The sequence below is a fragment of the Zosterops lateralis genome, assembly GCF_965231275.1.
Source record: "Zosterops lateralis genome assembly, chromosome: 2".
Classification (NCBI taxonomy): domain Eukaryota; kingdom Metazoa; phylum Chordata; class Aves; order Passeriformes; family Zosteropidae; genus Zosterops; species Zosterops lateralis.
The window spans coordinates 101,807,593-102,048,720 of NC_139763.1; the positions used below are offsets into that span (position 1 = coordinate 101,807,593).

At 40.0% G+C, this 241,128-nt stretch overlaps 1 protein-coding gene and 1 long non-coding RNA gene across 5 annotated transcripts; both read left to right on the forward strand.

The window, feature by feature from the left end:
• Nucleotides 1-7,034: 7,034 nt before the first annotated feature.
• On the forward strand, nt 7,035-9,105 carry LOC310906323. Its single transcript, XR_014589382.1, has 3 exons — nt 7,035-7,174; nt 7,461-7,527; nt 9,011-9,105. It is a non-coding gene; the product is annotated as an uncharacterized lncRNA (long non-coding RNA).
• A 22,913-nt stretch (nt 9,106-32,018) lies between these two features.
• On the forward strand, nt 32,019-224,395 carry APP (amyloid beta precursor protein). 4 transcript variants are annotated; one of them, XM_083855355.1, is made up of 17 exons: nt 32,022-32,227; nt 77,305-77,472; nt 103,871-104,000; nt 132,655-132,767; nt 134,196-134,389; nt 146,790-146,989; nt 156,607-156,774; nt 162,968-163,101; nt 167,643-167,717; nt 167,895-168,053; nt 174,697-174,825; nt 176,851-176,950; nt 195,030-195,251; nt 202,641-202,694; nt 213,222-213,322; nt 216,665-216,811; nt 223,157-224,395. In XM_083855355.1, the coding sequence occupies exons 1-17, from the start codon at nt 32,171-32,173 to the stop codon at nt 223,256-223,258; spliced, it is 2,253 nt and encodes a 750-aa protein (XP_083711481.1). In that variant the 5' UTR covers nt 32,022-32,170; the 3' UTR covers nt 223,259-224,395. The 4 variants fall into 4 exon arrangements, with proteins under 4 accessions (XP_083711484.1, XP_083711483.1, XP_083711482.1 ...); XM_083855357.1 differs by lacking the exon at nt 156,607-156,774 and having other exon boundaries at nt 32,020-32,227; XM_083855356.1 differs by lacking the exon at nt 202,641-202,694 and having other exon boundaries at nt 32,021-32,227.
• Nucleotides 224,396-241,128: the final 16,733 nt, after the last annotated feature.

Here is a 241,128-nt window from a genome sequence, read left to right on the forward strand (position 1 = left end):
ACTCTCTACAAGCTGCAACAAAGGAAATCCTAACCTCTGTGGAATTTCTGTTGACACAAGCTGAGTGCAGGTGCTGGGCACTTTTCATGGAGGAAAAAGTCATGTTGCTCATCTTCAGCTCATGTGAACTTACTTGCCATACACACATACCTTCAGTTCTGTGACCAGCACATACTTGAAAATTCAGTTTAGTTTCTCAGTGTGCTTGTGAGGTGGGAGCTCTTGACATCTGGTTGTGAGAAAAGCTGAGAAACCAAGAGGATACATGACTGTTCTAGTTAGCCATCAAAAGAGTCTCTGGAAGCTCTTAATCCCTGAAAGAAACCCAACTGAATTTTTTTGAGTGCTGCTTCAAGGACTTTGCGGCACTGCAGTATTTCTCTAGCTCCAGCTATCATATGAGTCAGTTAAATAGGTCTTTTATATCTCACTCCACCAAAAAAGGTCACTGAGTAACTATATATTATGTAAAAAGCTTGCTTTGTCTTCTGATGTTCTAAGTGCAGTCACCTCTGACTCCAGAGCTAGGCTATGATGGTCCAGGGCATGCAATTAGACAGCCTCTGTATAAGAAAAACACACCAATGTTTAGCATTCCAGAACATAATTTAGTTAACTAAAACCTATATTATGCAACCTAAAATTTGGTTTGTAAACTTCCTGCTCCTATTTACCCATTCATGCTGGACATAAATGGTGTTTTAAAATAACATTAAAAAATGAGGCCTGCAAGTGAGTAGAAAGACATGGCTTTTCACTTTATTTATTTATTTGATATTTGTTTTGATGTCCAGCAGTGGGACAAAAGTGTTCTCACAGCTGGGATGATGCCCCAGTGAATATCCAGGCTCTTGGCCTCAGTGGAGAAGTGGTATGTACTGGCTCCTCATGTGTTGCAATTGAAAGAGCTGGGTATCATGGAAGTGATCTGAAAATTATATAACTCCTCAAGCTGTATTCTGTCTGAATGAAATCCTAAATAAAATGAAGATAAAGCCATGACAAAAATTCTGCTTCTTTAGGTCTCAGGAATTTATTTTTGGCTCCATGTCTTCCTCCAGTTAGGATTCTGAATCTCATACCTGTGTTTAATAGTTGTTTTCTTTATTTCCTTGCAAGAATAGATCATGTTTTTCTCTTAAAAAATCACTCAAGAAAAAAATTTATGTGTTCTGTTGCTAGTTTTGACTGCCAAGTATGAGAAATCCTTGATAAGGTATTCTGGAGTGTGTTTTTCTCATATTCTGTGAGATTTCTATACTGGACATATAGGTACTCATATTATACGCTTTCTCATCTTTTTCACAGTTAAAAGAAAAGAGTTTATGGCTCCTTGTTCCTATGCTTCCTTTCTAATGAAATCCTGTGAGTTGGAAGGGTGTCTAGTCAAACCCTGTGCCCAAAGCAGGACCAGCTCTGGGGTCAGGCCAGGCTGCCTCAGGGCTTTCTGCAGGCAGGTCTTGAAAAATCCCTATGGGTGGAAATTTCTTTTTTTTTTTTTTTTTTTTCTCCCCTGGATGACAGCCATTACCCTGGTGACCAGGCCATTCTCTTGAAGTAAACAGGCTGAATGGGAACTTTAATATTTCACATATAACAAAGGGTAGTAGCAGCATCCACCTGTGTCAACCAAGACTGCAACCACCACTGAAGTCTCTTAACATATGCAGATCTGCCAGCGGTAGTCTAGTGCCTTCTCTGAGTGTCTACATGTAGTATGAGTTTCAGATGGTGCATGGAAGGATTTACTTTATGGTTAATTTAATGGCAGTATGCAAAATAACTTCTATTTGTATTTAACTGCCTGTTTTTATTTACAAACACAGGGCACATCTTCTCTGTAACGTACTCTTCCCTTGTCGATGGCAATCTCCAGTTTTAGCTTCTTGATATTCCCAAAACCTCCTTCAAATATTGTACTTAATTTAGGTTGTGAGCAAAAATCTTTATCAGAATTAAATGACAAAAGCTTCATTAATATGGATGAATAATAAATTATAGGATGTTGCACTTAGATAAACCAGCTATAAACACTCATAGAAGTGAATGTTTAATGTAAACACAAGTGTGCTGTTCACATTTATTTTCTGTTTCCTTCTGTTTGCTAATTCATTGATGTATTAAACTGCTTAGCTGGAAAAAACACTTTGCAAATGACAATTTCATTTGTAACATACTTAAAAATACTTAATATTAATGGTTTAGAAATTGAAGAAAGGAGATCTGGAATGATTCTATCACCTGTGCAACATGATTTTTCCAGCTTGTACATTGCTCAAGAATTAGATTGCAGCACTCATAATAATCTGACTTTTGTGTACTCTGTCTGTGCAGGACAGGGGTGAAAGAGCTGAGAACAGCCTTCTACCTGCCACGTGTCCTACCATGTATGTCAGTAGCCAGTGTGTTGAAGGAAGAAGAAAAATTTCTTCAGCCCCCATGTGTATGAGCAGAGAGATCAAGACATAACAGACTTAAGGGCTGTATACATCAGAATCTTTGTTCTGCTGAATTGAATGCTATGCAGAGTACAGAAATTTCATGCTTGGTGCAGCTGTCAGTTTCTTATTAGTGCTTTGATTTCTCACTGCCTAGAAATCATTCACATTTGTGATGAGCATCACACAATGATGAGTCATACAATACCTTCTTTATGCTACATCTTTCCAACATCCACAAAGCTGCTTGGCTTTGATTTAGGAGAAGGAAGTGAGTCCAAATAGCTACTTAGCTCCTATCTCTTCCACTTTTTTAACTTAATTTTCTCACAACTTAAATTTTCAGATGTTGAGCATGGATTACGATGATGTAACTCAGTTCATGATCACATCACTGAAATGATTCATTACCTTTTACAAAGTTTATAAAGAGTATGGTTTCTAATGGAGTAGCTCTAGAGCAGTTAGACTCCAAGCAGGCACCTCTGTTTCACTTTGCTCATGGAGTACACTGGAGAAGCTGCCTAATGAGAGCTCATCGAGCATCCTGTGGATGCAGGGTTTGTGAAGCATAAGCAAGCAGGTTGTCTTACGACCAGCTCAGAATGAATCTGTTTTCCTATTCATTTGATGGAAAAGAATGAATAAGCTTTTCACATTCTTAAACCCTTTGTTCTGTTCATTCATTCCTTAGGATAGACTGCTTTTTCCTTTTGTTAAAAAAACAGAGACTTAATTCCTCCTCATAATTTCTGTTCAATTTACCACTCCATTCACTACATGACTCAATTAATTTAAATATATGGCAGATAATGCATTTGATCCAGCGAATTTTAAAGCAATGAACTTTTTACTTACTTTCTCCTACATGTACTTGTTTCTTTGATTTTTTTTCTTACAAGTAATCAGATATTTTGTGATATAATGTATATAATATATTTGTGTATAACATATATTGAGACATAAATAAAAATCTGATTGGTCTCTTTCCAAATCCCATATCCCACCCAAGAAGGATGGCCACCCCTGCCAGTGCCACAATGGTTGGGAGTGCCCTGGAATGGGATGTTCATCAATGGTGACAACCCAACAGCCAAAAATTCTGTCCAAATCAGAGTTCTGCAGTGAAAATGTTGAGACTCTCCTTAAAAGTGTGCAGTTCATGTAAGAGGATGACTTGTGCTATAAAAGTCCTTATACCCACCCTGGACAGGAGACTGTCCCCCAGCAAGAGTCTCAGCCTGGATAAATCAGCTCATTTACACTGGCTGCCACACAGCCACCATACCTGGTTTTTGGGGTTTTGGTTTTTTATTTTAGCCAATACTGAGAACACAAACCAAGGCATATGCTGGATTTGTTATCTCCTGATCCTTGAGCTGCACTGTAGCCACAAAATCAGTGCATTTAGTATTTTTGGAGGGCCCTCTTGGGCACTTTCTTCAGGAGATGCTGAATATTTTCCAGAGAAGAATATATTTGGTGAAATCCAGGTCTTTTGTTACCCCAAATGAGCTGTGTATTATAGTCAAATCAAAATGCTTTGCTCGGGGTGGGTAGGAGGAGAGAAGGGTAGAAATGGAAAAAGGATCTAAATCCACAGACCTAAGGGGATTAGTAGTGTTGCCCTTCCCTCCAGTGCCACAAATTTATCTCTGAATGATCTGACCCTGTGCTTCTGGGTAATACAGTGTCAGTGGTAACAAGCCTGGATGTTTAGAGATTCTGACAGTCAAGCAGCATACTTTGAATGAAATGAAATGTACCATGGAAGACCTTAATTCCCATAAAGAAAATAAAGTTCTTTAAAGTTCTTAAATTTTATCTTCTTTATGTGTGCATGCAACTTTTTGCTGCTCCCATTGTGGAGTTTGGTCTTGTTCTACTTGTGCATAGACGAGTCAGCACTTCTGAGCAGATTCAGCTCACTGTCCATCTGTCCTGGCAGATGACTGTGATGTATCTCCCAAGCTCCGGCAACAGGAACTCTATGAAACTTTTAAGGTAGAATCATACATGATGACTTAGCCAAACTAGTGTGTATGAAGAATGATCTGGACAAAACTGAAACATATCTGCTGAAACTTGGCACAAAATTTCTTTGAAGTACTTTATTGTCCAAGAAAATTAAGAAAGATTTTTATGTCCACATCTATTGAGGTCCAAGATGATTTATAGAGAAAAGCGATCTGAAATGATATAATTTAATTTTCTCGAGAATGTTTGCTGTATTTTGGCTGTTCTTTTGATTGAGATGGGTGAGAAGAAGGAAATAAATTTGTTTTTATTGCTGTCTTATAATGAATTTTCCAACTAAATGGATTTTCAGTACTCATGTAGCTGCTCTGTTCCCTCAAAGCCAATGGAGCCAAAAATCAAAAAACTCTGCAGAAAGAAATCAGTACCTGTACCCTGGAGATCATAATTGATTAGCAATGGTGTTGATTTGTGTTCATCAGAGGGAAGAACACATCTATCTATCAGATAAAATATCTGTTCTTTAAAATACTGCTTGTTGGTGTAAAAGATTGCTGAGGATTGTTTTGGAAAACTTGGACAAACATTTCTAGATGAAACATAAGCCTGAAGTCTCTAAAATACAAATTTCTGTTGCCTAACAGTCAATGTTTACTGCATAGATATGCAAAAATGTGTAAAACTTCACCTTGGGTTGCAATATTGAGTGGAAATGTGGCTTTTTCTTCTAAGGCTATTAGCCTCAGCTAAACAAAACCAAAAAGTGACTTTTAAACTAATATCTTTTATTAGCATGCAATACTTTGCACAATCATTCCCAAGAGAAATAACATTATACTGGTGAAAGGAAGTCTGAATCATTCAAGGCTTGGTCCTTGACTAGAAATTCTCTTTGAGCAATGATAGTATTCTCTCTTCTCTCTATAATAGCCCCCTGGGTTTGAATTTGAGACTGTAATACATACCTGCGATAATGCATTGCATGCACATTTTTTAGGCAGATTCACATCTGGGATTTATTTTTCTCTGTTTAGTTTGCACCCTGGAAAAAGAGAGGAAGAAAAGATTATTTAAAGAAGTATTTTGTTATCATGGCTGATCAGCCTGCCTGTTTTCTCTGGCTGTGCAATGAAAGGGAGAGCAGAGGGTGTTGTATACTTTGACTTTAGCAAGTTCTTTGGCATCATTTCCTGCAGTATTCTGGCTGCCAAATTGGTGAGATCTGGATTAAGTGGACAATATGGTAGGTGGAAATTTGGCTGGACTGCTGGGCTCAAAGGGTGGCAATCAGCAGTACAGGGTCCAGCTGGCAGTGGATTACTAGTAGCATTCCTCAGGGATGGACACCATGGCCAAAACTGTGAATGGCTTTATTTACAATGTGGACGATTCCACTGGCTGTGTAGGGTTATTTTCATCTGGGGACTCACAAAATAGGAGTGGTTGAACACAAGCACATGTGACACTGTGGATATGCTCACTCTCCTTGCCTGTAAGGAGCACTCACAGTGCTTGACAGACTGTGTGGATTCAAAATGATGCCAAAATAATTTTTGCTTTTATGTATGTTTCATACATATTCATAGCTCTGTAGACTATATAGTTCCTAGATAACTCCAGTCTTTTTCCCATTAGACAGAACACATTCCTAGGCCCCAATCCTAATCTTGCTTCTGGGAACCAACGATGAGCCACTCTTCCAAGACACTTTTTCATAAACAAAGTAGAGCTAGTAGCAAGAAAGGGGGGTCCAGAAGAGGTGGAGCTAAGAGAGGAGATCTCTTTACCTGTGCTTCTAACTGAGGATGCTTGTCAAATATTCTAAAATGCTAAATTTATGGAAGTGTCAAAGCCCTATATCACTATATGACAGAAGATGGGCATTCTTCCATACTTTTTCCTGAAAGCCTCCAATTAAAGATGAGTTTTATATGACTTCCTATATTATCTCAAAAGTGTGTTGTATTATTTCTAGATTTTTTAGGCATCAAAACCACACTGACTTCATCTGTTCCATAGAAGGAAGGAAGTGGCATTGGACTGGGCTGGAAAATTGTGACCTAAGTTGGTAATATTCCTGTTAGCTGATTTACTACTCCTGGGACTGCCTCTTACATGTAAAATTAATCAGTAAACAATGGTACTTCATTTTTATGCTGGGCAGGTAAGAGCAGAGAGGGAGAACAGCCTTTGTGTCACTAGGACTCTGCCTACTCTTTATCTGTCCAATGCATGTTTCTCTAGGAACTGCCCCAATTGCAGATCTGCAAATTTTTCTTGGGACCAATGTGGTCTAAATACTGCCGTGGTGGGCATTTATATGAAAAAAAAAACCAAAAAATTGCCCTATGGTAGACAAACAGTTTAGTATTTGACTGGAGAACTGCTAAAGCAGAATGTCACAGAGTCCCCAGGCAGGTGCAAAGGAGAGCTGCTTTATTGCAAAACCCAGGCCTTTTTAAACAGTTAGACTTTTATCAGTTACATAGTTTTAAAACATAACCAACATAATCCAAGCAACCACCACACACCACGATGTGAACACGTAAGGGTTATGTAACTTGTTTTTCTACCTCTAAATCAGCTGAGTCACTTTTGCATAGTCCTTTTCTACTTAGCTGAAGTAGCAGGCCTGAGCCATGATTTTACAAGGGTAACAAGGCCCATATTTTGTAAGGTTTTACCTATATGCAACAGAGAGGAAAAACTTTCAGTGTCCAGGAGAGAGGTAGCAGCCAGCTTGGTTTTAATGGTTTGAGGTTTGGAACTTTTTCTTGGTAGCTTGGGTTTTGTTTTTGTGGGGTTTTTTTGTTTGTTTGTTTGCTTGGTTGGTTGGTTTTTTATGGACCTCTGTAACAAAACAGCTGTATTATTCTCTTGAAGCAATATAGGATTTTGAGAAAATAATATAAAAGATCCTTTGGCATTTTACCTATTGGCTAGTTATTTCTAGACACCTATTCCCACCTGGTGTTTTGTAAACTGCAGATTTGAAGCACTTGAAGTAGTCCACAAGACACTCATCCTCCTATCTTCTGCCTTCAGTGTGCCTGACAAGTCATTCCTCTCACTTCTACTCTTCCTGACCATAAAGAGTTTGGGGTGAGACTAGGTAGGTTTTTTTTCCTCCCAGTTGGTATTTTCTTTGGGAATAAAGGGGAGAGAAAATGTTTTGAAGTAAATTTAGTGCTTAAAAAGGTTGCCAGAATAATGCAGGAGCTTCTTTTTTCAATGAAATGTGAGGAGGCACAAATTTTATTCATTTCCTGCCAAGATTCTTCTACCATGACCTGAAAGAAAAGCCTTAAGAGAGTATTCTATTTTATATACCCTTTGGGTTTCTCCACCTCACCTTTTCCTTTTCTCTTTCCTTCCCATTTTTATTCCTGCTGTTACTGACTCATTTCTTTCTCCTGCCTCCCTCACATACCTTTCCTACAGCTGCATTTCAGGCTTCATCTCAATTTCTCAGCTTCCTTCTGATTTCAACTCACTTCTAATTATTTCCTCTTACTTGTGTACCAAGGATCTAAATTATATGCTAAAAGAAAGTAAACATCTCATCATATTGTAGAATCACATTGTTCTTGATGGCTACTTCCTAGAAACCACTAATACTTCTCATCATAGAATTATAGAATCATAAAATGATTTGGGTTGGAAGGGACCTTAAAGACCATTAAGTTCCAACTCCCCTGCCATGGGCAGGGACACCTTCCACTAGACCAGGTTACTCCCAGCCCCATCCAACCTGGCCTTGAACACTTCCAGAGACAGGACATTCACAAATTGGCATCCATCTAAAGGAAATTATGTATGCCATACCTGATAACATCTAAGTCCTTTACAAGTCAGCTAAGTAATGCATAGTGCCATTTCAGAACAACCATTCTTCCAGTAAACCCTACTTACATGTCTATTTCTTTCTCGTTTCCTATTTTAGCATCTGTACATTTTCTAATGAAGCATGACTGGGGCAGGTCTTCTTTTCCTTAAGACATGATTTATATGCTCAGGTTGGGTTTTTATAATTTGAGTAATTTTTTCGAAGCAGAAAATTAATAATTACATTCAAAAAGAATGCATATCAGAACCTGACGGAGTAAAACACATTCTTACCATTCATAAGCCTCCAATAGATTCCACAAGCCTCCAATAGATTCCACAACTCTTCTGCTGTCCCTTGTAACCTTAGCACCCACCCCCCAAACATAACAAAAACAAAACCCAACAAACAAACAAAAAACAACAGAGAGAAAAATAAGAGAAAGATTGAAATCCAAAAGTTCTCATTCTGAATACTGGACTTCTGATGCTCTTTGAAGTCAGCAATTCATTAAGTGTGCCATTCTGGTCCTGGAACATAATCATTATGAAGCATTAACATCCTCTGAAATATTTATCATTCACTGACAGGACCAATGCAGTATACCCATTTCTAGAATATGCTAAAAGATAATTTTTCCATTTCAACACTCAATCACAGCAGAGTTTATAGTACAGGTGGTGCTGCCTCAAGTAATATTTGCCAAATAGACAAAGATCTATGACCAGACTGGATAAAGGAACTTCCACCCATAATTTCCATTTGTCAGGACAATAACTTACAAGTTTTCAGCTGGATTTTGAATTGATGTGGAATGCTCTGCAGGATCATTCCACTCATGCTGCTGATCTGAATACATCCAATAACGTGATAAGCTATGCAACTTAAAACGTTCTAATCAGGAGACAGTTCCTTATAAAAAAAAAAATAATGTTACATTTGTTTTATTAGCTGTAGGATCTTGGAGGCTATTTATTAAAACAGTTGTATTTTTACAAGCTTGGAGAAGGGAAAGGGGATGTACCTGCTTCTCCTCCTGCACTCAGTCTCACTGTTTCATTGCTCAGAGTGTCACGTTCTGCTATTGGGGACTGTGAGGGATTCTTTTAAAAAGATGCTGGGGGCAAAATTAGATGCAAATGTGATCTGCGAACCGTTTATTGATGAAGAAAAATAAGTGGCCCTACCAGAGGAGGATAGAAAAAGCTCAAGTGAAGGAAGGAAAAGGAGAAAGCAGAGGAAGAGGGAGACAGGAGGACAGGGCATTTCCACCAGGGCTTTGTGGTGTGCCATCGGTGCTCGGTCAGCAGGTGGCCTGTGTGTGCTGCTACAGGGGGAATCTGCACAGCTCTGGAGAAGAGAGAGAGGTGTGAACCCAACATTCAGCCGGCAGCGTGTCCCTGCATCGACGGCGGCGGGATGCCGGGCGAGTCAGAGCTCTGCAGTAGATGTGGCAGGGAAGGGGCAGAGCAGCGGCACGGCAGGATCTTGGCAGGCTGCTGTGAGATCACGGGACAGGGGAGGTGGCTGGAACAGGGGGGTAGGCGAGCAGAACCATGGACAGGGACCGTGCAGCGGGAGCGAAGGCTGGGCGAGAAGGAATGGCAAAAGCAGGCGAGGCAGAACAGGGACTCGGGTTCAGGGGCAACAGGGATCTCAGGGAGACATCAAGCAGTCAGAAGGAGAAACCCAGGAACTAGCAGCAGATTGCTTTTTTTACCCCATTGCTCCTCCCATGGTTTGCTTGCCCCAGAAGGATTACTGGATAGTCTGGAGAATCTTCTCCCTGCAGCAGGAGTTACCACGCCTCTAGGGGAAGTAGCTTAGAGTCTATTTGTGGAGGAAAATTTCCCACTGATAGGCTGCCAGCAAAATCACTCCAGAGATAGAACCCTTCTCTAGTTCCTAAAGGGGTTGCTTAGCAACAGAGCCTTTCTGTGTGCAGGTGCTGCCATGTGCTGCTACTTCCAAGGCATGTGCAGCTCGTCTGGTACTTTTCCATTCAAAATCAAATACCAGATTCATAACCAACAGTTCAAGAAATGAAATTTAAAAAAATGTTGAGCATTATTATTTCAAAATTAGATTGATTCCTCAAAGATAGTGAGCAGATACTGTTGTTTTCAGTGGGTTAATTCAAGTGCATGGAGTTGTCCCCTTTCTTATATGCTTTCCTGGATCAGAACCCTGAGATGATATTCTTTTGATTGTCTTGGTGATCTCCTATTTGTCTTCAGCCTTCCACACCAAAATTATTGGTGATGATTTGCTCTGCGGTGTCTCAACAACCAGAAACATTGCAATGTATCTTTGGATGCTGCAACAAATTACAAATGAAGTGGCAAAACAAAGGTATTCCATAGTGCTTTATGTTGGCATTTTCACTTGTATTGATAAAAACGTCGTTCTTTTTGTGAACTGTGTTCATTTTGATTTATTTTTATATGCCCAGCTTTTATAATCACAGCAAATTATTATCTCCAAAGTTAGATCCAACTGACTGAAGGTGGGAAGCTGTTCAAAACACTGATTTCAAAAGACTCATTAATTGTGAAATATATTCATTCTTTTTGGCTTGTTTCTATGTTCACTTTTGCTATTTAGCTCAGCATAGCACTTGCTTCACTGTGAACTCAGTCTTTCCTAAAGAAAAAAATAGAATCATGCTAAGTCATGATACCTCAATGACAGTGAGAGATGATATCTTCAGTTTGTTGTGGCTGTGAAAATGTCTGGGTCAACAGGATTATCAGAGGCCATAAAATTCATGCGTCACTACCAATTTATTGGCATGAATCTATCATATCTTTCTGTGATGTTTACTGGCTCATGTGAACATTAGCTTCCTTTGATTTTAACTCTCTGTATATGCTTGGGCATCTTTTGGTAGTGGATATTTCATTTGTTGTGTTTATGTCTTTTTATAATTATTATTAACTTCTTTTAGGAAATTTAGGTACAAGATGGTCTTCAAATATGGTGTTCTAGAAAAGGAAAGATCTGATCAGGTTGATAAACTCCTTTTCTTTTTGAATATTGAGATTCATCTGGACTCGAGCCTAAAAAGATACACCCCAGTATTTTCTGACTTGAAAACCTGTGTTTAGATGTCAATACTTCAGACAGGGTTGGGGTTTTTTTATTTTTAAAAAAAGCTCTTAAATCTCCTTCTGTGATGTCACACAGCTCTTTATAGTACAAAACACAACCAGCCACTTTAGATTATTATATTGTATGACAGTATGACTTCATTCTTAATACAATTTACTTAAATTGTACATTTTGGCTAGAGATTGAAAGAGCAGAGCTTCTATTAAATTTCATCCTGAAACAATAAGAGATTGTATTGTAGATCTAGCTATGCAGTAGTTCCCATCTCTGCTCATAACTTACTGCACATTATAGGAGACATTAGAAAATAATTCCCAGAAAAAGACTGAAAAGTCCTCTATGATATGGCCAGAAATGACAGGCATCAATAAACTATTTGATTTGTGATGGAGAGGTTTACATAGCACTACTTTCTAGCCATCAGAGGTCAGCAAACACATCCATTTCTTATTCCAATGATACTTTTGAGAGAAAACAAACCGTCTTTAGTGAAAGATGCCTTTTTCTTTTTCTGCTATGCTTTTATAGTATTTTGCTTTAGATAAGTGACAAACACAAAATGTGATCATTTCTGCAAGCTGAAAACAGTGCAACCACTGTGGGGATTTTAGTAATGATTTGTGTGTGTGAATGAGCTACTGATTGCTATACAGTAATGAAGTCAGGTAAAAGAAATTCTCCTTGCACTTGTAATAAAGTCTTATCATTCTCTGAACGATCTCCATCAACCAATTCAAAGCAGCCCTGAGATCTGTGTCTCCTGCCTAAACACAGGGGTACTCATGCAGCAGAATGCTCTGAAAATGAAGTACAACTTCAGACTTCTCCTCCAACCTTGAGGAGCACTGAGGTAACTTTTAAGATATATTGGGTTCTAGTTCTGTGTAGGCACACAGTTTGTGATGATTGGGAATGGGGCTGCAGCCAAGCCTCATCCCTAATGGACTACAACTGTGTAGGACAGGTGAACAGTATTGAAGGCAAAGAAACATGGAATGCTGAGGTGTACTGACCAATCACAAAAGGGTAGAGAGGGGACACTGGTGTAATGCATGTAAGATGAAGAGTATAACAGGTTGTACCAAAAAACAACAAAGTACTGATGCTTGGAACCTTCTTTGGTGTCAGTTGTACCTCCACTGTCATCTGGTGACCCTGATGTGATGAGGGACATGATTTTAAAAATAAGAAAACTACGGAGAGAGCAGTAAAATGGTGGAGCCCAGCCAAACTGAGCCAGGTAAACTGAGAGCCTGAAGAACAAAGCAGCTGGGACCAAGAGCCTGAATGTCTGGACAACTTTCCAACAAATGTACCACCCCCATGTGAGCAGCTAGGAACTTAGGAATGAGAGCTCAGATATTGGCAGAGGAAGAGTGCATGTTGGACATCCTGCTGCAAATATTACAAAGGAAAGGTATTAAGTGTGAAGAGCAGCTGGTACATGCCTTGCTTATTTGGTGTAAAAGAAATGGCATCAAGGCAGATGCACAGACTGCCTTTTTGTTGAACCACAGGAAGAAGCAGGGCATGTACTGTGGGAGGCGGCTATGGAGGGAGATGAGATAGCCACAAGGTCACTTATAACATGGCACTTGGTTTGGGACATGTTGTTGCAATTGCATGTTGATAGAGAAATGGCAACCACTGCTGTTCCCTCGGTCCCAGTCATAGCCACTGCTTCAGCAGCTGACTCTCCTGCTGCAGTCATTCCTACTTCCCTCTTCCTTCCTCTGCGAATGCTCCTTCTGAGAAGGGTCCTATTCTGCTGATAGCACCTGACAATTGGGCTCTTCTTCTGGACACTGATGAAGACATCCCAAGGCCTAGGGGGGAAGCGCTGCCCAGGTCCAGCTGTGGCAGAACCACTGCAGCTCTTTCTCCTGTGGGGTTTGCTGAGAAAGGGCTACCTACTAGCTGTTGTGGTTTCCCTTGGCAGACAGTCACCTCTACCGCTATGCAGGTGGCGTGGAGCTGGCCAAGTACCGCTTCCTTGTGCTACTGCCCCAGATGGAACAGGGACTGCCGAGCCCCAAGAGGAGTTAGTGGGGCTGTACCAGCAACACTGAATGGTTCCTGTCTGTGCTTTACAGCCAGTGAACCGCTGTGGTGAAGGCTGCGCGGAGGCTGAAGGTGGGTGAGCACACTCCCCACAGGCAAAAGCCGATAGCACACCCCATTTACAACCAAAGCAGGTTTTGATCAATTTAGTGGAACCAGCAGAGATACAGGAAGCAAGATGCCTGCCAACTACCCCCCCACTGCAGGATATATTTACAATAGAGCCTGTGACTGTCACGGTAAGAGGGGCACATCCAAAAATATTCTTGTAGCACTGTATCTGTATAACAGGCTATTCTGATATACAAGCCAAACTGGTTGTGAGTAATATTATCAAACCACCTGCAGTTTTGTTTTTAGAGCTCTCAGGAACTCATCAAGGTTACTGAGAAAACAACAGGATAAAAAATAAGAAGACAGCCTGAGAAAATGTCTGCAAAAAATGTAAACCCTAGATAGGGGAAGCACAACATGAGGATGGACGCTTGACCAATTGGATGTCCTGAAGGATGTGTACCTGCCTCATGAAAAAGCAGCTTAGCCAACCCAGAGGTGCATGCCCACATGGACAGTAGACCTAAAATCTATATCTGGCATGTAATGTAAACAATAAACAGCTTCTATTGGAATCATATTGATTCAGGTATTCAGTGACCCATTTCCCCCTGCAGATTTTGGGCAAAATTTTATGAGCAAGCTCAGGAGAAGGGGGAGTTAGACTTGGTGAATCAGATCCTAGTATGTCCTGTGATACAAAATAATGGCAATAGCCTGGATGAATGGGAACCCTTCCACTAGAGTGTGATCAAGGACTTGAGAAACAATGATGCAGCACATACTTGCTTCTCAGTTTGCTCAGTCTGTGCCATGAGATATCTTTACTAATGAGTTAACCCCCTTCAGTTGTCAGCAAATAGCACAGATTTGCTTTTCCCCAACTAAGATGTTGATTTTTGAGTCACTGTGGAGACAGTTAGTGAACGAGGCTACCTTAAGTAATTTAGAATGTTCTCAGGATGACCCTCATTTTGGAGGTGGTGTGCCCCAGCTCATGTGGGACCCTCCAAATAACACCCTGCAGCTCCCAGCCAAACTGCATCCCTTAGTGCTACAGCAAGGAAAAGAGCTCGCATTTCTTGCAATGCAGCATGTACTGGATATAGGCGCTCATTGTCAGTCATGGATGACAGTTTAACAGAAGCCTAGTGAGCCATATATGACATTTATAGATGGCCTTAGAGAGGCAATTGAGAAAAAAAATTACAAAGTAGCAGCCCAAGAAACTTTGCTTTTGCAATTGGCTAAAGGTGATGCAAATGCAGAGTGTAAACAAGCCTTATTACCACTGCAGAATCCTGCACTAGTAGATATGATTGAGGCTTGCATAAGGTCAGGAAAACACAAGTGGAGCAGCTTGCAACACAAGTTGTTGCAGCTCTGCAGACCTCCAAAAGCTGCTTTTGATGCAGGCAAAAGGGGCATTTCAAGAGAACCTGCCCTAACCAGCCTAGTGGCTTTTTAGTGCCAGGGAATGGCAGGTGGTGCCCTATCAGACTGTGTGCCCATTGCAGCAGACTGGGACATTATACCAGACAGTGCCATTCTAAGTTTCACGACAGGGGACAAGTGCTGCTGCCCAGAGGGCCACCAGAAAATGGGAAGTGGAGTGCAGCAGGGATGCGAGCTCAGATACAAATGCATCCAGGCAACCTTTTCCAGCCTTATGCAGCAAACCCAGCACCTGAACCAAAGAGAGTACAGGAATGGATGTCATCACAACTTCTCAGTCACCATAAATGACAACAAGGCACACAAGATACCATTAGATGCTTTTGGGCCTTTGGAATATGGGTTGAGTGCATTACTGGTGGGACGTTCAAGAGTTACCTTGTAAGGGCTGTTTGTGTTACCTAGAGTTATTGATGCGGACTATCTTGGGCAGATTTGTGCTATCACCCCCCATCACTATGCCTAAGCAAAGTCATATTACTCAATTGATACCTTTTGTGGCACAAGTACCTAGTGCAGAATCAGTTGAGAGAGCAACTGGAGGTTCAGGTCCGTAGGTTTGTCAGGTTCACAGGCATCCCCAAGGTTTTTTTGACCCAAATGGTTACTGACTCTAGACCTAATATGTTGTGTTCTTTAGAATTCATACAAGGTTCACCCCCACAGGTGACTATTACTGGCATGATTGACATAGGAGCTGATGTCACTCTGATTTCAAAGAAACAGTGGCCTTCTACTTGGCCCACAGTACTTTCTGCAGCAGTTGCAGCAGTTGCGGGTACAACTGCCAGTTACCAAAGTTAGCAATACCTGTGAGTATTATTAATCCTGCTTGGCAGGTAGCTACCATCTGCCCTTATGTAATTTAAGTACCTTTAAATTTGTGGGAACATGATTGTCTGACTCAATGGGGAGTCACCTTGACAACCGAAAAGCAGGATTTTTCCTAGGGGCCACTGTGGAGATCAGTCAGCACAGACCTACCATCCCACTACTGTGGCTGACCACACAGCCTATATGGATTGGCCAGTGGCCCCTGACTCATGAAAAATGGACCACTCTCAAAGATTTACTTAATGAGCAGCTGGCACAAAATCATATTGAACCATCACAAGTTTTTGGAACACTCCAGTATTTGTGATCAAAAAGAAGTCTGGTAAGGGGAGATTCTTACGTGATCTCCACCAGGGTTAATGAGGTGATGGAAAGTATGGAAGCATTGCAGAAAGGTGTGCCTTCTACCATGATTCCAGCTACTTGGAATGTTTGTATTGTTGATCTGTGTTACATGTGGTTGTGAGTGGGAGACAGACACATGACACAGTACACCAAGGGTCATCAGCAAACAGCCCTTTTATTGTTCTGAGCCTTCTTATGTAGTGGGTTCAAAACTCCTGGGTCCAGGAAACTGATTGGTCTGGGTTTTAACACTACCCAGCTCCCTGGCTAATGATACATCTGCATTTTGGGGTTGGAAGGGATTGTTTGAGGTCTCTGCCTGAGTTTAAATCTGTCCTATCATTGTTCACCTTGGGACTTGTTTATCGAACTAGGAGAGCCAAATTTGGTTTCTTAGTATAGCCAGATTTATTTGTCCAGCTTGTGTACTGGGATGGAGCTGAAGAATTGTTTTTTACTATACCCTTGCACCCACAAGATGCTCCCAAATTTGTTTTTACTGTCCCCTCTGTAAACAATAACAACCCAGAAAAGATACCATTGGATTGTATTACCTCAAGGGATGAAAAACAGCCCTACTGCTTGTCAGTGGTATGTAGCACAAGCATTATCATAGTTCAGGAAACAATTTCCACAGGTTCGTTGTTATCACTGTATGGAGGATATCTTAGTCACTGCACCAACTGTAGAACAGCTCAGTGTGGCAATGCCTGTAATGCAAGAGGCTTTAGTAAGTTATGGTTTGTGTGTTGTTCCTGAGAAAGTACAGCGACAAGCTCCCTGGAAGTATTTGGGAATGAAAATCTTAGATCACTGCTGAACCACAGAAGGTGACCATTCAGCATTCTGTACAAACATTGAATGACTTGCAAAAATTGCTAGGCACAATTAATTGAATCAGACTATTGTTGGAATTATTGAATGCACTGCTGGCACCACTTTTTGATTTATTAAAAGGTGGTCCCTCTTTGTTATCTTCCAGGAGCTTGTAACCAGAAGCACTTGCTGCATTGAAGCAAGTAGAATTAGCAATACAAGGAGAAAAAGCTTGGAGACTGGTTTCCACCATACCTCTCTGTCTCAGGACCATCCTGTGGGCCTCATAGCCTAATGGCATGACAGTTGGCAGTATCCTTTGCATTTCTTAGAATGGGTATTTCTATCATATCAGCGCAGGAAGACAACTACCACTCATTTAGAATTGGTTGCTCAAGTAATTTGTAAAGCCAGACAATGGTGTGCCCAGTTGTCCGGGCAAGACCCAGCCATTACGACTGTGCCCTGGATCTCTGACTATTGGGACCGGTGTGTGGTAAATAGCTCTGCTTTATAAATGGCCATGATTTTTTTTCCAGGAAAAGTACTGTTCCACCATCCTGCATATAAATTTTTGCAGCTACATCTCAAATGGCAAATTGTGGAATCATCACTGTATTCCTTGACCCCTTTAAAGTACACAGTTTTTACTGATGGATCAGGGCAGGTGGAAAAAGCAGTTGTCACCTGGATGGAGGGAGATCAGTTGCATGATCTTATAGGCTACCAAGGCAGACCCCCTCAGTTAGCAGAGTTAAGAGCAGTCATAATGGCTTTCGAAGCCTGACCTTATGAGAATTTAAATCTCGTATCTGAGTCTCAATATGTATGCGATATAGTTTGTCAATTAGATTATGCTGTTCTGAAAGAGGTAAATAGTAAGGAATTGTTTCATTTGTTAAAAACATTATGGCATACTTTAGGTCAATGAACTATACCATTTTATATTCTTCATGTTCATAGTCATACTAACTTGCCTGGGTTCATAGTGGGAGGAAGTGACTGTGTGGATAAGCTGACAGTCCCAGCGTAGGCTGCTCTGGTACGGGACACTTTACAACAAGCAATTCAGTCACATCAATTTTTCCATCAGGGTCTCATGCTCTACGACATCAATTCCATCTTACATCTGTAGCAGCACATGATATTGTTGCCCCATGTCCTGATTGTCAGCAACATGTCACTATGACTCAGGATGGAACGAACCCTAGAGACTCTTCAGCTATGGCAGTCTGATGTTACTCATGTTTCAGAGTTTGATTGCCTTAAATATGTACATGTTTCTGTGGATGCTTAATCTAAGGCCTCTTGGGCTTTTGTACATGCAAGAGAGAAGGCAAGGGATGCAATCTCGAATTGGCATAGTGCTTTTGTAGCCTTAGGTGTATCATGTGTTTTCAGGACTGATAATGGACCTGGTTTTGTTGCTTATCATACCCAACAGTTCTTGCAATTTTGGGGTGTTCAGCATGTCACTGGTATTTCAGATTCTTTGACTGGTCAAGCTATTGTAGAACATCTTCATTCTACGTTTTAAGCCTTTCTTCAAAAACAAAAAAGGGGAATGATAAGTGAAACCCCACAGGCAAGAGTTTGAAAACCTGCATTTAGATTAAATCATCTAACTATTCCTCCCTTGTGTACAATACTTGTTATTCTATTGCGCTTTTTCTCATTACAGTCACTAAGAGATAAGACCTGTGGCCCAGCCAGAGTCTGGGTTTGTAATTTGCAGATGCAAGCCTGGGAGGGCCCATGGGATCTTGTTACCTGGGGATGTGGATAGGTCTATATCTTGACAGATACTGGAGTTTGGTGAGTGCCTGTGTGTTGCATTCGACTGGTGTTGGATAATGCCCCTCAAAGAAACAAACCTGGCAGTGGCTCACCTGACTCCTTGGAATAAGCAAAAATGTGGGGCTGATGGGAACATATAGACTCTGTCTTGTTGTATGTTACTTTATGAAGTTGTATACTTACTGATGTTACAGTTCTATATCTATTGATAGAAGAATATAACTGTTGATTTTGTTAATAGCCTAATATAGAGCCTTTAGCGTATTCTTGTATGTTGCTTTATAAAGCTGTACAGCTATTGATGTTGTCAATATTCTATAAGTGTAGGTATAAGGATTTTGATGGTAATGTAGGTTTGGGGAATGAATCAAGGTCAGTACACAGACACATTCCAAAGCTAGTGGAACCTACACAAAAAGATACTTGTAGCATGTTTGCTATTTCTTCTGCAAGGGCTCGGTAGATAAAAAGCCATACAGGATGTAAAAAAACCAAAGAAAAAAAAAAATCCCCACCCATGACAAAACTAGCTCCGTTCTGAAGACCTTGATTTTTTAAGACCATAACCTTTGATTTTCTGAGACCATAAGTACAGCCCAAGATGCTCAGAAGGTGGGATCATAAAGTTCTCAGTGCCTTGGGATGATAAGCTTATCATGTCATTAGTACTACTTCCTCTATTCTTGACTTCCTGATTTTTGCATACCCAAAATATTAAAAAAAAAAGAAGAAAAATCAAGTAACACCGGAGGTGCCACTTAGGTTGGCAAATTGGTAAAGGATATACTTAAGCCTGAATTGGATAATATAGCAAAGTACATCAAAGATTTCAAACCTCTGATCAAAAAACTCTTCAAACATTAATGACTTTAATGACTTTGAATAAACTTCTTCTACCTACTTACCAAGAGTGGTGTCACATAGACCCTCCTTCCCACACTACACTGCTGCTCAGAACAGAGTCTTCGAAACTTCAAGAGCTAAATTGCAGCTGGTAAGGCTCCTGGCCTTTTATATCAGCTTGTTTTCTAGCCCACTAGATCTCTTGTCCATAGAGGTGCACAGTGGAGCAAGAATGCAAGACGACCCTTCCGTCAGTGAAGCCCTCTGGAAGTGCAATGAGGTCAGAAAGACCTAAAGGAACCAAAACTGAGCAGACCTAAAATACCAAAAAGTAGTATTCCCTGATCTTGCCATGAACTTTGCCAACTTCTGCAGTAGTCAGGTGTGAGCATACAAAGTACTAAAATAAGGCTGTTTGAGGCACACCAGCAGCCTCTCTGTAGTCAGTAGGATTACTCATGTGTTAAATATTGATTACTGTAAATGCTGGTTCAGAGCCAACAGATGTTTGCCTGTCACAAAGGGCTCTTCCTTCAAAGAAGGGACTACCTTTAATGGGAGAAGAAAAGGTCTGCTTAGGGAAAATGGGAAGTAGGTTTCTACTTCTACTAAATTAGGAAATGATGTTTTTGATGGTCTTGGCTGACACATTTATTTCTTTTAGCAGTAGTTGACTGCCTGGGACTATCTCAGAGATGGCTCAGTCCTCATCTGCCCACTAGAAGCATGAAGTGCCATTACTAAGGAGTTGTGGTGTCTAATGACCTTAGAAAGCCTGAGGCAGTGGAGCTGCTTTCCATCCATTCCTTCCATAAATGAAAGCAAAAAGTATTAAAGTTTGTCTTAAATTTTTTTGTGTTTTTGTTTTCTAGTATAGTACCTATATTTAACTTCAATTTTTAAAATTAAAAACCTGATCTTTTCTGTTCCTATTTCTACTAACAGTCCCTATTCATTTACATAGATATACAGATGGAAAGCTATTTTCAGAAGTGTTCAGCATTGGCTTATATTCTGTAGAAGTCAGCAGTAAAACTCCTACTGATTTTTGCTTGGGAGTTGAACTATGTCAACCCTGAACAGTTTTGAAAAGCACAATTTAAGCATCATTTTAACTAAATGATGCCCAGATAATCCTGAAGAAATGAATTCAAAGTATTTATTTTAAAATGTCACCATATTTTCAGTCCATGTTTTCTGCTTAAGGTTTGCACAAAGACAGAGAATAAGTCAAATATTTCCTATGGATATCACTGCTTAATTCAAGCTGCTGCTGTGGCACTTTTACCTGAAATGCATTGGAAACATACCAGCTTTTCACACCCTTGCTGCTTGTCCTGGTTTTGCACACCACACTGCTATACATAACTCCTTTCTTTTTTTATTTTCCTTCTCCTTTTTTTTTTTTTTTTTCTTTTTTTTTTTTTTTTGAGAGAAGGAATCTGAAAGAATTTAGATAATTTCTGTTTGAGCTTGAACAGGGTACTATTAACATCTGGCTAAAACAGTATACAATACAGTTCTGCAAGAACAGAAAAATCATCTTTATGATGATGGTAATTCTCATTTATATCTATGTATCTATATTCTATAGTTATATTCTATATCTATATGCATATGGATGTATATTTTGGTAATTCAAGCACACTGGTTTTTAACACCTCTTTCCTACCAGACGCCAGTGTGAAGAGTGAGTTCCATGGTAATTTAAACCTAGGTTGAGCCTGTGATGAGCAATTTAAGCATAATTTGAGATGACTGCACAAACAAAGTTCACCAAAGCAGATTGTTGGGTGGTTTAAATGGCTGTGGAATTCCACCAGAATATCTTCAATATTTCTTCATATGAGGTGGAGATTGTAGGATTGTTGCCTTCAAATCCTGTGTGGTAACTACTTTTGTTGGTCACAATGAGACATGGACCAGCAGGTGTGCATGTAAAAAAAGCAATAAATGACCTTTATCAAAAATATTTTTGATAAAGTCAGTGATTATTCAGTCAGTTTTGAACCTCACCAGTGCTGCTGCAATGCTAGTGGTATGCTTCCAGCATCTCACATAATTGATGGGAGTCCAGGCTGGTTTTCTCATCTAGACATATAGTGACATCAACAACTTTCTTAACAGAGATATATAGGTATAAAATACACCAGAGTGAGTGTATCATGTTATACATATTTATATAAGTGTATATTATATATATTTTTTGATATTGTTAGGTATAGAAATAATTTCTGGGCATAGATACAATATTTAAGTGCCAGGAGGAGGGGGAAGAAATAGTTACTTTAACAGTATGACAGTAACAGCTGTACTTCATTTGGTGTGAAAAGCGTAAGTCAAATACAACAACTTTGATATTGCACCTACTAATATTGGATTTATCTCCTTAATTTCCTTCTTTTTTTTTTTTTTTAATGTGAGCCTTCAGGGGCTGAACACCAGTAATTATATCAGTTTATCGTTTTTAATATATTTAGGCTTATAGACATAGTTTTGAAGGCATAATGTGCAGCTATTATGGTATAAATATTTGTACTTTATACTTAGAGATGCTGCTATATTTTTATTAATTTTCTCAGCCGTAAGAATTACTGTGTTATATTTTTCTCCAAAAACTGAATTTGTATGAGTTTTCTTGAATGTGCTGTGTTCCAAACTCTGAGAAAATGACAGATATATTTGCCACCTTAGTTGAGCTATATAACCTTCTGACAATTTTCAAAAATGTGGTGGTTTGGGTTTTTTTTAATTTGAAAAAAAAAATTAGAGACTCAATTTAGGGCAATGAATGCACACACAAAATATATCAGGTGATATATTTGAAATAATATTGGTGATTTCAGAGTCTGTTGGCTTTAAATGAAATTAAGTCCACTTCAAACAAATTGCTTTTCAAAATAGAACTTAGTGATATTTAACTGGATGTTGGCTTTTACAGCTCAATCTGGCTTGCTCTGTGATTCTGTAGTGCAGTAGCTCATAATAAACTGCACCTAGAGCTCATTGCCCGGAAGGTCTATCTGTTCTGAACAGCAATAGACTTTCATAAGCAGGTATCAGAATATGTTCCCTCTACAGCACCATGTTGATATTTTGAAAAGAGTGGATGATTCTTCAATGTCTGACATGACACTGATCCTCATTAACTCCACATAATTCCATGCTAATATAAAAGCAACTGCACTTATAATACTTCACTAGTAGCTTGTTAAAAATGCAAAGAATAATGTCAGCATCTCTGTTACAATGAATATCTTGACATTCACACTGCTGGGTGCCTGAAGGAACACACCTTGAGCTGCACAGGTGCTGAGTGCTGGTGTCCCAGCTTGCAGCCCTCCTGCCCTTTTGGCCACTGAGGCTGAATGTACAGTGTGTACAAGCCCTCTGCACTCTGTAAGAGCAGGTTATGACATGGGATCTGATGACAGGAGCCTGACCTTAGCTTACCAGTATGCAGAGTCTGGTTTTAGAGCCTTTTTTGGTGCAACCAACCTTGTGCCTACCATTTGTGTCACAAATTCTGCCAAGCAAGAAGGAAATTTCACCTAATCTCCTACTTTCAGTATGTTTTTATGTCTCTGCTGTAAGTCAGAGAGAAGTTTGTCCAATTATTTTGTGCGTAAGGGAATGAGGCAGATGTATGCCAAATCAACAAATATTTCAAAACCCTGGTGCTGAGAGAAATTGCAGGGTGATTACAAAACACAGAGGCTCTAAGGATGGCACTGGTTTTGTATACAGAACAGACTGTGGTTCTTCGCTGCAACTTCGCTTCCTCCCTTTTTCCACCCAAAATCATCCATTACCATTACAAGCTCCTGCAGTCACTTATTTATGTGCTTGTGATCAAACCTGCTTCTAATACTGTGAGTATTTTATAAATTATGCTTGTGATTTCTAGATGTCTGTTCCTGTGCAGTTGTGCAGCTTCTTTGTTATGCTCCTGGCCTCATCAATGATTTCAGTTTTACTATGAGACTCTACAGAAATTATTCTCCTAGAAGATTTCATTTACATTTTGATGATCACCTAATCTGCATTGCTGCACTATGCACTATTCTTTGTGGTAACAGTCTGTAATACCAAAATCCCGATAGCTACCCTACAGCAAATTTTTGAGGCCCCCAGGAGATTATATGAGTCCTTGTCCAAGAACAGTATCAACTGTCTCACCAAGCAATCTGATCTGTACTTTCTAATGTGTGCATATTAGGCCATGCACATTATTTAGAGCAGCAGCTAATAAATGAGAAAATGCCTCATGTTCCATATTTGCATGTGAATTTCTGAGTACACTGAGTCAGCTCACCTGGCAAATGTTAATGATGGCTATGGGGAGGGTATAGTCCTTTCACAGAAGGACTCAACAAATGATGTAATATTCTGAGGCTTCCTTCTCTTCCTGCTCTCTTCTTACATTTTATTTTGCAAAATAAATTTGCTTCTGGTTGATAATGATGGGAGGCATCTGTAATCTCTATAGCATGTTGAAATATAGAAAACCAACAAGAAGCAGTACTTTGAATCTAAAACAAGTATGTTTCCTTTATTTTCAGGTCTACCTCTTGGCTTGAACTATAGACCTTAAGAAAAAAAAAAAAAACCTACCACAATTTTGTAATACAAATGAAAGGAGAATTATATTTCTTTCCACTTTGTTTCCCCTTTAATAAGAACCTCACACACACAAACACTGTGCAGGCTGCCCCATGGCACTCTTTTACAGTCTCCTAATGTGACTTTACAAACAGCATGCTAAGAGAGTTAGAGGTGCACAGTTTAGCCTCTGCCTCCTGCTCCTCTCACCTGAAATGCTGCTGCAGCCCAGTACTGGGAATGCAAACATACCGTTGCTGTGGAGGGTGATGGCAACTGTAAGAGTGAAAGCCTCAGTCATGCACAGAGTGAGCACATGGGGCTACAGCAGCATCACCATTTATAGCTGCCATCACACTCCACTGGAACCAGAGACTTTCAGGTAATGCCTGTAGTCTTTCAAATGGCTGTCCAGGGAGTGAAGAGACAGAGAATTGTGGCACCTACGCACCTCACTGCTGCTGAAATAATTGAATCCATACAACAATTTCTTGGGTTGGGTGGTTTTTGTCCACATTTGAAGTGCAGGTTTATGGCTCAAGAGACCTTGTCAACTGCTGAATTTTGGCGGAGTTGTGTTCCAGATGACTTTGTCATTTCATAATGTAGGGCTCCAGGCTTCACTTTCTCTGAAGAGTCTCTGTTGACCACTTCAGATTTTTCACAGCCTTCAGAAAACAAACATGTTTTTTTCTTCACAGACACTTGAGGAAAGGCTAAATCATGTGATAAGTTAAGTCTGCTGTAGGGAGGTTAAAGAATGGGAATGCTTTTCTTAACAGATAACAGATTCTCTATATTAAGTAGGGTCTGCTACTGTTCTTGAATTTATTGGATTTAATGTCACTATTGCAATCTGGCTGGGTCTTTCAAAACTGAGTCAAGGATTGTATTTCTAGCAACAGGTGGGATAATAGGTTTGAGCATCTAACCTGCTGTGTTAGCAATTAAGCAGGTGTTTAATGGTCTGAGATGATGCTGAAAAAATCAAAATGGCAGTGTATTTTCTCCTTCTGTACAGTTAACTGTAACTCAGAATCTAAAAAAATATATTGTATATATTTTATATATGTATATATACATAATCATCTGATAAATTTATTTATTTTTACGTCTGTTCCAAGATAGTGTGGAAACAAAGCACAGTGTCTGACTTTTTACAGACAGCAACTTTTTTTTTTATCTTAAGGTCCATGCAGGCATCTATGGAAGGCTTGCATGGCCGCAAAAAGGTGGAAGCTGATTCAAAAATAACAAGATTTTTCTTAAATAACTTCACAGCTTCCAAGAGGAGTTGGTTAATCTATTTGCAGTACTCTTCTCTTGTACAAAATCTATAAGGGAAATTAGGTGTGTATTAACAGGTTCTATCTTGGACTATGAAAGTGTCTAAAGATAAGAGTCTAAAAGCTGAGAGGAATGTGTGTGGACTCCTGGTTTGGGGCTGGGCAGGACAGATGACAGGCAGCAGGACAGCTCTGAGCAAAGTTACATAAGAGCTAAATCTCCTGGAGGAAACCTTGACAAACCTTGAGAGCTGTGTCTGTGGAGAGATGGGTAAAGTATTGTGGACACACAGGAGGGCATAAAATAATGAAGTAAATTCTTTGACAGTAAAAAAACCATTTACTTAATGACTTTTAAATAGTATTAAAAAAGCTTACCAGTGTGCTCACATATTGAGAGAAATCAAAAACATCCTGTTGGTTGCATCTATCTTTGTTAAGTGTTACTGATTTGGGATATTCACACCACAAACTGCAATATTATTTTATCTGGGAAGACAAATCATGGTAGAATAGGCTGCTGAAAAGATGTTGAGAGGACCATAACTCTCCTCTGGTGGCTTCCATGACTGCAAATGCAAAAAAGCACATCATAACTTTCAGTTAGAGCAAATGGCCAAGTGTCATTTACTCTGGGGTTCCTGTGGAATTAGATGGTCTCAAGAATTTGCTTTAATCATTCAGAAACGCTAATTGTTCTGTAAGCAATGACTTGTTTGAAAAGAAATTTTGGCTTGGTTTATTGTAGGGTGGCTGAATCATGATTTTAAACAGTTAGGATTTTAGCTAAGGGTCAGAAGCAATTTATATAGATCAGGATGTAAGCTAGATAAGTAAATGGTAGATTAATGATTATTAGATGCTTAAGCTAGAGCTAATTGCTATATTATGAGCATGTTTATAGAAGAAAGTGGAGTAAGTGAACCGTTATAAGAACTGATTGAAACCAGTAAGAACAATGGCCAGCACCTGGACTTCATATCAATCAATCAATCACAAAGCAGGGGACCTTGGATCATGCCAGAGGGTCACACAGATCTGATGAAGACTCTCCTGACTTCATCCCTTGAGACCACTGACCCAATTCGAGACCACCAACTCAATTCAAGAGAAAAATTGCACACACTGAAGGACTAATAGCCTCATTTTAATGAGGCTGTTAACAGGGAGGGGAGGTGCTGGGGTTATGCATATATATTGTATGTAAGATCTTGGAAAATAAACAGAGGGCAAAGAATCTTGTTTGGGGCGGTCATGCTTTTTGGAGATGACTCTCATGCTGCCCGCCCGTGAATAAACATACCACTTTCTAACTTTAATTAGTTTGAGGGTGTTTGTCTGTGATCATATTGGTTTTAATGATTCATGGCTTTTTTATTTTTTGGGAGAGGCATGTTAGTATTGAGTGGTTTGCATATATGATAGCGAATTAAAACAGCTGCAGAAAGCCCGCACCTGCAGTACTTTACTAGTAAATAAACCACACAAGCATGAGGCCAAAAATATCTAGGAAGATTCAGTGTGGGAAAAAAAAGGAATAGATATTAAACTCTAATTCTGCTAGAAATATTTGCATTATGTAGTAATTAGGTAAACAAAATCAGGAGTACAGAATAAAATTAAGAAGCAGATATCCTAAAGATTTCCCCTTTACTGACACCATCAGCAACCACAATAGCTTATGTCAACAAAGAGAGAAGCCAGAATAGCACCATATTTGTTTGATATGGAGTGATTTCCATGTATATTCACATCCAAATCACTGAAGCAGTTACTGTTCACATCTCCATTTCATTTCCTTGGCTGAACATGCCTGGGAGTTTGGACTGTGATTTCATTATTCACTTTGCTCTGCCATTTGTATTATGTACCTGCTCCAGCAGATATCATCAATGCCTAATACTAGTACTGTGCTGTGAAGAACAAATCATTTGCATTTGAGGTCTCTATGGCTACTGGCTACTTAACTGTGTACTGCATCTGTAAAAGCCGAAGTTAAAGATGCTTTGCAGAATTCAGACAATGACCAACTGTTCACTATTTAAAATCATATCTGCACCCATTGCTGTGGCTATCAGCACATACTTGTGTAGGGTTGATTAGGTACAATCTCTCTTTTCCTATTTTGGATTAATATTTAGACAGCCTTTTTCTCAGGGCTGCAGGCCAACTCCAAAGGAAAAACAGTGCCTCTAAAGGACTTGCGTGATAGTGAACAGATTAGTTATACCTGCAGTGGTTCAAGTTGTAGCATAAACCCAAAAGGTTTTCCATTAAAATTCATGCTGTACGTTTGAAAATACAAATTCCCCCTGGATCTGTCTGAAATAAATTTGGTCATTGTCCTGCATTATAGAAGGAGAGTGGCAATGTGGGGTGTAACCAAACTGTGTACTACTATGCCATTTCTGATGAACTGTTAATGATGGGTGGTTTGCAGTAGCTGTGCAGTGCATATCCAACCCCTCAGACTACACGCTGGGTGTTAAGTAAGAGGCAAACCCTTTGAGGCAGGGAAGTGTTTCCTTGTCTTCACAAATGATTCAGCCATGATAACATCCATCCTGAGGGGGTCATCTCTGCTAATGAGCCATAATGGTTCAACACTAAATAATGGCACTGCTAAAGACTTAGACCATCAAGAAGTCACAAAAATATCCTACTGACTTACAGGATTACATCATTCCATTGTAAAGTTCCCCACCCTGGGGAGGTACTGAACATTCCCACCTGAGCCCGATCATATATAATCAGGGACTTGGGACACCATCAGCACAACCACCAGATGGAGAGAAAGATCAGGACTTCCACAGGACTGCTGCTTTCAACTGCAGCCATCACTTTCCATAGGGCTGCATCCCACCACTTGACAGGACTGTGACCACCACTGTGACCAACAGGATGCCAGGTTTACTTCGACTTTGTGGGTTTAAGCCAGTTTCTGTGTATTGTTGCATTTATTGTAATCTCTCTATTAAATTGTAACTGCAATCTGAAATCTCTTTCAAGGTAATTGTGTGGGGTTAATTTTTCCCTCTGGTTTACTTTCAAACCAGCACAGTAATTTATGCTGTACTAATTTTCAGAGTACAGAGAAACTCCTTAACTGGGACTAATACAGAAGGTGTCAGCTCAGTAGGATCCAAGTCTTTAGCTTCCATAGGTTCATTCAGAAATACTAACCCTAATGCTTTGATTTATTCCATACGTGAATTAAAAAAAGCAGGCACAGAGTATTATCTCCTGTGAAGAAAATGGAGAGCACTGAAGTCAAGCAACTTCAGAAACAGACAGTGAGTCAGCATTGAAGTCTGAACCAAAAATCAAGTTTGCCAACTTGGAGCCCTCTTCCCAGAGATGAGAACAAATGGAGATATTGTCTCCATGAAAGCATTAGCTGCAGCATTGTTCTGAAAGAATCTGAGGAAGTATTTCTCATACAAATAAAATATAGCTGACAAAAGCAGTAATAACTTCTATTTTGTTGGTGTGAATGAAACAAGCCTCTAGCATCAAAAATTCAGTGAACATGTAGAACGACTTGCACATATTCACAGGTATCTGGCAATGTTTTTTTGTAATTTTGTCCCTGCCACAGGCTGCCTGTCTCTCTTCAGAAATCACAGACAAGTTCTGTTCTCTAATTCATTAAGTTATGAAGCAGGCTGAGATGGTTTATTACCTATTGTAGAGCAGTATCAGCATTTGTGGCTAAGGACCACTTGCTTCATGATTATTCAATGACAAATGGGATGGCTTAACAATGTTTGTATATACATAATATATTAAAATGACAAGGCTGTAATATAATATTAGACATGATTTGTGAAAAAAATAGGCAGAGCACAGAAGTGGCCAAAAAAATGAAACATGACATGCATGTTTGCTCATCACTGGAAAGTTACTACATTAAGATTGAATAAAAAAAGCTCAGCAGTTAAAGGCTAAACCGCATCTGGGTATAGTTCGGAACTGTTTGCTTTACATAAAATTTGAATGTAAGCCCTATAATTTTTTGATCCAACCTGTGCTACCTTCTTCTTCAGGAAGATGACTTCCATTGTTGGCCCTGCTGTGAGGCAGTAGTGGGCTTTGTTGCACTCCAGCTGTGACAGCTTCTGAGGTCTGGTAAGAATATGTTTCTATACTAAGATGATAAATAGCAAAAGAAAGGAAAAAGTGTATTGGACCTTCTGTTCAGATCCTGAAAGACGATAAAGACTGGAAAATAGGACACAATCTGTTATTTTCGCTATCAGCAGGTCATCTCCCAATTTTGTAGACCTTATGAACAGCTTTCAAAAAGTGTCTTTAGCTATGACCTCTCAGGGGGTAACTTCATGAAATATTAAGCAAACATCGTCACTGTATTTTGGATATTGCCACTGGTGTTTAGTGGCTGTAAATGGAAATACCTATTTTATAGAGGTCAGGTACCTTTGACTTTTCCCCATTTTTTCACTGGAGTATTTCCTGCACTCCTTGAAGGTATGCAATCCCATGAGTCTGCCCCACTCCTAGCCATAGGCAAAAGAAACCTCCAGCCTTCTTGCACTCCCACTGTGACAAAAATAGCAGGCTTGGCTGATCCAGAGAAGCAGCAGTTGAAATATCTTTGATTTCAGCACTAGTAAGAAATTATTACAAACAGATACCAAAGCCAACCTAAAATAAAAGGGCTACATGAATCTATTTTAGTTTTCCATCCATCCCTTTTGTTTTTCAATCCAGAAACTTGAAAAGAGCTTCCTTCTGATTGCCTCCATTGTTTCAGGGAAGAATTGTTTTTGAATGACCTCCATAAGCTTTAACAGGATGTTGCTTATTTGCAGTCATGGAGTTGCTTTTCCAATGCCTGAGTTTAGAAGCCAACTGGTTAGAAAATCTGCACAGCAAATCCTTTCCTAACCTCTCAAAGCCATGTGATCATTGTCCTAAAAAGCAGAAAACGGTGTTAAATTATTAAAGCTAAGCCTGTCATTGTTATTGTTTAACTAATTTCAATGTACAGTTGTGTCTGTACTGGTGTGTTTCAGAAGCTCAGCTGTTCTCTGCCTGTCAGAGATCTGTTAAATTCATCAAGTGTGACTCAAGAAATTCTCCAGAAGCCTCCATACATTGCCAGTTCATAAGCTTGCATAAGAAGATTCATGTTTGTATGAGAACAGTCTTCTAAGGCTAGGGGGTAGGGGTGAAATGCTGTAGCACTTTGGCCTCTCACTGCATGTTGTGGCCCAAGTGACAGGCAGCCTGGGTGCCTCTCATCTGCAAAGCATCCTTCCACATCTGGACATAACTTTGGCCAAAAGTCTCAGTGGATTGCAATTCTGGCTTCAAGGGGAGATGAGTGTGAGAGTGGCAGTGTGCACAACACTGGGCTTCTGTAGTGAGCCATACATCAAGGGCGTGTCATAGAATCACATCACAGAATCAATTAGGTTGGAAATGATCATCAGGTCCATCACTGAACCATGTTCCTATAGTGCCACAAAGTGCCATACACCTTTTAAATACCTCCGGGGTTAATAAGTCAATCAGTTCCCTGGGCAGCTTGATGCATCCTGGATCTCCCCTGTTGCAAAATGAGGCCATTCCCACTCATCCAATCACTTATGATTATGGGGGGAAGAGAGTGACCCCCACCTCTCTGCAACCACAGTTACAGAAAGTGAGAAAATCCTTTTTCCAGGTTGAACACCCCAGGTTCCTTCAGCTGCTCCTCATCAGACTTGTGCTTCAGATTTCCACCACCTGCCCCTCACAGGCCTGGATGCAGGTCCCTGGTACAGGGTGGGTCTGTCAGCTGCTGTTTTGGAGCCTCGGTGGGAGCAGAAATCCTCCCACAGAGTTTGCACATCAGTGGCAGAATGGGTCAGGCCCTGTCATGCTGAATTTCGGCTACAACAGCACCTGTTTCAACACAAAGTTCCTAATATTCACTTTCAAGTTCTTCTTCCAGGTTTACTATACGAGTTGTAACAGTGCTGTTCAGAGAGTGAGACAGGGGGATTATGTTGGCTTCCTGATTTCATGGTACTTGACAAAATCCTACATTTTCATTTGATTTCTTCCTTGTTCAGAAGCCCCAGCTCTTCCTGCATATCTTTGTTATCCATGGTGTGTGCGGTGTGTGTGCTGTGCTGACTCATCACCTCCACCTCGAAGGAAACAGGAGATCCCGGGTTGGTCTGCAACCCTGCCAGGAAAGGCAGAACGTATTAAATAGCTTCTAAATCATTCAACACGTTTAGATTTGGGTGTTTTCGTGAGCACCTTGCAGAGATGGGGGTTTCTGAAGGCAGTGCCTCGGCGAGGGGGAGTGCGCCTGGAGGCCTGGCGGCCCTGCAGAGGCGGGCAGCGCTCAGGCAGAGCGGCGCCTTCCAGAAGGCGATCTGTGCTACCCGAGCGGCCGAGGAGGGAGCGGGAGCTGCTCCTGGGCACCCCCGAGGGCGAGGAAGGCTCGGTCCGCCCGCCCCTCCCTGGCCAGGCCGCGGTGCCGGGCCCGGCCGCCAGGGGTCCCCGCAGGCCGCACCGCCCGCTCGGGGGCGGGCCGGGCCATCAGCTGACCGGCCCCGCCGCGCCGCTCCCGGAGCCGCCGCACATCAGTCCTTTTCCTCGGCAGCGGAGCGGCCTCGAGGATTTACAGTTGGGTCCCGTCGCGTCTCGCCTGACGGCATCCCTCCTTCCCCTCCTTCCTTCCTCCCTCCCCGCTCCCGGCCGCCGCGATGCTGCCGCACTTAGCCGTCCTGCTGCTGGCCGCCGGCGCCGCCCGGGCTCTCGAGGTAAGAGGGGCAGGGAGCTGCGGGCGGGGGCTTCCCTGCTACGCCCCGCCGCTTCTCCCAAGCTTTGTCCGCAGCCGCCCCCGCGGCGTGGGCTTGGCCGCTTCCCCAGGGGTGTTCCATCCCTGCTCTCCCCTCGCCGAACAATAGAAACGGCGACCCGGGGGCGGCGGGGAGGCAGCGGGCTGGGAGCTCCCCGGGCCGGCGTGTCCCCCTCCCTGCGCCGGTTCGGGGCCGGGCGCTGCCCTGTTCCCTTCGGCCGCCGCCCGCCTGCTGCGGCAGCGACCCACGGGCAGCCAGCGCTGCGTAGGTACGGCAGGAGCGCCGGCTCTGCCTTGGGCTCGGGAAGGGAAACCTCCCTCCCCCAGGAGCGGGCACCCCCCGATGGGGCCGGGCTGCGGGCAGGGGCCGCCAGGGTGTCCCCCCGGAGGGCTGCGGAGCCCGCGGTGTCCCCGGTGAGCGGGGCGGGGGTGGCGCCTGTGTGCGGGGCGGCGGCCGGAGCTCCCGCGGCTGGTGCAGAGGCCCCGCGGGAAGGCGGTGCCGGGGGGCGGCGGTCGGGGCCGGGCCGGCGGCGCCGAGGCGCGGGAAGATGGCGCCTCTGCAGTGCAGCAGAGAGGAGGCGCCGCCAGCCCAGCCCGCGCCCCTCCGCCGCCGCCCCTGCCCGCCCTCTTCCCTTCCTGCCTTCCTTCCTTCTCCGGGGCCGCACCGCCGCCGGGTCCCTCCTGCTGTGTGGGGTGGGGGCCCGAGGTCCCCCGTGCCCGCCCGCCCGGGGGTGTGCGCACCGCAGTCCCTGCGGGGGTGGGCTAGGCCCTCAGGGGAGGAGTTGGCACAGTTCTCTCCCCCCTACCCGCCGCGCCAGATCTCAAAGAAGAAGGTGTGGGTGGGGTGAGTCACCTTGTGGTCTCCTTCGCTCCCGGCTTGCCATACCTCGGCCTGGAGACATCGGTTTCCGTCCTCCTCCCGTGTCAATTCCCCCTGCTCCTGGGGAGGATGGCGGTGTTTAGGCAGACAGTAGAGACGGATGCTCGCTGTCCCCCCTCGCCTGCCCCACACAGCGTGGGGATGCAGGTCCCAGGTGCCCTTCCCTTCCTCAGTACCCCATGGAGGAGACAGAGCTTCACACCAGCCCCCCATCCCTGCAGCCAAGGCTGCCAAACACAGGCTCTGCTTTGAGCAATGGTCCTGCCGACATTGAGCAGGATGTATCAAGCTGATCACTTCTACAGATGCTCAGATGTTGAAAGCTTCCAGTTATAGGACTCGTTGTGGTTTTAGTAGCTTCTTTCAAACATTTGTTGTCTGAATATAATAAAAGGAAATATTTGCCTTGGATGTGTAAAAAAATCAGATTTTATTGTTGAGAACATGCTTCAAGATAGAGTACAGAATGATGGGCTTTTCTGTTGGGTCCCTGTAGCCCTGGCCTTAGGGATTGTGTGTAGGTGTTGCCACTGCAAAGGTGCTGGAAGAAAGGAGGCTTGGATTTTGCCTGAACCAGAACTGTTCAGGAGGATTGAACGTCTATACTCAGAGAGCTCTGCAATGATGCCTGCCTTAGTGATGGCCAGAATTTTGAGGCATCCTCTGCCTGGAAACGTTTACTGACATGGGCACTGATGTTTCTGCAGAAGCTTTCTGTCTTCTGTCATTCCATGTGAATGTTTGAGGCTTGGAATTTATCCCTTTTCTTTGTGTTTGATGGTGAAGTAGATTTTAACATTTGGTGGTCTTGTGATAAAGCATTTGTCAGTATTGGTTCTGTAAGGCTGATGTTTTAAGCAAGCCACTTAAAATATTTCATAATAGAAATTGTGCGTGTGCATGTTCTGCTCTTGAACTATCTTTTTATGCTAAAGGGTGATTTTTTTTGTGTTTGAATTAGATTTTCTGTAGATCTCTTTTCTGAAATGAAATGGTTTTCCTGTCATTTTAACAAATATGTTCTGGAAAGCAGCAAAGAATCTGTACTTTGCTTTGTAATGTACCTTTGCTTTGGGAAATGGTGTAAGGAAGAGAAAAAGCAGGAACAAAACAATTTCTCTATTTTACACGTGAAGAATTACTTTCTAAAATTACAGGTAGATTAATAATGATTTAGCATCTTAAAAGGAAATATTCTGTAGTGATGTCCTGGTGATGCCATAGTTGCTTAGAATATTATTTTCTGACCCTCATGTGAATGATACTCACTGTGGTTGGGAAATCCATTGGCTGAGAGCTGTCATGGTTTGTGAAACTGCCATATTCTGCAGTAGCTATTTTTGCATTTAATCTTTTTTAGTTACTGTCTGGTTTTGGTAGGTAAATGCAACAGACACAGTAACTATCCTTGTGAATTCGTGTGAATGATCCCAGTTTATAAATAATTTTCTCTCATTAGCACACTGAGGTTTCTGCCATGCCTATTTTGCTCCCTGCTCTAGATGCCTGTTTCTAAGCAAGGCTGCTTTACCTGCTGACTGAAATGAAATTGTTAAGATACTGGTAGCTCATAAGCTGGCCCTCAGGAAAAAGACAAAAAAGATGTTTCTTGACAGTGTTTTTCTTTAAACTGAGTAATGTGATGCTTTATAGGTTTGTTTGGGTTTTTTTTTTTATTGTGGTGGTTGTTTGTTTTATAGTAGAAGGCCCCAAATATTTGTTTCTTCATTGTTTAGCTTCCTAGTAGATCTTTCAGGAAATGACATTTAAATGTGGGAGGGGGAGCAAAACCTTTACTTTGCTTCTGTTACAGTCTTTCAGTTCCTATTTCTGTCGATTCTGTTCCCAAATTTTTTTGACAAAGGTTTGCATTTGTTGCCAGATTCCTTTTGCACTTTTATTTAAGATGCTGATGTGGGGTGGGTGGCTGAGTGGGTGCATAGGGCAGGCTCTCTGGGATCATCAGGATCCTTGGCAGTCAGGTGAACAAATGAACCAGTAAATAAAAGAAGCTTCTCCCTTGCTTTCTCATTTGTCTTTTGTTTGATTAATGATTAACAGACAATTTTGAGACTTGCAAGATCTTCATGTGCCTTTTCTGTGGAATAAACATGATCAGCTGCTGTGCTTCTTTACAAAACATGTATGAAAACCTGAGGAAGCTGACAAGATCGTCATGTTTTTAATTTTTTTCCCCCATGAGCTGTTTGTGTGACATGTGTAAACCATTTCCCTTACCCATTTTTAATTGATCAGTGCTGAATTATGGGGCAAACCCACAAGAAGTATAGATCTGCTTTGGCTCTTCATGACTCACTTTTCACATGTGTTTAATAAACTATGAAGGATAATAAACAGTTTTGATTTATAAGTTTTGTGAAGAAAAGGTATGACAAGTTCTTTTAATTAGTAGTTCTTTTCCAAAACAAAGCTTAGCAAAATAGCTGAAGAGCGTAGTAACTTCGTCTAATTGCTTGACAAAATGACAGCTGTTTCTCTGAGTAGAATAATTATTTTTTGGTGACTCAGTAAAATAATTAACACAAGGTGTTGGGTGTGGAGGTTTGGTCAAGAGTTTGGTAGATAGCATCACCTGAAGGTCGTCTCTGGTGTGACCCTGTGTCCAAAGCAGACCAGGCTGCGTGGGGCTTTCTGCAGTTGGAGATGGAGCTCTAGGGCAGAGCCTGTGCCACCTCTCTGGGTAGCCTTCCCCATCCACTGTTTGGTTGGTTTACCTGTGTTGGAATTCTGTAGGCATAATTGACATCCTTAGTCCTGAATAATCTGAGTGATGTAATTTTGACACCTTCCAAAAAAGGTATGCAATAACCAGAAGTTGAAAAAAATTGTGTTTCGGTTTAATAAATAAAAAATGTATTTGACAAACGTCCCTGTGTATATATATGTGTGTATGCATACACATAATGCATTAAAACACGTTATGTATCAAGATAATGTAGGTAAATATATTTAACCCCTGAACATATGTAGGTAAATATATTTAACCCCTGAACATATTTGCATATATAATGTATTACACTTAACATTACTATATGTATACATCTGTATCTTATTAGTGCATAGAGTGTATTAAACCAGCAGACATTTACATACCTCCTTACATCAACCCAGTGAAGAGATGACGACTGCTGGTGATAAAAATGTAATTGGCTTTATATATTTTAATAGGTTCGTTGAAGTTGTTGGGTGAGATGTCTGGTGTGGTTTTAAAAAGTAAGTCTAGAGCTGCGTTTTATTGGATTTAAATTCTGGGGATTGTGAAAAAAATTCCTGTGGTATAAGAAGATTAAAAGTACTGCAAATTGAAAAAATACCGAACAAGGACTTTATGTAAGCTTGGCTAGCTCTTAGAATGTGGTCTTGTGATGAGAGTTTACAACAGTTGCTGCCAGGCTGAGGAATGCCAGGAGCAATGTTGATAGCAGGCTTGAGCCTCTAATAATTTGGAGTCAAAGGACTCTTAAGAGAAGTTAAACTTTCACTCAGACCTGTTTTTTGCTTAAGGCTCAGTGCAGTCTGATTAGTCCTCATTCTCACAACCTGATCTGGAGTCTGCCTACCTGCTCTTAACTCTCCTTCAACCTATAGCTGAGGTTTCAAAAACACATTTTCTGCTCTCTTTGGCAATACCAGCCAGCTGAGAATATTAGCCACTAATTGCTGTGTGTCTTCAAGTCTTAAGCTCTAAGTCACTTTTCTGTCCTTGATTGTAATGTAATATTGGTTCTGAAACAGAGGGTTTTTTCTTCATTTAGATCAAAAAACCATTGGAAAGCTACCTGATTATTAAATCTTGATGTAGGTTCCAAAGCTCTCCAGATGCCTCCAGTCACCAAAAATATTTATCTTTCCATGTGAGAATTTAGTCATAGAATGAAGGAGAAACAAAATAGGTGTGGATAATGGCCTTTCTTCAAGGGGATCAATTTGAATTACAGCAAATTAGTATGTTTGCATATATATATATGTTTATATATATGTGTGTATGAATGCTACATCTCAAGCTCCTTGCTGTATGGAGGATATAGGATTGTTTTGGTTCTGCCCTTTTTAGCAGAACAATGATTCAAGTAATTGCAAACCAAAAATTTCATGTGATGGAAATTAGGGTAAGGGGCAGTATACTCTAAGGTTATAATCAGTGCAGTGGCTTGCAAAACATGTTTTCCAAGTGACAAGCACATCTTGGAATGTGAAAGTAAAGATGTTCAAGTAAGTAGTGGTTTTTAGAAGAATGGAAAACCTTACACCATCTACTGACTGTAAGGACACCACTGTTACATGTTCGTGTACTGCAGGTTTCTTGCCCTGCATTGATTAACAGAAACAGGACTGAGCAGTAGGTGTGGATGTTGCTGGTTTCTTTACTGGAGCTCCCGGTGTAACAGCTTTGTGAGTGTTCTGACTTCTTCATCTGGGGAGCGGGACTTATGGCTTTGTTTTCTTGATAGTCCTCCCAGCAAGTTCAGGAGAACTTCATCCAGTCTTGGGGATTGAATATTGAAGGGTAGATATAGTATAGATTGAGGCTTTCCGAAAGATGTAAAGCTTCTGGCCAAGTGATGACATTCCACAGACTATGGGACAGCCAAGCTTTAGACAGAGGAGCACATGAGCCAGGGAGCTTTGTGGTTTTGCAGTCTAGATGCTCTTTGCAGACAGTAGTTAACTACTGGTTGGCAGTTGAGCTCACTCAGGAGCTGGCTGCAAAGAGCTGCTTCTCCAGCGGCCCATGGTTGGTAAGTGCTCTGTGACCCCTCTCTAGGCTGGTTTTACAGTTGCATTGTGCTGAAAGGAACAAGCTGTATGTTTTTTGATAATTGGTGGTCTTCTGGCAAACATTTCAGAAGACTTGAGTTGCAAACTGGCCACAAGCAGTTGGGCTGGCCCATCTAAAAGCGCAGGCAGCCTCTTTGGGGAAGAGAGCAACCTCCTGAACCACATTTACTGCAGTTTGTGCAATAACATTTAATTAAGGTGTTGGCTCCTTTGCTTTGACTTGACTTGCTCTTTTGACTTGCAACAGGGCATGAAAGTCTTTTCATATATCACCTCTCTTGAGTGTCTGTTTGTTGAAACTTAGTGTCAGGACACTGCAAAAAGGCAGAAATCTCCAAGGAAGTGCGTTCAGGGTTGAATGACTCCACTCATTTCCCACTGACCCATTTGGAGCTAATCCAGATAGGAATTCTGTGTTCTTCATCTGATCTCATATTTCCCCAGAGCAGAGCTTACCTATTCAAGCACAGCAAGTAACATATGACAAGAATGGGGCAAAACTGGTTGTACCTGTTAGTAAAAACATTTAAAAGTGGTTCTTTTTCAGAGCAGGCTACTGTCTCGATTGGTGTCAGGTGTCTGCTGGTGAAAGCTGGAGCTTCCCTTGGAATGGAGAAGGTAACCCCCCTCCCTCCAAATTATTATAATTTTGCAATTAAGGGGGCTTTCAGGCAAAGATATTGGAATAGGAATAACAGTTTTCTTTACTAGGAATATTAAAAATATGAATGTAGTAGTACAAAAAACCAAGCAAATTAAAAAAAAAAAATCCTAGAAACACTGACAAAGTCAGAATAAGACCTGACACCCCGTTGGTCCAAATAAATCCTCCTGGAGTGACAGGTGTGGTTCTGTTGGAGTAGAGATGATCCTGTAGAAGGGTCCAGTGGTGGTGAGATGGGTCCAGTCTTCCTCTGGGATATCCAGTGGAAGACAGGCTGCCTTGGTGTGTTCTGATTCTCAGGTTTTATCCAGATAAAAATGCTTGGCTCCTCTCACTGGGTGGAGCATCTCACAATGGGATAATGTAAATTTTAGAAGTCATGTGGTGAGCCTTAATGGCCCATTAATAGAAGATGTCCCCCAGAGGGAGGATGAGTCATGGAAGAGATGAGAACACTACCCCACCTGGTTTTAACAGCTGGCCCATTAACGTCTCCCTACCAAGCTTCAGCAGATGATAATAGAATACACATCCCAGGTTACATCCTGCATGGCAGCTCAAGACAGCTACGAAAGTGATCCAGTATGACAATTTGTGTGATTTACAGAATCTGTTTGGAATTACAATTAATCAAAGAAAACACATGTTTGATAGATGTTCAAGATGGGGGGAGGTTGGGAAATTCCCTATATTTTTGTGGAACTGTATTAATACTGGACTTCAGGGTTTCTGACACTGTGAAACAGAAGTTTGTGTATACAGCTTAAATTTAGGTAATAGAATTAATTGATTCTAATAGAGTTGAAGTATACTGTTAGCTTGTGGTGAAAGTGAAAACTGCCACCTCATCCACCTCCAACAGTTAGAATTAGTGTCCAGTGGACACACATGTTAAAAACAATAAGATGGGGCAGGATTCTGGAGTTCTTTCCAGTCTCTTTGTCATCCTATCACATTGTCTTTGAGCCTGCAGCAATTCTTCTCTTACCTTATCAGCACAACTTTAAAGCAGAGATTGCTGATTCTGAAGATTTAATCCCGTAAAATGGATTTTTCTCTAAATTATGGTCTCTGGAAAGGGGTGATTTTTTTCCCCCCTGGTCAGATATCATCATACAGTTTTGTGACAAATTACTAATGGCTGTCTTGTTCTCTTGTCTGTGCCTAGTTATGTAAATTTATTTGTAACTGCAGTTTTGAATCTGAAATACAGAGTCCTGAACTGATAGAATTATTGTGTTCTGTTTTCTCATCATTCAAATGTAACTAGAAGCCATTTGATGCCTATGCTCTATCTGAAAACAAGGGGAGGTGGATTTTTTTGAAGTATTGTTGTTAAAGGTTTGATTTCATAGTAGTTGTTTTTTAAAGCTCCTCATGAACTAGTCATGGCTTCTAGGGGTGTTTTTCTTCCCTTGGAAAAACTTTTCTTTAGTATATATCCAGATGATGTGTATTTGTTTATATAAACAATGGAAAAATACAACATTATTAGGAGGAAGTAAACAGACGAAGGAAAGAAAATGTAATGCAATAAAAAGGTTGTGACTTTAAAAAAGCATTGTTTTGGGTGTTTTCTCTTGCTTTTCTTTAAAGATGTTGTAAATTTAAATGTACTAAATGTTGATTGATTGTTGTCTAATTGTTGAATTAGACATTGAATATTTCCAGTATGGAAATATGAGGGGCTTGTGTGTGCATAGCATTAGTGATCATCTAGACCTGTCACATGCATTAAGCTGTTGAGGGGTTTTGAAGTTCGTTTGATACTCTTTTGCAGCTCTGCTATGTGTGCTTTGTCTGTCCTCTGCTCAGTTCTCTTAATTATAGAGTGGAATAAAATAGCTTTTAATGACTCATCTTGCAGCATCATAATTTTATTGTTTTCTTTTGCCAATTCTGTGTTCAGTTCCATTATGTCTTAAAAGGATGATGATGCTGAAGTTGTTTAAGAAAAAGCTTTTTAAGCTGAGAATTTTGGAATGCCAAGTTATCTTTCAGTGTTGCTTTTCTTGTAGTGCTTGATTGCCAGTAATTTGCAGATGACAGTTTGTTTGTAATCCCAACATCCAGATTTATCATGAGCATGTCAGCTTTACTTCATTAAAAAAAAAGACAAAACAAAATGAAATAACCCCCTCCTCAAATTAAAATTTAATATTTAAATTTTATGCAGAAGGGTAAGGAGGGGAATTAGAAAGCTAAAAGACCAAATAAGAGGTCCAGGAACACAAACATGTAAGAGAATTGTGAAGTCTTTTGAGGGGACCTAAACGCTGGCAGTTTCTTTCACTTTTGTTTAGATTTGTTTCTACTTTGACATAGTCTTCTTTTGTTCTCACATTGGTAATGTAAGTTGTCTGGATTTTTTTTCCTTTTTACTGCCAGCCACAGCATCTGAAAAGCTGGTTTCTCCTTTTCCATGTGCAGTGTTCTTCTTAGTCGTGGTCACATCTCTTAGCTGGCAGCCTCCTGTTGTGGAATCCAGCCTGAAGCAGGATTTCTGACAAAAGTCAGCACTTGCCTGCATGGGTTTTATTGGGTGAATGACCAAGATGAGATGAGTGGGTGGGAGAGGGGGCAGAGGCCATTCCTGTTGTGCCATGAGGGAAGGAGGATTGCTGGCTCACTCTGGCTGTCTTCATAACATTCCTGATCCAGTTCAGGAGATGCTCATTTGGTGAGAGGAATTGATGCTGAGCCTGGAGAGAAAGGTGTAACTGCTGATGAATAGCAGGGTAAAACTAAATCAGAGTATTTTACTTTGAAATCAGTCTAAACTATTTCTAAAAACATAGTCAAATAAGACTTTGGCTTTGTCAAACACCTTTAAACTAATTCATAGCTGTCTTGGGGTGATTTTACGATGATGCTTTATTCCCTAATCATCTGCTTTATGCCCAGAAATGGCTGCTGTATCTTAAGGATAAACCAGGGGGTGGGACTGGAGCCTGGGAACTCAGGGCACAGGGTCTGTTCAATGGCTCTCTCTGCGGTGGAAATCCTCTCAGTGGGGCTGTGTTTTGTTGTGGCTGTTTAGTTGTTGTTGGGTTTGTTTGTTTGTTTGGGGTTTTTTGTTGTTTTGTCATCCCCTCCCTGCCCTCGAACTGTTTTCAGCTTGGCTTGTTTTTCTTTTTGGCCCCTCCGGAGAGCTGGTGGGGGGACCACCCCAAACCCAAGACCTCTGAGGAGCTGAACCAAAACAATACAGGATGTTAAACTCTGCCAACTTGCCTGCTGCAAGGAGAAGACTGACACCAGAAATCTGACAGGTTCCCCTCTGCTGTGGGAACTCTTTTTCTACTCCCTTCCCAGAGAGGAAGAAGGGCAGTCACCATCTTTGCCTCCCAGCCACGCGGCGAGGTGAAAGTGGGGTGTAAGGTTCAAAAAAAATTTTTTTTTTTTTTACTGTGCTTTGTGGGTATCTTGCTTTGGTAATAAACAGTTTTACTTTTTTTTCCACTTTCATCCCCTGATATCCATTTCTCTCATTGTCAGAAGAAAAGGGAGTTATTGAAGCCCTTTCTCCTTAGAGGAAGCACTCATTCCTCTAAGAGGAAACAAGGGACGTTTTCTCCTGAAATTTTTCTCCAAAACTGAGGCAATAGCTATAATACAAATGCTAAACTGCTTAGCATAGAACTGCTGTGGACAGTGGCAAAAATACTGAAGGTCAAGGCTCAGGCTATGAAAATTGGGACTGGCTTGTCTCATCTGAAGCATTCAGTTTGATTTGAGTGAGGCTGGACATGCTTGAGTATCAGTGCATGCATAAATGTTTTTAATGTGTTTTAAGGAAATTGCTTCTCTTAACTGATAAGAGGAAGAAAGTTTTAATTAATCTGTCTGTTATGGGTCAACACAGCTTGGTTTTTGTTTAAAGAGGAAACAGTTCCCTGTAAGGAACTTAAGAGTTTCCTTTGGAGAGGACGGGGACCTATCAGGGGCCAATTTTTAGATATTGACACATTTTATAACCACTGAGGAAGCTGAATGCGCCTTTGTGGATGCACATATAAGGTTGAGCTGAGTCCGGGAATTTCCCTTTTCCTTCCGGCCTGAGGAGCAGATAACAACTGGCACTCACAATGTCCTCTGGCCTGAGGACATTAACCCTCTCCCTAAGTGAGAGGAAAAGGATAGAGTGAAACGTGGAGAGACACAGCATGAGACTGAAGTCAGTGAAGAGAGAGAGTAAAAGTCGTAAGTGGGAGGAAGATTGAGGAGTTGCCTAGTTTGGGCTGGACTTCTCTTGTGAGGCCATGGAGACTGGAGTAAAATACCCCTGTAACTTATAGAATGCTTTTTGGGGGGATGCAAAGTTCTAGTCATAGCTATGAACTGATGTAGCTGTGATCTAATGGAGAGGAAGATGGAGAGAAAGAGATATGAAGCCTTCTGCCCCCAGGGAAAAATAAGACCTCTGTTTTTTGAGATGAAGATTATTTTAGAGCTATATGAAGAGGACCTTCATTTTATACTACAACAGTCATCCTTTAACTGTACCCTAAAAGAGCTGATATGCCCATGAATGCAGCTGTGGGAAAAGATGCCAGATGGGATGGACTTCAGGGTTTGCAGAGTTTATGGGTGGCTGCAGGTTTGTGACATGGGAGTCACCAGAGGACTGTTTCTTGTGGCCATGTCTCCATGGGAGACATGGGAATACTTTGGGAGGCTCCTCTCCCTAAGCACTGATAAAAGACTCTTTTAAAGTAGTGAAACTGAAAATCCTAGGTTTTGTCTCTCTGTGTTGTTAGTAGGAAAGTGAACAGTTGTAGGGGGGAGGGGAAGTGTTTGGAAGGTTTCATACTGATTCTTATTAGTTTTTTCTCTCTTGTAGTTGTGTTAATAAACTTGTCTTTATACCCTTTTAAGTTTGAGCCTGCTTTGCTTCTCTCCTAATTGTATCTATCAGCAGAAAAGGGTAAATAATTCTAATAGACACTCAAACCACTACACTAATTTGGGAAACAGAAATTAGTGAACATGAAACCACTACACTGTCACTTGAAAGAAAACTCTGAAGTGACAAAAAGTTGTTATGTGCTCCTTTTATGAGCAGAAAGAGAAAATGTGGCTTATGAAGTGCTGTTGACTTGTGAGGCTCAAGAGTAGTGGATGGAAACCTTGAATTTTCTGTTGTTGCTGTAAAACTGGGGTTTGGCACTGAGTCTGCTAATCAGTCAAGGGATCACCTCCTTCTTAAGAGAGATGTTGGGACCTGGAGCCTATGTTGAGAGTAGGCCGTCCTCTCTGAGGAGGGTAGAGGGAAGAGAGAGCTGGGGCAGCAATTGGTGTGTCTGATGGATAGAAGTAATTTAAAAACAAAAAAAATAATTCCAACTCTGGAGTTAAAACCAGGTGAGAAGAACAATGTAATTTATCAAAATGAAGACTCTGAAAAGTGCCTTATTTGCCTACTCAAAGAAGAAATACCAGGCAAGGAAAGACATGCCAAGTATCCTGTATGGAAGGCTTTGCAGATAGAAGACTGGGGACATGTTTTTGGCAGTACAGGCTTGGGGCAAGCTGAGAAGATAAATAGATTTTTTTGCCTTCAGATGTGAAGACTGCAGAACGAATTTTCCTAAGAGGTAGATACAAGATGGTGTCATCATTGTAAACCAGAGAAATGTAAAAATAACCTGTAATGTTAGATCAAATGTCTCTGTTCTAATTATGGAATTTGAATTCTGTTCGCACCTGATAATACTCCCAGTACTCTCAGTGCCTTAACCACACACCCTAAGGGGAACACACTGGTGTCTGGTCATAACATATTTTGTAGACAATAAGACTGGTTGCAAATACATCATAAATTGTTTTGTTGTTGTTTTCAGGATATGAGATTTGGTGCTATCAAAATATAATTAAGCCTTAAGTTGATGTTTTTATTTTTTTTAAGCCTGTTGTGAGCAAGTGTTTTCTTTGAAAATCTGGTTTTTGTAGTTTGGGATTTCACAGATAAAAAAATGCACTAACATTTGCAGAACTAATAAAGGAGACAGTTGGAAAGTGTTTCTTCTTGGTGTTGAATTGTGATAAAGAGTGAGTGATAAGTTTTTTGAACCTTTTAAAGATTTTGTTTCAATAGGACTGGTAAAAAACTGAATGTCCTGGGTGCTGTTAGGTAGTGCTGAGTAAGTTTGCATTTGTATCTGCTTGTGATTGTCTTTGCTCCACGCATTCAGCCCTGCTCATTGCCTCTTCAAAACAGAAATTTTCAAGAAGGAAAGAAACAGTTTTTAAGAAATCGGTTCATGTCAACAAATGAGGAGTATTTAATACATTCTCGTATCTTCTCATTTTTAGATGACTGAGCCTGCAGAGAAAAAAAACCTTTGTGAGGAAGATCACTAAATAATGTAGGTAGGCACAATAGCTCCTGTGACAGCTGAGGCTGATGTACAAGGCCACAGGAGCCTTTGGGGAATACTGTGTTTAAGCTGGAGCACAGGCTTTGTCAATCCATTATTTACTGCTTTTTAATTCCAGAGAATAGTTCCAGAGAAATCTGCAAGTTAAATTTCAGTATGATACCATTGTCTTGGGTGCCATCAGCTTTCACTGGAATTACGCAAGGGATGAGCTTGTCCAGAGGGCTGAAAGAAAACTGAAGTAATTGTGGGCGTCGGCACCACTCCATTAGAGTATCATTTGTTAGGTTTGTATTGTGCTTGTCCAGAGTCTTAAGATTTGCTTTGAATTCTTGCCTTTATTTTGTCCTTTGCAGAAGTGTGGGTGGGGAGACCTCCCAGTGTAGGAGAAGGGATTACAGGCGACCTTGCCCCTGCTGAGTCACAGCTGTATCCAGTAAAGATGAGTGTGATAAATTGAGTGGGTTGGCTGGTTTGGGGGGAGACCTTGAAGAAGAGGGGATGAGGAAGGAGGTACTGAAGGGATGGTCCAGGAGGACTGGTGAAATAGGAGAGAGAATTGCTTCAGTGAGGTCAGTCTGGGTCTACAGTTAGAGCCTGCTGTTGGAACCTGCAATCAGAGTCTGCAAGGGAAACCAGCAGTGGGAGTTTGCTGCAGATAGAGTCAGTGAGCAGTTGGAGTCAGGATGGATGAGTTGTGAAGAGGAATAAGCCAGGACCACTTTCACACTGATGAACTAGAGTGTGCATCTCGGCACATTTCTACCCTTTAACAAGAGGGCTACTGCAGTATCCCAGGATCTTTGTTCCCTTACCAAAAGTTCTGGTTCTGCTGCTACTCTGCTGAGATTCTCCTGCCTGTCTGGGCTGATGAGTTGCCAGAATCCATCACACCAGGTCCAGAGGGGCTTTTGAGCATCTTCTACACCAATGAAAAATCCTGGTTTCACTTACTATGCAGTCAGTAAACTCATAATTCTTGTGAGATTTGTTTTCATATCAGTATTGTCTTTTTTGGTGTTCAGCTTCTTTTATCTATCTATCTTTAGCCTTAACAGTTTTAATTCTTATTTCAGGAGCAACAATGCAATATAAGGTTCCTTTAGAAAAATAATCAACAACATCCATCAATACCCCAAAGAAGCACTACTCCCACTTCCCACCCCCACTTTTCACTCTAGCCATCTTTGAGAAACATCCTGTCACTGGTTTCCTAGCTCAAAGACTGCTTTTGGTCATGTCTGCAGCCAAGTTGCTGGTCTGTCTGAAGGTGGTCTTCAGGGGTAGGAAAATGGAAGATTTTACTTGCTGCTCTGTGGCAGGTTTTGTAAGAACCAGATTTGAAGAGTTTTCCTGAGTTGATGAGAAGAGGAAATAAACAGCTTACTGAGTGTCTTTGGAAAGCTAGTGATTCTCTTGTAAGAATCAAGGGGAAGAGTAGAGAGAAAGTTTTATAATTACAAATTAATCTTTATGTGGTTTAGCATTTCCTAATTAAAAACCAATAAATTTTGGTAACATGTTCCTTGCAGATTCATCCTTTGGCTTTATTTTGATGAAAAATGTGGGTCATAGGGTACCAAGTTTTCTTCTTAAGCCAGGTGGTACAGAAATTTATAACTGTGGTTTTTTTTGAGTCAGAGTATTTAGAAAATAAAGGGGGAGTATGTTGAGTCAGCTGTTCCCATGACTTCAATTACATACCATAAAAAGCATGAAAATTCCATTGGAAAGTGTCTCAACATTTTCAGACCTATGCAGCCAAATCACTTAATGGCATCTAAATTGGTCTGGTGTCAAAAACATAAGAAGGCTTTGAATTTAGTGTGCCGTGTCCCCCTTGTTGTTCTGCTTGTGCTTTGAAAGGAGAAAGTGCACCTGGGGTAAGAAGGGCATGCAGGCAGTAGTGGCCTGCAACCTTCTTGGAATGTGGCACTTGAAGTCTATAGGAGATGCTGTGCTATGTATGATTTTGATCTTTTCCTTTTTGAAAGTGGGGAGGTCACAGCTTTCTGGAGATCTTCCTTTAAAATAATGTTTATTTTCTCTGTGTTACTTTGGAGACTTTATTTAAATTGTAGGTGGGGAGGAGGTGGGTGTCACTAATTGCATATGGAGAATTTTAACTACACAGGTACGTCTTCCAGAGAAAGTTTTGTTTTAGTCAGTAAGGGAGTATTAAGGCCAGAAGATTAAAAAAATGTAGAAGTGAAATAGGAGTTAAACTAAGGAGAGTTAAACTAAGATTATGCACGTCTTTAAAAATATAATTGTACAGTTTGGGCTGGTTTGTTTTAGTCTGCTTAGAAACTTTCTCTCCCCGCTGTTGTTTATTGTCTTGGACTTCAAATGATGCTTAGTTTCTTAATTAAAAAAGCACCAAGTATGAAATATTGGCAGGCTTTTTTTTTTTTTTAACTTCTACAGAACCCTTGGTAGCTCCCTCTTCAATATACTTTAAAAGTATTCTTGCAACTTCCCATACTGAATCTCCCATTTTTTGGTACCTAGAGGAGTGACTGTTGGTCTTTTTGCTTTTGATATTAACAGGTTTATGCACAGTATGGAGTGTTAGCTATGTGCAGTGCCTAGATTTGGTTTAAGGATTAGATTCTCTTGTAAGACACAATAATGGGCAAATGGCTTGTAAAGCAACAGTTGACAAGTTAATGGCAAGAGTTTCATAAAGCTTTAAAGAAAACCCCACAAGCAGCCAAGAAATGGATAGGCTATAATGGCTTTGTTTTCAAAAGCAACATACTGGTTATGAACTTGTGTTTGTAGAACAAAGTCAGTAATGCAGTTCTACAGCTTGTGTTGTTTTGATTAGGTACTCAGAAATGCTTATCATAATTGCTGGATCACTGGCACTCACAACACACAGCTGGGATTTTTTAGGAAAGTGCTCACTTAGAGCATACCACAGGAGTGTTGGAAAAATTGAATTTTGTTTTGCATAGCTAAAAACGCAGTGTTAAGGAAAGAGAGGTTGTCATTTAGAATAAGAGTGCTTCATCTCAGTGTCCCCTCAATTTTCAGTAAACTTCAGTTTACTGAAGTTTCCTTGCTAATGCAAGGCATATTATGACTTGTGTGAAGAAACATTTGGTATATACACACAGCTTTATTTTTTTCTTAATAAAAATCTTTGCTTCTGTGTGATGGTGATAGTTACTGGGTTTTTTTGATTTGTTTGTTTTTCTGCAGGTAGGTTATTAGATCTATGTATAAAATATATATAGATAAATCCCTAACACCTTTCTGCCATTGACACATTTAGTATCTGGAGTTACCTGCAAAACTAATTCAGTGTTAAGAAATGGGTTTGGTTGCCTGAAACTGTTTGAAATATGTACCCTAGTTGTATTTGAAGGTACACGTACAGCAAATATTTTATTAATGCTGCCTTAGGGGACACACCCATGTCTCTGGGTGGATTTCTCTCCCCAGTTAATGATGGGAGGCGATGAGAATGGTGAATTAAAATTACATGCTTTGCTTGCAATGATTATCCCTAGGTAAGGTGATGCTTCCTAAGTGCCCCCATTGGCTTTGATGGTGGAAAGTCTTACAGACTTGTTTTTTGGTCTTGTGCTTAGTGTGTCCCCTACACCATCACTGCTGTGCCCCCCACCTCTGCTTGTTGGGCTCTGCCACCCTCCTTCAGTCCTTGTCCTTGAAGCTGCAGTGCCAGACATGGGGTTCAGCTGCATGTGATGGTTCTCTTCCAGAAGCACCTCTTCTGAGTCCTCTGCTTGGATGGTGTTTGCCATCCTGCTTTAATTTTTGGTTTGCGATACCGCGTGGGTGTGTTTTACACAGGTTGTTGTTTTCCCTTCTCTGTGTGCAAGCACATGCAGTTCCTACACAGGTGATTTTTCTGAGGTGTCAGAAGGAGACAATTTTCTCAGAATGAAATTTAGCTCTTGAGATGATCTTTCAGAATGGGAGGGAGCAACTGTGTGTGGATGCCCTTGTCTCCTGGGAAAGTCATGGCAGACCAAAGAGTGTAGGCTCTAGGAAGGCACTACAGTTCCCCTATTAGCCACATCTTTTTTTCAATTTTGCCCATACCTTTATGAAGTGAGACACTAGTTTTGAACAGTTTTTATGGCTTTGAGAGATATACCCTCCTCACCCCCCAGTCCTGTAACTGATGCCAGTTCTCAGTGAGTTCATGCTTCAAGTCAGTGGTGGTCAGTCTGCCAGCAGGTTTGATAGGTTGGGAGACTATTTCTAATAATTGCTAAAATAAGTGAGGAAAAAAGACCAGTTTCCATAAGCCTAGCCTTTCTGGGCTAGGATGTGCATTTTGTACACCTATTTTTAGAACCTCTCGGAACATGACCTGGAAGCAGTCATACAGAGCCTTGTTTGGCTGTCTGGCATGTGCTGCTATCAGTTGATAAACCCCAGTGAAAAGGCCTGTTAAGCCTTGAAGGGGAAAATATCACAGTGAAGCCTGGAAGGGGAAGATAGCACAGTGAGCATAGAGGATAGAATAGGTTGGTGTTGTGGTATGGGCAGGATTGGTATGGCACTTAATTTCAAGAAACCGTTGCAGCCTTACCTCAACTCCTGTGTTCAGCTTTGGGCACCCCAATATAAGAAAGATCTAAAGCTGTTGGAGAGAATCCAAAGGAGGGCTGTGAAGATGGTGAAGGGCCTGGAGACGAAGCCATATGAGAAACAGCTGAGGGCATTTGGTCTTTTCAACCTGAAGAAGAGACTGAGCAGAGGCCTCTCTACAATCAACAGCTTCCTCGGGAGGGGAAGATTGCTTCTCTGGGGACCAGTGACAGGACCCCAGGGAACAGCTGGAGATTCAAGGGAACTTTAGGTTGGATATTAAGAAAAGGTTTTTCACTCAGAGGTGGTTGGGCCCTGGAACACACTTGCCAAGGAAGTGGTCATTACCCCAAGGCTGCCAGAGTTCAAGAAGGGTTTGGACAATGCTCTCGAGCACATGATGGCCTTATTGGGGCTCTTCTGTGCAGGGACAGTAGTTGGACTTTGATGATTCTATGATTTGGTGTTTCCTTTTGATTAAAGTTGGTTGCTTTATGCTCTGCCTATACTGGCATTTGTATTGAAATCACAAGCATGTGTGAGGAGAAGGTGCTGTTGTGCTGGTGCACTGAGCTTGATGCTGTACTGCAGAGTGCATGGAATGACATCTTCCATAGTGGAACTCAACTATATAGCCTTCTATAGGAAGGCATCCAAAACATGCTGGCCTCTCACAGGTGTCAACAGCAATAACTGGACTAATTGTGATTGGAAATGAAGCTCACTGAGGACTAGAGGAAATAGTTCTTCTCTGCATGCCCTTTCCATTTCTAATTCAGTTGCAGCTGCAGAGATGGTGGGAGGGCCGATGCCTTACAGCTGTGAGGGCTTGTAGGGATACTGTTTGTCTAAGGTAGGGTACCTCCCACACTGTAGATAGAAAGTAACAGTGAGTGCTAAAAGAAAAATGTGACTATCAAACTCCTGTGGAAATTTCCTTTTGATGGGTTGGTTATTGTAAGGAGGTGCTGGCTCTTCTGTTTCCCAGTGTTACCTGTCTAGTAAAGGCACTAGGTACACTGTCTCCATGGTCAGAACCTGTGGTGACACACCACTTGGGCTGAGGCTCCAAATAAAGGGGTGAGGATACAGTCAATGTTTGCAAAGAGAGAAGTTCAGCTTGAAGAGAGTGTTGGTTTTGGGTTTTTTTTTTTCATCACTCCCCTTTTTATAGGCAGGAAATAATTGGTATGCAGCCATTTGGGGAAGACTGATTAAAACAATCCATATCTCTTACAAAGCACTTAGTGACTCCTTTGTGTAGTTTGGGCATGGTCACATCCATTGTTTTGAATAAAATGTGCTGAGCTGAGCAGGGATGTGTCTGGGACCCAGGCTCCCCAGGCATCTCTTCTGAGCCTCAGGGCCTTTGAGACTGTTGCTTAAAGGAGCAAGGGCAAGAGCAAGGAGCGTCTCCCTGCTTTGGGGTAGCTGTTGCATTCTCTTCTGGCTGTGTGAAGCAGGTGTTTTAAGGATGTGGTTTGTGTGTAATGGTGGAATGTAGGCTATAGTTGGCAAAGCTTGATGCCTAACTTGCACCTGTGTCTGTGATTTTGGTTGGATTTTTGATTCTGGTTTGTTGTTGTGTTTTGTGTTGTTTGGTTTTTTTTTCCCTAGGTCCTGACTACTTAGAATTTAATGAGATTCAGAGAAATTATTACTCAAAACACAGAGAGTAAGTCAGATTTTCTTGTGTGGTTTGTTTTTGGTGAAGATATTAAACAGCTTCATAGATGTCAAAATAAAATGACCCTTACTAAAAGGGGTAATGATCATAGAGTGTAAATATGAAATAGGTGAAATACAAGTCTGAAATGGCACTGCAGGCTGTTGAGGTAGCAGACTGTGTGTGCTTGTGTGTTGTGTATGCATGTTAAAGGTAACTAATGCTAATTATGATTAGCTGTATAGTGCCTGTCTGAGGAGAGAGTCAGATGGACAGGGCTCATTAGTACCTCTGAATCTGTATTTGCTTGAGTAGAAAATGGATGCTTGGAGTTGTCTTAGACAGACTTCCCTTTTAATAAATAGTATATTAAATTCATCCCACTAATATGCTAAAGTTTACCTCTAGAGTAACAGAATGAAAGATGGAGTGTAGCAGGTTGGGGAATACTGAGATCTGACTTTATTTCCTTTGATTGTCTGCACAAGCAGATGTAATGTCAGCTGCCTGGAATCGGGCAAAATCACAATAGTGACAGTGGATGTGCAGGGTTGAACACTCCAGCTCCTGGTGATAAACCCAACAAACAAAACCATCTTTAGAAAATTACAATGTTACACAATTAGAAAAATAAATAGAACCCACTCTGACACTTTTTTATAGGTCAGTAAAGATTTCAAAGAATGTATTTTCATGCTCTTTTGCTGAAAGTTGTGATGCTGATAAATGATTATCCAATACTATGTTGTTCAATCTTCTTCACCGAGCACCTGAATTATTTTTCAGCTTTCATCTTTTACTTCTTCCTAAGAACAATAAAATTAGGTTTAGCAGCAGAGTTCAGATGTTATGCTTGAGTTGAGGTAGTTCTAAATCTTTTATGAGAAACACCTATTTATAATTAATTTATGGTGAAATACTCAGGTGACTTGCAGAAAGGCTAATGCTCTAGCATCATGTATTTTTCAGAATTTTTACCAGACTAATTTAAATGTTACTTATCTATTCTTACGTTTTTCTTAAACTAGCAATCTGTTCGGAGTTTCCAGCTATTATTTTTTTTCTTAGATTTATTAAATTAAAATAAGAATTAAGAAGAAATACAACGATTATAGTTTCAGTAATTTCAAAAACTTCTAATGAGCAACTTACTTATGGCCCTGTATTAGAAGTGTTCTTTAGCATTATGTAAAAAATTTTACAGTCTTGGAAAGAGAGGTTTAGGTAGGACTGCGATGTCTGTTTTCAGCTACTGCTGTAGGTATTTCCCAATGCGATTCTTGAAAGTGCAAAAATAATCAAGGTATGCAATGTAAGAAGGGAAAACTGTGGTCAGTTATTGTCATATAGATGATAGTCCCAGTTTGATGTTTCACTGGTATGCTCTTTTTTTTTTTTTTTTTTTTTTTTTGGTTACCTGGGGAGCTTCACTTTTTAGTCTGCTGGGAATAAGGAATAAATCTGCATTATGTGGGATACTGTTCTCTCATGCAGAGAGTATTTCTGTGGTTAACCAATGGTGTATATTTTAAAACAGTGAAATTAAATGAATGCCATTTACAAATCTGGTCCTGCAGATGAAATAAATGATGAAGTATAATTGAAGCAAATACTACGTTGACTATGCATTTTGCGTATCTTGAAGCTGAATGTACGTAGAGCAACAGTGATTGTGTACAGTACATGCACTTCTCTAGCCACTGCAGCACTGATTGCCAGCACTTCTCAGTCATTGTTATTGCTGGAAGAGATACTCTCTCTTACCTGTAATTGCAAATATATCAGGCTGATAGAGATGCTGCAAGACAGGGCCCTGCTGTGTGTCGGGGCCTTAGAAGCAAGAAAAGGTTGGGGCAGTAAGGATATGAAGAGGAACAGCTGGATATGACAGCTCACATATGAACAGACTTTACTTTTGCAGAGAGCAAACGATGTTTTCGGAAGTGTAATAAACCTTAATGGGTAGAACTAATATTCTCACCAAAACATTATGTGTGGCTTTCATGTGTTTGCTGGAATCACTGTTCCAGTGTTAGGTTGGCAGCAGAGGAGAAATCTGTGAAGGTAGCTGAAAAAACCCCAAATTTTGAGTTGCTGCTCTCAAATGAGGATGAGTGTAAGTAAAATGTTCTGCCTGTCTTGGAGGGAGATGGCTTAATTCTTTGACACTGAAAGCTAGACTACTGGCCTTGCTCTGAGGTTGGTTCTCTAGAGGGTGATCTTTGATCTGCACCAGCTCATAGAAGCAGAAAATGTGTAAACCCAAGTTAATGTAGTTGCTGTTGTATGAATAGTGTGAAGCTATTAAGGTATTTCAATATATAGGCAGTGATGCATTATTGCAGGTGTGGAGAGACTGAGGCATGGGCTTTAGGCAGTAGTTGCAATAGGTTTTATATGTCCCTCTGCCATCTGCCACAACTAGGTTTGAATAGCCTTGTGAAACTTAGGCTGAGGCTGTGTGGTTCAGGATACAGAAAAACCAGATAATAAATTTGGTATGAATTTTGAAGAATATGAAGATATGAGATTTGATGACAGACGAAATGTTCGACTGTGATAGCTGGACTCCTGAACCTACAGATACTGGAATCCCAGCACTCTGACATGAAAACACTTCTATTCATATTAAATTTTAGGCTTTACTGTCACTTGAGACTATTGCAGCAGTTCAGCTTGCAGCTTCAGCACTCGTGATTTATTGAGGATATCATTCCGTATTTAAAGTAATGTCAAGTGAGGCAGATAGCATCAATCATGTGCTCTGATGGACACAGGCCTGGAGGCAGGGCAAGGTGTATGGGCCCAGGGTGGTCCCAGCCTAGCCTGCAGCTTCAGAGCTCTGCTGCTCGAGGAATGAAGATGGTCATATGGAGGCTATCTGGGATCATAGAGACTACAGGTGGCTAGTTTTGGGGTATGGAATAAATAAGCATGGCAGCTTTTCAGTCAAGGGAGAATCCTGCCAGCCTGGGAGTCATCCTTTTTTCCTGCACTTCTACTGCTCCGAGTTCATCCTGAAATGGAAGGAAACTGCCCTGAAAATAAATGCAGCATTGTTGTGTGTAAGATAATATGCAGTGCTTAATCTTGGGGAGTTTTAGGGTCCTGTGGAATGCAGTAATTGTGCAAGAAGAATAATTCAAGTTGGTTTAAGTTTTGATATTTTAACTAGCTAACACTTGTACAGTGGTCACTAGCAGTAATTTTATTCTTCTGCCCTAACTGAAATTAATATAACTGTAAATGAGAAGTACTTGAAGCCTTTTGAATTTTTTTGCCTAGCAGGCGGTCAAAATAATTGTTTCAGAGGTGGATGGTGTTTTATATGGCTTCTTGGCCTTTATCAATTATCCTTCTCAGAAAACATCTATAGGATACATGCTACTGTATCCTTACAATTTCTGTTGAATTAGGATAAAAATAAAGTGCTGGAGTAATGTTTATGGTCAGGAATAGTAATAAAAAGAGCAGTCAAAAATCAGGCTTTTTTTGTCATTGAGTTCACTTTCAGTGCTGTAACTATTGAAAACCCACAATATCCTCGTTTTCAGTTATTTTCAATCAGCATTGCATCTGGACAAGAAGGGTTCTTTGTTTAGTATACTGTGCATTTCCATGTGTGCTTGCTAACAGCTCCCACAGAAATGCCTCTTCCAAGGTGCCCTCTCATGACAGGGATGAGGCTCTGAGGGCAACCAAATAACGAGGATGGTAGTTCATCTAGCATGGTTGCCAAGGTGCAGTCAGTCTGTACTCTGTGCCAAAATTGGTTCCATAAAGGAAAAGAGATGGGACAATTCTCCTCAAAGTGGAGGAACAAACTGTCCTAATGTGCTGGAAGATGAGCAGGTGGGGAAGATCAGCCAGGTTGAACAGAAAAGCTGGGACTCGGGGAAAAGAAAAGAATTCATGACCTTTGGGAGATGGGGAGGGCAACTCAGGACGACTGCAAGGATGTCATGATCTTATGTAGGGAGAAAATTAGAAGAGACACAGACCAACTAGAACTTAATCTGCCTATTGCCATAAAGACGATAAAAAATGTTTTTATAAATAGACTCGCAAGAAAAGGAGGGCGGCAGAGAATCTCCATCCTTTACTGGATGGACAGAGAAACATGGTGTCAAAGGATGAGAAAAGGCTGAGGTACTTAATGCCTTCTTTACCTCAGTCTTTAATAGTCAGACTGATTGTTTCCTAAGTACCCAGCTCCTGGAGTCTAAGACTGGGATGGGAGGGGGGCAGAATGAAGCCCTATAATCCAAGGGGAAATGGTCAGTGTTTTGCTACACTCCTTAGACATTCACAACTGTGGCACCAGATGGGATCAAGGGGAGGCTTAAGGGAGACCTTAACACTCTGCCTGACAGGAGGCTGTAGCCCAGTGGGAGTTGAGCTCATCTCCCAGGTAACATGCATAGGACAAGAGAAAATGGCCTCAAGTTACACCAGGGAGGTGGATGTTTTAGATTGGATGTAGGAAATTTTTTTTCACTGAAAGGGCTGTCAAGCCCTGGAACAGACTGCCCAGGGCAGTGGTGGGGGCACCATCCCTGGAGGGATTTACAAGATCTTTTGTTGTGCTTTACGATTGATATTCCCCAATTTAGTGCTCCCATCAAGACTCCCAAAACCAGACACAGCTCACAGGCTCTCCACCTCCACCTTATTTATCACTCCTTCTCCCCTCTTTCCCCCACTCCCCCTTCCCCCCTCCAGCTTCTTGTTCTGGGGGTGGAGTTGAGAATTGGAAGCACAAAAAAGTGAAAATCACTGGTTGAGAGAAGAACAATTTACCAGAAAGAACAATAAGAAAAATTAACAGTAACAATATTAATAAGAAAAGGTATAAATAATATACACATACTGAACTGCTGCCACAATGTGAGGTGATATCAAATAACAGTAGTCTGGCCATCCCCTCTTCCTAGCTACTGTCAAAAATAAACCCTGTCCTGACTGAAACTAGAACATGCATAAGTAGATGTGGCACTTAGGGACATCATTCAGTGGTAGACTTGGCAGTGCTGGGGGAATGGTTGGACTTCGTGCTTTTGAGGGACTTTTCCAACTTGAATGATTTTGAGATTCTATAAGCACTTGATCTTACACCAATGTGTTCAAGGATGATGCCACAGCCAGTTAGTTCTGTTATTGTGTGAAGGCCTATCCTCAGATTAATTGGGTGGATTTAATTGATTTTCCACACATCCCCTCTTCCATGACAAAATAAGCTTAGAGTGTGCATATTAATCAATGCATAATTTTTTTTTCCTGTGTATTGACCTCATTGCCAGTTGGTGATAACTAGACCATGGCTGTATGTGATTGTTGCTGAGAGGTTTTGCACAGACTCCTGCAGAGTGTTCCTGTGTTGGGGCTGTTCAGAGTCGTGTACTGCCAGCTTGGGCACTTGTGGGTTCCTCTTAATCCATTCGGCCTCAGTGCAACCCAGATCAGATGTTGCACTCTGTGATCTTGTTATGTTCACGCTCTGTAGTTTACACTGAGTGTTTTGATGCTTGCCTGACCACACACAAGTTTTATTATTTGATTTTTGTAATTTGTTTGTGATAAACTGAATGAAGAATTAGAAGGTATAACATCTGTTAAAAAATAAAACCCCTATGTGATCCATATGAATGTGCACTTCAGTTATGTTTGATTTAGCTTTGTGTGGTAGTTCAGAATTGGTTCTCTTAGACCTTCACTGTGCTGGTAGAAGGAAGGCCAGGCTCTGAGCCTGCATTGATGGCCCAGTACATCACTGAGCTTTCAGAAGCTCGCAGTCCCTGTGATTCTCTAGTAATCTACATTGTTTTTCAAAACAAGAAATCAACATCCTCTTGGTGTTGGCCTGTCTTATGAGTATTTTGGTTTATAAGTGGTATCTGTAGCTTCAGTGGTAATGGGTTTCACAGGGAAGCATCATTCTGCTTGGGGATGAGGGATGTTCCTCACCAGTGCATTGATCTGGTTGGGTGAGGAGCGTTTCACATTTCACCTGTGGGTCTTTATGGGACACAATCCTGAATTTACTGTTTGTTGTGTTTGTGAGAAAATAAATCTCTATTTTACTATTTAAGTTGTGTCCTTGGCAAACTGGCTAGAGGCTTGTATTCCCTAGTGGATTTAATTGATGTATGAGGTGGAGTTGTCATTGCTGTACCAATGTATACACTGCAGTCTTTTTTGTGCAGGAAAAATAAAGGGCTCCTTTTGTTTTCTTCTTGTCATTTGCTCACAATTCAGAGATTTTGTAGACAGCCTATGTACTGGTTTTTATAAGGACTAGTACTGCTTTGCATTTTTTTCATTTATTTTTGTGTTCCTTGAAACTTGGTAGGCATTTATTTTGAAACTGTATTTTCAAATGGTTTCCAAAACTGCTTGCAGTATTTTGCATTGACAAGTAGCAAATGTTTTCTGTGATGCTTTAATCTTATATTTCCACCTTTCAAGTGTCATCAGAACTGTCCAGGTAAGGTTTGCTGGTGGTGTGGGCTAATATAGGTGAAAAAAGTGGGAGTCCTTCCCCTCCTTTTGCATCCCCTTATTCTTGTCACCCCCTTCCTTACTGCATTTGTTCTCTGAGAAGAGCCAGAATTGTTTTCTTCTGAAGGGACCTATTGTTGTAGGGTGCAGTTCAGTTACAGTTTGTCCCATTTTACTAATGTCAAGGAAAGAAATATCCTGTTGTTGGTAGAAGGTTTTGCTTTCCATCCCTTGTGAGCAGTCCTAGGAAAAGAAAAAGGAAGAATTTGTTACCTTGCCTTTGCATGTGTGCATTTTTTTACATAGTAATGTAGTAAACAACTTGCCTGTGCAGTTTCAGAATGAAAACATCACACATGTAACACTGATCCCTTCCAGGAATAAATGCTTGAATGTTTTTGTGTTGTGCTGGAAATCTGTGATTCATGAAGGACTGAATGGTAGCTGGAACAATGCAGGTTTTGTAGCCATGTGCTGTTTTCAGTAGAATAAAAACTGAGAGGAGTGCTCAAACGGCGATCTGAAGAAGATATTTGTTAAACAAAGTTGATTTGAAGTGTTTGCTTTTCTAATAATTTGCCGTTAACTCTCAAGTGAGTTTCTCACCAAATTTTAGCAATAGTAAATTGTGTCATAACTTTGATTATTTTTTCTGACAGACTGTGTAAGCAGTTTAATATACAGATAACACAATAATAATGCTTCCATGTCCCCAAATACATATTTACAGAAGTTTGGTTCTTTTCAGGTTTTTCAGTCCTTAAAGTTTCTGCCTTCCTCAGAGGTGTGTTTGGAGTGAAGTGAAGCTAGTATTGGCTAAAGGCTCTGATTATTTTTAACAAGCTTGCTACCTGACTGTAGAAAGCTGAATAATGTACTTTCTCAGACATTATTTCACTGTACAGTGTTAATGCTGGGTGACTGCATTGCTGCATCTTCCTGGGAGGGAGGGTGGAGAGAGCCCTGCATGGCAGTGTTCCCAGCCTCTGCAGTGGCCCTGACACTTTGTGCTATTAGGATTTCTAAAAATGACTGCTTAATTTTTCTAGTAAAAGATAATATTTTTGTAAGGGAGCAGGAAAGACATCCCTGTGGGGAATCGCACTGTAGGAGTATTTTTAGGTCTGTCCACCTTACATCTCTGACCCAGATTTTCAGCATACTTTGGTAATCCTCAAACTTAGAAAGTATGATTTAAACTCTTGCATGACTTTAATTCAGTCTCCTCTTCAGGAGGAGTGATGGCTTTTCAATAGTGTTATTTGGACATTGTTTAACAAAGTCTCTTATGTTTCCCCCAATGAAGAAGTACTTGGTCAATGACCTGAATGGTCTTGAGCCTAGAAAAGAAACTTCATGGTGGTTTTGACCTTCCCCTGTGTGTGAAACCATCTTTGTATTGCTGTCCTGTACTTTGTTATTTCATACAAGCCCTAGTGCATGAGATAAATCAGTTTTTAGTGCTTCAGGTGTTGCTGGTTGTATAATCATTAGTGTCTGTTGTGTATCACTACAATGGATTTATAGGATTTCTTTATTCAGGCTAATTGCATTTGATGGGTTCTAATAAAAGTTTTGAATCACAAGTGGGTAGATAGCTAATTTCTCAGAAAGTTCCCTGACCTAGAAATAGAATGTAGTATTCGTGTGAGGAAGAGAGTTTTGCAAGTCCAGTGACAATAGGCTGAAATGTCTGATGACAGGTCCGATGGCATGACCACCCTGCAACCTTGGCAAGCACAAGAAAAAATACTTTCAATCCCTTACTTGTTTGAAAAGGCTACAAACTGATGGGTTGACATTTAAAACAAATTTACATTTAATTTATTCTTCTCTATAATGTGGGAAGAGATCTATGTTGTAGACTCTAAACTTGTCAGGCATACATTTTCTGAAGATTTATCGATATGGTGAAAAGCATGGATATGGAATCTAACTTACTATGAATGTGGAAGGAAAACAGTATCTGTTTTTCCTGTTAAAAGCTGAGGAATTGTTGCAGAAGTACTAAATTTCTCTCAGTAGTTTGCATTTGTAAATCAGTAAGGTGAACAGATGGTTGCCAAAGTCAGGGAATAGTAAGAGGAAGAAAAATACCTTTGTGACAATTTTACTCTTTGGGAGCCTGGGATGAGCCCCTTCTTAGTATAGATTTGATAGCTATTTTCTACCTTTATGTAGCAAAAGAAATTAATGTGTATCTGAAACTAAGTATGTGTGCTTCTGATACTCCTTGTTACCTTGAAACAAATTCAGCTCTTCTAATGGTTTTACAATTCAAGTAAAAACATTGCTGATTTCAATGGATGATATTCCCAAATATGTTAACAGAAGGAAGAACCACATAATGTCCACTCACTGACTGCAAAGGATGAGGATGAAAGTCCATGTGCCCCTGTCAGCAAAAGGGAGAACTCTGTTGCCATTTGGAATGCGTTGAGGGACTCTTAAAAATACTCAGCTTTCAAAATATTGTTGTTGTGGATGATTTGCTGATATGGAAGTATATGGACTAGTAAAGTCCCCTTGGAATGTGTGTACATACTGTGAATGTAATACTAAGAATTGCTTTATTTTAAGTAAATGCTCAGTTTGGGGTCCTGCATTTTGTGGGGTGCCTCACACTGCTGACTGAGTGTGATGAGGAGCACTTATCTTGGCTAAGCTAGGCTGGACACAAGTAAGGGAACTGCTGTGTCTTCTCTTGAGGGTTTCCAGAGCCTCTGGAGCTGAACACTGTGCTGCTGTGCTGTTTCAAGCTGAACCCTCTTGACATCTGGGCAAATGCTGTGACCATGGTCCTGAGCTTGTGAACAGAAAGGGAGGAGCTGGGGCCAAGGCTGCTTGCTTACAGCTCACTAGGAAGTCTGTCTCTTGCTGGAAGGTGGTTGTTGCCAGCTGTAAGGAGATGGATTGTAAGCTCCAGTGCAGATCTCTGACCTTTTCACCTGTCTTGGATTGAAAACACTAAGTCATTCTTGGTGGCTTTCTAAGGTAGTCCTTGAGATGGTCTCAAGGCTCATATGAAGATGGAGTCTTCCTTGCTTGGACTTTTCAGCTCTGTGCTATATTTTCAGATCATCTTTTACTACTTTTTTACCTTTGCTGTGCCATGCTCAAGGAGTCCTATCAAAGTTACTGTGGCTGCTGAACATGACTGCCGTTGCTTTCAGCAGCAGAACAGGGTTGTAAATGGAAGGAGAACATGAAGGGAGTCTTCTGAAGGTGGGGATAGGAAGGCAGCTGTTGGTTGCCTTGGATTACCTTAGCTAGTACATGGAATAAGAGCAGGGTATTAAGGTAATTAGTGATGTCAGCTGTATTTGGTACTGTTTTCAGTGGTACTGTTTCTTTCAACCTCTCAGCACAAGAAGTGAAATGAAGCCTAGATGTGTAGAACATCTTGAGTTTAAAAGTTTCTTGCCCTGTGTGTGAAAATGAATGCGTGCAACTTTCAGAGAGCATATTCTTTCAGAAGAGGAGAAAACCTCCATAGAAGATGCTTTGCTGCAACTTGGGGCAACTTTTTGCCAATGTGGATTGTAAGTACTTCTTAATATCCGCAGATATATCTGTCTGGAGAATTGGAGGAGAATTAAACTGTTGTGTTGCTGCTCTGTGGTGTTTGGATTAGGGGCAGTTTGTGCTCTACATTTAGTACTCTGGTCAAATTCCCTGTCAGGGATCAGCATCACTGCTTATAGTCCTTGGATGTTGCATGAAGTGAGAGAAAATAGATGTTATTTCTGCTTTCACTGCACACTCTGACCTAGCTAGTCTGAAATAAAAGTTGAAAGCTATTTGTTGTGGTTGAACAGAAGTCTGGATTTCAGTTTGCAGGGGGTGGTTCCCTATGGAGACTTGCTGGAGCCAAACAACTAGATAGTTTTGAAGAGTTAATTAGGTAGCTAGGTTTGAAGATTGACAAACCACTTAAAAGAGTTGAACACGCCCCCGTAGGAAAGCACATTTGAACCCAAACAAAGCCCAGGAAAACTGTCTTGGCTTCTGCTCTTTGAAGAGGTGAACTAGTGACCCAACACCACACGACCAGGTCAGGCCAGGGCAGCCCCCACGCAGCCCAGCTGAGATTTTCTGCCACTGGAGGGGTGGTAAGTGGACTGCCAAGCCCCTCATTCTAGATGGGAAGGGAGTGAGGAGATGCCTTAGTCATAGGCTGAAATCCTTTTTGTAAGGCTATGGTGAAGATATGTTTGATATATCAGACTTTTTTCCCCTGGAACTTGTGGAAATGCATTTGGGAGATGTAGCTTTCTAACACAGCTGTGAGCCAAGGCACCAGTTTTGAAGCAAATATTTCTATAATCCAATGAGAAACTTGAACAAAAAGAAATGAGAGAGATGAGAAACCTTGCCCCAGGGGGATAGTAATAAAAAGCTTCTGTTTCCAAAGATAGATGAAAAAAGCTTTTGTTTTATGCTAGAACAACACATCCCTAAAATAGCATCCCAATAAGTTGACATGGCCCATAAAAGAAGCTGTGGGAAAGCTGCAAAGTATGAGAGGGACTTTCACACTGCAGACAGATTTTTCCTTTCCCAGGTGCCTGATTCACTGTGACATAAAAGGCACAAGAGAATGTTTCTCGTGGAAAAGCCTCCGTAGCATGGCAAGAGAACCTCCTCTCCCTAAGAGAACTGAAGAAAGACTATTCTAGAGGTGGTAAACTGACTAAAAGTCCAAGGTTTTGTCTCTTTATGTTGTCATTAGAGAATAAAAGAAGGTGGAGGGAGGAAAGGTGTTCTAGAAGTTTATTCTATTTTTCTTACTATTTTTCTTTTAATTCTGTTTTCTTTATAAAGTTTTCATTAAACCCTTTAAAGTTTGAGCCTGCTTTGCCTTCCTCTTAACCCTTATCTCACAGCAGAAAATGAGTAAATAATTCTAGTAAGTGCCTGGTGATTTATGTAAGCCATAATTAGTGCATTAGCCAAAATACTGAAACTGGCAAGCCCAAACTGCTACATCAGTGTTTCTCTATTAGTGTATGGAAATAAGGCTTCCTTGTACTCCCTGCACAAGGCATTATTAGTGTTCAGTGGGGTTTTTTTGTTGTAGAGCACCAGGCTCAGTAGCCAGATGAATTTTTTTCCCTTCCATTGTTGCAGCATGTGTGACATCTTTCATGGTCTAACTCATTCTTATTACATCTCAGTAAAGAAACAAGCAGGAGGTGGGAAAGTGTAGAATTGTTTTCTCTTTTATGATGATGGTTTATCAGGATGTTCTAGCTGATGACTGTCAAAAGCAAGATGAGGCTTTTAATCTTCCAGATTATTCATTTAAAAGACAAATGAAAAAAAAATCCCCAAAAGTAAGTTACTGAAAGATTTATGTGTTCTAAACAGCACAATTACAATGGAGCTATTTAAGACAAAAAATGCTCACTTTTTCAAGTATGTGGTTCCAACATGATTAAAAATCCTGGAGGATTTCCTACCCTCCTTACCAGAGGGTAATGCTTTGGGGTTTTTTAATGCTAAATGATCTGTGGTGATTTTAGTCTACTTATTGGTAAGGAAACAGCGCTTCATCTTTGTTATGTCATCTTATTTGGATCAGTTCTCTTGGATCTGGCTATAATAGTTAACAATAGATAATCTCATTTATCTTCATCATTTGAGGGTCTGAATGTTGCCTTCAAGTTCATCTTAGTCTCTTTCATATAAATCTGTTAAATTCAATTAATAGGAACTTGAAATACAGTCTTTGAGGATGGTGTGTTTGAATGCAGTCCTTCTCATGAGTCTTCAAATCAAGTGTGTGTGAGCATGTCTATTCTGCTATCTCTGTTGTCAAGACAGAGAGCAGCTGCTGTTAGTAGGTGGACATGGAAGAGGCCTCTGAGGCCTTAGTACAGTTGAAAAAAACCAGAAACTCGTACTCTGAATTTTTAGCTTCTGGTTCACCTCTTCAATCAGTTGCTTTCTTTATCCTTGTCTGAATGAGAGGTGTTTGTGTAAGATTCTGGCAACCACAATTACAGCATGTCTTCCCATAGAAGAGTAAGGGTTGTCAAGCACAGTTTTTCTTGTGTTTCAGTGTTTTGCATAACTAAACTTGCATGTGGTACCTATTTCTGTATTATTAGAAAATTACTGTAAGGATGCCACACTGGAAGGAAGTTCTTGGATTGACAGATTCTAGTTTCCCTGGCTCCCAGACGTCACTAACAGTTGGAGTATTCTATAGCACTCAGTAAGATCAGAAATCCAGAACTTATGGTGGGAGTATACATTCTAAATAGGAAAGTGAGAACATGTAGAGAGGGTACTGGTTCTATTTGGCTAACATTCCAAATACTGAAATCAGTAAAGCTTTTGCTAAAGACCATCTGCAGAAGAATTCAGATAAAGGCTGTGTCCTTAAAGAGAGCAGTTGCTGTAAGATACCAGAGGTAGGGTTTGAAAATTTAAATATCTATTGCAAAAAATAGTGTACTTGTGTAGGATGGCTTCCATGTATTGGGAAGAGTGGTTTGAACTTTTTTTTTTTGTCTTGTCCCATATTGTTTCCTGCATATTAGTTGCTTTTTTTCCCTCTTGTTTTCTTGGATCTCTTTAATAATGGATTTTGGAAAGTCGTAGACTTAACAGTCTTTCTGATTGTTGCGTCATTAGAGATGTATTTTATTTGAGGCTGACAATTTCTTAGCATCCGATTTTGGGTGGTTTTACTAAGCTTTTTAAGCTGAAGGGTTGCATTCTATAGAATAACTGGTTTGCATGGTCAAGCCTGTAACTCCTTTGGTTTGTTACTTCCAGTGAAGTTGAGATTCCTGGCTTATATCATGTTTTTGTTTGTCAATCACGATTGTGCAGAGGGCTGTGTATGTAATGCACCTGGTGTGTGAGCCCTGCTGAAGGGAGAATTGATCCTGGAGTCCATCCTGTGTTACTCTTGCCCACTCTGCTGAACAAAGCTGCTGGGTTGTTTCTGAGAGCTTCACTGTGTCTTGATTCACTTGGTTTCTTTCCTTACTCTTGTTTCTTGTTCATAGGCCCTGAAAAGGGAAAGGTTCTTGGTTTTGAGCATCGTATGAAGGTCATTTACGGTACATTTAATCAGTAAAAGAACCTGCAGAATGCAAACTGTAGAGTTGAAACCTGAAATGTGCCCAATTGAGAGAATGAAAGAATAGGTTTATTCTTCCCCAAACTGAGGAATCCTCTGCCTTTTTCTGCTAAGCACTTCTTTTTCTCTATTAAGGTTGTTTTCTTTATTGCTTAATTTTTTATTGTTATGTTTTATGTATGCAATAATGATGGTCTTCTCTTTGGTCTGGTGGATGAAATAAATAAGCTGTCTCTGTCTCCTAGAGCCAGAAAGCAGAGAGATGGAGAAATGACTTCACCTTGGATACTGTGGGAGTGGGGCATAGCATCGGAGGTTGAAGGCCAGACTTTCTTTTGAATGTACTACATGATAATTATGAAAAAACCTCATGGACATGGAGTAGCTGCCCAAAAAACAGCAATTGGGTGCACAGTGATGAAAATAGCTTGTATCTAGTGGGACAATGAAGTTTGGGTGGGGTGTTTTTTTGTTGTTGTTGTGGTTTTTTTTTTTTTTTTTGGTTTTGTGGTTTTTTTGGGTCTTGTTTTGTTTTGGTTTTGGTTGGGGTTTTTTTAGTAGCAGGTGATTCAAGTACCCTAAAAACAGATACAGAGTAGGATCTGTTTCAGCATGGGGTGTCTAGTAATGCTTTAGAGAGATAAAATTCATAGGTTTTTATAGAGGAAGGATTGAACAACTGTACCTGCAACTGAAAATTAATCAAGTCTGTCAACTATCTCTTTGAGTCTGTCCGGCTTTAGTATGTGCCTTGAAAGTAATCCAGGTAATGTGTTACATTGTTTAATCCTGTTGTTGACAGATTAGTTTCTTCTGGCTTGCTTATAGCAGTGTTTGTGTGTGCCAAAAAAAGGTTTGTCTAATTAGAGATGCGTTGGCATCTTGGGTAGCATAAGTATTTCAGGAAGGATCTTCCGGGCATGTTCTTCCTTGTAGCAGTCAGCAAATCCTCATCATGCCAAACACTTGGTGGTTAAAGTCAGCAAATGCCAGAAACATTTTGTTAATTATTCTTCACATTGTTTGTGGAGTGAAATTGGGAAATGGTTATTTTTTAATATAATAATAATAATAATAATAATAATTTTAGTAATCCAGCTAGTCAGACAGCTTGCAGAGCAGACTGAGTCACAGACTCGCCACTTGAGCAAAGAATAGTTCTACATCAAAAGAAGAGAGGTATCTCTGGCATACATGTGGAGTGCAATCATCGTGCAAAATAGCTGAAACATTCACCAGTTAAAACTGGTGAATTACATCAGACTTCTCACATGGCTTTGTTCAGATGTTTGTGGCTCAGACCAATGGCAGCAGAGGATGATTCCTTTCTGCATCATTTGGAGTGTAAGTAACACAGTCCGTGGAAGAGTTGCTTTAGCAGTGTAGATGGTGCCTCTGTATCAAGGGCAGATAAAGAACTGGATGCAAGTAATAATGAGAATAAAATAGCCATCTCAGAGCTTCCTTTGAAATCTAGTTGATGCAGGGTAGAGGTCCTGTTTCACAAAGAAAATTACAGCTCTTCTGGCTGTGGTGAATTTTGCTCATGTAAAAAAAGCTTTGTTCAGATTGGAATGCAGGAAAAATCCTCTGAGCAGGTTGATTTCAGCTTCCATTCTTTCTTGGAGAAGCTCAAAAATGTATAGTTGCTGCACTGCAGTAATAATTCTGTAGATTTAGAGTAATTAGTTCAGTTATCTAGTGTTGTCTTTCTACAGTAGGAACATTATGTAAGTCCACAGGATTTTCCAAATTTGAAAAATCTAGTATCTCTTTTTCAAGGAAGTTTGTTTCAGGAAAACTAATGTGCCTTGTATAATTTAACTCACTCTGTCTAATTACTCTCTTGTTAAAAATACAGGATGTTAGCACTATGTAATAAATCAGTCATACAAGAGTCATGCTTAGAAGTGTAACTCCAGTGTTGTGATTTTTGTACTGGTTTTTTTTAAGTTGTTATTATTAGTAGTATTTATTTATTTATTTATTTATTTATTTAGAAAGTTTCAAGTCTATTTACTTAAACAGAGGTCTTTGAAATCATATTGTCATCTGTACTCTAAGCAAATTTTGCTGATTTGCCCACAGGGATCTAAAAAGATTAAGAGTGCCAAAGAGGGTATTCAAATACTTGATTTACTTTCTTCCTTTTTTCTTCCTTCAAAATGCTTCTAAACATCCTTCTAGAACTTGTGCCTAAGCTCATGGAAGGCAGGGAGGTGATTCAAGACAGCAGCATGGCTTCACCAAGTTCAAGTCCTGCCTGACCAACCCAGTGGCCTTCTGTGATATAATGACTACACCAGTGGACAAGGAAAGAGTTACAGATGTCATTTATCTAAACTTCTGTAAAGCCTTTGACTTGCTTCCCCACAACATCCTTCTCTCTAAATTGGGGAGACCTATTCAGCCAGTGGACTGGTAGATGAGTAAGAAAGAGAGAGGATAGTCATATACAGAGGGTGGTGGTCAATGGCTGAGAGTCCTGATGGACATCAGTGACCAGTGATGTCCCTCAGGGGCCTGTACTGGGATGGGTGATATTTAATATAATCATTAATGACATAGAGTGATTGAGTGCACCCTCAGCAAATTTGTTTGTAGCACTAAGTTGAGTGGTGCTGGTGCCTAACCTGGAGGGTGGAATGTCATCCAGAGGGACCTGGATGAGCTTGAGAAGTGACCAGTGGGAATCTCATGAGGTTTAACCAAGTGGAAGGTGCTACATCTGACTTGGGGAAACACTTCATATCAGTCCAGGCTGGGTAGGGGATGAACAAATCCAGAGGAGCCCCACAAGAAGGATTTGGAGGTGCTGGGGGGTGAGAGGCTGGACATGCCCTGGCTGTGTGCTCTGGGAGCCCAGAAACCCCCTGTGTGCTGGGCTGCATCCAAAGCCTTGTGGGCAGCAGGGCAGGGAGGGGTTTCTGCCCCTCTGCCCCACTCTGCTGAGACCCCAGCTACAGGCCTGCATCAGCTCTGGGGTCCCAGCACAGGAAGGACAGGGACCTGTTGGAGCCAGTCTGGAGGAGGGGCACAAAAGTGATCACAGGCATGGGACACCTCTCCTATGAAAACAGTCTGAGAGAATTTGGATTGTTCAGCCTGGAGAAAAGAAGGCTTCAGGCTGAACTTACTGTGCCCTTTCTATACCTGAAGGGAGCCGACAAAAAAGGTGGAGAGAGACTATTTGCAAGGACCTGGAATGACCTGGGCAAGGGGGAATGGATTCACACTGTCAGAGGATAGGTTTAGATTAGATATTAGAAAGAAATCCTTCCCTATGCAGGTGGTGAGGCCCTGGCACAGATTGCCCAGAGACGCTGCCTCATCCCTGGAAGTGTTCAAGGCCAAGTTGGATGGGACTCTAAGCAGCCTGGTCGTATGGAAGGTGTCCTCGTTCATGGCAGGGGGTTGGAATGAGATGATCGTAAAGGTCCTTTTCAGCACAAGCCTTTCTAAGATAAATTGGATATGACTCTGTGGAGAGGCTGAGAAACAACAGTTTTTTGGGGATGGAGGCAAAATACGAGCATCCCTGAAATGGATTGCTGTCCTCTTACAAACTATCCTTTTGCAGCCCAGTTTTAGTAGGAAAAGTTGAAAAACAAATAGCATTAAAAAGGAATGAGAATACTATGCAGAAGAATTCTTCCATGGGATGCTTAAATGTGGTAGTGGAAATGTGATGAATGAGATGTGAAGCAATCTCACAGTTATTGGCTACTTTGAATTAAAAACAAGTCAATAAGTTACTGAACATTGACATTTGAGAGATAAAGTTCTTTTGAGAAACTGACATTGCTCAAATGTTAAACTCTTTATCAGGTTTATTGAATGAGGATTGTTCTTCAATTTTTTGACTGAACAGATAGAATTTAAATTTGTTTCATATTATCAAGTTTGGTTCTGTATAGTGGGAGATAAGAAAAGCCTTATAGAATAAGGGCCTTTATCACCATTGTTAAATCCTGTCCACTTCTGTTCACTCTTGCTCACCAGAAAGCAGTCTGGGAAAGGTTCAACTGAGAGCGAGGTGAAAAACAGTTTATGTAACCAGATAACAGATTGTATTATTAGTGTGTGGTCACTTTGTGCTTGGGGCAGTGGTTGGTTGGGGAGACACATGGACACTGGTGATCATAAAGGTGGCTGGATAAAGGGATGGGTGAACAGAGACACCTGCAGTGACAGGCAGCCAACGCATTGTTTTGTTTAAGTTTAGAGCATAAAAAGGCCTGTTTTCTTTCAATAAACAGTTTCTCTTTACGACTGCTAAAGGAGGAGTCCATGTGTCTTTATTCCTCATTGTTACACTGCATATAGTAATTCTCCTTTTCACGTCCTTCCCAGGTACACATGCAATGAAATAGGCTTAAAATGTGATTTACACCACCAAAAAATGGTGCTTTAACATAACTGCAAACTAGAGGTTAGGGCTTTTTAAAATATTTCCTCTCACCTTATAGTTTTATTTTTGCAGCAATGAGTTTCATGGGTAATGAGTTTCATGGGTATGATAGGACCCCAGAAGTTATTACTGAGCTTGGAGTAGTTCTGTGATCTGTTGCATTGCTGTGAAATGCACTCCTATTTTTCTCCTACCTAATGTATTTATTCAAGGTAAGTGATAGTGGCTTTGAATGTTGGAATAGAAAATAGAGTGATGGAATTAGATAGATAGTTTACAGGGATTTATTTCAGTCCAAACCTTGATTTGCCTTGTAAAACAGTGTCTTATCGTCTTATGTTTGTTTTGAGGTAGTGACAGCCCTGCAGGTGATGAAATTTAAAATGCAGTATTATTAGCATTTCTGCATGTGTAGACATACCAAAAGAAACCATAATACTTGTCATATTTATTGGTATCATTAAACACTTTGTAAAACTTGCACACTTGCTGAATTTCATCTTTTTTTCTCTGCTATTTCTCCAAATGAGTAAAAGATAATTAATTCTGACAGGATTTGTCATTTTCTTGTTTACCCTACCTCTATTAGTCAGTATAGCCATGTAAATGACCAAAGACTATTTCAAAATCTAAATGAATAGCTTGGGAGCAAGATTTTTTTTTTTTAACTTTTATCTTCTTAATTCACTTTATATTCATATTGTAAAATCTTGATGTTATTCCACTCCCTCTACCTCCCCATCACCTATGTTAATATTTAGTTGGTGCTGCACTAGATTTAAGGCTTCCTCTAAGTCATTCCAGTCTCGGGTAATTTTGGTTAATCTGCTTGTTGTCATTTTTTTTCCTGCCAAAATAGCAGGTTTTGTAAAAAATTGTGACTAAACTGTGTGGAGGCACTTTCATGCTGGGGATACCTGTTAGCTGTGAGGTTTTCAGTTACTGTCACATCGATGGCTAACTTCAAGGTCTGTAAATTTTGGTATGGACTCTTCAGGTAACTCCAGAGAAGACCTGTTTGGGTGAAGGTTGTCCCTGCTCCTCCCATTATCCTCCTGCCCTCAGTGATGCGTGTCATCACCCACAGCAAACTGCTGGTGCTCCTTGTCTGGTGGTGGCCATGGTAATGTAGAGGCTGGAATGGAATACAGTATTTCAGTTGGAAGGGAGCTACAGTGGTCATCTAGTCCAGCTGCTTGACCAAGTTACAGCCTGTTACCAAGGGCATTGCCCAGTTGCTATTGACAGTCTTGGGGCATTGCCAACCTCTTGAGGAAGCTTGTTCCAGTGTTTGACTATCTTCTTGCTTCCTGATGTTCAGTCTGAGCCTGGCACAGAGTTGAACCGTTCCCATGCATCCCATCACTGGATCCCACAGAGGAGAGCTCAGCACTTCTCTCTGCACTTCCTCCTCAGGAAGCTGTAGGGAGCAAGGAGGTTACCCCTCAGCCTCCTTCTGTCCAGTTACATAAGCCCAGGGTCCTCAGGTTTTCCTTGTGGGATGTCATTCCTTTAACACCCTTTCATCAGCTTTGTTGCTCTTCTCTGGATGCATTCAGGCTCCTTCACATCTTCTTAAGTTAAGACACTTGAATTGGAGGTTGTGGGAGTGTGGCTTTTAGGGTTTTATTTTTGGAAGCAGACGTGTTGCTGGTAGTGTTGGTGGTAGGTGAGAAACTCCTGACACTGCACTTACAGAGGAATGTGTTTTTGTTATGTTCATGTAGCTGATGCAAAGATCTGCCTTCTCTGATTTGGTGGGGTACTCCCCTGTGATACTTCCTCACATTTATGACTGCATTCAGAGATGTTGATTTTTGTAGCTAAATTTAAATTTTTAGTCACTCACAGGGGCATGGAAATTTGTGCAGGATGATGCTAGACATGTTCAGCACAGGAGCTGGGCTTCTGCTGCTCTTGTGGTTCACCTCATTGCTTCCTAGTGATTCCAGGGACCCCAGGGAGGGAAATCCCTTTGCTCTTGTGTGTGTTCACACATGCACGTGCAGGTCAGCTATTTATACAGACACTTCTGCTCAAGTCTTGTGAATATCTCTTGTATGCACTTGGTTCTTGGTTCACTCAGTTCTTTAAGGAGGGGAGCACTCACTCCCTGTTGCTCCACAAGACAGCCTTGTGAACTCAGTGCGTAGTCCTGGCATATTTTTTTTGGTTTGGTTTTGGTACTTGATTTCAGGGTAAGCAAATGCCTGGGGCTGGGTTGGGGTATTTTTCTCCAAGCACTTAGACCTGAGGGGAGCACTAAAATGAAGATGTATGGAATAAATACAACCTATATCTCAGGACCTTGTAAGGACTGGGTGAGGAGAATGATTGGCTGCCAGAAGATAGTTTTGAGAATATTATATTTTCCTCTGCAGGCTTGAAGGCAGATTTTAATTTATTTGTGGAGCAGTTGATTCTTGAGCTGCTGTGGAGATGTGGGTGATGTGCTGTTGTGATGCATTTTGGTATCATTGTTTATGAATCAGGCCAGGATGACAGGGCTCAGATATTTGCACTTAGGCTAAGTAGGTTATCATCAGGCCAAATAAACTTCTCTAGTTTTCTAGCAGCTTTTTGATGGAGTCTGTTTCTCAACCAAATTTTGGATGATGTCTTTTTGTAAATTAGATACAGATGTTGACAGGGTTTTTTTGCAGGTTAAGAAGGTGGTTCTGTGACTGTTTGCAAGAAATGTTTGTCTTCCAGGAGGAGCAACTGTGCTGAGCAGTTTTACTGCGTAATCAGTAAAATGTTTTTCTGACCTATTTCTGTAGGCTGTTGACAACAGTAATTGCTGCTGCTGTTTCTATGTGAACATTGTACAATAAAACACTGTTTCTAAATTATTCATGTTGATTTTGACAAACTCTTACTCTTTTTCATCTCTAAGGAAAAGTGAGGAGATGGAAAAATTAACTTGGTTTTGACAAACAGCCATCCTAAAGTTGTGAGGAGACAATAATTTGATATTTCCTCCTTTTCTTTTTAGGTGGCATGCTGCTTTATTTTTGTGTGTGTATGTGTGTGTGTCCTGATTGCATTTTTAAGATAGGACTTTTTTTTTCATTGCGAATATACATGTGCAAGTTTTTAAATACAAATAGTCTTTGAAGCATTTGTGTTCTGTGAAGATCCTAACAAAGTATGAGGAAAAAATATTTTACAGCTTAAATAAGATGTCTAGAGCAGAGTGTAACAAATTGCAGTCTGCCAAAGTTGATGGCTAACTGAGGAGCAAGAAGACGTGGATTTGTGTCTGGTGATATAAGCCTGTATTTGTCATTTGCCTGGTTTGAACCGTACACTTCTAGAACTGAGCAACAATCTTCACTTGTAGGGTACAGCAGACCAGAAAGTCCAGTGGAAAAAAAAGCCTGGTTTTCCACTGGGAATAACAAGTCTCTGTATCATGTTTTGCTCACTGAATGTGTAAGGCGAGTAGAGAGTCCTTTTATACTCATTCTTTTTTTACCTCTGTTCTTTATAGGAAAAACAGTTATTAGTGGCCCCACTTCAAAGATAGAATTTCTTTTATTTTATTAATAGTTTTATTCACAGAGGAGGCAAACTGCTATGTATGCAAATTGGTGCTGCTTTAGTTAATGAGAAACCTCAGATTTCAACTGGAATATGCTATAAAAGTTTGGAGGAAGCACAGCTGTGGTTGTAAGGGTGGTGTGTTATGATTAGATGTGCATAATTGTTCACATTATTTCAACCCCTGTTTTACTGTCGTTAAACCTTAAAACTGTAGTCACGGACTTCTTGGTTGGAGGTTTGAACTGGTGTTAGCATTAAAAATGAAAATCAGGGAGGGATTATTTTAGTCATCTCCTAAAATAAGGAGGACAGTTGTCCTTGAGCAAGTTGTAGACATGGAGGTTGTTTTTGATAGTCCTCTGCTTGAAAGTAATTGCAAATTAAGTAATTATTGCAAATTAAATCAACTTCAAATGTTTATAGAAGTGGCTTCAGGTTAGTATTTGCAGAATAAAGCAATATAAATCACAGAAGCTGTCTTAGGGACTTCTCAGGAATGTCCCTAAGTTTTGATGTTTTGATGTTTCAATGGTTAATAACAGCACATTGAAGATCTGATGCTTATTTCCTTATTATGTTGTAATTCTTAAATATAAGTTAATAGCAGAGCTATCTGAAGTGGTGTTACTTGGGTTCCTTGATGGAAAATCTGTTGAGGGTTTTCTCAATAGAACCCGCATTGTGAAAAAAGCCGACGCTTGTTGGTTAAATAGGGATTATGAAGTGCTATGAGCAAATGTACTAATTGTTTTCGTAACTGCAGAAAGCAATGACAGAGAGAATGGAGGTAGGGAGAGGCTTATGCTTTCTGTCTTAAATAATGATAGTGTTTGACAGGAAAAGGCCTTTTGATATTATGATGGAATGGCAGTGAGCTAAAAAACTCCACACGCTTTTGTTGATGTAAGGTATTCCTTCTTATGATTTTGCAATTAGGTAAACTTCTTTCAGTCCTCTGTACTCTGCTATCAAAATCCTTTGTGATTGTATCAGAAATGGTATAAATGGCATCCAGCATGCCATGTGGATGTGCATCTCTCCTCAAATAAATGTGTTAAATTGCCAGATCTGAAAGACAGGAAAGCAGAGGCATCTCTACTACCTCTTAACATAGAAAGGAAACGGATTTCCTACATCTTAGTCTCCTAATGCTTACATGATTTTTTTTTTAATATATTGTATGTCATTCAACGTTTTGACATGAAATAAATACTTGTAATTACTCTTTTCTCTAAAAAAACCCAGAAAATACCACGAAACAGCTACTTTTAAAGACTGGCTCCAGTAATTAAATGATGCCATTCAGGTGGCCTTGCTAAGACTGACCTTGTTCTGTCCTAAGTTGACCAATCTGAAGAGAAAACAGATGAAATACGTCCCTCTTCTTTCCATATCCAAAGCAGTTACATCCCCAGTGGGCTTCGTCGTACATAGTTGTCTTCTGATTTCAGTCTTTAGTGTTGGTTGGATTTTCTCTTCTTTAATATCCCCAACTATGAGAGTATGCAAAATCCTTATCTTATCCTTGAAAGGTATTTTGAATTTGTTTTCTTTAAAACAATGTTTTAAGCACTTCATAATTATCTGCTTATAAGAAGGAAATGAGTCAGAGGATCATGCAGGAAGATGCACTCAGCTGGAGGTGAAATGGGTCTTGAAACTGAAAGACAGACCTCTGATATGCTGGAATTCTTTAAGGGAGACCCTGTTGTCAGCATTGAGCTTTACCACAGCCATGGAACCTTTCTTTCAGAACTTGTATCCTTACATTTCTAAAAATTAATATATTATTACAGTTCATTAATATGCTTAGAGTTTTTGCTTTTGCAGAATACTAATAAAGTAAATAGTTGTTATTAATGTAATTTGTGTCCCATGAGTTATTCTTTGGGAGACTAGTCTGCCTGAGAACTTTAGGATTAGTCAAGATTTGCCACTACAGGTGGTGGTGTAACAAACTGGACTGTAGCTTTGTTATTCAGCATTCATTTTATAGAAAGCTGCTTATCAGTGTAGGTCGGTGCTCTAGATTATTTAATTGCATTATAATGCTGATTTTTTTTTTTTTTTTTTTTTTTTTTTTTTTTTTTTTTTTTGTGAGGGTATGAAAGTAAATGAATTAAACTATTGGTTACAAAGAAAACTTGAGTGATGCATAAAATTTGTCACAGCTCACATACTTTAGCTGGATATATCCTTGATGTGACCAGCGATGAATTCATTCACATGTTTCAAATGTTATGATAGTATGTGTGGGACAAATCACTTATCACTGTGTAAGTTTTACTAGGGTTTTAGTCTCCTGCGCTTTTTTTTGAGTTTTTAATCTTTGTAAATGTAAGTGTTTTACAGAAGGTGCTGCATTTTCCCACCTTTCCCCAAAAATACTGCTGTTCAGTCCCCTTCATGATCAAACTGCTGTTCAATGTTTCTTAAAATGAGTAATATTTAATGAGATTTTACATTATCAGGAATTTGCACCATATAGTGATCCCTTGAAATTAGTTATCTCAGCTAAGTTTTATCTTTTACTTATGGCTTTTATTTTGGTTAAACTTGGCAGTGTTAGGTTTACAGTTGGATTCAATCTTAAAGGCTCATTGAACCTAAGTGAATCTTTGATTCTATAATCTAAATACTTTAGTTTGGTTTTGATTTATGATTTTAAGTGAAAAAAATCAAAAATCTGCTTTAGTGTGACTAGTATGTACTTTATTAATTTACTAAAGATCTCAGTTGGAGGAAGGGACTGGGACTATAGTTTTCATCTACACATCACCTGTGGAATGACTCACTTCTATTTCTATTGAAATTTTTATTGGGTTATGTTGCATGTTTAAAGAAAAATAAAATAATTAATATATTTTGATATATGATATATATTAATATATATTAGGATATTTTGCAGATTGTTACAGATGTGTTACATTTGAGTTGCTCTCTAAAGTTTCTGAAGGTATTTGAGGGAGTAAGCATGTGATAGTTTTCCTGATCAAGGCAAGCCAAGAAAAGGTGTCATCCCAGTTACTGGAAAATTCTATAATTACCCTGTGGAACGATGGTGATAGTTGACTGTTAAATTGTACAGAATGTACTCATCGCACAGGCGAAGAGAAATTGAGATAGTAAAGGGAAATCTCGGCCAGTTGAGGTGTTCCTGTCTTTTAACTTTTTTATTTTTATAATTTTTTGAACTGAATTGCAGTAACAAGTTAACATCTCATGAAAACAGGAAAAGAAATCTTGCTTTTCTCTTAAAAAAACCCCAAACCTTGGTTTAATTTTGACATTTTCACTTTCAGTGCTAATCAAATGGATAATTAGATGTTCACTCCTGTAAGGTTTCTTAGTGTAGTGTGGAGTTTGAGGGGTTTTTTTTAGTGCTGTAGGCATATAAAATTTATTAAATCTTTTTTATGTTTGTTTAAACAAAGAGTAAAACTAACATCCCAGGTTTGCATATGTCTTCTGTCATATCTCGTATGATACCGTAATTCTGTTTCTTCAGTTTATGGTGAATTTTTAAAATATTTTTAATTTTCCTCTTGTGAAGCCTTCTAGCTAAGAGATTAAAAGTTTAAAATGAATACTCTGCTGCACCTTGAATATGATCAACTGGCCTTTGGAGGATGAGGGGAGTGGAGAGCTGTAGACTTGTCTCTTGAGGTACCTAACCCAGAGAGGACATTTCTCTTTGTGTCATGTTCCTCAGATGTAAAACAAAACGCAAGTCCTTTCACCTTACACCTTCAGGGGTTGGCTCTTGATTTTTCTTCAATGCTGTGTTCCTGTGGGAGACATTTAAACCTGTGCTGAAGGTGCCTCTGATGTCTGACTCTGCCCCAGCATTGCTGGGTTTGATTGTCATGGGCAGTGTCCATGATTCGAGAGGAGCACCTGTCTTGAGCCTGGTATTTTAGTGCTCGGGAGATGCTGTTCTGTAATTCTTGATTGTGAGCAAAACCTTCATCAGAGCCATTTTGATACCTCCCCAGCTCCTCTGCATTTTGAAGTTCAATCAAAAAAAAAGCTTAAGTGGAAGCTTCTTTTAACCCACCATCTTCATAAGACATGATAAAGTATGTGTGCTCAACAAGGAGATGAACTGCTGAGGGGCTTGAAGAAGGATACACTGTGAGGTTTTTTTGGGAACTCTTGCTAAAAACTTGTTACCGATTCATTTAGTTATTAGTAAACCCCTCCCCCACATTGTAACAACTATTTTTGGAAAATTAAACATCTGTATCTGTGCTCCAGCTATGCTCGTTGTTCTATGTTTAGCCTAAGGTGGTAAGAAGACAGTTTTGGGCCACAAAACATTTTGGTTACAGCTTTAAAATTATACTATTGTAATCTGATTCCTATGAACACTCTATTTACATTTCTCACATCTCCCTGAATCAAAAAATTTCATCTTTGCTCCGATGGGTGGATGAATCGGAAGTTTGTCTCAGACTTGCTTGACCTGTTGCTGCTTTTGCTGGACTGAAATGTCAAATGTGAGATTAAAACTTTTCTTCTCCTTCCAGGTGCCTGGTGATGGAAATGCAGGACTGCTGGCAGAGCCTCAGATTGCCATGTTCTGTGGCAAACTCAACATGCATATGAATGTGCAGAATGGAAAGTGGGAATCCGACCCCTCTGGCACCAAGACCTGCATTGGGACGAAAGAAGGGATTCTTCAGTACTGCCAGGAAGTAAGTGCTGTCTCAGGAATAACTATTGTGGTTGTTCTTTCAAAGCGTAAGTGCAGGCATGTGCTGGAGAGCACAGTCTGTAGCAATCTCCCCTTTATTTTTTGACCTCTTTTGCTCCTTTGCCTTCTTGTCCTTTCTGAAGAGATTCTCTCCAGTGCCTGTTAAAACAGCTTCAGGAATTGGTTGCTGAGGGAGTTAATGGGACTGTTGGAAAGTTTTGTCTCTCTTCTACCCTTGGGCGATAATTTTTGTATAGTATGTGTGCAATGGGCTTCTTTCTTTAAAGTGTTTTGAATAAAGCTGAGGTGGCAATTTATTATTTAAAATGCCCTTGGTCTTTTTTGTCTGATTTGGCAAGATCAGCTGTAACATGACTTCTGTTCTGCCATGCCACTGAAATGCCCTTGTGCAATCTAAAGTTATTAGCTTCTGCTTCACACAGAACCATTCAGAGTTTCTTAATAGAAAAGCTTCCCCTACAGATGAAGTCACAATGACTGATTTCATATTTGAGAGCAGAAGCTTCTTACCCACTTGCTTATATCCTAAGAGCATGTGGATCTTATTTTGTTTTGTCTCCATGGTGTGATAGTAGAATAACCTTGTACCAGTGTGTGACAATTTGAAAAGAAAATGTGTTTTTTCATGCAGTGGAACAAAAGGGCATAGTTTGACTTGCCTTAGTCCTTACAGTTACTATGCCATCTCTTCTTTTTTTTGTAAGTGAAGGTTGTTGCATATCGCCATAGCAGTAGCTGCTTTGTTTCCTAAATGTCAAACCAGTTCCTGTGTAACTATTTCTTTAGAAAGCAAGTGAATTTTATTTTTCAGATCTTTGCTCTCCTGGCATCTTTGTTCCTGTCCTTTCACCTATTGATTGTTCTTTCTAGGTTTTGCAGTGTGTTATTCAGTTTTTATTGCATTTGGGCAAAATATTTATGTAAGGGAGATAGTGTAATGGCAATTGAAATTGTTTCTTCATCAGTAGCTTTGACTCTTTACTAACAAAATTGCTTTGTGAAACTCATATTTTTGTTTATCACTAACAAAAATACCTAACCTAACCTATCCTACTTTCAAAGATTTCTTCTGGTTTTCTGTTGTCTTATTTGATGTATCTAAATAAAGTTGATTTATGCATAAGGAAATTATTGCAGGTGAGGAAGAGATTTCTTCCCCGCAAGAGAAATGGAAGAGTTGGATAATACTTATACCCACTTCTACCAAAGAAATTAATTTGTAGAGGATTGCTAGTAAATGCAACTCAAACTTCCTTCTTAGCTTTGGGGAACTCTTTTGTTATTGTGGTTGGTGTTCTAAATATGCCTAGGATTTGCTTGGCCTTGCTTTCTGCTGTTTACTTTGGCTGCAAGACTACTTGCTATCAGGGAATGGGACAAATTTGCTTTTTCCCCTTAGCAGGAAGCAATAAGCAGTAAGGCTGAGATGCAGTACCTCTTGTGTTAGAATGGTACGCAGGTAAAAATCTTTTTGATCGCTTTTGCCAAATATGATTTTTCCTTCCTTTTTTTTTATCTCCTTTAATGCTTTTTTTTTTTTTTTTTTTTTTTTTTTTTTTTTTTTTTTTTTTTTTGCCAAAAGAAGGGTAACTTCTTCCTGTGTGCTTTACTTCTTGCTCTAGACAGAGGCCAAGTGTAAATGCTCTGCTAATCCAGCAGACAGGTACTCTTCCTGCTTCTGCCTTCATGTTCCCTGGCACTGTGGCAGCTTTATTAGTTCTTCACTCTTGCTGTAGCAGCAGCTCTTTGTACCATCTGCTGAGGAAATGTTTTTTTTACCCAGCTCCAAACAGAACATTGAATGACAACAAGCAAGAGAAGGTTTGCCTTTTCCACCCTGTACTCCTATTGAGAAATCTGTCCGTCTGTATTTTGTTGCAGATCATGGAGAGTTAGCCCATGCACCTAAGTTCTTCCTCCAGTTTAGGAAAGACCAGAAGGGACATACCAAAAGGAGCTGTTTGGGTGGAAACCCAATGCACAAGTGCAATGATCTTGCTCTGTGGCTCCTTGGAGCTAAAATAATCCAAAATTAATATGTCAGGAAACTCCACTCACTGTTAATAAAAAAACAGTACTTCATGTATTCTCTGGCTCCAATTTCTTCCTTGAAGGTATTTTTCAAAAAATAAAAAATACCATCTCTCCTTTTATCAAAACTTACAAATAGATGTGTTCCTCTGCCTGCTTGTTAGCTATTCTTTTAAAAGATCTTCTCTTGACAATGCAAGGCTAGATGCCCGAGTGGTGGGCAGAGCACAGGGCTAGGAGGTGCATAGACTACAGCAGGACTTGAATTCCTCCTGCAGAGATGAACTGTGAACCTTTAGATTCTTATCATTTCCTCTTGTTGTACACTGCCAGCTTAGGTGGATTTTGAAGTCTTGACGCAGGAAGTAGCAGTAGAGGAGCATTGCAGAGCAGAAAGGGAGGAACAGGGAATATACAGAACCACCTACACGTTTTAAAGATTAATGTTGCTTGGTTTTGCTTTACATCTTTTAAGTGGGAGCTCAGTGGAGCACAGAAACTATCAGAGTTTGTATTTGGACAACACATCACATAGTTTAAATATGGCAAAGCTGAGACAGTGGATTGCTTTTTTGAAAGGAAATGGAAGCTATTTGAATGCTGCCTTCCAGCTTCCTTGACTTCCGTTAAACTCTTATGCTGAACCCATAGGAAATGTCCCAGAAGCATATCTGCACATTTTCTTGTGTTCAGTGTAAGCTGGTGGCTTCTGTTATTTTTTATATTTTAAATACCACAAAATGAAACTTTCTTGGGTGGAATGAAATGCTGTGTAGAGAAGTACAATTTATTAGTGGTTTCTTTTAATGTCAAACTGTGTAGCATGCTGCTTTATGGATTGTACCTTTTACTGGGAAGTAAAACTGCATGGGCCTGATCTGCAAATAGCTGTCAATCCTTATGACTCATGGATGCACACATATCATTGGTCAAGTGAGCTGGGCGTTACTAAGATCACAAACAATCTTGTTTGTAAGTGCAGGAAACTTGAAGTCCCTGTGTAAGGAGCTGCCCTTCAATAAACATTGGCTGTTGCTGCATGATCTCAGTGTTTATGTTGCTCTCCCATCTCCGTCAACAGCAACACCCAGGTGTCCCCTCTTTTGTAAATGGGCAAAAAGGGCCACCAAATTACTGGCCCATCTCTTTTTTATTTACTTGTTTAGCTTCCTCTTGTCACCATGTCTGGTAGTCCTACTGTGTTTGTTGTCCTGGGCCTCCTTCAGGCAGCACTGATGGCAGCAGTTCCTTCTCACTGGTCTTTGCCTTCCTGCTAAAGAGTTTGTTAAACTGCAAGGTATGACAAGGTTTTTGAAAAGAGAAAAATCATTTGGCCTGTTTTATCTGAGAATTTGAGACACAATGGCAGTGGTCTTACTGCTTTGATAATGGTTTCTCTCCACCTTGTCATTTTCACTGTAATAGAAATTGTTGTTTTTATCTAGGCTGCATATAATGTGCCCTTTCTAGTTTCTCAATGTAAATAGCCAAAATATTGAAGGTGAAAATGACTTTTAAATCTGTATTACATGAAATTCAGCAGTCTAGAAAGCCATAAAATTTGCTTTGAGGAAAATGATCCCTTTAATGAAAAGAGAAACATACAGATTTTCGGCAGCACAGAATGTCCTTAAAAACAAATGACATTTTCAACATAAATGGGTGTTGGTATATTCTGAGATGTGTACAGTCATGCTTAAAAATTTGACTGAATGGTATCTTAGCACTCCTTGCATTGTTATTGAGGTCTTGGGTTTTATTTAGCTTGTGGTCCACATCAAAGGTTGAACTAGTTTACTCTTTCTGCCAGTGCTTAAATTAGATTTGCTTGGAAATAGAGGATTACTACTGATGGTGTATTTATCCTACAGTTAAACCGTAGTATACTTACCTTCTTGAGAAAGAAGGCTGGGATTTTTAGTCCAGACTGTAGTCTACCATTGAAATATATTTCAAATCAAGTGACTAATGAAACTTGGAGCATATGTTTCAAGATGATTCCTGTCTTTCTTTTGTCGATTAAAAAAAAAATGTCCCCTCTTGTTTTTCCCTGCACTGATTTGTTTTCGCATGTCTCAAAAAGAAATGTAATGAAAAAATAAGGACTTTTTCAAAGAGTGCTTCTGCTTTAATGCTGAGGGAGGAAAAAGGATGAGAAGGGATGAGAATTGTCTGCATAAATAAGTATTTAGGTAAACATGTACTGCAGCGTTTAATGAAACTGAAATGCTGCATTTTCCTGTAGATTAATTTTGAATATCACAGATATGATGGACAAGATTTAATCAATGGGTTCTATCAGCATAATGTTTGTGCCAAGAGTACAATAGTTTATTCTGTCTTCTACAAGATATGAATGCAATGACTGTATGCAAGGCAGCTTCTTGCCTTGTTTGGTTCATAGCTGAGATAGCAGATGACCATTTAGCACAATTGGGAAAAAGTTCTTCAGTATCATCAGCAATCTTGGTTCTATGCTTGTGGTTTGCTCCTTCAGGTTGCAAAAAGAGCAGGCACACTTACACTAGATGCTCAGCATGCCCAGCCAAGGGAGCGAAGCTCAACTGATCCAACTCCTGGCCCAAGAAACTTCTGGGAGGGCTGTGTAGTGTTGGATGTGGTCTGTAGAGACATTGCCTTTCCCACATTGGTGGTATCCTGGTGGGGACAACACAGCTGACATTTACTGCTGCATTTCACATTATCTTTTCTTCTTACAGCGTTCTAATCATATGTGGCCTGAAATTTTCCTTATGGGGACATCTCCCAGTCTTTCACTGTGTGACTCTGAGATGGACCAGTAGCAGCTGTTCCCTTAATAAATAATAAGATGTAATAGGCATAAAGTGTGATGGTTACCTTAAGTAAAGAAAAATCTATTATCCATATACAGCTGTTATGTTTCAGCCATTTTGAGGAGGATAGAGAAACTATTTGCAAGAGCATGTAGCAACAGGATAAGAGGGAGTGGCTCCAAAATGGCAGAGTAAGTTTATGTTAGACATTAGGAAGAAATTCTTCCCTGTGAGGGTGGTGAGGCACTGGCACGGGTTGCCCAGAGAAGCTGTGGCTGTCCCATCCTTGGATGTGCCCAAGGTCAGTGAGATTGGATCAAGATGATCTTTAAGGTCCCTTCCAAACAGGCAATTTTATGATTTTTTCATCTACCTTTTGAGACCGTAGTTACATGGACACTTCAGTCTGGCACAGATCTATTCCACTTTTGTTTCGAGATCAGTCTGGGTCCTCTTGAACTCCTGGTACTTTCCACTGTGATGCAGTTTTTGTTCTTAGGGGAATGTTCTCAGAGATAGGTCAGTTCCTTGATCCAGCTTCTGTGCTAGCAGGGCTCTTGGAGAGATTTGAGCAGTACATGGACAAGAGATGAAATTGTGCAGGAATTGTGCCTGGGCAATGTCAGACTTGTGTCCAGTTCAAGGCACTGAAACCACTGCCCCAGCATCTGCAAGTGTACCTTTGCAGATGGATGAGTGATGCCTCCTGGGAATGGTGCAACATAACTTTCTAACATAACACATGTATTCATTTCAATATTTGTGAAAAGCCAATCATATAATATGTATTTAGAACATGTGTGATCTTGCAGCAGCAAGGAAGTTTAGGGAACTGAAATGGCACAAAGCAAACTCCAGCAGACAGAAAAAGGCCAGATTTCCTCTTTGACCCTGTCCTCAGATGGGCTGGATTGGTAATGTTGGAGGAGGTGTGAGGGCAGGACTTCTCATGACTGCTGACCAGAGGATGGCTCTGCTATGGTCTTTGAACAGCCTGTGAAGAGAAGCTTTCTAGATATTTCTGAAGGCACTACATCTTTCTGCCACTTGGTTCTGTGTGTTTTCAGAAGAAATGTTCTTAATCCCTGAATTTTGCCAGCAAGCTTTCTCTGGCCATGGAAATAGACAACATGAGCAATTTGAAATGGGAAAAAGTCCCAAAATTATTAGGTCAAGAAGACAGATGTCAAATGAAGTCTATAATAAAGAGTAGGCCACATGTTGATCAAAGATGAAAATGTGGATCCACAATTTCATTTTAGCAGCTGTAGAAACATAAGTGGAGAACAAATATAGTCAAAAATGTAGAGGGCAATTTCCCCAGGAAAAAAGAGAACACTGGAAAAATGCCTAAGGAAACCCCATTCTTAGTGCCATAAGCAGAACGCATCAACATGCTCTCTATGCTAATTGTTAGGAGAAAGTTCTCAGTTCTCTGCATTATCATATGTTGATTTTTAGTGCAAGAATTGTAATATTCCTAATTGTTGTCATCTACTGGACCCTTTCCTCAGACCCCACCTTTACTCCCCACCCACACTGGGGTGTATAACTATTCCTCTATGACCCTGGACTTTGCCTTTGGCCTTGTGTCTTTTGCCCCTTGTACTGCTTTGTCTGGTTCTATCCAATACAGTGGACACGTTATTGTTTGTTATTTTGTATTATTAAAAGTACTTTCTGGACAACTGGATCAAAGCTGTCTCCTTCCAGTCAAGTTGCTGTCGAGCTGAGTCCCGAGGAAACTCACAGGGGTCTGATCATCTGGGCCAGACCCCAGGAAGTTTCACAAAAATATCAGAATCTGTACAGAAAATGAGGGAAAAGGCAGGTGAAAATAAAGAAATGTGGAAAAGGTGGTAGTTTTAGGCAGAGTAATGACAGCAGGAAGGACAGAGGGGAATTGACAGGTGAATGAAAGACTGAGAAATTTGATGTAATTCACTATCCTTGTTGTGGTTATCTGATCTGAAATTTAGGTTTTTTGGGTCAGTTGCTGAACAGTTTCACAGATTCCACAGACCTGCTATAAAGATTTGGAGAAAAATCATATGGGCCCTCCATCTCAAATGCAGAATCCTTATTGCTGCTGATTTTGCTGTAACTTTTGGTTTTGCCAGGATTTTGCAGCTGGAGGTACAGGAGGACCATCAGTATCGTATGCTGGTTTCTAAGATAAGGATTCTTTTTTGCTCTTTGGCAAACTAAAATACTGTCTTTTCCATAGCACAAGTGATTTGATATTTGCAAATTAATTTATCATGTGTAGCTGTGTCATAGAATTTCTGGTTTATGGTGTGTCAGACTGTCAGAGGGTCAGCCTGGTGTTTTTCACTAGGTTTCAGCAACAGAGTGGTGCTGAAGTGCTTGCACTGTGCTGAAAATTAAATACAGAAATCTGTACATCCTTACAAATTGCAAATCCTTTACATTGAATTTCCTGCTTAGATTAATCATTGGAGAAAGAACTTCATTCTGGTTTAATGTTCAACTTCCATGAGTGTTAAAGTAAAGCTTATCTCAGTTATCCCACTAAAGAACAGGAACTGCTGAGTCACAGAGCACAGCAATAGATTGCATCAAAATATAATCGTGAAGATAAGAGCATTTAAAACTTTGGTCTGATTTTTTTTTTTCCTTTTGTTTGTTTCTGAAAGTTTCAAGAGAAGTGTAGGTGCAGTTCTGAGAGGCAAAAAGTAATTTCTCTCCCAGGATGAGCCAAAGCAGTATGAAATGTTCAGGATTTCTTGTTTGTTTTTTTTTTTTTTTCAGCAATTTGAAAATTCTTTCAGTCCAGAAGTCCTTGATAGGAATGGTTATATTTGATTTATGTTTACTTCAGTCCAGTTCAGTGAACTTAATTCTTGTTGGAGAAAAGTGCCAAGGATCAGTTTAATTTAAAAGTATTGTTCGCCAGCCTTACTCTGAAACAAAAGTTTAAAGGAAGACACATACAATAAATTATCATAATTACTTTGAATATTAAAGTTCTCTCTGGATTTTGAGGAAGTGGCAACCTTGATGATTCTGTGAATAGGCTGGGATATCTGCTGGCAAGATGCAAGGTGTAGAGGGACATGTACATGGGCTTGTTCCAGTGTTGCAGTGGTTTATATTGGAAAGCAGATGCAGAGTTACAGTTCTTACTCTGTCCTTTGAAATTCAGGATCAACATATCTCGGAAGATTCATAATTCACTTGGATTTCAGCTTATTCTGATGTTCCCTTTGCTCAGTGTGCCTCAGTATGAGCAGTGGGAAATGAATATCCCATTTCTGAGAATAAGATCTTAAATACATTGGTGTTGAAGTTTCGTGGTTTATGATTGGACTTTGTTGCACCCCAACAGTGTTGTTCTCTAGGGATTGAACATCACTGTGGTCAGTTGAGTCATTGAGAGCAATTTGAAGTGGTTTCTCCATTTGGCAGCCATCCTAATCCTTTTGGGACTGGTCTTTTGTAGAAGAAGGAAACAAATTAAAGTTTTCATATTTCAGGTTTTCTTGGAGTTTGATTGAATCTTTCTGTTACAGAAATTGGTGTCAGGTGATGCCTTAGAGTGGCTACCTAGAACAAGAACAAGAGGCTAGACAAGATAAAGATAATAAAAGCAGGTATTTACTAAAGGCTTTATATAGGTACACATTGGACAGCCAGAAGCCTTCAAGAGGCTACACCCAAGGTAGATGATAGTCACGAGCTTTTAATATAGATAAAAGTTTGGTCCATTTACATATCAGGGATATATAAAGCTCCAATAAAGCTTCAGGTAATGAAGTAATTTACTCCAAGTTTGCCCCCTCAAATTCAATGTTGTTTACATTCTTTTTGGGGCCTGAGACAGTACGGTGTCCTTGAGTTTCAGGCCTAGGTAGAAATTGTTTTGTCTGAATAAAATGGGAGAGCACTAGCTGACAGGCTATGGAGTCTTAGAGTTATACACTAAAGCAATACAGGATCTGAAAAATATAAAAGTTAAATCCTAAGGCATCAGAGGGTTCCTACTGACTTCAGTGGAGCATGCAGTACCAGGCTTCAAAAAAATGTTTTGCCATCTGTGTGGGAACATACTGCTGGAGGAAGAAAGCTGGCAACAAAATGTTCAGCTTCTTTTTTAAGGGGGAATGGTGCACTAAGACAGTATGTTCTTTGGTTTGCAGGCTTCTGAGCTCCTTCTGGTAAGTGTAAAGATGCCTATAGGCAGCCCAGTGACTGGCAGCTTCATGCACATGGAGACTTGGGGCTTATGTGAGTTTGTTGTTGAGAGCTTCTGTCAGAACCCTTCTCCTTCCTTACATGTCCAAAATAGCCAGCTCCACAGCAGTGTTTCTTACCTGTAAGTGGAAAAAATGACCCAAAAACTTTGGCTCTGAACTTCTCCTGTGCTGTGTGCACAGGTTGGAGCCTATGAACAGTGAGAAAAGTGCAAAGGTGAGCTGTGGGGCTGCTCTCACTGCTGGGGAATAAACCGAGGTGGATGGGTCTGATGCGGTAGTGCAGCAACAGAGAGGGACATTGTGCTGCATGTTTTTAATTCTGAAAAAACCGTATGTGTATAAGTAAGAGTGCATAGGGAGTGTGAAACAGCTGAATTGCCCTGGGAGATGCTTCATGTGTACTTCTGTTTCAGCCCTAGGGCTGAATCAATCTGCTATTACAGACCTTGTGTTTGTGTGAGCGTCTGGAGTCCGTCGGTCATGGAATTCTGGTGTAGGAAAAGGATGGGAGGACTTTGCTGCCTAACTCACATTTGATGATGCCCACTTCATTCCTTGCTTTGCTTTCAAACTGGTGTTTTCTGGTAGACTCCAGGGTATAGCTTCACTGGAAGGATCACAGCCAGAAGCTCTTGTTTTTGGAAGTGAGGAATGGCTGGGAGGTCCTCCTGGTAAATACCCACATGGATATCATGGAGATACTCAGGATGATGGCCTACCTCTTTAGAACCCACTGTGTTTAGCAGAAAATTTGGATTAGTTGAGTTTTCAGTCCAATTTAGTAACTAGAAATGAAGACACCAATCAGTTTACTAAAATAAAAAGTTTTACATCTTTCTTGGACAAATTTCCAAACTTTGTTGCGAAGATCTTTGCAGGTGGCAGTCTTGATTATCTCTCTATATCTTCCTTCTCTTCTTCTACAATGAAACAAAATTGGAGAAACAGTAAGTGCAATTTATGCGTAAAAGTGAATGGTAAGTGATCTACAGAGCTTTGATGCTTTTATAGGTTAGTGAGGATTTCTTAATATTGTGCTGTAACATTAACTTTCAGTAGTGTTTGTGAATGTTATTAAAGACATAAGCAGTAGATACTGCTCCCTGTAAAGGAGAATTTGCACCACATATGTGCAAACTGCTCCTTTGAAGATTTTCTTCTTTATGTAAATTGCTGAGGCTTCCATTGCCTTGATGCTGAGTTTTCCCCCTTTTTTCCCCTGCAATGCAGAAACAAATTGCTGTGGAAGTTTATCCTGGTTTAAAAGACAGGTGTCTGCCAGGGAAGGCAGGAGCCTTCCTGGAATGGAAAAGATGACCCCCCTCCCTCCAGATTATTGTAACTTTGAAATTATGGGGCTTTCAGGCAAAAATATGGGAAAAGGAATAACAGGTTTTTAACTAGAATATATATATATAAAATAATATATATAATATATATATTATATTATATTACATTATATAATTATAATTACTATATATAGTAATATATATTGTATATATAGTAATATATAAAAGAAGACAGACAAACAACAACAGCAACAATACAAACAAAAAGGAAAAACACACTAACAGCCTTTTTCCCACCTGTCAAGCACTTTTCCTTTTGGGTTAGTTACGATTACAACCGGCACAGGGTCGCTGGTGGCTCCTGTTGAGGCAGAGGCTGCAGTGACTCCCCCAGGGCTGCAGGGGGCGCGGGTGGCTCAGGGTGAGGCAGGGGGCGGCTGAAGGAACTGCTGAGCCGCCTCAAGGGTAATGGTGGCCCAGGGAGGAGAGAGAAGTGGAGGGTGAAGGGTTTCTGTTTTCTTCTTGTGAAAAGTAAAGTTCACTTTCTTGGGAAATTTTAAGAAATAGGTTTAATTTTTAAAAAAATAAGATAATTAGGAGACAGAAATCAGGCAAAGGGTTGACGGCCGGGTGACTTGGCATTCAGCCAGGAACACGCCTGCTGTTTCAGAGACATTCTTTAAATACCTTTTCTATTGCATCAGTCTGTTTGTTGCATATTCATAAATGATCTTCCATATTCAAACTTTCCCACGAACTAGTTTCCATATGCCAGGATCTGTTTAGCCTGGCCCCTCCTTGGGTCTGCCTTTTTAGAGCATGCGTGCTTCTTAACTGTGTCTTCATTATCACCTCCAGCTTGGGCCTGGGTCCATGCTTTCTACAGATGGTCGTTGTTGATAGTTGGCATGTCAGCAGCAGGGTCCTCATTGTAAATTTGCTGGATGTTACCCCAACCAAACAGGCCCTTCAATTACAAGCATAACTTTATATATCAGCTACCATGTCTAAGTTTTACTAATAGCAGACATAAAAACTGTATCCTTACAGCAAAGTTATTATGCATATAGCATTCACCTTAATATTTGCAAAAAGCCAACTTTATAGTATACATTAATAACATTCTGGCTCTCATGTTCTTCTGGTGATGGCAGCAGCAGCAGCTGCCAAGGCTCCATCCAGTAAGCAGCCACTAGGTGCTCCCTCTGGAGAGAGGAGATGGGGACCTGGTTTTCCCCTGAGACACCCAGGCAGATGCTGAGGAGCTTTCTTGCACCAATGGTGGGTACCAAAAAGTCCCAGTCCAGTGGCCTCCTCTGCAAGCAGTGGTCTCCAGTGGTAAGGAAGGCTCTGCTGTAGCAGTGAGTCCCCCTGGGCAGAAGCCCAGCACCGAAACCCAGAACCCTGTGCCCTCCAAGCCGGGCAAAGACTAACCCACCCCCAGGCAAGAAACTGCCAACCACTACACCCCTTCTCCCCCTTCCCCACAACCATTCCAGTGATATGCCAAGACCCTGGCAACAGGGTCTGAAACACATCTTTTGTGTTTTAAATCGAGATCCATTCACTATCTCTATGACAAAAAATGGGAGGAAAGTTCTCTAGAGAAAAAGAGAAAACTTAACCCCCAACAAAATCTCAGCAATATTTATGATTCATCATATTCTTCTTTTATCAAGTTCTCAGTTTCTTTGGAAAATTACTTGTGAAATCTCATTAAAAAACACAACCCCCCCCAAAAAAACCCTGATAAACAATGGTTCTTTGAAAATATTACTACTTTGAAGCAAATTTAAGTGTAGAATTTTTTTTTTTGTCTCCTAAAGTGTAGTATCAAAATTTCTGAAATGTTTCCAATATTTTTTTCAGGGAATTCTTTTAAGGGTAGAAGGGGGCATATCTTCAAATACATTTGTATCATAAGGGGTGTTATAAAAGGTGTAGCCAAATTAATAATTAAAGAAAATTTATTAAATAATCAAAATACAAGTTTTAGAAAAGCCACAAGTGAAGCAGTGCCAAGCCCAGGGTCAATACTGGGTGAACAGTGAATTGGACAGTATAGCCCCAATTCCCCCGTGGTTCACAAGTTCTGCCTTTGCAGGGTCCCAACTGTTTTATACAGTTTTCCAACTGAACAGGGTTGTTGGTTTTTTTTCTTTTGTCACTCTCGTTTCTTTAACCTATTCATGTATTTTTCTTTCTGACAAAATGTTTTCCAGGAAGGGATGGATATTCAATTCCTTTTACTGGAATTAGGGAATACCCAGCTTTGGTGAGGCATATTAATTGGATCTCAGTTGCATATCAGATACATATCACAGAGGTGTTGTCAGACGAAAATCTGTTGGAATACACATTTTTCTGGAGGCAGTCCATCCCTGCTTGATGATTCTCTCCTTTTCTGGTGCAAATTGCTATCTTCCCTGTCATTGGTTTTGTTTTTGAAAAGGCTGAAATATTTAATTCTCCAGCAGAAATTATTTTATAACATATATCACAGGGGTTTTCTGCATTTTAAAGTTACTTCAGGCTTGCAAATTTAAAATTAAATCCTGAGTAAGTTCATGTGGGTCTGATCAGAAAAAAAAGTACATTTTTTAAGCTTATTCAGCTTTTGGACTGAAATTTATTGTCTTTGTTTTGGAGCATTGTCATTTTGTAGAGTCTTCAGTTTGAAACACTGCCACATATGAAACATGAAAGACTAATGAACTTCTGTCTTCTGGTAGTGGCTCCAAATTGCAGTTCACTTAAGTAGACAGAGCTTCAGAAAATGCTTAGAGACAGTTTTTCTTGATAAGCTTTCATGGTGCACTTCATTTAATCTGATATATAGTTAATATTGGTAATGGACACATAAGAAGTGCCTGATTTATTTTCAGTCATGTATTCTGCAGGTTGCTGTTGTTTGTAAAATTAATCCACCAATGCCAGAGGTTTATGTCCAAAAAGGAGACAGAGGAGTCCTTTTACTTTATTCAAGTAAAGGGAGAGGCCATGGGGCATTTCCCCTGGGGTCTCTCAAATTTTGGAGGATGCAGCCTCCTGTTTATCATAATTTCCCAGCAGTATTTCCCTCTCTTTTTCCTCATTGGAATATTTGAGAGTTACACACTTCCCAGAGTGCCTAATACCTAAATTTCCCCTTTAATGTATAACCTCCCCTTTTAATTCTTAGTTCTTAGGGAATTTTGGAAACAATGGGTTTTCCCATTGTTGCTTTCACCTTTCAATATCCAATTTCATTTATCAGCAAACCTACATTTTATAAAGGCAAATATCTTCTTTTCATCAATCAGTGGAATCCTTCCCATTGTTTCTTTTATCTCTCAGTGCTAGTTTTATCTACCAGCATATCCACTGCTTGTTTGTAAAGACAAGTCTGTCATTCCTCTCACTGTCCTAAGAGGGCTGAATTGTTATATCTGTGCAAGGCAATGGTAAGGCAATTCTGATTATTCTGGACAAAACAAATTGTGAGAAAGAATTGGAGAAAAATATGTTTATAAATATTTGTCAAGGAAGGACTGATTTTATTTCTTTAGAAAGGAAATTTTTATCCTTTCTTTTCCCTGACACTAAATATTCTCAGTATATATTTAAAAACTATAGTCTGTGTGATGTATATCTTATTCACAAGAACAATAATGATAAAAAAAAACATTGCTATTTTATTTATAAAGAAAGGAAAATACAGCTGCTCAGGTAATTACTTGTAGGTATCTTGTTTAAAAGGACCAAGACATGGAAATATGTGACACTGAATGCATGTAGTTCACAAACAAGAGATGTTACTGCTCTGAATGTTTTCTGCAGGTGCCTTCCCTATAGCTTCTTTCTTTATTCTTTCATTCTATTTCTAGTTTTCTTCTTCCTTTTTTTCTTTTTTTTCCCTTTTGAGGTCAACTTTTATTTTAGAATGTCAGGTAGTCAATTTTAACTTGCAGCCTTCCCCAGCTTTTTCTGTATAGCTTTCACCACTGGACTAAACCATGCATGGTTTTCTTGTGTCCTGGATGATGGGATAGAACCACTGTTTCAGAATATGACTTTGTAATACCACTTCACATTCTTGGTACTAGACCCTGAAGTTGATTTCATGAAAAAGGAAATCAGAGCCTTGTTTGTCTTTCAGGGCATGCATACAAATGAATCTAGGCTCTTAGATTAATAAATTACCTTTTGGCTATATCTGCAGTAAATTCAAGAATGCATAAATTAATTAGATTATGAAAAAACATAATGGACCTGCTACTTTGTGAGTTTTTGCAAAAAATAACTTCGACATAAAGTAGGTAATTTTGTAAGTAGCAGAACTTGGAAATACTTTAACAGAGAGCAATTAGGTTTTTCCTGGTATGTTTTCACAGATTTTCTGCTACAGCTTAGAGTTATTTTTTTTACTGTGATTTTCTCAACAAACATAACCAATAACTCAGCCATGTATGTTCCCATTCTATAGAAAGGTGAGAAGCTTCTTTCAGTAAGGTTTGTGAAAGTAATTCAGGTAGGTAATTTGATGATTTAAAATATGCATATTGTAGCCCACTTTTATTAATGATTTCTTTGAAATTCTGTGGAGAAGGAAATAGTAAATTTGTGTGTATAGTGATTTTCACAAAGCGGTTAGATTCTTTATTTCATGCCTTCGGAATGGTACACCATCCTTGGGCAGAAACTGCTGGCACAAGATCTGCTTCGTTCCCTGCTAGCCCTTTTTGAAAGGCTTAAGGTGAAATGCAGCAATTCATCTTCATTATGATAATACCCCAGGAAGAAAGCTCAGATGTTGTTTGGCTCTTTTGGGCTTTGTTGTGGGTCTTTTCGGGTTTTTTCCTTGCTTCTTTTCTTCTTTTTCTTCTCATATTTGCTTTTTAAAAAGAATAGTAAGGATTGTTCCTGAAGATCCGCATCAGGTAGCTGAACCTTTATTGCAGTCCCCAGGATGCTGGTGCTGTAGCCAACACAGTTTTGTTTAAGCACCTTTCTTGTGTATTAGTTGTCTTATGTGGATCACTGGCATTTCATATATTGATGTGACTGAGGAGCTCCTGCCAGGACAACACTATGCCTCACCTTTGTCCCATGGACTATGCTGTTGGAGGGATGGCAGCCTGCAGGAAAACCTGGAAAACGAGAGCCAGGCTCTGTTGCTGCTTAAGCTGTCCCATCTTCCTTGATCTGTTGCTACAGTGTCTGAGGCAGCCCTTTGTCATGGATTTGATGCTGGCCAAATGCCAGTGCACCCAGGAAAAAACCACTCTCCTCTACTATAGTTGAGCAGAGGAGGGGGAAAGAAAAGACCAAAGGGGCTCATGAGTTGAGGTAAGGATTGGGAAGAAACACTTTAATGGCAAAACAGCCTTAAAACTTTAAAGGTATAAAGGCCCCCCCCAAAAAAAAGAATTAAAAGATAATAATGAGAACTAAAGTAAAGTTTTAGAACACCTTTTCCCAGCCCTTCTGTCCTTCTCACTTTTTGCGCAGAGAGACAAAACACAGGGTTTTTAGTCAGTTTATCACTTTCAAATTAAAAAAACATCTTTCTTCAGTTTGCTTAGGGAGAGGAATCTCTTTTGCTATGCCATGAGGTCCTTCCCACAGGAGACAGATCTCTGTGAACTTTCCCAACATGGTTCTAATTTTCACGAGTAGCAGTCCCATCCGAACCTGCTGCAATGTGAGTCCCTCCCATGGGAAAATTAGTCTTCCCACCACTGCTTTCTCATGAGCCATTTTGTTCATGGCATAGAGTCTTTCAAGGATGAGCTGTTGCAGTATAAAAGCAAGGGTCCTCCTCCTCCATTTCTGGAAGCAAGAGTTCTCTCTCTCTCTGTTCAAGCCTCTCACCAGATCACAGCTTCTCAACATCCACCTGCTCCAGTGTGAGCACATTTTTCTCATGGGCTGCAGGTGAATTCTGCATCCCCCATGGACTTAATGAATTACAGGGAAACAGTTTGTTTTATTATAGTCCTCACCACGGCTTGCGGAAGAATTTCAGCTCCAACGCTCAGAGCACCTCCTCCTCCCCCTCCCTCCTTTTCTCTGTTCTTAGTGTCACCATGTTGTTCTCTTCACATGTCTTCATTTTTTCCTTTTCTCTGATTCAGAAGAGAATTGGTGTCTTTAGGTTCATTTGTTCTGAAGTTCTATCAATTGAAAAGTTTTTATAGGGTTCTGCAGCACTGAAAAGTTGATCCTGTCCTGTCTCCACACTGGGGAATTGTTTGCCATGTCTCTTGCTGCTGGTCTGTGTTGGCACTGTGTGAGCTGTGCTGGCTGCTGGCTTTACTCAGTGCCTCTCTACACGCGGGGCGCCAAAAAGGAGAAAAGCTGCTGCCAGTGCTTTTGCCCTTCTGTCTGCAGCATCGCTGGTTAAAAGTGGCTAAGCAAATAAAATTCATTGTGAGCAGCGGCTGCTTGGTGCTGCCCTGGTGCGCCGCTCTCAGCCACACAGCCACTTTCAGCCCTGTGGTCTCAGCCATGTGGTTGCTCATACCAATGGGATGGTCCCCCCGTGTCATGATCTCAGCAGCCACTCTGGTCAGGGCCCTGGCTGCCCTGCTAGGAAGGAGCCTGATGGCCCCCTCACTACCCCTCAGAGGACAGGAAGAAAGAGCAATTGCACACCGTTTTTTCCATCTTGACTATGTCATCACGGAGGTGTTGCTAACTTCCTTAATTGGGCCAGCAATGTGCCAATCATCAGAGCCTTTAGGGGTTGGCTCTGCTGGACAGTCTAGAAGTTTTGAGGAGCTTCTCTCCCAGAAGCAGCCTCTGTGGCTTCTTCTCTGCCCACACTGAAAGCCAGATTAACCTATCACAGCCTTAAACAGGGAAGTGGGTGGATAAAATATTGTGTCATGCCTAAATGGGGAGATTTTAATTATTTTTTAAAACTACTTCTGGCTGCTTTTCCCCCTTCCTCCTTCCGCCTCCTTTCTGGGAGGACAGTAATCCTCGTCTTTTGCACACGATATTTTTGAGATAAAAATAGCCTGTTAGCTTGAATCGCTATTATTCTGTCTCACTGCTCAAATACTTAACTTTATTCATGCAGAAATTTAAGTAAAAAGAACAAGCCCAGAAGCAAAAAAAAAAAAAAAAGCTAAAAACCACCAACACCCCAAAACCCAAACTGTCAATTGCTTGTGGTGAGTAGAGTAACAGGCAGATGAGGTTTCAACTCAAGGTGAGTGAAAGTGTGAACAGGCTTGTGGTGACATGACAAAGTGGACTTTGCTGACTCTGTGAATAAAATACTCTGCCTGTGGAGAAGTAGAAGTGCTTGTTGTGCTTAAAATGGACAGGGAAGCAGCTCAGAAGAGACTCTTAAGTCCAGCCATGTTTACTCTGAGGTTTTACAGTATGAAAAGCTGGATATCCTCTGCAATTACCCAAGAGAGGCTTTAAAGAACCTGATGTGGTAAACAGAATATTCTTGGCAGGGCTCAAGTTTTGGTTTGGCTTTCTTACTGCATACAGACATTTGTGCTATAAAGTCAAGAACTTGAAAGGCAGTGAGTAGGATGTGGTTGGCCGTGCAGCCTTATATCTGCTTTCATAGGCTTCTGCCTTCCCCGTGTGCAGAGAAAATGTTAAGAGAAAGCCAGTATGAGTGTTCAGTTTAGGTCTGTAAAATATGGAGCCCAGTGCATGGATTAGGGTTGGGCAGGCTGCCTCATGGCTGGCAGCCTTTCTGAACACTTTAATTACAGAGGAAGTAGCAATCTTGTATGAAATTCCAGAGAAAAGCAGGTTAGGGAATTTTAAGAGAAGAGATCCTGTATGTATGAAGCTTCATATGGGTGAACCAACCCCACTGGTCACTGCACTAAAACCACCTCATGTTTCTACCACTCTGAATACCCAAGGCAATTGGAATGAAATATCAAGATGTTGTAGGTATCCTGCTCACAGAGAAAAGCACTGAGTGTGTGTTGTCATGACTGGGAGTAAAATTGGCATCAATATTTTGATCTCTGGCCCCATCTCCCCCTGATCTGTGGTTAATGCCTAGAAGGTTCATCATCTTCCATCTTGCTCACACATACACTCACATCTGCTTGTTTTGTTTTGCTTTGCCCTCCTTTCCATAGGATAAGATCAGTAAAGAAGGAAACTAGTTGGAGTGTTGAAATGTTTTCTGACTTTGCATGCCTAGAGAAAATAGGAAGACTAAAGAAAAGAGGACAGCATTTGGGTCTTAGCATTGAACTTAAGAGTCACTGAGTGGGCAGAGAGATTGGAAACGAGCACTAACAGAATGCCAGGATGAGTGGGTTGGAGAGGCAAGAGTTGGGGTGAAAGGAGTTAAAATAGTGGGTGAGTTTTGTGGCAGGAAACTCTTGAAGAGCAACTCTGTGTGTAACAGTGAAGCAGTTAAGATGTTGGAAAGAAGGGTGATTTATTAGATGGGCTTAAAGAAATAGTTATGAGAGCAGTATGTGAAACTCCTAGGTGAGGCTGAGGGTTGACTCCAACAGCTAGTGAGGCTGGAGCTATTAAACATGAAAGGATGTTATGGATGGGTGCAAGAGGATGTGGCTGAAGATAAGAAGCAGTGTGTCTCTGGAAATTTGTCCTCAGGATTTAATTAATACAAAAAATTCCCTGGCTGATTCAGAAGACATTCAGCCTGGGATTATTTATTTATGCTAAGTAATTAATTGGGTTTGGGTTTCAGTTTAGGAATTGATTACTGTTAAACTTTTTCTTTTAAACTGTTGAGTTCAAAGGGTATATGCATACACTCTTCCCAGTGGCTGCTGGAAATTAGTGCAAATACTGTTATGCTGATTAACTTGCAGTGGTAGATGCCTGGAACTTGTGGGACAAGGGCAGAACTGTTCCTTCTTGGTTGTCTTGCTATTTCTCATGTTGGCTCATGACAGAGAATTCCAAAACTGCCCCAGTGCTGCTAATGTTGTGCATGACTGTCATAATTCACTTTAAGCAAGTGAAGGCTTTGCTTGGGTTACAGAGAGTGACAGGAAAAGTTAGGATGTCAGCTTCAGCTAGCCCTGTGGCCTTGCTTTTGTGTGTAGAAGGGCCTGATGGCTGAGAAAGCCAGGAGCAAGTGGTCAGACATAGCAGGACACAGCTGAAGCCACAGAGACGTGGCAGAGAGGGAAAGGTGTTCTGCTGGTGATGGGAGTGCTCTGGATTGGAGGGGTGATGGTTCCTGGGCAGAGGGCTGCCACAGGGAAAGCCATGGAGTTACTGTAAACAAAGGTAGAATAGTTGTTGTAAAACACAGTAATAAACTAGGATATTTTTCATGAGACATTAGTAATTTTTATTCTGCATGTAGCTGTCTATTTTTTAGACACAGACAGCAAGACTGAGAACAGAACATTTCTTTTAGGGTTGATGGTGCTTCTGCCATGGCTACTTGTGTGAATCCACTCTGGCTGCAGCTAATTTGTGACTCTGCATTTTTGCTGCTTCCTAACTTGTGGGTTGGAAAGTTTGCAGAGACACTGTATATGGACATACAGAAATAATTTTCCTATCCTTCCTCTTCATGGATATGCCAAACAGTTGGAAATTAATGTAGCACGTCTGCTTGTTGCTACTCTTCAACACATCAATGCAAAATTCTAGGAATCAGAAACCTTATAGATTCTATATATGCTTTAGAAAGGAATAGAAGTAGTTTTTGATCCAACCATAGTTCGGCCATCTAGAATTGAAAGCTTGTTCTCATAGTCTGAAGCATTGTTTAGTTATCCTTCAGATGCCATTGCTGTCAAAAGATCTTTTCCACAAGCAATTTTAAGCCCCTGGTCTTTCTAAATGCTGGTTATTAAATGTGTGTATACTTTTGTGCTTGTAGTAACTGTTTGCAGATTACTTCACTGAAGTGATAAAACCTTTCTTTGTCCATTCAAAGCACAGAGATAAATAGTTACCTGTGTCATCAGTGATTTTTGTTTACAATTTTAAAAAGCAGACTGTATGATAATTTCTGTGAATGGTTCTTTCTATTAAAGTAACATTGATATTGTAAGAATAGAATATTCAACACATGAAGTTGCAGTGTTCAGATAAGAGTAAACTTGTCCATACATCAGTTTGTTTGGTTGTTTGTTTCCTTTTAGAGGAAAGCTGTAGGAGGATAGGAGGCAAGGAAAGTCTGGATGTAATCAATCTTTATCCTACTTTGAGTAATCTTCCCTATATGTAAATCAAAGTATTCCAATTATTCAAGTTGCTAAAGATGCAACTGCTAAAAAACACCCTTATTTTTGTTCTATTTACAGCTATAATTTCTTCTTCTTTTATCTGTATGAATATTCCTTTCTTCTAAAGTAAGCATTTCTGTAGTCACTCTTGGATTTAGTTTTTAATGTCGATAATCACTGACTGACTACCTGAGGTGGAGTTCAAGCAGAATTCCAGCTCATAAATTTCTGTCAGTTACAGGGTGTGTCAGCACGAGTTGTTTGGTGGTATTGCTGCAGAGAGTCTGGGCACTGTGCTTTCTGAGGGTCTGAGTAGCCTTTTCTCCTCGTGCCAGTAGAGAATTGAATATTACATTTTAATTCAGTCTGACTTAAAAGTCTTGCTGCGCCAGATGCTGAAGCTTAGGGTAAATGAAAGATTTAAAAGCCACAAATGTATAATCTCATTTAAGCCAGGATATCATGAGTAGGTACAGAAAACAACTGAAGGATGTAGGAGACAATAGAAGGAAACAACGAGAAGAAAATATATATACACCAGACTGGCAATTAAATGAATACCTATCTCTGATTTAGAGCAGTCAGAATTCAAATTGATGTGGGATGCAGTGTGGAGAAGAATATTAAGGTGTTTAAATTTAAAAAATGGCAAATAATTGCATGTTTATTTTGTACCTTAATTTTAAAGATTTTTTTCTTGCCTCTTGCCAGGTTGTCTAGCATTTCAAACAGTTGCTGAAGATGTATACCAATTCTTGATTATGTTTTACTTTCTCTTAAGATACTGGTTTTCTTTATTTTTTTCTCCCATTAAATTCATGTTAAGGTGTAACATCACCCTGTATTTCACCAGGGGCGCACATACATGTATTTATGTCAAGTCTGTTCATGTGTGTTTCATTTTACCGTTTCCATGGATGAATTAGGTATGAATTAGGAATTCATACCATTTGTTACTCTGAATCTTGTTCTCTTCTCTATGGTGATTCTGCTTTTGGAATATACAGGTGTGTTGGTTTAGCAAAGATAGTGAGGAGCAATTGGTGATTTCCTTTGAACAGACAACCAAAATAGCCAATTGCATGCAGGTGTACATACACCTCTGAGTCACACCGCCATAAAAAGCTGGAAGGGAGCCTGGAGTCTCTCTCTTTTTATCTGCCCTCACAGGAGGTGAGGCAGTCCTGGCTCTACTTTGGGGGGCCAGTACTGCCTGCCCAGCCCGGTGAATCCTGGGCTGTGAGAGGGGATGAGGATATGCCCCGTCTCAGACTGGGTCAGTTTTTAGCAGCTGTAAAACACCCTGCTGCTCCCCCTGGGGGTGGGGATTTGATTATGTAATAAAAACTGGAGATATAAATTGAAATAGCTTCACTAATCTCGTAATCATCAGCTAACCTTGAAAACCTTTTAACATTTTATTTGAAAATATGATAAAAACAATATTCTGAATAGCCAAAGTTACTCTAGAAGATGAGGGACATAATGAATAATATCAATAGGTAAAATACTAAGCTTTCGAATTTAAACATCTTTTGATATAAGAGATGACTGCCTCATGATTACACTCAAGTACTACTTCAAGATTGAACCAAGATGTGCTGAGCATGTGTGACTGGATGGAGAAACTTATTTATATATTCATGTATCAGAGATTGATTTAAAAATCCAAAAAGTATCTCTCGTAAAGATTTCAGTTGCATAAAATGCTCCTATTTGAGTGCTGACAGAGTTTGTCCAGAAAGGCTCTGGAGTCTCCACTCCTGGAGATACTCAAAAGCCATCTGGATATAGTCCTGGGCAGTCAGCTCTGGGTGGGCCTCCTTGAGCAGGGAGATTGGACTGGTGACCCCTAGAGCTCCCTTCCAATCTTAACAAGTCTGTAATTCCATAGGGATCAAGGCAATCCTCAGAGATGGCTAGAGGAGATGTTTGGGGATGCACCCTCCTGCACTAACAATGCAGAGAGGTCTCTTGGCTGCTCTTCCTTATGCCAGCAGGAGAGGCAGCTATGATGGAGGAGGCCAGGCTGCTTCTTTGCTTTAGTGTTGTCCTCTGCCATAGTGTGTTTGGTTTTCTCAGGTTTGTTTCAAAATAGTTTCTGATCTCCACTTGGGTAACATGTATCCAGCCAGTGGTATCATCATTTTCTTAGGTAGACAAATGCTTATCTTGAGTTTGAAGGAACCCACAGGGGTCAGCGAAGTCCAACTCTTGGTCCTGTACATAATAGTCCCAACAATGCCACCACATGCCCACATGCCTGACAGCATTGTCCAAACAGTTCTTGAATTCTTGTGAGGTTTGGTGCTGTGACCACTCCCTGGGGGAGCGTGTTCCAGTGCCCAGCTACCATCTGAGTGAAGAATCTTTTCCCAATACCCGACCTAAACCTTCCTTGACTCAGTTTCATGCTGTTCCTATTGGTCAGAGAAAAGACATGAGTGCTAGTCCCACTATGCCCCCTTTTTAATTCCTTTAATTGGGAATGAAAAATATTTTCCCCAATTTGAGTTTCTCTTGCCTGTGACAGGCATCTCTACCCAAAAGCTTTCTAATCCCATTTTCTCCCCTTCTTTTATTAAGGACATCTACGTTTTAGTCCTTAATCTATGTGACATCAAAGCTGGTAGTGGTAAACATGAGTTTTAGCAAGATTATATTAAATTCTCAATAGTGTGGGTGGCTTTTAATATATTTTTTCTGCAGTTAGTATATAAGGAGACTTGGTAATGAAAATGGAAGTAAATGAAGATGTAACTGTAACTCTTGATTGCCAGTTAAATTTTCTAGATTACATTGATCTCTTTTTTCTCCACTGTTTCTTTTAAGATGAATTAAAGGAACTTCTCCACGGCAACTTACAATAATGTTGAAAGTTTGGTTATCTTGCAGCTTCCTAGCACTGCTTGCACTGACACTGTAGAAAGCAGGGTAGCTCATTAGGGACACTGTAAATAAATACGAGGCCCGTTTTTCTGTGCCACTAAATAGGTCCCACTTCAATTCCGAGCAAATACATTATATAAGTCTAGTGGGGGGAACTCTCCTTGGCACATACACTGGCATTAACCTATTGATAATGAAATTCAAAGCCTGTTTTCTCTCTGAAAAGGTGAACTGAGCTTTGTGTGAGCTGTCAGTGGAAATTAGGAGTTTAGTAATTGATGTAGTGACAGAAGAAGAGGCTTCTTTGTATTTCTTTGTCCTTGTGTACTTTTGAAAAATACTGCTGACTGCTTAATATTTGGTCCACTTTACTAGCCAGCAGTTAAAATGATGGATTTGGGTAATAGTAAAAATAAAAATAATATATGAACTTGTTTTTCCCACTAATATTATTCTTTCAACGAAGACCTACAGTAATAATGTTCTCTTACTCTTTAGAAATTCATCTTGGGAAAGGAACTAAGTGTATCTTACTTCTTGTGGATCAGAATCCTATTTTCTGTCACTTTAAATCTATGTACACTTTCATGTGGGTAAATAATGGCTTTGAGGTTTTTTTGTCTTAATTTCATTTTTTAAACATTCCAGTCTATGCATTTTGAAATTTCCTTAGTTGTCTTCATTTAAAGCATTTATTTCCTCTGCTGATGATAAGTGACACTTAATCCTGGGCAATGTTAACTGTCCCAGATGAGAACATGTCAGTTGGCACTGATACATGAAGCACATGGCTTGTGACAGCACCCAGTATTATTCAACCACGGGTTGTAATTACACGAGTGTGACACTTGCGGAAGTATGAACTGGCAGAGTTCAGCATTACAATGCTAAAGTAAGCACCCGAAGAAAATCAAATCTTCCTGTTGCATCATGCATGTTTGCTCTTGAGGCAGCTATGGAGCTTCGCAGGGTAATATTTACACAGCAGTTAAAGTGTGAAGTTTCCTGCTAATCCATTTTGGCAGTGCTGTTACAGGGATCATGAGCATGTGCAAGAGCTTTCCTTGAACCTGCTGTTTCAGAGCAGAATTCAGTATCTGAAGCACTGATGGAGCAGGGGGAGCACCAAGTTCCTCTGGAGTCACTTCCGGCAAGCAGCATGAAAGTGGTCATCTGTATTGTAATGTGGATGATGACCATCAGCCTTGGCCACCTGCTGACAAAAGAAAGAAAATAAAGCTTCAGTCTTCTGAGTGTAGGACACTTTCACACTTTTCAGTTCTATGGGCTATGGGCTTTCTTGAGGTCACTGTATCTTGTATGTTGGGTTAACATCCCACGCTGCACCTTCAGCCTCTATACTTCTTCATCCATCAGCTGTAGTGAGGTGAGGGTGCTGTTGAAACTGGCAGAGATCTGACAGATGGATTCTATGAAGTATTTGCACAAGGAAAGAAGTATCTGATTAATAAATTATATTTTGGAATAGAAGGCAGGGTTGACATTCAAGCTCTTTAGCTTAAAGTGCATTGTTTAGGCAGTGTTTCTTTCTGTAGTCATTTTCGTGGCGTTGTTATTGTATCTGCCCTTGTTTTATGCATTAAGCTGTTAATACAGTTCAATTTTAAAATTGTAATGGCCCCTTCATGTCTCTTAATTAAAGTAAGAAATTATTTCCAGTTATTTCCTGTTATGCTTTGATTGCTTTCTGGTTGTTCCCATGTGTATCGAGCAGGCCACATTAATTTAAAGACTACTGATCTCAAATCTGAAAAGGCCGTACTGTCATTTATTAATGTCTTTTAAAGTTTAGGACTTTAGCTCAAGCTGCTTGCTTCATTATTGCCATGGTTATATTTTAAACCTTTAGTTTGGGGAGTGCCAGGAGGCACTGCCTCTCAGATGTCATGACCTCAGTGGAGATCCATGATTGAGACAAATCTTTTTTTCCTGAGGCGGGACTGTCAGGATTCTTAGAATACTTTTCCAAGCACCAGTTTTGGACTCTCAGAATTCACTCCATCTTAATTCAGTTTTCTTTTTTTTGAGATTATGTTACTTTTCTGAAGGATGTTTTTGGACCACCTCCAGTTACTTCAGACTTGTTCCTATTTCTGTTTCACTTTTCCATTGGTAGATATGAGTAGACAGTACTTTTCAGGGCACTTAAATCCTCATATCTCACACATCTGGAAATTGGTAAGGATTGCTTGAGGAAAGGCAAAGGAAAATTAGTACTTTCTGAGTTTCATGTTAGGGCTATTATATTGCCAGGAAAAATGTAAAGTGAGAGCTATAGGCTGTGTTAGCATAGAAAAGGGGGGTGGGATAAAGGTACAGAGGGGGATGAAAAGCCAATGTTGTGGTTTGTCAATAAATTAATCAGCAAATTTGCTGGTGTGATGATCGTGGGTGTAGAAGTGTATTGCAGTATTAAAGGAGATAGAATTTTGATCTCAGCAATTTAGAAATCGGTAATGTAAACCTAAATATGAATAACTGTTTCAACAGACTTTTAGTACTAGGCATACTGCAGCAGGCAAGAATTATGAGGTTTGTTATAATGGTTGAGGTGAACATAAAGGCGTGCAATTAAGTTTAGTTGTATGGAAAATATGCCCTGCATATGGAGTTTTGCAGTAGCCTAGACATGGAGAAGAAGGTATTTAACCTTGATTAGTTGATATTTACCTTAGTCAAATATAACTGGGCAAGTTATAATTTTGAGAGTCAGTTATTGCCACCATAATTTTTCTGAATTGGCAGCCACGTGTTTTTCCTGATGAACAGGCACACCACCAGCTTTCCAGATATGTGCACACAGTCATACCATGACATAAATATTTTACTTGACAGAAGAGGGAGAAGAGGGAAGATGAGTATTGTGTTGTTACAAACGTGTTTCAGTGACCCACAGTACATACTTGTGATAACATTTGTCTTTTTCTATACTTTCAATGCTAGGTGTACCCTGAATTGCAAATCACCAATGTTGTTGAAGCCAACCAGCCGGTTACGATACAGAACTGGTGCAAGAGGGGATGGAAGCAGTGCAATGGTCACCCGCACATTGTGGTTCCCTACAGATGTCTGGGTGAGTAGCTCAGTTTTAATCTGTTTTTTTCCTGCTTTATTTTTTTCAGTCTCTTCATAAAAAAAATAACCTACATAAATATCTTCTGTACCTCAGTATTATTGTCTTTTCTGAAGAGAGTTTTGTCCAGTTCTTCAGTCCTTTGAAACTGCATTATTTAGAAAGAAAGTACTCATTTATACTACTTTATAAATTCCTCCATTTCATCCTGCAACTTTATTTTTGTAGCAGTTGCTTGCTGTTCTCTCCTGTGTTCTTGGTGCTTTGAATCAATTAAGAGGGAGACTTGGGCCCTCATTTTTTTTTAACCTTGACTTTTGTCTGCATTAGAAAATGGAATTGTTAATTTGCCATTTTCATTAACATTCTGGGCAAGACATTTTCTTGATAGTATTCTATATTTAAGTATGTTGCTTTACCACTGCCATTTGAATTGTGATAAATGCTAGAGTTGGAACTTCCTTTTCTAGTAAGCTAGGATAGCTAAAAGGCATGGAAACCAACCAATCAGACCAGTTATTCCATGAAACAAATAATGAAAGAAGTTTATTAAAAATATACGATGTTTCTAGAATTTTTGTTCATTTGTGTATAGTAGGTAAAAGGGCACAATCTGCCCTTAGCAAAGCTGGGACTGAAGGGTAACTAACAGAAATGCTACCAGTGTGGTCAAAAGTGCTAAAACAACAGGTATATAAAATCTGTGCTAAATATCAGGGAAATGTTTTTGTTTGGTAAAGTGTCTAGATCTGATGTTTGTTTGTGTAGATATAAAATAAGTGTTTCTAAACCTGCAGTGTATCATTGTTGATGCTACTGAGGTTCTGCAGGACTAGTTTATTCTGAGCAAAAATCCTCAAGGAGAACCCAAATTCAGGACTTTTGGTGAGGACAAAAACCTGCCTCTGCTGTGGATTTAACTCCACACTCTGAGGGTCCAGCCTTGCAGAAAAATGGCTGTAATAATTAGCGAGACTGCTCCTCGAAGATGTTTTGTAAATCAGAAGGTTTAATAAAGTAAAAGTAACAAAGTAAACAAAACGTTGCAGAAAACTAGTAATAAAGCTGTGCATAGGCACCTGAGAAACCTCAGGACACCCTGCTGAGACATCTCAAAAACCCTTTACTTTCTTTTGTATTCTTTCTTAAGTACTAAATGTTTCAGGAGGGATAACCTGGCTAACAGCCAACAGAGAGGGATACAGGGTTTGAAGAACTGTGACAAGATCCAATAGGTGTTTCTTTCTTGGCACTGAGCCAGTCGTCAGGAGGGTATGGAAGAATCTAGGTAAACTTCCTAGTATGTCAGAGGTAAACTGAAACTCTTTCCCTATTTGGAAGCAACCTGCTGGAGGTATGGGGATTGCATTACTGCACTCTAGGAATTACAGATTCTGACTGTGGGAAGGAACCTGCTGGTTTTTGTGTTTTTCCAGACTTCTGCGTGAGTTGAGTTGGTTGATTCCAGGACAAGCTTTAATGCTAAAAGGGACATGCTGTTTTAGCCATTTGTTGCCGTGTTTTCTTTAGTTTTTTATAGCGAGGATAGAAACATCAACTTGTAGTATTAATATATGTGTAAATCCAGATAAGCAATTTGATAGAGATGAGGCAGAGCTGCAGTCTCACCTAGAACTAGTGGAACTGTAAAAACTAATTATTTGTTTTATTGTCACCCCAAGCAAAGCTCTGAATTAAGAAAAGAGAACTCTTAGGCTCAGGACTCTCTGTGTGTACACAGCTTTGGTCAGTGCCCTGGAGGTCTTACAACCTAATTTAAGCTAAAAGAGCAAATGACTATAAATTGGATATGAATATATTTATTCTGCAAATTATAAGGAAATATCTGCAAGCATAAGGAGCTCCAACAGTCTTCTGGTAAAGGAGTAAGAAACCTAATTATGTGGAAGGAAGTCCATAAATTTATGGACAGGACTATATGCAGTTCCCTGCAGGAGTGAGGAACTGGACTTGGACTTTTAAGGTGCCTTCTCTGAATTGGAGTTTTGAAAGAAAAATCATTGAAAGTTGAATGGTTGCTATCTTTGGTAGCAAGGTTTGGATGCAAAAATTTTAAAGATGCTTAAGCACTTCATTCCCATTAGCCCATAGCCCTTAATTTTTATTTTAAAATCCCCACATATGCTATTTTTTTTCTCTGATTTTGTTGTAATTGAGGTTTATGTAGTTGTATCTGACACATTGTGTTTGTTATCCTTTTCGTATAGGAATATTAATCTTTTGACCCTGACCAGAATAAACCTTAGATACTGTTGTTCCCAAGGGTCTACTGGGGAGGTAGGTGGCCACATAATTACTTCCTCTGGAGGAAAAATTGTGACAGTGGCCATAATCCGTAATTTCTGCATCAACCAGCCCTCTGCTTGTGATGTACTGTATCTGTCTTGGAATACTTTTTCTTAAATCATGTTTTTGTACAGAACTAAGGAGTCCAGAGAGCTTTTAATTTTTTTTTTTCTCTTCTTGTAGTACTTCTTCAGTATTTAAAGATAATTTTTCTAAAAGTTGCATCTTGCCTGTCAGCTCTGTGTGTGCCTCAGCTGTTCTTAGTGTGGTAGCTGTTAGGGGACATTGCCAGAAGTTGGGCATTGCCAGTGCCCATTCCTCAGTAAATTTAGTGCAGATAGACCCTTGCCCTAGACCACTGTTAAATCCATCTGGTAAGAATTAAGATACCAACAGAAAGTTTGTCAGTGGGCAGCTGATTGCAAGGTTGAGTCTTAATTTTGCATTGCTCTGAGGATCACTTAAAGTATCTTGAGTCAGCTCAGTTATTTCTTCCATCTTGACATTATTTTTCACAGTTGAGAAACAGCGAGTGACAGAAATCTGGTTGCTTTCAGGCTAGAGCATCTTTGCAGAGTCTGTTTGTATCATAATCCTCAGCCAAGGCTTTCAAACGTGTAGAGCCCATTTCACTACAGCCCTTGCCTGCTACAGGAGTTTCTTTTTTCTCTTTGAGACTTGTGGAGGGTGGTGCTTTCAGCTGTTACTTGTAGCAGCATACTTCAGTAACATCCATCAGATTTACTAGATTATACAGATTCATATTTTCTTAAGAGAATACAACTAAAATATAAAAACTAGTTTAAACAAGGCAAAATGAAAGCCCCTTATTTGAGTCAACCATGTGTCTTTGCATTGATCACAGAAACATTCCCTAAAAATGATCTAATTGGATCTAAATCTTAAATAATTAAATTTTGTCATTTGAGTGAGGACTGTGGTGCTTGACATGAGCCACAAATGTGTTTGAGCACAAAGCAAAGATGAAGAGCAGTGAGATGTGCTGGTGGAAGAGTGAAGATCTGGAGAACTCTCTTCTCCTGGTCTGAGGTGTGCCCCCCTCATGCCTGCACCACTTGCTGTGTGGCACAGATTGCAAGATTACAGCAGACAGTGCCAAGAAACCAATTATTTCTTCTTTGCTTTACAGAAACTAGTTTTTAGGAATATAACAGGGCCACCAGCCTGGCTGTGTAAGTGTTGGTGGGATCTCTGCCAGTGGCCACAGCAGGAGGACAGGATTTCTGCCGGTGTTGGGGCAGTATGGACAATAATAATTTCTAGTTTGCACTTTCTCATCTCTTCACTGCTTGTCTGAGGAAAAGCAGCTGGTGAATTTGTGCAGTATGGCCAGTGAAATGAAGTAATTCACTCCATGTTCCTTGCTGGTTGTGGGAGCAAGCAGCCTTGTCCCAGAGATGTGATTCTTTGAATACCTTGGATAAATATGTGACTGTGCGTTTCTGAATAGATGACATTTCATTTTCTGTTGGTGAAATACATCCTGAACCCTGGATAGAGAGGAGAAGTTATCTGGGGGTTTGTGGATCATTATGTGGGCATGGCAGACAGGATCTGGCAAGGTGTGGCAAAGGGAGACTTGCAGGAGATTAACTGTGCTGTGTGAAGTGCCTGTTCAGGAGTGGCTCTGCCTCATTATCCTATTAATGTATGCTGCTAAGCACTGCATTCACAGTGTGGTGAAGATCCAGATGTGTTGGAATCTCATTATGTATACAGCCTTTGTCAATCAGAATGTGATTACTTGGAGTCATTTGTTCATAAAGAAGTAGATCAGGTTATACGAAAAGTACATTTTGCTGTTTGGTTATGTAGTGAAAAACTGTGTAGCCCTGGTTTCATGCCTGATAGTTTTGGTTTTCTGAAATTCTTCTCCCAGAGAATTTTCTGTAAATAAGAGACATGTTTTTGTAAACTGTACCCGTGTTATTCATTCCTTTTCCTAGGAGGGACTTCTTCTTGATGTCCCTCTGGTCTGACCAATGTGATTGAAGAAGTTTGCCTTTTTGTCACCAATCAAATTGGTCTGTGTAAAATAGTATATAAGGGAGGCACATCCCAAAAATAAAGGAGTCATTTCAGCCTTCTGAAGCTCAGAGTCTGTTGTTGTGGTGTAAAACAGTGTCAGAACTGTCTTCTGTTTCTGGTTTTAACAAAAACATCTTTGAAAGTATTTATTAACTTGTCATGTTTTATTACTCTGGCAGTTTGTGAAGTTGTTGATTTCAGGATTGTTGATGTGCTGTGTGCACTTGTTGATGTGTCTTGGTTTGAAAGACAGTTTGGAAGACAGTCTGCCAAGAAAGATGGGAAGCTCCCTTGGACTATGAACCCCTTCTCTCCAAACTATTATAAACTTTGAAATTACAGGGCATTGAGGCAAAGATGTGGGAGAAGGAATAGCAGTTCTTTACTTACATATATATATATATATATGTAACAAAGCAAACAAACAGCAGCAACAACAAAGGACAGAAAATCAGTAACAGCCTTCTTTAGGCGGTCTAGCCCTTTCCCCTTTGGTGCAGTTCTGGTCACGGCCGGCAGGGGCGCTGGTGGCTCCCGGCTGGGCGGGGCAGGTGCGATGATTCCCCTGTGTCTGCAGGGGGCGCAGTGACATGAGCTTGGCTGTCCCTCCATGTGGGGATGGCAGGGGGGCTGGCAGGAGAGATAGAAAAGAGGCTTCCTTTACAAACTCAGGTCAGCAAGCCAATCCCAGTGCCCTTCCAGACGGTGAAGTGGGCTGTAGGAGGAGCCTCAGAGCAGTGGCTGGAATGGCAGAGATGGGCACACCTGGGTGACAAAATGTATAAGAAACATCACAGCCCTGGCAGGAGCCCTGGGGTGTCCCCTTGGATACCTGATATTGAGTTAAAGTGTTGCAACAAATTTTGGGGCAGCAGCAGAAGACAGTGGGGCTGGGCAGCAGCAGCTGGGTTTCTGCAACCAGTCCCGCAAGCAGCCGGGAAAGTTGCCCTCTGGGAAGGTGTGAAAAATGTGGTTTACTTTTTATTAAAATTTTTAAAGTTTTAAAAAGATAATAAGAGACATAAAAAGCAAAAGGTTACAGATATCTGGATGCCTGGCATTCTGCCAAAATGCACCCCTTGCTAACAAAGGATTTTCCCTTAAAAGGAAGTCTTATTTCTGTAGAAGTTCTGGTGAAGCACAGTCTTGGGGAAGTACTGCTGCATGCTCTTCTGCATACACCTTATGCTCTTTTGTGGTGCAGTGTTGACCTACTTTTGACCACTTGAGCTAAAATGTTTTCTGAACTGAGACAGACATTATCATGCTTATGTGGCTTCCTCTGCCATATCTATGGGTGCTTGCCATCAGACTAGTTACTCCTTTCCCTTCTAACCGGTTTCTCTCCTGCCTTTCTGTATCTCTGAGGGTGCCGCCCCTGTCTGGCTCTTCTTACAGAGGCATTGCTCCAGATTTTCCAGCCTTGCTCTGTTCTTTGGCTCACTAGATGCTACTGTCTTGGCCGTCACCATTCCATTCAAGTCTCCCAGACAATGATGTTTCTTCACCTCTCCTTTCCTTCTGAGTAATCCTCTTCTTGCCTTGACATCTGCCTTTTCTTACCACGTTCCCTTGTTCCTGTCAGCATTTGCTATCCAAGCCAGGGCTTTTTGTGTCCACTTCCCAGCTCTTCTTCAGCTCTGCCATGCATCTTATGTCATCTTATTTCCCACCTCACTTGGTGCTACCTGAGCAAGCAGATGAGGACTTTGTGATCATTCCTGGAAGTGATGAGATCAGTCTGTTTCAGCATGATAGCAAAGGAGCTCTGTTCTAGTTTCAGCAGGGACAGAATTAGCTAGCACAGTGATGTGTTTAGGATTTAGGGTGAGAATAATGTTAACACACTGATGATTTCGTTGTTGCTGAGCAGTATTTGCAATCAGTGAAGGAGTTTTCTGCTTCTCACCCCACCAGTGAGGAGCTGGGCAGAAACAGCAAAGGCATGTTATAAATGCATATTATAAAGTTGGCTTTTTGCAAGTATTGAAATGAATGCTGTATGTTTAATGTAGAAAGTTTTACTGTTTTTTCTTTTTACCAGTCTTAGAAATGTGATGAATGCATGCTTTCTTTTTGAGTTGTAAAACCTTTTTTGTAAAACCAGTCAAACCAGTTAACCAAACTGAATCAAACCCTCACCAGAAGATAAGGGGAGGGAGTCTTTCTGTGTTCTTGAATTAATAGATCAAGATAACAGTGAGCCAAAAGCTGCAGAAAACGAATTCATTGATCTCCTGGTATCAGAAGAATAAAACGTGAAGAAGACCACCAGACTGCCAGCGAAAACTTTAAAATGTTGATTTGGTACAATGGGACGAGTTTTGGAGAAAGAGGGGGCCAAAAACCCAAGGGAACACCTGAACTCCAAGGAACGTTCTAAAACGCATATGTAAAAGGTTAATCCTTAAAAGCAAGGAACTTGAAGGAGTAGATGTGCTTTTCTAGTGAGGCACCCCAGCTGGAAAAACTTCTTGCTTTTCTATTTGCTAATTGTCTTCTTTTTTTTATTTTTTATTAAACTTACAAATTCTTCTAAGAAAGTGAACCTTGTTTTTCACGTGCAGCTGACCCCAGTAACCAAAGGGATATTCCATGCCATATCCTGGAATACTCAATATGTAAACCTGGGGCAAAGCTGGCCATGGACTCTGCTCAGGAGCTGTCTGGGCATTGGTCATGGGTGGTCAGTACAAGCTTCTTTTGTAGTACAATATACTACTATTATACTGCAATAATTCTACTAGTATTTTTTTATTTGTAGTAATAGTAATAGTAGTAGTAGTATTTCTCCTCACTTCCATTTCTATCCTGTTAGGGTGTCTTTATGTCTTATTTCCCCCTCCAGTTCTCTCCCTCATTCCATGGAGAGGGAGATGATGCAGGGAATGAGTGAGCAAGAAGCCATGTTGGAGTTTAGCTGCCTGCCAATAACAAGAATTTAAGATGAAGGGAAAATATCATTCTGTTATAGCAAAAAACTGCTCTTGGTTCTGAGTGTTAAGGTGTTTGGGTGCTTGTCAGCACTTCATCAAATGTAAAGAAAGCTATAATGACCTCAGATTAGTTTCTGTTTTATTTTTCAACAAACTACAGTAACATTTAGCTTATCAAAGTGTTATAAATAGACTGTTGTAGACAGTGTTGTTTGTGATGTTGCTTTATTTGTCTTGGAGGAGGATTGTGATGCTCTGTTTGACGTGACTGCTGAGAGATACTCTACTTAAAGCTTATCTAAGATGATATTGTGTTGTATAACAAACATGGTTATTCATTTCCCCTTGCGTGGCTTCTGAGGAATGTTTTAAATGGTCTTTAGTTTTATGTTTCCAGTGATAAAATTGATTCCATATTTCCTTATAGTTGCATTTAATTATTTTTTTAAACAAACATCTAACAAAGACTTCACCTTAAGATATTTTTTCTTCTACATGATTTATATCCCATTTGTAGCTTCTAACGTTGTTGAAGATTTTCTTAGTCTTTATTTCAAGTCCATTATCTTGTAGGCAGGATGAAAGAGCACTATTGGTCTCTTTTATAAGTGCTGACATTGTGATTCTTCTTGAGCATTAAATCCAACTTTAGAAGGCAACAAATCAGGGAAACTTGAAATAATAATGCTTTGAGCCCTGAAATCCAAAGGAGAAAAAAACCCCAAAACAGTGATGGGGACTGTGGAAAGGAGGATCTTGGTTATGAGTCATGGTGTTGAGACTGCATTTCCAAGACTTTGGAAATGCAGTGAAATAGTGGATTGGGCCTGTGACATGTCATTCCTTGTCTGAGCATGCACTATCCTCTGTCCCACATAGACATTGGAGCAAGGCAGTGTTCTCACTGAACTGTCACTTTGTGCAGGAGCAGATGGGTGAATTCCTTGGGAACACTGGGCACACACAGTTCATTGTTTTTATCATTGTGTGTGTCTGTTAGTGCTTCTAGAGTCCCCTTGGGTCTGAGAATAGCGGAATCACTGCTCACTTTGTGAAACACAATTTCACAACACTTCCAGGGCATCTACAGCTGCTGGACAGTTATTGTGCACTTGAGTTGTGTATGCCTGTGTTGTGTTTTTTATGGTTTTCAACAGTATTTGATATTAATATTGCCCATGTAATTTAGAGGTGACATTAGGCTCAATCACTTTGAATTTCTTAATGGTTTCTAGATCTTGTATTTTTTTAATGGCACAATAGTGTCACCAAAACATCAGAATTACTTTCCAAGAAATATGTGCTTTTAAGGAGTACACTGAAAGAGTTAATAATTTGCTAACTGTAGCAAAAACATTTGAAAATACATATATAATTTCAAAATAATAATAATGATAATGATAATAATAATAATTTAAAATCAATATGTGCAATATAACCAGCAGTATATATAGTAGATTTTTTGCTGTCAGAGTGCTGGTATACCTTGGGATTTAGGATTCTTTATTTTGTTTCTTTCTCTCAGGGAATTTCCTCCATATGTGTTGGTAGGAGACAATAACGACCCAGTACTTAAGAGAGACAAAAGAAATTTTTGCAACACAGGGGAAAGGTGCAGCTGGCTACTCTCTCTTTTTACCTGTGGATTTCTCTGGGAAGGGCAGAGATATCACGAGTGTGCCTGGGGAAAGAATTAATGCTCGTGTAAACATCCAAAATCTTTGCAAGTTGAACTGGCGTTTGAATGTCAACCATCCTTCAACACTTCCAGTCTCCCTTAGTCACAAGAACAGGCATCTTTGTCGTGCAATCAGAAATTCCCTTTAGGTTCCTCTCTCTTTTATAGGAAAGCTTACACTTGTGGTTGATGCTAAGAATGGCTTTGCAGCAGGAGACATTTTGTGTTGAAATGTTGGGATTTAGTTTCTTGCAAAAAACTTCTGCAATGGAAAATATAGGTTGAGAATGCACAATCTGTATTTTTAATACTCTTGTCATGGGATGAGTAAAAACTAAGAACTTCCTCATGCAGGTGTATTTGGTGTTGTTTTTTTTTAAACAGAATTCCATCCATTCCAAATTCCATCAATTCATACACTCGATAACATTTTTTTCATTGTAACTTCTTCAGGATTGTTTTTGTTTGTTGGGGTTTTTTTATTGATTAGGTTTTTAAAGTTTATTTCACTTGAAGCTCTTTAAAGTTGGCCACGTGGTTTGTCAACAGCACTGAAAACTGAAAGCCAAGTAGACTACAGCTTTCATCCCTCTATCCAAGTCTTCTGCCAAAACAAGTGGAACAGTAGTGTTTGTTTTTTAAGGAACTGTTTTGACTGTGTGTGAGGTTTCTTTGCCTGGAAACCTGTGTGAAGGTCAGGCAGGGAATAAGTGATTGGGAGGGGAGTGGATGTCCTGAGGTGCCACCCACTTGGCCTCAGGAAGCTGGGGAACTGCTGATGGGTAGGTTTTCTGTCCCCTCCAGAGTGAGCTCTTATTTCCCTCCTACCACCATCATCTGCCTGCCAGCCTTTGCCTGTTAGCACAGGCAGTGTCACAAGTTTCTGTAGGTTACACATCCCTGTTGTTAAGGAAGCTAAAGAAAGAACAGTGGTGGTACGTAGGGGAGGACATGCATTCGCTTACCAAAGCAAGCATTTGATGGGAGGGTGTTTTTGTTTAATCCTGTGCTTCCTTTTATTTATTTCTTTATTCTCCATGAGAAAACTTGCATTGGTTTATTTGAAAGGAACTCTACGCTGCTCTTCTCCACTTCTGTCTTCATTGGGCTAAAAGTGAGGAAAAATTCCTGTGTAGGGGAGTCACAAAATGATGGAATGGAAAAATCTGGTCCTGCAGAGCAGTTATCCATAGCCAGTTTGGCTCTAAACTTCCTAGATTTGATCTGCTTATACATAGATCATGCCAGCCCTGGAATCCCAGCTTGTGATTTCATAGGAATACTGCTGTGTCTGCAGCTGGACAATGTGAGGTCATACCTTAATGATATCCACAGCCTCCTTGTTAATAAAATAAACGCAATAGCTTTAAAACATTTAGTTTGAAGGACTGCTGTTTTACTGATTGCAGTATAGTCTTTCCTGATGAGTGATTGCATCTATATTAATGCATGTATAAGCTGCATTTTTGGATTTAACTTCATTTTGACATTTTGAAGTTTCTTACTGACCTTCAAGTTGAGAAGAAATATTTGGGTGTTTCAGTATGTTCAGAATCGAATGGAAACTTTCTTAATGATTACTACGGAAACTTAAAAGGGGAATTTGTTCCAGTTAAATATGTGAAACTGAAAGTAATACAAAGTTCTTCAGTTTTAGTAGAACATGAGTGTGCTTCAGAAAAGAAAAACAAGTTTAGTAGTAATCTTTTTTTCTTAACCTTCTGACTTTCTATTGTTGTTTTCTAGTGAGTTTGTATGTATGTAAAAAACACAGAATTGAGAGGTAAGAATTGTATTTTGATAGTTGTTAGTTCTGTAGCCAAGCTGATGTACTTAACCCAGCCATTAAAAATGCTTCCTAATTGTTCAGTTTAAAGTACTGAAAGACAGCAAAAAACTGTATTAGGGATAATGAATGAGGATCATGATTATTGGAAGTTATTTACTTTATGCATTACGGTATTTGATCTTTAACTCCCAGTGGCTTTGTTAGTGAGTTCTTGATGTATAAAATATTTAAATTACCCTGTTTTTCTATTAGGTCATTGCAACTAGGTCAAGAGAAAAATGAATCTTAACTACTTGATATCAAAATTAATTTTGGTAACATAAAATAGTGTCGGCTGTGTAGTAATACTGGCTTTTACTTCTTTTTCTAGAAAGTACTTAGGTGAATACATAAGCAGTGTCTTCTTCTTAGGAAGTCTGAGCCTCCATGCTTTGAAGGAGGCTGGGTTTTATTTTAGTTTTAGCTGTTCCTAATTGAGTTGTTGTTATATGTGATATGTTTTTATTCCGTTTTATAATAGTTTAACCTTGGGCATAATTTCTGCATATCTGTTATTTTGTCATTATCTTTCACATGTGAATGCTCTTAATCTGTTAGAAGATTACTAACTATTCATGATGAGCTCCTGTGACTATAGTTGTCTGGATCCACCCAACGGAGATTTTGTGTTGCTTAGCACAGGAGCACCTTGTCCTATATTCATAGAATGTCCTGAGTTGGAAGGGGCCCATCAGAATCACTGAGTCCAATTTGTGGCCCCACAAAACAGCCGCAACAATCCCACCATATGCCCAAAAGTATTGACTAAACCCCTGTCAGCCTTGGTGCTGTGACAACTGCCCTGGGAGCCTGTTCTAGTACCCAGCCCTCCTCTGGGTGAAAAACCTTTTCCCAGTATCTAACCTAAACCTCTCCTGACACAGCTTCCTATGATTGAAAAGGAAGCTTTTGAAATTTATTTCACAGTTTATTGAAAATGCAAACTCCCTGGCTCATCAGTGAGCTATGAAATATTTGGCTACCCAGTGTGTTTTGGTTTTTTTTTCTATTTCTCTTGGGTTTTATAATCTGAAATACTGTGTTGATTTTGAATATAGAAAACATAGCATGTGTAAAAACACAGTGGATGTTGTATTGTTAGTGTAGAAAATTAAAGTCATAAACCTTTCATGTTTCAGATTTTGGAAAAAAAAAAAGGTCTAACTTGTCTAACTTCATTCTTGTTATAGTGTGAAATTCCCCTCCACATGACCTTGTGCTCCATTCTGTAAATAAGAAACACTTTGTATGTTAATTTGTTCTCAGTTAATCTGGGAAACAACGATTTTAGAATGAATGTCTAATTGAATCTTAATCTAACATTTTCCTGTAGCTTATCTAGAACTTTTTTACTGCTTCATTTGTTCTCCTTTATTAAATAACAATGATACCCCAAGGTCATTTGATATGTCGTAAAGGGGTAATACTGAATTCTCATGCACCTTTATTTTTTGTGAAATTCTCTGAAATGATAGGCAGCTGTAGGTTTTTATGTCAATTTTTCGCAAATGTAACTGCCCTCAAAAGGTCTCTTATGTCAAGCTGTTTCAAGATTAACTTTTATATTCTAATAAGGATGGAAGGTGTAATTTCGAGTTAAGTTTATGCCATTTGATTATATATGAGCTATTGCTTGTGTACAGTTATTGTTATCTGGTCTGTTAAACCAGAACTTGTTTACAGCAGGTTTTTGCAGGTTATCAGAGCTACAGCTCTGAAGTGAAATGTTCTCTGACATAATCTGCACTGTATTGTGGCCAGCTACTTTAGTTAAGGATGCTGGAGAACTGGGAGAATGCCTTTCAGATGCTCCCAAGTGCTTTGAGGTGCCATCTCTTCCTGTTTGTCCCTCTTCAGCAATATGGCTTGTAAGGAAGGTGTCTGTGATACTGCTCATTGGCCAAAAATCCTTTTGTTGTCAACTGCATGTCACAAGAGAAAGTCTGAACAGTGTCTTCATTGTGTTTTGGCTTGTGTGTCACACTAGGAGATGTGGAATGCCCAAAAATTCCTCAAGAGATTGGGTCTTGGTAGATGATACCTTATTATGGTACTGATGCCTAGAACTACCCTTTTTTCCCATCTGTCTCTCTGCCATGGAATTTCCTTATTCTCTCAAGATTTCTATTTATCACATGAGTGTCAGCTGTAGGTGAGGATGAAATGGGATAAAATAGCACCTTTAGGGAAAACCTGATGAAGAACTCATTGATCTGGCCTTTCATTTGGTGAAGAGGGTTTCTTTTTTTAAGTGCTGCTAGAAGGAAAGTATTTGTTTTGCTGAACTGGAACATTAACTTTTTTGACTCTCTTGTCTGACGTGGCAGGTTCAGATTTCTTTCTGAGCAAGAAGGACTATGCTGCAATAAAGTACCTGAATACCTGTTTAGGCCACTGTGGTCTGAAGCTTTGGTTAGGCAGTATATTTTAAAAAGACTTTTTAACCATGACAGGCCAAACAAACTTCTTATTTGAATAATTAAATCCTATGTAAACAATCACAGACTTGTTGAGGTTAAAAGGGACTACAGTGCATCCTCCCTGCTCAGGCATGATTATGCCAGAGCACATTATACAGGGTTGTATCGAGATGGTTCTGGAATATCTCCAGTGAGAGAGACTCCGCACCCTCTTTGGGTGATCTCTTCTAGTGCCTGGTCACTGCACAGAAAAGAAGCTCTTCCTTATGTTCCTGTGCATCTGTTCCTTCCTGTTGCCTTTTGTCCAGTTGCTGGACACCACTGAGCAGAGCCTGGTCCATGCTCTGACCACTCCCTGCAGGTACTGACAGACATTAGTGTGTGACAGCTACAGCTGCACAGAGAAATTGGCCATAACAGACACCAACAAAACCAGCCTGGTTCGTTAGAGAATAGAAGTAAACAAGTCCCTGGGTGCAATAACAATAGATTGGATTCAAACTCAAAGGGGGGACCCCAGCCAATCCCATTCAATCACAAATACAGACATCCAATTGCCCAGTGAGCTGGGTGGTGTTAAAAACCCCGACCAATCAGGGGTGTAAGCGTGGGAAATTTGAACCCCCTGTAAAAGGGGGGTCCCATCAATAAACTTTGGCTGTTGTCACTTGAACCTCTGTGTGTTCTGTCATGTGCCTGTCTCCAAAAACTGCAACATTGATAAAGTCCCTTCTCAGTCATCTCCTCACAAGGCTGAACAATCCCAGCTCCCTCAGTCTTTCTTCATAAGAAAGATGCTCCAGTCCCTTCATCATCTTTATCACCTTTAATAGGTGAAGTTTTTTATGGTAGCCATTCAGAACTGTCCTTAACATGAAGAAATACCATTGTTAATCAGTTTTCTGTTGCTAATAATTAGTATGTTATTTCTAAAAAAGTGCTGCAGGCTGAATGCTGATTGTGACACTGCATTCAGTCTGTGTGGCAACTGCTTTATCTTCCTTGAGTTACATGCACAAATAGGCTCTTTTTCTCCCAAGCTGTCCCATCCTGGCTGCCTGATGGCTGAGCTGCCAAACCACACTGCCATCCTTCCTACGAGATGGGTAAAGGCTTTGTTTTGTATAGAACAAAATTATGTTTTGTCAGATAATTGTTAATTTGATAGCTTGTAAACTTCGCAAAGTCTCAAAGCAGTCTCTTGTTTTCCTGTGTCATTGGTAATATGGCAGAGTCCTTCTCCCATGAGTAGTAACAATTTCAGAGAAAGTTTGATCAGGACTATGCAGTGTTACAGGAAATGATTGCTTAGGATGTTAATAATAAAAAAAGTATCTCTGCAAAGTTGATCTTCAGCTGCTGCTTATAGTTATTTATTTCAAATGCTGCTTATAGGGTTACTTGTTCACTCATGATAGCCTTTGCACAAGATAGTATTGCAGAAACATTTACTGCCTGAACTGGATTTTGTACTAATTTCTGTCCTTTGTCAGAAGAGAGAGAAGTTGAGGAACAACTGGATTAAATTACTATTGAAGTAGAAGGAATCCAAATTTTTATTTAAAAATGAGCTGTATGAAGGTGTTTGGGAAGGAGAAGCAGGGGAACAGAATTGAAATCTTGCTGAACTAAACATGTCCTTGTTTAAAATGTGTTATATTCCTCACTAAAATGTTAGCATTTGAAATGGATTTTGATGACCACAACTTAAATGTCTGAAGTATTTCCATGCTTTCCACCTGTCTGTTCATTACACCCTCTAGACATCAGTGATTAGCAGCCTCTCTAGCCTTACTCTTAATACCATATACTCGACTCTAATTACCAAGAATTGCCCATGAGAAACATTTCATCATATAATAATGCAAAGCACAGTCAGATTATTGGTCCCAGTTCTACTGAATTATTCCTAAGCATTTTATCTTTATGCCATCTTTCCATTTGATTGGTGTCTTTAGCAATTTGCTGATATCAGTACATAGGGTATTAAAGAATTCATTAATCCAAATTGCTTCTCAGTGGACGTTGTTGCCATTTCAGAGCCCATTTTCCAAATACACCTTGCATAGTGAAGTGCATTAAGTATCTCTTCAGCCAGAGGGATGGCACAAAATTTTAAACTGGTTGGAGATTTGCTTTTGCAGGTCTTGCTGCAAAACATGTCTGCTGCCTGCTGTGAGAGGAGGAGCAGGAACTCTGACAGCTGGTGTTCAACTCCTTGTGCAGCTTGCCAGTAACAGAATAGGATATTAATAGCTGGTATGTTAAAAATTGTGCATTTGGCAGCATTTATAAAACCTAATATGTTTTGAAATTTAGACAAAGTTTCAGCTTGTGAAAATCTGAAGGTAGCTGGGGAGAAAAAAACATTCACAAATACAAGATTCCTGAAGGTTTGGAATGTATCTGCTCTTCAGAAATACCACTAAGTTTTATTTAGTGTTTATATTTAAATATAAGGAAGGGCACTAAAATGGGTTCTGCAGTATCAGTCATCTTTATCAAATCATGGTATACAGTTTTGTTAATAATTTCTGTAAAGGTTCTTAGTAATGCTTTTATTCTTTAAAACGATGATGTCTTTGTTCTGTCTTGACATTTGTGGAAACCAACTTTATTCAAAACTCACTGAGTATAGAGACAAGTGCCTTGAATAACCCTATTCCTTTCCTACTGTGGCATTAGCATAGGCAAGTAGGCTCTTCTGTTTCCGTAACTTGAGTCATGCCATGCTCTGCTATTTATTGTCCTACCTGACAGAGCTGTACAGGAGCTCATCAGTCATGAAAAAACATGTAATTGGAAGAAAACTTAAGTACACGACTACAGGGCATAAAAGGAATCTCAGTAGTCAGAAGAATACAACATAGGAGGCAATTAATATTTTGAGATGCAAAATAAATCAGAAAAAAAATCGAAGTGTTCTTTATATAAAAGAGGAGCCTAAAAATGATGAAGAGAATGTATTTCTGCAAAATAATTCACACCACCTGAGGGTTTTTCTTAGGGTATCTCAACACTAGACTGATGATGCTGGCATAAAGACTTTAAGTGGTGTATAGATGTCCTTTTTCTGTCCCAAGGATGAAGTAGGTCCTTTCTTGAGGTAATAGCTGGTCCTTTACTAAGAAAACATGCAGCACCCATGTATATGACATTCCTGTTTTCTCCTCTTGAGCCTTCCTGGGTTAGTGAGTCCAGATAATGCTTTTGACCTCTGGTGTGGGGGTACTCGGGAAATACACCTCTTTAGAAGAAAGCCTGTCTTTCAGGCAGTTCCCCAAATACCTTGTGTCCATATTGGTATACTTTGTTTTACCTGGCTGACTCAGGAGGTACTGACTTTGGAGTCCTGAGATGTGCTCAATGATGGCTTTTGTTAGCTAAGCACTATGAAAAGAAGTAGATGTGGAGAACAAAAGGTGTTTGGTAGATTTATACACTGCATTATGGAGAATCGCTCTGTATTAAAGCATTGTCACAAAAAGAAGGGTAAGATGAGAAAAAATCTTACCTTGCTAAAAGGAGCATACCCAAATATCTGGAGTCTTCTGCACCATTCTGGATATAGGAAGTCCTCAACATATGACATGTAGTTCAGAAATCTTTTGGTTCTTTTTCCTTTGGTTTCCCATTTCTTGCAGTCTTGCACCCTACATGTCACCCTAAGTAGTTGACAGGGATGTGTGCACCTCATTGTGGAAGAAAAAGAATTCTACCTGTTTTGGAGGAGGAAGAGAAATATTTATGAACATCTCAGGTTTTGTTTTTCATGACAATTTTCAGGGACATGGAGGTCAAGATAATCTTACCTCTTGTCCCTTGCACTTCCTTTCCAGGCTGGAGTGGTCAGTGCTTTAAGGATCATTTCTGTGTTTCCTTTACTGCACCTTGCTGTACACAGCTATACAGAGACAGAAAGTTTTGCAAACAGAATGGCAGTGGCATGTAATGGCAGGGCTATAACTACATCTCTTAGGCAGTACTGTGTAAGCAGCCTCTAAGGGCACATGGTTTGTTTTGAGTAAAAGTGCTGTTATCTTTGAAGGTACCACTCTCCTATATTCCTCATGGAATTTTTTTCCTACTGGGTTGTGGCCAGAATTCTGCCCAGGGTTCTTGACAAAATCTTGGTAAATCTTCACAAAATGGTCTCATTAAGCCTTTCATATTTCAGATTTGTTCCTTAGAGTTTTCTGGTGCTGTTCTTTTTTCAGGCTTATTCCTTTCTGTGAATTTTACTGACTTTTCTGTAGATTAAATAATTTCCAGTAGTTTTTTTTATTATTCTGTCCTCCCATTTGAGCAGCCCAGTAATTCCCTCTGTTATTCTGTATTCAAGATTAAGCAATTTTTTCTAACTTACTATGGCTTTCAGCACTTTCCAACTTCTTGTGGCTGGTTCTTTCTATAGCACTGCAGTAGACCTCTTTTAGGCAGACATGCTGCTGTCAGTTTAGGGTGGTGTCATAGGTTAACACAGTTTGGGTTTTTGCTTAATGGAATATCGCCCTGCTAGGACCTGGGACTTTGCTTTGGAAAGGACAAGGACCTATTAGGGGCCAGTTTTTGGATTGGCATTTCAGAAAACGGAATGCCACTTTTGGTAATATCCATAATAAAGCTGAGGCTGGATTCAAGCCCTCCTCTTCCTCCCGTCTGGCGACCAGGAAACATCGTGGGCAGCCGAGGAGGGCCATGGTGGGGATCAGGAATTGGGGCTGGCCATGTCAGAGCTGTGCCCCGGCCCCCTGGCTGCCAGCACCCCTGGCCTGGGGGGACAATGGGATCTCCCCCCACCCCATGCTGTGCCCCAAAGAGCAGCTGTGAGCAGCTCACACCATCAAATGGAGGGGTGGAGGAGAAAGCATCCATCACCCTGCCCCAGCATAGCTTTGAAATCTTTGTGGCTGCCAGGGCAGAGATTACATGACCACCACAGGCCGGGGCAAGCTTTAACTCTTTCCTGACACAGATTGAGACTTTCCTAAACTCTAACCCTTCTCAGAGATGAGAGAAAAGGCCAAATTGGAGACATGTAAGGGGACAATATGGAGATCCCAAAGTCAGTAAAGGAAGAGTGGCCTCTTAGGTAGAAGAGATTACAAGTTGCCTTGGTTCTAAGCTGAAAGTTTCCTATGGTTTGTGGTAACAGACTGTAATATGAATATGCTAGAATAATCCTTTAAATCGTGGACAATATGAATTGGGGAGATGATTTGTGGATTCTTTGAGCAAAGGTATCTATGATGGACTGAGGGAATATTGCATTAGCCACTGTGATCCTGTGATCCCATGAGAGGTTGAACAGAGAGAGATGAGAAGAAGCTCTTTGCCAGTGAACAAGTGAGAAGACATCTCTGTTCCCTGAGTTGAAAAATCCTTTGACTTTGAAACTGCTAATTTTTAAAAGATCTACCCCAATCTGTAAGTCTATGGCCCATGTGTGTGATCACAGGAAAGGCTGCTTAAATATGGGAGGTTCCACAACTGCAGAATCTCCTGGGCAGGCTGCTTTTGTGTGAGTTGGAAGCCACAAGCAGAGTTTCTCTTGTGGAAAGTCACCAAACAACAGGAGAGACTTCTCTCTCTCAAAGACTGAATGAATGACTATTTTATGAGTGGTACTGACCTGGAGTTCTGAGTTTTGCCTCTTTACATTGTAGGAAATGAAGAGTTTGTGGTGGGAGAAAAGGTTGATTTAGAAATTAATTTGTGGAATTTTTTTTTCTTTTCTTATTTTTCTTATCTTAATGTGTGTTAATAAAATCTGTTTTGCTTTTAAATTGGGGCCTGTTTTCCCTTTTTCTCCCAAAATCCTATCTCCCAGTTGGTGAACAAAATTCAGTGAATATAAAACCACCACAGGTGGGTCCAGGAATCTCAAAAGACCAAAAATCTCCTTACTGAAGAAACATCAAAGCTTCCCACCAATTATTCTGCAGCAAGCACCCACTCATGTCACCCTTCACTTTATAATCTTTTTTACCACTGTAAATAGCTATGCTTCAGTCATCAATGTGTTCAGCAGTGCTCCAGAGCAGCTGAGCATGTTTTCTTACAGATTGTCAGACAGAATTGCCACGATAGATGGAAAGGAAAAGGTGGATTTAGCGAGTCTGCTGGGGCTGTAGAAAAGAGAGGGGAAGAAGCATTAAGTAATTACGTACAGAGTGGGAGGGGAAGAAAAGTTTTTTACTTGAGCAGAATCACATAAGAGCTCCGTGTATGAGGCAGGATGGAGTCAGGCTATCCAGACTTCATTATTCCTGCTGTTTTCTAACTCAAGAATTCCAATAAATTAGGCAGGATTATGTAATTGTGAAGGAAAGGGTTTTGTCTGAAACACTCTCTCATTTGTGGGAGAAACATTGCCAATATAACCTGTGTGCTGAGGAATTGGAAGGGAGAGAAACTCAGCCCAGAAATTTGTCATCTTCCCAAGGTAAATTTTGCAGCCTGCTTTTGGGCCTGTTTCTTGGCATATCATGTTTGAGAGGCAGACTCTTGATTTGTGGTGCAGGGCAAGCAAGTTTGCTGGTGTGAGTGGTGGGTACCTAGGGGAAGAAAACTGAAGGGAAAATCCCTCAGGGAGCCTTTTTTGAGGTGACCTTTGCCGCTGGTCACACTGATAACTTCTGGGATGGCGTTTTTTGACTTTGTAGGTCTTTTAGGAAGGTGGGACAGGAATCCATGTGGCACGGTGCTGGGGTAAAATGGGCTTTAGCACAGCTCTTTCATGTTGCATTACTGAGCAAGAGAGGGACAAAAAAGGCGTCTTACTGAACTCACAGCAAGATTTTTCCTCAAAGACTGGGGAGGCAGGTAAAAAGCATGAGAGAAGTAAATGAACTTAAAGTTGCAATAAACTGTTGAGGTGCTGTGGACTTTTGAAGCATGTTTTTTGCTCTGTTTATAAAGATGCCAGTGTGTAGTGATGTGCATTTGAATCTTCTTGCATGTAAACACACATATCTGTTAGTGGCATAATGCATCAAATCTGATACTGTGTTCTATCTGGGAAGTAAGGCATATCAGAAAATTCAATCAGGCAACAAAATAGCAAAGTGAGCTGAAATTCCATTTGTGTCTCTGATGGAAGAACTACAGAGGAAGGAGGAAGAAGGTTTGAAAAATAACCTTTTTAAATGTATGGTACCCTATGAAAATGAAGACATACTAAGCACCACAATACATTATATGTATATTTCTTTATATACAGTTAGTTGGTTTAGTCCAGACAAATGTACTTTGATGGATTGTACGTAAAGGATTTTAGCCCTTTGACTTTAGAGTTCTGCGTGAGGTATTTAAACTTGCCAAAAATCACAGTAGATCATGTGGTATATCAAGGCTGGAGGTCCTTGTGGTGCACATGTGGATATTTAGATATCAATGAGTTCATTCCAGAAGGATTCTCTTTACTTCAGTCTCATGTCCCAAGCATGTTGCATGTTTTGTGCCATTGCAGTGTTTTTGGAAAGTACTTTAATTGCCGTGATTTCATAGGACCATTCTAAGAGCATCAAGACGCTAACATATAGTACAGCTAGAATTATCAGTCAGTTCTTAATCTAATAGGAGTGCTTTGCTCATCCAAATAATTGCCTTTTGTAGCTTAGAATAGTGAAGGTGTTTTGCTTAAGAGTCATTGTATCAGAGTGTATTTTTTGCTATGAGTGATGGGTTGATAGTATGCCTGCTAAGGAACAAAACAATACCGCACCACCCACCCCCCCCCCACCCCCCACCCCCAACTAAAGTTACAGGAAAAAAAAATCTTAGTACTTTAAGGATAAAGGGTAAATATTGAGATCACTGTTGGTTTTGGCCAAGCCTCTGGAAGATAGAAGAGTTGCAGCTATTCCCACTTCATGCACCTGGGGTGGGTGCACAGGTCATGCTGTCACTTCTGCTCCTACCCTACAAATTTGGGTCTGCATTGCTTTCTGTCTGCAATGCTGTGGGTCTCTAACTGAAATTCATGTTACAGGCTACAGATGAAATGAACAGTTTTGCTACAAAGCTATTTTTGGAGACAGTGTTATGGGCAGGACTTAAGCGTCTTTTCATCAGAAAAATACAGATGTTTCAGGCTGCTAGGGCACAGATGCGCTTTATCAGCACCACCTTGCATTCATATTGGCTGATGAATGGCTTTTAGGGAAAAGCCTGTAACTTCCATTTAAAATTAAATTTGAAATTGAAGAACACTACAAATCCTTTTGTTTACTATAGGCTGTTAAAGTCCTTCAAAGTAGAATGAAGGTCTTTAACCATATGGCTTAACATGTGTCATGCCCAAGTTTAGAGGACAGCCATGCCCAGGGCTGGAGCAGGCATCCATCCCTGCCAGGGGTTGGGCACAGCAGCAAACTCCCCTTCAAACCACGTTGTGACTGGCACAGCCTCTTCTCTTCATCTCTAGGTACTAAGTCTAATACAGTGAAGAGTACTATGACTGGTTCATTTTATTGCTAGATAATTGTGTTTACTAAACCATTTTACTGAAAGATTTTTGAAGTATCTAGGTGCTTTGCATCTTCTCTGCTTTTCTGGACTTCTGAAGAAAAGAAAAAGCATTTTCAAGAAATAATTGTCTCCTTGAACTTCATGCCATTGCATTTGGCTTGCTCACTCATGCAGATTGCAGCTTACTTTTAATCACCAATGTTATAAATAAGAAAACATAAAGATTTAGGTAAACATCAGGCTTAATAAAAATTCCTAAAGCTACATGTCTGCTTAAACAGATGTAATACTGTATGCATAATATAATAAGTACTAAAGAAATGCGGCTGTGTGAGTGCAAGAGCCGGCAGAGGTGTTGGAGCTGGGGAGCTGGGCACAGCAAAGCCCCAGGGCAGAAAGACAGGAGCAGGGTTGATCTGTTCCTTGGCTCATCATGTCAAGTGTAGGATGGCTCTGGATAATTAATCTATACAAAGTCAGAGGGAAGTGACACATTTCTCTGATGTTCTCAAATATGTACTGTGCAGGCATTCAGGCTTGTAAATTTGTTTTAACAAGGCCTTTGTTTTCATTGGTGAAAATGGACCCTTGAGCCTCAGAGTCTCAGCATGTGCACTGCTGCTTCATGCAAAATTTAGCATAGACTTTGTTTGAAAGTACTTCTCTGAACATGCTTACTTTTTGGTTTGGAGCCCAGCCATCTGCTAGCAGGTGTTTGGTTTTGTCATGGATTTTCTTTTATTATCTTTATCATGTTATCTTTTGCCTTCTTTCTGTGTAGTGTTGGTGGCATCTAGTTTATGGAGTGGCTGGAAAATCTGCTTATCAGGACCATGTCTCACACAGTGCTTTCATTTTGCACTACTTTTCCTTGATACCTTGCATTACACAGGTAGGGCAATCATCTTGTTAGGAACATACCCACTTGCTGACCCTTTTTCTTCCTAGAGAAGATGTTGCGGGTTAGGATTTTATTTCTTTTACTCTCGGGGAATTTTTTCTCCCGTTTGTTGCCTAAGAGATGGCAACAATGGGTACTTAAGAGACAAAAGATGTGGCCGAGGGGGAGAAGATGCAGTTGGCTGCAGTCTCTTATCTGAGGAGTGAGCTTGGTAACTGGGGGCTTTTCTCTTAGAAAATGCAGAGATACCATGAGACTTGGCTGGAGGTCAGGGATTGGGCTCGGCCCCCTCTCCCTGTTTGACTCTCAGGATGAGAGTGGAGACAGTTGTGGGTTTGGTGACGGACTGCTGCTGCCCGTGAGATTTGCTGCCACTGCAGAGTTTTTGTCCTTCACTGCTTCTTCTGGGTGAGCCTCTGCTCACAAGAGCAGCTGTTGAACTGGGACCTTTTCAACATCTAACCTCACTGGGAAGAGGACCCTGACCCCCTCCCCTTCTCTGGAGGGAGCATCTCCCAGCTGCTTGCAGAAATCTGTCTGCCACTGCCCTGCTCTGCTGTTTCCTGCTGCTACTTTGGGCTTTTTGCTACGCTTTACCTCTGTGGGTGCTGACACCCTGGTCAGGGAGAAAAATCCCAGGCATCAGGCAGCAGAGCCTGTGGGAACTTAGTGCTTTCCCACACTGGCCTGTGACTGTGAGAAAGAATCAAAAACAATCCTTGGAAGGTGAAAGACCATTAGCAGGTGGTGTTTTTTCTAATTTGTTGTTTACTTGTGTGGAAAGGTCAGGAGATGTTGTTCCAAATGATCAATAATATTCATTGTACCAAAACACTGTATGAAAGGATGTGTCCCTCAATAAACTTTCACTGTAATGCTCTCCGAAGAAACCAGAGTTTTTACATATTGTTATTTGAGCCGTCCCGAATCGTAACGATATAACTCAACATCCCAACATGTCCTCCCAGAGTCCCTCTGCTCCTGTCACAGCTTTGGAGTCTTTGCTACACTTTGTGTTTCCACCCTGGGTGTGTGCTCCTCTGTTGTTCCAGCCTGCTGCTCCAAGGTTCCTTCTATACTCCATTTTGCCACCTGCAGTGGCCCTGAGACTGGCTGCTGCCTGTGAGTTTGCGCAGGGAGCCCCTTTCCTTGCTCTCTCTCTGCCCGAGTCGCCCCAGCCCTGTGCAGAGGGGGCTGAGCGCGCTCCACAGCGCCCCCTGCAGCTGCAGGGGAATCACTGCACCTGCCCTGCCCGGCCGGGAGCCACCAGCACCCCTGCCGGCCATGACCGGAACTGCACCGGGGGGGAACGTGCCCGACAGCTGAGAGAAGCTCTTTATTTGGTTTCTGGTTTTGTTTCTTGTGGCTGCCAGTGGTGTTGTTTGTTTGTCTTGTTATACATATATACACTAGTACATAACTGTTATTCCTTTTCCTATATCTTTGCCTGAAAGCTCTTTAATTTCAAAGTTACAATAATTTGAAGGGAAGGGATTCATATTTTCCATCCCAGGAAGGTTCCTGCCTTCTTTGGCAGACACCTGTCTGAAACCAAGAGAGAAGATTGTAAAGATTGTGTGAATGATAGCCTTCATAGTAATCCCAATTCTTTGTTAGAGGTTGATTCTTAATGATTTTCTTAGAATTTGCTGTGTTGAAAAATGAAATTGCTGGACCAGAACTTCTGATCTTACAGCAAAAGATTTATTGTTGTTCCAAGACTGTTTTTCAGATGATAGAATGTCCTTGACTGAAATAAAGTTATTAAAGTTATTAAAATGTGGCATTACAACCTCTGGCAAAACTGGTTTTGAACAATGTGAGCTGGTAACCTCTTGTGATACACCAGGACAGAGCAATAAAAGAAGTCTGCTACAAACACAGTGGAGAACTGGACATCAGGAGGGGGATTATAATGGCATTATGAGGGGCAAAGATTATATTTCTAAAACAAAATTAAAATGTGACTTACTGTGTTGACACAATATGTGTTGTGGTGATGTGTAGTTATAAGTGGAAGGTTTAGCAAAAAACAACTCGCAGGACGTTGAGGAGGATGTTGGCAGCCTTCAGTTAAATGAGTGATGGCTACATGGTGGTGGGTTTTAATGTGGTAACACAATCTCTACTTAGACTTCCCTTTTATGGCTGTTTTCTCTAGGTGGCCAGACAGCTAGAAGCCAGCAGGGTCTGGTTTTGTCCAGCCCTTCCCTGCAAGAGTAGGGAAGCAGCTACTGGAACACAAGTAGCTGTTACACTGGCATGTTGGATAACCTGAGAGAATCTAGTGATTTATAAACTCAACAACAGACAAATGGTGCCATCATGGTTTATTATTAGAGTACCTCTGCAGAGGACAGATTTCCAGCTGTAATCAAAATACAAGAGATGCTGAAGAATGCAGAAAAGTACTGTAAAACAGTGATAAATGTAAGGCAGACAGAGGTAGCGATGGTGGTGGTAATGATACCAATGCTTTGTGGTTGGTACAAATTTTGCAAGTCTCCTCATCCAGGATGTGGTGAGGGTTTAGCTGAGTTGCTGGGGAAGCAGGCAAGGATGGTAAGGATGAGGGAACAGCTTGGGGCCAGGGAGGCTTTTAAGGCAGTGCTGCTGCTTAGGGAAGTGCTTATCCTGCTTAAGCATCACAGGCTGTTGAGGACCAGCTGAAAACGATGTGAAGTCAGTACGTTGCTGTGTTGGAATTAAAAATTATATTGAAGTTGAATTTGGCAATCCTTTCACCTGATAGTAGAAATTACAGTCAGCACTGGTCTGGGTTGCTCTATCGGTCAAAAAAATGTAGTATTTCACAGCTCTCTGTCATGACATGTACTGGCAAAGAAAAGTAGTATTACAATTTTTTCTTATTTTTAGAGCCTCTCTTTGGAGGCACAGGATTGCTCTCTCTTCATGTGTGCTTGTTTGCCCAGTGTAATCTGTGGGTTACTCACTCAAAAAAGCCAAGAATCCTTGAAATCTTATGGCTCGGCGTAATTGAAAATTAATTATGTACAGGAACAATACAGATGAAAACTTGCCTGCAAGCCTGAAGTGCTAGAAATGGTTCTTCCTGATGGATTTGTGTTTCTATTAGACTATTCCAAGCAAATTAAACAATGCAGTTGTCAAATTACTTCAGTCAAGTTTTTCAAACTGCTACTTGAACATTAATTTAAAAAGAAACAACAAAAATAGAACAAAAGTTTAAAGCTTTTCATTTAAACTTCAATAGTGATTATCATGAAAGGAATGAAAAAAGTTTCGAGAACATGAGGTGTGTGCATGTCTAAAAAATGGACAGAGTTAAATTTTATTTGTAATAAGAATAGAATTGAAGGCAATAGAACTCATGTAAAGTTGCAAATGATTGCTATTGCCTAGATTTTCACACACCTAATTTACTATAATTCTATATATTGAAGGAATATTACCATGAGCAGCCATCCTTCTTCCCAGGTCCTCTGTTCGTTCCAAAAGGCAGAGGAAGGCTTGTTCCAATAAATTGTTTATTTCTGTAAAATTCAGCAATTGTTTACAATATGGAGCCTCATCTGAAATGAGAATTTGGGCTACAGGATGCTGTTGCCTTATTTTCAAGCAATATGATTCTATAAAGCAATGCAGATTTTCTGTGTGATAGTCAAATCTAACACCGTATCTTCACTGACATCTGATCATCTACTTTTTCTGTAGTTTGTATTGTTATGAGTTGGTTGATATAATTAGATGCTCAAAAATTAATGTACTTTATTTTAAATTAAATTACATACTCATGCATACTTTAACAGCACTGCTGCCCAAGCTGCATTGCCAAGAACTTTGGACATACAGCTTTCCATCTTCCAATGGTACATCCAATTGTGTTACTTTTCACAGAATCATAGAGTGTGCCAGATAAGAATGGACCACAGTGGGATCCTCAAGCAGGATCATCCCCGAGCACATGGCATAGGATTGCATCCAGGTGGTTCTGGAATATCTCGAGTGGGGGAGACTCCACACCCTCTCTGGGTTATCTGTTCCAGTGCCTGGTCACTGCACAGAAAAGAAGTTCTTTCTCATGTTCAAATGGAACTTCCTTTTCATCCATTTCTGCCTGTTGCCTCTTGTCCTGTTGCTGGGCCCCACTGAGGAAAGAGCTTGGTCCATGCTCTTACCGCTCCCTGCAGACACTGACAGACATTGATGAGGTCCCCTCTCAGTTGTTTCTTCTCAAGGCTGAACAGCCCCAGTTCTCTCAGCCTTTCCTCGTAAGAGAGATGCTCTCTCCATTCCTTCATCATTTCTGCAACCTCCACTGGACCCACACCAGGAGCTCCATGTCTCTCTTCTACTGAGGAGCTCAGAACTGGACACAGCACTCCAGGTGTATCTCACCAGGGCTGAGTAGACTGCAGTTTTGCATGAAGTCATCATACCCTTGAGTCTTCAGCAGTCTCTTGTGCTTTCCCACTGCTCAGACACTTGACTAAATTAAAGCATTAACAGTTGCCAATTACTTGTGTCCTGAGAAAATTCAGGTATGTTTCAGGATGATCCCCAAAAAGCTGCAAATTTAATGAATTTCACTGCAGGATTTGTATGTGACACCACTGGTACCTGAGATTTTGTTAAATGAAAATGCAAATTTTGTGTTTAGGGTTACCAGAAAATGTACGTACTCGTTATTTTTGCAAGGTAATTTTGGATGCCTCTAGAAAATGCTTCTGTTAATTTGTAGGTCTTAGGGTGGGCTAGGGAAAGATAAAAATAACTTTATTTTTTTCCCCTGGTTAACTGAGTTATGGAAACTAGTTACTAGTTCCTAGCTGACTAATTGAACTAGTTGACTTTAGGGGCTCAGGTCAAAAGCACTGAAGTGCAGCAAGAATTTAGTGCGAAATACACATCTTGATACGGTATATATGGTATATGTGGTGGAAACTAAAGGTATGTAAGAGGGGTGATTTCTACAATAAAGAAGTCTCCTTCAGATGCATAAGAGAGTCCATGTCTCTTGGTTCCCCATTGCTACAGTAGGCACTAATTTTGATCAGTTAACCTATTGTTACATCCTAGACGATATTGGACTGTCTTGATTCTTTCATGTAACACAGACTGTAGTTTTTTGTAGGCTACAGACGAGTGGGCCTCAGGGAGCTGATTTATGCCAACTGAGTATGTGCTTTCACAATCCAATATCTATTCAGTATATACGCTTTTCCAAAGTACTCTTTAATTTTCCCTTTAAAAAATATCTTTGAGAGGGTTTGGGGTTATTTAATTGCAATGCCAGAATTGTACATAATTACAGTGATTTTAAATCATGTTATTTAGCACCTGAGTGTCTGAGTACTGATGCTGTGAGCAGTGTTTATTTCATAAGCATGTAAACTTTTGTTCTGCTATTGAAGATGGAACAATCTCTTTGGTTAGTTATGTCCTTAGGAAAAAAGTGTCTTCACCCATTTTAATCTGACCAGATATTCTGGTGATCATGAATCATCTTGTTTCCTGACTGGTGAGCTCTACTTGCTTGTCAACCTTCTGTACTAATCCAAATTCAATTGGCTGATGAAATGAGGATGCAATGAAGAGGCTGCAGCAACAAAACTAACTAAGTTGACTGTCTTGCTGTTAGCACTGTATCAGTGGAAATATTCTCAGATGCTTTGAAACAATGTGTTGATGTCATTTGTTTTATGTAGAAAACCAAAGTATTTCAGAACATGTCATACCCTCTCCCTACCGCTATTAAGATGCAAAAGGTGGTTGTCCCTTCATGCCCCTGTAGTCCCCTTCCTGGAACTAGATCTGCCAACTCCTGACTTCATGTTGCACCACACATATCTGCAATGGGTCCTGCAAGTTTTATTATGCTGAAGTTTGCATTAACATCAAGGGCCGGAGCTCCTTTCCAATGGCATGTTGGAAGAAGGCCGTAATTGAAGCACCATCTAGAAACTGTTCCATTCTCTGCAAACCTGCCACTAATTCACAAAAGCCGCTAGGAGTAGCTAGAGATATTGGAAGCAAAATTAATATTAATTGGGTGTTCATCTCTTTTCTTTTCCCTTCCAGTGGGCGAGTTTGTGAGCGATGCCCTTCTGGTGCCAGACAAGTGCAAGTTCCTTCACCAGGAAAGAATGGATGTGTGTGAAACTCACCTGCATTGGCATACTGTTGCTAAAGAGGTATATTCATCTGTCTTAAAATTTTCCATCTTCCTTCTTTAAAACTGTATTGCTCTTCTGAGGATGACTTTAAATATAGCATGACATGGAAAACAATAAGCAATACTTTGAAATGTTTGAGTGAATGGCTTTTTGGGTTTTTTTATAAGGTAGGAAATGGGAGGCAGAGCGCAATAGAGTCCATGACTGAATACCTAGCACTGACCTTTAAACATTGACCCTCTTTCATAGCACTATTTTTTTCTTCATATTCACTCACAAATTCACTGTGTTTTCTGCTTCCTCCATTTTCTTGTGTTAGCACTGGAACTAAATGCCTAGGATTTGCCTTGAATCTACTGGGTGGATATTATCCACTATTTATCATGGATATTGGTACGCCAGATGCCCACAGAGATCAAACAGACCTCAGGGAGTGCACTGTGTCAAACTCAGCATAAAAGGGTAGGAGAGCTGATCAAACTAGGACTAGCCAAAGGCATTTTGCAGACACAAAACTTTTACAATTTAACAGTACTTTACTGAAAATAGAAATATACTTACTGTTACAATTGCTAAAGTGTTTTGAACTTTTTTCCTTTTGTAGAGAGATATTAGGAATAAAAATTGAGATGAATTTCCAGGATTTCTGATCGCTAGTTTTTTTTGGAACCTCTTAGCTTGTATGTTATTCTACCTTCTGGAGATGAAATTTGAAATGTGATCAGCAGCTTCTCAGATTTTCAGTTCTTGCTTGAATTATACTTAAATGAAACATCTAAGGCACCAACTTTCACACAGGGAAGTTCTAGTTGATTTTGACTACTTGCAAACTTGAAATGGCAGTAGCCTGGAAGAACATCATCACTATGTGCCGCTGAACTAATTTAATTTTTTCACCTGTCATACATCACTATATCTTAAAGGTATAATTGTGCCCAACTGACTGTTTTCTGAACAAGGCTGGGTGGTACTGTAGGTATCAGACCAGACACAGTGTGTTTCCAGTGTAAGAGGTATTTCAAATGTTGATTTACCTTGCAGCAAAGTCTTCAATAGAAGTAATGCATCAGGGTTGGGATTAATACATCAAGTAACTATTCTATCATCACATTTTCTGTTTAGGAGGCAGAGCCTGTGAGGATTTTAGACAGGAAGATATGGAGTTATAATGTATGTAGGAGGAGACAAGCCTTTTGTTTTGGGAAAGACTGATAGAAGAGTTTGCTGACTGTGGACAGAGGTAGGGAGCTGCTTACAGTCAAGTAGTGAATACAAGTGTGACCTTTCTAAGTTGTGTTTCAAGTATCAGAGATCATGCTGTTCACCAGCTTTAACTTCCTAAGGCAGTATGCAGCCCTTTCATATTTTCTCAAGGTTTGTGACATTTTTTGGTCTTTCTCCATGCCAATATTGTTTCTGCTTTGTTTTTTTAACTCTTTTCTACAGTCCTGTAGTGAGAAGAGCATGAATCTGCACGACTATGGCATGCTGCTGCCCTGTGGAATCGACAAGTTTCGTGGTGTGGAGTTTGTCTGCTGCCCATTAGCAGAGGAAAGCGACAATCTTGATTCAGCTGATGCTGAAGACGATGATTCAGATGTCTGGTGGGGAGGTGCAGATGCAGACTACGCAGATGGAAGGTACAGTAACTACAATACTCATTATTAAGATGCCAAAAATCTGTGAAAAAGACCTCGGCATAGAAGAGTCTTTGCACCTTATACCATGAACTTGCATTTACAGTGGTTGAAAGCATCAGTCTTCTACTCATTTTCTTTTTTGCTTTCTACAGAAAAGTTTATTATTAAAATAAACACTTCTTTTACTGACTACAGTAAGTGTGACTACACTTTTAAGGCACAGTTTTTAGTGCCTTTATAATTTCTTCAGTGAGAATTATTGCCATACTTATAACAAAAATGTTTAAATTCAAATTTTTTGACAAATAAATGACAAACGGTGTACTCCTAAGTTGCTTCATGTGCAATCTGGGGTACTGCAGCAGATATCAGGCAACAAAACCCGTGGAGGTTTTGTGCTGTTACTGATAAAAGAATATTTTTCTACTGATAATTAATTTCTAAACATAATCTAAAAGAAAATGTGTTTTATTATCTAGCCTTTGGCAGATTTGTTAATGTGCTGCTGTTGAGAAAGGAGCATGGAGGTTTTCTTTGCAGGGCAGTGATGGGTGAGAATATACTATTCCTGTCTTACTCTTCCCATCCCCAGTGCATGTAGGCTAATTTTTAGTCAAATATGGGTTATATCTGTGTTGTAAGACTCAATGGTGACTGAGTGGTCTGGTACTGTTAAAGCCTTTTCATACTACTCTCCTGAGCTTGTCAGACAGCAGTTGGAAGAGCAGAGCACCATGTCATATCCTTGCAACTGGATGCCAATAACTTGTAAAGATGGCTTTCTTCATAAACTAAAATCAGTGTTCAAGTTCTGTTTGCTCCCCAGGCTTTCATCACTTTATACTGTGCTAATGCAGTGTTTCTACATCTTTTTTGTACAAATAATGCACAAAATCTAAAACTTGGGGATTGTTGCAAGTGACTTCAAGGAGTATCAAGAAAATGAATTACGTGAATAATGCAGAGAGTTAATAAGTCTGAATTGTGTTATGTTTGGACTTGCTAATAATCTAGATGGAAACAATTTGAAGAACAGTGCAGAAATGAAGGACAGAGACTGAATTGCTGTAATTTGATGCAATGAGGTTGCATTAAGACCTAGAATAACGAGAACCTGTATCATGGTGGGCAACTAAATCTTTCCTGACAAGGCATTAGTAAGTGTTGCAAGGTAGAATCCTTTGTGAATAATGGAATAACTTTAAAATAAATTCTTCCCCATCCCCATGGTAATTTCCAGTTTTCTGTCATAAACAGAAGCCAAGGGTCAGGCTGTTTGATTCAAAAGCCTACATCAAACAACTTTGCATATTTCATATTGATATCTTTGGACTTTATCTTGATTTGTACTTCTAACATCTGTCAGTGTCACTATTTATAATCCTTTCAGTAGGATTTGTAAAGCTGCCTTTGGACTGTTGTGTGCCATTTCTGTATATTTAATTTAGATTTTGAATTGGTGTGTAAAGTTCTTTCATTCTAAGAAATTAGTGCAGACTGTGTTCTAATTGAAATATTTGGTTTTTTCATTATGTAAATATATATACATGCAAGATAGATCTATCCATCTATCTTGTATATCTATTACACATCTTATATAAGTAACATATTTATTATATATACATCTATATATAAAGTACATGGCTTATACCTGTAAAATCAAAAATGCCAGAATTATTTTAAATATAAGAGGGGTACCTCACAGGGGTATAGAGTACTTCTGTTTGTAAGACAGATATCAACTTAATTTCTGTCTTTTTTGTCTGTCACTGAACATTTAATTTACTATTGTAGTCCATTTTCTTCCTCATAAGGCAGTTTAATATCTGAAGAGATGAGTTCAAGGATAACTTAATAAATTTTGTGTTCTCTAGGAGAATGGGAGTTGTAATTGCATTTCAATCCATTTCTGAAATTCCATGCAGATACTGATTTATTTTTTAACCTCCCCTCCCACAGAAGTGCTTACAAAAGGAAAGATCCTTCTGTGGGGCACTTGTCCTTCATCTGCAGATGAAGAGCCAAGGAATTGGTAGTTCTTTTAGACTGACTCACTCATATTTTTTGCTGCCTCTTAAGCCAAGTACATTTAAGCTATGTGTACTGGAGCCAGAAGTACTCTTGAACTTCAGTTATATATATGCATACATTAAAAAAAATTCTTACATGGCAGTATGTGGTAATTCAAATTTTGTGTATGTGTATATTTATTCATATCTGGGCATATGTTTGTGTTGCTATCAATACATATATGTGTTAGTCCTAAACTGATTGTGAGGGAGAAAGGAAATTTAAGGTAGGGGAGCACTTTGCAAATGTTAAATTGCCAATATTCTCTGCTATTAAAGCACCTCTGTTTGAAGTGCTTATGCTCAAGTCTACATTTATCACCTTTCGTGGGAACCCAAGTCAAAGTGAAGGTGACATGTTTGAGGTGGAGGTGACCTGAAAAGCAGATCATTATATTCCTGTTTCTCAAAACTATGACAGAGCAGAATCCAACAAATCTATTTGTTGGGTATCTATTTTGAGAGAACTTTATATGTCAAGCTATGAGATCTAAATTTCAAAATACTTGGATTTATGGTTCTGATTGTGTGGACGAAAGCACATTGCAGCTATTCAGTTAATAAACGCCCTTTTTCAGGCTGTTGTGAGTTGTCTCTAAGGCACTGTATTTAATTTTTTTGCTTTGTCAAGGGTGTTTTCTTCTCCACAAGGGGAGGAAAAGCTCAGCTGTATTTTGTAGCCACACTGTTAGAGGGCATGTGGAGGCAGCTTGGGCTGTGGTGCCTCAGTTGGGTGTCCTTTCTACCCAATATCTGACCACCACCTGAATCTGGATGTAAAAGGATGTGACTTCCTTGTGGTGTGGCTTGTTGGCAGTACTTGGAGGAAGGTGGGAGAGGGTGTATTTTGGTGATCTATATACCCATTTTATTCCTGAGGCCAAAAGGCAGGATCCACATATGCTTTTGAAATTGTCTTGCCGTGCTCATCCTGAAATAGTCTGTAATGCTGACAAAGAGGTTGCAAGCATTTTTAAGCAGTGGAGATCCTTGTTGCTATCCACACCTTTATTTAAAATTTACCTTGAAGTCTGCCTGAGGGACAGTAAGATGTAAGTGCTGACTTTTAGCATAACTGCAGACCTCTCCCTGCATAGCTGCAGCTCAGTCAAATGACCTGCAAGCATTGGCTGCCCTTGCAGCTCAGCACAGCCTGGCAGCCCTCCTGCCTGTGTGGGAGCTAGCTGGAAGATTTGTGTTCTTGATGTCCAAAACTGAACATCTTTAGGAGTGATGGCCAAGCTGGAAAATTCCAGGTTTTCCTCTGTTGTTTTGGTTTGAGAGATGTGTGTCTGCTAAAGAAGGCAGGAAGCTCCCTTGGAATAGAAAATGTAAACCCCTTTTCTCTGAATGATAATAATTTTTGAAATTAAGGGGGCTCTCAGGCAAAGATTTGAGAATAAGAATAACAGTTTATTATTATTATCATGTATAACAACAAATAAGGCACAGGAAAATAGGCAAAACAAACATGCAAATAAACAACAACTACAGCATTAACAACAAACAGAACCACAAACCCACTGACAGACTGACAGACTTCTGGGCTGCAGGCACTTTCCCCGTCAGTGTGCAGTTCCGGTCACAGCCGCCAGGGGCGCTGGTGGCTCTGGGTGGGCAGGGCAGGTGCGATGATTCTCTCCTGGCTGAAGGGGGCGCTGTGGTGTGGCCTCAGAGAACACGAGGTAGTGGAGGCTCTGTCCAGGTAGGAAGGGATGGAAGAGAGGCTTTGTTTCACAAAGCCCTGGGGCAGTCCATCCTGGTGCCTTAGCAGGACTCTTGGAAGCAGCAGTCTGGGCTGGCAGGATGTCTCGGCAGGCAGGGGGTGTGTGGGGCTACAGTGCAGCAAAAAATTCAGAGCAGTGCTACTGAAGGGCAAGGCAGCAGCAGCAGCTGGGCTCCCAGCTGAGCAGAGAGAGGCAAGCTCAAGATCCCAGGCACCTGAGCAGATGGTGATAGGTCCCTCTTTTAGTGAGGTAGGTGATAATGAGGTCTCAGTTCAGTGGCTGCTGTTACAAGCAGAGGCTCATCTCACGGCAGAAGAAACAGCTCCAGGCTGGGCTCCAGCAGCAGCAACGAATTCCCTTCCCCAAGCAGCAGCTCTGTCATCCTCCAAAGCTGAGAAAGAGAGCTAGCAGTTGTCCCAACTCCGTATTTTGTCCCATTCTCGCAGTATCTCTGCCCCTCAGAGAGAAACTTCCAGGTAAGAGAAGTACAACCAAATGCCTTCCTCCCCTGAGCTTGCCACTTCTTTTGTTTTTCTTAAGTACCCAGTTGTTAGTGTTTCCTAGCAACTTATGGGGGAAAGTTCTATAAATAAAAAGGATGAAAATGAAAGAAACCCCAACATCTGTCTACATCTGTCTCATATCCGCCTGTCCTTATCTTCCTGTCAGTGTTTGTCAGACCTCCCAGGCTTTCCTTCCCGCTAGGAAAGCAGTCTACTGTCATTCTTCTTCTTTCACAGCAGGAAAACTGAAGCACTGTAAGTCTCACTATTGAGAGTTGTATGGAAAGCTTTTCCTAAAGTCTCGTAGTTCAGGAAACAGGTGATGATGCCTTAACTTTATCCAAGTCTTTATAGACCATTTATATTTTCAAGGTCCAAAATAGGAGATTTCATTTCTCATTGTTTTCCCCTCAGTAGATTAGGTAAAATTAATTTTATCTGTTTGGTGAAAAAAGGTATGAAATGCTGATGTAGTGATGGGATAGTGTTGTAAGTGTTGCATTGTGGGGAGTAGCGTAGTTTATAATGGTTTGATTTACAGTTTATGAGAAACTTCTGCCAAGCAAAGTTTTATGGCTTGTTCGTACTTTCCATTAGCATAGTTAATACAGTAGCTTTTTTACTACAGTAAATAATCCAAAAGAACACAGTCTATTTTGTGCTGGTAATTAGGCATCTGTGAAATAAAACTAAAACAAATTCTTGCTATGTAGTAGGATAATCATGTTTTCTGATTTTGCAACCCAGACTGTACCAGACTGAGCTTAAGGATGAGAGCTCATCTACCAGATGCTGAAAAACAGTGTAGTTGAAATGATGTGTCTTTTTGGCTTGATGAGGAGCTTTGGGGTTTTTTTGTGAGTAGTATCTGGGGGAATTTATATTTTTTTCTAATTGCCTCCTTCAATTATAATCCAAGAAATCCTGAAAGGCATTTAAAACTGGTTGATTTTTGTAGTTGTGAAAGTTGTGAAAGCATTGTATATGTTCCTGGTATGCTGAACAGCTTCCAGGTGGCACCCTGTGTTTCTGTGGGGAAGAGGAGTGACAGGGCCCAGAAGGGTTGCTTTGCATAATAATATGTTACAAAATCTTCACTTAACATGGAGGAAGTGTATATTTTATTTCTTTCACTTTCTAGCTCTTCTTACATATTCATCTATTACTTCCATGGTACCAAGATCTCAACACATGTGTAACCCAGTATCTTCCCTTGAGAAACATCTGCAAGTTAACCTTAGCATCAAACTAGTTACTGTCTAAATTCCCCAGAGTGGTGCTATTAAATCACACTGTCACAAAGTGGGATTAAATTTGTCATGGTTTTACAGTGCCCTGACCTTTTATAACAACACACAGACTTCTGTCCCACTGCAGCCTCGCAAAAGGTAGGCAGACAGGCAATTGGCGTATCTGCCTGTGGCACAAGTTTGTGAAAAATGCCTGAAAGTCTCAAGAGTGACACATAAGCAAGTAAATTTAATAGTATACAAGAGTTTGTGTAAAAATTTTAAAGGTCAAATTTAATGGATTTTGTCATTTCACTTCACACTTGAAGAAAGTTCTCATTCTTTTTGTAAGTGTTACTTTGACTACTAAGTGTTACTTTTTGTTTGGGTCTCTGCATGCCAAAGCAGTGCGAGATAGATTGCAGGCAGGAGTCAGGAAGACGTTGATGTTTTCAGCTGCAAATACAGTTGAAAGCAAGTAAATGCTACAAACTCCATGGTGTTCTCTGTGCTCACGGTGTTTGTTGGCAAGGACTGTCCAAAATATTAAATCCTCTTGCACTTTCTCTTCCCATTGCATCTCCCTGTGTTCTTCAAACTCTTCTTTTTCCTGTTTATCTCTCCATCCACCCCCAGAAAAATGTATTTGGAAATATAGCAGGAAAAGAGACCCCTTAGGGCAGAATTGTTTGACCCAATTATATTTTATACTATCTGACCAGGGAGACAAGTAATCAAAAAGCTCTGATCTTCCATATCTATTCTTTTGATGAATACTGTTTTCTATGGCATTTGCTGGAGGAAGCAAACACAGCTCAGACGTGGAGAAAAAAAGGATGAACTAGGAAAAATAAAATGGTGGTGGTGGTGTTTTAACTACAGTTGGAGGGAAGAGGCCAGCTTGGATACCTGGAGTAAAGCCAGGCTGTGGCTGTGTGAGCCCTGGGGTATTACAGTTTCCTTGCAGTGGGAAGGGCTGCATGGCTGACAAACTGGCTGGATAATGGAGGGTTGTGAAGGAAGAAACCATGGGAGAGGACCAGATCTTTCAGAGGTTCTTACTAGTTAAATCCTTCATTTCCTGCGTGTTTCCTCATGCTTGTATCTAGTATGCAGTGACATGGTGTATCCTGATGGTTCTTGTCTCTGTCCTCCTTCTTTACCATTGTTCTTGATGTCCTCTGACGCTGAGTCAAAAATCTGAGCCTTAATTGGAAGTCCAGCTCTGAGTCCAAAAGACTTGCCTGCAAAAGTAGAATCACAGAATGATCAAAATTAGAAGAGACCTCCAAGATCATCTGGTCCAACTGTGAACATTAAAACAAACAGCACCATCATAGTCACGCCTAAACCAAATCCTCAAGTGCCACATCCAGATGTCTCTTAATCAGTTCCAGAGACACTGACTCCACCACCTCCCTTGACAACTTATTCCAATGCCTGACCACTCTCTCAGTGATTTTTTTTCTTTTTCTGATATCTAATCTAAACCTCTCATGGAAAAAATTATGGTCATTTCCTCTCATCCTTTCACTTAAGACATGGCAGAAGAGACACACCTCCAGTTCACTACACCCTCTTTTCAGGGAGTTGTAGAGAGAGAAAGTCACCCCTGAGCCTCCTTTTCTCTAGGCTGAGCCCAATGTCTTGGGGTGATTTTATGATGATTAGTCTATTCCTTTATTTTCTGTTCTGTGCCTAAAAAATGGTTCCTGTAGCTTTAAGGTGGGTCCAGGTGGCAGGCGTTGGAGCCTTGGGTCTCTCGCGTGGGTTTTTTCAAAGCTTCCCTCCCCAAGCATCCATGGTGCCATGTGGGCTGTGTTCTTTCTTTGCTTGTTTTTTTTTGTCAGCTTAGGCAAGAAGGGGTTTGGGTTTTTTCCTTTTGCCAGCCTTGGAGAGACTGCAGCTGCAATCCTTTGACAGCATTTTTTTCAAAGTATGGTATGGATTTGGTCAGAGATCAGAGAAAACAATTGACTGGAGAAGAATCGGCCGGGACCGGCAGGAAGGCAAGGAGATGCTGCCTTTTGACTCTAGACCTCAGAAAAGCCAAACCAGCAACAAAAAGGACAAGAAATCCATTGGCTTCATGTGCTGTGAAGAGAGGAGCAACATCAGAGATTCACCAGCTTCCCATCTGTTTGCCCGAGCTGCTACATGAACATTTTGTTTGGGTGTTTTTTTTTGTTTGTTTTGTTTTGTTTGTTTGTTTGTTTTTCCTTGAGACAGGAGCTGGTGCCATTTTTTTCTCCCCACGATGCTGCCAGCCATTGTGGTGGGTTTTTTTTTCCTTTCCATGATGTTTTGGGGTTTTTTGTTCTGAAGGGAAGAGGGGGATGGGGATAGAGTTGTAAGGTCTGACAGTTCAATATACAACATTTATTCACCTTTTTTCCTGTGCCGCTCCTGTGGGCACTCTGTCTGTAAACACTTCGGGGTTTTTTCACTTTCATCCACTAATATTCATTTCTTATTGGCAGAAAATTATTGTTGGAACCTTTTTTTAAAATATAAATACTAATTCCAGAGTTTTTTCCTAAACTTGTCTCTAAACTGAGACATCCCTCAACTGTTCTCTGTAAGATTTGCGCAACAGACTGTTCCATAGCTTTGTTGTCTTTATTTTTGAAATTTTTGCTGTTCTAAAGCTGATAGTATTATTGATCAAGAAAAAAGAAAGGTGTTAAGGCTAAATTTTTCATTGGAAACATTATCACTTGAGGAAAGTAAAAATTTTGTCTTTAGTTTGTTCATCTAAAAATTTTGTCTTTAGTTTGTTCATCTGTTTTCAAGCCATCTTGCCACTCATGATAAACCATGAGTTTTCATTGATGTAAGCTTTTTAATTAAATTGGAAAGCTAATTCCTAAAATTTCAGTGGGAAATGCACCAGTGGGAATATCCTAAATTATTCTTTCAAAAAGCATAGCATGAAAAAAAACCCCTACTTTCCTACACTTGAGCTGGTGAATCTGAACCAGATGCGAAGCTGGGTAAAGGATCTTTACTGCAGGTTCTGCCTTAGAAGAAAGAAATTACTTGCATTTGGATGGATAAAAATACTTCCCTTTTTCCATACTGTGCAGACTGAAGTGTAGGCTGTTCATAGCCCTGAAATTTTAAGGAAAGCTGAGCCTTGTGGCTGTTGCAATGATTCAGGGTCTGCTTGATGGAGAGTTCAGTTGGCTGTGACACAGAAGCAGGAAGTGATGCAGTCAGAGGCAGTGTTTTCATCAGTTGTCCTAATGCAAATTGTTCCTAATTGGGGAGTTAGTGCCCTAAAATTAACAGTAGGAATTACAAACTTGCTTTGTTGTTCTTGCTTTTTTCTTCCCTCCTTCCTGAAGTTTTCCGTGGGTAGAGGTTAACACCAACTATTGAGATAGATAGATTTTGCAGTACAAGAGTTATCCATGACTAAATAGCTATTTCAGAGAAATAATTCATTTAGGGAGATAGTGTGGAAGGTCTTTTGCAATATTATATTTCACCTAATTGGTCAGAAATTTACATCATCCTGATTTTTCTGGTAGAACTGTTAGAAAGTTAAGTAGTTTAATATCTGTTTTAAACAGATCCATCTATAAATGGTAGAGCATCTCTGAAAACTTTGTGGTTTTATAAATATTTTAATGATAAAACTTAATCATTTGTATTTATAAATTAAACTAAAGCATCTCTGAGTTGTATCATATATAATATAATTGCCTAATGTTTTCCTTATGTTGAGGAACTAGAAGTATTTTGTCCAATTTGCATACTTTTGTCCTGTTAGCATAGTCTGTGTCTCACATTCTTATATTAATTGGGTTTGTTGCTTGTGTTGGCTGTCACTTAATATTCAACTAGCTCATTATATGGTTTTTAATAACAATTTTTAAATTTTTTGTCGTGGAGGTGAGGTTGTTAAAATTCAGAAAGCATAGAAACACGGGTACAGTAACGACTCACAAGACTGTTAAGTGCTGGATTTCTTCTTAGGACTTCTAAGAAAAGTTAAAATGGGATTCATGAAACAGCGCACTGTTTTAAGAGATAATAGCAGTGATGCTGAGCAGGCAAATACAAACACAATTTCAGTATAAAGCTTTAACTGAAGTGATGGATGAGGCTCTGGGAGGAATGAATCTAATTGAGGAAGTGATGAGTAGAAGATAATCAGGCTTTCCTGACCCTTGATGAAAACAGTTCTAGCTGTGCAGGCTACCTATATGACTTCAATGAATGTTGAACTTTTTTCAGGAGGCATCAAAATTACACATTTGGTAGGAGGTTTATTTTGCAGAGAAGGGTTACATGTTTTTGACCTCACAAAAGAGAGCCATCAGCTGCCAGGTTTTCCTTAAGTACCAGGAAACAATTTTGTAAACAAAAATTTTAAGTTGTCACTTACAATGACTGGTGATGATTGAAATGTGGGAGAGAAGGATTTGTAGTAATCAGCTTAAGAAACCCTTCTGATAGATCTGCGAGAGGTTCTCAGAAATTCTTGTGACATTGTGATAGATACTGCCCCATTTCAAGAGCTGTATTACTTATAATGCACGAAGAAATGGGAAGTGGGCAATTTAACCCTGGTGGTTTTGGTACATACTGTCACACTAGCATGGCTCTGTGCTGAAGGATGCATAGTATGATATGCCCTAATAAAGTTTTCCAGCAGTTCTTCTCTGCTTTACCTTTCAGACATAATGTAGTCTGTAGTAGAAGTAAGAGCTTGGCATGGGGATGGTACGTGTAGGAATTTCAGAATTTGACCTCTTCTGAAGCTGTACTTTAACAACACAGTAGACTAAAGGGTATTTTGTAGTACTTTTTTTCCTTTTGCCTTCTAACAAAGGCTACACAGTCGGGATACATAGATGAAACACCAAAAACATCTTAAAAACTGGCAGAAAAAACTTTGCATTCTAATCCTGAATTCAAGTGTTTCAGCTTGATTACATGATGCAAAAACCATCCTTCGCATGGCTTCTCTAGTTTGATCACCTCTGATGGAAAAAATAACACTGACATTCTGACCTGAGCGAAGAAGATGCTTAAACATTAAAATGATGATCTGGAGAACTGGATCTGCGCTTGTTTCTGCCATGTCTTTTGCCAGGCTTGGCAGGCTGTGGCCACCATAAAAAATTTAGTTGAAAGGTGCCCCTTTTTCTTCTGGCTGCGTGAGTGGATATTATCTGCTCTGCAGAAGTCCTGGCCTCGTGCAGCTACTGCTGGTGGCAACCATATTTAAAAAGTTTAGGATGGCACACTTGAAAAAATTAACATCCAGAAATCTTTAAATTGAACATCCAGAATTATTGCTTGCTTCTGTTTTGGGGGTTTTTTTTGATGGTTTTGGTGTGTTTGGAGGTTTTTTCTCAGTTGTCGAACAAAGTTATTCTTCCAGTTTTCCCCTGTTGTCCTTGTGTGAGAACAACAAGATGATGAATTCCACAAGCAGGGCAAGTAAATGGTTTGGTGCAGATGTCACGCTCTCTGCCCTGGATAATCAGTAGGATAGCATATTGAACAAAGAAAATCTGAATATTTCATTCTGAGTATATCACAAGTTTTGTGGAAATAAATATTTTGTAACAGATCCAGATTTTTCTGCTGATTCTCAAGCAGAGTTGTGTAGGTGATTTTGCCTCCACCCTTTTCCATCACCTTCACTCTTAATGCATTTCTGGATTTTGAACATATTTATTTATTGTCATCAGGCTCACAAAGTGTGATTTTGTGTGTTTGTGGGTCTAATTTTCTAGTTTCTAAGATTCTCTTCAGCAAAAATAATCAAAGCAAGAAAACAAAGGGGTTAAATACATTATTATTCTGTTCTCTAAAAAATTGTCAGGTTTGTGGCATATGAAAATTTTACCAACATCAACTTCTTAATGCCCTGTTAAAAAGGAATCATACTGTCTTCTGTTTTGCTGAGTTTGCTTTCAAAATTGCAGTGGGCAACACAATATAAAATGAAATATTAAAGGCTTGGGCTCCAACATGAGTTGAAGAAGTTGTTAAGTTCACCTAGAAGGCTGTTCAAGCATATGTGATTCCATGAGAAAGATTCACACCCACTTCTGCATGAAGGTGACAGAAAGTCACTGCATGTTTAAATATTTAAAGATCATTTATTCATTAGTAGTAAATTTCGTGTAGAATATCAGAAACAAACCTGAAACCTTGCCACAACAGAGCACTAAGCTTTGGAGATATTTCAAAGGCAACAGTAGCAGTAGCCAAACATAGGTTTTTTGACCTGTTTTCTGTATCCCTCAGAACTAAAATGATCCCAGAGGATTTTTGACGTATTAATCCCCCAAATACATTGGCTAGTCAACCTCAGTATTTCCTCCTGTTGTCCTCTAGAAGTGTCCTTTCCATTCACATGGCACGCGTAACAGCAGAAGGAAAAGCTCTGCAGTCGGTAATTCGAGGTCAGTTCAACACTTGGTTGTCCTCTATGAAAGGCATGCCAGGAGCCTCTAGGTAAGCTGTCTCATGAGTGAGGTGGAGAAGTTCCTCAGGAACTTTCTTGCTTCTTTCACATCAACTGAGTGCATTTTGTGCAAATTTGATCTTCGTTCAAAATAAAATTTGGTTGATGGTATCATGGAGTGAGTAGGTTTACAGTGTTATTCAGCTGTCAAAATATGGCATGCTAATATTGGCTTTTTTCTTTTCTTTAGACATTTTTTAGCATTTCTTGCTATTTGGGACATTCCAGAGTCCCTGACTCTTTCTTTTCTATTTAAAGGGAAGGGAGGAAAATTGAGAAACAGTTAACTATTTTCCTTACGGGATTTTCAAATAAAATGTTCTCTCATGGTACCTTGAAATAATTTTGTTGCTGACACATCATGATAATTTTCTTCATTTAGCGATGATAAGGCGGCAGAAGAACAAGCAGAGGAAGATGAGGAGCTAACTGTTGTGGAAGATGAAGATGCTGATGACGACGATGATGATGGTGATGAAATTGAAGAGACAGGAGAAGAGTATGAGGAGGCAACCGAAAGAACTACCAGTATTGCAACCACTACCACCACAACTACAGAGTCTGTGGAAGAAGTTGTCAGAGGTAAATTCATGAGCATCAGGTTTGGAGCTAAAAAACTAATCCTGCTGCTTTGCATATTTACCCTTTACAACAAAAAAATGTTCCAAACAGTGAGATACCCAAAGTTGAAGTATTGTTGTGCTTTGGGTCCTGCAATTGACATGTTTAATCCCCTTGCCTTTCCCTTTCCCTTTCCCATTAGAAATATTCTGTGACATTAGTTCTGCCCCAACCCTTTGGATTTCTGACCTCTAGCCCTCCTGGCACACATATGCTGCAGGGACTGACTGTCCTTGAAGTGTGTTTGTTGTGTGCGTGTAAACAGAGGGGTTGGTTTTATTTTTTACTAGCATTAAATAAAATTCAACGACTCTGTGTAGCAAATAGAACAGGAAAGTGTGGTTTACCATGCACGTGAGTTACAGAAGGATAGAGAGCATCAGTTCCAAGCAGGAACAAGCTGGTTTGATCTCTCATATTAAGGGCAGTAATGGGTCATTTTGTGTGATTCTGTTAGATATTTGTTTGCTATGTTTCTCCATGAATTAGTAATTCAGTAAAGTTAGATGAATTTAAAGTAACTATGCAGAAAAATGAACCTAAACTAATGAGTTTTATTGTGTGTGAGAGAAGGAAATAGGAAAAAATAGAATACATGGAGTGAGAAATAACTCTTAATTTTTCAAATTTAACTTTCATTGTATTTTTTGGTTATTAGCAAGACTGCATTTTAAACTTTGAATTTTACACTAGTTCATAGCAATAGCAACAGTCAGCATAGCAACATAGTTTTTTTAAATGCCTCATTTTTCCTACAATGCATATTCAAATTAATTAAGTTTATTTTTCTTTTATAATTATACAGTTCAGTGTGGTGTAAATCCAAGTAAAATAAATCCCAGTTCTTCTACAGTGCTTACATCTTTACTGATAAATGCTGGAGATGGTGGCAGGAAATGAGATTAAAGACTACATGTGAAAAGAAAGGAGTTGTGACATGCAGGAGGCAGAGGGAAAATGATAGAAATTGGAGCTGTTGTGAAATGAGGCAGAAAACGTCTGGCCTGCCTCTTTTCCTCTCCCCATGCTTCCCTATCCCCTGCCTCTGGGTATTCTTGGGGCTCCAGTGGTAGTGGAGTCCCATGTTTTGAAGGTGGCAGTGTCCCTTTCTCTCGAGTCTTTCTTCCAGTGTTTGTCAGAGCAGAGGGTGATGGCTGCAGTTTATCATATGAGGGTACAGAAGCATGTCCAGGGGATGCTTTAGGAAAAACTGAGTTACTTGGTTATATTTTTCTGTTCAGTCTACATGGAGCACTAAAGCTTTGCTAAAATCACTTGCAAATGTTTCTTTTTAAGGCTGGCAACTCAGTCTTGTGTGTTTCTGTCTTAGATAACTGTGGAGCGTTTTGCTCAGTTGTTAGAGAGCCTTTTCAGTGAGGAAGGGGTAGGAGGAATTAATATCTTTAAACCAATTAAAAGTATTTCCATATGTGAGCTTCTGTGCTCTGGAGATAAAATGCCCTGTTCTCACAGGCAAATGAATATTGAAAGGAAAAAAGAAATACACTTGACTTCAATGGGATTTTGGATGAGTGGAAATGAGGACAAATTTGGTAGAGCATGTTTTTTACTGACAGTGATATTTCAAAGATTTATAGCTTTCAGGAAAGTAGCATACAATCACCTGAATATAAAACATAACATATGAAAGATGAGGTAAACTATTGAAGTGACCTTTTAGAAGCCCTTTAGAAATCTATATATTTGCTGATCATTAAATGGTAGCATATTGTGTTTTCTAAGTCTAACATTTCCCACCTTTGGTGACTATGATAGAAATATGCATTGATTCAAGTGATGTGAGGACAATCTATTACAAGTACAAGTTTTCAGCACAGTTCTGCCACAAGCCTCTGGGCTTCCTGACCTTCAGCCTTCCTGGAGCATGGATGGTGTAGGGATTATCCTGGAGAGTAAGTGGTATCTGACAGAGCTGCACTATGCAAAGTGCTTGTTTATTTATTAAAGCAGAAGTGTTCAAATGACAGCCTTAATCCTTGCTTTTGCTTCCCTTGCTACATACAAAAGAAAGCTTCTTACAGGTGCAGGCAGCAGGTCCAGCATAGGAACTTGTGTTGTGAGCGTCTTGCTGATGCAAACACAAGTTTGTCAGTGTCATTGTAAATGGAGGAGGCAGAGGGACCTTGTTGAGAGCATATGTATTAAGAAGTGTTCTTTACTATGGAGACACCTTGAAAGCCTCTCTAGAAGGACTGAAGTGTCAGAGCTTCGTTCATGTGGACTGAGCTCTATTCCAGGCTGCCTTGCCCAAGCACTAGTCATAAAGCGTCCTAGGATGCTCTTCACAACCCTTTACACCCAGTTTTATGAAACTGTAACTAATATTATGTCTTTAGCATTAAAGAACACAGACAGTGGGTTTATCTGGTTTAAGAGGAGCTGCTTTCCAAATAAACAACCATTATAAAGCCACAAGGGAGGATCTAATTGTGGGCTGGTAGTGAGCCCTTTCTCTGCCAAGTCAGAGGAATGGCTGCCATTGTATATAAATAATTAAAAAGCATAAACACAGTGTTATATTTTAAAGATACTTGAGCTATTGTAGAGTCAATTTTTCAGGCAGTTTTATTTCTCTGCATATTGTGACCAAAATAGTAATCATAGAACCACTTACAAACTTCTTTTAAGTGAAAAGGAAATTAATCTTGCCTAGAGAATGAGAAAGGTCCGTTGGCAGAGGGATAGTATTTTCATTCAGTTTCTGCAGCAACCACATTTCTTTGTGTTTATTAAAAATGTGAATAAACTTCCTATAACCCAGTATTTTCCAGTATTCACTTTCCTACCTTTTGTGAGGGATCATCTATACTCTTAATTCATATGGCCGTATAGCAGGAGATCCTTTTAGATATACTCTTGCTGGGCTGGATGTTAAATCCAGAGGATTGTAGGTCTGAGATTACAGAGTTTCAGATGGTGAAATCAGTTTGAAATACACGTTTTTCACCTTTGGTCATGGAGAAATGTTAGCACTGAATTTGTGCTGAAGAAAATATGGCTCATTTATGAAGCCCTGCTTTTGATTTTTGTGTCTATGTGGAACAACAGAAGTGACTCTAATGGCCAGGATTTAGGCAAAGGAGTGGTTTAATTTCTGCTATCATTGCCATGGTGTTATGGGTGTTGTAGAGCTGCTTCTGAGGATCCAAGCTCCCCGTGATTTTTCCAGCATGTGATGGAGGCAAACAGGAGCACTCCTTCCCCCATCGTGTGCAGTTCTTTGAGATTTTGTTCCTGCTGTCCTTCTGCACAGGACACTAGAAGGCCACAGGATTTGACAAGAAAAATTAGTCTCTTTTGGCATACAACAAAGAATAAACGGTTTTGGCTTAGTGCTTCCCATCAACATCATAGTCAATCAGATCTCATTAGAGGAGAGGAGCGGGATCAGCCCAGCAGCTGGCACAAAACACTTGACAGCTTCTCTGCACACATACCAGCAGATGTGGGGGAATCAGCAGCACAAGCCACATCTGCCTTCCCCAGCAGTGTAATATTACCCTTTATCCGTTGATTTTCTCCAATTCAGCTGGATTTCTTTAGGCAGTTAGGAAACAATCTAACCAGTGCTGCTTAGTGTGACATTTTAACTGTATTTATTTACAGTCTGGAGTTACAAGTGAGAGACCATGTGCTGGTTTCCTAGCAAGAAAAAAGTAGCTTGATGTTGGTATGGTAGGTCTTAAGTGTCATTAATCCATCATGTGCCTTTTTTTCCTGAAGATTTTTAACTGAAAGACTTAAAATCCATTCAGTGACTTCTACTATATATTGTAAAGCAAGAGAGATTAAGACTGATTGCCAGACCTATCAGCTGAGAATTTTGGGACAATATTAGTAGTGTATGCTACATTAATTTGGGGTTTTTTTTCCACACTCTGTAGCTTTGCCCCACTTTCATAGAATCATAGACTGGCCTGGTTTAGAAGGAACCTCAAATACCTAGTTGAACCTCAAACCCAGTTCCAACCCCTTTGCCCTGGGCAGGGACACCTTACTCTAGATCAGGTTTTCCAAGCCATGCTGATCCTAGCCTTGGACACTTCAAGGGAATGTCCACAGCTTAGGAGGGCAACTTTTTTTCTTTGAAAGGTTATCATCTTTGTACTATAGTAATAGTTCCTTGTTCTTCTTCCTTACCTTCAAGATTATGCTTTATTTGGAGATGGATGATGTGTGTTTGCATTTCATATGAAAAAAACATGAATGGTTGCTATAGAAACAGTACAGATAAATTTATTAAGATAAATCCACTGGGTTTTTTTGCTATGAGGTCTTCATTAAGAAAGATCATCTACTCTAATTTATGAACAAGAGCTGATAAAATTAAGCTAATGAATTTGCATTTATAGCTTCTAATTAGACACTTTAATTTAAAGCACAGCTATTCCACCATAATACTTTATTATATGTAGCACTTGGAGGAAATCTTTTTTATAATCTGGTGATCTTGTTGATGGAGATGCAATAAAGTATTGCCTTTTTGGGTCAAGGGCAAAAGTACTGAACTACTAAAAACAGTAATAGTGTTAATTTACGTAAAGTTGGAAGGTGGAGAGTAGTTTCATTTGAAATATATCCTGCCAGAAAAAATTACCAAGAATCTGCTTCCTTACAGAAGATGTCATTTCATTATATTGAAACTAATTGATCGCATATTATTTTGCTGAAGATTTTTCTGTATAAAAAGACTGGAATGCACTTCTCGGCTAGTCCTCATACTCATTGTCCTGCCATGTTAGCAGAATTGTGATGTTATGTGGAAATATTCCCTTTTCTAAAACACATAAATTCTTGAAACTATATTAACCTAGATTTAAAATCAAGCTGAATTTTTTGTTTGCATTCCGGCCATCAGTGGTAACTTTATGGCACCTTAGTTCTAAATGTAGTTCTGTTGTGCACAAGAAATAAAAAATATATTTTCACATATTTGTTCCACTTCAGAACTATAAGACTTTGTATTCTAGCCAAGTATACCATTATTTTTTTTAATATTCTAAATATGCTTTTGCAGTAGCTTAAGAATAAACAGAGAGAATTTCATATTGATTACACAGGATGGAAGTTACAATTTAAGGGTATTTAACAGCTTTAAAGGAGCTGTCCTCAGTATTGCATTGAGAAGTCATCATTTTGCTTTTTTAAACGTTTCCCTGTAAAAAAGCATTTTAGCAATTGCATAGCTTGGCACCAATTTTAGTCCCAAGAGCATGTGCCAGCTTCATAGCTGTCTTCTCCTAATTCCAAAAACCTCTTCTGAAGTTAGCTCTTGTCTTTGAATACTCAAACTAAAATTTGGTTGGCTCTTCTAACCATATGTTCGGAATGAGGAGGTTTTGTTTCAGTGAAATTATCTTCAAATATTCCCTTTTGATGGATTCATTGAGTAAAAACCGTTGTGCCTTTTTAGAACACAAAGAGTATAACTGAAAGAAAAACAGTGCATTTGCACTTGCCTAATTTTTCTCACCTAGTTTAAAAAATAAAAAATAATATAGAGGAGTATATATTAATATCCTCAAACTATAGCTCAATTCCTGAAGATACGGAAGCCAAAATTACTCCATTTGTGATATTTCATATACTAGTGCCTGAAGAAGGGCAGCATATACCTCATGATACACATTTGAGAGGTTTATTCGTTTGGTCTCTCTTGCATTTATCAGTTACTTACTCTGTTCTTTACTAGGATATAAATTATAAAATAAAAGATCTGATCCCATATACTTAAGCAACTGAATGTTTGAGGTCCTCATTTAAGAGGTGTTCAGGTCGCATGTGATTGTGACACAGTTTGAACAGATGGCAAACACACTCCAGTGGGCTCCTTCAGACTCACAGCATGAGTTAGTTGTGTGTACAGGATCATATAATCTTCACATTTGCAGGGCTGGTGGTACAGAAAGGCTCAACAATACAATATATTTTCCATTACCATGTCTATTTATCAAGACCTTGCAGTATTTATAAGTCAGCATGATGGTACCTTTCTTCTGTAGCATTAAGGTAAATAGGTTCTCAGAGGTGTAAACTAGATGTGGGAAACCAACTTCCAAGACAGTCACAGTTAGTAACCTAACTCCTCCTGTTGGTCCCTTTTTTCTTAGATCTCTTCAAATTTAATTTCTGATTTTAAGGTTTTGGGCTGACTGCCAGCATTAAATGAGCTTTGTTCTCAAAGCTTTATTTATCATATAAATAAACTCAAATCCTGAAAAAATACTGAATGAACTTGATATTTACAGTGATAGAAATATGTGAATGTAGCTTTAATTCTTCTCCCTATTAGAAGTTCATATTTTATTTCCAAATTCTCAATTGAAAATGTTGCTGTTAAGAATTTAAGTCCCATAAGGGGAAAAAAAAGCATGAGTATAGATTTTGAAATAAAGCAATTAGAACTTCACTTTGATTTGAAATCAGTTTTCTTCAAGTGGCAGAAAAAAATGGTAATGAAAAGTTTAAACTGACATTCAGAACCATATGTTATATTTTCCCCTGTAAAAATGATCATAAAAAAGTCTGAAATGTTTGCACATAAATTCTTATGAGCTCTACTTACAGCATTTTGGAAAATGAGTGCTTATGGAAGTACTTTTTATGAAGTCAATATAAATCAATGTCCACATACCTAAAGACTGTATTTCCTAGGGTGCTAAAAGTCTGTGCTTTTCAAAGAAAAAAATAACAGAGTGTGTGCCAACGTTTAATATAACTGGTTAGTTTTCAGTATTCAACTATTTCATTTAAAAGCAAATCAACAAGGTTTGCCATAGCATTGTCCTTCAGGGAGTGGTGCTTGCTTGGTTAGAAATAGCTGGGTTTGGCCTGATGTGCTGCAGTAAGTGCAAGAAGTTGACTTACACTTTCCTGATTATCTCAAAAGCAATTTGTCATGTCTGAGGTCTTGGAGAACAAAGGTATTGGCACCTGTGGTTTAGGACACAGGATGAGGGAAGTTTGACTATTGGAGTAGGATGGTTTGAAAACTCTGAAGTGTCTAAAAGCAACTGTTTATGAACCTGGGTTGTTGCAAAGGCTTGTCCTCTTTAATTGTATCCACTTTCTTGAAGCTAAAGGCAAAAGTTTGTCTTTGGAGGGGGAGGAGTGAGCAAGTTCCTTAAACAAAGCAAAGCTCACTGTTTACAGTAATACTGTAAACAATACTGTACTGCATACAAATTATTTGTGGTATCAAGGAAAACTGAATTCCACATTTGCAAAAAGTAGCTCATCTTTGCCTCAGTTTTCAGCAACAGAATTAAAATACGAAGCAAAGAAACCTTTAATTTTTTGATTAATCATTTGGCTCAACCCACTACATTAATTAGCGCTGTATCTTGAATAATCAAACCCAACCTGCTACAGCAGTGCATGCTGCCTGCCCTGTAATATCTGCTAAAATACCACATAGTTCACCCCTTGTAGACATTAATTACTACACTTGGCAGCAGCAGAAGGAAGGGGAAGTGGTGTTTGGATTAACAGCCTGAGAAAACCTGTTGAATTTTGCATCTCAGCACTTCATTTCCTTATCTTCTCAGCTGAGGTGTTGCAGCTGAGAACCAAATGCAGTGGCTTTTTCTTGCAAGGACGTGATGGATGGATGGGGATATAGAGAGGTGCAGGAGGAGTATCTGGCCCACAAACAGGAGTGATGGGACCACTGCCCAGGAATAGAAGATGGTTTAAAAATGTACGTTTGCCCCAAAGCAGGGGTGAAGGAATGCTACTCTGAGCCTTCTGCAAAGAATGGCAGACAGGCATGGTGACATCAGGAAAGGGAGGAATGACAGCACTGACCCATTTCCTAGACTGGACTGGCACCACACTTCCCTCAAAAAGAGCAGTCATGAAACAGTAAACCAGAGCATTTCCACCTCTCTTGTTTATTCTTCATTTAGGTCATAAACATTAGAAAATAATAGAGCATTTCTCTCTGTGGTAACCTAAGTACCATGTAGGTCTCACCAGGGGCAGTAGGGTTGGCAGTGCAGGCTGGGGGGAAGAATGTCCCTCCCCTGATGGGAGGTGACAGGTATAGAATTAATTGTAATTATTGTGCTGTGCAATTAATGATACTTATTTTGTTTTTTCTTCAAGTAAAAAACTCGGTATTCTTTTCCCTCTAATTTCTTCATACAGAAGTGTGCAGCATTTTTAGCGTATCCTTGATGGCTGTATACTCTTGGATCTGTTTCTCTTAGACTAAATGTATGCTTTCTGAAATTGATTCTTGACATTATTTATAGTTAGAATATGTTAATAAGTTAAATGCATGTAAAATTGTACCTATAATGTATATTTAAGGAAGTGTAGGTTGTATTGCCAGTGGCAGTTGGACATAACCTATTTATATGTAGTGGTGCTTCTGAGAATAGCAAATTGATGGATCAGGACAGACACTGAAAAGCAGGATTCTTTGCAGCCAACATTTGAGAGCTGTTGAGCATGCAGGGGATTTCCAGTGCTATATTTCTTCCTACCTTTCAACCCTTAGGAGTCTGCTTTCCACAAAATTCAGATTTATGCAGAGAATTTAGAAGCCTCCAGTTGAAGGTGGCAGTTTGTTGCCAGGTAGTATGTGGGATGAAAGTAAATGAAGGGTTTATTGGTGTTTAGTATTAGGTATATTTGAAATGACTTGTGCAGCACGTTGAAAGATAAAACTGGTTTTGTCTGTTTGGAACATTATCGGTAAAGGGCTATACGTTTACATGTATAATTAGCTGAACTCCAAATTGCAGGCAGAATTCGCTTTGTCTTCCTTTAATTTCTGTGGTTTCCCTGTGTTGCAGGATGTAGGCAGAGACTTTAGCAGCTCACAGTGAACACAAGCACAAATAATTTTAATTTTTTTCCTTTAGGTATATTCACTGGGGGTGAGATTTCCTCCCATGGATGGTTCAAACTACAACAGTAATTTTATATATGTGGGCCCTCAAAGTGTGAATTAAAAACCCTGTGCTGGGTGGCTTGCAAAAGGGAGTTTCTGAATCACTGACTACATTGAAACAGGTGTCTGAAGAGAATTTTTTTCCACTATAATGTATAAATAATTATTTGTTTGTTTATTTTCTTTTGTATAATTTGGTCAGGGATGGTATATAAAGCTAAAAAAGAACAAGAGAAAATGTGTCTCCTACTTTCAGATATTTCCTTTTAGGTACCAAGTAAGCTGCTTGGGCAGGAATCCACTCAGGGCTATCAGCAAAACCCCCAGTCAGTTGGTTGGAAGCAGATGAAATTCCACATTTGTTTCAGGGCTACACCTCTTAATGTATGCAGATAAAGTTGCTAAAACATAAGGTATAAGCAGGCTAAAGAGACTTCGTGGTGGGAATCTGTGTCAGTTCAAAATTTACATTCATTATCTTTGGGGAAGGGTTCCCTGTTTTTCAAAACACCTCGTTGGTGCATCTCCTTCCAAAGCACTGTCTTGGTGCATCTCCTTCCCCACTCGATTGTGTGGACACAGAGAAACACCTAGTTAAGAAGCCAAGATGATACCATTTCCATGCTAAATGTGGTTCCTCCGGGTCTCCTGTGACTAGAGGTGTGCTCTGAGCAAGCCGAGACCGGGCCGTGCCGTGCGATGATCTCCCGCTGGTACTTTGACGTGGCTGAAGGAAAGTGTGCTCCCTTCTTTTACGGTGGCTGTGGCGGGAACCGGAACAACTTTGACTCGGAGGAATACTGCATGGCAGTCTGTGGCAGCATCAGTAAGTGCCCTCCATGGTGCCCGCCATGCGGGGAGCGGGCCTGGGCTCACACTAACCCCAGCCGCGGTCTGTCCACACCTCTACTCACCACTCTGGCCTCCTCGGCCTCTTGCTAACCTGGCGTGGTAGTGGGTGACTTCTTGGCACTGTAGATGGGCTCTGAGTTGGGGGCTGAGAGCTTAACACTTCCTCAGGTGAGGCCCTCACACTCATCTTCTCTCTTTTCTTTATCAAAGTGTACTGATCTTTCATGTATGTGTGTGCATGTACAATGCATGTGCAGGAAAAAACCACTAACTTTAGGGAAGCCTCAGGTAAGTTGAAAAATAGCTCTTAATTTTTACAGTGCATACTCATGTGTTTCCGATCCTTTTCTTTCAAAGCTAAAAAATATTTGAATAGGTATTTCCAGATTTTTTTTTTTTGCTTTGTTTGGTTTTAATTTCTTTTTAAATTCTTTGTGCGTGTTTGAAATGAGAAGGGGAAAAAATAGTATTTGATTTTTTTATGCTTCTCTAAGGGGTGTGGTGCATATGGATATGAATCACCTCCCACTTACTTTTAACTCAACCATATGTTGAAATAACTGGTTTTGCTGAAAAAACAGTGTTTGTACTGTTCGAGAGGAGTGGCTTTCTTCACCATACATCATTGAAGCTGATAAATTAGGTGGTAGTTTTATCAGATGGGTTCTGTTTTGAGAGCCTCTTGTACACTGTCCTCCCAGTCTGCTTTGTCAGCAGGTACTGCTGGGGGAGCATCAGCTGACATTTACATCTGAAACATTAAAAAGTGAGTACATGTCTCACAGCCCTGTCTGCTCACAGGGCATGGAGGAGCAGAACACAAGCAGAATCTCAGAGCCTTTTCGGGAGCATTTTCAGTAAGTAGAAGAGTTAAAAATGCACACAAACAAATGAAGAGCCCTAGCAAGGGCTACTATATGTGTCATGGAGCAGAGGAAGTGACCTGTATTTTATTGGAGCAGAAGCAAGAACAGGCCTGGAGGCAGGATTGCTGCACTGGGGCTCCAGTGGCATTTCATCTCAGCACCTTCTAGAGCTGTAAATGGCAAAGCTCCAGGGAAGGGACATGGAGAAATCTGCCATGATGGGCGTGAGGAGAGTAATTCATGAACTGTGATCAGCTTCTGCACAAAACAGAAGATGTAGTGAAGGGAGAGATCAGTGCAGGAGGTTGGAGTGAGGTCTAATGTATTTACTGACAGAAGAACATTTTGAACCATTAAGTTCCTGTGTTAGGTGTTTCCAGAGGTGCAAAACACAATTTGACTCTGATTGCATCCTCTCTTTGGGAAGATAAATTATCTTCTGCTCAGGAGATTCTGCTTTGTGTTATGGAAGTAGTCTGGCTGAGTGGTTTTTTCCTCAGATTCATTCCAATAAAACAATGACAAGACTTCTGCCATCTCCAAAATTCTCTTGGTTTATTTTAGAAGTCCAAATTTTTGCTCTAAGTAATTTTCTCTTTAAGGACAATGGAGTTAGATTGAGTACTTGAGCTTTATTTGCACAACTCAGACTGATTTTTGTGTCTCCCAGAGGGTTTTTTTCTGACTTTTTCTTCAGTAGTTTCTCAAACAACTGTTGAGTCTGTGAGGATACACTTTCTAAGCTATTTCAGTTATATTTTTATTCCTGCTTTTTAATGCTATGTCAGTGTGTTCTATACTCTCATCTGTAAACCTGTTTTTTCTCTTCCTGAAGTAACTTTGTTTTCTTTTAGTTTCATGTACTGTTTCAGTTGCACCATGCTGTTTCTCCTTATTCTTCATATTTTTGCCGAATAGAAATTGTAATGGAAATATTTGGAAGTGCTGAATATAACAAATTTCACCACTGAAATGATGTCTTGTGTTTAGTACTAATCTAATGTTGCTGAAAGAGGTAGCACAGACACCATATTTCACCCCAGTCTCACAGAAGAAAAGAAAAACAGTGGAGAATAGTTTCCATCAAGGCCAGTCCTGTTCTCTCCTGTTGTTTTTTCCCCCTCACCATCACCCTTAATTTAGTCTTTGTATTTGATTTTTGTGCCTTCTCCTCCCCACTTCATTATTATTAATGTATTTATTCCATTCTTTATTTCTTTTCTCTCTGAAGTTCAGATTGTTCTTGCTCCCTTGTGTACTATTAAAACAAACAACAAAAAAAATCAAGCCTCTGTTATACAGGAGGCAAGATGGATACTAAAGCACATCCTTCCTTTATCTGGCTATAGTTTGCTTTTCAGGTTAAATTAGTTAGATTTTACAGAGTAATATGAAATAATGGATATCATTGGGTTTCTCTTGTATAATGGGCAAATGGTGGAAGTGTTGGATGAGTCAGATTTTCTGGTAATGACTTGGAATTGGACTGAACCAAAATGTGAGGATGTTCTGTTGTCACAAACACTGATGCACTGTGAAATCTGAATAGTAAAATTCTGAACACTTTCTCTTTTAAAAAATGGTTTTAAAAAGCATGTTTTACTCTGCTTTCTTGTTTTCTGTCCTGGTTTAGGGCAGATTTGGGAGGAAACCTCCAAATGGGTTCCTCTTCTGGAAAAGCAAACCCAAACAGCCCCTTCCCCAACTGGTCTAGGGAAAAATCTCCTTACAGAAAAGTGGACAGAACTATTTATTCAACAAACAAAGTGCTCACAAGCATAAAAATGAATAACATGAAAGAATAAAACCTCTCATCATTTTGAAGTGAGATGTCAGACTTAGAACGTCCTTGCTGTGGGTTGCAGTTTGGCTCACCCAGTCTCTTATCAGTCCCTCCAGTGCTGGAAAATGCCCTCCTGGACCCCGGTGGGCCCGGTGAGATCCCAGGGTTTTTAGTTCAGAGCAGGTTTAAACAGTTCCAAGAAAAAGAGAAAAAAACAGTCCAGGGAACTTCTCTGCCTCAGCTAGCTAAACTAATTAAAAGCAAAGGAGATCTCTGTCCTGCTGTCTGTCCGTGCTTCAGACAAACACAGTCCAGGAGCCAGAATGTGGAGAAGTCAGAGTAGCTTCTGAAAACAAACTGTGTGGTTCTTCTTTCCCCACCTTTGCTCTCGGAACCAGTCTGAAAGGTGCAGGACAAAATATCCAACATAAACAGAACAGATGATTGGGAATACAAGCATCACAAAGTCACCCTAGAACAGTCTCTTTGCCTTGATCTGGAAAGGTGGGTCTGTCCTGTCGTGAAAAGCCTTAAACTCCCTCCATGTTCAGTGGATTTGATTGGTGCTCTGAGGTCTGATGGAAATTGTTTATCTGTTGGGTAGGAGCTACTGCTGTCATTTATTTATTTATCATCCATCTCCATGGAAATTGATACATAATTGCCTTAGAAGTAGAAGTCTTTGAGGCTGATGTTGCCAATTCCTTCAGCCTGTGAGACCACATGTCTGTCTTTACTGATTTTTAATAAAAATGTTCAGTATTGTCTGTGGTTCCCATTCAATATAATGATTCAAGCTCCTCCTGTGCAGCTGTCCATAATGGCTTCTCTAAAGTCATAGAATCTGTCAGGTGGTTAATTTGGATTTAATGGCCTCAGAATGAGTATATATTGACAAGAATAAGCAAACATATTGCTGTTACCAAAGGAAAGATTTCTGTCTTGTACTAAAAATAATCTATTGTACTAACTTTTTTACTTGCCTTTTAATTGTTGCATTTTAAACATCCTTAAAGTTACAGGAAGTATGTATATTTTTAAATGACTGCTATTTTGAAATTACATTAATGTTTAATTTTTAACTTGGAGACTTAAAAGCTGGGAAAATATGTTCTCTTACATATACTTCATTTCTCAGACAGCTCTCCCAGCAGCTCCAGCAGCCATCAGAGCCAAGTGGAATTCACTGTGTTTTCATTTGTTTCTCATTCAAAGTGGGAGTGAGTTGTAATCTGGTGGCACAGTCAGTTTTTGAAAATTTTGACATATCATTAAAATGACCTTTTATAATTTTTTTTTATTATTTTTATGACAGTACTAAATTTCTGTGGCTCACAGCAGAGGGAACCAACAGGGTTCAGTGTTGTGAGCTCCCTCCTTCCTTGCATAAACCGTGAAGCTTAGTAGGAAATTTAAGTGTTGACACACATGGATTTATTTTTGATCATTTTAGAACACTATGACAGGTTTCTGGGTGAATTTAGGTGCAGTAGTATTTATTCTCTAGATTAAATACTGTGAACTTCCAAACTTGCTAAATTTCTTGGTGATTTTTAAGTGGCAGATACTGTCCGCTTTAATGTTTCTTCATAGGTGTATTGCAAATAAAGATCTATACCTTTACGGCAGCAGCTTACAAGGTGATACTCCTGTTGTCAGTAATTTCCTTTATACATTGTTTGTTTGTTTGGGATGTTGACATCTCCCTAGTTAGCAGGAAGTAAAATGTTTTGGCAGCTAAAATTGCATGCCAACTTCCAGTGTCTAAGGCATTAAAGAACTATGACTTCTAATATCATCTATTTAAATTGTTAATTTGACTATGACCTTTCAGTGGGTGCAAGCGACTAATTTCTGTTTCCACAATTTTCTTTATCTGTATAAATTTGCACTATTATTTCACCTTTGAACCACACATGTTGTACTAAACCTTTTAATAAGTAAACGGATGAAGTTTAGGATTCAAAAAGGAAATAATGCAAACATTTTTGTATCCAAAAGTTAGACTACTACTAATTTCAAACATGAAGAATTTAATTAATATATGATATTGTTGTGGGCAGTGTTTACTGTAACTTGTTTTGCTGGGTCTAACCACAGCATTTTTGTTTTGGTTCTTTTTACTCTGTGGAATTTGATGACTCTTGTTTACAACTTTGGTACAAGTCATGTTCAGGAAAATACTTCTGTCTTGTATTTATTCTCATTTGAACCGACATGTGAAGAATTTAACACTTTTTTCCTCTCATAAATATTTAAACTTACCATAAGTTGAAAGAAAATGACCTTGCAGCTGAGTATTGCAAAGATGCTTGAAGAAGTTTTGCTTTGGGGACCTCCTCTCACTTATGAAGTGCATCAAAGAACTTTGAGAGGCATGATCTGAGCCATTCATAATGGATGAATGCTGAATGGATATCAGCAAGTCAAAATTGTATTTGTCAGGGTTGATGAAAAAGAAGGCATTAATGGAAGGCTTGATTGCCAAGTTCTAGCTGTGCATGGGTAGGAAATGTATCTTGAAGTTCTTACTCAGAAGGCTTTTTATATAAGAAAATTCAACTTAAACCTAGTTTAAATGGCAAGTAGCACCTTTAATTAAGATAGTGGATTGAGAATAATAAGACTATGGTATGTTTCATTGAGTGGATTTTCTTCCTCTCCAAGGAGTCTCTGAGAGATTTCACTAAACTGTTTCGAGCTGCCTGTTGTTTGATGCCATAACAATTACCTAAATTCTAACATATTAAAGGAAAACAGAATCAGTCTTCACAAAGTAAGGGTTGGATATCACTGGATAGTGAGAGGAATGTTCCTCACTTTCCTTGAATTACCCTAAAAGGAAATAGTTCCACTACCATTGTCACAGCTACCTCCTAACTATCCAACAGGAATGGCTGGCAATTAGTGCAAGCTTTCTGATTATTTTCAGTCTTTGTGAGTTTGTTTTTTTTTTTAATCAAAATTGTTAAAATAAAGTAATGATCTGTGAAGCCAAACTGTTGCTAAGGGAAGGATTTGAGGTATTTCATTAGATACTGTGGGGTCCATAAGTGCTTTAAAAGGGATTTACATTCACACTTATATGTTACAATTTACCTTTTAAAAATAAACTTATGTACTAAGTATGTAACTTTGCAAAGGGTATTTTGCTGGCTTACGGACTTCATTTATTGCCAGGCTTTTCTTTGTACTTCGAATTTTTCTTTTGGCAGCAGTTTCTAACCTGTTTCAAGAACATTGTTTTGTTCACTCTGCAGAGCTTCTCCTGGTTTATAAAATGGGGTGAGAGAGGGGGAAGAAATCCTGATGTATTTATATGTATTTTCTGTGTTTAACATATTCATCTAAACCCTGTTTCTATGACTTCCTCTGAGGCTAAATAGATGGCTGTATTCCAATGGAAATTAAAACAGATGCTTCTTTATTAATCCATCTACATTTTTCCCATACTAAAGTAGAAATTCTTCTTTTCTTCTCCCTCTTCTCCCTCCCTCCACCTCCAAATTTTACACCAGTCCCTACCACAGCTGCTAGCACTCCTGATGCTGTTGACAAATACTTGGAGACACCTGGAGATGAGAATGAACATGCCCATTTCCAGAAAGCCAAGGAGAGGCTTGAAGCTAAACATCGTGAAAGAATGTCTCAGGTAAGGGGAGATTTCTTTATTCCTAAGTGTGTGAGTTCCTCTGTCAAATGGTAAGTGATCCTTCATCTTCTTTCCCAAGGCTTTGTCCAGGTGCCCTGGCAATTTGCAGTGCTATAAACACACCATTTACTGCCTTTCTGACTCTTATCTAAGAACTCAGCTGACTGACTGACACACAGTGGTTATGTCATCACTGTGATCATAAGTTGCTACAGTTACTAGAAGGGTTAAAGGAAAGAAAACACTATAAAAAATGTCTCTTACCTTTGTGGGAGAATGTTTGTTTTGTGAGATTATTTATGTTTCAAAAGTAAAGAACTCGGCCGCTGTATTAATTGTTCTTCCTTTGGAGCAGCTGAAGGAGATAGTTTGTGTTGAACTTCCTTTTCTGTTTGTGCCCTGGGGGCAGTGTAAGATCACATATGTTCATCTAGTGGTTTTGAGCCTCAAGATAACATGATATGCATCTAAAGTCAAAAAAAAAGAGGAAAAACTGGTGCTTTTGAACTAAAAATCCAAAACGGAATCCCTTCAACCAAAGAGATTTGTGTAGCCTGAAACTGTACCCAGGTTTTAGTCCAGTGAGAGATGAGTTACCCACTTTCTCAGAAACAGGGTTTATAATAGCAATGCCAATGAAAATGGTCACAGTTCTGCTTTAATAATAACAAAGAAAAAATATAGCAGGTGTAAAGGAAAGCTTGTATGCATATTTTTTGAGAATGAAACAACCACAAAAAATGAATATGGTATAATTCAGATGTATTTCATATACCCATGTAGCTAATTTACTGTATTTTTTCATTATGATTTTGTTCCCCTGATGGGATTTCTGTGTATCTGTCTGTTACTGATACATTATTAGCATTTAGCTCTGTGCTAAGATGTTATTCCAAAAATGAAAAGAAAATGTTATGAATGAAAATGAAATTAAGTTCTTAGTGTACATCCCTGTCTACTGACACCATAGCTGTGTCTGGCACTTTTATAATAAATTGGGCAGGGCTTCTTACCTGAAGCACTGATTCAACTGGTGCAAGCCACATACTTAGCATATGATGTCATAGATAGAAAGATAGATGCTACTTATCTGCCTAGGAAGTATTGAAGCACAAATAATGTCTCTCCTCTTTAAACAGAGAAAATAGAGCCAATTTAATGGACAGAGAATCTGGAGAAGAAAAAGGGCGCACAGCCTGCCTAGCAGAGGAGAGACCCTGTCTTGGCTATGCATGCAGAGGGTTGGATAATACAGTCACCACCCCATATTTCCTTCCCCTTGAAATAACCTTATTGTAAATGGGGTGGGGGGAGTGGGAGAGAGTGACAGGGCTTAGGTAGAAACATACCACCCTTCCAGGGGTCCCAACATCTCGTTCTTCTCCTCCATCTGTTCTTCTTGGTGGTGAGGGTCCCCTGCCATGGCAGTGCCAAAAAGTACAGAATCCCATGGATTAATATACTTTTAAGGTAGGTGGAAATGCCAGGTGCCTCCCCTAAGGGGTCTAGGTTTGACATTGTCCCTTGCAACACTATGGATCTATTGCATCATATTGGAGTGCTCTGGTGCAGGGTCTGAGGAGGCCTTTGATGGGCCATGACACTCCTTCAGCTGTTCTTCCTGTGAATGTGGCTTTTCCTGGAGTGGCCCCTGGGCTCCTCTGCACAGCAGAGGATGGGCATTCACTGGCTCTCACCGGAGCCTTTTTCAACATACACCCAAACACCCAAACCCCTCCTCTGTAGAGCCTGGCAGCAGATAAGTCTGGGGCTATAGCCTCCATTCCCTGCTAGGCTGGGCCCTGCAATGGATGCTCTTCCAGATGCTTTGAGCAATAGTGTCATTTTTCTTATCTCTGTTCCTTAGACCGTTTAACTCACAGTTCAGGGTTTCAGTCAGGAGGCTCATTCAGGGTGAGCTTGGGTGGTCTTCTGTGCAGCTATTGTTATATACTTTTGCTGTAATAGGCAAAACCGTAACACTTCAGTCTCTGACACATCCTGCCACCAGTGGCATGTCTCTGGAAACATGCTACCTATGTACACAAATTTTTTTCTCAACCTCCACAGTCATATGGCCTAAGTACAATTAAGAGCTGAATGTTCAGTGTGCACTGAATACACAGCAGCACTCTGAGAATTTAAAAGTTTATTCTAAAACACATCGCTGTGCTCTAAATTGTAGTGTCAGTTCATGTCATCTAGTCCTGTTTTGTCAGAGAATCAGTAAAATCTCCTATGCCAAAGTACTGCAGTAGTAGCATGTGGGAGGTGACCTGTAACTTCAGTGCACTGCCCATCGTGCTCTCTGTCATTAGTTCCTTCCTACAGCTTCTTGTAAATTTTGTTTTCCTAGTGCCTTAAAGCTTGGCTTCAATTTAAACATCAGTGGGTATTGTTTGATGAGAGGATAATGTAAACTGAAGAGGCAGTTTTAGGCTGACAATGACATAGGTTGGAGTACAGTTCTTGGGACTTAAATTTCAACTTACAGTTCCCAGTAAAAGAGTGGAGTGAGATAAAGACCATGATTCTAAATATATAAATTCATGTCTCTGTTTATAACTGATACCTCTGTTTATAACATGCCCTTGGTGAAGCCCAAAAGCAGGCAAAACAGTTTCCCACTTTAAAGTTTTCAGCACCCCATTAGCTTCCCAAAACATTAGTCTCTATTCTTTTGGGCTGTTATTGAGGCCAGACTCTCTTACAAATAAATAATTTTGCTTACTATTATTTGATATGGTTTTACCATGACTGATGTATTGCTGTCTTGTCTACTACGGTTTGGGGTGAAAAGGAAGAATAAAACTTGACAACAAAATCCCATACATTGAGTTGTTTTGGAGCACAGGTGTCAGTCTGCTGGGTAATCCTACAACCCTCTATGGAACTGAAAGGTATTACAGTTCAAGGCCTGGGACTTGTAAGTCTCCTTTGAGCCCATATTTCTGTGGGTTTTTTGTGTTTTTTTAAGGCACAGGCTCAGCCAGGTACCCTGAGGCACCACTAGCACTTTGCAGTCTGTTCATCAGAGAGCCTGATTAGCAATGTCTGGTGTGGTGTGTGGAGAAACTGAGGACGTGAGTGCTGGAGGCTCAACTTATAAACATGAGACACAGCAGGTCTTATTCCTTCTGCCTTTGGTATTGGTCTTGGTAAAATTTCAGTTGTCTCTGTGGACTCAGAGAATTTTTTTAAATCATCTTGACTATTTCTCTTAAATGGTGTGAAAGTGTGTGTTTTATTGAGAAGGGAAGGAAAGGAAATGCACATTGTGAGAAATTGCTTATAGGTTTATTACCATGCTAATCCTGCACGTGAATAGTCACCTATTTGTGTGCACTTCATTCTGTGGGAATAATTGTTCCTATATAGAATGTATTATCTGAGAAGATTGCTGTCTAGGTGTGAAATGAATGAAAAGCCTAGGTAAGACCACAGAAAGGTTTCAGATCTCATGGACAACAAACTAACCCACTACCTGACTAGTGAAATACTACTGCTCTGTGTTACAGGGAGAGGACGCTTCTAATATTGCTGAAAGAAATTACACCGAAAGATTGCCTACATTATTTTTCTGATGGTGTTGTGCTTGAGATACATATTCAGTTCTTGGAAGTGTTTCTACAACCCCTGTATCTGAACAAATAGCTGGACTAGCACAAAATACATGTAATTTTTGATCTGTCCTACTCTGGTCAGTGATGCAGCCTGAACAAATTTAAAGGTTTCCTGGTGCCAAAAAAGATGACATGATCTGTGGGAGGAAAGATAGAGATAGTGCTGAAGGCAATCTTGCCCCCAATATATTGTACCTGTCAAAGAGTGGGAACAGCCTTGCCCTCACAGCTGTGGGTGTGATAAAAGAGTGAGTTAAGTGGTAGAGTGGTCAGTTGGAGTCTGCTGGCTGTGCTGTGAGGAGGTTGTCCAAGGGGCAGAAAGGGTAAGACATCATATAAGGGACAGATAGGGTTAGGTGGCTGTGCTAGGGATGGGAAGGAGCTAGCTGGAACTGCAGAAGGAAGAGAGGAGAGAAAGAGCCAGAGCTCTGTGGAGCTGCCCATGGATGGCTACATAGAAAAGGTATGAGAGGCTTTTAGATATCGAGGTGCTGATGCTTAAAGCCTTCTTCGGTGTCAGTTGTACATCCTCCATTAATTATGCAATTGGAATGAGTTGAAGTTTACTTAGTTTGTCCAAGGATGTATGATAGGTGGAATCAGTTTTCTTTCTGTCTGAGATTAAGAAGGGTTGGTGTGTTCACCCATGGAGATCTTCACTTCTCTTGCTTGAGGGCTGGTTAATGCATTCCTTCACAGTAGAGTTGTGAGAGCTTGGCACAGTGTTCAGACATACAAATACTGCTTTTTTTATATATAATAACAGGCTCCTACCTTCATAAAACATTGTAACTGCCTTTTTTTCTAGAGATAGGAGGAGAGGAATGTGAAAATATTACTCTTGGAGCTGTAGTGCTTGGCAGTGCTTGGGACAAGAGAAGAAAATAGGCAAGTCACACTCCTTGTTTTGTTCATTAGGTCATGAGAGAGTGGGAAGAGGCAGAACGCCAAGCAAAGAACTTGCCAAAGGCCGACAAGAAAGCTGTTATCCAGGTAAAGGAAAATGCAACCACAACCTTACTATCTGGGGCCCCAGTTAAGATACAAGGGTGCTGGGTGTGATGTAATTTAATAATCTACTTTATGGTGATTTCATGTTGTTCTCTGATTTTTTTGTCTCATCTATACTGATGTCTTCTCTGTTTCTGTTGTGATTGATGTTTTATTCAGCATTTCCAGGAGAAAGTGGAATCACTGGAACAAGAAGCAGCAAATGAAAGGCAGCAGCTTGTGGAGACTCACATGGCACGAGTGGAAGCCATGCTGAATGACCGTCGGCGCATTGCTCTGGAGAACTACATCACAGCCCTGCAGACAGTCCCACCCAGGGTGAGTGTGATACCACAAGCTCTACCAGCTGTGTCAAAATATTGTAGTTGTCCTGAAAGAAACCTAGATGTGCCCAGGTGCAGGTCCAGCTTTGGAGCTGGGAGCGTACTCACTGTGCAGGAGCTGCAACAGCAGTCAGACAATTTGCCTGAATGCAGACATAAGTTCCCCATGTGCATGCCTTGATAGATAGATACGTAATAAAGATAGTTAAGCAAATCATGTGGAGGTGATTTGGTTGTTAGAAATTGTAGCTGTTCACAGATCCTGCAGGAGGATGTTGTCCCTCCAAGTGATGCACATTAGGATACTTAATCATGATAACTTTATCATGGTATGTATCATGATACTTAATCATGATAACATGGAGCCTAAAGATATAAGGGTTGCAGTTTTTTGTTTTGTTTGTTGAACTGTTTGGTGAAGGACCTTGTGAGGATTGTTGGATGGTATGAAGCTAGCACACTAGCAATTTGAAGTTGTCTGCTTTGGATGTGATGGCTATAGGTGGGTGTAAACATGTACATTCAGAATGCAGATTGAATGGAATTTAATGACGATATTTCTGATACTTGTTTCGATACCAAAATAGCTGGTCAGTGACCTCCAGAGGAAGAAAATTTGCAAAAAAGGTGCTAAAACAGAATACCACCTTTATTCAGTTATTCACGTGCCTCTGTGTCAGATCTGAGGATTCTCAGGCTCCGATACCTTCTGGATCACAGCTGGGGCCCCCTGGGAGTGCTGGGGGTGCAGGTGCAGCTAGAGGTTCCTCTGGTCCAGGGGGTTTTCCAGATGCCTTCTGTCCCATCTGGGGTACTAGAACTGATGTCTAAAGAGACTACCTGAAACAGAGGCTAGACAGTGTTAAAGGAATAAAGCAGGTATTTATTAAAAGGCCTTTAAAGGATACACCTTGGACAGGACAAGAGCCCAGCTGTGGCTCGCCCCAAGATGGATGACCAGTCACAAGTTTTCACACTTTTGTAAGTTTTGTCCATTTACATTTTGGGATTAATTGTCCAGTTACAGCTTCAGGTTATGAAATCCTCTCAGATTGCTTTCCTCAATTCACTGTTGTTTATACTTTCTTGGGCCCCAAAGCTGCAACAGTGTCCTCGGTTCTCAGGCTAGAAAAGGATTGTTTTGTCTAGCTAAACTGTGAATAGGACTTACTGATGCTGTATATGAAGTTCAGAGTCACACACTAAGGCAGTACAGAATCTGAAAAATATGAAAGCTGAAACCTAACACATCACGGGAAAGCAGTAATTTTTTTTATATATCTCTGGCCTCTGGAACACTTCCTAGATGGAGAAAACAATGTTACTCTGGTGAGTCTTTTAGAGAATTTGACCTCACAGGGCGTTATACTAATATGGCTAACATGATTACATTACATATTTTAAATTTCCTTCTGAGGAGAAACCTGCATATTTAGTGACCATGGAAAATTGATCATTGTCTTAGTTCTTTATTATTATCATCATAATTGAACTTTTTTCTCCACCCCATGGTACAAAACTCTTGCCTTTACTGCGTCTGCCAGGTAAAAGTTAAAATCTTTCACTTAGGTAAAAGTGTTGTGGGGTGACTTCAGGATAGTGTGAAGGGTTTCCATGTATTTTGCAATAGTAGTTTGTGGAAAATTAAGCTAGTCAGTGTTATATTGGTAGAGGATGTTATTTGGCCCGAGTGTGAGTTTCATGTTATGACCTCTGGTCGCAGTGAGGATTGTGAAAGGTTTGAACTCATTAGGAGACAGATTAGCAAGTTGTAAGCTGGGATGCAGCTTCTTTTAAGAAGGTGGAATCTGTGGCTCAGGATTGAGGTAAGGTGAGTATATGGACTGGCTGCAGGTCACATTAGCTTTCTTGCACTGTGGTAGTTCACCAAAGGTAGGATTTCACATCTGGCTTTGGAGCTAAGCTTTCCTGCTTTGAAGTTCAGCCTTGTACAAGTGTAATCCTGTCTGAAAAGTACCACAGTAAAATTACTCGATTGCAAGCTCTGTGTGTGCGTGTGTGTGTGAGGCTGGCAGCTTGGTTCTGCAGGTATCTGCAGTTGTTGATGGGGCCCACGCATAACAGCAGAAAGGTCTCTACAACTGCCAAAATGTGGAATGCAGAGGATACAAAGTAAACTTCAGCTGCAGAACTCTAAGGGGAAAAAATGTTAACAGTGACTCTGGGCCCAGAAAACCTTCTATTTTGTGCTTGAGCTTGTAGTCAACTCCCAGGATGTTTAAATTACTGATACATTTCCTGTGCTGGGGGAGAGCACCAGGCCTGAAAGGTGACTGGAGTCCAGTAAAAGTAAGCTTTGAAGGTACTGTTTGGAAGACTGAAGTGAATCCTATATTGAGTATATGTTCTACAAAAGCTAATAATTCTGGAAAATGTAGGCAGCAAGCATGAAGGTAACATTAGCTCAAGGTGCTACCAGACAGGACCCATCTCAAAATAACAGGGATGAACAGTTTAAAAAATAATGTCTTTAAACAAGTCTGTGTTCAGTCTTGTAGATGGTCTCATCCCTGCCTCAGCATTTTTTGGTTGTGTGCTCTGTAGCTGATGACAGTTGAGGTGTTGAACTGCTGCTCAGGTGCATGCCAAAGCATTTAAACACTGACCTTGAATTCAGCAGGATGATTTGTCTGGTTGTATTGAGAGGAGAAGGTTTTGAAGGAACTTAGGAAGCTCAGTTAGAACTTAATTTGGCACCTTTTGTGAAAGGTAATAAAAAGTATTTTTACAAATACATAAACGACAAACGGAAGGGTAAGAACAACCTCAGTTCTCTACTTGATGCGTGAGGGAATTCAGTAACTGCAGATGAGGAGAAGGCAGAAGTGCTTAATGCTGCCTTTGCCTCAGTCTTTAGTGGGAAAAAGGCTTGTCCTCAGGACAACTGTCCTCCTGGGTTGGTAGATGGTGTCAGGGAGCAGAATGGTCCCCCACATTATCCAGGAGGAGGCATTCAGAGAACTGCTGAGCCAATTGGATGTTCATAAATCTATGGGACCAGATGGGATCCATCCCAGGATGATGAGGGAGCTGGCAGATGAGCTTGCAAAGCTGCTCTCTATCATTTGCCAACAGTCCTGGCTCACTGGTGAGGTTCCAGATGACTCTAAGCTGGCAAACGTGATGCCCATTCACAAAAAGGGTGGGAAGGAGGATCCTGGTAATTATAGGCCAGTTAGCCTGACCTCAGTATCTGGTAATGGAGCAGTTTATATTGAGTGTCATCATGCAGCACTTACAGGATGGCTGGGGTATCAGACCCAGCCAGCACGGGTTTAGGAGGGGTAGGTCATGTTTTACTAACCTGATCTCCCTTTATCACAAGGTGACCCACCTGATGCATGCAGGAAGGGCTGTGGATGTTGTCTTTTTGGACAACAGCAAGACCTTTGACACTGTCTCCCACAGCACACTCCTGGAAAAGCTGGCAACCCATGGCTTAGACAGGAGCTCTTTGCTGGGTTAAGAACTGGGCATGGCTGGGCCCAGAGTGGTGGTGAACAGTGCTGCATCCAGCTGGGGACAGTCACCAGTGGTGCTCCTCAGGGATCTGTGCTGGGGCCTGTTCTGTTCAATATCTTTAGTGATGACATGGATGAGGGTATTGAGTCTTTCATTTGTGGATGACACTAAGCTGGGAGTGTGTGTTGATCTGTTGGAAGGCAGGAAGGCTCTGCAGAGGGCCCTGGAATGATTGGATGGATGGGCCGAGTCCAGTAAGATGAAACTTCAGTAAGTCCAAGTGCCGAGTCCTGCACTTTGGCCACAATAACCCCCTGCAGCGTTATAGGCTGTGGACAGTGTGGCTAGACAGTGCACAGGCAGAAAGGGCCCTGGGGGTACTTGTCAGGGGCCAGCTGAACATGAGCCAGCAGTGTGCCCTGCTGGCCAAAAAGGCATCCTGGTCTGTATCAAGAATAGGTGGCCAGCAGGACCAAGGAAGTCATCCTTCCCCTATACTTGGCACTAGTGAGGCTGTACCTCAAGTATTGTGTCCAGTTCTGGACCCCTCAGTTTAGGAAGGATGTTGACATGCTCAAGTGTCTCCAGATAATGAGGCTGGTGAAGGGCTTGGAACACAAGCCCTATGGGGAACGACTGAGGAAGCTGGGGTTGTTTAGCCTGGAGAAAAGGAGACTCGAGGGTGACCTTATCACTCTCTACAACTTCCTAAAAGGGGCTTATCATCAGGTGGGGGTTGGTCTCTTTCTCCAGGCAACAACTGACAGAATGAGAGGACACAGTCTTGAGCTGTGCCAAGGGAAATTTAGGCTGGGTGTTAGGAACAAGTTTTTTACAGAAGGAGTGATAAAGTACTGGAATTGTCTGCCTGGGGAGGTGGTGGAATCACCATCCCTGGATGTATTTAAAAAAAAGATCGGGTGTGGCACTTGGTGCCGTGGTTTAGTTGAGGTGGTGTTAGGGCATGGGTTGAACTTGATGATCTTGAAGGTCGCTTCCAACCTTGTGAGTAGTTCTGTGAATCACCTGGCACAGACACACAAGGATTTCCTGGTCAGCAGGGCTTCACGAGGGCTTCTTAGATCTGGATCACTTGTTAAAGCAGTGTCACAAGCTTTTAGGCCATATGAGATCACCAGATCAGAACTGAAGCGTGTATATGCATAGTTTTAAAACCAAAGCACTGAAACTCCCTAGGTTTGTATTCCTACACAGATTGAGTTTCTAGTGGTTTTTTCCTGCTTAAGAAAAAGCAGTCTCTGCCCCTCTAAGGAAACACCTTGCATTAAATATTCTTTCATTGTCATAAACTTGAATTATGGATTTCTGCTGCCATAACAGGAAGATTTCTTGGTCAGACATGCTGGAGGAACACATCTCCATTTCTACTTTATAGTGATATGTGTGGGACATTTCTCAGTGTTAGAAAAGGTGCTGAAAGTGGTCTGCCAATATACCCAAGTGACTAGTACTGCTCTTTGTGGTATTAGTTAGGTATTTCCAAGATTGTTGTCCTGTTAACAAATCTACTTGTAAAGTCTCATTCACACATTCCAGTGAATACAAACACACTATGGAAAAACAAAAGCTATTCCCTTCTGGTTTTAGACATGATACTTAACATGGACTATCTCTTGAAAAAAAATCAAAATTAATCCTTTTCTGTCTAGTCTGCCCTCATCTGTTACCTCGATGTGTCTTGGGGGCAAGAAAAGTTGAATTAACAGGAGAAGTAGCTAAGTTTTCTGTCTTCAGAATTTATCTTCATTTTGATAAAGCTTTACAGTTGACATTTCAGTTGTTAGGCCATTACCACAAGGTTGTGAGGATTACTTTCCAGCATTTGTCCACAGTTTATAGCATCTTGGCTTTGGGGACTTGGAGTTATTTTCCTCATGAATGAATTTTCAGCAATGGAGACACTAAGTTTAATTCTCTGCCAGGATATGGCTTCTATCTCTAGATCTCTAGAGATAGAATCACGTCTCTATTTCTGTCAGCATATCTTCTTCAAATAACCTTTGGTTTACTTTCCCCAAACGTTTTTGAATCTGTTGTTTCTCTTAAACTGAAGAGATGCTGAAATCTTTGGACTTCATCTCTTAGTATTCACCTCTTGTGTAACTGTTAAATCAGTTTAGGCTCTATATTTGTCCATGAATCTAAGTCTTAAAGGTTCACCTTCACCCACAGTTCTTCCTGTTTTGGAAAGCTGTGCACAGAGCTTCTGACACTTATTTTAACACTTCCCCACCTTCTTCCCTGTCAGTTCCTAGACAAGCTCGTTTACCACTTCTGTTCGTTCTTTAATCTGCTGCACAGTAAGGTCATCTTTCTATTCCTTCATGCTGCTCAGCAGCTTCAAGTAGGATGCACAAGCACAGCACCACAAGTGGGAATGAAGGGGACTGCATTTACAGAATTCATCAAAATCTCAGAGGTGGAGGTGGATGTCTTAGCTGGATGCTGGAGAACACTTTCTGTTTCAGCACTGTATTATTGTACAGAGCAGGAGAGTACATAGGAATACATGTCTTGGCCTTCAGTGCTCTGCCATCACTGTGTATATTTTCAAGTTCCCTTCAGCTGCTGATCTTTTCTCTCTTTGTATTCATTTATATGCCTGAAGGCATAAATCTAGTAGGTTTTACTAATTAATTTTACTTGCAATAGACTTCGCATTTTTGCAAAATCTGGCATCTAAGCTGAGAAATTTAAGAAAACTGGGCAGATGTCTCTTTTTTTCTTATAGGTTTTCAGTCAGTTGTGTGTTCTGGATGTGTATGTTCTGTACCTCAGCTCAGTGTTTCTTTTCTTCCGTTTTCTCCTCTGGTGGAGTAGCAGTAGTGACAGGGCAGGAATGTTGTGATTTTTTTTTTTTTCCCCTTAAGTTTTGGAGTCAAGTGTGGGGATTGGTTATTCATAGAAACATAGAGAGTCTGAACACCCTCCTCAGGAACATAATCTACTGCCTCCAACTACTATTTAATGGTGCATCCTGATGGTTCAGTTGAGAGGATGTTCCTTACAGTAGTCAGAGTTCCCTTCAAAAGATAATACCGAGGGCTTTTAGCTTGGGATACATCTCCAGTGCAAGAAATGAAAACATGTGTCATTCTAAACTGATGTTTTTTTGTTCTTGTTCTTCTTTGTAGCCTCGTCACGTATTCAACATGCTGAAGAAGTATGTGCGTGCTGAGCAGAAAGACAGACAGCACACTCTCAAACACTTCGAACACGTCCGCATGGTAGACCCAAAGAAAGCTGCCCAAATCAGATCTCAGGTAATCCCCACTGGTGGTTAGTGAGATCATGTTAGTTCATAACTATCATGAAATTTCGGTCAACGTATTTTCTATAAAATACGCAACTCCTTTCTGTGGACAGCTTTAAATGCAATCAAAAATAATGTGTTTTCCATCAGAGGATTAAGGCAAAGTGATACAGTAATGTAGGTATGATTTTTCTTTTGAGAAGAACTGAAAACATGTTTTTTGTCTATCTGGACCATGAGTCAGTCATGGACATGTCCTGAGGAGCCTTCCAGAGCATTAATGCTGAGAGCCTTTGTTACTGCTTTGGTAAAAAATGACATGGGAAAACATCAGTATTAGATTTAGCAACAATACATGGCTGTGCTTCTCTCAGCTGAAGTGGCAGAACCATAAGTGGTGTAACCATCTGACTGACCAACCTTTGTATGGTCACTGCAGAGGCACTTGTAATGTCTATAAATGTGATTACTGTGATGCACTTGAATTTAATGTGTTTTTTTTTTTAAATTGACCCTGTCATTCATGGCATTTAACTGCTGAATGTTACTGTAGTCCTCAATGCATATGTTTTGGAACATCTTTTATCTTGTCTTCATAAATCATAGAGGGCAAGAAAGCAGAAAGAAAACACTCAAGATTGAAGATGTAGCTGGCTTTCAAAACAGCAATTAAAATTGGAGTCACAATGGATAAACTGTAAAAACAGCGTGCTGGAATCTGTGGAATCTGCTGCTGTTCCCTCTGTAGGATTCAGTGGCAACCACTGTTCCAGCCACAGTTTTTGATTGACTGACATCACTTAAAGAAAAATCAAAACCATATACCTCCCTGGATGGCAGATTAGATTTTCAAACATCTGTTTCAGCCAAATGTGTACATTGAGGTCATGCTGTCTTGAAATTACTGGAGTGAGAAATGCAGACTTCTAAAAGTCGTCTGCAGTGAGTGTTGGCTTTGCCTTGTCTTAAGCATCTAACATGACTTTTTTTTTTTCTCCAAGTCACTGGATTATTTAATAACAAAAATCAGTGATATTTTGCAAAGTGCAGGTTGTATGGCAGCACTGGTGAAGAATAAAAACTGACATATAAATAGTAGAGGTGCAGTATATTGCCTAACATGTCATTGTAGGAATGAGTATTGATAGAGCATCTTTATGTCTAGAATTGGCCAGATGGTTGGGGAAATGTGGCCTGGGAGTTCTGTTTGTGAAATGTTTTTCTGTGGAAAATGGAAAACAAAATATTTTGTTCAACATCATAAATATTTGGATTTAAATAAATCATATTGCTGTCTGCAAATCATTTACTTGTTAGGCCTAATTATCCTGTGAGTCTAAGTCTTTTAAGATGAACCTCAGTTTCTTGTTCTGCTGAAGAAAGGTGGTACCTGTGTAGAGTACCCTGGGGGAGCACATATCATGTGATGGCATAACTCAGCCTGTAACAATGTCAGGGCACTTGAGGCAATAGAGCTGTAATCACATGAGAGGATGCAATAATGCTTCTGGATGGAAATACTTTTGTTTGCAATTTGCAAATGTTAGGGTTTTTTTAGTTTTTTCTTGGGAGAGTTGGTTTTTTTCGCAGCATTTGGATTAGGAAATAAATAAACAATACCAAACACCTGAAACATTCTGATGCAGCAATCACTGTGCCTCACTTAGTTTGCATGTTATGTGAAGGCTTATGCATATGGGCAAATGTAAGTTGCCGAAAGAAGAATGAAGCTGTGGATTTCTGCCACAATAGCTACTTGTGTGTGTGTTCTGCCCCACAGCAAAACCCCTACTTTACATTACTGCATTTTCATGGGATTGGTTGCTAGGGAAGAGCATCTAGAATGTTATTTTTGTAGTAGCTGTAGGAGAGAGGTGAGTTTTGTAAGGGGTTTGATGGTTTTGATACATAGAACATATTGAAATCTTATACCTGCACAAATGAAAATGGTCTTGCTTCCTATAATCTATGAAATTTGTGATAATGTCAAATTATCCATAGTATTCCCCTCCTTCAAATACTTTTGTTTCCGTAGGTTATGACTCATCTACGTGTGATATATGAACGCATGAACCAGTCTCTCTCCTTCCTCTACAATGTGCCTGCTGTGGCAGAGGAGATCCAGGATGAAGTTGGTATGCAAACTCATAATGTAGAAAAAGACATATATTTCTGTGATGAGAAATTACCACCAGAAGCAAAAACACCTCATTTCACTTTTCCTATTGATATACTACCTCAGCTGAGAAATAGAAGAGTAAACCTGGCAAAGCTCTTTAATTTTCAATTAAATTATAATGAACCCTTGGAAGACAAATCCTGTATAACCCATGCAATGGCATTATCATACGGTTGTAAATGTCTTCCCTGAAATACGTTAATTGACATTTGGAGCCTTCCATTCTATAGGGATGCAGCAATAGACAATGAGATTTAGCAAATCCTATCCTTTGGATATTTAATTTACCTGGTAAATATTTATATGATATAAGACAGTTTGGAAATCCTACAGCTAAAAAACTGGTTGCAGAACCAAGCATTGAGAAAAGCATAGGTATCAACTTGGCAGTATCCTAATGCTCACGCATTTTAGGTGTTGGTTAGTTATCAAGTTAATATCTCTTCTCCTCCCATTTTTTCCAGCATAAAAGCTGGACTTCGAATGATTCAGGTAGTAACAATCCCATATTTGCCTCTTCCCTGAGAGCTGTAATGGCAGATAGCTGTGAAGGACAATGGCCTTTCCTTCCATCCAAATTCTAGCCCTTGGCTGTGGGATTACTGCAGCACAGAGATCTCCAGTACAGCACTCAGACTCTGCCATGTGCTGCTATTGCAGCAAGGCAACTGTATTCAGTTTTGGACATTCCATTGCTAATGTGTATCATTAAGAAAAATAACAGATAGTTAAATGTAAAGGTCAGAGATGGGACAGTTGATTTTGGAGTAGCTTTTTTCACAAGGTGTAATACTCTGCCAAATGGCAGTTAATGTATTAATTTCACTAATAATCAGCTTCAGCTGACTAAATAAGTAATTGATTTCTTCTAAACATGAGGGAGGAGGGAGGCATGCCACTGCAGTAAGGATTAGGATGCATTTAGGACACAGGGAGGGGGTGGACAGGAAGTAGCAGTGGATTCAGTTGCCCAGAGTATGAGTTATGATGGAGATGTGCTTCTGCTTGAGAGAGCCTGAGATGAGATCAAGAAAATTTGGAAGGGATTGGGAGGCAGCAAAAAGGTAACTGATTAGTAATTGTCCTTAACCATGTGTTTTTATGCTCCACAATTACAAGGCACAATCAACAGTCTCAGTCTGTGGGTGTAGAGTCATTCAGAGGGGGAACAACTTATTGATAATTTGAAAGCATATAATTTCTGTAGAAAGATGTCAGTACTGTGAGGTCTTTGAGGTGTTCAGTTAGTTTTGTTTTTATATTGCTATCATTCCCTTGGGGTTTTTCCTTCAAATTTCAATATCTTCTATTCTTGGTAATGTTAGTGCTTGTTGAGGATATTCTTGTAGATTTTGTTTTCTTTTCTATGTACTAAAGTGGAACAAGAATTTCAGAATCTTTGAAGTTGCATGAGGTCAAAAGTCCAGTAACTGCTGAGTGGTTTACAAGAATCTAACTCCTAATCTCAAATGTAATACTAATTTTTAGGGGGAAAAAAGAACCTAAAATTAGTAAGATATTATTTCCTAATAAGTTGAGAGCAGCTCAGAAATCACAAAAAAAAATGTTTGTCACCGTCTCTTGAGTAGTTTTTTCCTTACCTTGTTTTTTTTGGTGTTTTGGGTTTCTTGGTTTGTGTTTTTGGGTTTTAGTTTGGTTTGGGTTTTTTTGGTGGTTTAGACTGTGCTAAAAACTATTCAAAGCACTTGTAAAGTTTAAAACATTTTAAACAGAGTTCTCAAAATTGGGAGCTACTAGGCAGCACAAATTAAAGTACTATCTTTTCTGGGTAAAATATCAGATCTAGATAAAATACTTTTGCATAATGCAATGTGTTTCAGTATCAATGTGCTTCTTGTTGATAATATTGTCTGTATACTCGGTTTTATGCGTTGGTTTTAATGAAAGTTCGTGGTGGTCATTCCCATCTGTTCAAGAAGACAGTATCCTTCTAGCTTTGAGCCTTCTAGCTCTGATCAGCCTGTTTCAAATTCTGTTCTGAAATTACTGAATTTCTTTGTCGCTGTACTCTTCCTAAATGCATGGAAAAGGACATCTATTACAGCTGCAAAATCTGTGGAGAAGTAAACTTCTGATAAAACTTCATTTTGTAGCATTCCCAAGAAATATTACAACTCTCATTAAAAAGATAAATGTTTGATTAAATACCTTTTGTTGGAACCATTGACTTAGAAAGTCTGAGTCGTAGAAAATTTGAAAAATAAATTAGATAAGAACATCTCACAGAGAGTGTCTGACTAATAGGTTATGTATAAGGAGACATGGTTGAAAATAGTTTTGGTTCATTTTCTTTCTTCATTATAGTTTTAGTTGCTAGTTCCACTCTGCTGCAGAGTTCTTCATGAACAGTTTTTACCTTGAATAGATAATCTTTGCTGTAGACAACAGAGCTCTGACAAAGGTAGTTTTTCCCTGAATCAAACAAATAACTCTAGGAGCGTCAATATAAATGAGATCTAGTTTGCTATGAATTTGTCCTGTTGGTTTAGTTCCTCTTACATCCAATGTAGTACTGGTTTTCACTCGGTTTTTCTCATTGCTAGAAATATTATTACCTATTTTTCAGAGTTGATTAAATAAATCACAGTCTCGCGGTTGGACATATGAAGTTTCCTTAAAATACCGACTATGTTTGAATTTTCTACCTTAAAAGGCAGGCTTACAGCCCTTGTTTTAATGTGCGGAATCCAAAATAAAAAATCCAGGTTCTGTGCTTAAAGCAGGTTTTATGCCTTTTAAGAGCAGCCTTTTCTTGTTATTTTCATAAGTCCAGCAAATAGGGTAGCAGGAATTTAGGGTAAAATTTAACAGAGTTGTCCTTACCTGCAGGTGTCCTTCACCAGCTGATGTCCACTGGCTTTAACAGTGTGTCAAAGGAGCACAGCACTCCAAAGGGTAGAAAATAGCACTTGAGAGGGCTTTAATCCTAGACTTTTGACCAATGTTTAATGTGCAAATGTCCCATAAGGGTTTCAGGCACAGTAATGTAGCAGCAAATTCCAGTATTTAAGGAAGGGTATTGCTGGCTGTCTCTTATTCATTTTGGGGCAGGGGGCAAGGAGCCAGTCTGAGAGTTGCAGAAAGAGGTCACCTCACCATGGTTGTTCTGAAAAAGCTCGGAAAGAATAAACAGGTCGTTTGGGCAGGAGACTGTTTGGCATTCTGTCTGCAAATGATTTCTCAAGGGGCAGTAATGTGAATGTACTAAAAAAGCAGGTCACTCTTGGCAATTGATGTAGTTCTTGGTAAATAAATGGAGTTTCTTATGAGCAGGAGTGTACCCCATGAATAGGAGAGTGGTGTAAAAAAAATCTGAGCAGATTATTTTTCTGCCTAGGTATTTGTACTCACCTTTTCCCTCTGATAAATCTCGTATACTATTTAATATGTATGGAAACCCAGAAAAAGCAATAGTAGGCTTTAAGAGAAATCAGCAGTTCCTTTGAGCACATCCTGCTTTAAATCCTTTTTTGATTAGATTGCTTATCCATGTATGTAAAAGGCAATTTCTTGCAGAGTAGCACAGCCAGTGTAGCTTCTGATTCAGAAACTACGTCAGAGCTTTGTGCATCAGTCACGTGGGCAGGCAGTGATCTGAATTTTTAATTCTGTCTTTGCTACTTGTTTCCAAACTGATGTCCTCAACTTCAACTTTTCTAGCCCACCGCTGGGGAAGTTCTAAGCACTGTAGTAATACCACAGCAGTATTGTACTGAAGCTCAGAAGCATTCAGTTACAAGGAATAAGTAAAAGAATATTATTTCATCTGTCCCTTGACAAATAATATCAAACTACTGTTATTTTATTATACTGTTCCACTCTGCCTGTCCTGTTCTTCTGCAGCATGTTCTGGATGCCACTCCCACATTACGTGCCTAGAAGATAAGGCAACCCAGGCTGACCCAAAATCAGTGTCTGCTTTCAGATTATATATATGTGCTGTGGTTCAGGTGCTATTTTAAGCATTTATGCTCCAACTTAGCATGACAAAACTTGAAACAAGAAACATTTGCCTCTTGACATTTGCCTTGCAAGTTCCTGTGAAGATTTTTGTGATTTTAGAAACAGGATAAGCTGCAGACTCAAGGTGTCTGAAAACTTCCTGTCTTTTAACGCTTCTTTAATCATCAGGCCCAATACCTGAGTGGAGGGCAAAGTTAGGGCTACCCAGTGTCTGAGTGGAGGGCAAAGTTAGGGCTACCTCATCTGGTTCTGATCTTTTGGAATTTATTAGACTAATTTTTGATTCTGTGTTTCTAGCTTGTAATTTTGACCTGTAGTCAATTCACTGCCTTGCTGCATTTCTTCCCGTGAGTCGAATCAGGAATGTTTCTAGTCATTCTTTGGTATCCTTCTTAAGAGGTTTAATGGTATTAGTTTCTTGCTACAGGCTGACAGTTCAATACAACAACCAGACTGCTCTGCAGACTGATCCTGCAAAACCAAAACATGCTCCTGGAGGCTTTGCAAAAGCAAATTCTGTGTCTCTTCTTGTTTGGTGCTATTCCTTTCGTGATTGTTTTCTTTATACTCTCCCTTAAAATGCTATGTTTTGAATATATAATTAGTAATGTCTGTCAGACTGCAGTGGGACTTCTCAGTGTCTTGTTTTTCTGTAACTCTTCCTTGTTCTGTCTTAAAACTTAGCTGATGAGAAGAATTCCACCTTCAAAAATGTTAAAGATGTTGAAGCAATACTTAGGATTTCTGAACCTTTATTGAAGTTGGGTTGCCCTGTCAAGGTATCAGAGTAATAAAGGGAAGTTGACTTACGTTGACTGCTTCAAAAGCTTGTTTAAAGGTTTCCAAGACTATTGTAATAGGATCATACAGAATGGTGTAGCTCATATCAAGTAAGAACATTAATCACCTTGTAACTCAATTTGAGTGTGTTAAGACTAGAAAAGTTTTGAAATTGCTTTTTGTTTGTAGAGGTGGCAGTTCTAGGTTGATTGATATGAATCAGTTCTAGCCTTCCTTTAAAACTAGAGGCAAAAATGCTGGTATCATCTGATTGATGCTATAATGTAATGCATCAGAGTGCTTATAATGGCTTAATTTCTTTTCCTGGTAAAGTAAAACAGTGCTGTTGAGGCATGAGTAAATGAATAAGCACTCCAGGGTTTATCTGCGCTGGGACAGACCATGTTCAGTGAACTGGCATAGAGAAAGATAAGGACTAGTCTCTAGTGGTGCTAGTTGTCAGGGCAGTTGGGTTTTGCGCTAATTGACAAATGTGCTTCATTCAGACAACGTAAATAAGAGTGAGCATTTGCAGTAGTTGCAAAAATGCTTAACTGAGGAAAACTGGACAATTCCTATTCAGTTTTATACTTTGTGCCATTCTGGAGATCAAAGGAATTGTCATTTCTCAATTTCCCCAGACACTTAGCTAGTACTGTGTTGGGGAGCGTTCACTTTTGGATGCAAGGAAACATCATCTTTGCTAAAACAGAAGTATTGAATTTCCACCCTCATCTCTTTAAAATTAGCACATTTTTCTGTGACAGGAAGTATTCCACTGAGATTTGTTGGATATCTATACCACACAGAAATTTCTCAGTAAACTTTAAACAGAGTTTGTGGAAGTAGGACAAGAGTATGTAGGTCTTACCAAAGGTTCTGTAAAACCTGCCTTCTAGTTTTAAAGAGCCTGTTTGATGTGTATGTGTGCTGTGTCCTACAAGCCCATGTTCCTGCCCTTCTGCTCTGCTCTCCCTTTGTGCCCATAAGTGTAATGGAACTGGAACAAGCAGTCAAAAGCAGCTTTCAGAGAATGTGTATTTGCACAGGTACACTGAAGTGACTTCCAGCACTAACTATGCCTCTGCTTTCTCCCCATAATTGACTTTACATATTTATGTGTATCCAGTAACGTCAGCTTTTCAAAGAAAAAAATTGCATTTTCTATGGAGTGGTCATTTACCTTTAGTATTTTCCCTTGGCCACCTATAGCATTCAGTCAAAAAGATAGTTTGTTAGGATTCTAGCAAAATATATATTGTTATGTCAGTGGTTAAAAGTAGCAGAGTTCTTCCACAAAAGCAAATGAATTCTGTGTTAAACTTTCCACAGCAGCATTGAGTTAGATTTTGTATGCTTAAATATTGACATATGGCCCAGGTGGAGTGCCTGATGAGCAATTAAGACCTTTTCCACCCGAGGACATTGGTTTTTAAAGCATTTGACTAAATCATATATATATATATATATATATATGTATATATATATATACATACACACTCTTAAGCTTTTTTTTTTTTTACCAAGTGTAGTTTTTTTCTTTAATCATCACAAGCCTATGGTCTTTAGTAGGCTATCAGATTTGCCACTTTGTTATCTCTATAAAATATTCTTAAATTATTTAAATACTATAAATAATAAGATGCCTTTTGTTGGAGCAAGGTGATGTACCGTGTTTATGTAGGGAATCAGCCAATGTCACAAAATGGCTGAGATGGGACGGAACCTCTGGAGGATGGAGGACATCTGCTCCATTTCCTCTGCTAAAGCAAGGCCACTCAGAGCCAATAGTTTGGTCACCCTCACAGTGAAAGAGCATTTTTTATGTTTAAGAGACTCAGCTCTGTCTGCTAGCAAGATACGACCTTTGCTTCAGTGTAGGAGAGGAGGGAAAAAATCCTGGAAATAAATCCAACATTTTCTTCTTCTAAACGTCTTATATTTTTTGTCAAGATTATTTAACTGTCATAGAAAATTAGGCAGAGAATTGTAGATGATTAAAATAGATATAAATGTGCATCACTGACGCTGATGTTCTGAAGTGCTTTCATTAGCAATGTACTGTATCCTCCCCATCTTTTGTAGCTAAATGGACTATTCTGTCCTATTATGGGCACTATTGTTCTCCAGAAGAGACATGAATCCTGATTTTTGTGTGCACAAGCCCTCTTTCCATCTCATAAATATTGTGACCGTGACTTCAGTCAGTAAAAGAGCCAGCTTACTCCAGGGCTCATGGGTACTGGGAAAAGAATAAATGGCTTCAGGTGGCTTTGGATTGAGGTGGCTTTTTCATAAGGGAAACATATGGGACATCTTGTTTTGCAGTTCAGAAATTTAATCAGAATAAAAAGTTAATAGATGTGACCAAGTTTAAGAGAATGTTTTCCTCTGGTTTGAATAATGCTGTTCTGTTTCACTTGCACCTCTAAAAAATCTGGTCTCGTGATCCAGATGTTAGAACTGAAAACTGATAATAATCATGGACCTATAAATTATAAGCAAAGTACTTTTTAAATTTTCCGAGCATCTGCTATTTCAGTGAGTATTTAAATCTGTCACTCTAAATAATTCATCTGTTTGGAGGAGAGGTTTAAAGGTGTTGCCTAGATTTTCTTCAGGAACTGATGGTGAGAGCACTCTGCCCTGCATTGATAGATCCTTCTTCAAGACCTTATTCTGTGATCTTTCCATTACATTATCCTGAAGTATTTTTTTACAGATGCTTCTCTTTTAATAGAAAATTGCTATCCCCACTATAGATCCCACAGGGAGTTCATGATCATGAGGCCACTCTGGGCTCACAGTGGCAACAGTCTGAGACCGTGTCCACTTAACTTCTTTTGATACTCCTCTGGAAGAGTCTACAGTCACCTTGCACACTATAAAGCATTTGGTGATATCAACTTTTTTTAAGTCTGCTTCTAGTCTTATGAAGCAGAATGGCTTCTCAGCTCTTTTCATTTGTTATGGTTATGATTCAGGATGGCTCGTGTAATGACAAGTAGAACTCCAGTTCTTTGGAGGGCTTATAGCAAAGTTTATTAAAAGACAGATTCTTTTTATACAATGTTTCAGTACAATGAATAATACTGGTCCTTTAGGGCACCACCTTTTTGTAAACATCTCTACCAGTAAACAAGTTGGAAAAACACTGGTGTCAGGAGGAGGATATCTGCAAGATTGTTTTGGGTTCCTCCTTATGATTTCCTAGGCCAGACTGAGAGATTTCTGTACTTGGCTTTCCCACAGACTTCAAGCTTCTGCCTGGAGCCTCTGAATCCATGTTCTGACCACTGTCAGTTCCCACAATTAGTATTTCCTGATAATTGCTTCTAGTGTTAAGCTTTAAGGAACTCATGTATTGGTTCATCACATGCCAAATTTAAGATGTCGTTCTTTCTTTCTTTTTTTGTTTTTCAAAAATATAACCAAAGTCTGAAAGTGTCTTCTAGTTGTCCAGCTTTCAGATATGATCTGAGAGTAGGTGACTTTCCAAATGCATAGCTCGTCAGAGGGGAGGCTCTGGCTTGGTGAAATGTTGCCTGCTTACAGAAATCTCATTATACTGAGCTGTTGGAGATTTTTTTTTGATACACTGAATATATGAGTAATTTTTTTCATAAATATGTCATCTTAAGTCTAGTTCATGATGTCAGTGTCCACAAGTACTGAAGCAGCCCAAAATTGTGGGATCACAGACACTCCAGCATCTTCTGCTTCAATTGTGCTGTTGAATGATGGATTTTCTTTTCCCAGTTAACATGTTTTGGCAACACAGTTGTGTCATTCTGTGTGATTCACTCTAAGATCAGATTCCTAGTCAAAGGTCTTGGATTGTGAAAGAAACAAAGGAATAATCTTAATTTTTACCTGCTGACAAGTTGCAAGGCTCCAGTGACAACCAGTTACAGACTGTCTGCACGAGCTAATATAGTTTTATATATAATATATTAGAGAACTAATGTGTCAGTCTCTGGAATTGTTATCCAGAGGGATTTAAATGCTAAAGTCTGAACTCCATCACTCTGGCCAGGTATCCTGAGGGGGATGGCAAAATAAGCCTCTAATGCCAATTGTGTACTAAATTTTGTTTGAAGCATAGCTTGCTTTCCAGAAATGCAGAGGGAAAATTCACAGGTATTTATTATGGTCAAGAGTCTCTGTGGTGTTCTTCCTTGGCAAGTTGTTGCTATTGGGATAAAAAGGAAAAAATTACGTAGGATATGTGATTTCACAGAATGGCTGGGCTGATGGAGATGTTGCACTAATATCCTGACAGTTCCCATCCATGTGGGATTAAAAATGAAGTGATCTTTCATCAGTGCAGCTTTCTCCTGCTTGTGATTCTCATACCCAATTTCACTAAAAAATGCATTTTTCTGAATAGTCATACCTGGGCAGGTTTCAGTTCTTACTCTGTTCTGCTTTCTTCTTTCAGATCATGTGTATGAAAAACAGCGTAAAAGGCTTCAGAACTGGCGACATCCCACTTTATAGATATATTTGGTAAATTTAATAAATGCGTGTCTTTAGATTACTCTGACAACCTAGAATAGGTCTGGCCTATCAAGTGCTAAAAAAATTCAGTTAATAAATAGGCAAAATACTTACTATCTAGAGCAGGTACTGCACAATTCAGATTTGGTTAATTTGGATTTAAATTTTAAAAATATTCTCTTTTGACCAAGGATATCAGCTGCTGATGCCCATTTTGGACTTGCCTAGAAAGAGGCCAGACAAAGTTTAAAGGATAAAAGTGGATATATTTAATGAAGGGCCTTCAGGTACATTAAGGACAGACAGAGCCTTCCCAAGGGGCTACACCCAAAATGGCCAATGGTCATGAGTTTTTCAGACAATTATAAGTTTAGTCCATTATCCTATCACAGGTTAATCCTCCAATTACAGCTTCAGGTAATGAGGTCATATATGCCCAGTTCCCTCCCTCCCTACCCCTCCCATTCAATTTTGTTTATACTTTTTGGGGCCTGAGGCATGTGGTGTCATTGGATCTCAGGCCTAGAAGGATTGTTTTGTCTGACCAAAAGGTGAAGAGAATTAACTAACACTCTATATGGAGTTCAGAGTGACATTTTTCAGGTGTTAGAAAGTGGTAGTTTTAGGTCCTACTGCAGTTTTAAATTGTATTGTGTATTGTAAGTTTGGCAAGTAAATATAATTATTTTTATCAGTAGACCATCTAGTAATTTATAAATAAAGTAAATAATTATTTTCAGAAAATAAGGCAATAAAATTCTGTAGCAGTATTTCATATAAATGGATTTTTGCAGAGTAGTTTCACTTATAAGCCTTATAAGGTACTTAAGAGGGAAAGGTACTTGGTACCTAGAAAAAGGTACTTTTTCTACTTCACACAAGCCTGAGCAGGAATAATGATTGCTGATTCATCCAGCAGTAATACCAGTGATGATTGCTCAGGCTGTTTGTTTTTATTTAGACTCTTCAGCCTATTTTAATTATATTTTAATTTGGAATTAAATGTGGAGTTGAATTTAACTTGGAGAATTTGACACAGTGCCTTCTGTGGATCAGGATTATGATATACAATATATGTTCTGGATTAGGATATCATTTCAATTCAATTTTTTCCCAAGTATTTTTTAGTATTGTCTTGTCTACCTTCATATAAAGTTGTTTCCATGTCTTACTTGGAGAGAAACTGTTTAATTTAACCAAATTGAAGGAGGAGGGGATGAGAGGGCGGGAAAGAGAAATTGGCAAAAAGGCATGTTGTGAAAGGGAATTTCTTTTAAAGAACTCTCAGAGATGACACAAGCTTCAATACTCTGCTTTGAAGTGAGGAGGAAATGCAGTTATTAATCAGATTACTTGTTATTAAATACTAAAAAAATTGAAATGTGCACTTAGCTATAGCATATGTTTAGATTTAATTTTAGTTAATAACTGGTTTGTGTAGTTGTCAGTTGTATGGGTCTGTAGTAATTAAAGTTTCTGTCACTGAAGGCAGAGTGTCATACTAGCTTTTTAGGTAAATTAGACAAAATTTCAGACTGTGAGTTTCATAGCAGGCTGATGAAGTAGTGTGAAAATTGTCATGAACCTTTGCTTAGAGTGCTCAGTAATTGCATAGCCACGTACAAAACTAAATTTGCATCAAAGTCCATCCTTAATGAAAAAGAAACCGAGGTTATTTTGAAATCAATCATTACTTGGTAATAAGTGTATTCCTGAATTGGATTACCCAAGCTTTATAGACTGTTCTGTACCAGAAAATCTGTGATTTACCTGCACAATCGCTCTGTATATTAGTTAAACATCATTGGGGTTTTTAATGATGTAAGACAAAATGTCTGCAAGGTAGATTTAACTGAAACATTATTCTGGCTGACATGGGGAAACTCACTTGGTTTATTTTTATGATGTGAGTCAGGAAACAGCAAAATCCATGTGTGCTGAAATAGAACAAGAAATGGGAAGGAAATGGGAGTGCTAAAGTTGTGAAGTTTTTTTAAATTTAGTAAAATCATGGGGGTTTTTAGCATGGCTTTAATTATTGCAGTTATTCTCAAGTTCAAATGTGTATTTTTTCTAAAATTAGGTTCTTAGCCATCAAGGGTGTTGCCTTGATGGGATGCTTATTCTCTTATTAAATTCTAGAAAAAAAAATTTAGGTCAACTGTTTCATGATACCTTAAATGTTCACTCTCTGAGAATTTGAAAAGGGCAAACTCTTTTCAACTCACTGAGCAAGGTTTTCATACACATAAGAAATTCCTGAAATGTGGAGGGTTTTGGCTGCTACTTGTTCTTATGTAGTGGTGACATTTCTGAAGGACAGAAAATATGAACTATGAAATGCTTTTTTTCCATGGTTCCTGCTCTTTCTGTCTCCTTTAGCCCTGAGAGAGAGAGAGACATTGGGCTGAAAAAGTTTCCAGGCAAAAAGACTTGTGGCATAATTTCACAGGCTGTCAAGGAGGTGAGAAGAAAGCTTAAATCTGATGGCATGGTCAGGTTTCTCTGTCAGTATGGATCTGAGCACTGTAGGTTGGGCTCATTTCCAGTATTTCACAGGAATGATCTACCATATCGTTCCTCTTTCATCATCTTCAAGGCATGCAGGCAACTAAGTCACTCCAGCAGGCAGCTCACTTTCAATGACATTCTCATCAGAGTCTCTCTAAATTGTATTTGAATTGTACTATACAAATGGATTATTTTGGCACTGAATAACACAGAATTGTGTTTTGTAGCTTGATAACGTTATAATTATGACTCATGGTAGTATGTAATATCACAATCATGCAGTGTTTGATTCAGCAAAACATCTTAAAATAACAAAATACTTGAAATTCAGTGGAGATTCACTCTGTGGTAAGGCACAGGAGGTCTTGTTTTCATAGTTACCAATTTGGGGGAGTTTTAATTCATACAGCTGACATGATGCAGACGCTCAAAGTTAGTTAAAACCTGACTGCATTACATCAGTGCAACTGCTTTAGAAGATACTGACATATTGAATTAGCCCATAGAGTAGGCTTACAATTAAAAGCTGCAGCTAAGCATGTTACCTCTTACCACATGTGCTGTAATAAATAAGTGTGTTGGTGTTTTTTGTGAATCCTAATTGTGACATACAGCACGTTCATGATTTAAGTTCCTTTCAGACTCGATTAAGGCAATATGTGTATCATGAAGCAAATGAAGCTGTTGCTGTGACTCAATTGCTCTGTAATTTCTGCTGTTAAGAACAGGGAAGTTGCTGACACTTTTTAGTTTTGTGATTTTAAAAGCACATGCTCAAAAGCAAGTAACTTTGGGAAAAAACACATATTCAGTTCAGACTGAATGGTCACTGATGATAAGTGAGGCAGTAAGACTCTGCATTTGTATGAGTTCATTCAAGCTGTTTCCAAGCCAATCTTTGTTGGATCAAATGTATGTTGGACCCTGTAGATGACATTTTACAGAGGAAGTTTCATATTGGGTCAAAACAATGGCATATAATTTGGTGGTATTCAAACTAGTCCTAATTAGAGGTGCTTTGTGTGCATTTCTGTTGTAGCAGCCCTCTTGTTAGAGGCTCATTTGTTTATCACAGCATGAAAAGGGTCCTGGTTTATTCCTCTTTATAACTCAGCCATCCCAACTCCAACCATTCACTGACTCTGGCTGCAGAAAGCTCCTACTGTAGGTTTCCCTTGGCAGCCTCTGACTGCTGGTCATTTCCTGCTAAACTATGACTGCAGATATTAGTTTGCAGACTCTGACTGCAGGCTTTTACCTAACTAGACTGTGACTGCAGGTTCCAACAACAGGCTCTAACTGCAGACTGAAACAGACCTCACAGCAGTGATTCTCTCTCACCAGGATCCTTCTTCTTCATGATTCTCTTACCAGCTAACCCACTCCTTTTATCACACTTACCTTTACTGGTTATAGCTGTGACTCATCCAGGGTGAGGTTACCTGTATTCCCTTCTTCTACACCCTTCATTTCTAATGTGGTTTAAGAAATTGTTTTCTAGAACTCCACAGTTACAATTGCCAGTTTTAAAGCTGTTTTTCAAGTAAATTCAATGGTCTTGGCACATAATAGTGATTGCAGAGCTTTTCATCTAGATGGGCTCCTTGAAAACACAGCAAACAAATATAATTATTTTTGGAAATTTTAAACAATAAGCTATGAATTAAATAAAAATTAGAGTTTGAAGGATAGCTAATGAGTTGTTGGCACTCCAGACAGGAAAAGAAGCTGTTCCATGTGAAATTCTTGCCATTATGTCTTGTCGTAGTTGTGCCAGTTAAGGATTGGGAAGTATGTCCAAGAGTTCAACCTTGGAAGCAATGTTGTATAACAGTAAAAGCAGATAATGTTTTAACATAACATAGGTTTTGCCACTCCAAGGCTCCATCAACTTTGTTGGGATTGGCCATATCTTTTGCAAATTGATTTGCAAATAGAACTGTGGTCTATTGTAGACATTGTAGACAAATAGCTTCTAACAATCCAGTATCTACCAGAATATTTTGAAGTAAATTTTATTTCTTTTCTTGAGCTCTGTCTTTGCTTTTGGCTCCCATTTGCCTCTTTGTGGGATAAGAGAATAGTCTTGAAAGGAGTATGGAGTGGTGTTACACTTCTATCCAGTTCCCCAAATGTATTGCACTTCAATTTTTCTAGATGCTGTTGTCGAGGAGTACTGATCCATGAGGAAATGTCTGCCATGAGTCCAAGAATGAATGAAACTTGCTTAGGTGTTATGAGAACTGCAAGAAGTATCTTAATAAAATACCAGGAGCAAGTGTGTCTGTCATCCTGGGAAAGAAAAGGCTTAGATGCCTGCAAGAGAATTTTGGGTGTCTGGAGGAGAAGCAGCAGTTGTGTGCCCTCACACCAAATCCAGAGCTGGTGGGACTTCTGAGGTCCCAACTGAGTTTGGCCTTTTCCCAAGGTCATGGTTGCTTTTGAGTACATATTCTCAGAGGGGCAGAAAGATTTGCCAACCTCTCTCAATTGCAAGGCTTAGCAGAATGCTGCAAGGAGATAATGAGCCAAGCAAAAAATATTTATTGTATTCTCAGAGTGTTTTTTGTCCTGTTGGTTTGATATGAGATGAAATTTGGAGGAGCAGCTTAGGATCTCTATATTTTCAGCACCTAATGATGAGGTACAATACAAATAAAACCTCTGAAACAGTCTTGAATACACATCCTAGCCTCTACCTGTGTCTGTACTCCTTGCTTATTTAGGGATTTGTCTTTGCACGGTGGGGGAATTGAGTTGGCAGCTGCAGATGGAGGGAGTACTGTGTCGGTGAATGATGTATGGCTTTCCATTAGCCCAACTGATGGTTCAAGTAGTCATCGATACTAGGAACAAAAGCAGCTCTGAAAAACTGATCGTGGACTTGGCCAGTAGTATCAATAACTGGAAATCAGGCAATTTTTTTAACAGTTCAACAATTGAAGCAATTGTTTGTGAATCATTTACTCAATGCAGACACAGCTGCCTCAGTGTGATGGATCCCAGCAGCTTCTATGCCAGGCACTTCCAATTTCTCACTGTCATTCAGTGTCTGATTCATCCTGTCAGATGGGCTTGAGTCATGTGGCCATTGTTTCCCGCTTGTAAAATGGATGTGATCATAATCTGCTGGTTGTAGTATCTGTCTGCCTCACTTGAGGTATTGTGCAGGTCAGTTCCTCTCCAGGCTGCGTGCCACAGCTGAGTGGAAAAAAACAGAGCTGGCAACGATATGCTCCCACTTGGATAACCTTGAGAGAGACTTTGTGTACGATCAACCCCAACCCTCAGAAATTTGGGTATCATGATGCGAGTTTGCAGCACCTCTCTTGTCAGCCTGGCAGGCCCAGCCATGCTGGCACTGTGGTCTCTTCTGAGTGCTACACCAGTCCTGGTGCTGCTCCTCTACTGCCAGAGCTCAGGTCTTTCCTTCCCCTGTGTGCACCATTTGTCCCTTTCCAAGGGCAGGAGATGTCTGCTGGTGATACTGAGTGAGGTGGCAGCAGAGTATGGACAGGAGTTGTACAGGATAGCTACTGCCCGGGACAAAGGAGTGGGTAGGGCACAGCTCCAGCACCATCCCCTGCCACTGATTCCTGAGCTTCAGGTCTCTGTAGTTGCCCCACACCATCCTCTGGGGATGAGGAGAACGGTGGGAGCAAGGGGAGCAGTGCCCCAAAACCATTCCAGTGCCGAGGTTTTGAAAGGTCTGTGGTCACAAAGATGCTCAGTCCTGTAATCCTCTCTTGTGTGGTCCATGATGACATGAAGTTAGTGTTCTCAGCTGCTGTGACTCTCTTCAAGGCACATGGACATCAGACTCCTCCCTCAGGTCTCTAAAATCCAGCTCTTTTTTGTAGTCTCTTCATGCCTATCTAATGAAAATTGTCATGTTATGTGATAGTGTCTGCTCAGAATATCAAGGTGCTTCACCTGTCTCTTTTCTGATAAAAGGAGGTGGTTTAATTTGAAAAAAGAGTAGTTGTGAGACAAAATCAGATTTAACTTCTATGCTGAAGATTTAGTAGGTGTCATAAAATAGTACTGGTTTCAGTAAAATTAACATGAAAAGAACAACAATCCAGTGTGACTGACACAGGCTTTATATACTGTCCTAGTAAGTCATTCTGATGGACAAATTAAATCATAGAATTAAATTTTGTATTCACATTTGTCTTGCCATCTGCTCAAGTAATTACTGTTTTAACTGGAAATTTTATTGTAAAATGTCATTTTACAAGATTTAGAACTCGTGTTTTCCCCAGAGCTGAGGTTGCAACATTTTGTTTATTTCTGATGTTCTGAATTTAGTGTTATGGGAATAGGGTGGCAGAGAATTTCATCAGTTATCTCAAGGTGGCCTTTGAGAGATGTATTGCAGAGCAGAGCCCTCCTGCATCATCATTGGTAGAGGCACTGAAGCAGTGTCACCTCTAATGCTCATAAGGTGGAAAGGGTCCTTACTGAGGGTGTTGCATGGTTACATTGTACTTCTGTGGTATGAAGTTTCATGCTATAAAGCTGGGAGAAACATAACATTCAAAAGATTTTGCTGAGGTGTCTAAAGCTGTGGTGTGTGTAGAAAATGAGATGCCCCTCATCACTGATATTACTAGGAAATGAGTGAGCCCTTATAGAGTGGCATAAAGGGTTTAGCAGCAGAGTGGTGATTCATGTCCGTGACTTGCTACATGGTAGAAATGTGGGTGTGAAGTAGTGACAGTCAGGGGATCCTTAATGAAGTGCACACAGTCTTAATAAAAGCTGTTGTATCACTAGCTGCCATGTGTGTTCTCATGTGCTCACTTGCACTCTATTACAGTCTCCTGTTATGAACTATTTACCTCTGTGGCACCTGCTCACTATTGGTGCCTTATTAGCATTTATTAGTCAGCCTTGCAATTGCTTACTTGAATGTGCTCTTGTGCAGCAAGTTCCCTCAAAATACTTGCAAATAGTATTTTTTTCCTACAAAAACAGATGTCAGTGAAGCAGGAGGGATCAAGAATGGGATTGTAGAATAGTTTTGGTTGGAAGAGACGTTTAAAGGTCATCTAGTCCAGCCTTCTCTGCAATAAGCGAGGACATCCTTGACTAGAGTAGCTTGGTCAGAGCTCTGTCCAGCCTGGCCTTGAATGCTGCCAGGTACAGGGCATCTACCACAACCCTCCTTGTAAAAAATTTTTCTTATATCTTACATAAATTTACTCTCCTTCAGTTTAAAACCATCAGCCAGTGTCCTGTCACAAAAGACCCTGATAACAAGTTTGGCCCTTCTTTCTTATAGGCCCCCTCTAAGTATTGAAAGGCCACAGTAAGGTCTTCCAGGACCTTTCTCTTCTCTAGGCTGAACAGCCCCACCAGGTGTCTCGGCTTCTCTTCATAGCAGAAGTACTTCAGCCTTCTGGTCAACTCTGTGGCCCTCTGGACTCATTCCAACAAGTCCTTTCTTCACTGAGAGTAGAGGAACTTTGATGTGAGAAGGGAGTAGGAGTAATGAAGCACACACAACTTCTAAGCTTATTTTTAACATGCAGTTGAGCAGTCTGTCCTGTACACTTGATGGAACTGAAAAGTGCTTTAATTGTTTTCACCTTGCATCAAGGAAAAAAACTCCACAGCATAGATAATACTGTGTAGCTTTAGGTGCTGGTAGCTTGTAAAATAATTTGCTTGCTACTACTACTACTACTAGTTGTAGATGTCTACTACTGCTTTTTATCAAAGAACTACTTCAATATTATGATGAAGTTCTATATGTTAAAATAATCAAATGTTTCTTCAGATTTGATGTGTTATAGTAAACCAAATTTAATACACTGACTGCTGTGGAAATTTAGGTTTTAAGAGTTGTGATGAGCTTTGGCAGTGAGCATTTAAGAGGAAGGAGAAATCACAAAGGCATTCCTTTCTGTGAATCTCTCACTAGTTGACTTACAGCAGCATGTTGAGTTGAAGAGAATTGTTTTATGCTTCCTTTCAAAGTGGTTTGGAAGAGCCAAAGAATGTGTACAGCACAGACCTATGATCTGTTAAGTGGTGGAAATGTGGGTAGGAAACAGCATTGAGCAGTTCTGGTTGATGTTTCAAAAAAATGCCTTAGCTGTAGTGCTTATCATGGGGTTTTCATTGTTCCAAGACTTACTGTTTTTATTTATCATAAGAAAACAGAATATCACAACAGTGAATTCTTACTTGAAAATAGGTCCTTAGATATGCTGGCTCTTTCAGATAATTTCTGCATTGAAATTTCTTTTCAGATGAATTACTTCAGAAAGAACAAAACTACTCTGATGATGTTTTGGCCAATATGATCAGTGAACCCAGAATCAGCTATGGAAATGATGCTCTTATGCCTTCATTGACGGAAACAAAAACTACAGTTGAACTTCTTCCAGTGGATGGAGACTTCAGCCTAGATGACCTTCAGCCATGGCATCCGTTTGGAGTTGATTCTGTTCCAGCCAATACTGAAAATGAAGGTAAGTACAATAGGGGGAGAAACCACGGAACGTTCTGAGCTGAGCTTTATGGTTTCTCTTCACATTGTTCCCTTTAAATTAATATTTTTCTTATAAGTAAGTGGGATAGAAATTCTGAAATGTACCTTTGGAATTGGTCTGCTGTGTCATTTGTGTCTCTGATGGAATAGAAAGTCTTGACTAAAATCTTAGACACACAAATTAGACACACAATAATTTAGACACACAATAAATTTCATAATTGAGCTTACTTGCCTTCAGAAACAATCATAAATTCTAGGAGATTGAATAACAGTCATATAAGATACGTGACAATAACTGAAGGGAGATAGTTGTTAGATTTGTTCCATGATGAAATGAGTGTTTTATTTAAGGTAGAGCTTCTTATTTGCTGTAATCATTTGAAAATGATTACAGTTCCAGCATAATCCTAACAGACAGATAATGTTAATTTCACTCCATACACTAAGTGTACTTCAGAAATGTTCCTACATGCACACCAATACAATACAACTTGGCTAGTGAAAAAGTTTTTCATTAGGAGTATTATATGCTGTTCATGGACTACTTCATTGAAGTGACTGCATGCTACTTGAATAACCCGTGTAGAATCTGGAATTGGTAGTTCACTTAGGTGCTGGAGCCAATAAATCAGAAACTTGAGGGACTTCAGTCATGTCGTTTAAGTTCCTCCTCTTGCCTTTGTTTTCCTTTGTTTGACTGCACTTATACTAGTGCTAAGTTTATCATATCAGTGAAAGCTTAATACTGCAAAGCCACAGTACACACAAAGCCTGGAACTGCAGAAGTCTTCTCAGGCAAATCTGTGATTTGTAGCTGAACCACACAGACATTAATATCCTCCTCAAGTCTTTTGAAACCACTGGCTTAGGCTGTACCTGCTCTTAGAATGAGTTCTGAGATCATCCTTACACAGTTAGCCTCATTCCAGCATGGTGCATGAGTGACTGTGAGCAACTGGGTGTGTGGGACATAGACATGGATTTGCCAGGTCTGGTGGTGTTGCCAGGTGAAATCAGAAATAGATTTGCAATCAAGGTTTGTCCCAAGGAGTCAGAGAAGCCTAGGATCAGGCAAAGGAAAAGACCTGCACAAAGATCAGTGAAGCAGATATTTAGCAGATCTGAGGGGAAGAGGAGAGGCTGGTCAGGAGTAGGGCTAAAATCAGAGGACCAGGGAGTCAGCGCTGCAAGTTAAGAACCAAGTAAAAGAGCAGAGCCAGAGCAAATTCAACAGACCACATAGCAGGAAGAACCAGAATGCAGGAGATGGTGACAAGGACTCCAGCTGTGCCTGAAGGGCACTTGCAGCCAAGTGGCATTCCAGGCCATGCCAGAGCAGCTGGCTGGAGCACATCAGGCACTGGCAAGGGGTACAGATTGCTCACAGGCTGGCAGGCTGAACATCATTTTCCTGGGGAAGGAGCTGCAGGTTGCTCTAACCCTAGCGCTGTCTATCAAGGCTGTGCTTGATATGTTAACCCTAACATATCAAGGCTGTCTGCCAGTAGCAGGTCACAGTCTGGCTCGTGTCTGTCTTGCAGGAATTTTCAACTGCAGCTCTTGCTCCATTTTTTTCCGTAGCTGAGGCATCCAGGGCCTCAGTTTCTATACCTGTTGCCTGCTTTCATAAAACATGGTGGAGATTAATGATTTTTGATGTCTGTCCTCTTAGCTTTCAAAATATATTGATTTCAGTCACCAGGTTTAGAAATTTAGGGAGACAGGTGCCCCCAGACATACCCATAGTTTAATCACACAAGGGTGTTTTTCCTTCAGAACCCTGTCTAAGCTCAGAATCTAATAAAGAAAGGTACTTCAAAGTGACATTGAATTCCCACAGGCAACTATACTGAGCATGGTTCTCCTTCTCAAATGTATGACAGTAGATAAGAAACACAAACTCTCCTGCCTGGAATACCACACTTAATTATTAGGCCTCTGTGTTTTTAACACAGTATGGGGTTTGCTGCAGCACTTACTCATTCATGCCTTCAAGTTGTTGAGATTTCATTTTGGTTTTTTATACCAGAGTGGTATTGTGTTTGTCATGAGCTTATTGCAGCAGTCAGTTCAGTTAGGCCAACCATTATCATTGTTCAAGTCTGCAGTTAAAAGTGGAAATCATTTGGTGACTTTAACCTCTTCAAGTCCTTCTTGTTTCCCCTTATACTTCTCTGTCCTCTACCCAAACCACAGTGTTCTTAATGCGATCATGCCAAGAATACGTTCTTTCTTTAGAGACCGTTTCTATATCTTTGCCCATAGCATCAAAGGGGAAGTTCACAGCTTTATTTTTTCCTTTGTGTTTGTCTCCCACCTTGTTGTGCCGGAATCCCAGGACTGACTGTGCCATTTGTCTTCGCTTCCCATGCCTGTTTTCTTCTTTGATAGTGGTCTTACTTCTGGCTTTGTCTACCTTGCTTCCAAAATGTTTCTGTCTTCTTATAATATGGTTTGGAAGTAGCAAGAAATTGATAACAACGGATCTAATTTTCACCTCCTCTTTTTTTTCCCCTCTGATGAACTGATAGTTAAAATACCATAACGCTCCCGCCTAAAAGTTGTTGTTCTTCGTTCCCATGCCTGTTTCCTTCCATGACATGATCTAATCCCAGGTTTCACCCAGAGATATTAATAATGTATTGAATTGGTATGTTGCCATGTAATCTTAAGGTTTCATAACTCCATTTGAAATTTTCCCAATGTAAACTGTGTGTCTTAAAGAACAGGTTTTATGCAAATAGTTTATTTTCCTAGAATTGCTTTTACTGACAAGTAAGTGAAAAACAGTCTAAAAATAAATAGACTTTGAAAGTCTAGCATAACTCAGTATTTTCTGCAAGTGTATTCTCATTTGTTTTCCCCTGAGGTCGTTTCCCTGGAAACATCAACAGAAGTTAATTCAAAACAGTAGGTAATATACTGTATGGATATCCAGCATGCTGCAACACAAATTAGGTTAACAAAGAAAACACTTTCTGAGAACCTTACAGAGGTACCATGAAGGATGTCAAGAAACTGTATTTCAGCAATGCAAAACACATCTTCAGAGGTGACCCCCAAGAAACCCCCAACAGCTGTGAAGCTATAACATTGCCAAGCCCTCTGGACATTTTGCCAAGACTAACTGGGTTTAGTGGTTTACCCTTTGTGTTTTAGCTTGCAGGTTACAGGGACCCTTAACGTCTATATCTAGCATTTATCTAAAGTGAGATTCCTGTAAATGTACTGTGTTATCCTTATGATTTGTTCAGTTCTTCACTTCAACAATATTCTTGATAGATGAGCATCACGTACCACTCCTCACCTGCTGGTTTCTACCAGTTTTTTTATGTACTTTTATTTTACTTTTGAGAAGAGAAATTAACATATTCTCTTTTGCTTTTCTGAGACGTATTAGTATTAGCTAAAGGTAGGAATGTGTAGCCTCTATGAAGCCCGAGTAGTCAGTGTAAATAAACATGTACCAGTTTAGTTTGAGTCTATTTGGACAATGCATTTTCAGTCTTATTTCTGTGCACGTGGAAGTATATTAAAGACAAATGTAATTCTGGAGCATCAAAATGAATGCACTTTTTATAATAACACACAGTACATATTTGAGTTTTGATTATTGATAAATGCTGCAGTAGGTTTCAATTTCTCCCCCCTTCATTAGCTGTTGTGATGATGTGGTCCAGTGAGGTGTAGCGGGTTGACTGCTGGCCAAACACCAGTGCACTCATAAAAATCAACTACTCAACTTCCTCTGCTGTAATTGAGCAGAGGAGGAGGAAAAAAATCAGTTAAAATAAAGCTCATGGGGTTGAGATAAGGATTAGGAGAAAATAGTTTAGGGCAAGACAGGCTCAAAATGTTAAAAGGTAATAGAAAACTTTATTAAAAGAAGTAAAAAAAGAATGGTAAGAACTAAAATAAACCTTTAGAACACCTTCCTCTCCCCAGCCCCTTTGCTTCCCACCAACAACACAAAGAGACAAAACCTGGGATTCTCAGTGGGTTTATCACTTCTAAAGGGAATCTTTCTTCAGTTCACTCAGGAAGAGGAGTCTCCCCTGCTATGCCATGGAGTCTTTCCCATGGGAAGCAACTCTCTGTGAACTCTTCCAGCATGGTTCCAGTTTCACAGTTAACAGTCTGCCTGGAAAAATGCTGTTTGTGTTGTGAAATCCCTCCCAAGTCTTCCCATAACTGCTTTTGTGGGCCATTTCACCTTATAGGGTACAGTTTTTAAGGATGACCTGTTCTAGTATAAGAGCAAAGCGTCCTCTTCTGTCTCTGAAAGCAAAAGTTCTCTCTGTCTCTCTGTTCAAGTCAGATCAGAGCTTTTCAACATCTACATTCTCCAGTTCTCATGGGCTGTGGGTGAATGCTACATCCCCCCCATACACTTCATGAATTTCAGGGAATTGTTGCATTGTAGTCCTCATGGCTTGCCAAAGATTTTCAGCTCTGATGCTTGGACATCTCCTCCTTCCCTTCCCCCTTCTGAACCAACCTGGTTTTGCCACGTTGTTCTTCTCGTGTGTCCTCTCTTTCCCTTTTCTCTGACTTGGAAGAAGATTGGTTTCCATAGGTTCATCTGCTCCCAAGTGGAGTTCTGCAGCCCTGAAAAGTAGGTCTTATCCAGGCTCCACAAATCAGGGGAAACGCTCATTGTGCTTTTCTCCCTGTTGGTCAGGAGATCTCCCCAGCCCTGCACAAGCTGCACGGGCTGTCACTCCACAGCTTTCTTCATGTGGGACAATGAAAAAAGAAAAGCTTCTGCCATTTTTTGTCCCTTCGTTTGCAGTGTGGCAGGTTGGAAGCAGACGGGCACACAAAGTCTGTTGCTGGCCAGGCCAAGATGGCAGTGACTGCATGGCTCAGTGGTGCCAGGATAGTCCCCTCCAGTAGGATCTTGGTGGCTGGACCATGCCGGGGCCTGATGGGATCTTGGCAGCCATGCCAGGATGGCCTCTCGCCAGTCACCTCTTTACTTCAAAAAGAAGAGAACTTCCCACAATTTTTCGTTGTTAAATAAGTTATCATAGAGGTGTTCCCAGCTTTTTCAATTGGCTTAGCAGTGTGCCAGTTTTCTGAGCTGGCCAGCTTTTGGTTTTGCCAGGCACAGAGGAAGCTGTTGACAGCTTCTTGCGGAGAATTACTTCAGTGCTGATGTTTTTCACTAAAATCAATTTAATGCAAAACCACCATATGAGGGCAAGCACTAAGAAAACCCACAGACAAGATTTTCAGAGTTAACTGCTGTTTGTGAATATATCAGTACTGGGGCAGAGCAAGAAGGTTATAAAATCCAACTGAAATTCAAAAGGTGATAGCTCAGGGCTCTCCAGAAATCAGCCTTTCTTTGTATCATGTTGCCTGGCATCACAATCTGCTTTGGAAGACTCTTGGCTCTTATCATTTGCCTCCAGGTTTTGCCCTGAAGCTGGTTTGTGACCTTGACCAGGTCTTTTCACATCTGTGTCACTTATGAAATGTGCTAGTGGCCCAACCTTTCCACATTGTAAAGGGCTTCCAAAATTATAGATGACAAGAGTTATTCATTACTAATACTTTGACCTAATCAGAAATACTGCATTACTCTGAGGTCTCTGCTACTGTACATCAGAAACTTCTTTCACCCTTTCCCCCTTCACCTACTTATATTTCCATTGCCAGGCATAGGCTTCTTAATTCTCCATAGCTGTTGCCATGTAGGATTACGGAGAGGAGGGGGAAAAAAACCTTCTAGGGAGGATGTAAGGGTCAGGATAACAGAGGAGGGGTCTGCAAGAGCAGTTTGGGTAATGTTTTGCTCATGGTTGTTTCTTCACTTGGGTCCTTGCCACTGAAAATTACTGCTGACCATCCTGAAGGTTGGTGCTGACCATATTGAAAAACCTAGCCAAAGACATAAATAGGAAAATACTCAAAACTGCGATTTTTAGTTAAGGATGAAAGTTGCTTTTTGCATAGAGCTATGTAAGGAAAACAATTACATGGTATGTTAGTGCCACTCTGAACTGCTGTGAAGGAAAGTGCCTCTGCAGGACAGACCAGCAAGCTCTGTGAAAGTCTGCCTTTATGGAGACACAAGTGAGTCAGATGTGCTGATGTGCTTTTAATCTGCAGCTACTCTAAAGCTGAGTTACTGGGTTTTATTCAGAGGAAAAAGCTCATGCAGTCATCTCCTGTGTGCAAAGAACATGGGAACCACTTAGACTCTCACAATCATGGGAGGTTGTGTGTCAAACCCACAGGAACAATAAGCCAGTGGCACAGACTTCCTGAGAAGATGGGCAGTTCCATTGCTCAAATCAGCAGTATCATCAGGTTTGTGTGACTTTCTGATGAGCACTTCTTCTTGATGGAAAACTGTGGGTCTGTCATATTTCCTGTGTTACTGCACCTCACTAACGGCTGGTAAAGGCTCATACCCAAATCCAGAAATTCAAATGAATAATAAATAATATATGTTGAAACTTCTGAATTCTAAGGAACAATGTAACACTTCATTTCTGAATTTAAGTTCTTTGACTGTGTCAAAGATTGGGTGGATCAGGAAGGGAACACAATTGAACCAAAAGAGAGAAAGAACAAAAAAAGAGGAGTAAAAATCTGAAACTTTTAATAAACATTTCTAGTATGTTTGAACTTACTGAGGCAGTTGGTAGTGACTCAAATAGCTCTATGTTTTGCAAATCCTGTTTTTCTATTAGTGCCAGTGAGCTCCACCAACTTTGGTTTCTGATAAAGCCTTAGTAGGGTAATAAAAGAGTCTTGTAAAAGTGTATATGACACATATTTGGGTAGAAATTTGTGTTTCTTCTTTGTTTCCCTTCCAAAAACTGGAATATGCTGTTCACAAATCAGAACATATAAGGAATATTGATTGTATTTTCAAAATGCACTTTCCTTTTTTTAAACATTATAGCTGGTGCTGTAAAGAATTGAAAGGAAAAAGGAGGGATTCAGGAGGCTTTGAAGTCAATATTGATGAAAAGCAGCTGCAAGAACTCACCATGTCCATTCTGGCTGCCAGTTCTGATCAGACAATCAGGAAATGTTTGCATGTAATGAATATGGTTTTGCTCAATTGATAGAAATTCTTTAGTCTTAATGGTTTCTGACCTGAAGCAGTAACCAGAATGTGATGTAAAAATGACACCTCAACTCTGAAGCTTTCCTTGTGAAGTCTTACCCATCCCTTCCATCTACTTTCAGGATTAACTGAAGGCAGATATTTTCTAGTTGTTTCTTTGGTAACTTAATGCAGTTAACTCTACTGCAATGTCCCAACAGAAGAGCCTTTGACTTTGTAATTTTGGGGGATTTTGTTTATTTTTGTTTGCTCTTTTGTTTCTTTTCTGCACGTGCCTAGTCGAGCCCGTCGATGCCCGCCCAGCTGCAGACAGAGGACTCACCACACGACCAGGTATATGACTTGCATGGCTTTTACCTAACCTGTATTTTTCCAGCATGCGTGTGGTCTGCTGGAACTGAAATTATTTACTTTTGCTTCGGTGTACCCCTCTCACAAAATTGAATGCTATTCCATGAATGATGGAAGGCATCGTTCCATCACAAATATTCCCTGTGTGAGTGCTGTCCATATTGAAGGCGTTTGGAATGTGTGCTTGCAGCGGGAGTGGGTCCCAGACCCAGAACTGGTTTGTATCAAAGGTCTCATCCCTTCCAGAAATAGCACTTTGGCAAGTGCAGGAGATGGTAAACTTGCTACCCCTTCATACAGACACTATTTCTAATTTGGGAATGTATAATAGAAATGTCAAATCCTTTATGCAGAGTGAGCAGGGCTAATAAAGAATTAATGCATACAGCTTCAGAACTGCAGGGGGCCTTGGTATTTTTGCTGTGGTACTTATCTTACCTCCAAATACCTGAAAATTGATATTATCCCTCTGATTCCCTAAGCATGCCTGAGGACACAGCTATTCATTCCATTTAGGACAGAGTAGGGTGATTGTTTCTACTCTGTAAGTACCTCTGTGTATTGATTTCAGAACAATAGCAGATCACTAGGTTGAGTCAGGCTGCAAATGTTTGGAAAAGGTAAAATGGGAGAATTCCAGTTTCCAAAAGGAAAAATAATTTTAGCTTTTCATACTAACTTTCTTTTTGCTTTTGGGGTTGTTTTTCCTCTGTTTCTTTGTTCAGAATTATCTGAAACTGTTAAAGCCATTGAGAGGAAACAGCTTTTTTATTTCAGAAGAGGCCACTCTTCAATGTAGTGAGAATGTTTTTTAGGGTCAGGATTATTTCAGTGTCACATCGTTGTGTTTTCTTCCTTCAGATCAGATTAAACTGATCAATCTGTATCCCTTTTCCCTTCATCTTGTCTTCCAGACATCCATTAGATAGCGTCATGGACAGCACCTTCATAGTGTTTGTAAATCTTAACTCACCAATGTTTAGCAACTACAAAAATTGCTACAGTAGGCGGTAAAATAAGCTCATATGTTGCAACAATTGGGATATGTGTCAGAACTGGCCAGGTAGTGTGCTCCTAGCACTGTTTAACTTGTGTTTAGAGTCTTAATTCAGTCCATGAAGAGAGCCTGGAAACTGGTACAGAGCTACAGCACCAAAAATCTTGGGATCAGGGAAAAATCCCTCCAGTACTCCATTATCTATCCTCTCGCCCAGGAGCAGTAGAAATATCACAGATGAAGCATGCATATGGTTTAATCCCAATTTTGTAATAATAATTCAGTCTAGCGGGGTTTTTTTAGAATATTAAAATCTATTCTAATTTACAATTTTAATTTCAGTCCTCTTGAAAAGCTTCTTGTTATGATGCCCATATTTATTACTGCAGGTTATTCCTTCCTTGCTTCTGTTCCCTCACACATAGACAAACTTTAGACAACTTTAGTGTCCCTTTTCTAGGGAAAGGATTTTCTCTCACTGCCACTCTCTAGTTTCAGAGTGGAACTATGTTTTAGTTGACTACGTTAGGGCACTTTGTTGGTTGTGGTGATACAAGTAGTACTAAAGTTTATAGGCCTAATGACACTACGTCATGAGTCATCTTGGTGAATGTGTGTGATAGACTACTAAGGTTAGGTAAAAAATATTTCACCATCTGACCATTATGGATGTGGCAGATGCTGTAACTTTTCCACTGTGAAAATCACATGGGATATTTCCTTCAGTGTTCTGCTAAAATGCAAAAGTAGTGCTTTCCTTCCCTATGTCTTTAATCACCAGCTACAGATTTAGAAAGAGTTCTTACTGATACAGGTTCTGTCTATCAATGTGGTTTTTCATCATCCCTCAAAAGCAATTTATGTGTGACAAAATTTGAATTTAACAGAGAAATTATTCCAGGCTGAATTTCTTCATGAACTCTGAATAGAGGAAAGCAAATTGATGCTTAAATAAACTATGAAGTACAGAAGGGATTCTGATAGTTTAAAAGTGTGTGCTTTAAAACTGTTTTACTTTACTTGCTCATTAAAAATAAAATTTCAGCACTAAAGTTCAAAAAAGAAAATAAATACCTTTTGTGCAGTAACTGTCCTTTTGGGATAGTCTATTTTTACAGTTTGGGGCTATTATAGAAGAAAAAAAATCTTAAAAAATCATAGATTATTCTAGAGTGAAAAAGTATTAATGAAAGACCTGCAGATTAATGTATCCAGCTGCTTGTGACTTTTTAATTGCCCAACTTCTTGTTGGTTTCCTGAAAGGTTTACCCTTTTTGTGGGCCTTGATGCTTCTTTCTTGGCTCAAGTGACCTGCTTCTTCAGGATGAAAATACTGGTGTCATGTCAGTCTGCAACACTCTAAGCCTGAAGAAGAACAAATCAATGTTTTGTAGCTGTGTGAATTTCTTGAAGAAAATGAGCTCTGAAAGGACTAAAGCAAATATGTAAATGTGTGTCCTTTTTTCTCTTTTCCATTTTATTTACTTCTTGCTCACACAGCATTCTTATAATGATCAGTATGTTTTTCCTACAGGCAGATCACAGTTATGCAGATCATCTTTGTTAGTCTCTTAGGAGAGATAGTTTGGTCACAGTACAACAGTCACAGACTCATAGAATACTGGGTTGGAAGGGGACCTCAGTGATCATCTGGTCCAACAAGTATTTAGGTGGTAGTAGTATTTGTGACACCTAGGATCTTCTTCCTCCACCATATCATTGTCTTTCAAAAAATGAAGTCTGTGAGTCAAATCAGAAAAAGTAAGGAGTTGTCCAGTCCATAGAGTAGAAAAGTTTATGACTGAAGACCAAGTTTAAAACATTTGTTGAAATTTATGCCAGTTGTCTAAGCCTCCACCTCTGTTTTGCTCTACCTTGGCTGTCTGCAGTTAAAGCTTGAATTAGAATCTGACCTACATCAGTCCTAGGGAAAGAATATTGTCTGGATGAACGCCACTTTCTAGTATGGATAAAACATCTCTGTAATTCACATGGGCATTAGAAAAGGACTCCCGTGCCTTAACTTACTGTCCTTCCCTGCCTATTTCACAAATGGGCAAACAAAAATAAAAATTATGTTTAAAACTGTTTCTTATCATCTTCCTAAAAAAGAAGTAAATGTGATGGTAAAAGGCCAAAGGGAAGAAAAATATCTAGAAGTACTAAGTAGTCCTCAGTGAGCTATTTTTTAATACAGCACAAAAATATAACAGATTTATGACACATTTCTTGCTACTTATAAATTGCTTTATTACAGGGAGATGTTAGAAAGCTCCAGTCCAGCCTGGGAACTTCCACAGGAAGAGCTTCAGATAGAATGAATACCTCTTTCCTTGATAACCTCACTGTAACAACTTATACAGGAGTGTTTCCTTTTCTCCTGTGCTCCAGCAGTCACTTTTTCATGATGAAAACTTAATTTCTTGCAACTGAATTTTGGGTATCTGTTTATTAGTAACTTTTTCTTTGTGTGTACATATGCATGTACATATAGAGACACATGCACATAAAAATGCATATAAAAATATCTCTAGATGCTCATGAGCAAGCTCATTTTACTTACATTAATTAAGCAGGTCTGGTCTGCAGAAATTGAGTGAAGATTAGAAACTGTACCATCAGAAGGGACTTTTCTTAGTATTAGCATATTTTCTGTACTTCAGGGTGATAAACAACATGCTCTGTTCAGGGCAGATCATATTTTCATCTGCTGCAGAGTTGCAGTTGTAGTATACACTCACAGCTGTAAATACACCACTTACAGGATGCCCATAATTCACAATGTAAGGATTTTATGCTGTTAAATGTGTTACTTTCTTCCGTGTAGTATAGTTTAGACTTGATGGTGGTTTTCTGCATTATTTCAGCTCTTTATCACTTGATCATTTTTGCAAACATTTAACTATTTTGAGGAAACGTTGCATATAAAGCTGCTTCTGTGTCTTTGGCCCTTCTGCTAATAAATCATGACGTGTCTATCTTTATTACATTAACTAATAACTGAGGGGTTTTTTTCCTCATGCAGAGGCTCTGTAAGCCTAATGGCTGTTCTGTGGAATCATTAGCCCATATGCTACAGTCTGTATGAGGTGAGGGCACAGAGCAGCTTAGTTAATTATTTATGATTTTCTTGCCAGTAACTGCCAGCATTTTTTTTCCTGTGTTTGTCATGTTAGTTCAATACAGTTGCTTTAAGCAGTCTGCATCTACCAAATAAAAATCATTAATTTTTTTTTTCCATTAGATTGTTTTGGTTAGTTTTATAAATGAGATTGTTGCTGTGAATGCAGTTATAGGTGTAGATGCACAGCATTTGGTTTGACATGCTTGATCATCAAACCAGATTTTACTTGTTTTGATTTTTCATTTCTACACAGAAGTTTTCTGAGAAATGTTTATTTTATACTCTGTTCCAATAAGATTATTTTACAAAAGAGATACCCCTTTTATTGCATTTGTTTTCTGCTTTCTTGAATTTGAGAAGTTATCCATGAAGTAAAAGTGAATCAGCAGTTCACTGACATCTTAGGAGAGACCAGAAAGTTTTAGTTCCATGCAGTCTTAAAAGTGCATATCCCTCAAAGATATTTAAGTTATTTTTACAAAAAAAAAAAGTATATTATTGCAGTTGACTCATCAACTCTTTTCCTCTTTTCTTGTTTTTGCCATGTCTTAAGCACATGGACATGGAGCTGAATGTTTTCCTGAATACAGTCAGTACTGCAGTCACTCAAACTGCTACTTTGGTTTTCTCTGTGTAGAGACTACCCAGGACTAGTTGTTTCAACTGTACTTCACTTGGGGATTTAATGTTTAACTCTAGATGGAACCTCAAGCACACCTAACACTGTCTTAGATCTGTACAAAACAAAAATACAAAACCTTTCTAGATGTTCATGTAACCAGTAGATAAAGGAATTGCAAGCAGTATGGTAGATAATGTGCACCTAATTATATCCTTGGTGGGATTCACTGTAACCTCTTTTTTTTAGTCTTCTGAAAGCATAAATATATATATTTACACAGAAGCTCATCAATGCTAATGTAAAGTGTTCCCCAATGCAGCTACTTGGGTTTTATTTCATATGAGTAGTTTTTCACACTATATGATTTTTTTTCCCTTTAGGGGAAGGAAAAATAAGGGTTTTTTACTTTCTATTTCTTGATGTTTGGAAATGTATTTGTGCACATGTGTGTGTACACATGTATATATAAAAGCAGTACTGCTAATTAAAAGTAATATCAATAAAAAGTCAATCATAGTTAGCTCATTTTGTTGAATTTCACTAGACGCTTTTAAGCCCATGGATTTTATAACAAAATAATTTTATCAGTTTTTCTAAGGAGCTCTAAGTTACTGTATTTGCCAGCTGAATTTAAGCATTTTTAAATTGAAGTGATTAGAAATGCAGCTCCCTAAAGATGACATGTAATTCAGAAGAAGGCTGATAGCAATTATCAGTATTTAGGAATTTGCAATGAGGCTGTTGCTCTCACTTTTCATCTTGTATATTGGCCTTTGTATTTGGGTTGTGTATTTTAGAATTGGTAGTGAAAAAACATCATTTTTTCCCAGGCCAGGATTAAAGTTCTTGTCAGAGAGAGAACTGTTCTTTGTGCACTTGTCTTCAGGGCAAGAGTAAAGAGGCATTAAGAAACCCTTGACTGTTTGCATCTCAGCTCTGATCAAAGTTGTAGAAAGACTCTGAAGTTTTTCCTTCTTCAGTTACTACCCTTGAAAAGTATATCTTGGATTTTAGCATGCAAGTCTAAATGTGTGGTCACCAGGACAGTAAAGTGAATGAACTGGTAATAAAGAGAATCTCTTCAACAAGAAGTCTCAATTGTGGAAAGACGCATGTAACCCCATGTATAATTTTACCTCATACCAGATATTTAATTGATTCCAGTGCAATGTCATACTTCTCCTTACTATAGAATCAGTAATTTGCAGAAGACCAGCAGTTTACTCTACTTGAAGTCCTTTTCCTCACTTGTAAGGGATGTTAGAAGGAAGGAAAAAGTTGCTATTGCATTTGATAGTGCAACAGCTAGAAAAAAAGATTTCTTTGTTTCTGACCTTTTTCTGATGCAGGTTGCCAAAAAGAAGTTTCAGTAAGTATTAACATCATGAACTTCCTAATATCTGATCCTGCCTGGGGTTCAGATTCCATGGCATTTTTGTGGGGCCTTGGTCACTTGGCCCAAACCAAAAAAATTCTGCCTAAAAGTGAAAACCTGTGGTTTAACCTGCTACATGCCGAAAGTGTGGCCCCCATTCTACTGTTTGATTGGAATGGGAGGTGGGAAGGGAACCAAATTAATGTTGCTCCTGCCTGTGACATTTGACTGTTGAACAGAAGCTGACAAAGACCCACAAATTCAGCTGTTGCAGCTTTACTTTCAGTAAAAGTGGTCAGACCCCAAGAGCAGAAGTGCTCATGTCCGTTTTCCTACCTCTAGCAGTGGTACAAACAGGATATGTACAGATTTCACCTCTGCCTTATACCTCAGCATATCCATTGAGTGTTTGGCAGCTAGCATAGGTTCTGGGACTGAAAACTGTATTTTCACCATTGTGTTTAATAACCATGAAGGAACCTTTCTTCTTTGCATTTGTTCGTTTGTATTTTGAACATCCTCATGATTTGTGCCAGTGAGTTCCACAGTCCAATTTTGCATTGTACTGAATTGCATATATACGTACATACACTTTCTTGTGTTACTTTTCAATCTGCTGTATCATAGCCGTGTTAGTGTCCTGTATTTCTTACGAGAAATAATGAATGACCATTTCTTGTAGACTTTCCCCTTGTCATTCGCAGTCACACACTCTGTTGCATTTCACCTCCTTTGCCTCTTCCAGTCTGAAGACTCACAATTTCAGTCAGAAATTGTGTACAGAAACCGTTCCGTACCTGTGATCATCTGTGTCTCCCTGCATTATATCTTTTGTAGCTCTTCTGCCTTTGTGTGAGGTGACCAGAACATATAGCCAGATTTAAAATGAGGATGCCTCACTTATACAATGTGCAACAATGTTTTCTATTTTCTCATAATTGCTCCTACCTTTCTTTTTGCCTGCTACTGAGCCAAGTCCACAGATTTACCCACTGTGTCTGCAAGGTCTCTGTACTGGGTGGAACAGAGCTAAATTAGAGTGTTTATAAATAGAGGTATATATGTGTATCCTCGCAAGCACCACTTTGCATTATATCAACACTGAATATCATTTCCCTTTTATTGTGCCCTTGGAAATTATGAGATCCTTCTGCAGTTGTTTGCAGTTTTACTACTGGTTTTACTTTGACTATCCTCTTTTTTCTTTTTTTTGTCAGTAAACATGTCACTATTCGCTCTCTTATACAGATCACTTTGCAAACAGCACAGCACAGATCCTTATGGGGCCCACTGGTAATGTTCCTTCATTGTGAAAAACAGATGTGTATTTACACTTTATTTCCTTTCTCTTAGTCAGTTAAGAAAAGTCATGTAGGACTTTGCCTTCTAATCCTTGGCATCTTAGCTTCTTCCAGAGCTTTGATCAGGGGCTGTCTCAAAAGCTTTTTGGAAAGCCAGATTCACTTGAAGCAGAATCACTGTTTCCCATGTGATTCCTAACTCTTCCAGTGACCTGTAAGAGTTTTGGGAGGTAGGACTTCCCTCGACAAAAGACAAGCAGGTTCTTCGCTTATTTATATGTGTGGATATCTGCTAACATTTATATCTTCAGTGGCTTTGCCAGCTGTAGCAGTCAAGTTGTGCAGTTCCTCAGGCCTTTGCCTTGGAGGAATTTTCATGCGGTGCTTTTGCCAGGGTATCTGTGAGGGCAGCAAGTGTGGCCATGGACAGTGGTGAGCAGCTGGGAGCAGCCATCTCTTCAGCTGCTGCAGCCAAGGGAAGTGAAACAAGTCCTTGGAAAAGCCCTTTCCCCCCAGCTACTGCACTGGTACTCCACTACTGTAATTTTCTCCCTTCTCTTTTAATTTAAAAACAAAAAGGTGGAAGGAGTTAACAGGTCAAGCTTTCCTGCAGGCAGATACATGTTCTCCTTTGTTGCCATCTGCTCTAATCACAGAGGAGCAAAGAGAGCTAACTCTCTGTGAATAAAATAGAACAAACTGGGATGTTTGAAATAATCCCCAAAACGTGATTAAAACCAAAAGTGGTTAGATGTCGATACCAAAAAATTCATATATTTTATTTAATAGTAATAGAGGCAAAAAAGAAAGGGAAAAGAGAAATGAGGGGTTGGGAGGACAGGGAGAGTGACAGAGACAGATGCAATAGAAGCATACCACCCCTCCATGGGTCCCTATGACATCTCATTGTTTTCCTCCATTTGGTCTTCAGGATGATGAGGATCCCCTGCCTAAAAGTATAGAATCTCATGCATTAATATACATATGTGCAGGTGGGAACACACAGATAACCTCCTGAGGAGGGCCAGTTTGACACTTGTAACACTGTGGATCTGTTGCATCATGTAGTATCACATGCAGTGCTGTGGTTCAGGGTCTAGGGACCCCTTTGGGGAGGGCCTTCAATGGGCCATGACACCCCCTCGTTTATGCCCCATGTGAATGTCCCAGGGATGTGGCTTTCTATTTAAGCCATAAACCATAACATTTCAGTCTCCGACATACTTTTCCTCATTTCCCATTGATGAAGGTGTAGGGGGTACTTTGAGATGATGCACAAAAGAGAGTAAATTATACTCTTAATTTGGAAAACTAGCCATAGCTGCTTGAAGGATGGAAAATTACACCTGTTTTCAGGTAACAAGTGGGCTTTATTTCCTGCAGCTCCATTTCCTTCTGCATTTCTTTGACAGAATATCATTGTTTATTTTCAGACTGCAATTCCTTAAATATTTTACACTTCTTGCATTTAAAAAGGGTCTCCCATGTATAGATGTCATAATATATTTGTGTCAGTACTGTGATGTAGCATCAAAAATCACGAAATTTAAGGAGTGGAAGTGCTTGATTCCTTTAAAAAAAGGTAAAATTTATGGGGTGGTCAGACTCTTCAAGAAAATAACCATAAATTCTTTAGAGCATGAGGATGATTCTTGTTCTCTGCTTGGCACTGTTTCCTATGAGAATAAAGATCAAAACCTTAGGCTGGGTTGTCTGTACAGTCTAGAGAAGTTCTTAGGAAAATCTATTCTTGCTGGTTCATAATTCAAAAATAAATCACCACTTAATGAAAAAAATAAATCACACAATCAAAGGCAATTTAAAAAATAAATAAAAAAAATATTGGATTGAGTTCTGTTTTAGACTGTGGAGCTCATTGGCACATGGAAGTCTTAAGGAATTATTATTGAGAGCTCAGTGAGACTGGAGCCCAGGAACAGTCAGTAGTATTGAGAATTTTAAAAGAGATTGTTCTCTTCATCAAAACTTAAGTTCAGCACAAGAGTCTAAGAATTAAGCCTTGGAGAGAGGAGTTGGGGGTGAAAAAATCCTTAAATAAATATGAACAAGGAATATGAACTGATTTGTTCTTATTATATTCAGTGGAGGGATAACATCTCATAAACATCATTCTTCTGCCGTGTTTTTATCTCCAAGAAATACAAATGTTGGATGCATTGGTACTGAGAAGGAAAACAACCAGCTCGATGAATACCTATATGTTCTCTCTAAGCCAGAGCTAGCTCTTCAGGATTCATAGACATATACAGGATTCAGTGCTCTGCTGCTGCTAAGTCTTGCCCATTCTTAGACTATTTTCCAGGAGGAAATTTTGCCTTCTTTCCAGCTAGACAAGTGCAGCATCTCCCCTTCACACTTGCAAGGGCACAGGACTGCAAACTATATACACTTATAATTGCTGCAAGCTGTACTCGCTTTTCTGTATGTTTCTAATCCAGAGACAGTTATCGTCTTTCAGAGAGAAGACAAGAAGAATCATTAAATGTGAGCAGTATGAAATCTGAAAACAAACAGAAACTCTGTAAACTTTACAAATATTTTAGTAACTTCTACATGTTTGTGCAAAATTACAGACTCGCAGGAAGCAAGAAAATAAGATACCTGGAGTTCTCTTACTCACATCATGAGTATTTTGTTTTTTCCTCACAGCAGCCTGAGCTGAGGTAGGAGGAAGATTTTGGCCTAAACAGCAAGTTTTATTGACATTGCTAAAGAGGCAGTCAGAGCAGATCTGTATGCAGCCTGTGAGCCAGTTCAGGAGGCCTCTGTTGGTCCCTCACATTTTAGTTCATGCAGTGTTTCATACTAGAAGCCTTTGATGTCTGTGCCAACAGAGCTGCTGAGGATTAAGGATCATTTAACAAAGGAGAAACTTCACTAACTCGTTCTGTGTCACCTCAGTGAAACACCAGATGTACCTCACTTTCCTCCCAGTTCCCTTTCACGTTGCATCACACCTCCTCCATGTGAATGGCACTGTTGCCTTCTGCTCTCCAGCAATGGGGTTAAGCAAAATCTTCCTGAATCTAAATCATGACTTTAATTAATTGTCTTTGTGGTGCAATGCAGGTTCTGGATTGACCAATGTTAAGACAGAGGAGATATCTGAGGTGAAGATGGATGCAGAGTTCCGGCATGACTCAGGATACGAAGTTCATCATCAAAAGCTGGTGAGTGATCAAACAGTGCTTTCCACGTGTGCATTTTGAGGTGCTGATTCAATCTTGAACTAGTGAGTCACTTACGGCCTTGTTTTGCTTGAGGGATGTGGATGCTGAAATTGCCAGCAGAAAGCGTGTGAAAAGATTATGATTTTTCTGTTTCTCTCTTCAATGAGAGTAAACCTGGAACAATGCAATGTCACCAGAGAGGATGGAAAGTCACTGAGCCTCACATGAGAGGAAATTCCAACAGTTCCTGTCCTTGCGCTGCCATATGACTGGATGTGGTTATATGGAGAATACTTGTCCCACAACCCATCTGTCTCATAGTCTCTCTGTATCATACAAGGGATACGGGGGAAGGAAAATGCTGACCTAAAAAAAACCATAACATGTTATGAGACACATAACAGAGTGCAGCAAGAAATAGAATTACACCATTTCAGGAATATAGTCCTTTCCCATCAGAACAGATGCTAGTGGTGTATGCATGGAGCATAACCTTTCACAAGAATGGCTTCTTGGGATAAAAGGACCACTGGCCTTAATTTTAGTTTGTGTTTGGCTGTATCTGTGTGTTTTGTTCCTTAAGGTTTATGAAGTTGTTACTATTAACATGTGAAAGGCAGGTAGGAGCAAATATTGTTCCCCATTTGAACTGTGCTTCTTGTGAACATAAAAATTACAACCAAAAGCACTGTAGGTAAGAAAAGCATCTTCTAAAAGCTTTTTTTTGGTTGCTTAATAAGCAATGAAGAACCCAGACAACAATGTTGACTATAAGCCTGTTCTGTTTCTTCTTTTTAAAGCTATATTATGTGATGAAGATTCAGTTCCGTAGCTTTCAATATCCTGATATTAAACTTGAAAGCTTTTTTCCTTAATATATACCTAAAGCTAAGTAGTGCTGAAAATCAAAATTAACATGGGACTCAAATTTGCATTTGAACTAGATAATTACTCTGTGAAAAGATATTCTGCCATCTCTTTGATGCCAAGATCTGAGAATTCCCAATTTGATGATCTAAAATGCATTAGCACTAATTTGGGAAAGTCTCACTTGCTTAGCTCAGATGGATTAAACTTGCCAATGGAGCAAATCTGTGCAGGGTGTAGAAGGGAAGGAACTTGCAGGAATGTGTGCACAGTAGTTACTGATTGTCATAGTTTTCAGCAGCACCCTTTAGTGTGTTAGTGGTTTGATACCATCTCGAGGAATTAGGTGCTGGGAACTTCCAATACCATGGTGGCTGATGGAGAGGGTATTGCACTCCCTGCACATGGTAATTTATGTCATGCTTAAACTGGGACCTTTCCAGCTTTTCACAGCCTTTTTTGCCATACTTTTTACTGATAAGGTACAACCACTATTTAAAAATCAGTGAGCTGTCTTCTAGGTCATCTTTTCAATTGAGACAGAGCAGGGATTCTGGTATTGCTGAGCAAGTACTGGATTGATGCTTACAAAGTCTTGCTTCCCTGCCTCATATCATGTCCTGTCCAATGCCCCTCTCTGTTTAGTGTTAATTGGAAAGCAGGGACAGAAAGCACTTTGATCTGTGCTTCCATTCTGTGCCATGGTAAAATTTTCTGAAGCAATCTTCTCAAGATATTGCTTTGAATTCAACTGCACATTGTATTTTACATGCAGACCTCTGAATTGGGTTGAAATTGCACTTATTTTCTCCTTTATGGAGGTTCACATTTGAACTGTACATTAAGTTGATTTTCATGGCTTGGAGTGCTTAAGGCGTTCCTCTCTTGTGCATGTATATTAGCTAGGGCATTTCACAGTGCTCTTGAAATAGCATAGTAACAGAATTTCAGTCCTAGGCAGATAAAATTCATGGAAGAAATTACTACTTTGCACTGGCTTATGCCAACACTATCCATTGTCTGTACTTTCTAGTGAATTTTTAACTTTGTTTTAACACATTCCTTGCTTGTGACTGAGAACAATATTAATATTTATACTGCATGCTTTAATATCCTTCTGAGGAAGGTTGTGTTTATTAAAGAGCACAAACATTATACAGCTTATCATAGTTCTCAGCTGGTTTCTTGCTTCTTGCATTTTTCTTAAATACTTGTCGAAATATTTATTCTTTCAGCATGAGATACTCGTACAATTCTGTGAATGTAATTTATTCTCTAATATTTTTTGCCTGTTTTGGTTTAAAGTAATACTAATAACAACAACAACAATAATAATAATAGCCTGCTATTGGCATGCAGACAAAAAGATTGTAATATTTGCTCAGATGTGAAATAATCTTATATATTCTTTGAATACAGAACAGGGCAACAAAAACAATCACCCATTTTTCATACCTGCTTCTGCTTATAAAAGCCAGTCTCAGTGCATGCATAGTAAAGCATCTTGCTGTCTTCTGTTTTGCCTTATCAGTGTATAAAATTCAAGTGGATTTTCTCTGGTTTTCACATAACTGTTACTCCTAGGTCTCACAGAAGTACATCATGCAGATACAGATGTACTCTCTTACTCTGCAAAATCTTGAAGCATTCCTTGGTGTTCACATAAATCAGTGATAGCTTTTGTTGGCTCATCTCCTTTAGTGTGAGAATTTTCTCCCAGCTGATTGTGTGCAAAGTTTCACTGTATTCCTACCAGGTCCTTTATTATTTTATTAAAAAAATGCATCATAGTCCTAACAGGCCACACAGAAATAATCACAGATTACACAGATGACCACACTCATGATTAGCATTTTGAAAATAAAGAAATGTGTGTACTCCTGGGTTATTCCAGTCAAGCCTATCACTTGTGCAATTAGCTTGACTTGCTTACTCAAGGAAAAAAGGGAGCTCCTAGCTGAGACCTTTGTGAAGCTGAACATGGAGCTGAGTTCCCCTTTAGCACAGCAGTGCTACACCACTGTAGCACCGTGTCACTACAGTGAACATCTGTCCAGGGAGGTTCCATTCTATTTCCCCCATCCCCCCACCCCCCCGAGCCAGGGAGGGAGGAGAAGGTGAAAAAAAGAGAGCCCGAAGGGGCAGGGTGGTGGGGTTTTATCGGGTATTCCAGGAGGGAAGTCTAGGGTTTGGGTCAAGGGAGGAGATAACATAAGGAGAGTAAGATCAGATTTCAGCTTCTTCAAAATGGGAGGATTCCACATACCACAGGCCATATTTATGTCCCAGATTGCTCCTCTTCAGCTTTCAGAGCTTTGTGGCACAGCAATCCAGGTTTGAGTAATTATGAAGACATGCGGTTCCATTTAATTACTGATGCTTCAATAGTCTTTATATTGCTGTGGCAGCAGGGCAGGCTAGTCAAATGTTCAGTGATCTTTTTAATAGCCATCTTCCTTTATTTTTCTTTTGTAGGTATTCTTTGCTGAAGATGTGGGATCAAATAAAGGTGCCATCATTGGACTAATGGTGGGAGGTGTTGTCATAGCAACAGTGATTGTCATTACTTTGGTGATGCTGAAGAAGAAGCAGTACACATCTATTCATCATGGGGTTGTGGAGGTAAGAAAAGACTTCCAAGCACAACTGGTATCACCTGTGCAATACAGTCAACACATTGCTCTATAAATATTAATTTATTAAGGAAAAAACTGTGGTTTTGCCTATGTTGGCATTGTTACATCCAGCAGCATGGAATCAATTTGCTTTATTTAATTTAGTAAATGCAACCACGATGTAGAACATGTTAAAGTGGGTGTAAAACCACAAAACTTTCTTCTGCAACTATTCCAGACCAATCACTTCATAATGTGGAAGTTCATTTTATAAGAAATTTGGCAGTAGACAATGAGAAGATACTGCACAAGAGGAAAATCTGGTTTTTACTGTTTGGAATTCACACACCAATTTCTTTATTTAGTTCTAATGTTTGAGATGGGCCCTCCCATAGCTTGTGCTGTGCACTGCAAGGATTTTCCCTTGACAGGTATTTTATTGCTCTCTGTTCTCTAATCAAGATTTTTTTTTGCCATGAACAGCTTTGGATTTATGACTAATCTGAAACGCATAGTTTTCAAAAACTATATAAGACTCTTATATAGGATTTTCAAGATAAAAATCCTTGTCTCTTCTTAGTCTGCCAAGGAAGATTGTGGTCAGTTTACAGTAATTTAAAATACTTTATCTATTTCATGGCTTTAAGATAAGATCTCTGTAAGCAGAAAAATTTCATTATGAAAATTGGAAGGAGTTCATGTAACTCTTCTTCTTTCTGTTTAGTTTGCTATGTGAGTGTCTGGTTTGCAGATAGTACTTTTATTAGTAAGCACTTGAGATAGTTTTATGTTTTTGCCTTTTAGAATTGGTTTTTTACACTTTTGATTGAAACTGAAGTCTTGATCAAGTCCATAGTTTATGTTGGTTTCATCTTGAGTCAAATGAACCTTGCCTTTGGTCTTTCTGAAGACACACATGCTTCATGATGCATTTGTTCCACTGTCTGGGATTATGAAGGGTCTTAAGAATTATTTGTGTAAGCCTTTGTCTTAAGCCTGTGCTTGTGCATCCTTGTGTCCACATTGTGGTTATCCATGAGCTTTGAAACCTTCCAAAGAGACACGGTCAGGAGATCACCAACAGTGTGGGGTGGTTTGCACGGATAGCAAGCACCCTGTGCAGAATTTTGGACCAAGAGGCAGAAAATAGCAAATAGGAAACTGAACTTTAGCTTTTGATGTGACAGTTTTCAGCCCATTTTGTAGAAAATTGAAGCAGATTTTAGTATTAATCCACCAAGCTGATATCTGCTGCCAACAGCCTGTGCCACCAGAGATTTTCCTTTGGGTGAATTTAGTGAGACTGTAAAAACCAGGAACCCAAATCAGACATTGAATGTAGACATACATTCAATTATACATACATTGTTGCAGTAAAACCTTAAAATGCCAGGTGGATTTTGCTTGGTAGAATGACATGGCAAAGTTGATCCTGGACTTCTTCAAGCTTTCTTTGGTAACAGTAAATTTGGAACTGTTGGCCTAGAAATAACATGCATAAGCTGAATAAGTAGTTTATGTCAGAATGACAGCATCATTTAATAAATATTAAGTGATTTTTAGCTGTAAAAAATTTTACAGATGGAATCATAAAGCTTTAGCATGCAGATGTACCAAGAATGTTAGTGGATTTATAGTATCATGCTGTAGATTGTGTCACCTTGTGGATTGCTGGCATTGGCAGCCAGGATTCCTCCTTCTGCCTGACTTGCTCTGTGGTCTTCACAGATTGTAAAGCCTCACTGTCAGAGCTTCTTGCCTGCAAGAAAGAAATTTCTGGTTTTGTCCTAAGCTGGCAAAAATTTTGTAGGATTTGTATTGGGACAAAAAAACCCCAAAGGAGCCAAATACAATTAATGTTTAGTACTAAATGTCTTCAAAATTAAGTGTTACATTCTAAAGAGAATTAATTTATTTAGTTACAGCCCACCTCTAGTACACTGTGCACAGAAAGTATGGAAGGGCAAAATCATTTGATATAAAAATAACTGTACATCAGCTCTAGCTTGGCTGAGTGTACTTTAACTAATTTGCCACCTCTTTGTTGTGTGTCAGAAGTTACTGTATGAATTTAACCAGTGACAATGGAAGATTACAGTACAGGTCTTGTTCCACCTGTGATCTTGTCTTCCAGAGAGTCAACTCTGTTGTACTCTCCCATTTTGCAATGATTTTTTAAACAAATATGTTATGAAGAATCCTGTTAGCCTTTTTTTAAGCTCTGAGAATCAATATACTTGTCCTATTTAGAAGTGTCATTTTTCCCTACACTGAGAATAAAAATGTTCCAAAGTTGTTCAGCCTCCCCAGGAAAAAAGTTTCATTGTTAAGTAAATAAATGACTGAGAGATTGAAAATTACTTGTTACATGTGCATGCAGGGGCTCCAACAAATATTTTGAAGGATATTTTTATGGATTCACCCACCCCAGCTGTCTACAGGAGATTATTTTCTCTGTGAAAGCAGGTGGCAAAACAGAGATTCTCACGTCTGCTATGCACTGGGCAACTGCTGACTCTCTCTGCTTCTCCTCTTTGAAGATACCCTGTTCAGAACTCATTTGCTTTCTGACAGAAGCAGGACCTCCAGCAGTGACAACAGGAGGACTTTGCAGCATGGAGCAGAAATGACACTGAAACAGCTGAAGGGTTAGGTGGACAAACAGTCTCACAAGAGGTTATCTACCTGACCAGGGTGTTGTTTCAAGGGACATCACATCATAGAAAAGAAAAATGTTGAACCAGAGCATCTACGCCTCTTACATTCTGTGTTCAGCTTCTGCCACCTCCATAAAGGGTGCAGAAAGCTCCTTAAAATAGTGAAGGGCTTTGGAAATTTACTGACAACGAGATAATTGCACTCAAAATATGTCTTTTGGTAGAGTGATACCTAGGGCAAAGGTTGTAGGGAATGTGAAGAGTTTGGTAGCATCAAAGTGGGTAAAAGAGGAGTAGAAGAGAAGACATTCAGGATGAGTGATAGCACACATAGGTTGATGGTTAGATGGATTACCCTGCAGCAGAGAGCTACAGGAAGGAGAGGAGGGACCAGCACTAGTTAATTTAAAGGCTAAAGGGGAAATTAAAAATAAAAAAACAAACAACATTTACTAAAACTGCAAGTTGGAGCTTCACTAAATCCCTTTTATCTATAAACGGCATATTTCAGAGTTTATTGGACTTTCACTAGACACTGGTTTTATCAAAACAAAATTTTCAATACTGTAAAATTATGCAAAGGCATTAATTTTTTTAAAAAAAATTCATTTAAAATCTTTTTACTGTCCTTCCTTTTTTTTTCCTAATGACTTTCACCTCCTTGATTTTCTTCTAAGTGTCTCATCAATTCTTTGGTCTCTTCTGCCTTGCAGTTTTCTTGATTCCTTTATAATTTATGGTGGTCTCTCACTCCATTTCTTTCTCACAAGCAGGTTATGCTGTGTACTTACCACGTTTTCATTCATGAATAAGAAAAGCTAAGTGAGAAACTTAAACTAAAATAAGTGACAGAGTTCAGTACAGTATTGTTTGGAGATTAAAGACAGAAGTCCAGCATGTATTTTGGCATCCCCCTTCTTTGCATCTCACCCTAGTAGGAGAGCCTCCTAGTAATGAAAATGCTCTCACACAGGTATTGACACATATGAAACCCTGCAATGGTCTGTAAATGCCAGAGCTTCATATGGAGTTCTAATTTTATGCTAGAAGAGAAGCTGTTTGTAGGATTAGTTATGAGACTCTCCCTTCATGATTTGAAGAAGCACTGGCTGCTCTGAGATAGTGGTGATAGAATGTAGAGGAACCAGGGATAACTAGGTTAACCAGGGCCTCTTCAGGAGTGAACAGAAGGATGGTTTTTCCTCTGCACCTGCTTTTATTCTTATTTTCTGTAAGTGCTGAGAAGGCTGCATCAAAATTTGCCATGTTCCTGCTTTGTTCTTGCCTTCTCAGCCATGTTCATGACAACTTCAGCAGCAGCAGAATGGTGTTAATGCTACTAAATTCACGAGTCCTTAGGGTGGGGATTAGGCCTTCGGCACATTTGTACAAAATCTGTATGGAATGGGTTTGTTAGGCTCTACTGCTGTTAAACTGCTGGCAAAACAAGTGAACAGCAATAGCATGGAGGGGTTGCCAGTCAAGGAGTCACTGCATATGGATCTAGATGGTGTATTTTTGTGGAGGGAGAAGTTGGCAGCCCCCAGAAAGGACAGGTAAAGCAGCAGAAAGCAGCCCAGCCCCTGGCATAGTGGCAAAAGTGAGTGCTCTGAGGTAGGGGCCTCCCCCCATCCTTCCCCAGCCCTACATCCAGTGTAGGGAATACAGAGCAGCTGGTGGAGACCCTTCTTTAAAATGCAAGCACACAGCTGTACACATGGCTGAGCACATGGCTGTGCAGGGTGTCTTGGGATTTGGGAGTCGGAGGTTGAAGAGGAGACAGGCTGTGAAATTCCATGGGGTCCTTCTGTCCTTGATGGATCAAAATCATTGTTGACAGCCAAGCTGAGCACTTGGCATACACATGGGCTGGCCAGGGGAAGCTTGCATCCTTCAGAAGAAAAAGGTTGTCACTTTTGGAGGGGGAGAGGCTGGGGAAAGGAAAAAACTATTCCCTCTTCCCTCTAACTTCTCAAACAAGGGAGATAAAGCAAGAGTGACCTCTAAGCATGATCTTGCTACCTAAAAACATGTCACAGGAGTTGAATAAATAAGTGAATTTGGGAATTGTTGCATAAGAGAAGTGCTGCATGCAAATGTAATTTTAAAAGAAAGAAAAAGAAAGCCTGTTAAAAGTCTAAGTTATTTTGCAGAATTTGAAACGCAAGGAGCACAGTGTCAGTGCAGCCCAGTGATCCTTTCTGCCTGGCATCCTGTTCCTTGCCCACAGGAGTCAAGGGGTGCTGAAAGTCTCAGGGCTCCCAGCGGTGAAGGGTTTCACAATAGCTTGTGAGCAATACATATATAGAGAGCGATTAAGTTGGATATTGCACAAAAATGTATAATTATTTTGTAAGAAAAACACATCTGATGGGAGATACAGTGTTGATTTAAAATGCAGTGTGAGAGTCAGGACATAAAAAGGGGCAGAGATATGAAAACGGATCTGATTTGAAGTAAGCGGTTCATCTGAGTAATCAAATATATGTGCCACACAGAGAACCATTTCTTTAATAGCAAATAAAAGAGCAGAAAAAGTGGAGGTGGCTCTGAGAGGAGCCATTTTCTGGTGGGACTCTGGGAAAGGTGGTCAGTACTGTGTTGTAACCTGCTGCAATGAAAGAACAGCTGCAAAAATAAGCTGAACAGCCTGTGTTACTCCCAAGCATGGGAAGAATATACCTTCAGTCTTTCTCCAGGGTATCAGGCAACAACTTACCAACATCTTCTCTCCTCACTAGGCTGAGATATTTCCATTATTGCAGAGTAGATTTAAAATTAGTATCAGACATCAATACTTCTCCTTTGCATTTTTATTAAAAGGTTAGAGAGATTAAGTTAGGGTTTCTTGAGAGAATACACTTTCCTTTATCATAAAGGCTAGTTTGTTGCTGAAGGTGACTTGCTGTATTCCCAAGAGGTCACTGCTTACAGGAATCCACAGGAAAAGGCTCATACCTAATATTTAACAGTAGAGTTTTAGGCACCTTCCTGATTTTAGACACCGTAAAATTCACTTTTTACCTTTGCTTTTAGGAGCTGTCAAACACTGGAGACATCAGGTAGCAAATGAAATAACTGACAACCAGACTGTTTTCATAGGTGCTTAGCAAGGTAGCCAGGATTTGGTAGCTTTTGGATACACAACTATTGAGCTCATACAGCAGAGGTAAAATACCTAATTAAGATTTAGAGGATCTAATTTGATGGAGTTTGATATTATTGTAATGTTCAGTGAAGGATGAAAATAATCTGTGGAGATGCAGGTACTCAGTGGAGAAGTCAAAACTGAGCTTTGTGCCAGTCTTCCAAGTAATCAAGAAAGGTCAATTTTTGTTAAGTATAAATACTTAAACCAGTGCAGACATGTCAAGCTTTTATCACTAAAGTGAACCAAACTCGACCTTGGAGGTAGAGGAGTTCTGTGTGAGTCTTTGCTTCCCGAGCCAGACAACAAATTCCTAAGCTGGTATTGCTGGCTTTGGTCAGCTGGTTTTGAAGTCCTAAATAAAATAGCAGCAATAAAATGAGTTGTGGAGCTGTTCTTGGTGCATTATCATCTTCTACTCAGAAAGTGAGCCAGAGGATGCTTTCTCCCCAAGCACACAGGGTACAAAGTACATTGAATGTCTGTAAAGTGGGGTATGCTGTGACCTAAGCAGGAATGTGACCCCAGTTTTCCCCTCTCCTCACAGGTGGATGCTGCAGTGACACCAGAGGAGCGCCACCTTTCCAAGATGCAGCAAAATGGCTACGAAAATCCCACATACAAGTTCTTTGAACAGATGCAGAACTAGGACACCATAACAGCTCATGAGTTGGACAGAAGAATAATTGCTTCACTGCCCATTGGTGTTCAGTTATAGAGTAATGTGGAAAGAAAGAAAAACACTCTGCTTTATTATTTACTCATTCTCGCCTTTTGACAGCTGTGCTGTAACACAAGTAGATGCCTGAACTTGAATTAATAAAATCAGTAATGTATTTTCTCTCTCTTTCTCTTTACATTTCAGTCTTTACACTGCATTATTAATGAATGTTTTTTGTGTACTGTAAAGAGGTTAGCTGTATTTAACTAGTGCATGGATAGATTCTCTTTCCCAATTATTTATCATGTAGCTCCTTAGCCAGTTGTATCTTATTCTTGTGATTTGTGACAAAAATTAAGTCCTAGTTGAAACATGCTTTAAGAATTGATGGGGGATGCTTTCTGTGTCTGTGGGGTTTAGCTGCTTCTCTTTGCTGAGCATTTTTTTCTGATCACTATGCATTTTAAAGTAAACCGACATTTTTTAAAAGTATTTCAGATGAATTATTGAAATTCCTTTCCTCTGCAGCTGCATTTTATTGTAGGGATTGTTGCTCCTGCTGTATTAGTGATGTAGAAATCATGAGAATACACATTGGTTTCTTTGTGCCTGTTTTATGTGCACACTTTAGGCATTGAAAGGTAAACTTTATTTTCTTTTCCATGTATCTTTTTGATCTTAAAAGAAATTATTAAAAAGAGTCCTTGTTAATTGTGAGCACTTCTGGGGGAAGAAGTGCCTGCTGGCCAAAATTAACGGGGGTCCTCTGCAGGATGATTGTACAGAGCCATTGCTTATGAATTGATAGCTTTCTACACTGTGTTACATAAATAAATTAAGAAAAGAATGTGTGGGCAAGAGTTTTCTTTGGAGGCAGAAAACAAAGAGTTCTGAAAGCCATTTAAACAGAATACATAGGTGTTTACACTGAGAGTTGGGATTCTACAGATTGTGGCACTGACAGCTGGACCAGAGCAGAAAGAAGGCAACAGTGAGAGAGGGCGGAAAGTGGGGAGTGCCATCTCTGGCACAGCTACCCCTCTGAGATGTCTTTCTTTTTTCCTTTTCTTTTACTTTCAGTTTGTATAACAGTGTTTTACAGTAAATAAATACATTCCTGGAGGAGCTCTGTTGTAGTAGTGCGTTTCTGTGCCTACCAGCCACTCTTCCTTGCGCAGAGGAGCACGACGTGGATGACTAACCAACATCCCACTTTCCTGGCCATCCCCTGGAGTGATTTACCAGCAAGCTCTTCCTTCTGCTCCCTGCACCTCTGCTGGATTTCTGGGCAAGGTCCATGCCTTGCACTGTACTATATTGGTGAAGGCAAGGAGGAGCCTCCCAGTCTGCATCCAGCCTGGTTCTGCTGCCTCATGGCGAGTGCCCAGGAAGGGTAGGACAGCAGCACTAGGATTTTTTTTCTGCAGGAAGAGGACAAAGCCATTGGTGAGCTGGGATACATAACCCCTAGGCCAGCATGTTCTCTCCATTGTCAGAGCTTCCTTCAGCTCCTGGCCCTCTGGGAGCACTCGTGTGGCACAGAGAGTGCACAGCAACAACACAGGACAACTGCCAAGACACATGAGACCACAGTGGATGAGTGGACCTGGGGATCTTCGAGATGGCTTTTGTACCAGACCAAAATAAGGACTCCACTGTTTGAACTTGGAAATGGTTCCGGAATAAAACTGGAGGTGCGCATTTGTGAAAAAGAAAGTGAATTACTGTTTCTCTACAGAAACCTCACCTGATCAGGTAATTCACCTGCTGGTCTGGAACACAGCCATGCTGGCCAGGAGAGATGTTCCATCAGTGAGGGAATAAGCAGGTAAGGGAGTTTTGGAAGCCATCTGTGGAGATTGAGGATAATGAGGTGGCACCTACTACTCTGAACCAGTAGTGGGAAAAGTTGCAGAGCTCCCCATTGCCTGTTACCAACCACGAGTTTATTCCCTTTGCTCTTCCCTACTGTGTCAAGGGAATTCATCTCAAGGGATCAGAGCACTGGAAGTGATTGGTGTTACTTGCAGGCCCTGGAGTACCAGTGTGCTACAAAAACTTTAAAAATACCCCCAGAGGATTTACCTTCTCCAGTTTTAAAACTGAACTGGTTGGGCCAGAATAATGTGTGATAATGAGCAGAGGCTTTCAGGCCCCAAACTGCTCAAAAAAAAAAAAAAATCTTTTCCTTTACAAATATTAGGTTTAAGTTTGTGTCTGTTTTTGTAGATGTTGTTATATAGGTCACACATATCACCAAGAGAGAAATACATAAGACTGTCTTCTGTGCGCATGTCCAGTATCATAGAAGAAGATCCCACTTCAGGGGAAGGCAGGATGTAATTCAATTTAGCCCAGTCTCATTAGAGAGGGATTATCAAAATTCCTTTTAGAGCAAGCTAGAGTAATCCATAAGATACAGAAAGCCACTGGCCTTTAGAGCAAATACCATTTATAATACCTTAATCCCATGCAATCCCAGTTATAGAAAAATGCAATTCCTTTGAACACCAATTCCCAGACAATCAAGTCTCCTGGTGTGGGGGTTATGTGTGCAGTGAGATCCTGGTGTTGCTCTTGCTACTTGTGCACAAGCTGTTAATAAATTGCTGTTTTATGATTAGGTGATCAGCTTTTATGATTCCCTCCATACACACTCTCCTGAAAGAAAGGCAATAAATGCACACCGTGACATGCATGGAAAGCACAAGGCATGAACAAGGTTCCCAGAACTTCAAGAGAAATGCTCCCACAACTGCTCCAACTCTGGAAGCTGATGTTCCCAGGTAATAGTGGCAGCATCTTGCCCACCTCTAGCCATGCGAGCTCCTTATTGTGGAAAGATTATATTAGGTATGAATAAAAATACTTTGTCAGGCTCATGAAGTGGAAAAGAAGACAGAGGAGAGTAGCTGAACACCTTGCTTCTGAGTGGGGGTATCACTCTCTTCAGCAGTAAACCAGGCAGGGCCACTGCATGCAGCTGTGGGCTGGAAACAAAATGCTGTTCCCCAGCCCTGAGGAAATTACTCTTGGAGGGGTGGGGGAATAAATAAAATATCCCTGTCTGTTGAGTTGATGTATTAAATGGGTGAAGTTTTCTAGACAATCTCTTTCAAGAGAACATGGTTAGAGAGTGTTTGCACTGCAGGTTCATCAGCAGAATTGGTGAGTGTGGTGCCTAGCAAGCAAGAGTGGTTCCAGGTGGGGATGAGGGCCAGCCCAAGCCTCCTCAGCCCTTGGGGTATGCTGGTGATCTTGCTTTGGCTGGCTTGCATTGGCTCACTCAGGTTAATGAGTACAGGGTGCAAGGCGAAGCTTCAGATATTTTCAGGCATATAGTATTGGTGCCACCCTGAAAAATGTGCCATGTTCTGCATTCAGTATCTGCTTCCAAATCCAATTGGAGAACCAAAGTCTGGGGATATGGTTTAGGGGTGATTGTGCTGGTGCTGGGTTGACAGTTGTACTAGATGATCTTGAGGGCATTTTCCAATCTTGATGATGCTGTTTCTCTGATGGTGATCTAGGAGAAGCAAACCAAGGCTTTGTGTTACCTTTGCAGACAACACCTTGCAACAGCTGTATTTTCCTCTAGGTCTCTTGTGGTCTTTGCACAGCTCCAAAGTCTCCATCCTCATTGTGTCTGTGCTTAACAAAGTAATTTTAGGGCCTTCATTGTGTAGCCAAATGGCTCATTTTTATTGTTTAAACTAATGGATTTTGTGGGCAGTAGGCAAGCTGCCTGTTAAAGTGCCTCCAGGCAGGGTGCATGAAAACACCCTAATGATATATAAGAACAGGCTACAAATAACACTGTGTGATTGTATTTCTCTGCACTTCTTCCATCACTTGAAAATGAGTGGCTCAATTAAGTCAGGCTACAATGGCTGTTCTCTCTCATTGCTTTCCAACAATTATCTATTCCTCTTCCTTCTTACAAAAAGCAAGCACTGAATATTCCCTACAGCTTTCTACAGTCCTGGGAAATTTATTTGGCTGACTACACAGCAAAATCTTTCAAGGTTCCAAATAGAAGTATTGCGATTTATATTGAAGTAATGAAATATTCTGGCTTTAATAGGATTCTTAGTTAGAGCTGAATTTGGACACTGAATTAGAAAGCAAGTCTCCCTAACTAGTGACTCCCATGTATGGTCTTCAGCATCTGTTGTGAGGAGACACCACAGGAGCTGGGCCTGTTTAGTCTGGAGAAGACTGAGAGGGGATCTCATCAGTACATAAAGATACCTCAGAGGAGGTTTTCAGGAGGACAGTGGCAGAATTTTCAGTGGTGCTCAGTGACAGGATGAAGAGTAATGGCTATAAACTAAAACACAAGAAGATCCACCTCAACACGAGGGGGAGCTTCTTTCCATGGAAAGTGGCAGAGCACTGAAACAGGCTGACCAGGGAGGTCCTGGGTTCTCCCTCTCTGGAGGTATTCCAAACCCATCTGAACACATTCTTGTGTCATGTGCTCAAGGTGGCCCTGCCTGGGCAGGGAGGTTGGACTGGATGGTCTCCAGAGATCCCTTCCAACCCTGACCACTCAGTGGCTCTGTGTTTGTAACCTAGTTTCTCTAAGGAAGATCATTTTCTCTAAGGAGAAATGCATCCACAGCTTTGAAAAATTTCAGATAGGATACCACCTAGGTCAAAGGGTGATTGGTGTCCTGGGATGATTTTCTGATGATACTTTATTCCCTAATCAACTGCTTTATGCCCAGAAATGGTTGTGGTATCTTTAAGATGAACCAGGAGGTGTGGCTGGAGCTTGGGAACGCTGAGCGTGGGCTCTATTGAACCTCTCTCTCTCCAAGTGTGCTCCAGACAGTGTGGACCAGGGACGCTGCATTGTTACTTTTGTTGGATTGGGTTTTTTGTTTGCTTAAAGCAAGAAGTTTTTTCCCTTCCTTCCCCTAGCCTGGAGGCTGTACTGGGAATCCTCCCAGCAGCTTTTAGTGTTTTTTGTTCCCTTGAACTATTTTTGGCTTGGCTTGTTTCTCTTTTTGGCCCATCCAGGGAGCCAATGGGACCGCCCTGAACCTGAGACCTAGGAGGGGCTGAACCAACACGACATTAAAATCCACCAACTCTGGCTGCTGTAGGAGAATACCCACACCAGAAATTTAACGTTTCCCATCTGCTTTGCTCCAGGCTGCTACGTGAACTCCTCTTCCCCTTCCCAGAGACAGAAGGGACCAGTTGCCATTGTGTTTTCCAGGCCACACGGTCAGCCCATGTATTTTTCTTCCCTGGGCATTTTTTGAGGGTTTATTTTTCTTCTGCTGGGGCGGGGGGAGGGGGGCATGGAGAGTAAGTTCTGGGAGTTCATATCTAGCATTTATTCAATCCTTTTCTGTACATTGCAGGCACATGACACCACCCCCCACCCCCCCACACACCCTTTTTTGGGGGGTTGTTTTTAATAAATGTACTTTTTTTTTTCTTCTTTTTTTTTTTCCTTCACTTTTACCCACTGGTATCTATTTCTCACTGGCAGAAGAAAAGGGAGGGAGTTATTGAAGCTCTTTTCTCTTTAGAGGAAACTCTCATTCCAGAGCCTTTTCTCTGGAAATTTGTCTCCAAAACCAAAACAATTGGACTTTTAAAATGCTACTAGTTAATAAATAAATGAAAGAGAGAGACAGAGGAAGAAAACTAGCTGGCACAGGGCAGACACAGATCAGCAGGGGCTGACCAGTACCTGCAGGAAGCAAATACTTGAAATAACTGTGACATTGCTGCTGGTCCAAAACAGTTTGTGGAAATTATGGTTATTTTGAGTCCCACCCTGAGTCCGTCTTACTGTGCCTAAGCACTACTTCCAGATATAGCTCTGGGGTGTGTTTCAAGCACAGGATTTTTTTTTCCATTTAATTAGGATGTGAGGGCTTGAAAGAAACAGGCAAAATCCTATTTGCCCCATATGCTTCTCTAAAAACCTTTTATGAAGAAAGCTCTGCATTTCTCCAGCTACTGCACAGAGATAAGAGCAAACTCAAGCTATGGCCAGCAGCAGTCCCTGCCTGGAAGGCAACTGAGCTCTGGAGTCTTAATTTGACTTTTAGAGTCCTTTGAGAAGGAAAAAACCCCAAACCTGTGATAAATATATTGCAGCTTTCACTTTTGCAATTGTTATAGTGAATACTATGTGTTTTATAATGTTGACCTTTGTAAGACTAGTTTTGCTAAAGTTTAGAGTTCTTTTAATGTGAATGTTGTATTGTAATACCGGTGTTGGTGAAGAGTTGTTGTAATGTTAACATTTAACCAATGAAGGAATCTAAACCTCTTGAATGTATTGAAAAGTAACAAATTACTACAGCTAAGACCATTGCACATGCTCCAGAAAGTTGGGATGGAGGATGAACTATATTAAAATGCTTGAATATTTATGACCATTTATGAATATGGAGTTGGCTGATGTAATACCCAGGGTATATAAGGGGTGTTGCTGTGTTCACTGGTGTGCCTCTAGCTTCAGCTAAGCACCCAGTGCTGTTTCTTTTGCTTTATTGACTTTGTCTCCTATTGTCCCTTATTAAATTCTCTTTAAATTTTAACAGAGTAGTGGGCTTCATTAATCCCAATTGGACACATGTCCAGGATGGATGCCTTGTCTCCATGGCCTTAGGAGATTTCAAGTGAGAGGCACGTCCTGCTGATTTTGGTGGCTCAGTTGGCTTATTCTAATCTCATTGGCAATTGCAGGCTGACACCCTGTGGACAAAAAGGGACTCATAAAGCGAAAGAAAGGGGGAAGGTAAAGGCTCCCTAAAAACCTGCAGTAACTGGCCCACAATTCTTGTGCACAGAGACCTGGACAGGAAAAAGGACTGTAAGTACTGTGTGAGGATGGTGTATGGGGGACTGGCTGGTGTGTGTGAGACACGTGGACAGTCCAGATCTGCAAAGCCAGTGCAGTCTTTCTAGCTGTGGTTCCATATCTGTGCAGAGACTAGCCAACAAAGAGACAAAGCAAAAGGCAAAGACTGAGTGATTCCCCAGGGTATCTGGGACTGGGTCCCAGGGAGAGGTTGGACCCCTAATATAGAGACAGGAGAGGGAGCAATTTCCTAGGCAGTCCACTAGGAAACAGGGGACAAAAGTAAGGGTCCCCAGTTTCAAAAAGGTTGCCAGATTGAGGGTTGGGGTCCAGGAAGGCGAGGAAGATCCCTCCAGGGGGGATGTGTAGAATTGAAGGCTAGGAAAATTCCTCCAGACAAGAAGTGTGGATTTGAAGGTTAGGAAAATATCCTAAAGATCCTATATCCAAGAGCATCTGGGGTTGGCCAATAACCTTTGAGATTTTGATCATATACCCCAAATTAGAGCATTTTAAAATTTGATGAGTAATACCCATGGGTGAAGGTTAGTAAGTGATTTGAAAACAAAGGCACCTTATTGCGGTGGTGTTATTTATGGGGAATGGAACAGAGAGTATAATGGGCATGATAAAGGAGCCTGGTATCTTAGGCCTGATTGAGTAGAAACCATGGGAGAGACAGACACAGATAAAGGCTCCCTGGGGTAGAAGTGACCAAGAAATATGTTGTGAAACTTTGTCATGATTACCAAGTAACTGATGTCATAAAAAATGTATAACCAATGAGTAATTCTTACCAAAAACAGAACCCTATATAAGTGCCATACAAGAAAAACCCTATATAAACACCTTGTATGCTCAGTAAATTTGGCTTCTGATCAGAACTCAGAATGTCCCTGTCTCTCAATCACCCATAGTTAATCTGTTATTATTGTGGAGGGAGTGAGAGAGGGTGAGACATGTTGTGGAGACAGGGCAAGTGTGGGATGGCTGTGGGGCTCTGGCTGCCTTCTGTGACCCAGTGATGGAGAGCCTGGAAAGGGGCAGAGTGATTGTAGGTTATGTCAATTTTCCGTTTGAAGTTCAGCCTTGTTGTGAAAGGAGGTGGATTGTGTTGCTGGAGAGGAAAGATTTTCTGTGCTTAGTGTGGGAAAAACTGTGAGGAGGGGTGGTGTCCAAGCTGCCAGGAGAGTGAACTAGAGCAAAAGAATAGAGATCAGGGATGAGCAGGTAAGGTCCAAGGAAGATGGGACAAGGAACAAGCAAGTCAGGTTCGAGGAAGAAGGGGAGCAAAAAGGTGCTGGCAGATATACCCCAGAACAGTCTCCTAGGAATTAAGTTACTTAACTGGGATAGTAATCCATGTACAAAAGGAAAAGATAAAGTCAAAATTATTTGGTATTTCATGGTAGAATGGGTGAAAAAGGAAATAAGATCCGATCATGTCTATTTGCCTAGATAGGAGTCTTCTGAGGGTTCGATTTGTCAATTTTTAAACATACTTGTAAATGCAAAAGAACCTCTTGATCCCAAGGAAAGTGAATATGCCGCCTGCTGGACAGAAGAAATTTGGTCCCAAGGGGTAAACGTCAGGTATAAGAAGCCTCAGAGACAGAGCAAGCAGAAGAAAAGAAGGAAAAGATGTGGGAACTACTAGAGGCATTACCACCTCCATCCCCTCCCACTGCTCCAGTGGCCCCTGCTGCTCAAATAGCTCCCCCTCCCACTGGTGTGGGACCATACCAAAATACATGGGGAAGTTCAGGAAAAACTTGAGGGCCACGTGATAAGTCTTTCCCTGCCACCACCTCACAGCAAGGGAAAAAGGTCTTTCCTAAGGCCATGATTGAGGAACAGATAGGCTGGTCTGATTTGGAAAGAGATCAAGAAGTCAGCTTATTTCCTTTAAGGGAAGTGTCTATGGGAAGGACCTAAGGGGGGATAGGATTTGTAAATGCTGCTTTGGCCTCTTCAGAAGTCAGAAATTTTAAAAAGAAAATTAAGGAGTTATTAGAAAATCCCATAGGTTTAGCTGAACAATTAGACCCATTTTTTGGCCCAAATATTTTTACTTGGGAAGAAATGCAGTCAATAATGGGCATTATATTTTCCCAAAGGAGAGGCAGATGATAAGAGCTGCCAGAATGAGAATTGGGGAAAGACAAAATCAACAGAGCCCACCAGGGGACCAGAAAATGCCAATAGAATCTCCTAATTGGAATCACAATGATGCAGCAGGACGAGGAAATATGAATGATTATTGTAATCTCAAAATCAAAGCTATAGAAGATGCACCACCCCAAGGGCAAAATATTAGCAAAGCTTTTGATGGGCAGCAAGGAAAGGAAGAAACTCCAACTGAATGGCTAGAGAGGCTCTGGAAAAAGGTGACAGTACTCCAGTAGTAGTATAGCAGGACAAGCCCTATTAAAGGTTCACTTTGTCACCCGTGCCTGGCCAGATATTAGGAAAATGTTGGAAAAGATTGAGGAATGGCAACATAAGGGGTTAAATGAATTACTGAAAGAAGCCCAAAAATTTTATGTGCAAAGGGATGAAGAAAAAGCCAAGGTAAAAGCTAAAATTATGGTAGCCACCATGCAACAAAGTAACCCCTCGAGGAATCCACAACCCCCAGGTACTATTCGCAGATATTTGGATCCTAAAGATAAGGAAAGGGGAAGAAACAGGCCCTCTCTATGATCAAGGTCTCGGAAGCAAACTAGAAATGTCTGGTTTTATTGTGGAAAAGAGGGACAGTGTAAGAGAGATTGCCCATGCTGGAACAAGGACCTGGAAGTATTCAAAGAGAAATACTCAGAAGAATTAGCAGACTAGGGATGTCAGGAGTTCTATTTCATGGAGGATAAATACCATCTAGAGCCCTTGATAACTTTAAAAGGAGGCCCTTAGGGAGAGGCATTAGAATTTATAGTTGATACTGGGTGCCCTGGGTTGCAGTGTAGGATGTACACAAAGTATTTATTCTATCACCATCTTGATGAACTGTTAAACCAAGTGGGGCAGTGTTCTTCCCAGGCCCCTGCCTTTGTGCTATCTTCTGCTAATGGCCCATCAATGCCTGGCCCATGAGTCACAGGTAACTCCCTCCAGGAGTTATCTCTGTTTAATGGGCCATCAAGGACCCACTTCACACTCATCATCCCATTGTGAGATGCTCCACCCAGGGGGAGGAGCCAAGCATTCTCACCTGGGTATAATCTGGGATTTGGGACAGCACAGGGAGCCCTTACTCACTGGATTCCCAGAGGACCAGAGCTCCCAGACCTTTCTTCAGGATCACTGCTTCAGGAAGAGCATCTCACCTGGACTGCTTCCACCACCCTGCTCAGGTTGTATTCTGACTCTGTCAGTGATCTTTTGTATATTTTATTTTATTTTATTTTATTTTATTTTATTTTATTTTACTATTTTACCTTTTTACCTTTTTACCTTTCTTCTTAATAAATTGTATTTCTGACTTGGAGCCTCTCACTTGTTTTGCTTTCAAACCACGACACTGAGGAAGAGAGAACTTGTGTAGTTACTATTCCAAAGGGGTGTAATGTAAGCAGTGACACTATAAAAGTAAGGGAAGCAGAGAGAGAGAGATAAGATAAAGATCTACCTCCAGAAAGAGAAAATATCTCTGTTCCTAGAGATGAAGAAAACTTTGCTTTTGAACCATTCATCTTTAAAGTGGTACCCTGTGAGTTTACGTGTCCCATTATGCAGCTGTGGGAAGGCTGCATGATACTGGGGGGACATCACCAATGAAGATTTCCAGGCAGCTGCTTTTGTGAGAATTAAAAAGCCACAAGAGAACTGTTCTTTGTTGTGGAGAAGTTTTCATGGCAGACCAAAAGAGGTTTCTCTCTCTGAGAGGACTGATGAAAGATGATTTTAGAGGTGGTAACCAATCTCAAGTCTAAGTTTTGTCTCTCCACGTTGTCAAAGATAAAGAAAGGAGTTTGTGGGGAAGAGGGGAAGCATTCTGAAGGTTTTATTCTTATTAATTTTTTTCTCTCTTGTAGTTTTGTTAGTAAACCTGTCTTTATACCCTTTTAGGTTTTGAATCTGCTTTGCTTTTCCTCTAATCCTCTCTCACAGCAGAAAAAGGGTAAATAGTTCTAGTGGGCACTCAAACCACTACACTAATGGGTGCCATGACTTGGATACAGAAATAGGTGAACTTGAAACCAATACACAAATTGGTGTTTCCACCTGGTTTCGACCTGAAACCATCACAGGATGTCAGGATATGCTTTAGTCAATGGGAAAAATGTGCAAAGCATTGAAAAAGGGAAATTACCTTCAGTTTGGTAATTTGAAGGTAATTTCTTAATCTTGCGAATTACATGCTCTAAAGAGAATATTTAGCACATAAGAAAGGAACCATGTACACTGATTCAAAATATGCCTTTGGGGTAGTGCACATTTTTGGAAAAATTTGGGAGGAAGGGCTCAAAAAGAGGGTAGATTCATGAGGCACTCATTCTAGAAGTTTTAGGAACATTAAAATTGCACAAAGAAATAGCTGCAGTAGGTATTAGAGGACACCAAAAGGGAATGACCTCATACATAAGAGGGAATAATTTGGCAGACCAAGAGGCTAGAGATGCAGCTGAAAATGGGAGTGAGAGGGTTATGTTAATTTTGACTGCAAGCAAGGAAGAATTGTAAATTGCAAAATTTAATGAAACAGAAGAAAAAGAATTAAGTAAGACAGGGGGAGAGCGAGATTGATCTGGAAAACGGAAACTCCCTGATGGGAGGCAATTATTTAATAAGCCCTTTACTAGGAAAATGTTAGAAGACATACATCAGAAGTCTCATCAGAGTACTCAAAGGCTTGTGTGATCACCTTTTAAGGAATTATGGGTACATTGGGATCTTTGGATTAGCAAAGCAAGTAACTGAAATATGTATAACTTGACAAAAGCTAAATAAAAAGGTTATAAGAAAAACAACACCAGGAGGTTGTGAAGTAGCTATGCCACCATTTCAAAGCATCCAAGTGGATCTTAGTGAACTTCCCCAAGTGCAGAGATGGAAGTTTTTACTTGTAATAATAGACTATTTAACTCATTGGGTAGAGGCTGTCCCAGCTGCTAGAGCTACAGCTAATGTGGTATGTAAAACACTTTCGGAACAAAATTATTCCCAAGTATGGAATGGTTAACAAGATAGATAGAGGAACACATTTTACAGAGTCTTACAACAAATAACTCAAGCCCTGAGAATAGAATGAGAATTACATACCCCGTGGCACCCACGGCATTCAGGCCAGGTAGAAAGAATGAACCAAACTTTAAAAAGGACTCTAACTAAACTGATGATTGAAACCCAGATGTCATGGCTAAAGTGTTTCCCTCTGGCACTACTGAGAGTCCGGATCAGATCAGACCTAGGAGCATCACCCTATGAAATGACGTTTGGATTGCCCTGCTTGACCACCCAACATGAAACCACTACTTATGAAGAAGGGAAAGCGAGTGTTAGAAAATATGTCGTCACAATTGCACAAACCCTAGAAAATACACAGTTAAAAGGGCTAATCCCTCAAACCACACCGTTAGATTTTAAGATCCATAACATTCGCCTGCGAGTATGGTTATTGGTTAAAACATGGAAAGGACAATCTTTAACTCCATAATGGGAAGGTCCTTTCCAGGTACTACTGACAACTGAAGCTTCGATCCAAACCAGGGAAAGAGGATGGACCCACGCCAGCAGAATCAAAGAACCTGTAGACCTGTAGAAGGACCTAAGGAATGGACCATAACATCTAAACCGGGTGACACAAAAGTGACTCTTAAATGAGGACTGGAAGGTAAGGAACTGAGATAACCCAAACAGTCCAAGGAATGTTCCAAGGATCACAGACAACTGGAAAATAAGGCCAAGTTCAAAGCTGGTTTCAAGTACTGTCTGGGCAAGTTTTATTTTATTGGAGAAACCTCCAATATCTCTCTGGGTATAGATTTCTGCTCCAGTTAGGAATATCAGGGCTGTATTAGTCAGGGGGTCCTAACGTACTGGCATTAGCATGTGATTTGTACTATTATAATTATCTTACTTTGTGGATGGGAACCACTAATGTCTGTTGATTGGAAAGTACCTCAGAAATAGCAGAGAAATGTGATTTAACTGGAAATTAGCAAAAAAGAGGATGATGAAGGAAATGAAGGACAAGACCAGGTTGGCCACTGTACTCACCACCAGGAAGATCATACACACCTGCTATGGGTAGCACCCCCATAGGCATAGGAGGTGGGGGTAGAAGCCATATTGGACCTTTGTTATTCCTTTTTTGTCTGTTACTCCATTTCTGTCTTTTCCCTTTTGGAATTCAAGCAAATCCATCTTGTCAGTGCTACCTATCACTTTACTTAAGAAAAACCCAAAATTCTTTTTTCACTGCTCACACCCACATCTGCTGGTTTGAAAGCAAAACCAATGAGAGATTCTAAGTCAGAAATACAATTTAATAGGAGTGGGGGAAAAGTAAAGTAAAATAAAATAAAATAAAATAAAATAAAATAAATAAATGCAATAGTACAAAAGATAGAGTCAGAATATAACCTGACACCCTGTTAATTAGGGTGGTGGTAGCAGTCTAGATCAAGTGATCTTGTTGAAGCAGTGATCCCAAAGAAAGGTCTAGTAGCTCTTGTCCTCTGGGAATCCAGTGGGTAAAGGCCCCCATGTGCTGTCCCAAATACTAGATAATATCCAGGTGGGAATGCTTGGCTCCTCCCCCTGGTGGAGCATCTCATAATGGGCTGATATCATTCTATGAGTCATGCAGTGGGTCCTTGATGGCCCATTAAACAGAGATAACTCCCAGAGGGAGTTACCTGTGAGTCATGGGCAAGGCATTGATGGGTCCATGAACAGAACATAGTCCAGAGGGAGGGGACAAGGGAAAAACTGCCCCATCTGGTTAGAACAGCTCATGAAGATGGGGACAGAATACATACTTTGGGCACATCTTACATTGTAACCTAGGACACCACATCAAGAGATACCGTTATGACTCATCCAAATCAGAAACCTGTAAACAGAATGGGCAGACATTCAGCATTTCAGAAAACTTAGGACAAAGTGGTGGAAGTCTGGGAAGTAGATGCCCAAAGGGGGAAAGATGGGTTTGCTTTACAATTACTCTCAGGGGTACACCGCACACCTGGGACTTGGGGAGCTGCAGTACCGGGCTGTGACCACACGGCGGCAGCGCTGCCGGGACTGGGGAGCTGCAGTACCGCTCTGTGACCACACGGGGGCAGCACTGCCGGGACTGGGGAGCTGCAGTACCGCTGTGTGACCACACGGGGGCAGCACTGCCGGGACTGGGGAGCTGCAGTACCGCTCTGTGACCACACGGGGGCAGCACTGCCGGGACTGGGGAGCTGCAGTACCGCTGTGTGACCACACGGGGGCAGCACTGCCGGGGACTGGGGAGCTGCAGTACCGCTGTGTGACCACACGGCGGCAGCACTGCATGACTGGGGAGCTGCAGTACCGCTCTGTGTCCACACGGTGGCAGCACTGCGGGGACTCGGGAGCTGCAGTACCGCTCTGTGTCCACACGGCGGCAGCGCTGCCGCACAGCTCGGCCCGGGGCTCCCAGAGCGAAGGCAAAAAAGAACGTGGCCAAAAATCCCCTTCTGAACATCCTCTAAAATAAATGCCCCAAAAGACCCCCAACCACAACAACTACGAGAACCCTTGCCATCAACCAAACTGAAACCAAAAAAGCCTTTATTTTAGGCTATATTTTAATATTTCTTATTTTGATATTTATATTTAGCACTACCATTTATCTCTTCCATTAATATCTCTATTATATATAATACATTATAATATACATCACATGTAATAATATCTATTGTATTTATTTATATTATTGATATTATTTTTTGTATTTTATATTTCTATTTTTGCTACTTCTATTTTTTCTAGGCTTGTATTTATTTTTTTCAATTCGTGTTTTTCTTTATATTTTAAAGGATATTTTAAACTACACGAATTCATTAACCTAACACATCAGAACCACAATTTAAGTAGAATTTAATTGAGCCTGGTCTGCTAAGGGGTAAAGATTTAATTTTTAAAAAAATAATATGGGCATATTTTCTCTTTCTGTGTGCTTTTGGGGAGGGAGGGAGGGTTTTTTGTGGAGGGTTTTGTTTTCTGGAGTTTTTTTTTGTTTGCTTTGTTTTGGATTTCTTGGCTAATAAACAAGGAGGTTCAGAGAGTTACAAAATAAAATGTCTACATTGTTTTATTGCTACCTCTGAAATACACCTCGACATCGAGTTACTGCTGGTAATACTGTTCAGGGGTAGAATGAGACCTCTTAGGGGGTTAAAAGGAAAAAAATGGCACCACGGTGTTCACAGCTTTCTCCGTTCAGGTTTTTTAATTTAGCAGAAAATACAGAGGCTTTTTGCCTGCACTGACTGCACTCTCAATTGTATCCAGACGTCCAGTGGACATGGAAGTCATTTTTCAACTTCTTTTTTGCCAACAGCCAAATCTCCACATACTTGGGGTAAGAAAGAGCAAGATAAAAAAAAAAAAAGGAACAAAGAAAACATTAAAATAATAATAATAATTTAAAAAAACAAGTAATAATTTTTTAAAATAAAATTAAAAAAGTAAAAAAATAAAATTCAAAAGTAAAAAAAAATGAAATAAATAAAATTAAAAATTAAAAAGTTAAAACATAATAAAAAATTAAAATACAGAATAAATAAAATAACATGAAAGGAAAAACTAAACCAATCATATAAAAATTCAAAATTAAAAAAAATTAAAAGTAATTAAAAAATTTAAAAAGTAAAAATAAAAGAAAATTTTTTTAAATAATTAAATTAAATAAAAAAATTTTGAATAAAAATATAAAAATAGAAAAAATAAAAAATAAAAATACAAAACAAAAAATCAAACAACATGAAAAAACTTAACCACAATAAAATATTTAACATGAAAAAATACAGAAATCAAAAAATAAAAAAAAATTAAAATAGAAAAGAAAATAAACAATAAATAAAATAAAAGACTAAATAAATGCAGCTCTCCCCTCAGGCCATTGCCAGCCCCAGGAGCATGCTGGGTTGTGCAGGGATAGGGAAAACAAACCCAGTGCCTCCCAGAAAATAAGGTTTTCTAGACAATTCCCAGTTTTGCTTGGAAACAAAAGCTGTTTTAGCAGGAAGCTCACTTAGGATGAACATCCAAATGTGCCATGGCAGGAAAGAACCACCCCATTGTGTCCAAGGAACAGCACTTAGGCAGGGGTTTAAGTTTTAATGGAATTTATGTAATTAAAAATGCCGTAAATTGAACTTTACAAATAAATGAATTATGGCAATTAAACACTTAGCAAGTTTTTTGAGAATTCCCAGAATTCTGTGGATATGGTACTGAACAATACCTGATTTACCAACATTAATTGGGTAAATTTCCTTGGAAATGTGCCCTAAGATGTAGCAAAATTCAAACTAGGATGGAAAATTGGCATTTGCAATAAATATTCCCTTACTAAAATCAGACAGATGAAAAAACATCAAACAAAAGGAAGGAATAATATCTAAATCCCAGCTTGCCTGCAAAACAAGCTCAGGAATTTCTAACACTGAAAACTTTTGGATCAGTCAGGAAGTTGGTAGAAGTTCATGGAATGATGATTTAAAATCTGCTTCCTCTGCTCTGATTTTAAAGGGAAGTGGGAATTAAACACGTCTAGTCACTCCTATTCCAGAATGATCTCTATTTTGTGAGAGTGACAATCCAAAGAAACCCCAATCTTACTTGTATTTGACATCTGAAACTCTCGGCAGAGTTGGGAAGTTTCGATGGAACAAAAGAGCCGCAACTCCTGGAATAACAAAATCAGAGTTAGCAAAAGTCAGGAGCTTTATTTACAAACCCCTGGAGGAGAAGGATGACAGCAGGAACACACCCCAGCTGAAAGCAACGATTTATTGGAAATGTCAGGAAATCAAATGGGCAGTCTCTGGTTATAGTCAGGCAATTATGCAGGAGTCAGAGGGAAAAGTGAGAACCTTGGACTGGGAAAAGGCCATCCAGTGGCTTGGCTTCCTTGGCTCTCTCTTGTTTTGCCAACTACCCACAAGAGGAAAAAAACCACACTAATAAAGTTTTGAACCTGGGCAGGATACCCTTGGTGGAGGCAGATTGACGTGCAGCTCCCAGGCCAGGCTGTACCTCGCAGACCTCCGGAAATTTGGGATTGCCCATGGGATTAAAGGGCTGGAAAAGCACACCCACTGCAGGTTTAGTGGTGGGACACAGCAAGGCCTGGGTTCAGGGGCAGCTGTTAGAGCTGGGACTGCAGGAGAACACCCCAAACCCAAGTGAAACATCCAGCATTACACACAGCAGCTCCAGGAGAAACTCAGGTGGGAGAAGCCCCCTGGATGTTCCATGTTCCACCCCCTTGGCAGCTTTGCCAGGGCCTCCCAGAATACTGACCTCACCATGCAGCTCCTACAAAACAGGAGAACTTATGGAAATCATCTACAAACCCATAGATTTCCAGTTAGGAACCAAAGCTGCAGCAAAACGTGTCCAAACTCTACTGCAGACCAGCAGGTCTGAGGAGACACAGGAATTTATTCCAGAGAGGACACAAGTATCCCTCAGCCAGCCAATATTTCTTCCCACTGCTCTCTGAGGACACAAACAGCAGTTTTTTCCCTGGTGTTTCCCCTTTCCAGCAATGCAAAGGCTTCTGTTCTCCTCCAGCTCCATGTTCAGGAAGGAAAACAGGAGTATTATCCTTGCACAGACTGTCCGGGAGGGTGTGACTGAGGCAGCACCACCAGCTCCCAATCCACTGCTGCTCCTGGATTCCTGAGCAGCTCCTTCCCACCCTGCCCTTCCCAGCGCCATTCCCTGGGTGCCATCTCCACAGGCACCTTCTCCATGCAGCTTAAAACCCACAGAAACCAAATGAAAGGTGATCAAAAACACAATTCACATGTTTCTGGTCTGG

Coding starts and splice junctions, on each gene's coding strand:
- APP (XM_083855355.1), top strand. CDS start 32,171: ATGCTGCCGCACTTAGCCGTCCTGCTGCTGGCCGCCGGCGCCGCCCGG. Junction 32,228..77,304: donor GCGCCGCCCGGGCTCTCGAG/GTAAGAGGGGCA, acceptor TTCTCCTTCCAG/GTGCCTGGTGATGGAAATGC. Junction 174,826..176,850: donor CTGCCCAAATCAGATCTCAG/GTAATCCCCACT, acceptor TTGTTTCCGTAG/GTTATGACTCATCTACGTGT.